At 42.7% G+C, this 288358-nt stretch overlaps 3 protein-coding genes across 5 annotated transcripts; all 3 read right to left on the bottom strand.

Annotated features, from left to right (window-relative positions):
• Positions 1-40025: 40025 nt before the first annotated feature.
• Positions 40026-65630, bottom strand: AXIN2 (axin 2). Its single transcript, XM_055796911.1, is given in 14 exon segments — positions 40026-41868; positions 46113-46280; positions 47473-47507; positions 47509-47569; positions 48115-48209; positions 48211-48334; positions 48618-48797; positions 48919-49415; positions 49626-49766; positions 51693-51795; positions 57350-57490; positions 63421-64181; positions 64183-64351; positions 65458-65630. Coding segments are annotated over 13 exon segments (2496 nt in total). The 5' UTR covers positions 64246-64351; positions 65458-65630; the 3' UTR covers positions 40026-41741.
• Positions 65631-96553: 30923 nt separating this feature from the next.
• On the bottom strand, positions 96554-268366 carry CEP112 (centrosomal protein 112). 3 transcript variants are annotated; one of them, XM_055794990.1, is made up of 27 exons: positions 268211-268366; positions 266464-266584; positions 265324-265514; positions 264662-264825; positions 258116-258212; positions 255578-255652; positions 246525-246572; positions 246307-246384; positions 233896-233982; positions 231897-231996; positions 230566-230684; positions 228365-228508; positions 225415-225569; positions 224951-225080; positions 223916-224008; positions 223046-223105; positions 219060-219139; positions 202653-202788; positions 199277-199384; positions 187059-187241; positions 159767-159997; positions 142880-142942; positions 138856-139005; positions 114275-114364; positions 100802-100903; positions 98349-98413; positions 96554-96999 (listed from the first exon to the last, which is right to left on the bottom strand). In XM_055794990.1, the coding sequence occupies exons 2-27, from the start codon at positions 266561-266563 to the stop codon at positions 96945-96947; spliced, it is 2904 nt and encodes a 967-aa protein (XP_055650965.1). In that variant the 5' UTR covers positions 266564-266584; positions 268211-268366; the 3' UTR covers positions 96554-96944. The 3 variants fall into 3 exon arrangements, with proteins under 3 accessions (XP_055650965.1, XP_027642657.1, XP_027642658.1); XM_027786856.2 differs by lacking the exon at positions 268211-268366 and having other exon boundaries at positions 266469-266584; XM_027786857.2 differs by lacking the exon at positions 268211-268366 and having other exon boundaries at positions 266473-266584.
• Positions 268367-272758: 4392 nt separating this feature from the next.
• APOH (apolipoprotein H) lies at positions 272759-279841 on the bottom strand. The gene is made up of 8 exons (XM_005237520.3): positions 279710-279841; positions 278377-278553; positions 277676-277772; positions 276204-276280; positions 275431-275619; positions 274626-274805; positions 273944-274141; positions 272759-273150 (listed from the first exon to the last, which is right to left on the bottom strand). The coding sequence occupies exons 1-8, from the start codon at positions 279771-279773 to the stop codon at positions 273080-273082; spliced, it is 1053 nt and encodes a 350-aa protein (XP_005237577.1). The 5' UTR covers positions 279774-279841; the 3' UTR covers positions 272759-273079.
• Between the last annotated feature and the right edge of the window lie 8517 nt (positions 279842-288358).

The raw sequence follows: 288358 nt of genomic DNA, 5'->3' as shown, positions 1-288358 counted from the left end.
GGGAGAGTAGCTATAAAAGTGCTGGAGACCTAGGAAAGCCCACGGACTCTGAGGCTGCGGGATGCGATCTTTTGCAGCTTAGTGGCTGGCAAGCCAAGAGGGGACCATCAGTGGCTGCAGCACAGGCTGCATCCTCTTCCTCACCCCCCAAAGCACCGCCTGCCGGCATGCACCAAGGTCTCCTCCCTGCCTGGCCATCAGGGCTGAGCAGTCCCTGTGCAGAGCTGCCAGCTGTGCCCCAGCACATAGCCTGCCTCCGTTTGGAGGACGAATTTCAGACAGGTCACCGCTGTGCCGGACAGACCCTGTGGCCACACGGCCCTGCAGCCATGCAGTGTGCAGTGGTTTTGCTGTGGTCTGGGCAGAAAAGCTGTGCTCCCTCGCCGGCAACGCTGCTGTCATGCACCGGGCTCACAGCTTGCACTGCAAGGAGAGGAGGGAGCATGTTATCTACCTGGCTATCAAATTCTGAGCAACGCTGTGTCCTACAGACGACCCGTGCTTGTGGCAATGACACATCAGCCCCAAAGCCGCTGCAGAGAACAAGACCGAACACGGATGAAGCGACCTGCGAGCTTGGGTTGCCCAGCAGTGTTATTGCAAGGCTGTAAAGTTATGTACCGTCTCATTTGCAGGTGCTTTTACCTTGACACTGGCTGTTATTAAGCTCCATTATGAGAACAACACTTTGTGATCCTCCCGTGACTCACCGGTCTTGTGACATCCTGGCAGGCGAGAGCACTTGGCCGCCTCGCACGCTGCCGGGGCTGGAGGCTCCGGGAAGGAGCCGTTACTGCCGGGAGTGTCCAGCCTCGCTCACTGCTGCCTTTCGGGCCGGCTGAGCCGGGCAGGGGTGGAATCCAGGGCAGAGCCTGGTTCCTCTGGCTTGGACCCCTGGACACCTGTGGATGGTTCGGAGGACAGTGGCAGGAGTGTCACGGACATCCAAGAGAGACCAAGTCCTCTGGTTTAGAGGACGTTGCATGCTTTCTGCTTGGTGCTATTCTTCACCCTTTTTAATTTTGGTTAGAGTATGAGTTCAGCATGAGCCTTGCATGTATTGCTGACGGTTAAATCACCCCAAATTTACAGAAAACTTTATATAGGTGCAAGCTGATCTTATGAGCCGTGCTCATGCCATGTATACTGTATGGCATGTGGTAAAGCACTAGAATGGGGCACATTCTTCAAGCAGCTGGCAGGAGTCGTGCAAATCCTGTTACCAGGTGGCACATAGGCCAGTGAGCAAAGGTCCTGCAGAAGGAAGCCTTGATAATCGCCATTTCTTAGAGACTAAATGCCTTTGCTCCCTGTCATGCTTGCAGTACTAACAGCAGGTGCCTATGCAGAAATCCTTTTCCCAGCACCTTCTCGTGTCTTTGCTTTCCAAGAGGGAAGTTGAAAGACTTTCTGACAAGAATACAGAAAAAACACCATCAATTTTTTAAAAGTCTTTTTCTCTTGAATTGTCAACTGTTTGTGATTTTTTTTACAGCCATTAAAAAAAAGTAATTTTGTCACTCTGCGCACTTTCAATCTAGTAAATTGTTGAAGGCAATTCCACTGGAGGCCTAGCTGGAAGGACTGAGAGATATTTGCCTAATACATGTTTAACTGGCAATCATCTTGGCAATGTCTTAGCCTCGCTGCAGTCGTGGTGGCTTTCATCACTGGAGGTATAATTTGTCTCTGCCTTTCCAATTGCTCTTTCCTCCTTTCCTCTCATCTCCCGCTGCAGTCTACCTGAACTAATAAAATTCCAGCTCCTGCCCCAAGCTAGCGAGATGCTCAGAGACGAAGAAGGGTGCCCCATGCTGTTTAGCGTGGTTGCAACTCTAAACGGTCTGTGCTAGTGCCTGCTGGACTGGCACTGGTGACAGCAGAGCTGTCCCTCCGCCTTGTGCCTAGCGGGGCTGGCTGGGACCTTTATTCCCCTCAGGGCTCCCTGGAGCAGCCACCCACGGTCAATTGTTCCATTGATTTCAGTGGATATCAGATGAGATCTTCTGTTCCTGAGGGCAGGATTATCAACCTGGGATATCTAAGGTGAGGGCTCAGCTCCACATAAAGGTGTGTAGATAAGAGCCTGGATTTTCAGAGGGGTGAGTCCAGGTATTTAGTCACTGCACATTCCGTTTCCTCATTTAGGTGCCAAAATCCTCATCCTCGGGTGTGCTACACGCGGCCTCAGGTGCATAACTCAGGTCACCAGTTTAAAAAATACAAAATTCAGCTCTCCGTGTCTGCCTACAGAGAGCACATCACATAAAGCAAAATCTAAAGCTTTACCACCAAAATCCTTGCACTGCGGGGAGCCAGCGATGCCACTGTGCCTGACCCACGTCGCTTCATCCGAGTCCAGACCTTCTTGTGCTACCACGCGCCCAGCTAGTGAGAGTGATGGAAGAGTGTTTGTGCAAACCAAACTCAGTAAATATGAGGATGATTTTCATACAGTTACAAAAATTTTGTCGTCTAACTTAGACCGCATCATCCAAAGCACTTTGAAAAGTTCTGGCAAACTGCCTTTGAAAAGAGGCTGGTAAGATCTCTGAGCCCTTTTTGCTTTTCTTCATCCTGCTATCATCCCAACACCCTGGATCTTATTTTCTAGGTCATCCAGGCATGGTGTTCTCTTCTGTGAAAATGCTCAGGTCATTTGTTAGTGACAACAGGAGACAGATCTTTCGGTGATGTAAATCAATGTCACTTCAAAGCTTCAATGGAGCAATACTTATTTACACCTTCAGATATCAGATCCTTTTGCTTTTATGTGCGTCAAAGTTCTTTTTTTCTGAAAGGTAACGTTTTGTTGCAAATTTCTATAATTAAGCCACCTCGTTTCTATGGCAATAGACACTATAGAAATTAATAAAATAAATATTCCAGCACCGTTTAATTCTGGCAAAGCCATCCTAAAAACCTTTCCATCATTCCTCATTATGAAGGCAGCAAAACGTGCTTAACAGACTATCTTATCAAAATTAGTGAAAACATTAAACTTCCCAAAAAAACCTTCTTTTGAAAAGTTGTTCTAAGCAAGTTTCTAAAATCTCAGAAGTATTAAATCCTCATTAATATAAGCTCAATGTATTTATGGTGTCAAAAATGTGTTTTATAAAAGCCAAAAGCAGAGTTGCACAAGTTGCCTCATTATCAATAATCTAGCATCGTCCCTTTTATGTGTCATTTCTTTACACAATATACTATCATTTATGACTTTTAGCAAATACATCATGGCAAAGGATTACTCTCATCAGAGGCAGTCTTTGAAAAGGATATGCTAATTTCTAGAGAGCAAGAAAACATCAAAACAGTGCCAGCAAATAGCCAAGGGACTTTCATGTCTTAATATCCTTCAGAAGTGCTTTATCTCCTAGTGCAACGTGTATCATAGTATAAACAGGAAATGAAACAGCCAAGGCATCAAAGAGCCACCAGTGCATGGCTGTAATTTTAGATCAGGTTTAATAAAGGTTATCTGCAGCAGGCTAATCAAACAAAAGGGTGTATGTTTTAAAGCGCCATTTGATAATTTTCATTTAAGGCTCCCGATCAAAGAGATCCTAACAATGTCTTACTGACTCCAGATAGATCCCTTTGCCTCACTTTTCAAAGTAGCTTCGTTTATTGCTGGTAAAACTGGTTTTGATGTTCTAATTTTTTAGGTGGAGGAGAGATCAGAAACTGCTCTGGTTTCCTGTGCACCTTAATTTGAAAAGCAATAGAAAGAGGGCTGAGAAGGAAATGAGCAAAGGCAGCGAGGGTCAGGAAGATCTCGGGGTCACCTCCGCCAGCTCTCACCAGACCGTCATGCCCAGGCAGGGACTCCCATCCCAAATGGATGCGAGGAGGGGAGAAGAACCTGACCAAGATCGGACTGGGCCATTGACTAGTAAATGTGAAGGCAAAATACCCTGGAAGTGAGAGACAAGAGGGGAAAAAAATAGTCGCTTGATCTTGGCTTGTCGCCGAGGTGAAGCAGAAGCCAGACCAGCTGGTTTTGTGACACTTCTCAGCCTCGGCCACCAGGAGTAGCTCCGCCGGCACCATCCGTACGCCACCGGGAGAGAGAAAATTGCAATTTGACTGTCCTGCCCTAGGACCAAACTGGCCGATCTTTTCCCCCTTGTTTTGGGGTGGATCCCTAGATTGAACTTTCAGGCCAGATCTGGTTCAAGTTCCTGAAAATATGACTGTTTGATGATTTCTGACAGCAGAGTAATCCTGATGGGAGAAGCTACCCTCCCGTAGCAAGGGAGAGCACTGGTGTGGGATGCCAGCGTAGCCTTCCCTATTCCTGGGTTATTAATTATTCTGTTTGGGGAGCAAAGAGGGAGCTGAGAAATGTCTCCAAATGAGAGCTTATCAAAATTGTTATGTTTCTGGTGAGATGGATATATCCAAGGAACCAAACATAGTTCAAATATTCTGTCAAAGCTTTCTGCACCATTCGAGCCCAGGGATGTTTCAAACTGATTTTCACACAAGGAAGATGCTTCCCATTAAATATGAACCCTTGCCTTAAAAATTCAGATGTAAATATCTCTTGCTGGGGTGGACCATAGGAGAGGTACGGTGGGACAGCTCATGGAAGCAGCAGAAAAAGCCTCCAACCATCCCAGCCATCAGGTCCAGGAAGGTCTGACTGTTTCGAGGAGATATCCTGGCTCTCTGGGAGCATCCTTCCCCCAGCTGGGTCCTGGGGAAGGGGCTGCAGGGCAGCAGCCGCTGCTCAAGCAGGGGCTGGGCAAGGCTCAGCACCTTCTTCCCGGGGACGGTGGTTTTATGACTTGTATGTTTGTAAATCTCGTTGTTATTTTTCATGTCTAGAAATCCAAAGCACCGTAGGGGGTAGACCTAAAGGAAAATCCAAATAAATAAAAAATTCACCCTTGGGTGCACTTAATACAGTTGGTAAGAAATGTGCTGACTCCCAAATGTTCTCCTTCCCACACACTTCACGAAATGCTAGTTTTATACATATACATGTGTATATATTTCCTGCTGATGCTCTCTTAAATATTTCAAAGTATTCTTATGAACCAATATACTTTTATCGTGGTATTTGTAAGAGTGCAAGACCTTGGTTGTACCCATACAGCCTGGGTTTGCTTCTTTTTCTTTTCAAGTAAATTTTAAATTACCAAAGAAGTGCTGATAGTCAAAAAAACTAGTTATTGGCCACGAAAACTCAACTATAAGTAATCTCCCTAAAACCAGTCCCATGAAATATTCATGCTTCAGGAACGCTGTTCCATGCAGGGCAGTTGCTTCCAATAGCAAACACTTCAGGAGAAGCAAAATGGTGATTCCTCTGTTTTAAGAAATGAGAATGCTGCCAAACTGCTTGGCAGAACAACTTGCTAAAACCCTCAAAAAACAGGACCAGGTTATTAAAATTCCCACAGCAAGAGTTCGGCTCCCATCACGAGCACTGGGGAGAGCAGTGCCAACAAGCAGCATCCTTTCGGCCAGCCTCCACATTGATCTCCAAGGCACCCGCGGGTGCCGTGGCTCCCTCCCCGTGCTGGATTACCGGCTGCAGCGCAGACACCGATCGATAGTGACTGAAGGCTGGTAATGACCAAATGTCAGGGACTTTTCAGTAGCTTTTTTTGAACTAATATTGGTACCTCCTAATCCCGTTATCAAAGGCTACCATGAAAAACACCATGACGGTGGGTACGAGTGGCCAACCTTTTGCAGATTCATATACTTGAAGCCAGAAGAAACCATTCAATAAGCCTTTTTCTGCTGACCTTTATTTCATGGGCCATTAGATTTCATCCGTATCAAGTGCAATAACTAGTGTCTGACTGAGGTACAACTTGTGCTTGGCAAAAGCGTATCTTCAAAGAAGGAAACCTGTCTTGATTGAAGACATTGGAGCTGGACACTTCACCACCCCTTGGCAGTTTAGCTCAGTGGTTATGACAGTTTATTTCTGGGCACTCTTCTGCCCAAGGAAGTTAACTCAGGGCAAGGGAATGTATGCAAGTGAAGACAGCAACTTCTTTCTACTTAACCGTCTGCAGACACAAACATAGGCACAATAGTCATTCAGAAATACTCTACAATGACTGCTATGTCTACAGGCTTTATTTTGAATTTGTCTGCCTTGGGTTTCATCTATTAGTCCTTTTCAGTGCGTTCCCCTCCTAACCAAAGAGCTGTATATTTTACACTGCGTGCTTTCTTCATGCCTCATCCCCATCTTCTACTTAATAACAGTCCCCAAGGCCGGGACACGGCAATTTGTCATGTCGCCTCCAGATGGTTCTTGTCCATTCTGCACTGGCCAAACCAATAGTGGGCAAAGTCCTGGCCCAGGTGTATTCAGAGTATTCTGAGACATTTCTTTAGGCTTATACCTCGCTTGCCTACAAACCCTGACTCACTGAGCTTGGAGGGGTTCTGCATCAGCAGCAAAACCCTGCCATGCGTGCATGTGTCTGCACGTGGTCTGCTGCGAAGTTACTCACAGGTGTCACTGTGTAAGGCTGGGACCTTCACTGTGCCTACAAATGTTCGTTACCAAGTGGTGCTGAGCTGTGCCTGCCTGCGTGCTGAGCGCTCAGGCCGTGCACGTCCAACGCAGGGTGTGGGCCATAGCAAATGGCTTTGCTCGGGATTTGTCCGTGACCTCTAGACTTTGGGAAAATGTGGACACTAGCTGGCAGGTGGTAAATAAAATACACATGGTGCAAAACGCGCCTGAGCTCAGCAAATAGTGTGCCTAAGTCCTAAAATTATCCAAGACAGTCTCCATAATCTTTATGGGAGAAAATTAAGTCTTCAAAGCAAAAAGGAATTTGAACTATCCCTGGTTCAAAGAAAATTGCCACATGCCGACAAACATTAAGAATGATAATATTTTGCTAAAGCCCCAGTAAATCGTTGTGTGGTTTCTCTGCATTTCCTTTCCCATTGCTCTTCATTGCTCATACATCCACATTCACACTGGGAGGTGAAGGAGGAAAAACTCCCTATTGAAAAGAGAGAAAAAAAATCTTATTAATTTGATACAATGCCCCGGGATACGGTTTTGACTCAGTAACACTGCTTCCTGTGCAGGCTGCGTCTTCCAAGCATCTCTAGAGCATTTGCTGAATACCAGAACATCCCAACCTAAACAGAAGCTGTCAAGCATCTTATCAATCTGTCATATTAACAACTGTAATTAAAAGCGTTAAGCAAATGCACTAAGAGCCTCTCTGGGAGGGTGCTAGAACCTGTGTTTGCCTCTGTGTTAAAGTAATTGCTTCAATTATAGTTCTAGGTTGTTAAACGCCTGTATGTACTCAGGGAACATGAAGGAAAATGAGAAGGACCTAAAAAATGATTCTTGTGACATGTTTCTGAAGCATGACAGCATTTTTTCAGCGCTCCCTTAGCAGCAAAGGAGCAGAGGGGAATGCAGAAGTAAGGAGAAAGGAGCTGCAGTGCTGGGGGGGGGGGGGGGGAACTCAGCTCTTTCACACAGATCAGGGGGCAAAATTAAACTTTTCCCTCTCCCACTCCAGGAATTTTTCCCCTCAGCAGCTTCAGGATGAAGCAAATTTCTGGATGGCTTCATGAAGCAGGGCAGCAAGAAGAGACCCGTGTCTCAGGGCACCGGCATCCCATAACCCCAGCCTCTTGTTGTCCATCACTTGTGACTCTGGGGAGTAGGCATTTCTGGAGGCAAATTTTTACATTTGTTTATTAATTGACAAGTGAAAAAGTCTAAAGCAGAACACATGATGCACATGTGTCCCCCTCCACACATCTTTTCCAGGAGGCTGGAGCTAACACCGCGTTCACAGCTTGATCACATATGTGCGAAAGGGATCCAGACTTGAAAACTTCAGGTTGGAGCAGCAGCAGCGGCTTGAGAGCGGTGTCTGCCTCGGTGTCCCAGGAAAGGGTCTGAGTCCAACAGCGAGGAAGGACCTGCCTCTGTGCAAACTCCGCCTCACCCCAATTATCTACCAATTAAACCTTGTGCTCGTGGCCTTGCAGCTCTTCCAAAGTGCTGAGTAAATCCAAGCCTGGAACCAAATTCCCATTTAGTTCCTTCTAAAGGGCAGCAGGGACTGTTGTATATGTGCAACAACTGACAACAGCCGATGGTTACCCTAAGGCTGACATTCAGTTATAAAAGTAACAGCAACGGAGTAAGAGGGGCAAAGAGCTCGGCCCCGTCCAGCCATGCCTCATGCCTCACATACAGCGCCGCATACACAGACAGTAAATCAGGAAAGTCACTTCCCATTACGCCGTTTTGCCCTGAAGCAACTTAGGTACTTTGGCAGCGCAGATGACATTAAACAGATGAAGAACAAAAATGGCTCAAATATGATTATAATACATATGAGTAGGTGTCTCAGACCCATTTCAACTTGCACCATATGAAAATAACCTCATCAGAACAGAAAGACTTTTAGGGCCAAGGTTAATTGCAGAAAACTTCTATATAAAATAATCTCAAGGCCCCAAACATTGTTATTAGCACGAGCCAGGAGCTTGCTCCGAACTTTACAGAACCAAAAGTTTGCTCTACACTTGCAAACCTGGCCATAAAATAGACAAATCGTAACTATCTGCTGGAACAAACCTATAGCTGATTTTTAATATGCACCAGGTTGCTTATTATCCGTGCACCAAAACGTCTGTCACTGGCGAGTCTGAAGGCAAGCCCCAGATCATCCATCGACTGCTCAGCATCAGGGAAAGGGGGGCACATCTGGAGCCAACATTAGATCCTCCTACACCCTCCTTCTAGCGTGTGCTGAATGAAATCCCCGATCCGGCTGCGTTCTTTAAACTCAGCGAAGAGCTGAAGGTGGAGCTGAGCTTTATTGCTCCATTACAACCCCATCCAGAAAGCTTAGCGTTAGACTGTTCGGGGCTGTGTTGAATCTTCATCACAAGACTTGAAAACCACATGAAGACTGCTACAATTTTGTGTGTGTGTGTGTGTGTGTGTGAAAAGAGCAGAGACCTTCAGAGATTTGTGGCCCTTGCAACCACCTCGTGCGCAATTTGCCATTCCCCTGGTGTGAACGTGAAGCGAAGTGAGACTCACAAGTTCTGAAAGAGTTTTGCTTTCAAAGTCGGGTTTGTTTAAGTGACTCAAAGGGGTGCTGAGCCACCTGGATCGAAGCCAAAGAAAATGTTGATGCAAATCCCGCAAAGTAAACCTACCCCCTCTCGCAGTCACGTGCCGTTTAATTGTTTTCTATTTTATTTCGTGCAACGTCCCCAAGCTATCAGTGTGACAAGCAATGCGGTTCATGGGGCAGCATGGAAATATTTCTGATTTTCATTCCACAAGGCTGGAAAAATCTACCATCTTCTGGCTCTCCCCCGCCAAACGCCTCATGCTTCAGTTTTCAGAAGCCTTATAACAAAGTTTAGAAACTGAATCCAGCTTCAAGACCAGATGTCCCCAAATAGCAGAGTAGTTCATGTTCACTGTATGACTCTGAAACTAGTCCCTGAAGTTTGACTTGGGCATTCTCTTAACCTCCTACCCCTCAGTCCAAGACAGCTTTAGCTCATTACAACATCTCTCCATCCAGGCTATCCTTCTAAAATCCGTCTTCTTCCCACAGTTCCTTTAGAAAGATGTGGGAGCAATAGGGATAATCAGTGAGTGTAGTGTCCGTCCCCTCCCCCCTCTTTTTTATGCCAAAACATGTTTTCCCATCAATAATTGATTCCTTAGCACTAAAATATCACGCTGCGATGGTTGTCCATAGGAATTTAAAGCTACAAACTTCCCAGTGCTACCAAGGCAGTGATCTAATACCAGGCAAAGCAGAGGCCAATATAACACAACTGAAGAGCTGCCTGAAAGCCGCTGCCGTAGCATCCCCCCCTCGTACTACAGAGCATCTTCTGGAAGCAGCTCGGTTTCTGGCTGCGACAGCAATCTGTGGCATTCCAGATAAAATCCTCTCCCCTGATGAGGGGCAAGTGTTGCCTTTGCAGGCTGCTTCCTTCCAGCACTTTCAGCCAGGAACGGTCTATAGGATTAAGCTATACATATTAAGTCAAACTCTTGGGCTGTTACACTGTTCCATGGTCAAAGGGAGGTGGGGAATACAGGAAGACCATTAAGGATGGGAAGGAAAAGGGCTCTGGGAAGCGATAAATTTACTTTGCCTTTATCCAAGCTGCTTATCAGAAAATGGAAGAACCACCCAGCAGCAGAGGACAAGGATAACCACTCTTCCCACCCCACTCCAGCACAAGAGGAGGCAGCAGCACAAAACCAGTTTTCCTCTTAACACTGATCAACCCCTTTCTGACTAGGGGCAGCCAGGGTTTTATGCAAACGCTTTGGGAGGAGGAGGGGGCAAGAAATGCTTCTCTCAGCTCCATACAGGTTCATTAATTAAGGTAAATGCCTCCCAGCTGGGCAGGTAGGGAGTGCTGCTGGGGCTGCCCTGGGACTGCCCTGGGACTCCTGGCAGGGAAACTCCTCTGGCACCTGAAACAGCTTGTCCTTGCAGCTCTGCAGGGTTTTTTTTGAAGGTAAGAGCCTAAATTTGTTCTTTCCTTTAATGAAACTTTGGTTTTCCAAGGTGGAGAGTGAGTTCTGCTCTTGGGTAGTCCTCATCTTTTTGGTACTGGAGGTACAGGGAGCTTGTTGCTTTTCTGGATGTTGCAGGGCTTGAGGTTGATGGCTGCTGCTTTTTTGTTTCCAGTGGGAGTTGATGCAAACAAATCCCTGCTGTTTTGATCCACATGGGTGACAGCAGCCCTGGAGGTTTGAAATAATGCTAAGAACAAACTTCATTAAACTTGCTGCATGTCATGTGGCTTTCATGCAAAAATAAAAACCACTGCTAGTGTCCACAGTTTGATCTGTGTGCTTACAAAGCTCAGGAGGCCCTGTGATGAACCCAGGTGGGACTTTGAGTTTGCTTGGTTTTTTGGGATGTATTGCCAGCTTTTTTTTATTTTTTTTTTTCCCACAAGGGTTGCATGCATAAGTATGTGTAGTTTTTACAACCCATCAAAACTGAAGCGCCAGACCTTTTGAAGTTTGTGGTTGTACCAGATTAATTCAAGATTTTTAGGATCTACTTGCAGTGGGCTGGATAGGGTGCGGGAGGAGCAGCCTGGGAACCATCTAGAGGGCTGTGTGCTCCAGGGGGGGTGCGATGTCAAGATGCGTTTCGAGAGCTGTAAAGGAGCTAGCAGGAAAAGTCCAGAGCCTTGGACGGAAGAGATTTAAAACGCTTTTGTGGGTTTGCTAGATGAAGGACCTGTTTTGTTTTAATTGAATTTGCTCTGAAATTTGTCTATCGGCGGTCTATGAACCACGAAACACACCTGCGGTCTGCATGATCAGCTGAGAGGGGATGAGATGCCTTTTGCCAGCCCTGCTCCTCTCCCGAGTACGTGCTTGTTTTGGCTGCTGAGAAGCGCTCTGGGGTTACGGACAACAGAAAGGGGCATTTTGGAGCCACCAATGACATTTGCAGCCTCTTAGGAATGTGTCAGAGAGTTAATTATTGCGTTGAACTGTAATTCTATCATGCCAGAACAGAAGTAGTTGTTTGGGTACTCTTTCCTCCTCCCCCCTCCCCTTTGCTGAAGATAAAGGAGTTAAGTTTAATCATTAATCTCCATCTTGATCCATGTAGGTCACGCACCGAACCAAAGTCAGATAGTGCAGCATTTAGCAACCTTATCTCCTTTGCAATAAAGAGCAAGCAGGAAGCTGACTCTGTTGTCTCTTTATTTTTTAATATACGTTTATTTAAAGAAAAGCCATCCCACAAATGGGGGGGAAGGGGGGTATGTGTGTGTGTGCAGGGGAATCTTCCCAAACAGCAGCTTCTGTAAACAGGATGAAATCAGATAAAGAAATTACTGTAAAAATATTGCTCATCTCTAAAGCTCAGAACTTTTTTCTTTTGCTCTTTTTTATCTTTGGGAAAGATAATGAAAGAGGAAGCTTGAAACCACATTTCCATTGATGTTTGAATACACAACTGCTGGATTTAAGAACTGGAGGAGATCAAAGAGAATGGTTTTCATTCCGATAAAATTATAGCAGTTCTGGTATAGGGTGATGGGCTCATTTATGAACTCTGCGACGCAAATAGTTGTTAAGGCACCTCACCCCCCCCCCCCCTTTGCTAAGAATGAAATGAGAAATGTCTGGAATTCCTACGGATTAATTAGAAGTGCAGCTAATAACGTTATAATGGATACATACTAAGGGCGTATGTCTCTTTAGAATATCTTTGGGAGCACAAAACATCTGTACAACCCAAAGGGAATAGGAATGCCTGTTTCTTGCTACTGTATATTACAGTTCACATGACATGAAAACTTAACAGCATTAGGTTACAAAAAGTATGTATCCCGACACCACACTATGGTGATTTAATTTTTTATTAACACATACTCTGACATTCATTACTAGTATAAGCTGCAAGTTAAAGCCCATTCATGTATGCGGAGCTAAGACAATTATTATCACGTGCTATGTTATGTTTTTAAATGATGCAATAAAAGTTATCAGGAAGGGTCTATAAAATGCAGAAGTGATGCATCTGTGATTGAACAGGAGATCTAGGCTGCGGTGCTGTAGTATATCCACGAAGACTTCCTGTGCCTGTGGAAAGATCTGTTGACCTGGGAAGGCTGTGCTTTAGTTGTTTTGAAATGTTTTGTTTTGGTTTTTTTTTGGGGTTGTTTTTTTTTTTTTTTGAGAGAGAGAGAGCTGAGGATTATATCGGGGCTTGTGTCAGCTGCAGCATGGCAACCTCACATTTGCATGCCCTGGGGATGTGAATGTGCTTTAATGCAGTTCATGCAGAAATGAATTTGTCCGTGCCAGTCATACAGCCTAGCTTGGTATGGAATCCAGTTTGGTGGATATTTATCCACTTTTTCTTACACTTCCAGATTTGAAGTTTCACAAAAATCATATTCCGCATTGGTCACGGTGTAGTAGGGAAAACATGAACTTTCAGAACTGTTTTTTACTGTGTTGTTTGGGGGTGGATTTTTTGGTGTTTTTTTTTTTTAATTTTGGTGCTGGGGGTGGGGTTTTGGGGTTATCTGAAGGAAGCCAGTGCCTATCTCCAGTGCAGACAAAGAATGAGGGCAGGGTGCTGGGAGGTGTCCTTCACTACAGGTCCCCTGTTCCAGGTCTGTAAGGGCTGGTATCCAGAGAGCTGATCAGGCAGTGGCGAGGAAACCTTTTGCCCCAAGATGCTGGGCGATAAGAGCAGTTGTGCTCTTCTAATGATGACAGCACGCAGGGAGGTGATGCTTTGCACTTGAGGCACAGGACAGCTCTAAAGCTGATGGCCAAGTGCGTGACCAGCAGAGCTCTCACTGCTGTTTTAGCTCTAAACCACGTTCTCTTTGAGAGGGAGGATTGCTTCTCTCTTGTCAGACCCAGCCAAGAGGGTTGATTCGCCCATCTTGGACACAAAGGCTTGGGGGTCTGTAAGGGTGTAAGGAGGGAGGAATTTACAGCTGGACAGTTTATGTCCTAGCAATGTCAACGAGGTGTTTGCTCCTGCTGCAACCTACTTGTGCTACCTCAGTAGGGTAGGCACAGCCACTGGCTACACGATTGCTTATAAAAGGCTTATTTTTTTTTTCCTGTGTTTTTTTTGAAGCAGACAGGTTTGTTCTGTGTTGTTGGCTGGCTGCTGACTTGGTGGCCATGAGCCTCCTCCAGGTCCATCGACTGAGCCCCATCTTCCCTCCTTCCTCTGTTAGTCTTTTTATTAAAACCTTGAGCAGAATGAGGTTCTTGTGGTGTCATTTCTGCCTTATCAGATGTGGCTTGCACCTCAAAGCAGCACAGAAATGGGTAAGCTCTTACCCTGAATTGTTTTATTTAGTTTCCTTGCTGGCAAAGTGCCCTGTGCGGTGGCACGCTGGGCTGCCCGATAGAAATGATAATGTTGCTTCCACTTAAAAAATAGCTTGTGTTCAGGTGGGCACAGAGGACAGCTTGTGCAATTAAAATGGTGATTATTCAAAGTCATGCCTAATAAGTCATCTGTGACTTGCTGAACTCAAGTTAATGACCATGAAATCCATGGGTAATAACAGGATGGCCATTAGTGTGATGGGTGATGTGCTGAAGGTAGCCAATGGAAGGCAATAAATAGTACCACAGGTTAACGTTTGGCCGTTTAAATTGTGACTTGAAAATTTATCCCCGTGGTGACTGTTTGAAGTCTGTAGTTTACTTTTTAAAATACATTGAAGAGCTTCTTGCTAGCTTTAACTTTCAGTGAGACTCATCTTGTATTTGGAGCTAAGAGCTGAGGTTGCTCAGTGTTGCTTGAACCCATACGTGTGGTTCTTATGGCCAATCTTGGAGCTAGCTGAAAATTATCAAAGCGTCACCAGGTCCTCATTCTGCTCAGTAGGAGCTGAAGGGAAGAGTGGCACTGGGGGCAGAGCAGTAGTAAATTGAAGAAAACGCACACTGAAAGAGCAGGCAGTGTGAAGATCGCCAGGGAGAGGTGAGGAAGGGCTCAGAGAGCGCAGCTCATCCCAGGCACTCGTGCACTGGCTGTCTTTGCCATGAAACGTTCAGGAATCAGTAGGGAAAGTGCACAAATTCACTTTGCAAATGTAGGGTGAAATGTAGAATGTGTTTGTAGCCTTCAGGGAAGTAATGTCCTGAAACGCCTTCCTAAATCGAGCCCGTCTGGAGAAATACAGCCTACTTTAAAACCAGAGCTTGTGAAAGGGCTGGATGGATGCTGTACTGGTGGGGGAGATGGGACCTAGGCTTGTTCTCTAGCTGAGTAACACTGCTGCTAATGGTAGTAATGGAGTAGTAAAATGCACTTGCAGGACTTGAACTTTGAACGTTTCTGCCTTAAAAGCGATGGGGCTGTTAGAGAGCACAACGCTACAAAACACCTTTAAATTCCACTTGAAAAGATGGTTTGTTTATGACTTCTCAAATGTGTCAGTCTAATACAGGAATGCAAACCACTTCATAAGTATTGTAGCAATGCTTGGCAATAAACCTGTGGCATGTAACAATAACTAGTGCACCTCAGACATTTCTAATTATCTGTGATCCCCAATCACCAGGGACATGCTCGCCTGGCACAGAGATGCAGGGATTTCCTGAACTCTTCCGTGCAGCTGGCCCAGATCTTGCTAAATCACATGAGGTGGACTGAGAAATTAAGAAAGAAAACACGTTGTCCAAGGGACGTGGGAAAACTCTTGGTGATGCTTCTCCTAAAAAGCCAGCGAGGAAGGCTCTTAGGGTTTTGCTGTCATTTAAGGACAGTGGGGAGAGTTGAATGGAGGGTGCTACGGCAGAGTAAAGCTCCAGCATGGGAAACATGAGGTTCTGAACCCAGGAAACCAACTGAACTCCTTCAGCCTTTTTACAGAACAAGCCTTTTTGTGTGGCAATGATTTCCCGAGTGCTTCGATGTGGCAGTGGGCTTGCGGCTCCTCCTTCAACAGCTCGTGGCAGTTTGGCTTTGCTGTGTAACCTCCTTACTAGTTCATGGTGGGCACTGGGTTTGGAGAGGGAGGAAAGCACGAGGGGTGCCTGGACACAGGGCTGCTCCCATTCCTGCGCTCATTTTGGCCAGTCTCTAGCTGCCTGTGCAGGGTTTGTGGTTTTATCTCTGATCCTAGTTGTAGGCAGCACTGAATTGGCAAGGAGCAGGAAGCTCCTCTGTGCCTACGCTGCTGACGCTGGCCCTGGCCCTGCGGACGGGTGGCGCGATGCTTGCCGGGGAGCAGGGAGCGAGTCCCTCTGATGGGGCTGAGCCCAGCAGCATCGAAGCTGTGTGAGTTTGCAAGCAGATGGCTTCAGATGTGCAGCCAGCTGGGATGTGCTTCTCAGTGGTTGTCCTGGGCTTGCACTGGGCAGACAGCTGAGCTTTGGCCAAAGGTGGGATGCACCACTGGTGGCTTAACGGTGCCAGAAAAATGCACTGGTTGCTGTCCTTTGAGAGAGAAACGCAATACTACATGCAGCACGTGCAATATTCTCATCTAACCGTAAATACAGCGTTTTTGGCATCTTACAATAACATTTTTCACCCCGTGGCACCCCAACCACTCTTGCCACGGATCCAGTTGTTCGGGGATGGGGTTACTGCAGGTACTGATGGGGTGCTGGTACATGGTGATGGCCACAGGCAGCTCCTCTCACCTGGGCTTGTGTTTAGTTTCTTCTTCCACTGGCATCTCGTGAGAACTGTTTTAAACCAAAAATAGGGTTTTTCTTCTGTCTGAAGAATGTAGAACAGCATTTCTGGAAACACAGAGGAAAAATACGGCACTTGTTAATGTTACTCTAGTCATTCAGAAATTACTGACTTGGATAAACACGTAAATCTATTTGTTCCAGCTCAAAATGATCTATAGGTCTTCCTTTTCACTGAGATTAAAGTTTAATCTATTCATGCACTTACAAAAAAAACCCCAGAACGTTGGGAACATTAAGCAGTCATTCATTATTTTTGTCGTAGGTGGCTGGAATGTCGTTTTAATGAAATACGCATTTCCTTGTACTTGCAGGGCGTCACGGGTTTGTGTTTATTACGTAGGCAGCATAGGTTTGCTTAGAGTGGGTGGCAGTTATGTTGTGTCTCAGAAAATGTAAGTCTTTTTTTTTTTTTTTTTGGTTTTAGGCTGTGTTCATACATATTAAAATAGTTAACTTCCCCTGGGGAGAGTTCCCTGATGTGTCAGGAGCAGGAGGGCGGTGGTACCCAGCAGGTCGGGGTGCCACAAAGCGAGGCACAGCAGGCTTCTCCAAACACCCATCGCATGGGAAGGAGCAAACCCACAACCCCCTGACATCACACGTGTGCACAGCCCCACATCGCACGCCAGCACGCTCTGTGTCAGCCCATCCCCCCCCAGCGCAGTGCTCAGGGCAGACAGGGACCCCAGTGACAGCGCAGCTGCTCCGAGGCCTGGCGGTGGCGCGGGGGCTCCCAGGGGTGCTCAGGTGCAGCTCAGCCCCCGGGCGAGGCTTGTACCTCTGGCAGTGGCAGGTTGGGTCACCTCTTCTTCCCTGGAGGCTTGTGAGGTTCAGCCTCCAGCACAGTCCCCAGTCCCTCTCCAGGACTTGCACCATCTCACAGCTTCCCTAGCCGCCTCGGGACAGGCGCAGCGTTAAACCCAGGCTGAGCATCTTGCTGCTTTCACCGGCTCTTGCTCCTCCTTGATCGTAGGCACTTCTCCTCTTGCTGTCACATCACAGGAGCGCCACATTTAATTCATTTCCAGGGTCTTTGAAGGGGTTTGGGAGGAAGGGGAAACCAGCACCTGCTGCACAAGTTGTTCGTGCCCTCCAGCACCAGCCCAGGAGCTCCACCAAAGCTGAACGCAAACCTGGCATACAGGCGCTGCCACCGTTGCTTGGTCCCATGTCCCCTGCCAGAGAGCATCCTGGGGGGTGGGAGCGGGTGCCTGGCTCCCCTCGGTGCTCTCCCTCCACAGGGTCTGAGCAAGTCCCTCAGGGGAAACAGATGCACAGCCCGTGCTGTTGCTGGAGGAGGAAGAGCACAGCCAAGTCCCTGTGATCTCCTGTTGTTATATCTTCATCTTGAAGCGCTTATAGCACTCTCTTAGAAGTGCGTTTTCCATATAGATTGTCCACCTGAGGATACGGGATCCCTTTGTAGACATTAGTTAGTTTAATTAAGTTTCACCGTACTTCTTTGAGGCAGGGAAATGATGTTCCCTCAGTTTTTACACCCATGTAAACTTGAGGCACAGAGAGGTTACACATCTGCGGGAAGGTCCAGAGGCAGTTTGCAGGAGATCTGGTTCGGGGTGTAGTATTTCCTTGGGAAAGAGAAGTCCTAAAAATCAAGAGGGAAAATCCAAAGCCAGAAAAGCCTAAGAAAAGGGAAAATAATTTTTCGCAAAGCTACACATTGAAGCAATTTTAAATAAAGCATTTGGAAATGAAGCGCGGCACTTAGCTTAAAATTAAAATCTTCTGGTGAGGAATAGCTTCTACTTCAAACACTGTGGTCTTAAACACGGGTCAGCCCTAGGTTTAAGAAGGACCAGGAGGATTTTCAGTGCAAAATTAGAATTGCCAAATGGGCGAACAGCATAAACAAGAAGAGAGAGGGGAAAAGATGCTGGGGGAGAGGAAGGTGGGGAGCAGGTCTGAGCTGGGGCCGTAGAGGCGTACAGCTGGTGAGAATCCCTTGGCCTGCCTTAAAAAACGAGTTTTGTTTAGCTAAGCCCCAACTCAAACACACTTGAAAATTCAGAGTTTTACCAGCCTGGTATCGAGCTGTGAACAAGTCGCTATTGTTAGAGTGAAGAATGACACCTCTGTCACCCGCGTTTCGGGGATGCTGGGGAGTAAGTCTGGCTCCTTTGGGCAAGGCAGGCGCAGCGTAGCCTTGGAGTGAAGCTGCATACATTAAAAAGCACCAACATTTGTACACACAATAAGCAATGTCAACCCTTTGTCTTGCTCTGCCTGCTCCTCTTCTCCCTGGGCACCAATCCTGCACCGCCGAGAGACCCCCCAGATGGAGGGGAACGGCCGCTTGCTGATGGCCGGCGTGTCTCGGAGGCACGGGCAGGCTGCAGGGGGGGAACCCCTCATGCTGGGGATGCACAAGCAGCTCTTCCCTGCCGAGCAGCCGGGAAATCGCAGCGGCACCCCAAGGTCTGCGCTTGCTCCCCGCGGTGCTCACCCTGCACCTGCCGGCAGAGCAAGGCTGGGTTTTGGCAACTGAGGAAAAACCTTTTCCTGCACGAGACACTGGAAGGGAAAATAAAGAGACGAAATTGTGGTGAGCTCAGGCAGTGTGAAATAGCCCTGGGTGGTGGGGAGGGTGGGTGGGAGATGCCAGCAGCCAGCCTGGCTTGCTCCGCCCTTCACCGCCCTTCCCCACTGAGCAGGACCATGCGTGTCGGGGCACTGGTGAGTGCGCTGGTGCCAGCAGGCTGCTGGCTGGTTCTCACCCATTGGTGCTGCTTGGGCATCACCACAAAAACCCCCAGACAGGCAGGAACGGGCCTGTTTCTGAGGGGAATCACAGTAGGCTCAGCTGGCACTTGGGCTTCTGGAGCTCCTGGAGGGTTATCTCGTACATGTGTCGCTCCTGCCAGCTTCCACTTGGGCCACCACTAAGACCCGAGGTAGGAAAGTGGTGTGTACCTGCCTCATGGCGTGGATCAGATGGATCAGCAGTATGTCTTTGATACGGGACAAATCCTGGATGATTCTCCTATTGCTGACACCATCCAGACCATATTTACAATTTGGATGACTTAAAGCGCAAATCTGTCACAGGGAAATGTGATCTGTCACCACAATGGTGGGGGTATGCTTCCACCATGGTAGTAATTTAAGGTGATATCTAAAGATAGTCATTAGATGCTCAGCTGATCACAACTGTGAGATGCTCCCATGGTGTCCAGCCATCCATGCTTGGCTCTTAAGCACCAGTGCTGGTCCCATCTTTTTTTCCATTACATCCTTCTCCAGAGCTGAGGAGATGCTGCTTTCCTGGCCCCCTCCTTCTAGCAGTGAGGAGGACAAGGGCTGGACGAGTAGCGTTCCCCCTGCTCCGTGGCCACCTCTTGCCCTCCAGCAAAGTTCTGGGAAAGCAAAAAGCTGGTTGTGGGGTCTGTGGGCTGCAAGCCGGACACAACAGAAGCAGGAGAGAGGAAAGGGTCCAACCTTCCCAACCTGGTCTACTTTAATTCACCCAGGAGCAGGGTCCCCCCACCCGCATGACCAGACCAACTGGGGACTGGCAAGAAGGGGTCTCCAGCCCCACATGTGGTGCCACAAGCCCCCGATCCTTACCGAAGGCTGTGATACTCAGTGTCACTGTGGAATCAGCAGCGTTAGAGCTGCAAATGATGTTGGTCATCACTGTGCAGAGCAGGGGGTTTATCTGTGGGCAATTCATGTCCCACAGAAGCTGGGGAAAAGAAAGCAATAATTGAAGCTCGTGCCCATTTAAAGTACCTTACATCAGAACTGAAGAACTGAAGCTGTTTTTTCCACTGCAGAAATTATTTGGCCTTGAACCATACAGACCTCACTTGCTATTCCGCAATTGAAAAGAGCCTTTTGTGAGGATTTTTTAAAATAATTACTACAAAGCACTTCAAGAGGAATTCTGATTGTCGTCTATTTTTCATTTCATGCTTTCATGACATTTTTGTTCAAGGATGAATCTTTTATGAAATGTCTATTTTAGGTTACACCCTCCAGAACCTTATTATTTGCCTTAAAAAATCCATCATGGGCAGGAGCATATTCTTTAAGCTCTCCCATTAGTATAACTAAATTCATCAGAGTAATATTACTATTCATGCAAAATAGGTGTCATCTTTCTTTAAACCTCTTGGCAAGTGGTTAAACTGATTTTAACAAGTATGCAATGCCAACTCCTTAAAGCCTTGAAAAGTCTGAAGATTCCCAGGCTGCAAAGGACTATTTACATGGTTAAAATTATACACATATCCCCTCTACTTAAAACTGTCCCCTCATCACATAAGACCCTTGCAAATCCATTCTGACTTCAAAAGAAGGAAAAGTTCCTCTTCCAAGATTTTTTTTCCCCCCTGTTAGCACAGGCTAGGCTTTCCAGGTTGTGAGAGCCACCAAATTTAGCTTGAGGGCGAAATTCAGCTTGTAGTTTCATGGGCGCTTCTCCCATTGAGAGAGAAAATTAATGAAAGGTCTCCTATTTTTAAAGCCTGTGGAAAATGTAATTGTAGAGATAAAAGACCTGAAAGATTTTAGACACCCCATTGTCCACTCTTGTAACACATACCCACTGGGAAAACATCACAAGTGATGCCACAGAATCCTGTGGGACACTTTCTTCTGAGCTGATTATCAGGCTTACTAATTACACCTTGACTCCTTGGCTGTCCTTACCCCTCCGAATCCCAACTCCTTTCCTGCAGTCACTGCGACGAATGACTCTTAATGACCCCGATGCTCACAAAAGGAAAACTTCAGAGTTGCACCCACGATGAATCCATGGGAACTAATTGTTCTAATTCATAAAAATGTTCAGGGCGGGATATTTGCAGGCTTATTCAGCCAAGGAACAGAAACCCGTGACGTGGCTGGCACAGGCAGGTAGAGCTGTGCAGGCAGAACCCAAAGTATCTGCAATCACTCCACAGAGTAACAAATTTGAAATGCTGTTCAAAGAAGAAAAGAATTGTCTTCATCTGAGATCTGCAGGTTATTGGACTGCATTCAGGGAGCTGCTTTGGACTGAACCCTGTATCTTTATTACCCTCCCTCTTGGCCTGAAAACCTCTTGATAAGTTCATGGAAATTCTGGTTTTTCCAAGGAAGGTATCAAGCTAGTGTCAGGGAATCGTGCATTTGTTCAGGATCCTTGTCTCATCTCTAGTCTCATACTGGAGGTTGTCACAAGTGCTAGGAAGTTTCTGTGCTGATCCAAACAGGGGAAAAAAGAAAAAAAAAAAAGAAAAGGATTTGATAAAGTGCTCTGGCACAGGAATCACACAAGCTACATGTGTTCCTACTGTATTCCTGTATTTTATTTTATTTTCCAACTGTTTTGAGCTGGGCTAATCTGCAAAATGGAGTAATATTTTCAGGATGATGCTACAAGTCATATGCTAGGCACATTTGTGTAAGTCTTCTCATTTTTACAGATATAAGTCAGAAAACTGAGGTGCCAACAGTTGCCTTGAAGTCAAAAGTTGTTAACATCTCATGTTTTGATCTGGGTCGTTGTTGGAAATAAAAATCATATATATATATACACACACACACACACACACACGTAATGTGGTGGGGGAGTGGGATAAATGGTCAACCACAAAGCACAGATCCAGGTTTGGATCTAAATACCTTTAAAGTTCAGGAGTGCTCGTATCCTGGGAGCTGGTTCAAAGCCATCTCTAGATTACATGGACCTGTCTGGTGTACTTGTTGTTATACCTGTCTGACTTGAAGGGCGACCAGAGGAATATCTTTCTTGCAAGCCTCTCATTAGAGAAAATATGAATTACAGAAAGTAACCCAATACCTACCTAGGCTTGTTGCCATACCGCTTTCCCACTTTCTTCAAAGGAAATTTATCCTGTATTTTGTGTGGATTCAAATCAACACACAAAGGGAAACACACATGTTTGTAAGGCCGGCACTTGGATGGGAATCTGCACTGTGGGAGATGGAGAGATGCTCTGCAATGTACTCTGCTCAAAAAGTCTGCATCTTTATTTGCTGCTAATACTTTCAAGATAAAATATTGTTTGGTGGTTGTTGTTTTTTTACTTAAACAATCTGGGAATTTGATGAAGCATTAGGCGCATTTACTTTCCTGGTTGTGAAAGGGGTGAGCTGGCTGGTGGGATTGCTTTTGTTGTGCTTTATGGGTGAGAGAGGACAGTGATGGAACACGGGGCTGGAGGTGACGCTGCTGTCATTTTACGGTCCCATCATTTGCTCTGGTTTGTGTAGCACACACCGCTGCCCCACCTGGCCTGGGGCTCTGTAGGTGCCTTGGCAATAAACACAAATACTACTGATACTAGTAATTTCACGTGTTCCTTTGCAAATAGGTGATACGCGTTCCTCAGAGTGTAATGATTGTGTGTGTGTGTGGTTGAGCAGTGTCTGGGGGAGTGGCTTTGCCAGCAGAATCGCAATGGCAAAACCCGAGCTGGCAGGCCCCTGACGTTATTTTGTAAAGCACCTCGGGATACCTGGGGTTTGAAAGGAAACTCTCTTTGTAACGTATCAATCTCTGCACTTTTTATAAAGTGCACCGCGTTTATTTGCAAGGCTTCTGAGACGTGTTTCATGGTTTAAATCGGGCCATTAGGAGGATCCCCAGGAGCTCCCGGCAGCAGCAGCTGAGGCTGGGCTGGATTCGCATCCCCAGGACGCGCCAGTCGCCAGCAGGAGTGAATAGCTGAGCTCCTTCGCGAGACTCCCAACCCTTAGTGACCAGCTCATGACAGCACTAATTAAGAAGCAGTCAACTCTCGCTTTCAAAGCAAAAATGCTGTCAGCAGGCGAAGGGAGAAATCCCTTTCCCTTGGCAGGAGGCTGGTTAGTGGGACAACCACTGGACAAAACTAAGGAAAACACAAAGGACTCAGCCTGCCTCCTACATACAATGAGATGTGGATCTTTGAAATGTAAAAGTTACATGGCCGTCACCTTCTGCAAAAAGGAGAGAAGAAAAGTGGTGAAGAACAAAACCAAATTGCACTTCCCTGATTTTTTTTTTTTTTTAATTTTATTAAGGCTGTTTAAGGATCTTTTGATCTCACCAAGGTATTTATTATCATGGACTATTTGTTATGAATGGTGGCATCACTGAGAAGCAAGGAGAATTAACTTTGTACTGAAGGCAGCTAGCTTTACCGCAGAAATTTCTGGGGCTTTGTATCATGAAGGGCCTTGGGTGTGGGCCCTCATCAGAAGGTGAAAGGCAGCAGGACCACAGAGCAGGCAGGATTGTGCCCCTTGATGGTGTGTCGGTGGGACAGGGCTCCCCAAGGATGCGCCTCTGCTTGAGCCTCGAGCAAAGCTCTGATCAGCAAATTAGGGTTTGGTGCCAAACCCAGCATGGACTCTTTTGAAAAAACAGTGTCTCTGAGCCACCAGCTGTGCACTGATTTTCCCCTATCCCCTGGTTTCACACAGAGGCACCACCTCCTTGCAGCATGTCCCCAGCCTGCAGTAAAAGGAGCGTTGGCTGCATTCAACTTCGGATGCGCTGACCGTTGGGGGCTGAGCACGGAGCCAAGGTCTGCCTGAGAAGGTGGGGGTGGAGAGTGATTTGTCCCCCCTCTGCACAAGCCCTTTCCTATCCCATGCAGCATTTCTGGGGGAAAGAGGCACAAAATGCCCCAAAGGTGTTGGGTGCTTGAGACTGGGAGTGGGGCGATCTTGTCTGAGGAGCAGGTACCCGCCACCCTGCGCCGGCGAGGTCTGCAGGGGGGACAAGGGACAAAGCCATCCCCAGCCAGCCTCACCTCAGCCAGGGAGCAGCAGGAGAGGAGAGCTGGGATGCCGGCTGCGTGGCTGGGGAAGAGGAAGAAAGCAGAGGCTCTCGGGCTGCCTCCCCTCGCCCAAGGGAAGCCTCCGCCCCACAGGCGATGCCCCCATCCCAAACCCAGGGTCACAGTTAACGCGATACAAATAATCTATAAATAACATTAAACACCCTACGGATCTCAGAGGGGTCCAAGCTATGCTAGTAGCTCATTCTAGAGGAGACTCATGCTTTGAACAGACCAAGTGCCAGTTAAACCAGTGTGAATCCAGAGTGACCCATGAATCAGCCCAACATCTCCCCTGTTCCATGCTGCAGCCACGCAGAGCTCATCACTCCTTTCATTCAGCCCCCCCGATGCTGCTGTCGCTCCCTGGAGTAGGCAGATGGGCCCCTCGGCTCCCCGTATGCTGCACAGGCACGAGTGTGTGCTTTGCTTTGTTGCACCGAGTTTACGGCGCGTTTTTATGGGAATAGTGTTTTTCCCTCGGTGCTCTGCTCGCAGCTGTAAGCCATAACGCGGTTGCACATTTGCACTTGCCGGCTCCGTGGCAGCACCGTTGTGTCAGTTGTGTGGGGCTTGCGCTGCGATGGGGTTGACCCTGCACACACTTGCACTGCCCAGAACTGCCCCAGTAGGGTTTAGGTGGGCTTCCAAAGGGGGGTCCATATTCTCGTGTGGCCTCTCTGGAGCATCGAATATCGCTGAGCAAAATCCATCCCCTAATGCAGCCCCGTCTGCAAGATCACCCTCCAATGGTCGTGTCACATGTGTGACCTCTGTGGGATGTAAAGAGCACCAAACCTCCTCAAACAGGTTGTAACTCAGGTTTACGAGGGCTTAATCCCAGGATTGCTTGCTCATTAGCCCAAGTGATATCAGTGGGTCCTTTTTTCCTATCAGTAGAAGTTACAGCATCAAGCCACAGTCCTGTGAACTGTGCGCAGGTAATCAGAGTGGAAGGCTGTGTTAATTAACCTTGTAACGTGTGACCAGTGAAATTTCACCTGGAATATCCAGCCTCTGAGCACCAAAAGAGCAGAACAATGTCAACAAATTGGATGGGATTCAGAGAAGAGTAATAAAAACGATGAAAGAGCTGGACTGATTTATGAGGAAGGATTAAAAGTGTTACATATGTTTAGCTTGGCAAAATGATGACTAAGGGTGGGATACGGTATCTGTCTGCAAGTGTGAGAGGGGTGTAAATACCCAGGGAGGATGGGAATTATTTAGCCTAGTTCAAGTGGGAGTAATAAGATTAAATAAAGGAAATAATCTTTGTGACTGGGTTGAAGGAAAAAATTCTTCATGGTTAGAGCCCATTTCCATGTGGAATAATCTCCCAAAGGAAATAGGTGAAGCCTCAGGACTTGAATCGTTAGAGGGGAGTCAGGGGAGCGGAGCACCGGGGAAAATTACACAGGAGTTTGGAAAACGCCAATTCCTGCAATTCCAGCCGTGCCATGAGAGCAGTTAGGATGTTTATATCCAGCCATTAACTGATGCTTTGATGTGGGGAGGGGAACAGAGGGGGAGGAGAGGAAAAAAAAAAACGCAGCAATAGATGTACAAATTATCTACGTACTTAAAACTGCCAATTCAAAAGGGAAGAAATGCAACCGTTAGTGCAAGCTCCCCGAAGGGTGCCACTGCCAAGCTGTCAAGACGGGTTGTGAAACCCTGTCCTGCTGGGGTGATGGGGGGAGAGCTGACCTCGTGCATCTAACGGTGCTCGTGAACGCAGCCCCGAGCCCCTGCGTGACAAACCAGCTCAGCATCGAGTGGGAATCAAAATAAAGCAATTACCAGGCTTCTAGTTACCCTAATAGCTTCTTATCTGTACAGTGCTTTTTCTAACAATAATTGTAAGAAAAGGTTTTTCACCGGTAATTGTGAAAAGAAGTTAAAAAAAATGGTAATAATATGAAGAGAGCAACTCTACATTACAAACAAGAACCATATGTTGACTTATCATGAGAAATATGTAAATACAGGCTCAAGCTGATCCGGAGCACATGTTGTTAGTCATGAAGCAGCTATTTAAAATTCCACGGCTGGATCATTAACTTCACAGTATCCTTTATGGAAGACAACAGAGGGCAAATAATCAGAGTGGCACTGAAAATAGCCTTTTTCTGAAGAAATCTCATTTAACCAAGTTTTATAGGAAGCCCTTTGTGATCCGTCAGCTGAATCGGAGCGGGGTCTCCTCTGCACGGGTGAGCTGGGATGCCTTTCTCCTGCACCAGTAACACATCCTGGCTCAGAAATTCCCTTTGGATGCTCAGATTGCACCAGAAATGGTCCTTTCTCATCCCGCCTGTACCAGGGGAGGAAAATAGCCACAGAAAGTGCTAACTGATTGCTCACCTCTAACTCCCATTTTAAATGTGGTTTACTTGGAAGGATGTGGTGATTGATCACAAGCTAGGAGGAAGGTTTGTCCCACGGTTTCACTAAAGCTGTGGCTGTGCAAGGTTTGTGTTCAAATTTTTGCTTTGCCGCATATTTTCCTAGTCATCCCAGGCAGGTCACTTCTGCCTATCATCTCTTTCTTTTCTCAGTCGGTCCAGACAAGATGACTTCTCTCTGGGGCCAGCCATGATCAAAGGAGGTCTAGATTGAAAGAGATTCCATAATTAGGAAAAAAACTCATAAAATGCAAGAAAGAGATCCTGGACCCCAGAGAAGGCTCTGCCTTAAGCAAACGCTTTAGAGCGGTGAAAGGATGGATTTAGACTAATGCAGTAACCTGGATGGGCATTGCCTCGTTCCTCTTGGGCTGTGCAAGGAGAAAAAACTCCCCGCAGCCGGTTCAAGTGGCCCCTGTTTCGGTGGTTTTGTGCAGCAGCATCTCTAGAGAGCCCTCAGAGGGAGGCAGGGTGAAAGGCTGAGCAGGCTGCAGCTCAGGCCAGGGCAGGGGTTAAAAGCATTGCTAAGCCTAGTAAATTGGGACCAAACATGTCAGCATCCTCGATTTCCATCCCAGAAAGCTGGCACGAGGCAGCGTTTTGCAAAAGTCCCAGTCTGCCCATGCTTGGGTGTTGCTTAATGTGTTCCAAAAAAAAAAAGGGGGGGGGGGGGGGGGGGGAAGAAAAAGAAAAGAAAGGAAAAAAAATCTGTTTCTGTGTCATCTTGGACAAAATTCAGAACCAGCTTGGTCAGCCGAGAGCTCGGCAATGCCTAACATGAGCTGCCTTTCCAGCAGCGAGGGAGCCCACAGGCATCCCCAGTGGGATTTGGTTACCAGCTGCTCTCTGTGTGATGCTGTGTTAAGTGGTCCATGGGATGAGCACATTTTGGGGGAGATGGTAAGGGCTGCATGAGCAGGTCAGGCCCCACCACAGCATCTGTCTCTGTGTACCTCTGGGGCTGCTGAGAAGCGCAGGCAGGGTCAGTGCACCGGAGAACCCCGGTGACTGGAAAAGCCTCTACAGACTCTGTGATGGGGCAGAACAACCGGCTCAAGACGATTTCCCCATCTGATCAAAATATTTTTGCACTAACTGGGAAGGATGGAGGGAAAGGTAAAAGCTTACATCACTTGGTTTCTCCTTCGGTGGCAGCAGCTCCTGACCCCTATGCTGTGCAAAGGCTTTGCAGTTTCATTGCAACCCCCAAGAAACAAGCACTTGGATTTACCTTCACTTACAAAAAGTCTAGAAAAGGTGCCATAAAAAGGTGTCTGTGAGTGGTCTTCCCAGCCTTGGACCCAGAGATTGTGGGAGGACCGTGACGGGCTGTGGCAGTAGGGAGGGTCTCAGGGGAAAGCTGGGCTCCCAGTGGTTCCTCCTGCCCTTTCTCTTGTCTGATGTTCAGTTTCAAACTCCGATGTCCCAACGGCTGGCACTGTGTGGGATGAGCTGCGTTCGGCTTTTCATACTTGTCTTGCCTATTAAGAAATGCAGATAAAAGACTTTTTCCTCCTCCCCTCCTAACTTTAAAGTGAAGCACCACATCTTCCACATTAAAAACAAGCCCAGAGAGAGCCTGGTTATCTGTCAAGCAATTTAAATTCCCTCTATTTAGCTGTGCAGGACCAAAGCCCGAGCAGACACAACTTGGCCAAGCTAGCTTCAGAGCTGCTCCTTGCATCTTCAGTGGATACCCTGACATGGCCCCAGCGTTGTCCCTGCATCGCTCCCAACCCCTCATCCCACCTGCAGTCCTGAGGGCATCACCCAAACGTGCTGTGCTCTGTGAAACGCTGCGGATTAGAGGCAGATGAGCAGTGTGAGGATGGGAGAAGAAAGAAGTCTGGGGGAATCAACATCATCAAAAAGTTGTTGGAAGGAGTGAGAGCTAAAGGAGAAGCTTAAAGGAAGCCATTAATATTAATTCAGAGAGATAACAGGAGTTCAACGACCGTATGAAAGAGGAGAAAAATCACTAGTGTAAGTGCAGGAGCCACCGAGGGAGACGGGAGCCGCTCTGATATGCTCCACATGGACAAATCCTCAAGTGGTGTAAACCTGGAGAGCTGCTTCTGGGGTTTTGGAGCTTCAGGTGCCAGTGGGTGATGTGACAGGGGACTTAAAGGGGGAATAGGGTTGCAGATGGGCTGCGTTGGCTAAAGGACCCTGTGGGGTGTCTTGCTGCCCTTGGGGATGTTATGGGGTGTCTTGGTGCTCCTGACTCAGCCACAGATTGTGTCCGTGCCACTGCTTGGAGTTCAGTTTCCAGCTCCCTTAATGCTGTGTGAGGCAGAGGAGCAATCACCTGCCCTAGGGTTTGGTGCAAGGCTGTGGCCCTGCTGATCGCTGCATGGGTCTCGGCATTAATGCTTAATTATGTGCAGAATTGGGACCTGCTCTGATAAACTGCACCAGGGGAGCTCCGAGCCCTGAGAATGAAGCTAATGCAAGGCTAGTGGTGACAATCATCTCATCTCCCATACCCACCCGAAATATGCCATAACATCTACCGAGGGAGTGCAAACAGCCTGGAGTAAACTCCTACCTCCCAGCAACGTGTCCCGTTCAGGTGCTCTCAGTTCAGGGTTTTCTTTCCTTTGCTGCTGGATCAGCTACCTGAAATGCAAAGTGCAGGGATGTCATCCAAGTTGCCCCTTGGTTTGCCTGGCTCTCCTGGAGCGGCACTCAGCTGTAAGTCTCAAAGCCGCCAGAAGAACATTGCATAGCAGCTGCTGCCACTCACCTTTCATACCAGATCTCCTTCCTGATGTCCAGGCTGTGTGTCTCACTTATTTTTCTTCTCTGTTATTGCCCTTGTTTTCTGTTCAGCCCCGTAATTTATCGCAAGAGAAACATTGTATGTGTGGGTTTTTTGTTTGTTTTGGTTTTATTATTATTATTATTATTGGGGTTTTACTGTGCTTTAAACCACAGGGTGATACCTGTTCATGTACAAGTCCGGGTGGAGTCTGTGGGGTGACGGCTGGATGTGCAGGAGAGGATTTGCCCGGGGCTGAGCAGTGATGCTGGCGGGAGCGTGTACCCAGCCTGTGCTGGGCATTGCACCGTCCAGCCAGTGTCCTGACTTTATTCTCCTCTCTGTGCACGTTCAGCTTAAATGGGAATCACAAATCTGGCATCTTCTAATGTCCCAGCACTTGACCTGACAGTCTAAACCTGGCGCTTTTTTATCCCTTTTACTAAATAACTTGACAGTAGCTTGGCTAAAACAACATATCTTACACAAATGCAGCAATTCCCTAACCACTCAGCGCCAGCAAGGTTTCGGTTGTCCCTTTGGCAGCAAAATCACATGAAAAATGCAGAAAGTTCACAAATCCAAATCTCAGGGGCTGTTTGTAATTGCATACTTTGCAAAAGCCGTGAGCCCGTGCAGGCCCTTGGCTTGGGGCAGGATGGCGTCCCTGCGCAGCTCTCTGCGCGAGGCAGTGCCCTGGGCGGCAAGGTGGGACGGTGTGTGTGGCCGGGGTGGTGATGAGGCTGAGGTGTCCCGGGGGCAGCGTGGGGCTGGGGGCCTGCCTGGCAGCCCACCCTGTGCAGGGCTGTGGGGCACGCACCAGCTGAGCCCCAGCCTCCTTCTTGAGGGGCCGTGGATGAGCAGGTGGGAAGCTGTAAGTGACCCACTGCCTCTGCTAGTCCCGATAGCAAGGAGTTTGTTTAAACTTTCATGATTTTTGAGAGGAAGCAATGTTTGCTCTTTTGTTGGGTTTTTTTTCCTCTTGTGTTTTGACAGTTTTGTTTCACTGGGGCACTTTTATGAGGAGCATTTTATTATTTTACTATGTTTTTCATCTGCATTTTAATTGCACACAATAAAACTTGAAAGCTCCCAGCAGAGAAAATCCTATGGTTACTTCCCATCCTGTCCCACGGGGGATGAATTGCTGGGGTCACATCATTTGTCAACAAAGAGGGCTGAACCCTTTGTAAGACAGACACTGATTTTCCTGAAGTATAACAGTAATAACTTCTAATTGGTGTTGTCAAATGGCTAAATCTAACCCGTCTACATTTTGGGGCAAAAGAGGGTGTGTTTTGAATGGAGAGGGTATTGTTTAGAGGCAGGACAAGAGAGACCCGAGAGCACCAAGCCTCCTTGGGTGAAATGTGTTACCTCGAAATCCTTGACGAGCACCGGTACCCAAAATACCAGGGGTAGGATCTGTGCCCGTGCAACAGCCCTGCTCGACATCCTCCACCACCCCACCGGCACTGCTTGGGTTTGGGCGAACTCTGCAGAGAATTATCTAAAACCCCTTCATGTTCCCCAAGTACAGTTGGGTTTGCTTTTGTTCTCTAATCTCCAAACCCCCAAATTCTCAGCTAAATGCCTCCAGGGAAATCCCTGCAAATCTCCCCTGCGAAGCTGTGTGGGGTTTGGAGAGAATTCCCCATAAGATGGGGGAGCAGGGCCAGGGTGCTGAGCACACCCTGCTCCCAGGTCCTCACCTGCCCGGAGCCATGCAGAAGGATGCAAACCCGCAGTGCCGGCAGAGCCAGCTACCTCTGCGTGTGTGCACGAAAACAACAAAAAATCCATCTGCATGTCAGGGTTAGACCTGCAGGTCTCTGTGCTTCGGCTCTGTGCATGAGGCGTGGAGTCTGTGCTTGGTTCCTTGTGAGCACAAGTGCAGGCCAACGTCTTCTGCTTGAAAGGTTATGGCCCGTAAATCACCTCACCCTCCACCTTTCTGTAGCTCTCCCTTGTCTGACAGTCTCTTTCCCCTTGTAACTATTAAAGGGGGAAAAAAAAAAAGAAAAAAAACCAAAACAAAAACAAACAAAGTTTTCATGCAGAAAGTGAAGCAGCTCAAATTGCAACCAGGAAAAAAAAAAAAAAAAAAGTCATCTTCTATTAAAACATCATCCATGCTTTCCTTCCCCCCGCCCCCAGCTGATATTTAAGGCGATCAGAAGCAGAATTGCAAGGCAGCATTTAAATCAGCCTGGCTGCTAGCTTCGTGTATTAGTGCACCTGTGTTTCTCATCAAATGTGCTACCAAAAGGACTGGTTAAAAGTGCTTTGATCTGACTTTAAATATCCCCAAACATCAGGAACTGGAGGTATTTTAATCTGATTTTACTGGAACTGCGCCGATTTAAGCAAAACAGAACCCAAAATTAAGTTCATATTTTCCATCAGTCCCTGGAGCTGGGAAGGAGGAGATTTTTATTGGGAGTGGGGATGGCAGGAGAACAGCCTCGGCTGGCCGCTGTCACTGTGCGGGGGGTTGTCACAGCAAGGCAGGAGCACCTTGGGAGCAGCACTCTGCCGTCAGCTGCTTAGAGCAAGGATTTGGTGCTCCGTCCTTTTCAGATCTTTTTGTTGGGTTTTTTTTTCTTCAGTTTCTCACCCAGCTGCATTTAAAACCTGACTTTATCTCCGTAACTATAAAGCACATGAGCCTCAAGGCGGCCATCTCCTTGTTCGAGTGGTCAGTGTTTCTTGTCCTCAGGTTTGAATGCGACCCCTCTGGAGCAAAATCTTGAGTGTGACTTAAATGCCCAGGGTCTGATCTCGCCTCAACCTGTCTTACACCATCACACACACCCATTTCCCTCCAGGGAGTTGTAGAAATCCTCTCTCCATCCTCCCGCACCCCATTCCAGCCTGCATCCCTCCAAGCGCAGGGATGTTCTCTGGAGCATCCACGGTCTCTCAGCTCCCAGCCACATTTGCAGAGCGGTCTGGCAGGACCAAGCCCTGAGACTCAAACAAAACCCTGTTTGTTTCCTGCACATCCTCTTTTCCCTTCCCTCTGCTGTGTTTGGGCAGGGCGAAGCTGGGCTGTGATACGACACTATTATTAGCTCCTTCCCTCCTGCGTCAGAACCTCAGCCGGTGTCACCTGGCAGCACCCGGGTGACTTGCAGCTGAGGATTCAGCCTGGAGAACAGCTTTAATAAGGGATTTATTCTCAGGCTACCTGCTCAGCAGATGTTTCTGTTTGTTTTGTTTTATGTTTACTTTAATTCTGCTCCTAATGTGCCTTTTATAATGTCTTCTGGCAATACTTCTAGACCTGTGCTGGATGGATGATCGCCTCTGTTGTTAAAGGCAAAGCCTGGGCGGCTCTGAGCAGCGTTATCTTCAGATCTCTCCGGTTAGACTTAAGAACTTGCTAAAACACTCAGCTGTAAGCTTTTTTTTTTTTTTTTTTTTTTTTTTTTTCCCCAGGACAGCACAGGATTTTCCCAGTGCTCCTGTGAGTCTCTGTGCTCCTCTCCTGGCCCTTGCAGGAGTCATTGCATCTCACTGTGAGCCTGCGGTGGGCACAGCTGCTGCCCCCTTCAAAGCCCAGCCATGGCTAACAGCACCGAGCTGTAACGTGCTGCAGATCCCTGGGTAAAACCCCTTGACTTTAAAATCTCAGTTTTTTGAAGCAAATGTGGCTGGCTAAAGCCACAGGAGAGAGAGATGTATAAGCACAGAAAAGAAAGAGAGCGCTCTTGGTGTGGTGGTGGGCTCCTCAAAAATAAGATGCATGCCCGGACAAGACAGGTGAAAGATTATCTCCCACCCTGAGAAAAAGAAATGACTTTTCTTTTTCCCAGTGGCCGATTGTTTGGCTGGACGCTGATGGAGAGCTCAGCCTCAGATAAAGGCTGGAGGGTTGGCGATAATATCAAAAAGGCAGTCGGAGTCTGGGGCCAGCCAAGTTGTCATTTCCTAATACTGCTGCTGTTGTCATCCAGCCTTCTGGGGCACTGAAGAGTCTGGAGAGAACTGTTAAAAAGCATGTTAAAAAAAATCAAGTCAAACCCTTATTCCAGAGCGGTTCTCCACAGACCCAGCTCAGCCTTCTCTTGGATATTGTGCTAAACTTCAGCATTTGATCAAAAAAAAAAAAAAAAAAAAAAAGAAAGATAAAACATATAGGTAGAAATCAATGGAGCCTTTAAACACTGTGCTGTGAAAAAGGCTGCACTTTACTGTTGTCTTTCTGAACCCTGTGAAATGCTGGGAAACTGTTTTTAATAAACAAGAGTTCAAACAGTGGGGCTCCGTAGCCAACAGTCACGCCTTAAACTCTAAACTTTACATGAAAACTCTCAGATCCCTTTGAACTCTTTTTTTTCCTCCCTGGCAGAGGATTCCAGTGTTTATGCATTTTTTTGAGATTGCTGGCGGGATCATGAGGAGGGTTTTAATATTTTTTTTTAAACAATCTCCTGCCTTCAGAAACCATTAATGCCCACTAAGAAACATCAAGGCATTGCTTTGAAGTGCCTTCTGGCTACAGCCCTCTTACACTCTTTGGTTACTGTGCAATCAAATAATTAAATGGAGTCTAAAAAAAATTCTTTTACCTGGTAATTAAACACCCCATGTTGGACAGTTGCAAGGGTTTTTAAAGGCATTGCAAATCTACAAAGACTTGAAACACAAAAGCACTACATGCTACTAGAACAAGTGAGTAGACACTTTCTCCCTACTTTGGCAACCTGTCACACAGGCAAGGTAAGAGCTTGCCGTCCTCTTCCCGGCTTAACCAAGGGCAGAGCAGCGAACCCCAAAGGAGAAAGGACAGAGCAGAGAGTCATAAATTAGCAAAGCTAAACTCTCAAACTTTTTTTTTTTTTTTTTTTTTTTTTTTTTTGCATTTGTTTGTTTGCTTTGGAATAAACAGTAAGGAAGAAAAAGTTGGAAATGGTATTTTGGCTACTTCATCAAATGTTGAATTACGGGCCGACGGCCATCCCCAAAGGCCATGAAGCCCGGTTTGGACACGAGCTGTCTCTGCAGGCTTTGGCCGTTTGGCTCCGTGCAGCATGTGGCTCTTGGGAGCGCCGGGGCGCGGGTGCTGCTGCGCCAGGTGGCACGGGGACACCAGCGCCGGGCGGCACAGGGACACCAGGTCCCAGCTGTGTTTGGCAGGGCTTGCTCAACCGCGTCCTTTTCTGGAAGGCTGTGGAAGAACAAGGGAATTTGGTGACAGTTTCCAAGGAGCGGGGTGGATATTGCAATGGGGTGTGTGGCGAGCCGGTGGCCAGTAATAATTCCCTGGCTGGGAGGAGAGGGAGAGGGCCACCTCCTCCGCTCCTGCGGAAACTCGTCTCCCTTCAAGGTACACTTTTGATGGAAGCTTTCTGAAACCTGGTTGTTTCGCTTCCCAGAAGTTAGCTGAGAAAGTTTTCTCTGGTTCCAACCTAAATTGGCCCTTCCTTCCTGGAGCTCTGCTTTGATCTGGGCATTTGAATCTCAATGCAAAACTCTGGTGCTTTGCCTGGTTTTTGCATGGCAGCTACTGGGGCAGGGATTAACCCCTCCCCGGCTGCTCTGGCTGGAGCGGGCTCCCCACCCGCCTGTGCCTCCCGCTGCCCCCTCGTTATTCCCGAATCGCCTTTGGATACCAGCTGGTTTTACAGCATCTGTCCCGGGAGGGATGCCCGGTCCCTGGTCCCTACCCTGCACTGCGTCCTGCTGGAGGGGTGGGGTGGGGGGTGGTCGGTTGGTCTCTGAAAGCAAAGACCCCTCACCTGCCTTAACACCCTTTAATGTTTGTACCTGCAGAGGAGACGCTTTGGGCAGCAACTTGCTGTGAAACGTTTGGAGAGGACGTTGTGTTTGTAGGATTCTACCAGAAACCTTCAGAGCTGTAAGGATTTTAGGAAACAAGAGCTTTGGAAAAGGCACAAACCTTTTGTTCCCAGCTCTGCCAGGCTGCCGCAGCCACCTGCAAATCCTTTGAAGGGATGGAGTTTGTGCTGGACTCCTCGCTGTTGGTATTTTAGGGCTGGATGAGACCTTGAAGGGTCAGTTGGGCTCCCTGGCAGGGACGATGCTGAGCCCGCAGCTCTGCAAGCGGGGGAAAGGGAAGAGGCAAGGTAGGAGCACCCTGACCATGCATCCCGTTTATCCTTTGACTGTTGAAGGATTTGGGGGGAACGAGAGCTCGCTTTGAGCCAGCACAGCAGAAAGAGAGAAGGAGGGGAAGGCGAGGGGAGCTGCCACGCTGGTGGGAGCGGGTGCAGGGAGCCGGGAGTGCTGCGACTGCAGATGAGGAGGCAGCGCTGGCGACGTGCATTAGGAATGACAAGGCGGTTGTTTCAAAGCAGGACGAACTGTAGGGTTCAGAGATGTTCCAGACTCCTGCAGGGCCCAAGACAAATGTTGAAAGCCAGAATTCCCAGAGGGTCTTTCTGTTTTCTTTTTTAAAAATAATAATAATATAAAAAAAAAGGTCTACCTGTCACATCTTATCAAGTGAAGTGCTGAATTAGGGAAGGCAAGACTTCATGGGCTTTCTTCCCTAAAAATAGATCTTCTCATGAAAGAGATGAAGGGCATTGCCCAGGGAGGTCAGCCAAAATTGTCTGAAATTATGCTATCACCTAGATCTGGTGTCCAAAATTAGCCTCCTCTCTCGCTATGTGGGTTCAGCGCTCCCTGAAGATTAAACGCATCACAACACTCATTTAATTTAAAAGAGAGGCTAAAACATATGGCATGCCATGGTTTAAATGTTAGAAAAATTCATCTTGGGACTCTTCATTATGATTAGTAATATGCTAATGAAGGCAAGGGTGAAAGGAGGGTGTGTGCAGGGCTGCACGAGGAGGCTGGGCACGGCTGCAGGCAGGAATCGGGGACGTTGCTGGGAAGAATGGAAAGGGCCTGAACCAGAGCTGCTTTCACCATCCAGAACCAGTCTGATCTTTTTTCAGAGTGGGAAGGAAAATGATTTGCCTTAAATAATTCTCCAGCCTCCTCTGTGTGGGTGTTTTCTGGGCTCTGTGATTAAGGGAGAGCATTTGAAAGCAATGGGATAGGAACCTCGTTTAAAGACCGAGTGCTCCTTTCTTTTTTCCTTTTTAATTAATCTGAGGTTGCTACTGGAGCGGAGTAGTTGGATGAAGGTGTTTGAGGAACATGAGGTTAATGGAAGGTGAAAGAGGAAGAAAATTGCCAATATGAGCCAAGCAGAGTGTGAACCAGCAGATGCTCCAGCCCAGCTGGTGCACGACTGACTCACGGGGTTTAGAGGGAATAAACTCCCTAAGTGGAGGGGGGAAAGTGCCCCAGGGAGCCTTGGAAAGGCGGGGGGCAACCGGCAGCGCTGCTGATCCCAGCACCTGGGAAAGGAGAAGGTTTTTACGGGACTTTGCCAGCACAAAGCATCCTCCCCAGTACTGGCACCGTTAAAAATAGTATTTAGTCTATGTCTGTGGAGGGAGGGGGGATTTTGTCACTGTTCTGGGGTCTTTGTTTTACCGTCTGAGAAACGGGTTTGCAGAAGAGCACTGGAAGGGTATGGACAGAGCTGATGCGCCTTGGGATGCTGTAAGTGGTGTGTTGTGAAGGACGGGAGCCTCCTGTCCCCTCTGATGGTGCAGAGGGGCTGCGGGATGCTGGTGGGTCACTTAGTCTGTGCGTGGGTTTCCTGGAGAAAGGATCCCCAAATTCTTGCTGCCTGGCCCCTGTATCTGCCATCTGTGTATGAGGCTGCCGGTCCTCAGTGCTGCGGGAGGCAGGCAGCATCCCTCCTCCTCCAGCGCTCGCTTCCAGGGGGACTGCTGGGAATTTTGGAGGTTTGAGTTGGTTTCACCACCTGAGACCGCCGTTGGATGTAGGCTTATGTATCAGGGAGGTGTGTCCATCCTGCTGCTGGGGCACCTCTTGCCAAGGCACAAACCTCTCCCGACTGCCCCACGGGGATGTGCCGGCACGCGCGAGTCTGTGCCCTCTGTCCCCAGCACCGACACCTTAATTCCCTCCCGCTCTCATACCAAACGCTGGGATCTGAAAAATCAGCTGGAAATCATGACTTGAGAGGGTTGGTCATATTATTTTATTCTACGCTCGTGATTTTGGGAGCAACCTTGTGCATTTTTTGAATGCTGACTCGGATGTTTTCCACCTTTTGAGGCCGGCAATGCCAAACATTCAGGGCAGAGAGAGAACAAAATATGTCACTTGTATCTGCCGTGACCTACCAGCCAGCATGGGGCCAGTGGAGAGGCCTGGGATGCTTTTTGCATCCAAATGCAGCCTATTTTTTTGCTGGGGGAAGCAAAATACACATTTCCAGTGTCCTTGTCCCAGCTCATCTCCAAGAGGAGAACTGACACCGCGGCTCCCCAGCCCCACTCCCCACCACTTCAACCCTTTATTTGGGACCAAGCAAGACCATCGTTCATTGCCACATGCCCCCAACAAATCCCAGCTGTGAAACACTTGAGAAAGTGGTTTATTTCCCCCCCCAAAAGCCTCTAGGTGATGCATGCCCATGATTCCCAGCCCGCTGCTCCCTCTGGGCTCTGAGGCCCAAATGCTCCCGAGAACCGTTAAAGGTCCATCAACGTGTTTTAATTGTGCAGTAAGCAGGGCCGGTGTTTGTGTTGGACCGTGACCCAGCCTGCAGAGCAGACACGTGGCTTTGAAGCTCGCCCAGCTGCCGCTGGCCCCGGCCACGCCGCCAATTATCCACCGCGCTACCGTCTAACACAGGCAGGTTTACCCACCTCCATGGGTGTTGTGGGGCTTAATGAACGTTTCCAGCATGCTTTGAAGACGAGAAATGCTCTAAGTGTTAGGTATTAGTGTGATTTAAGCGTGTGGAGCGGTTAGGTCTCGCTCCTGCCGTGCTCCAGCCCTGCTTGGGTTTGCTTTTGCAGAGCAGGGCTCTGGCTGTTGGAGTCCCTCCGCTGGAAGGGACCAACCCACGACATTTTGGCAGGTACCATAACCCTGTAAATGGCTTTTTTTTTTTTTTTTTTTCAGCTTGAGTTTACATAGTTTTTGTTAAACCTGATAAACTGAAGCTAAACTGAAAAAACAACCAAAAAACCCACCTGGGTCAAAATAAGGTTCTTGCTCCCTCCCCATCTTCCGTACCATTTAAAAAAACTTGGTTGGATGTTACACTTTTTAAGCTGTAACAGTAGAACTTTCCCACGCTGCCTCTCCATTTAGCAGCTGACAAGCCAGACCTGTAATCACGATCTTTATCTCGAGACAAGCTAAAAAACAAAATGTTTCTGAAATGCTGAAGGTAGGTGAACATTTTCAGAGTGTCACATATTAAGGTGGTGTCTAACGATCTCCATGTCCCACTTATAATTGAAACAGAAGAGAGTATTCACTTTTCATTCATTTTAAAAAGACTATTCAAATACCCTTTCATCTCTGCTAAACAGCCTGCCATGTATTTGAAGCCATTTTATATTTTGTTTCTACAGACATCCAAAAAAACAGAGGTGAGTATTTTGGAACATTGATAGAAAGATGCAAAGGCTTGTGAGGCACTGAATGGCTTCAAGCTGCCTCAAACACATTCATCTTCCCAAGAAGAATTAGGCACAGTGTGATTCATTTTAATAGCAGAAGAAAAATAATACTACGATGTAGTGCTAAGTTCCCAACCTTTGATGGCAGACTAAAAAAAGAGAGAGGAAAAAAACCCGTATCTTTCTTCCCTTATGTTGTTGAAGTCTCCCTACACCCATCCGTTATGTCCAGCTTATCAATTAAGATGAACCCCATGAACTTCAGATGGTTTTTTTAAAACAAGGCACCATCCATTTAAATGTGTAAAACTGCCTGCAGCTCCCTTGAACTGCAGGATTCAGTCCTGAGCTCTGTGTACTCGGTGTGAAGTTGAGCCCTTTGATGGAAGTTTTACTGATGTTTTAAATGAAGTCTTCTCATACACACAAAATAACCCAGATAATTTAAAAACCTCATAGAAAAAATAAGGTGGAGAGAGAAGGGGGGGGGGGGGGGGGGGGAAACCCCTAGTCGGTGCCATTGGTCTAGCAAAAGAAAAGAGGCTGGCTTTGGTTACCAACAGGACAGACCAAAAGCATTTCCACAATTGCTTTCCCAGGGTTACTCGCTTGAGCCGGGGAAGGTCTGGGCGACAGCTGGGAGACAAATCCATCCCTGGTATGGGCAGCTTCCCTCAGGAACAAATTAAGCCTGCTCAGCTATAAAATAGGTTCTGTACCATAAATCCTGGCAAGAGGGAAGGCGCACGGGTACGAGCTCCCCAGCGTTTGTCCTGCTCAGCCGCTGCCATCGACCCTCTCCCCAGCTCGGCCACACTAGCCAGGGCTTCACAAAGCTGGTTTTTGCTCTGACAGGCGATGCAGGTGAAAAGTCCCAGCTCAATTGCACCTGGGTAAGGCTGTGACCAACCCTCCATCACCTAACTGATGTGCCATGGCCCTGCAGGATTGCTCCAGCAGCAGGACCACCCCGTCCCCCCGAACATCGCACCCTGGCCTCACCAGCCCGCTTCCAGGGCAAGAGCAAGTCCCACTCCTCTACCAGCCTGGTCTCTTCCCATCAGGTAGGCTTGGTGGTGCAACCTGGGCAGTAAGGCTATGCTAAATTTACAGCCTGATTAGCTGAGGGAGCTGTAAAAGATTTAATTATTGCATGGCAGTGCAGTCCCAGCCTTTGCCTGGTCCGCTTGAGTTGCAACCGCTTCCCAGCAGGAGCAGCCCCTGCCAAGGCAGGGCAGGGCAGAGCTCAGCGGCCCTTTCCAGCCACCACCATACATGAGAAGAAACCTTTTAAGGCATTAAGGGTGGGGAAAAAAAAAAAAAAAAAAAGGTCAGACAATATTAATTTGAAAAATATAAAATTTTAATAAAGGCTACATCTCTTAATTACAATAATTATTGTACCAAGTAATTTTTTTTTTAAATGAAACTCTTTATAATGCATAATTTACAGTATAAGTAGAACAAAATGCCATGGCAAAAGTCATGAGTACAGGACTTGTAATAAAAGGCATAAAATATATTTATACATAAACCCCTTAAACAAACAAGGGAAAGCTTGAACCCTGAATATAGGGCGACGCATGGTCTCGTAACACCATGCAGGCACAGGTACTGTACTGATTAAATTTTAAAAACACTAGAGATAGTGTATTAATATTTTCACCATACATTTTCTACAATATATACAGACTTATACAAAGTAGCAATGGCAAACAGAACGCACAGATTAACTTAATCAACACAAAACCCAACTGTAGAAATGCAAGGTCTTTCTCGGGAAAGGGTCGCTCTGTCCCGACACCCACGCACACGCACACACGAAGCTACTGCCAAGGCTTGCGGAGAGCCTTTGCCCACATCTCCCACAGGCTCACGTGGGTGTTGTGAGGGTAAGGCAAAAAAAAAACCCAACAACAAACCCCAACCAAAAAACACCACACAACAAATCACGCGCTCCACACCGATCGGAAAATATGCCCCATCGTAGTTCCATGTCGCTGAAATACAAGTTGTGCTAACATTGACGCAGAATGGCTAAAAAAACCCAACCATTAGCTAGCTATGTGGAATACATACGGGATTTTTAACCTGGCTTTTGCAACATGTCCTTTTGGTGTGCTAGGTATGGAGACGCGAACTGGCTGGCTGCTTCTACAGCTCTCCCAGGCTCGGGGTTTTGCTCTGCCTTGCCTGAACCCAGAGAGGCACTGGACACCACCTGGTACCCTCACCCCTGCCAGCAGCAAAGCAAAAACCTCACACCACAGAAATCCATGGACAAAATAACAAGTTGCTGTTATTATATTGCATCTAACATATTTAACGCTTAAGACCTTTATTTCAAATTAGAGCAGCATAGATTAAAATGCACCGGTCTCTAGATGAATGGTAGGACAGTATTTTTATTTCGGCTTTTATTAATTCTATTGTTTCTTTAGAAAAGTTTTATCTTCACTGAGAGAAATACTGGGCACGACGTCACTCCTTCCCTCCTCCCCCTTCAAAAAACAAAATCACAAATGCGCTCATAGCCAAACTCCTAAATTTTAGATAGTGGGAACAATATAAAAAAATAAAATAATCCTTCCTCCCCTCACCCCACTTCCCAGCCCCTCTCTTCTCCATTTTTAAAGCAGCATATCCAAAAACTGGACTTAAGGGAAAACAGACTGTTCAATAAATATCAATAAGGATTACTGTTAAGGTAAGCTATACACAGTTTCTCTTAGTCCATAGATTTCGGATCCCCAGGAAATCATATATTATGTATGGAAGTCTCTCAAACACAGTCTGCATCTCCAATAGCCAACAGTGGTCATGTTTTTAATAAATAGTTCAGGGTTTTTATCATCTCAGTACCCAACTCATGAATAATAAATGCCATTTTTTTCCTCTAAGGCTAATTCAGTAAAGTCTTCATAGACTTCACTTTTTTTCTTCATTGGTTCAAAACTTTCCTTCAGAGTTTTTTTTTTTTTTCAACTTTCCTTGTCATCACTACTGTTGTGTGTCCAAAGACTTTTCTAGCTTAACTTTTCTTAAACACGGATGCCATCAATCGATCCTTTCTACTTTCCCGAGAATCCTTCCTTCGTACATCGGCAGGATGGTTTCGTCTTCCCAAATCTCTTCAAACACTGCACCGCAGTCAAACTCGTCGCTTGCTTTTTTGAAGTAGTATCTGTGGTAAGGAGAATTAAAACACATTTAAAAATCAAAAGGTAAAGCAAAGGATGCTTTGGCAGTTCTTTTAACCACAACATTTCCAATCTCTCTCTCCTAGGATGCTCCTCCAGTGCCCAGCTTGGCCAGGAAAACCTCAAGGCTGCTCAGGTCCAAGAACACGAAAGCATCCCCAGGGCTGCAGGGATGGCGATGGGACAGAGGAGCAGGGCTGTGCACACTACTCAGCGGTGACAACAGTCTTCTACAGTGAGTAAATTATACGTGTTGGTAGTGGATATCCTCAGCCGTAAAGAAAATTAGAAAGCATGGTGATTTCTGGTCAAATATCTTATTTAAAAAATAAATAAATAGAATTTCAAAGCAAGGCTTTCTTAAGGTTCCCCTCTCTCCCCACCTTCTTTTTTTCATGTGTTTTCTTGTTTCAAAGCTGAAGCCCAACATTAAAATTAGCAACTGTTATTAAAAGGAGAGGCTTTTTAGGCATACGGATGGATTAAAAGAAAACCGTCCCAGCTTCCTGCAACGCAAAAGCTGAAACTCTGTGGTACTCCCACTGAAAAAAAAACAACCCGGGAGCCTCACATTCGAAACACCCGAATGCCTAATTCACATATCCATTTTAAGTGACAGAAACTCCTGTATTTGTTTCCTGATGCTTCCTAGCAGTCTGAGGCGCAGAGCAGCCCTGGTCCAGCCTTTGGGACGTGACACGGGGAGGTCAAGTAGCAGTGTCCTGCATTCCTGCTCTTTTGCTCCGGGTCCTTAGATCATGAAGCCAACGCTCCCAGAGACAAAAAGCACCCCCACCCCTCCCGTGTCAAACAGTAAGGACCCCTCTATTATCCTGAATTAGACCGTTCAGCTTCTTGATTAAAGGTTCCTTTTATCCCGTTTGGAGCTTTCTTCCTTCTAAGGCTGCTTAATTGCATATGCACAAATGAAGGGCTTCCATTCAGAGGGGTAGCATTTAGGGAGCCTGTCCGTCTGCCGCCGCACACCTCCTCGGACATGCCTGCTCCCTTGGAAAAGTGCTTTGCCATCTGATCGCCAGGGATGGAAAAACCTTCATCAGATGGATTACAAAGAAAAATATAAAAAAATTAACCCCTCCCACACCCCTCCCCTGTAGTTTCCAGACAACTGGGGTTGGCAGATGTTTGTTAGGGGAAAGGGTTTTGCAATTATTAATTTTTTTAGGATGGAAAAGGAGATCAGATTAAGCTCACTTACTATTAAAACTGAAAAAGCCACAGCAGGGTTTTAGAATTTATTTGTTTATATTTTTTGTGACTGTTCTATTACGCATTTTTAAAATGCTCAGTAACAGCCGCCTGGCAAATCTTCTTTATTTTTAGGGTATGTTAAAATTATTTTGGTAGGGGGATAAAAGCTGGCATTTTAGTTAAAGAAATGAAGCCAGCTCCATTTAGTCAAGGTATGGTTAGGATTTATTTTTGTAAAGTCATTCCAGGCTGAATTGACACATGTTGCGTCTTTAATGGCTCAGCAAGGAAAAACATCTTATTTAAGTCCTTCAGAGCCTGCACTCATTGAAGTCAATGGCCCAGCTCCCACCAACTTTCATGCTGCAGGTCAAGGCCACAATTCCCCAGGCCAGCAGCCTTGAAACAAAACCAAAAAAACCCAAGGAAAGTTTGAATGAATTACAAAGAACTTTCTCTTCCCTTTCCCCTTCTCCGCCCCTCTCCAGATAACAGCCACTCTTCCCAATAGCTTCCTCCACAAGCCCAGGCCCTGGCTGTGTTTACAAAATTTTTATTTGAGAAAACATGCTATGACCTTTTACATAATTACAACCTTATTTCACAGAGAAAAGGGGGAAAAAAAAGAAAGAGGAGGCAAAGCAGAAAAATCCTCCCCCACAACATCTTCAAACAAGTCACTCTGCTCTTATTTGCTCAGAAACGGGCTTTCCATTGAAACATATTTTATGTGGCAAGCTTTCCTTTTTTTTTTTTTTTTTAAATTTTTTTTTTATTTTATTTTTTGGGACATCTGGCACCAATCGCGGCGAGCAGGCCTGGCGTTACAGCTCTGTTTTGAACCGCTGCCATCTTCAGATTACCCGACACCACCCAGTTTTTTGTGCGTGTATGTTTGTTTTTTGTTAACGCCATCAGTATTAAATCACTGCTTAATTCCTCCTTTTTTTGGGGGGGGTGGGAAGGAAAGCAAAGCAGCGATTTCCCGGCGGCTGCCCCACGGCAGGGCTGGCCATGCGGCTCTGGCATCGCGGGAGCCCGAGGTACCCGCCTTGCAAACTGATCCAATCAATAAAGAATTTGGAGAGCGGAGCATTTCTGCATGTCTTTGTGCATTAAATGAAAGGCAACGGCTTCAAAGACATGCTTATTAAATGTGCCTTAAAAAGAAATCAATGCCAGATGTGACCAAAGCAGCCTAGTTAGTGCCTCCCCATTAACACACACGCTACTCCGGGCACTGCGGACCTCTTCCCTGAAGGTCACCCGCAGTTTCACTCAAAGTCCAGCCAAAAGTCAAAGCTTAGATCAAAATGATTCCCTGGAGGTACACACATTTGTGTAATTAGTTTCACCTTGTGTCTGTGCAAGATAAAATACTGGGCATGTACCCAAGTTCCTTTTATAAATTTCTGTATTGTCTTTACCCAGGTGTAAAGGGGTGAGATCTAAGCAAAACGTTGTTTCATCCTTGTCAGTCACTTAAAAACATTTTCTAAAGTAATTACAGTCTGACAAGGCACAAATAATTGCACCTGGAGGGGCTTTTGGGCCACAGAGGTTTTAGTAGCCTATTCCTGCGCTTGGGCATCACCCAAAAAATGTCACCAAAAAACAAACAAACAAACAAACAAAAGGATCTATTTTGGGGAGGGGTGGGGGACTACACAGCCACTGGAGCAGCAGCAGACCGGTGGTGAAGCCAGAGAAACTGGTCTGCAACTGGGGATCGAGGCTGCAGCAGCCGGAGGAGGAGCATGGTGCACCAGGGAGGCTTGAGGGGCTGGCAAATGGTGCAAGGGTGCAAGAAGCCCAGGGCCCTCTCCTGCAGGTTGTCCAGGCTGGGTGTACTTGCAGGTTGCTGCCATCTGATGGCAGCTGGGCGGGCTGCAGAGATGGGTTTGGGGAAGGACTGGCAGGATTTCAGCCCCAGCCCCCCCCCCCCCCCCCCCCCCCCCCCCCGTGCATCAGCCATAGCCAGACCCCAGCTCTGCATCCCCCCGCCTGAGAGCACCCTTGCGTCACCCACGGCTGATCTGCACAGGTGGACTTTGTAAAGCTAGAGACAGGCCAGTGATGGAGCACCAGATGGGAAGTCCTCAGACCAAACCCAAATGACCTTCTGGAGGGTAAACCAGAGGCTGCCAGTTACAGGGCAAGCCTCCCGGCTCTTTGAAGCACCACCAAATTCAGTACAGAATCAAAACTTAAAGCTGGAACTTCCCTCTCGTGCTCACCCTGCAGGAGAAGTGGCCAACAGAGGATCCCACCAGTGGCCAGATCCACTGGGAAAATACAGCGAAAATAGCCAACATGAAGCTAGTACCATGGGAACTAGAAGAGCAGGGGAAGCAGCAAACTGGTTAAACTGGGAGCTGGGCCCTGGAAACCAGCCAGGCAGGGTTTTTTGGCATTTCTGAGGAGGAACTCGGTACAGCTGGTGGAGCTTTCCCTGCAGGGCAGAGATGGTTTTTCCCCCAGTGAAGAGAAAAGCTCGTTCGCTGCATCTCAGCTACATGTCCATTCAGATGCAACATCCCAACCTTTCACCGATCCCATTTACAGCCACACCATTGCACACACGCAAAGAAAAAAATAATTAAAAATGGAAAAATTAAATTAGTATGCAATGCAGGAGGCCAGCACCAAGATGAATGCTGACCCCAGTTTGGAAACCAAGCCCCACTCCTCCGTGCCTTTGCCGCACGACCATCCCAGCTTCTCCTGGTATTCAAGCTTTTTGGACAAAGGGTGTACCACGAAGCCTGCCAGCCTGCATCCTTAGGCAACTGGGGGAGGAGGCTGAGGAGAGAGATGGAGAGGAGGTGGCCCCGCAGCCAGACTGCAGCTCAGCGCCCCCTTTTCCATCTCCAACTTGCTCTTGGTTTGCGTGGGAAGAGAATAAGAAGATCTACAGCATCCAAAAGCGAGGTAAATGTGCCATTGCAGGTAGACCTGCAAAATATCTGCTGATACTTTTGACTTACTAAAGAACAAACAGATCACAGATTCTTACCTGTAATTTCCCTTTTTGCTCAGCTGTTCTTTAAAGTGCCCAAGTGTCAGGCTCTGGGCCTTTAACATCCTCCTGTAGGGAATTTCTTCTCCGCAAAAAAAATAGGTGACAACCAACTCACTAGACTGAGAGGTGTGAACAACTGGCAGTTTCTTTGGCTCTTTGTGACTGAAAAACAGAAAACACAAACCCGTCTATTTTCCCATTTGAGAGCAGACCGTTTCACCGCACGCAAGCCAGCAGTGTTTCTGCCACACGTAACGCTGGTCGGAAATACCCTGGGTGTGACCTGAGAAGTCAGATATTCCTGTACTCGCCGTGAATTTGTCATGCTGCACTTGCACAGCCCTTTGCTGGGCTCCCACAACAGCTCCTGCTCGCTGTGATGGTGGGAATCGTGGCATCGCAGAGCACGCAGCCACGGGCAGCAGAGATCTCGTTCCATTTTATGGATGGGAGAACTGAGGGATGGAGGTTAGATGCTTGCTGGAAGCATCAGAGCAGGACGGCAGGCCAGGCGAGCGAGCCCCGGTACTGTACACCTCTGATTTTAAAAGGCTCATTTCATCTGCCTTCATACAAAGCATCTGCCCAGCTTTTCTGCACGCACAAAACCACCTGCAACAACCAACAGCTAACAAAGCAAAACCACCGCCACATTCTTCACCTGGGGTACACAGGTAATCTTATTTTTCCTCGGTGAGGACACAATTAACTGGATCTTGTCATCTGCACTAAGAAACCCTTCTTAAAGAATAATTAAAACAATATTACCCAGCAAAATGGCAACACTGTAGTGAATACCATGCAGCCAAACCTACAACTGCTTCTGAGGCAATGTACACTTGGCATGTCAAAAGGTCACAAAGTGTTAGTCCGCAGTAATTTAGTCTTCCTAATTTGTTCTAAGTCTTTGTAGAGTGGCTTCAGAAAAAAAGCTGCTAGCAAAGACAGCTGGTGGACTTAAGGTCAACCAATTAAAAATGAAAGGCTCTAGTCAGGTGGCTCAGTCTGGACTTCAAACATTACTCATTGCTTAAGATGAAGAGGGTAAGAAAGAAAACTTTAATTATTTAGGCCATTTTAGACCTCTCTGTAGCAGTTTTCTTGTTAAAAGAACCATCCTGTAATTAGACTAATCCAATCTTTGTCCACTTTACAGGAATGCAAGTTAAAAAGAGCCAGAGACAAGACTTGAAAATGTTTTGTTCTTTCTTTAAGAAGAATGTTTGAAAGACGAAATTTTGGATACAAGAACTTCCTCTCTTTTCGAAGTGCAATCCATTTAATGAAAATATAATCATGATATATATATATATATATATATTTCTCAATCCTTTTCTGCATGTGCAGTACTCACTCTTCTGTCGTTAGACTTGCATTGCAGAAAGGGGTGTTTCCCCCCCTGAACGGCAGCGGAGTGGTTTCGATCCCTCTGCTGATTTGAGGTTGAACATCTGAAGTGGAGAGGGGGAGGGCAAGTGGGGAAGAAGAGAAAAAAAAACAAAACAAAACAACACACTTTAAAAAAAAATTGTTGAAATACAATCTTCTTAATTGAAGTCTCCTGTGGGTCATTAAGTTCGCTCTTTGTATCAACCCTCACATGTTGTAAACAATCAAAGGAACCAGTCCAATTCTTCACTTGGTATGTAGCTGGAGTCCGTCCCAGAGGAAAAATGGGCAAATTACAGCCATCAAAAGAGTGGAAGTAATAGTCTAGGATTCAAACTATTTGCGCCGGGGTAGGGTGGGGTTGTAATAAGGAGGCTCATCCTTGGGGCTCGGCCAAGCCGTGCCGTCACATGTCCCCATGGTCTGGCCCCATGGCTGACCCTCTACCTAGACAGGGAGGACACCATCCACGTCCGCCGCCTTGCCCGCCATCAGCCTGCGCGTTGGCTGAAGACAAGCACGCCCACCGCCCAGCAAACCTCTCCTACCCCCCGCCGTTCCCCGGACCCCACCGCAGGACCAGGACCGTCCCTCCCGTGGCCATTACCGTTGCTTCTGCGGCTTGGAGACCTCAGCGAGCCGGCGACACGCTTCCTCCAGCTGCGCCAGGGTGTTGGGTGGGGTGAGCGGGGGCATGGCGGGGGTCCTGGACGAAGGGGTGGGCGGGCTGCGCCCCGCGCGGGTGGCTGCCGGTGCCCCACGGGTGGTGGCGGCCAGGGGCCCCCTTGGTGAAGTCGGAGCTGTAGGCCTTCTTTGTGCTTTGTGTGCTTGGGGAGGGAAGAAGTCGGGTTAGAAAAGCTGGAAAATATGACTTTAATAGCAGCTCCTATTCTGCTCGCTCCCTCTCAAAAGTCTGTCATAACATGAAAGGAGGTTTATTGCCAAAAACATGACATTTTTGTGGTTTTTCTGGTTCTGCGGAACAGCTTTTATATTAAACCGGAGGAGCAAAGAGTCTCATTTGTTTTTAGCGATTGTAAAAATAGACAGCCCATGTAATATATAAATATTTACTGGGAGCGATATTGCTGTAGACAGCTGCGTATTTACCTATGGGGCTTGTGCTTATTTTGTCTCTCACTCTCCAGCATCCACTGCCAGACGTTCTGCGCCCGGTCCGCCTCGCCCCCTGGTAGCTGCACCCCACCAGGGCCGGGCAGCCCCCCGTCCCCGGCCGGCAAGGCGACGCTCTCAGCTCCTCTGCCCGGCCTCTTCGGCAGCGTCCCCGCCCTGCTGATGGCAAGAAGGGGACAGAAGCCCGCTGTTAGTCCCCTGCGCTGCTGCGGGGCTGTCCCGATGACGGGGTGATGGTTTGGGGTGGATGTGATGGAGAGAGATGCTCGTGACTTACCCGAAGGGCTCCGGCGGAGGGAGAGGGGGGTCTGTGCTTTTCGGTTGCCCCTTGCACTTGGGGTAGCAGTAGTATTCGCTGCCCGCTGGGCAGCAGCACTGCACCCGCTGAGCCGCCTCTGCTTCGATCTGCTCCTTTGTCTTGGGCACGGTGTGGTGGTGGATGTAGTGGTGGTGGACGTGCTTGGTGGTCTGCCTGGTGATGAATCCCTTACCCACCAAGGCGCACGACGCCAGCGAGGCCGCGCCGGGCTGCAGCTTGCCCATCGGCAGGCGGTCAGGGGAGCGGGCACGAGGGCTGTGCCGGCCCATGCCAGGCGACTGGCAGCCGGGGGTCTTCAGCACACGGGAGAGATGCTCGTCCAGGATGGCCTGGGGGTCCTCCTCGTAGCTGCCGGAGGGCAGGAGCGAGAGCGGGTGCTGCGGATGCTGGGGGTTCACCATCTCCCTACTGCTCTGCAGGCTGGCGGGAAGCTCTGAGCCCTCCTTCTCCTCATCCTGCCGGCCAAGCGATGGCAAGGAATAAATGCAAGAGGACGGGGAGGCGGCGAGGCGTGCGCCTGAGTGTCCCCCCCATGGGCTCGTGAACTGCAGTGCAATTGAAACGCGTTTCTCCCCGTGGGCAGGATACAGCCCCTTCCCACGCCCTCCCAAGCCGGGTGGCATGCGGCGAGCTCTGCCCAGCCCCGGGAGGGTTAATCCTCCTACCTCCTTGATTTGCTGCAGCCTCTCCTCCAGACTGTCCATGGTTTCCTGCTCCTGCTTCAGCTTCTCTAGCCGGGAAATGAGCTCCGCAGCGAAGGCAGCTGGCTCCACCGGGGTCATCTCCCTGGGAAGACGGTGGGTCCTCTACAAGGAGCGGGGACAGAAGGCACAAGGCATGTTTAGTGGGCAGCGCGGGGCGCGGGGCGCTTAGCCGGAGCAGCATCGCCAGCCCCGCTACGCTTGTTGTGTCTCCATGTTTGGATGAAAAGACGACCGCAACTAGGCATGGTCTGCTCTGGATTTTTATGAGCTAGTGCTGTGGCCTCATGGAGTGACATCCTCCCCACCAGCGTTTGCCTTCGGCAGGAGCAGTTGGTCGCACTCTGAGGAACCCCGCTTGTTCTCTCTGTAGTACAACCAGCCCATCAGTAGCTACTCTGAAGTAGAAAATCTTCAAAGACTGTTGTCAAACATCAAAAAAAAAAAAAAAAAAAAAAAAACCTCTGAGGTGGGAGGGAGAGACTTTAACTCAAGGAATAAAGTGAGTATAAACAGAAAGGAGTTGGAAATTAAAAAAAATAAGATGGGGGAGAAAAAGGGAAAGGAAAAAAAAAAAAGAAGAAAAAAAAAAAAAGAAGTCAAACGGTTGCAGATCAGAGAAGTGCTGGTAATTTATTTCCTGGCTACACACTGGGCACCTTTGAGGTAGTGTTGTCTCAACAGTGTCCTAGATCTCTTCCCCCCCCTCCATCTCTTTGTACAGAAAATGAAGAAAGCTGCTGCAGGCTAGCGGTGCTACACTGCTGAGCTTGGCTGCCTCAAGCAGATCTATCAAGGGAAAAAGGGAACATCTCCAAATCAAGTGCAGAATATAAAAAGGCAAAACGTGAATTTCTGCCAAAAGAAGCAAACATGGCAGGAAAAGGGGAGGGAAAAAAAAAAAAAAAAAAAAAAAAAAAAGGAAAAAGAAACCACCCACCCGACTCTGCCCTCCCTCCTGCTACCCCCCATGCACCCCACTCCTCGCCTCCACTCTCCCTCTCTCTCCCTCTCCCCCCCCCCCCCCCCCCCCCCAAAAGCAGAAAGCTGAACTGCCAACTCTTTCACATACTACCCACCAGATGAGGTGGGGCCTCTCTCCGGCAACCACTTAGCTCCAGAAATGATGTGAGGGTAGAAAAAGGCCACTCTGCTGGAAATTGTCACTCTTACACAAGCTGGCTCTATTCAGTCCCTGATCAAAGCACTGCCTTACAGAGAAAGTCGATTTGCACGCCCTGGGACAAAATAATCTAATTTACAAGCTCAGGCTATAGAACTTTCTTTAGGGAGGAAGGGGAAAAAAAATACCAAAAGGAAAGCCCACATAAACCACCCCCTCCCTCCACCAGAAATATCACCTATGATTTCTTGCTGCTTAAGACAGCAAAAAGAGGAATTTTAGCATATTAATCTCAAGACAAGATAAGTTTATACTTGTCTGTGTAAACAGTTTATTCAGTGCAGGAATCAGGAGTCTGCAAGTCAACTGAATTAGCAAATCAGTGAGTTAATTTTCAAAAGCACGGCAGTGCCGCGCATTGGATCCCCTCAAAGCAAGGCATGTATCTGCTGCAAACGCCTCTCTTCTGGGAGATCCTGCTCACCGCCAGCCTACAGCCGATGTGCTCTCGGAGGCCGCCAGTGATGCGCAGCAGGCCAAGCCCTGGTCTGCTCGGCGCCGGCGGAGGTGTCAGGGTGGTGGCCAGAGCCAAGGCTCTCACCAGACCCAGCCGGGGCACCTCTGCTTGGCTTTAGACCAGCAGGACAAATTCAGTGCCACTGCAAAGCCCTCATCAGCACCTGGTTTTCAGGGAAGGACCAAAATGGGGCTGTACACAAGGAGGTTTTTGCAAGGATGCCGAGAGCACATGGCTCCTGCCCGACACCAAGCAGCAGCTCTTCTCTGGCATCCACCCGCAGGGATGGCAACGCTCTCCTCCCCTGCTCCCTTCCCTCCACGCGTGCTCATGCCCAGCCCCAGCACATCCCACGGCCAACCCACACCCAGGAGCTCCCACCTGAACTTACCGGAAAATGAGGTAGAGAAACTTGACCATTGGCCTTGACGCTCCGATGCATTTCCCGCTGGAGCTGCTTCTTGCTCCCAATTCTGTACGGGGGGATCCCATCTCTGCATGCAGAAGAGAGGTGACCATCATCAGCTGGGGCTCTCCCCACGCTCTAACCAAGGTGATGCTTCTCCATCACCTCTGAAACCACCCACCCAGGCACACTACAGGCCCACGCTCCCAGGGGTGCTAAGCCCTCTGGCTGTCACCTGAAGCCTTAAACATCTGGCAGCTCGGGAATCGCCTGTGCCACCATGTACAGGGATATGTGGTAATTAAGCAAGAGCTGAAAAGCAAGCTGAAGGCAGCTCTGTGCGGGAAGACGCCCGCAGGTCCCATCAGCTTCTCTGCTGAGGCAGCTTACAGCAAGGCCCTTCCAATGCTTGGCTGCTGCTTCTGCCCTTTTATTTTTGTTGCTGTTTCACCACCGAACCACGCTCTCTAAGGCCACAACTTTCCTCAAGCTTTGCAACACCCCACGGAGCAAAAACGAGAACAAGAAGGAAGAGGCTGAAGACAGACAGCAACCCAAAGGCTGCTCCCCATCCCTAGCCCTACCCAAGAGGTGCCACGTCCCCCTGCCCCGAGGCTGGCCGGCACGGGTGGGCCACTGCAAGGACGAGCAAAGCCAGGCCATACCCTCGGGGGACGGCACTGCTCCCCTCACCCAGAAGCCATGAGGGGAGACCCAGTGAAAGCGCTGTCGGGAACGGCCCCCACGCAGCACAGCCCGCCCCGGGCACGCTGGCACGCGGCCGCACGCGGGATCGCCTCCGTTCGGATCAAAGGGCCTCCTACAGACAGCGGGGACAGCCCGAAGAGCACGCCTGGAGACCCCCAATGTCTACTCCTACCCCTTTCCTCAGACTGCCTGAATAACCTTGATCTCCGGCCCCAGCCCTTTCATCCAACTGCCCCCACACCTGACTCATCTCCTGAGCGGAGAGAATGGCTCCTGCCCAGGAGGAGGAGCGGCAGCTGAGCAGGCAGCGGTGGCCCCGTGCCACTGCTGGAGGAGCCAACGTGGCATGGTGGCCCCACGTGCCATGGCGTCCCCACGTGTCATGGCGTCCCTGTGTGCTGCCCCCCATGGCCACGGTGGTGCTGGCCACACACCGACCCGTTCTGGACACGCAGCAGGAGACAAGGTGTGAGGAAACACCTTCCCGGGGACACCATGTCCCTTCTCTTGAGGAGAGCGATCAGGTGCCATCGCTCCACGCTCAAGGGTTGAAGCATGCTATCACAGGCCTTTGTGAAGACCTTGGCCAAAGCGTTGAGTTGCCGTTAAATAAATAAGCCAGATTAAGCTGCAAAGTCTGGAGTGAAAGATCAGAACGATTTCATCTTAATAAACTTGGGAAAATCTTTATAACAAAAGAGAAAGTCCTCGACGCCACAAGATGAATGCTGGCCTCTTTCAGACACAGTCCATGAACACACGTTACATTACAAGTGAAAGCAGCGAATTGCCCTAATGTCCCCCACCGCACAACACGGGGCTCTGGAGCACCTGCCAGGGAAGCAGCCCAGCATGCACTGGCCAACGCAGCTGGCCATGGCCACCAACTGCAGCTGCTGGTGGCCGCCAAGCATTTCTGCTCCAAGAACCCATGGGGCAACAGGGCTTGGGACACATGACACACCTTAGCTTTGGGGGAGGATGGGCAAAAAAGCAAATCTAAGGTGAAAACCAAATCACCTGTACCTTCAGAGAAGCATTCGATAACGAGGGCTTCCCGAGATCAGGGTCTCTTAGGGAAGACCTTCAATATAGGGAATGACCAGTAAAACAGGCATTTTAAAGGTCAGTAAAAATGCCAGCATGAGCATGTCACATGTACACATACACATGGGACTAATCCCATTAACATACTCAACAAAAGAAGAGGAGGTGTCCTCTACAAAAGGCAGTCCAAGAGGCCAGATGAAGAAGAGCAGGGAAGCAGCTGAAGGTCTGTGCGTTCAACACAAGGCACCCAAGGACACAACCAAAGGACAATGGGGAGCCCTGCAGCCCTCCTGTGCTCTCCACCTCCCTCCAGGTCTGCAAGCACAAGACGCTGTCCCCAAGCCCTCTGCTGCGGCCACCAAGCTGGGAGCACATCTCCTTGCAATGCATCCCTGAAATCCCAGCTCCGGGGGGACCATCTCTGCACAAATGGACAGTCCTGGGACAGGCTATGGAGCAGGAGCAGGGACATGTGCCATTTCCAGGCAGGCTGGCTTGAAGAGGAGGAGGAAAAGTGACACTGACCCAACAGCACAGTTCCTCACTTACATTTAAGACCTGCCCTCATTCAGGTCAGCGCAGAAGTAGCTCCTTCCCCCTAAAACTCCTCCAGTTGCACCAACAAGCCCCACATCAAACCTGCTCCCTGCTTCTACAGCTCTGCCTGTCAGAAGAGTTTTACAACCTGTAACAATGTGCAGAATTAAGAAAAGGTTTTTACAAAAAAAAAAAAAAAAGAGGGATTTCACTGAGTTGGGAAGGCTGCAGAGCAGCTTGGGAAAGACAGCCTGAGGAACGGGGAGGGACTTTTACAGCCACTTTGACGAGCGCTGTCTAAACCTAGCCCTTCCACATGAAAGGGGGGAAAAGAGACAAAGCCAGGGCTGAAGGGGTGACCAACGGCTGATCCCCAACTGCAGGGGGGACAGATGGATAGAGCTGGAGCCAGGCTCAGTACAGCAAGAGATGCAGGGGGCAGGGGGAACCCTGATGCTGCAGCAGACCCCCCAGACCAGGAAAAAGTACCTTTGAAATGAAAAGGCTGAGCTTGGCCAGAGGTTTTGGAGCAGGACAGGGGTTAACCCCAGCTCTCCAGGTGCCAGCTCTCCCCTTGCTCCAGCAGCAAACATTTGCACTCACTTTCTTGGCTACTAAAAGCTGCGGGCTGAAGAGCTAGAGTTTAGGCACTAAATAGTAGAGTGTAATTATAAACATTTCAGCTAACCAGGCTGGGGCTAAGCCAATCTGTTTCTGGGGGAAACACTAGTTTGAAGTCTTCTACCCAGTCAGCTGCCATTTAAGCTGAGCCAATTATCTTAGCCTTTTGACTCAGATGTGCCTGACCTAACCTGAATGTAGTTTTACTGCTGCTTTGAAATATCAGACTCATGCGCATATGCATTCACTCCCATCTTCATTTGGCAACGGCTCTGAAACAAGCCTCTGATCTTGCCAACATCAAAAGCCTGGTTTGTAAGATAAGGTAATATTTGAAGTTTGCTCAGCAGCATTCCCCTGTGTCCAAAGTAAATCCATAAATAAGATATAAGCAAATAAAAAAAAAAAAAAATCCCCTTTCCTCCCCCCCCCCCCCCCCCAATCAAGAAATGGAAATACAAATTTGCATGATGCTTTGTGGCTATTACAGAATATATACGGACAGACTGATCCCTGGCATCTATAATAAAATAAAAAGGCAGACTGTGCATTATTTGGAGACTCTCCTAATTCCAGTACAGTTTGGATTTAGAGTTATTTAAAAAACCCCTCACTTTACTGCTATGTCTGACAGACTTTTCCAGAACGAGTTTTTCCTCTTCAGTTGATACCAATATAAGCCAAAAGAACTAATTTGCATTCACACTGACGAAACAGAATAAACCCAGGTCCTCTCTTAAAGGGGGGTAAAACCTCGCAGGCAGGGGAGCACCCGGGCTCAGCCTGAGAGCACAGCGGGTTTGTGCCCCAAACACGTCCACAGCATCTTCAGCAACCAGCAGAGCCAGGTGCCAGGAGGGGCTGTGAATCCCAAATGCTTTACTGCAATCTTGGCAGCAGCCCTTCGCCTCTGCAAAGGAAGTTTTACATCAGCCTTAACTTTAAGCCCAGCTTCCAAAACTGCCAATTTACCTCTCCCGCTTCCAAAAACACCCACCATCCCGGCATGCCTGCCTGGCTCCCGACCCCACGGATGGAGCGTGGCTGCAGGGATGCCCAGGGGACCGGTTCTGCAGCAGGAAATATTCCTTTTTGCAACCTCCACCATCCCGCTCGCCGGCCCCAGCCCTCCCCGCCGCCCCCCCAACCTGGAGCTGCGGGCAGTTTAATCAGCCAAGCTTCCCCAAACTCTCACAGCCTGCGCCGGCTATTGTTACGGCAGGAAAAAACAGGCAGGCTCCTTTCACGCGCTGCTTTATGGGGAGCTCCTATTCACTTGTTCAAGCAAATTTCAAAGCGGGCTGCTGCCCTCTCATCCCCGCTAAGCTCCCCTGGACTAACAATGGGCTGAAAGCGATTCAGTTAAGCCTTTCATCCACCATGCACTTTATTTCTCACTCAGTGCTCTCATCTGTATAAGGCCTACAATTGGCATTGCTGTGAAGAGAGGGTATAATCCTAGCCCTGTGAATCCCAAGTGACCCTACACTGGTCCAGAAATGACTAACCCAATGAATGCTCTGTTGACACATGATCACATACAACCAGAGCCAGTAAGAAGAAATAAAGAAGTCACCCTATGATTCAGCTCTTTTATTTAATGCCAATATTGTTCAATAAGGGAATCTGGTGGGACAACAAACTATTTTTTTTCCATAATATCAGTTCAAAACACACATGTGCATTAAAAAAAAAAAAGTTTGTTTATGCATCAAGGATTTTTGGTAAATCCTCTTTTCCGTTGTGCATCATCACGCACACTGACTTTAAAAACCCAGCCTGGAGGAACACACAGCAACCACAGGACATGTCTGACAGGGACACTGGGGAAGTTTCACCTATGAGATGAAGACCAGGAATGCAGCACTGTTTGCAGGTGGGCTTTTCTAGAGCACTTGTACTTAAATGAAGCACACAAAACACAAATGACAACATCTGCCTTCTGTCCAGTTGAAGAAAATGGTCCTTAAGAACACTAAGTGAGTCTTACTGTCTCCTCTAAAGACACAAAAGCACCATTTCTCTCCTGCTGGGGAAAGCAAACCGAGGAAGAACAGTCAAATGACTTGCTCCCAGTTGCCCACTTCTCAGCAGTCAGGAGGAAAAGACAGATCCTGCAACTCCCAGGCTCAGCCACAGCATCATCTCTCTTCCCTACACTCCTGAGGCACCCAGACCTGATCCATGCAGCTCCATTCAAATGGCTCTTTGAAGACTGCCCCAGCCATATTAGATGAGCAGCTATTTGCCCCTTCAGGTCACTGGCCCTATTACTGTACATTCTGACATTAATGATGAACGTTAATTACAGAAAGCACTTCCTATAGGAAGTAATCTCCTCCTCTTTGATGACTGATAACTAGTTAAGGAAGCCTGGCCTTAAGACAAAGGCTCAGGGAGATACACTCCTTGGGTTAGTCAGGCAGCCCCATTAGCATAGGGGAAAACATGTTTGCTCAGCTGCAGTTGCAAAATGGCAATAGAGGGATTCATTATTTTACTCCATCCGATACCTCCAACGACCACATGAAGAGCAAGGCTGCCATGCCCTGCTACACCTCTCGGTTTAGGTGCACACCTCCGTTTCGGCAGCCCCTACTCAACAGCGAGTAGAAGCAGGGTGATGCCCCTGGACCCATCGCTCCCGTAAGCCCCCATGGTGCATCGGCACAGCAGATCCACAGCTGGTGCATCCCAAAGGGCCCCAGCCCACACTAGATACTTACACGCTGCTGTCCGTCATCGACATGGAGTCGTCCGTCAGGGCATCACTAGATATTTCGCTATCATTCGCGCTGGTTGCTGGAGCAAAAAGATAGCCAGAATTCACATGGTATGGGTTAATGGGATCGTTCCTCTTGAAGGACCTAGGGACAAGCAAAAGAGGAATGGTTACCAGTCAGTCAGGCTAGCGAGAAGCACACAGGGTTCATGGTAGCACTGTCCTTACGGGACACGCACACTGGCTGCACAACCTCTTGAGAAGCAACCAACCATCCACCGCTCAGACCAGCGGCAACCAGGACACGCTCTGTCTAAACACACTCAAAGTCCAGCTTGAAAGGTGTCGCTTTTAGCACTGGAAGCGTGCTTTAGAAAATCCCTGGAAGCACCTCTACATACTTTGATACCTTCAAAAACTCGGTCCTTCAAGCTTGACGCTGCACTGCTGAGGTTAGCAGGAGTTTTGCCGTTGGCATCGGCAGGCAAAAGATCAAGAAGTTCATAGCTCAAGTCCCACTGAAAGCCATCGAGGCATCAGCTAATAAATGCTTACGTCTGCTCTGAAACAGGAGTTAGGGCCCCTTTGGGAATACAAGTTACAGTACCAGCGTTGCCTGAAACGAGAGAACTGCCCGAAAACTACTGGAGCAGGACCACCACGGACAGGGCTGAAACCTGCTGCTCAGGCTTGGCCCCCCAGAGATGGGTGCCATCTTCCCAGCGTTATAAAAGCAGGCAATAAAAAGGCCCAGTTCTTAGGAAAACCTACTACTTGTTTAACTTGTGGTTTTGTGCAGGGAAGAGGAGGATGGGGGATGCGAGGACAGGAGCAGCAGGTTGTATTAATGAGCATGGTGGTTACTGATGCCAACACCTTTGGCTTCACTTGGAGAAGCAAACCCAAAGCCCAGCCTGGCTGTTTGAGTACCCAAGAGCGGTCGAGTGAAAAATTCATGGGCAGTGACATGGGCTGTGATAGAGGTGGCGAGGTCATCGCAGGGAAGGGGGAGACCCTGGCGCCCCTGCTGCCTCCCATTACTCCAACTTCCCAGCCAGGATCAATATACATATCTTCAGCAGGTGATAAGGGGATTATGCAGGGAGGTTTGAAAGCAGCATGTTAAGGTGCACATTTTGTTCCTCTTCCAGGGAAAGATGGGGTTGTTAAGCTTCTGCCTTTGTATATCAAAGCAAAAGGCCTTGTCATCTGATAAGGACTGCTGATTTTAATAATTAGGGCCACTTACCCAGGACTTGGGGGCCTAAGGAATGTGCCAGCAGGCTTGGCAGGTTTTTTTTAATGGGCTTTCCACCTCCCTGCCCCCCCCCCCGGGGGGTTGGAGGGGAGCAGCTGGGTTTAAGTGAGCAGCAATGTCCTCCCACCGCCCTGCTCTCCATCCCTCACAACCAGCAGGCACCCCATGCCCCCGCTGCCCCACATTCCTGCACCGCCAGCACCAAAAACAGGAGCCCCCACAAAGGCTTAAGTTTAAAAAAAGAAAAAAAAAAAAAAAAAAAAAAAGGGAAAGGGGAAGCATGGTGGGGAAGATGGGCCTCTCTGGTATGAGAGGCTTGGGGCTGGCTGCAGGCAGGTATTCAGCCTAGCCGGGGCTGCATTCCTTTCTGAAGGAGGCCAAGGCATTTCTGATGGGGAGAGATCAAGATGTTAAAAAATATATATCTGGGAAGAAGAAGACAAAAAAAAATATGAGATAGTAAGGAATGCCACAGGAAAGAAGTAAAATCGTCAAAGATAAATTAATTCCACATGTGGGTGAAAGCTAAGTTATCCTACTACTACTACAAAAAAAGTTCCTCTAAAAAAACATGTAGTCTTCTGCTCTGATTCAGGGGGTTGTGCAGTCCAAGCGCCCCTTCCTAGGTCCTTGGGGGGCTTTCGGGTCAACTGTGCAAGAGGATGCAGCTCTTAAAACTATTTGAATTGAAACCATCTCAGGTCTTGAGAGCCCATCTGAGGTCCATGAGGCTCAGGGGTGCAGGATGCTCTACGAGGTGCAGGGGTGCCCGATGCTCCCCAGCACAGGACCACCACCTTGCTGGGAGGTGGCTGTGTCACTCCTGGTTACATCCAGGAGGGCTGATTTGCCACGTTCTTCCAGCAGACGGGTTGCTGGAGAGGCTGGCGTGGGGGCGGAGGCAGCGGGTCTGTATGAATACGGCACAGGGAGAGGTGTGTCCAAATACAGCATTTGAAAGATATAATTAGAGAAAGTGGCCACAACTAACTCATCTTCCCATCAGTACTGAACTGCAGCACCCATTCACCTCCCAACACCTCATGGACCAAAACCAAAGAACCCCTACAGCTGACATTTTTAAAGTAAGCTCCCACATTCCACCCCCAACACACCGCCCCACAGAAATCGCCCCATCCTTTAAGCAAACCAGTGAGGGCCGTTTTGCTATGTTTAATTTTTTTTTAATTTAACCACCTTACTACAGTAATTGCACCCAGATGCATCAAGTTGCCTGCGAGGGTTTTAAATTCCAGCAGAAAGCGGTGGTCTCCTGCCACAGATGCTACACACACAAACACACACCCCAGCTCCAAACGCAATATGCAAAGTGTTTTCAGCTGTCAGGTAGCAGTTGCTCTGGAGCTTCAAGGAGAATGTCTGATGTTTCTCAGCCTATTCTTATCTTTATGCGATGACACACAGCATGTAACTCCCTACATGCTATGTTAGGCAATGGGCATATCAGAGGTATTATAATGCCATGAAAATTTCAGGGGCTCTTGGTTGTACCCCCTGTTCTGAGGGTACAGTTTCAGAGTGTGGGCATTGTTTGTTTTCTTTTTATTGTCAACCTCTGCTTCTTAGAAATAAAAGCGCTCTGACAGTTCAAACCACAGATTTATACAGTAAGATAAGAAAATCTACAAGGAGCATTTTGAGGTAAAATTGAATCTCATTAAGTATTTTCTTGGGACAAACATCACTGGGCAATCGTGGGTTTGAAAACAAAAAAGGAAAAACACATGCATGCACAAACCTGGGGGGGGGGGGGAAAAGTATAGTTTTGTTAAAATATGTTAATCACAGCTTCCATGCTCTAATTGTAGAACACTGCTTCGAGCATAGCTTTACAATGGCATCATTTACTTTGATAATTGAAGCCAAACTTGGTTCCAATAACTTCACACACAAGGAGCTCCACTGGCGGGTCCTTTCAAAGGCCAGGAAGCACTGGGAGCCGGCAGAAGGCCATCTGCAAGCTCCAGCCTTCTCAAAGCAAGGCCAGTCCCACTGATGTTAAGAGCTTAATGGGAGGCAGATGAGTCCACCTTGGCCTGCACAAAACCATGCTACACAGCGGCACTGCAAAGGAAGAAGCACTCTCTGTGTACACAAAGTCGCGCGTGGTAAATTTAGAAGCGTGTATAAATAATAGCTGGAATTCCTGGAGCATGGGGCCAGGTCCAGCGCAGCGTGGGGAGGCCACTTTTAACCACACCACAACCTACAGGGGAGGGGAGTCGCTTTGAAGGACAAGAGGGAAGTCCTGCATTCAAAATATTCCCTGTATTAGGGCTCCAAATATACAACCAACAGTCTGCATGCATACGCCTGCTTTGCAGCCAGGTGCAAACGCTGTGTTTGCACTTGACTTCTCCTGTTCCTGTCCATCACTGATGCTGGGGCCAAACGAAGTCTTTCAACTTGTATGGTTTCTGCCATCTCCCGTTTGCCCTGGTTTTGGCCGTGACTCCATGCCCTGGGATTTCCAGGTGGTTTCCCACCCAAATACAGGGCTGGCCTGAGGCTGCCCTGCTCCGACCATCAGGTGTGCTCAGCCCAGCACTCCCGGCTTTCCCTGGTCTAATCACATTGAAACCCACCGAGGCGAATGGCAAGAGCCTGGACAGTGCTTCAAAAAACCATAACGCGCCGAGCAGAAATTCTTTAACTCCATCACACACGCACGAGGAGGGAGGTGTGGTTTGGCCACTCACCAGGAAAGACTTTGTGCAAGCTTCAGCTCCAATCCTAAAGACAATCCTAAATGCTGAGTGATGAGAGATAACCCATCCATATGCTCATCAGCTTCTAGCACAAGTGGCTTCACGAATGGGTAGCTCAGGGAGGAACTGAGAAGCATCTCAGCTTGACCTCCCTCTCTTTGCATTGAGATCTGTTGGCCCCATGGAGAGCCAAAGCTCCTGGAAATTCAACAGAGGGTGATCAAAGCAAAATGCAGTACCTAATGTCCTAGGAGGGTAGATCTGACATGTGAGGAGCAAGCTGGATTAATCCCTGGACAAAAAAAAAAAAAAAGGAAGAAAAAAGAAAGAAAAAAAACAAAAGGAAAAAACCCAGCACTAATCAGGCAAGCAGCCACTGCTCTGCGAGAGCTCTCCTGGACAAGGCACATGTAGGTTTTTAGCAGGGCCTGCAGCTCTGGTAGAACATTACAGCCAAGCCCTTCCAGCACTGAATACCAACAAAGGCTGAGAGATAAAAGCATCAAACGCCCCCCTCCTGGAAAGCAAGCGAAGGGCAGCAGTTCAAACCAAGTTCTGGAGAACAGCAGATGCTCAGACAGTAACATTCAGGCACGAGATGAGGATCCCAAACCCCAAGCCCTCCACCGAGCAGCTGCCAGCGAAAGCCCCCCCGTGCAGCCCCCAGCAGGAGAGGTCCAGGGGCCACGCCAGGACAGAGCGCATCCCAACGGCCGGCACCCGCGGCCAGCACCCCTCCATCGCCCCTCGGCCACAGGGCCACCAGGAGGGACGGCAGCAGAGGCCTCTGGCTCCACGGCAGCCTCCCGGGCCAGGGGGCTCCCCGGCAGCCGGGCACCGGGCAGCCCGGCACAGCTGGAAGCGCTCGCGGGGCAGGAGAGGAGGGCGAGCTCCAGCAAAGCCTCCCCAGGAGAAGCCCTGACTCCCTTTGATGTCTGTGAATCACAGACACACTCTCAAAATTCCTGTAAAGGAGATGTCAAACACTCACCATACCAAACCCCAACCTCCTGGGCCAGCGGAGGAGAGCGCACATCTGCCAGCAGAGCCCTCTCCTCTCAGCCCTGATTCAACAATCCACATTTATGGCAAGGGTGGGGAGAGGAAAGAATACATTTTCAGAGGATTATACAACTCATCATTTGCTCATCAGAGTCTCCCTTTCCCATCCCCCCCCTTCACTTCGCGTTGGCTCTTACTTTCCTCACCCTCGCACCGCTGTGCCATCCACACTCCCAACAAAAGAGAAGGGGTCCGCCACGCAGACACACCCCACGACAAGGGCACGAGGCGACCCCACCGCCACGCCACGCTCCCCACATCCCTCCGCGCTGCCATCAGACACAACCACGTTTTAATGAGTTCAACTTGGAGCACACAGCCAACCAAAGACCTACAGGAGAGCACCAAGGATCTGCTATTACTCTGTACCTGGCATGTCTCTATTACCTTAAGTACTCAATCTTAAGTATCCTCCTGTATGCATTGGCTCGGAGCCACCCTAAATGGCTTTGACAGATACCAACACCCAACGCGATGGGAGAGGCCGCACATCACACATGCACCGTCAAAATAAAAGCAGATTTTGTGCAAGTTGCAGAGTTTGATGTAGTAAGTGCATACATTTCCTCCTCCATGACCGCACAATTGCTTCCCACATAACCAACGTAGTTAAACACTGGTTGATGGTGGAGTTGGGGAACGAGTAGGTTACATTATTCGTGCGTCTATATGATCCACTCTACTACTGCTCTTAATAGGTTTGAAAGTTGAACCAATAATTAACGCATGTCCGGAGGACATAGTTGCTATGAAGTTTTTGATCTATAAGAGATCTGAAGGAGCCAATAGGGCTTAAGAGCACAGGATCTTGCCTTCTTCTGCACAGAAGGGGGGGAAAAGCCCCTAATGCAGCCAACACCCCCAGAATTCCAGTGTTGGGAGGCATGGAGGAGTACCTGTGCTCCCAGCCCCACGGGAAGCCCTGCTGCCCCTCAACCCCCTGCTAGCTCTCCGGCACACGACCCCAACAGGGCTCTCAAAGTCCTTGAAGTTAAAACAAAGCACAACTTCCAGGGGCTCCCTTACCTGTATCCGTTCTCCATCGTCTCCGTAGCTCTGACATTTGCTGTAACCCTCAACGTCTTGCTGGATAGTCCAACTACCGAAGGCAAGATTTTGTTTTTAAAGTCTGCACAGCTCCATTCTTCTTCTTCATTCAAGGTCGGGAGATAGCCACAGACAACTTTTAAGCTCCCCAGTCCATTGCTGTTCATGTAAGCAGGATTCTCTCCTCCACTCCTTACATATTCGAGGTATATATCAGAAGTTAAAAACATCTGGTAAGCATTTTCCTCCATCACAGTCTGAATCTCAGTCTGTGCCTGATCAAACATGATAGAATCTATCTGCTGCTTCTTGATGCTATCCCTTATGTAGGTCTTGGTAGCAGGCTTGAGCTGCTTGGAGACGATGCTGTTGTTCTCAATGTACCTTTTGTATATAGCTTTGGCTACTCTTAAAGTTTTGGTATCCTTAAGGTCCATCTGCCTGAAGCCATTGCAGGCAAACCAGAAGTCTAAGGTATCCACACATTTTTCCCTTTCCAGGAAGGTCCGAAAAAGATAGGCACCATCTTGATCTCCCAACAAGGAATGCAAGGATTTGGTCCATCTGGCCAGAGGGGAGTCTGGCGATGCGCTGCCTTCCGGCTCCCCGAGTCCGTTCTCATTCCTCCGCGGGGCAGGAGGCACCGGCATGGCCTTGAAGCTTTGGCTTTTGGGGAGAAACGAGCTGGCGAGTTGCGGGCATGGTGCTTCTCCTTCCTCCCCCGGGACAGGGGGTCGGGGGGGCGTCTTCCCTGAAGCTGCTGCTGGGGTCTGGGAGGTGGGCGAGGACCACAGCGCTGCTCATGGCTCCGCAGCCCGGTGGGGAGAGGGGCTCCCAGTTGCTCCAGGAGCTGCCTGCGCCTCTGCCTTCCTCTGCCTGGAGTCAGCAGGGGATCCTCTGAGCCTCCTCTCTGCAGAGGGAGGGGAAAAAAAAAAGGGGGGTGGGGGGGGTGGGGAGAAAAAAGGAGTATTGATCTAATCAAAACCAGATCCTCCCAACATCAAAGGCAAAAAGTAAACAGGCTTTTCAACTCTTCACATTCGGGAGAAAAAAAAAAAAAAAGAAGGGGGGGGAAGAGAGAGAAAGGCAGGGCAGCGGGAGCGCGGCTCTATCGCCAGCCCGATCGCGACTATCAGATCCGCTCCGCTGAACTCCCGGCGCACTTTAGCGGGGCCGGGCCGGGGTGCCTGTGTGTGCTGCCCCCCCCCCCAGCTCACGGCAGCACGGGGTGCCCCTGCCCCGGCATCTGGTTCCCATTTTGCACCCCCCACCCCCCTCGCCCTCCTCCAGCGCGCACGCTGCGCGCTCCAGCAACACCGCGCAACCGGGGACCGTGTCCCCCCACCCCCCCACCCCGGGCTTTTGGGGCGGCTTCCCTGCAGAAACCAGATGCTGGAGCAGGTCCCCCCCCCGCCAAAAAAAAAAATAAAAAATATGGACCCCCCCTTCTACGGGGCGGGGGCGCGAGGCGCGGCCGCGGTACCTGGGTGCTGCGGGGCATCCTGGCCCCGCGCCCCCCCGGCCGGGAGCCCCCGAACCGCGCCGGGGGAGAGCGAAATAAATAGAAAGAAACACGGGGAAGGGGGGGGGGAAGGGGGCAGCCTCGGAAAGCGCCGACCCCGGCCGGCCGGGCTGCCCGGCGCTGCAGCGGCGCGCTAAATAAATAATAATAGTAATAATAATAAAAATAATAATAAAAACCTGCTCCAGAAATGGCGACGGGCTGGGAGGAGAGAGGTCGGAGCCGGAGCTGGGGTGGGGGGGAAGGGGGGGGGGGGGGGGGGGGGGGGGGAAAGTCCGGAGCGACTTGGATCCTCCGAGCCCTGTGCAACAGCCGGCCCCAGCCTGGCCGCGGAGAGAGGCAGCGCGCCCGCGCAGCGCGGCACCGCAAGGCGCGCACACACACACAAAAATTAAAAAAAAAAAAAAATTAAAAAAAAGAAAAATACCCCTATTAAAAAAAAAAAATAAGCCCTGCCGGGAGCGCGGCCCGCTGCCCCCGAAGTTGCCACTCACCGCGAAGCCGGAGCTCGCTGCGCGCCCGCGGCCCTGCCGCTCTCCGCCGCCGGCAGCGCGCAGGCTGGCCCCGCTCCCCCCGCGCCCCTCGCTGTCCTTCTTCTTCCTCCTCCTCCTCCTCCTCCTCTCCTCCCCGGCGGTGCAACCGCATCGGAGAGCATCGGGAAGGGGGGGGGGGGGGGGGGGAGAGGGGGGGGGCGAGGGGGGGCTGCGAGGGAAGGAGCCCACTGCGATCCGCGCCTCCCTCCTCTCCCTCCCCTGGTTATTTATTTTATTTATTTTAAATACAAAAGCACTGGTCCCTCCCCCGCCTCCTCCCCCTGCTCCCCCGCCCCTCCCCGCCCCCCCGCGCCCCGGGCTCTCCCCGCCAGCGCTGCGCGCATCAAAGCGGAGGCCGGCGGAGCGGTCCTGCAAGGGCGGTAGCACGGCTCCGCGCCGCCCGCCACGCTCGCACACGCACAAAAAAGGGGAAAAACAGCTCCTAAAAATTTTAAGAATTAAAAAAATCAAGAAGAAGAAACGGGGGGGCACCCCATTCGCCGCCCGGTGCTCCCGCCTCCGGGCATCCCCGCTGCTAGGCGTGAGCAGGGGGAAGCTTCTGCCCGGGGAGGGGGGGGGGAGGGGCCCCATTCGTAATAAAATAAAATAATTATATTTTCAGGGGAAGATTTATTTTATTTTTGCTCCCTTCTCGCGGCATCCCGGAGCGGCTACGGAGTTGCCAGGACCTTATCAAAGGGAAGCGATCGGCAGCCGCCGCTCCGCCGCCCCCCGCGCGGCGCCGCCTTAAAGGCGCAGGCGCCGCCTTGCGCGCCCTCCCGCGCAGCCCTCCGCGCAGCCTCCTGCCTAGCCTCCTGCCTAGCCTCCTGCCTCTTCCCCCGGCTGGTCGCAGCACTGCAGGGCCGGAGCTTACTCCCCGGCATAAAAACTTCGCGGAAAGTTTTTCATCTCAGGGAGAAAATAGGGCGGGTCTTCATACTTTTTTTTTTTTTTTTTTAATAAATAATTCGAAGACATGTTTTCGCTCTGCATGCTAATTAAACAGTATCTGATTGCAATATAAGTGGCACAAATAGCCAAACTCTGTCTGCAGTTGTGTTCACATCTCCCCCCCATCTGTTAAATATTAAACAGACACGAATGGAGTTTTTTAAACTCCATACAAAAGGTTTTAATTAGGGGTTGGCCCCCAAACCTGTCCTCCAGATACAAGGCGCCTCCTGCCCTCCTCCCTGTCCTGCTCCTAGGCTGGACATGGGGGCTCGGGTTGGTCTCCCCCAGCCCACCGCTGGTCCTGGCTCTGCCCTGCACCCCGTGAACCTGCCCCAGCTCCATGCGCAGGGGGCTCAGACCCGGCTGGCAGAGGGGGGTGAGGATAACGCCACCGTAGTGGAGCTTTTGAAGTCAAGTTCTGCTTTATTTTTGTCATTAATTCATAGCTTGCAAGTCCTTCCAGAGGCCCCAGGTGGATTCTCTCTACCATAGCCCTGAGCAAAGCCTGGGATCAGGCCCCACTCTGAAAAGCACATCACGTAAGCAGAAGACCCCACGTGCCAGTCCCCCCACCCCGAAGCCCCCAGGCAGGGACTGCAGCGGGCATCATCACCTAAGGAGACCCATATCTCCCTGCACGCAGGCTTGCAGGGGTCCTCAGCAACCCATGATCCCCCTTTTCCTAGGAAAAAGCTTTGCAAAATGCTTTGCCCCCATTGCCAGGCCTGCCGCGTGCTGGCGTGTGGGGCCAGGAAGGGCCAGGCAGCTGGGCAGTGCAGGCAGCGCACGTGGCAATACCTCTGCCGAAATAAACGGCACCTTCCATTTCTGGCTTTCCTAAACATGGTTTATGGCATCTCCTGGGAAATGAAACAGCAAAGCGTAGCCCACCGTCGAGCCAGCCCTTCTCCCCATGCCCACAGCCCGTGGGGGCACACATGCTGCCCTATCCCCCCAGCCCACCTCTGGCACAGAGACCCGAGCCGCCTGTGCCAGCCAACAAGAACACCTGCACCCCAAGAAACGGAGCTGAGACGAAACCTGCTCCTGCCACCGAGGTCTACCCCTGCCAGCCTCACCCAGCTCCCTCCTGCCCTGCCACCCTCTGCGGCCCTGCAGCAAAACCCCCAGGGAATGACACACATGGGACCCCAGAAGCGGGCACACCGGGGAAACCCCGGCTCCAGTCCCAGGGGATTACCCTGATCCTAAATGGGAAGACAGAAACCAGAGTTGTGTCCATAAACCCGTGCCTGTCCCTTCCCGCCCAAGCCACTTTGCTATACGTGCTGTTGAGAAACAGCAACTAGTTTGCACCGTCGCCGAACACGGCGCTTGGCTTTGCCCTGTGCCGAAGAGCTCCCTGTTTCTCCCTCTCCTCCAGGCCCTGCTCAAACCACCGTCTCCACCAAGATGAGAAGCAAAACACCAAAGAGGCCGTGTCGCGGTGGCCCTGGACGTGGCATCCTTTGAAGCTGCAATTTCATCAGCTCTGGGCTGGCTCAGCCCATCTGAGAGCCATGCAGAGCAGCGAGGAGTGAGCCATGTGTGTTACTAGGTGCCTGGACTGGACAATCTGGGCTAATAATATGAAATAACATGTGGGTGAATTTGTTGTTGCTGCCCAATTACACTTTTTTTCAGGCCTGGGAATGGCTACCATTGGGCATGGAAAGCAAACTTTCTGCCAAACCCACGAGCCGAGCAGTAAAAGCCATTTCTAGGCACAACAAGCAGTTACGAGTCATTAGACATACTAATATTTTTGCTGATGATGATGCCAAGTATCGACACGCCACTATGTCAGATGCTACTGAGCCATACAAAATGATCCTTTCCGGGGAGAATGAACAGCCTGTGTCCCCTGGGCCCCCTGCGATGGTGACAGTGACACCTCCAGCCCACGACCTCCAGCCACCAGAGGTCGATTGATCACCTCCTGCTACTTACATCTTGAACTCGAACTTGCTTTGAAGTGATGGTGGCATAAAAAACTCCCTGAATCCCATTTGCTACTATAGCACAGAAAATGAAGCGATTATAATGGAGGCTGAAAACCTTGGACTTTTCCACTTTGGATGAAAATCTCATTAAGTATCATTCATTATATTTCATAAAAATGTCACTTAGCCAACTGGCTTTCTCCAAGTTGCGTTGGGCAATAGTACTGCCCTGCACCGGTGCCCTGGGAGCACACCAAGCAACCAAGTCACTCAACCAGGTACTTCATTGACTGTGTTATTTGGGATCGCACATGCAGAAGAGCAGCCCACCCAAAGACCCGTCTAGCCCACCACCCTCTCTATGCCAGTCACCAAAAAGGGGCACTTTGGGGACAAAATGAGAGGAGGGCAAGCCCCTGGGGACGGGGCTTTGTGTGGAAGTGCCCGTGGAGCAGTTTGCCCTCCCAAAGCTGCGGTGGCCCCTTCATTTTCTGCACGTCCACTCAGGGAGTCTATTTTCTCCTTCTGCTGACAGGGAAGAGTCACGTAGTGCCTGAGGTTTAAAAGTAATCCGATGAACTAGGCAGGCGGTGGCAGGTACAAGAAGGTCTTCCAGAGTTTTCTTCATCTTTATCAGTTTCTGGAAGTCCTTGTTCGTAGATCTACAGGGAATCTCTGTGTTCAGGTAGCAGCTGCAGTCATCAAGAAAGCAGAGTATCTTTGAATTTCCTTCTGATTTTCCAGTCTAAACTTGAATCTGAATTCCCAGGCGGAACAGAAGGAAAATTAACTATTTATATTTTATTTGTTAGCCTTTCTGCATTTTAGATAAAAATTCAGCCCATGTGTAGAGAAAATGACTGCAAAAAGCTGTATAAAGTGGCACCACCCGGCCGTGCTCATGCCCTGGTGGTGCCGCTGCAAAGGCCAGCCGTGTCCTCCTTGCTGGCTGCGGCGATGTATCACGTTCACAGGCAGTGCAAAGAAGCTTGAAGTCTGATTGTGGCACCAAAAAAGAATAATTTTAGATGAAAAGAGTCAATTCACAGTGAAGCTACATAATAAGGAGATTTTTGTGTGTGTGTGTGTGTAAGAGATTTTTAGAGCAGGTAGTAAAAAAAAAAAAAAAAAAGTGGGAAAGAAAAAAGCGGTGGGAGCCATTAAGGACTTGAGTGCTGGTCTAAGAGCATCGCTCTCGGGGCAGCACTGACAGATGTGCCAGTCCACACTCCCTGGGCTCATAATGCAACACCCCGTCTTGTCCTAACTGTACCCAACTAAGCTGGCTCCATTGCTGCCTTCTCTGCCCGCAAGGCAGGTATTCTGCTGGTGTCTTGCTCCAAAAGAGCTGTCTCCAGGTTGTTGGCTTCCTGCAGAAAACTAGGTCAAACACCGGGAATGTTAAGGCTCAGGACTATGCCAGGGCTGTTCTGTTTGTCCCTGTGTGTGGCCGCGCGAGGATGACAGCGGTGCGAGGAGCGCAGCCGAATCGAACAGCAGCAGCAAGTAACAGTGATGCCTACATTTCACATTGCACATTTCATGAACCACAAGTCCTAGAACAGAGGTCAAAGGCGGTGTCCTTCACCATGCACAGGGAGACACCGAGGGCCAGAGAAGCGCCGTCCTTAGGGGCAACACCAAAACAGTGAGGAAGGTGAGGGATGGTGCCCAAAGCCCAGCCAGGCCCCGCTGGGATGCTGCCGCTGCCCGACACTGGGCTTACTGATGCACCTCAAAAGTGATTCCTTGGCTAAAACTACAGTAAGATCACAAGGACGTTGATGGAAAATTCAGTGGAAAGATGAAAGGACCATGCTGAACTCCCTGCTCTCCATGGCCCACTTGGGGCCAAGTCCCCCCCAAGACCCTTCCAACCTCTCCCCGCCCTGCTCCTCATGCCATCTCTTTGCCTCCCCTTCCCTGGCCCAGCAAGGGGAGGGCGAGCAGTGCTATTTACTCTTGTGACCTTGGTGGAACGCATAGCCACGGCGGGCTGACGTCTCGGGGTCTAAATCATTTTCCTGGCAGGAAGACTCCTCTGCGATAAGCGCAGCCCAAGGAGGACCGGCGCAGCAGCACGAGCTCAACCCAAAAGCGGTGTTAGTCAGAGACGGTGACTGACGTCACCTGCCCTGTCACACGCTCAGCAAGCGGGGGTGCTCTCACTGGTGGTCATGTTGATAACGAGATCAAAGGCTTGCAAGTATTTCAACAGAAGTGCTGGGAACAGTCTTGATCAAAATAAGAGGAAGGTCCTGTATACAGAAGACATGAGAGGTTTGCAACCCACATGTAAACCTTTGAAGTTAGTCTTCCTTTTTTTCCTTTTTTTTTTTTTTAATAAACTACTTTAACATCATTAGTTTAAGAGGTATAAAACCAATTGGCTGTATAATCTTGCTCCATACTGCAAGCACAGAGTATTATCCACATGCAGACACGCTTTTGCAGTGGGGGAAAAAAAGTACTGCCAGAGATACTCAAAAATAAGACAAGAAAACACACAATTAGTTTTATGGGATTTGAAGTCCATTTCACAAACCGACATACTTTTGTTACCAAGTATTGCCAGATAAGTCCGATACATTTTCTCGTCCTATAATCCTTTTAACATTTCCATTCCCCCCTACAGACTTTATTCCTTGATGTTTTGTTCAGCGCACTCCCTGCTATCTGCACATGCTTGGCCAGAATTTTTAGACTTAAAAGGGGCACCGTATCAGCGCTAACCGTTCTATGAGAGCTGATAAAACACACATAAGCACTTTGCTATCTATTAACATTTCTGAACTGCTGCCTTCACCTGCACGGAATAGAGATTGAAAAGAGGGTGGGGGCAAAAGAGGAAAACGAGGATATTTATGAACAACTTCCCACGACTTACTTTTTCCACAATCCCTTCCTCCCCATGCACGAACGAGCCATCACTTTCTCTGCTAGCTTCTTGATTAAGTAACTAGTAGGACACCAGGTCTACAAGACCTCTGGTGGACAATGGCTTGCCTGGGTGTGTGCCACTGGGATGCAAACACCACGGCAAGGGTATGCAGCCTCTCTAGCCCAAGCAGCTGAGTTCTTCACAGGCAACATGGAGCCCACACATCACCCTTGAAGGTAACATTTAAGCCCTACTGATTTTTTTTAGTCAAATACGGATTTTTTGACAGAAAATTGAGCACTGCTGTGGCTGCTGGGGATGCATCTGTGATGCCACAGCAGAGGCACTGAGTGTGGCCCTCTTGTCAGGATCAGGTGATAACTCCTTAGAAAGTCCCGTTGAGGGCCACGTTCCTCCTTGCTGCATCTCTGCTCACTGCTTCTGCTAGGCCTAATATTGATTCTGGGCTTCCTTCGTATACACGTGCCAAGGGGAATCTGAATCTAATGTGGTTTAAAGCCCAGTTTTCTTTGCAGTACTCCACACACTAATCTCGTGAGCGTTTGTGGAAGTGACTTTTAGACACTCCAGCACACAAGCAGTGAAGCTTTACACAACAACTGCTTGTAGGTGTCCATCACCCTGACAGGGCTAAATCCCCCTGCTCCTTGCAGAGTGTGTGGCAGTTTGCTAAAAGCATCAACAGATAATGCGTCTTTGTCTTTGGATCTTTACTTGCTAAACGAGTTCAGATTCAAGGATTTCCCTTCAAATTTGTGATGGTTCAGATCTACCTACATGTGCACTCATCCTGCCTACTCTGTGCTCCCACTTTGCCCTTGCCCAGAGAGCGCTTGGGAGCAAGAACTTGGCATGTGAGATTCAACAGGAGGATGTAGGAGAAACATGGGGAGGTGATGGGATCATCAGCGCTAGCAAGGCCTGAATTAGATTCCATCCTATTTTTTCATGGAAACAGGAACATTTTTTCCATGCATGCTCAGGGAAGTCCTTCTGCATGCACAGAGCAAGTGGGGTGTGCTGGCTCTCGTTCTACAGGGGCTGGACGCTCCTGGAAGTGAACATGGCCAGCTTGGTAAGGTGTTGGCTCTGATGGTATCTTGGCACGACTGTGGAGGAAGTGAAATATATGATGTGTTACTAGCCTGAACTGATGTGATTTGATTCTGCAATATAATCCTTTTTGTTTTCTGGCTGGCTTCTATAGCTGTGTAAAAATGGTTACTTAAAAACTCAACTAAGTATGAAGTGTACTCACTGCAAATCTCAGCGAGGAAAGGAAATCCAAATGTTTTGAGTTTAACTATTAAACATAGTTTCCAGCTAGTGTGCTCAGAATTTGAAATTAAACAAATGAAAGAAACATGTTTCAATGGTTTTATGTAGGCAATAATGTCATTAACAGGAAATAAAGAAATTGGGCTTTGCAGCTGCAGCATGAAATTTAACCCTTCCTACGCAGCAGGGTGCTTGCTGGGCTGGCACAGCGCGCTTTGACCCCTGCCTGCTACTGGGCATCCCACACATCGAGCAGGACCCTGAATATCCCGATTCACACAGCCCTTAAAGGATGATGATGATGGAAAAAGCAGGAGGAGAGACAACGGCTATGAGTGAATAGGCTTTCCTGGCTAGTGGAAAACTTTTCAATCACAAAGTCAAATAAAACTTTTCACTTCCAGGGGAAAAAAAAACCCAACCCAAACCCTTTATGCACAGTTATTTTTAGGTGCACTCTCCAAGTTGAGTACCCTAAAATTATACCTGTTTTGGTTTGTTTCTGCCTGTCGATTCAATTTTCAGTATCAAGGAGGATAGCGAAGGGCATGATATTCCAGCCCTTGCGGTGGTGTCAGGAGCTGGATGATGCCTCCACCCTGCCTCTCACAAGCTGGACCACTACTGAGGCCCCAAAAGAAACATTTTTTTTTTAAGGATGACTATATTTCCAGGTGTGAAATACAGACTGGAGAGAGGAGACTTTGCATGGAGAAAGTCTAATCTCCACATCACCCACTGGGTCCTCAGATGCCAACTGGGCCCTCAAAGTCACTGGAGTACCCCATATACAAAGAGTTGCACAATCAAGTCCTGTATCTGAGCCCTTTCGATGCTGGGAAGAGCACTGAGAAGAGTATCGCAGTATCTATCTGACAGAGGGGACAATAGAGAGGAACCAGGAGACAGATGTTTTTAGCTAAAAGAGGAAACAGTGGATAGCTAATTCTAAAACCAAACAAAACAACCCCTACACCTGGCATGGGACTTCCCACCATGTAGGAAAAAGCAGCACAGTCCCTCAGAAGACAACAAATGCCCTTTGCTTGGATTTCTCCTTCACAAAAGCCACCACTGGTAGGTTGATGGAGATGGACTGAGTACTAAGCTCTACCTCATTGCCTTGGACCGAAGGAAAAGCCCTCAAGGTTGCCTCTCACGTACCCCCTTGTTCAAAGCACCCACTGAGTGGGTGGCAGGATTTGTGCTGTAGGGCCTGATCCTCCACATCAGGCTCATTGACGCAATTCCTGACATAATTTCCTCAAACCAGAAGAACCTCACTGTGGTTTTGGGGCACAGCATACACCCAGCTGCCAGCCCTTGTCCTCTAGAGGTGCAGCAACTCCAGAAACGTATTTATTACCATGGGGCCATCCTGCTCGCAAGCAAATACCTGGATGGTGCTCGGGAAAATTTTGCCTGGGTGTCATGGCACTGGCGCTGCCGGGTGCCTTCTGCCCAAGGAGCACAAAGTGCAAATTCCCATCCAGTATCAGATTGCATGGGTCCCCCTTCTCCCCATTTATCTGATTTTTTTTTTTTTTAGTCAATCGTATCTTCCTCTGCCAAAGCCCTATCGATTGTATGAAAAGGTGTTTTCCTCCACTGTGGGAACCTCCACTGTGATCCTTTCAAGAGCGCTTAAACAATTAATATTGGCTAATATTGGCGTCTTTGTTTCCCCTTTTCATTAAATGCTGGGGAAGCTCAGCTAGTGTGAGGTCAGGCTTTCTCCAGACTAGACCCAAAAAAGCAGCTGCTTGCACATATGTTTCGTGAAGAGTCATTAATGATTTTTTCTTTTTAGTAGAAATCACCATGCTGTGGGAGCATCAAAATATTATTTTAGTCTTTTCTCCTTTTGCTAGTTATGTTCTCTAACCCTTTTGGAGAAGCCTGGAAATCACTTGCCCAGCATCCTTTCTCCCCATAAGAAGCTGGGGGGACTGGGAACCTCATATCATTGAAAAATGGGAGAAACTGTTAGACCGCTTCCCCACTTCTGCAATCCTCCACTATAGTCACTAAAACCAGGTTCTGGGCTTCTTTTTCTCTTCCTCACACAACTCAAATTAAGACACCTTTTGTTTTTTCCCCCTTTTTTTTTTTTTCCCTTTGAAAACCAATCTAACTTGAGTCTCCTGTTATCTCGAGAGCATATTCCTGACCCTTTCACATCACCACTGACAGCTCCCCCCCTTCCTTCTTCATAGCATTTGCATTTGGCAGGATGACCGTTCCCTGTGGTCCTCTGGTTCCTCCAAGAGCCCTTCCAGCCCATGGGGTTGTACAAGACACAACTCATCCCCACGAGGCTCCACCGAGGATCGAAGCAGTTCCTAGCTTGCTATTATTGCACTGGGAATGCCCATCACGTTCCCTCCCACGTGTCCCATATCCCCTCCAAGGTCTTCTAATGGACCATGCAGATGAGCTTATTAGTGATGACGCAGCAGAAGCCCCTGACAGGGATGGTGGCCATGGCAGGAAGCACCGAGGGGAGCAGGACCTTGCTGTCACCTCCTTAGTCCCAGCTGCTTCTTCCTGAGATGAGTTCGGTTTGTAACAGGAATATTTCCACCTGGAGGAAGCTCTAAAAACTCCTAGAAGGCAGTAAAAGCTGCAAGCCTCCTGTGGCTAGCGCAGAGACAGGTTGTGAGGGCTACAGGACAACCATGCCACTACAGTGTTTCAAATCCATAAAAAATACCAGTTCTGGGGATTTTGTTAACAATATATTTGTGGGTCTGTTTACCTCTGTGCACGTGACTCCCGTTAACGCAAATGAGAGCTTCCACACAAGCCCCTTGCAAGCTGAAAGGAGAGCACTCCTATCGTCTTAATCACACATGAAGGGTTTTGCTTGGAAATGGCATTATGGAAATAGAGCTTTGCAACAGTAGAGATGACTATGATCCCCATTTGCTTGACTGGTTGATTAAATTAAACGCGAGCGCTGCCATAATACGGCAGTCCCACTGAAGTGAGCTGGGGATGATGGTGAGCCCTCTGGAAAATGGGGCAGCTCCTGCTCCACGCTCCTGCCAGGCGTGTGGCACGTCCTGGTGGGATGCCCATCCCCGGGCTGGTGTGGCGTGGGTGGCAGCTCCAGTGAGCAACAGCAGAAGAAACAAACTGGCCACAGAGGCGGCGATTTCTGAGCATGTTTTGTATAGATCCAGATCTGCAAGCCAGGGCTTGCCTTGGGCAGTTGTAACATATGTTTTAGCGCTGGGTCCCATTTATCTGCCCTGTCTGTGCAACTGATAATAGACTCATTAAAAGCACAACAGAAATGCTGAAATAACTGCTTATTATTCTAGCCATAACTTCAGACAATAACATAAATTCCATAGATTTAATCAATATACCATTGTCCTTTCATCCCACAGGCACGCACCTAACATGAGCACAGAGAGAACAGCTTATATTACATTGATTTCAGTTCATAAAGAATGTTATATCAGTGCAGGCTAAACCCGAAGTTATTTAATCCATGTAAAAGTATGCGGTTTCCACAAGCTTATGCACGTTCACATCTGCTCTTGAAGCGTACACAGATAATGAGACTCTTATGTGATACACCTGACACCAGACAACACTGGCAATGTTGCTCTGTCATGCTGGCTGCAAGCAAAAAATGACAAAAAACCTGCGGGCCAGGTACCCGGGGTTAATCGGCATCGAGCCCTCGCCTTCAGGAGTTCTCACAAGCCACCGTGCTTGGGAGCTGCTGATGGTTTGGCTCTGCATCACCAAGCCGGAGCAGGCGGAGGGTTTTGGCAGGGGGGGGCTGTCGGGGGGACACACCACTGGACCAGCCCCTTCAGCAGCTGAGACACTGTTAAATGCCCTGAGCTCACACCCAGCCCTTCGTCCTGGCGTGCACTAAAAAAATACTCTGCCTGATGCTTCTCTCTGCTGTTACACCAATGCAAATCAGGAGGAAAGGATTACACCAGCCTAAAACCTGCCGGACACCACTATAAACCAGTGAGAAAAAAAAAAAAATCTAAGTAATTTTTCTTCTCTTGATGACTTTACAGAGGCTGAAGCAGCTGGGGAGGTTCTCCCTGACTACTTGAAGTTGCATGGAGCCTTGACACCAGCCTGAGGTGGCAGCAACCTTTCTGCAGAGGGGAGCTGGGGTGTAATTTTTGGCAGCAGGGACAGCCTGCTTCCTTGGGCCACCCCCTTCATCGCAAATGCTTCGTGCATGAGCTCAGGGAACTCACCCAGCTAAAAATAACCCTCCCCCACACAAAAAATAGACAAAGAAAAAGGCTATTTATACCCTGGATCAATTCCTCCAGCTGATTCACCGTGCGGCCCCAGGAACGATTGGGCTCGGGCAAGGCACAGCTGCACCAGCCCCAGCAAACCCAGCCAGGGTGACCACGGGCACATCCCGACGCTGGGGGATGGCACCCATTTAGCTGGTGAACAGCTTGCCGTGGAGAGATGACTTTTTCTCCCATAACTACCAGGGGCTGGAGATGGGAGTACTCTGGGTGTTTTCATAATTTTGATTTCAGTCCATGTGTTTTCAGTTTATAAATGTAATTTTTACGTTTGCCTCACGTGGCTCTCCTCCCAGCTGAGTCAGGGCTGTTCCTTCATGTGCCTTTTCCAAATTCTTGGGTTTAAATGCCTCATACATGGACAGCAAAAGGGCCAAGTCCAAATGCCCAAAGAGGAACAGATGATCAGCCAAACAGTTTGATAAAACGCAGGGAGAATTATCCATACTCCTCCACCTCAAGCAGACAAGTTTAAAATATGGATAAAGATAGTTGGGATAATATAGATACTTTATTTTTTTCCATGTTGCTTTCTGTTTTGACTTCTTTGGGATCACTCAAAGTGAGGTTCAGGCTTTGATCTTCTCCATTGGCAATATTTTTTTTCATCTAGGTTTTTATAGTTTGAGAAGAGATGTTACATGCTTGCAACAGAGACTATCAATATGATGTGGGTCTGAACAAAAAACCTGGTGTCAGGTTCTCCATTTGGAGTGTTACCTCAAGCTTTGAAGTTTGTAATGATTCAAAAGCATCTAGAGCTGCTACAAATGTTAATAAAATTAAAGCCATCTGAAAGTGAGGCTTGCATGTGCCTTTGAAAGTAGGTCTGTGATCAGTTATTACCCTCAATTACCTTGTTGTCCACTCTTTTAGCTCGAGGTTAAACTCTTAACACTTTGCTTTGAAGTGGTTATCCTTTTATCTATGACCGGACTGAGGAATTTAAGGGCAATAATCAATGAGAGCTTCATAAGAATAAAGGGGAGACAAGGCAAGGAAAATAGGTGTGAATGTTCCCTGAACGGCTGGCTGGGGGTCCGGGGGACACTGAGCTCTGACGTGATCCTTATAAAAAACAAAAAAAAAAAAAAACGAGGAAAGAAAGAGGGGTGAAAAAGGGGGAACCAAAGAAAGGAAAAAAGGAGCCCCAGCAATTTCCAAATCACTGCTAAAAATAAAGCAAAAGCCCTAATTCAGGGTGGGGCTGGGTGTGGGGAGAGCACGGCGAGGTGAAGCCCTCATCAAAGGCGCGGAGATACGATTAAAGTATTGGCTTAATCACAGCTTTGATGTCCACCGTGGCACCGAGCCCAGCAGGGACCTGCACCGGGGTCCCGCTGCCCTCCCCGGCCCCAGCAATGACCCCCCACCCAAAGCCAGTGCTCCCCAGGAGATGTATGGTGGGACACGGAGGGATCCGTCCCAGCGGGCATAGGTTGCCCAGCAAAGGGGTCCCTGCCCGGGCCCAGGAGCAGCAGCACCTCTGCCACCTGCACCCCATGGGCCCCCAGAAGGTCCTCGGCCACCCCAGAACCCACTGGGGGACACAGGGGTCCCTCCTTGAAGGACGTCAGGCCCAGGGAGGGGGGCTCAGAGGATTACCCTGCCTGCCATCTCCGCCTTGCCCGCTCACCATCAGCAAGGATGCTGGTGACATCCCTTGTCACATCCCACGAGGACACCGGTGTGCGACCCAGCGCCTTCCCCGCGGAGAGGCAGCAACCTCCACTCCCACTCTGCCAGGGGAAAATCAGTGCAATACTCCTGGCCAATAACTTTTTTTTTTTTAATCCGAGGTGCCTAAAGCAAGGTGTTGAAACGCATGTTGAGCACCCGGAGTCTGGCAGGGGATGGGGCCCAAATGGCTCCGTGTTCTGAAGTCCTGAGCGCAACCTGCAACACGGTCGAGCGAGAGCTGCGTGCGCTCAGCATCTCCCAAAATCGCTCCGCTTTGATCCAGTGCCAACACTTGGATCTGTGTGTCTAATTTAAGGTGGTTGGGTTGGAAAATGTTGACAATTATTGTTACTCTAAAATTAAATCAGTGCTTAATTGTCGAAATTGATGGTAACTTAGAGTGGCGTTTACAAAAGAGCCTAAGGGAGTCAGAATGAGATTTTCAAAGGTAGTTTAATATCTCAGGGCCACGTCTGCCTCCTTGTACCTGCAGTTTCTTACTGGCTGCTCCTGCTTTGGCACCTCTTTAAGGCCATCTGAGAGGCGCTGAGGTCTCTTTACCCAGAAGACATGAGCTGGACCTGAAACCACGCGCAGACCAAAGTCTCCAGCCCTCCAAATGCGCTTGGCTAATTCACAGTGAAAAATCAATTGGCTTTCGGTGCCTAATTCTCCTATAATCCTTTAGATAATCCCGGCTTTAGGCTTTCAGATACTGATTAAAAAAAAACGCCCCCCCCACAATACAAGAAATTTGTGCAAATAGAATAGAAAACAAACATGTATTTCATATAACTTTCAGATACCCTGAACTTAATATGAAACAGGTTGAGGACAATAGCAATAAAATATTGCTCAAGAGAGAGTAAAGGCACTGAGACTGTGAAGCCTGAGGCTGAGAACACTGTTTCGTAATTAAGGTAGCCTCCAGACAACAATTGTCATACTCAGGCATTGCTCAAGGACCCAACCATTATTGCTTTCATTGTAATTTTTCAGGAGAGGATCTTTTTCGGGCTTGGCCCCACCTTCATTCAAAGCTCCCACTGGCCCCAGTCACTAACCAGAAAGCGTTGATTGAGAAACACTAATGACAGCCTCCACGGGATGCAAAGGAGCGCGCCCGCGGGAGCCTTGCCCTGCGAGGGGTGGCTGCGGAGTGGGCTCATGGCACTGCGGGTCCAGACCAGGAGGTTTGGTGGAAGAGGTGACACCAGCCGGGGACATCGAATACCACATCTGGGATGAGGAAACCCCCGAGAGCAGCACAGCGAGACATGGATCGCTGAGCCCCGCGGAGGGAGGGAGGGCACAGCTGATGCACCCCGAGAGGATGCTTGTGCTGCTGCCCGGACTGGGTGTTTTTTCCTGGTTAAATGGGCTCCTGCTGGTCTTTGCGCATCGAGCCCGTTGAAAAAACACTGGTAGGAAGGGTTTTCCAAAGAAAACTGAGCTGACTTTTAAAAAAATCCTGGTAAACCCCATATTTACTGCCTATATACTGGGAAATGGCAGTGTCAAGGCACCTCACCCCCACGCCACCCACCACGGATCGCCGCTGCATTTCAGCATGTACACATTCTGGCTTTTGGCTGAAACCAGCCCTGGAGTTTCAGCTTTGCCACAGAAGGGAAAAGGAGCATGAGTTAGAAACTCCTCTCTGTAGAAAATTTGGTTTCCCATCAAAATCCAAATTTGACTAAAAAATTTCAGTTGGTCATAATTACACCACCTGGTCCTGAGTGAATCTTACTGGAATCGCAGGATTAACTCCCATCACTTGACATTATGTTGAGCATGACTGTGCCTGTCTGCACTTAACCGCTGGCCTATCTTAATCATCCTAGTAATTAATATGCTGAAGCAAAGTCATGTTCCAACACGGTCTAATTTTCTAGTGAAGACAAGTGCCAAGAAGGATTAGAAACAAATGGGAACACCCCGAGATGGCTTCCTCATGCAGCGAGCCACTGCGGGTCATTGCTTCTCTACCTCCAGCGCCTCTCCTGCGTGAGCCCAGGAGGACCAGGACTCCCCATCCCAGCTAACTCCTGCCTAAGCAGAAATCCCAAATCGCAGCAGCGAGGCCGGGGCTGAGCCACTTGCTCCTGCTCCAGCTGCTCTGATGTTTGGCCAATTACCAGCACCTGGATACTCAGGCAACAGGGAGGTAATGTAAGAAGGTAATGAAGGAAGAAAGAAACACTTCCAAGTTCTTGTTGCTTCTGTAATAACGCTTCTGCTAGACAGCCTGCCCCAGCCTGCCTGGGAAGCCTCCTCTGCCACTGGAAATCCCAGCTGGCTGTGTTGCGGGGAGCACGGGCTCATCCCATGGAGGACTGGGCCCCATCCCATAGGATGGGGCTGGCTGCAGCAATGTACCCTCTTGCACTATGTTTATTACTTAACATTTTTTTCCCTCAGCTAGTTATATTGAACGGAATGAAATACCGTATACAAGGTTGCTTTGCTCTGAAAGGTCCCGATCTCTCTGCAAAGCAGCGGAGGCAGCCGAGCACACACCGCTGCACCGCTCTGCTCCCTGCACCGAGCCCCCGAGGAATGCAGGGGGCTGGGACTGACCTGGGCCAAGGCTGCACCGGTGCTTGCACCCCGAGAGCTGCTGCTGCACTCACTGGTGGACTAACCCTACATCATGTCCTCCCCCAGACCCCAGCCAACCTGGCAGGGAGGGGACCAGCCTCCTTAGTCCTTGAGAGAGGGAAAAACCCATGCCAGCAAAAGACCACGTATCCAGAGAAGTGCCTGGAGCGGCAGGACCTCTCACCATCCCAGCCCCATCACACCTCCACGAAGGGGGGGCTCAGCGTAGCAGCAGTTTCCCACAGCCAGACAGGAATCATGGGCTAATGAACATCAATCAGGTTCTTTTAAGGCTTTAATTCTTTTTCTCTCCCGCTCAAGATATAATGGTCCTCTCCTGAGTCTGGTCTTAATGGCTCCCTCAACCTCACCGGCTCCTCCAGCACCCTCCACTACCCGAGATCTTCCCTTTCCCCGCCTCCACCGGGTTTAAGAGAAGACAGATAACCAGCGAGCGCAGCTCCCCTCCCGTGTTTTACCCATTCTTTTAGTGTATTGCCCCAAAAGCTCCCCTGGGACATTGTGCCCTGTGTGTACTGGGGCAGACTGGTCCCATTGCAACTCATTACTCTGATTACATGACCCATGCCACCGCTTAAACCAGAGCTCCTGTCTCAGGTGCCCCTTGCAGGGGGCAGGCAGCGATCCCAGGATCCTGCAAAACATCCTCCTCTCCTGGAGGGATGAAACCTTGCCGGGTCCCCCCAAAAAATGGCAGAGGGGAAGGAGAAGTGCAGCCGCCCTCTGCGAGGCCACGGTGAGGTTTTGTGACTCTGAAGAGTTGGCAAATCCCCGGATAAAAGGGAAAATATGTTCATAATAAATAACACTGAAGTAACACATTGCGAAATATTTACTCCCTCGGAAAGGCGGCTGTTTGCTTTCAGTGGAGCTGCTATCTGATCCTCTGCCAAGCAGCGCTGAACGGCTGTAAAAGATACTTTTCTGTGGTCGGTGAGAGAAAACCAGGTGCCCAAAAGTGCAATGACTGCATGTGCATGGACATGTGCATGTGGGGGAAGAGGGGCACAGAGTCTCGGGGGTCCCCGGCTCCCACGAGCCCCACTACTGTTTGTGCAGAGCACAGACACCGTGTAGTGGAAACTTTAATTGCAATACAACTCATCGTATGTCTGCGTAGAGACTGGGGAAAGGAGAACAGAGGAGGGGGGAAAAGAAAGAGGTGTTGATAAAATACTTGTTAGAAAGAAAATTGGATTAGTGGTGCCATTCTGGCCATGAAGTTCTTTGAGCCAGAGAAAAGAAAATAATAATCTTGTTCCTTTTTTCCCCCCTCTCTCCGCAGCCCACAGAAGGCCTCACAGCCAAAACATCAGTCCTTCTAATCTTATTTTCTTTTTTCTAGCATGTATTTTATTAACCCCTTTTCTCATTTAACTACTATGAATAGCTCAGTGGGTAACATCCTTCTTAGAAAGTGAAAACCTCCTTGGAGATGCAGTGCAAGAAGAGAAATGCAGACAAACTTCCAGCTCCCGCACTCAGAAGAAAAGCCCCCTCTGTAATCCTGTCTGGTGAATCCTGACATCGTACCCCAAGGTAGCCGCAAGTTCCAGGTCCCCTCTTTGCAGCAGCGACAATCGGGGAATTTATCTGCTGACACGCTAGAAGACTGGTCCCCACTCTCTAAGCTCCATGGACATGCAACTGAGATTAGAAAATAAATAATGCCCATGCTTCTTGTTGGGAAAGTATATATACATATAAGTATATGGCACTGTAAGAAGTGGTCAGGCACTCTGATTTACCTTTCTGTTACAGCTTCCCTCACCAGCTGTCAGCCACATATAGCGAAATCCCCCAGCACGGGCTGGGATGCTTGTAGCGGCGAGCCCAGCATCCCTGTGCCAGAGCTGGGGGGGCTCCACGCCAGGCACCGTGCTGCTGGTGGCACAGGGGCTTGGGATGGTTTTAGCCCTACCAGCTCAAAGCGATACCACATTTGTCCTCTTACAGCCACAGCAAGATGTTGTGCCCCAAGGAAGGCACGGTCAAACTGGGATCTCAGGAAGCTCAGCAGCCAGTCTTCCCTCTGCGCAACAGTGATATAAATATGGCCAAAACCCCACAAATCCCCACAATTAAAACATCAAATCCAATGGAGATAGCCCTGCCCTGCGCTGCTGTAAGTGAGAACAGAGATTTGGCCTCGCCATAAAGAAAATACCAGCTCCAGCCAGCTTGGCTGCCGCCTCCTTCCCTGCGAGCAGCAAACCTTCCTAGGAGAGGACTGGGAGCAGGATCCAGCCCTGTGTGATATTTGTGTGTTATTTTCCTTGACAGCTGTAGTGCATGGTGGTAAGTGCATGTTTAATTCATTCACAATTTACGGTGTAATGAGAACAATGAATGTGTCTGAGGGAATAATTGCTTCACGGCAGGGATGCTGGAGAGTTCAAGTTGGTTGGCACCTGGACTTTGAATCGGGGCTGGCGGGGATTGGCTCCGCCAGCCCCATAATAGCATCGATAACAAAGCTGCTGGGGATGGGGAGGGGGCTCAAAGTCTCCCCGCGCCCCCCGGGTGAGCTGCAAGAGCCTTTTGCTGGGACAGTGGTGGCTGGGTCCGACCCGTCTGGCCCCGTTTACCGGGCACCCGGCGAGGGCTGTGGCTGCAGTAGCTGCTTTTTCCAACCTGTGTTTACAAGTGACTTTTGCTGTGCTGCAAATCCACGGCCCATGGAAACCAGTGCCTCCCCCCACCCACCTCCATCCAAGACCCCTCCACCGCTCTGTCCTGACCGTGTCTACCAAACCCCTCCTTTTGTTGGGGATGAAGAGACGGGGTTGACCCTTTCCAGTGTCCTCAGCAGCCACATGGAGTTTCGGAGGCCTCAGAGGTCAAGAGCATCCATATGGAGGGCCCAGGAGCTCCGTGTATCTCCCAGCTGTCCCCACGGCAGCTGTGCCTGCAGCCCCCGAACAAAGCTCATTAGGGGGCTCATTAGGGCACTCAGGGGCTGCTCTGCACTGTCCTAGAGGAGCCCTGAAACCAAGCCACCCCCAGAAGAAGGCATCATGCTCAGCTCCATATACGAATGGCTAATTAATCATCAGGCTGAGAGCAGATCGCTCGTGTTGCCCATCATGGGCTCTCTCCTGCAGTGGCTGAGCGGGGCCGGGTTTGGGGTCAGCAATAAAGAGATGCCACTGAAGCGTTGCTCAAGCCTTGGCCCATGCAGCAGCCCTCCCAACAGCTCCTGCCCCTTGGCACCTAGTGGAAGTGCTGATCCCATTTCTCAAACAGACATGCCAAAGCACAAGCAACAAATCTTCCATGCCCCAAATCCACCCCAAGGAGATCATCTATCAAGATGGGGCTCTTGGACCCAGCATCATGTGTTGAGGGAAACGGGCCTGTAAAGTGCTGCGAGACTCTCGGATGGAAGGTGCCATATAACCACAGAGGCTGTTGTTAATTATTACACCGTTATATTGGGGAGCTGTGCTGCAGAACCTCAGCGTGCGAGCTTTTCCATACATGGACCGCACGGGATGGAGCTGGGTCCCCGTTCTCCTTCTCCATACGGGAGAGCCACACGCTGGGGACAGGCTTGCCTTGGACACCTTTCAGAGATGCCGAGCTGAGAGCCCTGTTATACATTAACCCCGTTCAGGGCTCGACGAAACGTTCTGAACACATATGTAACGCTTGGTAGTAAACAGTCTGCTTTTAGCAAGGCAACATCTGGCTGTGAGCAGATGTGGGCCGGGCTGGCGAGCAAAGCACTGCACGGGCTCTCCTTTAGGGACCGAAGGCATTTTTCTAGGTGTTTAAATGGTTTAGGTGCATAAGTCAATGGCAGCTTTGAATTTAGGAACCTAATTCAGATTAAAAGGATCAAGACTTTAACCTCCTACGTCCCCATGAAAATATTCCATCCGTCTACCCGATGGAAACTAGGAGCTAGGAGCAGAAGATAGACTTCAGGTGCAGATGGAAACATGAGTTTCTAGCCCTGAACAGCAAACCCTGTTTTATCCCATCTAGTCTGAGGTTAAACACAATGTTCTGTCAAGCCACATACGGAGGAAAACATGGTTTGGCAGCGGTGCCTCGCGTAACCACGGCTAACCACGGCGTACCTCCGCGCCTTCTGCATCGCGGGGAGCTGCTGCCAGTTCTACTTTCGCCTGCGTCTTGGGAACACGGAAGAAGCAGCATCACTGTGAATACACCAGCCGTGACGCCCACCCTGTAATGCTCTGCCTCTGGACAGAACTTCCCCCAGAGCTACGGCTGCTCTCTGTAACCCTGATACCTCTCCGCCTGGGGAGGAAAAATGGGAGATGCCAAGTGCTTACAGAGAGACCCCCCCCAATGCAGCCTTCATCTCTCCACAGGCAAGAAAAGGTTAAAGCCAAAGGTGACTGCAGATGCAAGATGTGCATTTGGCTGGGGTGAGACACCTTCTCCCGCTGCTCCATCGCCTCCTGAAGCTCAGCCACGGCCTGACCCCCCCCCCCCCCCAAAAGACCCATCCCTGGAGGGGGATCCAATCCCACCCCCAGCCCAATCTCCTCTCTAGTCTTCCAACACCAGAAACGCAGCCCAGATGACAGGTCGAGGTACAAATAAAACCATCCATAATTGCACATTGTTAATTACTGAGGGTGTTTGGGTTTCTTGCAGAACATTAGGTTGCAAAGAGTCTCAATCAAAGAGCCCTTAGGGCATTCAAATCAGGGCAAGCATCAAAACCCATAGCTGTTTTGAAAACACAGCTTCACATGCACGCTGCAGGGAACGGCTTTTAACCTGCCTGCCCAGCAAAACACACGCCCTGGAAGGGCTCCTGGCTACAGAGCCAGCTGTGCACGGGGGCAAGCTGCGACCTCGGGGGTACAAATGTCTGCGGGAGCCTCCAGGGACTCCCCAGGACTCCATGGAAGGTGATTCCATGCACAGCCTTCACCCAAACACTGGAACTAGCCATCACGCCACAAGTAAGCCAGGGAGATGCCTCCTCCACTGCACTTTCCCCCTTGTTCTCCCAAGCCCAACCTTTTGTGCCCATGCAGGGCAGCTCTGAGGCTGCGCCTGAGAGAGATGTGTTTCACAGCATTGCTTTTCACCAGCCTGGAAACAATTAGAAGAGAAGCCAACAGAGGAAGAAACTTTTTGACAAAAAAAAAAAAAAAAAAAGTGTGACTGATAATTGCAACCCCTGAAAATATTTTTAGCTAGACCAAACCAATGTATCATAGATAATTGTTTTTATAATGACGGAACCTGTAAGCGTGCAGAGGGAGTGAAAGCAGCAGAGTGTAAAATAAAAAAATAAACACAAATTAAGAAGAGAAGGTAATGAATATACACCAAACTGGGGGGAGAAATTACAAATCAAGCGAAAGGACATGCTAAAATCTTTAATGGGCAGAACTGAAGACAGTTCATTTTAAGAAAATGTTGCAATGAAAGAAGATTTGCGTATTTGTCTGCTACTAGATCAAAATGATAGACTAAGGGTGAAAAGTCAAGAGTGACTTGTACTTGGGAAAAAGCCAGGTAAGCTACTAGGATGGAGACAAAACCTTTCTGTTGCAAAAGATAACATAGGAATATATTATACATCTTACAGGAAAACGTAACAGCAAAGCTGCCTAAAACTTTTCCAGAAAGTTTTTCCAGAAGCTGCCCCAGCAGCCTGGCAGGGCACTGCCACGCTCTGCAAAATGTCCTGCTCAGAGGGAAAATCTGGAGGAGCATGGAGGGCAGCTCTGTTCTGCCTGTATTTAAAGACATAGGGGATGGTCCTCATTATTATTAACCTAAGCCCCGAGTTTAATTCCAAATAGGATAAGAGACTGATGCTCAATAAACAAAGATTTAAAGGAATGCACTATAATTAATGCTAGTCTATTCAATAATGTCCTATTGAATTAACTGGGTATTATTTTTCATGGAATTTTAGAGAAAAAACATGATGATGACAAAGCAGGAAGTTACAGCCTGTTGTAAGGTTGAGGGAACTTGCTCTGTTCTGCTTAGAAAGGTTTAATCAGAGGGGATCCGTTCACAGTCAGTAAGAATGCAGAATAGGTTTTTGATAATATTTGGATCATAGTTATTTTTCTAATAGAGATGGCCAATTTCAGCCAAACCCGCTGGATTTAAAGCGCAAAACTAATTCAGGGAAGTTGTAGGAATGGTGTCCCTAGGCCGTTCCCAAGTCTTTTTGGTTTTTAGATCTCTAAATACAAGTTTCTAAGCACCCAGGTGGCTATTTCACAGCTTAGCACTCATATAGGTATGTGTACATTTACTTGGCTGCCATATGAAAAAAAGAGAAAGAAAGGTCTGCAGATCCAGAGAGACCTGCACATATCAATTAGAAAGCTTCTAGTAGTTGCATGAATTTAAAAATATAATTTCAGTTTAAGCTTGGCATTTCTCACCTGCTTCCTTACAATGGCTACTGGCCAAACTCCAGCACTTTCTGTAATAACCTGCACCTGGAGGTGCAGGACCATCAGTCCCTCTTCCTCCAAGCACTTCCCATCCCATTCTTCTATAGGTTCAATATAACAGCAGACACAGTTTTCAAAAAATACCACAACATCGCAGAGGCTCAACCCGAGCAAACGACTCGTCTTCCTCTGCAGAGATAAAAGCGAGGTAGAGTTGCGAATTAGGGAGGGAGGGAGGCAGGCAGGCAGGGAGGGCCACCCGCTCTCAGGGGTCAGGAGGGGCATTCCCTGCAGGGGCACCCGGGGCGGTCCAGCCCCCAGCACTCACATGCGTCTCTAGATGCTCACACCTATCTGCTGAGATGGCATCATGCCAAGTCACGAGCTGGCTGGGTCCTGTGCGAGGCTCAGCATCGCAGGCCAACTTAGGCCTGTTTGCCACAACGGCGTGGGCTCGCTCCTAGGAGCAAAGCTCTTGCATCTACTCTAAAATACAGTTTAGTGTCACCTGGAGAGAAAGAATCAACCCCCACCAAAAACATGTGAAGGAAAACAGTCTACATCCCTTACTAGAGCCATCAGGAAGGTTAAATAACTTGATTCCACCAACATACCAACCAATATAGTACCAAAACAGAAACCCGCTCCCTTAGAAAGCTGCTTCTACCCTGTGAAGCTCCCACAACGTGCTGTGGGGTGGGACCTGTAGCCGTCCTTTGCCGAGGAGATGGTTCTATCAGCTGATCTCCAGTTGGGCAGCAGCAAAGCTAGAGCTGCTGATGCAGAGGGCTGCAAGCACAGCTTGTAGCATGCTGAAGGATTTTTCAGGCAGGAAGAAGGATGGATTTGGTGATCTTAAAGGTCTTTTCCAACCTAAATGATTCTATACATACAATACTACTGTTCAGGGGACCGTCTCAGTCCTGAGGAAGGTGTAACCTCAGGTATAACCTGCACTAAAAGCAGGAGCCAACCACCCAACCTGGCTGTAGGTCTGAAGCCCCCAGAAGGTTACAGCGCATCCAAGCACAGGGATGGGCCGGGACTTAAGTGCAGGCTTAAGGTTAAGTGTTTGCACATGTGCTTGATTGAATCAGGGCCGAAGGTTCAGGTGGGAAGAGCCCCACCAGGAACCAGCTGGTTTCTCCTGCTGCCTTTTGTCCAGGACCTGCAGGGGCTGGGGCCCTGCTGCTGGGGCAGGGTGTGGGGTGGCAGCGGGACCCCCTTGCTGTAACCAGAGCCCAGCTGCAGGTGCTTGGCTTTTACTACCCCCAGTATTTATATTTTAAACTGTAGCGTTGCAGCCTGGTGGTTTATGGCACCTGTGGAGCCGGAGGAAGAACCACGTCAGAGCTCTGGAAAAAAAGACCGAGGCGCCGCGGATGCTCCTCCGGGTGGCCACTCTGTGCTGCGGAACCGGGGGATCCGTGTTTGCTCTCCCCTTGTTTAAACTTCTCCTGCCTTTACAGTGAGGAAGCTGGGCCTCGTCCAAACCCTGTAAACTTTCAGGAGATCGAAGTCTGCTCTAGGTGGGGAGCTGTGGGTCCTGCTGTTCCTTACTCAGGAGCAAGCTGGGGGTGATGTGAGCCCTGTGGGAGGTTCAAATGGATCTCTGTGCCCGTGGGAGGTTCGCATCCCCTCTCTCTATGCTAAAAGCTGCAGCAACAGCAAGGTGAGCTTGGGTCGGTTGTGTGACACGAGCCCTGGGAGTTGGACCAGCCAGCCAGGGGACAGCCCAGAGAGCCCCTCGTTTACTGTTTCATGGCGGGTCCTTGTTGCTCTGCACTTGTTCAGGTGCAGCCCCAAATGGGTTATCTTTGCCATGTCTGGGGCAGCAAGATGGGTATGTGCATTTCTGCGCCTGCCTCCAGCACAGGCACGTGTCCACCTCACATACGTGGCAGCCACATCTTACAAACCCCCTCGATGCTCATGTGCCAAGAGAGGAGAAGCCAAGGGAGCAACTCCAAGGCTCCAAAGCCACACCGGCCCGATCCTGCCGCTCCCAGGGTCTCCTGTGCGGAGCTGCCCCGCTTGCCGTACCCTCCGCAGATGTCGGTAACATAGGTGGTCCTCCGAAGTGAGCCTACAGGGCTTGGTCTGCAGCCAGCTGCCGTCTCCTGAAAGTTTCTCTTTGAGTTTAAAGGGTTTGGATTAGGCCCAGCTCCATGGTTGTAAAGGCAGGAAAGCTTTAAACATGAGGATAGCAAATACTGCAACAAAACTGGGTCTCCGTTATGAAGCTGGGGAGAAAATGGAGACTGTTGCTTATGGTGTGTTACTCCAAACCACCTGCATATCCTTCAGAAAGGGGCAAAGTAGGTGGTAGGACCATGGTTACCCCCTGCCACCTGCCTGTCGCCGCCTCCTACCCCTGCCTGCTCTGCAGCTCCTCCGTCACTTTGGCTCCGAGACGCCTGCGTTGCAAACACCTCTGCGTTCCTTCTCTCTGTGAATTGTTACCTGTCCCACGGGTTACCTTGAAAAAATGGTTGATTCAGTTGGTTTCTCCAAGTGTTGTGCTACAATGAGGAAAGGCTGACATTTCAGAATGATTTGTGGGAGGTTCAGTAGACTTCTGGCAGCAGAGCCAGGCCCCCTTCCCTCTTGCAGCAGCTCCGCGGTGGAGACCCCCCAGCACCATCACTTTGATAAAACAGCCTTTGCAGGAGGGAAGGGAATTGCCTGAGGAGGAGCCAGCACCTCTTGTTGGGAGCTGAATCCCCCTTACTGACGGTTTTATCACCTCATTACACTGAAACCTACACGGGGCTTTTAATTTTATATTTTGGCAGCTCCGGCTTCCCACTAAACCATTAGGACTTTCTGCCTCCTCAAGGGTGGCAGCTTTTCTACCCTCCTGCCTTATGAGGAGTTACAGGGCCCGGTGAGAGATTTTGCTCAGTTCAGAGCAAACTGCCTCTACTGACCTAACATCTAATAGAATGGAAGATGTTTCTCCAATTATTTCAAGTGCAAAGCACCTGATTTTGTGTTATTTCCAGTTACATTTCAAATAAATATGAGTGCGGATGGATTCACGCAACCTGATTTTAGGACTTCCAGAAATGTGTCCATAAGCACCTTTAACTGGACAGCCCAGCGCTCTGTCAGAGGGGGAGAGCCAGCAAAACGTGATCTCTTCCGCAGAGGTCACTGACAGTTTCAGCTGTAATATTCAGCTCTACTAGAAGCAGTAACTAATGGTAGATGGAGTTGCTGAGTGATTGCTGCGCTCCGGATCTGCGTCTGGATGAGGCCTGGATGCCCAATGGCTAAATCATCTGCTAAACGGGTTCCTGGTGCTGTAACCGCCCCGTGGGCTCTGTAAATAAGCGCTCGGGAGACTCACCCTTTGTGGTGCTCTGAGCACCCTAAAGTAGGCGCTTTGCTGAAATACGCAGCTACAGATGTTGGAGAGGTATTTAAGTTTCATACTACACTAGCCTGGAATTTACAATATGCTTTGGGTACCTGAATGCCTGGGGGGCTTTATGTTGTACCCAGCGATACCAGACCTGTGGCAGGCCACCAGCTGCACCCGCTTCCCTGGTCCAAGGCAGGCACCCTGACGGACACATAAATCTCACTCAAGCAGGCTAAAAATCTGCATTAAGCAGAGGACTGAAGAAACGCAGCTCAAGTTTCCTCCCTCCATCTTGCCCAAGTCTCGTCAGACAGATGCAGCCGCTGTTCTGCTCTGCTATTCGAGCTCCGAGTTTCTCTTGGAGAAAGCCAACGGGGAAAAGGACGGGGGCGAGCGCCTTCTCCTCCACCGCCTGCAAACTTCTGCACAGCGGTTTGATGCAAATACATTTACTGCTGATAGGGACTGGGTGCTGAGCTCGCTGAGGCAGCCAGAGCCATGGGTTGGGTGGTTTTGGTGGGGGGCTCGCTGGCACCCCGGTGCCGTCCACGCTCACTGCCAGTGCTGTGGTGCACCTGCGCCTTCCTGGAGGTGCAACCAGCGGGGGAGAATGTGGGCTCCGTGGGCTGGAGGTGCAATCAGGCTGCTGGTGAGGTCAAATGGAAATGCTAAATAAAGCATTCGAGATATCCTTTATGGTCTGTGAGCATCAATTACATACGCAGCTGAGTTAGCACTTTGAGGTTTCATCCAGCCAAGCTTTACACACACGAATTCAACACCTCTTCAGAGCAGAGGCTGTGAGCACCTCCTGTGAGTGGGCTGCGTGACGCACCCTGCCATGGCACTGGTGTGCAGCACGGCCGGGAGCTGCTCCTCTCTCCCAGGGCCAATTCCCCATCCCTTCGCTGCCCCTCCTCGCTCTCCTCCAGCAGGAACCTGGGACAAGCAACATTTCATCTACTACAGCCCAGGGAAGATGAGGGAGAGGGGAGGAAGAGCTGATTAAAATCAGAGTTTTCATTATAGATTCAAATCTACACTGAAAATAGCTAGCCGATGATCTCATCCAACAATGATGAGCAAACAAGAAGATGACAAGCAAGTGTCGATAAGTCTCTGAAGATGTAACATCATTCCTGAGCACAATTAAACACAGCCTTACAAACACCCAGGCTCTGGCTGCTCATGAAATCCATCTGGAGTCATCAGCCTTCTTAGGTCTGTTTTTCCACCACCCTTAGAATGACAGCGCGACTGGATAAAAACCTTACTGAGGTTTCAGCGGGCTCTTCCTTTAAAGAGCAAGTGCCATTTCTGAGGAACCTCCTCCTAAAAATGCTTGCTCTGGAAGCAGCGTGGCCAGCTGTGACCCCCCAGGCCGTCGCAGCCAACCCCCCCTGACCCCCCATCCGCACCCTCCGTGCCGTGCGAGGGGCTGAGCCCACGTTACAGCTGATGCTGGAGTTCGGGGAGAAGGAAACCAGCCGGTCAACAGCTGGCCCAGTACTGCGTGTTACGGGGCAGGGGCTACCTCCCAGGTGACACAGGTTGTCACGTCAATCTCCTTAAACATGTCCTGCACCCTCCAGGCGCTACTGCCCTGGTCATCGGGGAGGAGACAAGGGCAGTATTACAGAGTCCTTGATTTCAGCTCAGGATCACTTTGACCAAGAGGTTTCTTACGGGTTTCCTAGAATTTTAATAAGTCCCTTGAAGCCCTTCTTTGGGCAAAGCTGGACAAAGTCAACTTCAGCATTAGTTTGGCTTGAATAAGAACAATGGCAGAATTAGGACCCACAGCCTTGTCCTGAAATGATGGCCAGATCCACCATCTGTTACTAAGCACTGATACCGGGTTTCAAATGGGAGAACAACAAGATTCCTAAAGGATAAATCTGGTGAATAGATGTCATGAAGCTGGATGCATTATGTTGTAACTTAACTGCTCAGCTGAGACAAAGGTATTACTTTGCTTGTTCCACAAACACGCATTTCCTTGTTTTCAGTCCTAAGTACAGAGACTAAGCCTGATACTTGTGCTGACATATATAAAGCAAATCTCTGTTTCCTCTAAGCTATATGTTTATGGAGCACGCGAAATGGAACAGGCTCTTGGGACCCAACTCTGCAGACAAAATTCTTTAAGAGCTGCTCAAAGGAGGCTGCAGCTCTACACCCTCCTTGTGTGGAGCTAAGCTGCAGCCCAGCTTCCCAAGGCTCTTCTGAGAAGACTACTTGGAATATTGGACATATCTGGGTTAAAACAAGACTTCAAGTTCCCTGTTGCTAGCAACAGCGTTAGAAGAACCATTCAGGAAAGAAAACATCTCTTCTCCTGAGGACGCCTTGAAGCCAGCACAGCACCGCTCAGCTTCAGGGGACAAAGCTGCATCAGCAGGGAGCAGGGTCGGGCACTGCGAGGCGAGGGCACGGCACGAGGGCTTCACCCTTTTCTGCTGCCATGTCTGTCTGTCGGTGAAGGAGATATCATCTTGTCGTAGCCAACAGTAAATAAATGATTTATGATATATTGTCCAGGGGCTTGACTTATTTGCATTACTACAAATGCCAGATAACACGAAAGAGCTGCATAATTGCCACGTAAAAGTGTTACAAATGGCTCCCAAACGCAGCGCACTCTCTTTCTCTCACACAAGACACATTTTCGTAGGATCAGATCCTTATTCAGTTCTTTCCATGCTTTTTCAGAAAAAATGATTTCTGATTTAGGGAGGAAAAGTTTTATTTCATTATCTTCTTTTTTTTTTTTTGAATTGACCAACTGCATGTCTTCCACTGGCTTTATCAAAGAAGCCACCAGTACCACAGCACATCTAATTTTAAGTGGGCTTTAGCTGGCAGACTTAAAACTGATCATGCATTTTAGTTTCAGTAACTTGCAATTTCTGCACCCTTTGATAGCGCACTTTAAAGAACAAGTCTTCTTTAATGACAAAGGCTTAAAAGAAATGACCTTTCTGAACAAAATATCAAAGCTTAGAAAAGATAGTTCCTTGAAAAAAATAAAAGTCTGAATTAAAATGACTTGGTGTTCTGAAACTTTTTCATATAATATCTGACGTTTTACTTTTCCTTTGTACGCTCAGAATGCGACCAAGTATAATTTAGTGGTGTGGTGCCTCCGGTATATTTTGCGATTTGGGGAGGACTCGCAGCATATTAAGAAAATAAAAAAAAAAATCAGATCCCATATACACTCTATCAAGACTGCTGGTCACTAGAATCAAAGCTGTGCATGTTTTTTTCAGAAAATGCAATAAACTACTGTAAGACATTCTAGTGATTGCAAATATTTTCTTCTTGTCACAACAAAATCTTCTGTGCAGCACAATCATTTCTCCGTTTGCAACCACAGTCAGCAGAGATTTGGGCGAGCAGCAGGAGTGTCTGCTGTCCCCGGCACAATCCAAGCACTGTTGCAGAGGAAAGCAGAGGGCTGGGAGAGGAGAGAGGTTGTATCCCTTCCAGCTGCGCCAGAAATGAGCATATTTGTTACGTGTAACACAAGAACGGTGAGTGGCACCAAAATAAAGTGCCACCTTGATAAGGGTCACCTCCCTTGATACAGGCGAGAAATGTTATGGTGCCTGTTTCTGGTGGGGTTTTATAGAAACAACCTTCTTTCAAGGAGTGAAATCAGTGAAATAAATAAATAAAAAGTACAAGTGAAGGTGTAAACCTACTTGAGCCAGTTTCGCCAGAGCTTGTTTTATGGATGATGAAGCCAACTACTGGCCGCTGGCAATTCCTCACCTAGCGGGTGGAAGGAGAGGCAGAGAGCGAGTAATAGGTACAAAAGTATTTCTAATCCTGCAGTTTGGACTCTATCTCTTGTCAAAAAAATGATCAAAGAAATGTTAACTACAAGAGAACTCCAACCAAGCCTGGATTTAATTTCTGATCAGGTTTATAAGTGCCTTCAAAACAGCCCTTGCACTGTATTTGATGTTGGAGAGAGTTTCTCAGAGTTTTACAACTCCCTGCTTGACCAAGATCTACTTCTTTCAAGCTGCTTTTTGATCATCACTGACATCAGCAACCCGATCCCATCAAAAATAAGGACATTCAGGCCTGAATTCAACCAGCCAGAAGAGGCTCCATGTTTCTTTACGGATGTAGCCCCCTTACCGCTTCCGAAGGCACTACAGCCAGGTGGGCAGCATGCAAAACCTCAAGCAGAACGGCAAGATCAGAAATGGCTCGTTCCCTTCACGCACAAGAAGAGATTCCCCCATTGCCATGTCGGACACAGAGCAGCTTCCAGTGGGTAAATCCCAGCGCACACAGCCCGCAGCTCTGTGAGCTCCCGGGGCTTCTCCCGACCAGCCCAACCATCCCTGCCCTGCACCTCCTGGAGTAAAGACATTTCATTTTACTGCTCACAATTAACTAAACGCATCCTAACAAATTCCTCCTACTAAAACTCACCGTTGCCCCCGGCGAGGCTTTGTGGCACCTGCCGCAGCACCTCCTGGCTTATCAGAACCTTGACAACCCCTTATCTGTAATTAGAAGAATCACTTGTTGATTCAAGGAAGCTGGAAAACCTGCCCAGGCTCCCACCAGGCTGACGATCAGCAAAGCACCCAGCAAAGCTGGAGCGGGTTTTTGGCAAGGAGCTCCCTGCCAGGGCTGCCGGGATGGGGGCGGCTGGAGCCCAGCCTGCCGGAGCCTCCGCTCCTGGATCTCCATGGATCTCTGGAGCCCAGCCTGCCAGAGCCTCTGCTCCCGGATCTCCAGGGATCTCTGTGCCAGGCAGAGATAAGCACAGCTGGCCAGCTGGGATTTGGGCACCCAAGCGGTCAGGACCCTCCAAATCCTGCCCGGACTGCGGTGCCTGAGCGCCAGTGCCACCGGGGTGAGGGAGGAGAGGTGGCCATCACGGCAGCAGTGATGCGGAGGGTCTCACTGCTGCTGCCAGTACCACAGCTGGACCCAGAAGACAGGAATTTCTGGCCCCCTCTCAAGCACTCCGACCATTAACTGTGCCTTGACAGGAACGCTGCTGGCAGGATGGTGCCTAGGAAAAAAACCAGCTATTCTTGTATTCAGCGTATCTAAACGTACAGGTGACAAATGTACTAATGTACACCCCGGCTCACGGGTGGCCAGGAGACAAGGAAGCCTTCCTGTGCCTGGGAGGCAGAGCCAGCTACGAGGATGACTCCTTGTCTGGGTCCTTCAGCTTCCCACTGCTGCTCAAACCCCATCCCTGCAAACTCTCGGGAATCTGCTTAGATTTACCAGGGTCATCCAAGAGAGCCTGCACACATCCATTATATCAAGGCCGTATCGGTTATGACTCTTCTTCAATAACGCCCCACAACTGTGTTATCAGTAACTGACAGCAGACTGCCCTGTGACCGGCGTACGCAACCCCAGCGCCAGATACAACGGGCAGCCGTGGCTGCATTTGTCATCACGGTGTTTTCATTCTCCTCCGAGACTTTTCCTTGAAACACAGCACAAAAATATTTTCCCGGTTAACAAAACCATAAAAACCTCTCCTATGCACTGTGGCTACTTAGGTGAGTGAGATGCCCCAGCAGGACAATAATGTCAAAACAGAATAGTACAAAATAATAATATTTTAATATTATGTAAACACATGGACACAAAACAATGTCAAAATATGTTAAAATATCTCGGACAATAATAATAGAAAACTGAGTTTCCTTCATGTATAAAAGTGAAAAGAATGGTACTGGGAAGTAATAATAAAAATATTAGTAGAGGAAACTACTCGCTCGGTAAGCAAGCTCAGCACGGCGTCAAACACACAGTATATTGAAAGCGTTAAGTCTGTAGTAAGAGAATGATAAAAAAAATCATGGAAGATACAACTAAAAACACGCTGGCACAAGCAATGAATGTGTTTTCATGAACTTCATTACACTTCATGTGCTAACAAAAGAGCCACTGATCTTTGCATTTTAATTTACAAGAGCCAAATCTTCAAACCTATTCAAAGCAGTCCGTTTGGCAATCGCACGAGTCCGACAGCTCCGGCAGCCACCTGCAAATGAAGACATTCTCATTAGCTGCATCTTGTTATTCTTACTATAAAACCACAACAGGTTGAAATGGGGGTTGGGTCCAGTCGGCAGCGGGTCTGGAGACGGCTGTGCCTGCTGCTGCGCCGGGGACCGTGCCACCAGGGAGCTGCCTCGTGCCAGCATCCGTGTACGTTAAAGCAGAAAAAGCAGTATTTCAGTGAATGAGGGCCAGGTAAACGGTAACACAAAATACAGTGTGAATGTGCTCTTGGAAAAAAAGGAAGATAATTCCCCCGAGCAGAAGCAGCACAGAAGTTTCTCCAAGTCCACAAGCCCCACTGGGAGAGGAGCTGCTACATGCTGTGCCGGATCCGTCCCTGCCCCTCCTCTCCGTCAGGACGTGGCTGGGGCTCCTTCCAGCCCCGGTGTTTCAGTCCCTTGTGGCCTGGCCTGACCTAAAGGCCGGTGATTCTTCATCTTTGGAAACAGCTGTTTCCCTGACTGTGAAGACACCAGTTCAGAAAAAGCTTGAGCCAAAATGCAGCCTTTGGTAATGCTGCCGCTGCTGCTGCTGCGGCTGCAGACAGTCTACAGGCTGCCTTACACCTTTATATTTATCTAACAAAGTTACCCACGCTGGACATATTACCAAGAATCTATGACATTTTCAGTTCCCAATTAGCTTCAGCTAATTCTCATTAACAAATAGTTTAGGATTACTATTTTCAGACAACTTTCACACTGCTAACATCTTTACAAACGTTTAAATATCTTACAAATTTGTACACTACTTTTACGAGCACTCATTCTTACTTGCAGAAAGCCTCATGTGAGATATGAAAGTACCGTCAAAGTCTATAAATATAAAAAAGATGGAGTGGCTTTCCTAGGAAGTTTCCTTTTACTCACCTCTCCATGTGAGTCACTTACTCTAAAGGCACAGCAAGGCTTTTTATTGCTGCGCCACTTGCCATAATTTATATTGGAGGGTGTAAGCGTCTGAAAAAAAAGCTCAGGCTCATGAAGATCCGGTACTTTGAAGATGTGATCTGTAATATTACACATTGCATCATTGTTTTCTATCTTAAAAGGAGGTGGCATCACCGCAGAGCTGCAGCTGTGCACTGAGCCACTGTCTCATCATGAATATCCAGGCAAAGCCCAGACTTGCAATGCACCTGCAAGTTCTCTAATCTTGCTCTAATAGTACTGACTAAGCACTGGGAAAATTCTCAGACGCTTGTTTACTGAAAATAAGGATCTTTTAAAACTGCAACCATATTTGAGTGTTTTAATTAAGCCGTAAAACTTCAATAACTGGGATCCACAGGTGTGAAATGGTACAAATTGATCAAAGATAATCACGTACCTTCTGGCGTGGCAGGCATTCAGCTCTTCCTGAAGGACAGCGACTCTTTTGTGCAGCATATTTACCTGTAAAATATATCCCACGTGAAAACGGTGTACAAAATTCTTATTAATAAATTTGTGCTCCTTTCATAAAGGAAAGGAGCTCTTTCTTTTTTCTGCTCTATCCTGCCTAAATAAAATGCAGTAACACTTCAGCTCCATACCAGCACTAATACTTGACAGACGATGGTTAGCATGGCCTCCCTGGCCCCGCTCCAGATGCACACTGTTGGCTCCTTTAGGAACAGAGTCAAACCAGTTTTTAAACTCAGCTGGTGGTATCGAATGGTTTACACGAGGGTTTGGGAGCTCCAACCCTACTCTGAGCTCTGACATGATGCCTCTGCTCTGATCCCTGCGCTTGTGCTCTTGTGATGAAGGCACTCACCTGTTCTTCAACTGTATGAAAATTAATGTTTATTAATACACTGTGGCCACTTCAGGATGACTCACCAAGAGCAGACAATTGGACAGCGTACTTTATATTGAGCAAGGTTTTTAGAAAACTTTGCCCAAGCCTCAAGTATTTTCTCTTTTTTTGTTGTTGTTTATTTTTATCACTGCTTGGTGCTTTTACCCAGCCTATCCTCTCCATCCTCCTTTGACAATAAATAATTCCTGACAGGTGCAGAGATTCCACTGCCCTTCTTGTCTGATGTTTTCAAACAGGAATGTCAAAAATTTTCAAAAACCAGGACACCTGTGCTTCAGAAGAGTCCTACTTACTGAGTGGTCTGCGATGACAGTGTACCGCTGGAAATACAGCCAGCAGCTATGTATTTCTGGGATAGCACCCAGGTTTTAATGTCTGTAGTTACTTTTACTCTTTTGAAATGCTGCTGCTGCTTACAGAAGCCCTGCAGGTGGATATCAGAGTCTACTTTTTTTTTTAACTCATTAAAAGGTGTGGTATTCTTATATTAGCTCCAGAGTAACGCTTCCTACCAGACAGTGCTAATAGGCAATGATGCTTTAAAAACAGCTTTTTACTATCAACTGGAAGTAGATTTCTCCAGTAGATCCTTAACTCTTTATTTCCCACAACTATTTAAATGAGAAAGACCATCACTTCCATTAGGTACCCCTTGATACGTATGAAAAGTGTTTACAACTGCAGTGTTGAAGCTGTGTCGCTACCAGCACATGGGAATAGGAAAGTTTCCCCAATGAAAATTTCCTACTTCTATTAAAGGTGCATTTTGCCTGGAGAATTGCCTCATGCGTAGCAAAAGATGTGATGGAATAAACTTAATGCATTGTAAAGAGAGAAAAAGAAAGGGGGAGAAAATCCCAGCTCCATTACATTACCAGCCACCTTCCATAGAGAGAGATGGCATGAGAAAAAGAAACGGAGAGTTTGTAGATCCATCATTTCTTGGAAAACAGCCCTGAGAATTGGTGTAAGGCGTGTGCTGGTCTCAAGCCTAAACTTGTCCACCGTGTCCCCAGGGCTCCTGCTCTCCCCAGAGCTCACAGTCACCAGCATCGCCCTGCCTTTCCTTTCTTCCCTTCAGCCCGGGCAGATCCCAGTCCTCCCCAACACGTTTAAAGGCACAATCCTGCACTGGGCCACATGTGAGCACTGACACCGTTTTCTTCGGATTGCCATTATCCCACATCTATGATCACCCCCCTTCACTGCTATTTACCCTTCCTCCTGTGAGTTCAGGCAACGATGACGTTTTGTTTCTTTCCACCTCGAATATACTGAATAGGAAAGCCCGAAATAACTTCTGCAGGAGCCGTGTATGAGAAACATGCCCAATTCATTAGTAGTTCCCGATTTACAATGGCATTTTGATATTTCCATTGGCGAATTTAATAGTCTATTTCATATAAACAATATTGATTCTATGTGACTCTAGATGAGCTAGTGTTTTGCAATATTAAAGACAAAGCATTACAAAAGTCTGTTAGAGCCTCTTTATATAGGAAACCAGAAATAACACAATTATCATTTGGACTAATATCTTAAAAGAAATCTCCCATTTGCTGTACACAGGCTGGATTGAAAACAAAATTATTTCTAATTCTCTTCTGCACCCTTCACATGCAACCTTTAAACAATTCCTTTAGGAGAAACAAGGTAAGGAAGATGAGAGAGAACTGTGTGCTATATTTGAAAGGTTGAGAAAAAAACCCTAATACTGAACACAGCGTAATTTCTACTTTCGGCTGCCAACTGAAGCAAAATCTGGGATCCAAAGGTACAATATGGTAGTTCTCAAGGTGAGGAAACTGGAGGAGAGAAGCCTTGTGGAAGATGACTGAGTGAGAAGCACCTGCGTGCTGCCATAATTTGGTGTTGAGACTTACTCAGCATTTTTGGCCACATTGTAGACAGTCATATTTCTTGTCTAGAAGAGATGTTTTTCACCCAGTCTAAAAAGTCAGAGATGAATAAGAATTTACCTGAGATTTTAAAGATGCAATGGTGTCTTCAAGTTCCTGTCTCAAAGATGCTGGCATCAGTCCTTTGAGTGTGGTTTCATATTCTTGTCGTATGTGGGTCATCTGTAACAGAACAAAAATAAGTTTATATTCAGGTGGCTACTCTTGGAAGCCAGAGAGTAACTGTTTTGCTTCTTTTGCCTAAATTGGAGTCCAAGTAAACCGGAATCGTGATATCAAGGAAAGGGATGGAGAGAGAAGATCAGCAAAGACCTGTAAACCTCAAAAAGAGGTAAAAAAGAGGAAGAAAGGAGAAAGAAAACGTAAGAACAAAGAATATATGGAGAGGAGGGGAAAAATAATGAAAAGGAAACAGTAAGGCATTTGCTGGAACATGGTCTGAAGAAGCAATAATCATTCCTAAATCCATCTCAATAGAGCATTTATACAGACATACACTTTGCATAGTCAGAAGTTCTGTTGTGTCTTTGGTGGGACCTGAACCAGGTCAGCAGAGCAATATCAGCCCCTTACTCCCTTAGACAAGGTGAATTACTGTTTCCCAAGGTTTTGTCTGGTAAATTTCTCAACTTCTAGGTGCTTTTAACTTTTTTTGACTTTTCAAAATTCATCATGCAACTATTTTTCATCGGACTTTGTGTCTTCCTCAACTTCACTGAGGCTATGGGACTTCCAGCCCCCAGGTCTGAGCACCTCAGGCGTGTTACCAGGTCAGATGTTCACACCAACACCATCCCACCTAGAGGAGGACGGTTTGGTCCGTAACCTTACCCAACAGATGCTGAGTAAACAGTACAGTTCCAAAGCCGTGTGATATGAAGACAGACCAGCTGGAAGGACTGTGCTTCTGCCCGGCGTGGCTGTATTTGCCGAATTTTGACCCAGGGAAAGCAGGGAGAGCCTGGTTCAGCTCCATCCATTGAGCCGCACAGGACTGCTCGCACACATTATTGCTTGGCTGAATCAGGGCCTCCCACCTGTACTTAACCTCCGATAGAATTAACCGCTTAATTCAAACTAAGCAAGTACTTAGGTGCTTTTCTGGATTAGCAGCTGAATATGTAAATAAAGGATGAAAGGGATTCAAGATCAGATTAACTTATAAAATATCTTAAAACTTTCAAATTGAATCTTTTTCCCCAATGATTTACACCCCAACGACATTTTGTGCTAATTTTGTTTTAGTTACCAAATTGCTTCAACCTACTGTTGCGACCACAAATCAAAACCTCAGCCTCACATCTGAAGAAGCCACGAGTTTCATCTTCCAGCTCCCGGCACGCACACGCGTACACACGTGAGAACCCAACAGAGTTCACTGCAAGATGTGCCAATTACCATCTCACCGTAAAAGCAAGCCGTGCCAAAATATGCATTAGGCATAATATAATTATCAATACAAAAGGATTAAAACCATCTGATGAAACTTTAGGGGAAAAAAATCTCTCTCTGAGTCATTCCGCCATGCAGAAGAAATCTCCAGATCTCTATGCAAAAAAGCAATTAGAGGCTTTCCCTGTGAACTGCAAGTGATGCCACTATGCAAATCTGAAGGAAAAAAATAAATGGTGAGACAGGAAACCTTGTTTGAACTCTGCTTGTATATAAGCCATGAATTTATGTTTCTGAAAGTTACTCCAATAAATTTATGCTACTATTTCTATAAAGGCTTTCAAAGTTATGCATAGGTGCTTTGCCAGGATAAATATTTTCTGAGCCAACAGCCAGTTTGGGTGGGGACCTTGATAGAGCAGCAGCATATATTTCAGTTAATTCAACACAACACATTTGTTCTTGGTGAGACGGGAGCAGAAACAGGCAGCTAGGACAGCAAAAGGCTTTTATTTCCTAACTTTTGAAGAATAAGATCTGTTTCACGAGTGAGAGGGTCTGGACGATCGCCTTGCCAACACGTTGGGGTGACCCAGCCAGCCCAGAAACCCCACGGCAGGGGCCTGACTCGCACCCAGGCTCCGTGCTTCCAGGCGATGCCGATTTCGGGAGCTGAGCCCAGACTCCGATATAACTCACCACACCGTGATCTAGCCGTGCCCCCCGAGCCCCCAGGACTCACACCAGCTTCCTCCAGTGCCAGGCACACAGCGAGAGCCCCTTAGTACCATTTTTTCTAGAGGAAAGTCAAGAAAGTTTCGTCTTAAGTAGCTGCAACACAAATTGTAATACAGCTCTGTGAGTAAAATAATGATCTAATTGTGCGACAGTTTGCTTTCAACCAGGTCACTGGTTTTAATAGTTTAATCTGCACGTGTCCTCTAAATACCTACTTTCACACCGCTGTTAAGGTCTGCTGTTAACTCTGCAAAGCAGCAAGGGGATGGTTCCCTTCTGACAAAGGTGTTTCTTGGAAAGTCAGGAAGAAATACGTACTGTGCTTTAAAGTCTGGGTAGCTATTACTGGGTCAGCTGAAAATGGAGAAAGAAAATGAGAAACAAGCCCTGGTAGCTGAAGTATTGCTCGGGGCTGATTTCTTACTCTATTTCAGAGAGAAGACTCGCACTTTTTTTTGTCAGTGAAAGCTGTTTTTTGGGTTAGAACTGCAATTGGTTTGTTTGCTAAGACAAAACGTGTTACTTTCAACTGCGCTCGCTAACAATTGCATCATAATAAGATAAAAATAAGATCCCAGCTGTTTCCTGTCACATCACGATAAAAAACATGCTGGTATTTTTGGCTGAAGTGACTATCAAGGTTTATTGACCCAAGAGAGTAAAATAGTGGATGGCAAAAATCAAAATCACTTCTTAGAAATGAAAAATAACATACAGTGGGCTAAGGCATATTAATTGTAATGGGGGAAAGGTTGGTTTTTTTTTTTAACACTTATTTCTGACCAATGGAAGCTATGTCTGCAGGAATGTTTTGCGTGTGCGTCTGTACCTTAAAGGCTTTTACAGCCTTAAGCTGCCTCCCTAGGATCCACAAATACTGTGTCTCCTCTTGCACTCTTGAGAGATGTTTAAAATTGCAATACTTCAGCCCTCAGGAGGGCTTTAGTCCGTTGGATGTGGATAGCTCTATTTCATTTACTGTTGTGTTCGTTTTTCTTCAGTCCTGAGAAAGCTTTTTCTAAAAATTCATTTTGGTGAGTTGATTTAATCCATGAACCCCCAGGAAGGTTTTATAGCTTTTAATATTAAGCTGCCACACTGGTCTTTGTTTATTCAGGTTGGTGGCTAACATATGAGGTTGAAAGTTTTACCATCAATCATCTTTGGTGTCAGCAGAAACAACTGAAAGCTGAAGTTGCCACACATAGCTCACGCATGCTTAGTCATGAGAGAGATAAATATCCACACAATTACACAAAGTGATGCAAAATGCAGGGAATTGGTAATTTCACAGACTACAACGAGATCTGGTCATAGCTGGGCATTAACCATTCTCAGAAGAGATAAAAGCTGAGTTTGATGCCCAGAAGATAAACCTCCAAATCTGAGCTTCCCAAACCAAGCCGTCAGGCCTGGCCCAACACTTTTCAGTAACGTCAGATGAGTTTCTATTTTACTACTTCAAGGATTCTTCAGGTGGCACAGTTCAGTTTTGCAGCTACTTATTGTTTCTAAAGGCTTCAGAAGGATGTTTGTGGGGCTGGGGGGGAGCACAGGACCCACCAGGGACAGGTCCCATTGGCACCCAGCTGCACCCTAGTCACTCTCCTGCCTGTTTAAAATAAAAATCCAGGAGAAATACGGTATCTTCAAGATGACCAGAAGCATTGTAGTCTGTGCGCTAAGAACAGCCAGCAAAGCAGAAGAACTTCTGCTTCCTTCTGTGCTTTGCTATACAGCCACAACCACGCCATGACTTCTCCAGGTTCCCAACAGCCAGCTCCCCCCTTCTTACTTCCAGGAGGTCTGTGATGCCAAGTTTATGATCCTGAATATACTGGCCCTTGTGCAAAATCTCCACCTCATAAAAAAATTAAAAAATTACACACACACACCCTGCCCCCAAATGCAATCATCTCCACATCTCCCAACTGTAGATGACTTTATTTGTACCAGAGGAACATACAGAAAATGCAAAAGAAACTCTGAAGTAGACATTGCCAAAGCAAATGAAGGGACCACAGAATAACTTGTTCAAGTTCCTTTAAAAATAATAAATCTTGCCTTGAGGGGCATGAAGTTAACATTTTGTTTATGTCAGATAAGAATCAAAAGGCAGTTCACTCAATGAAGGTGTTGTGGGTTTTTTTAGTATCTTAATTTCTGCCTGTTTATAATAGTTAAGAAGGGTAATAATTCCATGTGTGCCAGGAAATACTAGGATAGTGACCAAAAGGCATAATTAGGATCATTTTAATTATTATCAAATTTTCTCCACGTTTCAGGGGGAATAAGATGAGAAAAGTAATTTTCTGCATCTCTCAAATCCTTTCCTGCATTATTTAAACAATGGTATGTTATAATGCCATTTAAAAGAGAAATCTCTTTAAAAAGATTATGCATCTATTCTCTAGTACACTTCTCTGAAGGAAGATGTGAAAGATCTGCTGCAATAAACCTGAAGACAGGTTAGGGTAAAAAAGGTAAAAATAACTCCTTCAGCCTTAGGCAAATAATTTCAGACTAAAGTATCATCCTTCTAAATGAGGATAATAATAATAATAATAATAATAATAATGATGATGATGATAATGATGATGATGATGATGATGATGCACAGGTCAACTTCATTCAGGTGATGTGAAGATTGCTGAAGTAATTTTCTGAAAGCACTTTCAAAGGGGCAAGCAAGGGACAAATTACTGCAATGCCATCCCAATTAAAAAAACCAACCCAATCAACAAAAAAGCAAACAACCCAAAAATGTCAAAGTAATGAATAATCACTGCTTGCTTGTGTCCTCCCTAACTGCAGTGACTCCACCTTTGCTTCTCAGAGCTCCTAAACTCCTACTCCTGCAAAAGTGCTACTACGAGCCCCTGCGGCCCCCTCCTTCATCGGCTGTGGCCGAGGAGCCACATCTACCAAAATCTGCAATTTCCTTAAATTTCAGATGTCTCAGGTTTCCGTTGTAAGAGAATATTTAACTGGAGCTTCAAAGCATCTCAAACCATTTTGAGATGAAGAATCAAACGATGTATCCATCTTTCCAGTGAAGAACGATATCCACTGCTTTTTAGTCCACATCCTCTCTCATTCGAGGCAGTGGGAATTTCTATTCTTACTGTGCAATGTACGTTGAAATACGGTTCTTCCAGATTTAGAGAAACAGAATGCAATTTGATACAAATGTTCTCAAGCTCTTTAGAAAAAAATAATGAACGCTATAAATCGCATGAATTTGGCTCAGTGGAAAACAGTCACCAAGCAAGATCAGCTGAGCAAGTTATTTTGTCAAGTGTACACCATGTTTTTCTCCACTGAGAAAATCCTGCTGGAGAACCTCCTCTGTTCTGACAGTTTCAATAAAACATAAATTGGTGGCATAGCCGTCCTCCTTGTTTTCCTGTCTTTAGCTAGTAAACCATCGCAGCGTCCAAAACATTTTTGCCTTGTTGTTTTACTAACCCCCAGGGACCTCCAGTTATGCTGAGCTGCTCGCCGAGCACTGAGCTTTCTGCTCTTTTTTTTTTTTATTTTCCAACCTGCATCCAAGAAGCCTTATTACTTATTACAGTGGCTTGTATTTTGATATCTTTTTCTTAACCAAGATCTCCCACCTGGAAAATCCTCTGTAGTTCAGCAATGTGAGTCTATATAATTCATAGCTGCAGAGGAAGGGAAGGGAGGCAAAGCTTTTTTTTTTTTTTTTTTAAAAAAAAAACACCAGTGGGCTACATATGGCAAGAGCAGCATTCTTGGGATTACGCGAGCTGGAGAGGAATAAAAGCTTTCACTGTCAACACCATACAACAACCAGGAATGTTGTGGCTAGAAAATCCGCGCTGTTCTCTCAGCCTCCCCCTCCCCAGGGCTCTGCTATTGTTCCAGCTGGGATTTGGAGGATCCCCGACTTCTTTCCCCCTCCTTCCACATGACTCATCACAGATGCCATCTTTGTCCCTGAGCACTATTTCCTCCAGCTCTTGTCAACGCTGTCCTTTCATCGGCCGGAGTGGCCAGGCTGCACCAGGAGGGTCCTGCCCTCCGCCGGGCGACGGGGGCTCGGGGATACGGGTCACCACCCTAAGCAGCAGCAACAAAACCTGAACCAGCCCAGGCACCAGGGGCCAAAGCTGGGACACAGGGTGCTCATTGCCGGCTCCGCCAATTCCCAATACGCCAGCAAGATAATTAAGGCTGAAATAAAGCTATAAGCATTTTTGACACCACCACCGGAAGGTATTTATGTATTTCAGTTTTCCATTCCGGCATGTGTTACCTTCCATATAATCCTTTCCATCTTGGGGCGGTTCAGCAAGTCAAGGTTTCAGCGCCTGATGCACGGAGGTGCTGAGCGCCCACGAACGACAGCCAGAGCTGCCAACACTCAGCAGTGTGCAGGATGCGGCTCCCTATCTTCACACTGGCTGTGCGAACAAGCAAACCTTTGTAGATAATCATCAGAAACTACTTTAGCCATCACCATTTCCTTCTTTTTCAAGAAGAAAAATCTAATCAGCATCTCAACTGGAAAAGCCGCCGTTAGGTTTTGGAAGCATCAGGGTGGGGTAAAAGTCTGCTCTTGGGCATGGGTGGGGGTGGGCAGCGCAGGCTGCCACGGCTGCGCACCCCACATGGGCTTCTGATGGGGGGCATTGGGCACTGATTAAATGGCAAACAAAATAATACTTTAGAATTTAAATGATATTCAAGATCAGCACAAAGTTGGTCTTTTCCAGTCCTTTTTAGCCCCGGCCAGGCACCTCGTCACCTAGAAAAAAATGAATGGGACAGTTCACTAATTGAGCCCACACCGGAGGTGAGGTGCCTGTGCTCTTCTGCCATTTTTTTTTTTTTTTAATTCCCTGCATTAAATACCAGCATTGTTGCCCTTTGTAGTCCCACTTTAAACCCTTCTGAAAGAACAAAATTCGCTTAATTGGTAATATGCAAGCAAACCACAGATGCTCTAAAATGATGTACTGCTCTCCTAAAAGAAAGTTCTCTTTCTCAGTCACTCCTATTGTCTTAACAGAAGCGCTAGAAAACTGACATTTTAAAACACTCTCTAATTCCTGCATGCCAGCATATGCTTCTATTCCTTTTTGGTAAAAAACACTCTTTTTCCTTTTAACTATTTGTTCTGTAGTTGTTTCTGTTTTAAAGTCTTTCTCCAGCTGGCCACTTCGTTCCAATAATTCATTCCCTTCTATAAAGTGGGTATACATTTGTGTGTTTTCCGGTTGTGTCTGATTACCACAGCTAACACTTGATCGTTGACTTCCACACGTACATCATCATCATCTACCTCTTTTCCCTTTGACAGTTGCACAGTTGGTGAGAGCCTTCTCTCCCGCAGTTCCTGCCATATGGAGCTCCTAGGAACTTTCAACTCCATTGATTTCCAGCTCCTTTCAAATCCCACCTGCAAATCTGTTTTTCTGTGCTTGAATCTCAGCTTCTATCTCCTGCTAATCTGAAACTCCGTGCTATACAGTATCATTTACCATATTCAGTTTAATTCTGCATTCCTTTCATGGCAGGCCTCCCAAGAAAATGCTATACAAAATGTAAAATAAGTCAAATGCAAAAGCATGACTTGTTCTAGCAATCTCAGTCTTCATTAAAAATTGGGGGGTGCTTTTGTATCAAAGTGATCAATTAATATAGCAATGGAACTGCATGTCTGGTAGACACGAGCTAACGTAGAAGTGGTAGAATTGGGCTCCAAATCATGTCAGTACTCATCTTACGGTACCTAAGCCAACATGGCCACACACCTGTAGGGGCACCCGTATCCATGAAAGATCCCTTACAGGGATATAGTGGGAATCAGTCCGATTCTTCCCCATCAGCCTCCATCGGGGCGTCTGAAAAACGAGCAACTAAGAAATGGATGTTCTGGTCTGCGCATGCCGAACAGCCTGGCCAGCGCGCTCCCGCTCACACCAGATCCTCCACTGCTTGGATGTGGCTCTCCAACATCAATAAAAACGTTTTAAACTTCAGACTTGTTTACCGTAATTAGTGAGGAAAGAAATCTTCCGTGGTGCTGCCTGCAGACACTGTGCCGGCAGCTTTGCAGGTGGCAGCCTGCGGGGAGCGACCCCTCTCTGCCTGTTTGTCCCCTACGTTTTTCACAATATACAGACAAACAGGGAATGTTTTATGGGAGGAAAACAGCTGAAGGACACAGAACCCTCCTGACCCCAGGGCACGGGGCGCTGGCAGAGCACAGGGTGGGCAGAAGGACCCTCCTCGGCCACGCCGAGCTGCAGAACACTCGCTCTCCAAATACAACCCCTCCTGCTCCGTGCTGGCCGCGTACAGAAATGGCAGGAACTCCTTTAACGTGACGATATCTAGTGTCGCTGCTCTTGAAAGTCACAGTGGAAACTTCTTTCAGCCCCTCACTCTCTTCTGCGTGGCCACAGAGGCTGCTGAGCCCGGCTCCATCGCCTGCTCCCCGAATCCCTCCTGCGGTTCAGATCGTTCCAATCTGGACGAAGCTTGCCATTTCTGTGGGAGCAGAAATGGGTCTCTGGAGGAAAATTCTGGAAGTGTTTCAGTGACGTGGGTTGAAGCAACCAGAGCAAATGGCAGAATTTCATCACTGCCTCCAGTGCGTGCTGTTTGTTTCTCAGTTTCCAAAGTGCTCGTCGGCTCTGCAAAGCACACGCTGCCTAAATCGTCAGCTGGCCACGGAGCTACCTTTTATTTTTCAATGCAGAAGGTAGAGCTTATTAGACTGATTTTAGATGACTCTACCATGTTCTGAGAAAGACAACCCTTTGAGAACGTGTGGGAATTCAAGGCAGGGGCCCCAGCAGCTTCTGCAGTCAGCTGAGGTGCCTGGGCTAGCAGCCCTGCCACGGGGAGCGCCGGGGCTCGCACCAAACCACCTGCAGTGGTCCACCCACCTCCAGATGGAGGCAGCTCCACTGCCTCCACGTGATTTCTCCTGAGCACATACAGCAGGGCAGGACGAGGGAGGTGAGGGCAGAGACTTGCTGTGAATTTATCCGATTGCATTTAAAACTCCGTGATACCTTTCAAAAGGAATCTGAAAAGAAATACGGACCAAACCCCCTAAGCTAAAGGGACAACGTGCCTCAAATCTTCCAGCCATCCCTATGTTAAGAACCACCCGGGACCCCTACCCTGGACCCAGGTCCTTTGCTCGCAGCTCCGCAGGCAGCAGCCCTGTTCCCATCAAGCAGAAGGGGTGGCAAGTGTTAGAAGTTCTCTGTGCTACACAGCAACTAAAATTGCAGAACGATGCATCACGGCATTCATCTGAGAACAAATATATTTAGTTGGCATGGAAACAGTAAGTTAAGCTGAACGGGGTAAATATCTAGCAGCCTTAAAAAACCAAGCGAGTCAGAATAATACACATTACCAATGAAAACGGGCTGAATACTTTTGAATCACAGCTCTTTTACAATTATCACTCCTGTTTTCATTTGAACATGAGTGAAATCCACTTAAACTAAGCCATTCCATTTTATTCCAAATACTTCTACAACATCCTTATTCAGATAACTCTTCTCTCCCTTTTTTATAATCTATTTGAGAAAAAAGAAATTAAAGGGCTGGAAATCTACATTGGTATTCGCCTTCATTTCCTCAGTAATATACATGGATTGAATATAATTGATTTTCCGTCTTCAGAGATCTCTCTCTTTTAAGACTCTATTTGTGACTTGACTGCTGGAGGACTATTCCTGAGGTTTCAGTATCTACAGTGTTGCTACTTCAGTTGCTTGCAAACATGAGGAACATTTTCCCTCTATTACTCCCAGTCAGAAATTTTACATCATACTCAATCTACCCCTACAGTTAAAAACATTAGAACATGGAATGAAAAGAACAGTTGTTTTTTTTTTTTTTTAATGAAAAAATTCTTGCATGCAATCTTGACAGATTCTTGGAGCTTTTTGGTATACCGAGTTGGGGTGATCAACCTTAAAAGAGGAATTTGAAATGAAAGGAGGTATTCTAAAGAAATCTTGGTAATAAAGCAAGAAGATCACTACCATTAATTTTTATACAAGCCCCAATTCAGCAAAATTTGTTGCACATGCCGAAATTCCTGGATACATTAAGGCACATGCTCAAGCCCTCAGTGCTATGCGTCATTTTCAATTACACATTCACAGGACGTAAAGTCTGTTGTATTTAGATTTAGATTTTTTTAACTATGACTGACAACTGCACAAAGCCATATGACTCAAGAAAGAGAAACATTTTTAGTAGAATGAAAGATCGTTCTATCAGAAATCTTGTCTTCCATTAGATCCAGGCACGTGTCAGAGACAGCCAAGCGATACACTACAAGAGTATGTGATACAGGAACATCAGTTAAATGGGATTAGGTGACAGGAGGCCAGCTCCTGGAATTACATAGTACCCAGATGTAGGAAACGTCAGCACTGCTTTGCAAGGAAAAGGTTTGGACACATCCCACTGTCCTAGGAACCTTCCCAGCCTGCTTTAATTGCCTTGGGACTATATAGCAAAACCGCATAAATATATATATATATAAAATATAAATATATATATATACACACATATAAATATTTAGTTGTATAATATATATAAAATAAATACATATTATGCATCATTTTATTTAATGCTAGTTTGCCACTTCCCATGAATACAATTACATACGTCTTAAGAAGGTGGCCACCTAATTTCTGAAGGAAACATCCAGCATTTTGAGATGAAGAAAGCTGATAACAGTTCTGAGACGCGAAGTGCAGCATTGCTGAACACATGGACTGTTGTCCTAGCAAACCATGCTTCGGAGAGACAGGACAACCTTTATGGAAAAGCTAAAACCATTTAGGTTAGCCCAAGTGGGAACAGCTCCCAGGCACTTTTGACATTGGAATTCATCATTCAGAGAACGCTGCCTTACTGCACCACTGATGGAGCACCACAGGTACTACGTGATTGTATCTACTTCCCCTGTAAAGAGGACTGAACAAGTAAACAGGAGTAAACACCTGTTCATACAGGAACATGAAGTATTGGCATGAAAAAGCTCTGCAAAAACAACAGCTCATCTTCAAGCGCAGTGCCATGCTCGCCTCTCGACAGCTCAGGGCTTGCTCCCAGCGTCCTGCCAGTCTATCTTCCCCCCTTATTTATAGGATAGTTTGTCTTTCTGGATAATTAGAATAAAAAAAGGTTAAGTCTGTGCGATCACCACAGGGTTATTGTAACAAAGAGTTAAGCTTCATGGATCTGTCAGTCACTTACAGACTCAAGAGCTGTAAGGACTTTGCACTGAAAAAAAAGACAAACATGGAGCACTAAGATACCACCCAACAAGCCATAACGAGAAACAGCTTTTTATTTTTAATTAAAAGCACAACAAAATGTTTTTTCATGTCTCATTCATTTGTTTGTTGTTGTTATAGAATCAAAACACAAGATTTTTCCTTTTAATGAAAAACAGAAGCTGTTTAACCCTCTCTTCCTTATTTATAGACATGTAAGAGCGCAGAAAAGTGGCCTTTGTAACAGCGCCAGTGCAAATCTTGGTGTTTTGTGCAATTCCAATTCAGACAATATTTGGTGAAAGGAGAAAGCAAGTTCTAAGCTATTGCCTTAAATATTTCAACTCTCTGATCGACTGACGAGTTGTTAGCTACTGCTAATGCTTGATGAACATGCTTACAGGTAGCCTGGCCAAGAGAAAAGAACTGGAAATATGTCAGAGCTGTCACTTTTGCATTTTTCTTCTGGAGAGATAAGTGTAACTAATGAAGTAACCAGTCACAGAGAAGACACACTAACAACCTTCAACATGTTTGTCTGCAAAATAGACCAAAGCCACCTAAAGGCAAAGATCTTCCACAGCTCCAGCTTCTTCAGAGTCCCAGCGGATGAACGGCAGAAAGAAGCCCACCGATGCACTCCGACATGAGCCCTCCCTAAGTCTGTAACATATTCCTGCTTTGTAGGAAAAGCTCTAAGCTGGATGGTGCAATGTCATTTAAATAACATTTCTGTTCTATTTATACCGGGCAACGGGCCATTCCCAGCTGAGCTAGTCCTCCTTTAATTTAATGGATTAATCAGGGAAGCCCTGTGGGTTGGTTTGGACCCGGCGCTCATCTAAGAGAAAACCTGGAAGGCAGAAAGAGGGGACCATCCCCTGGCATCTGCATGTCTAGCCCTCCAATGAAGCATTTCACAAGTCATGTTTTGTTTCTTTTCCTGGATCCTCTCTTAAAATGGGTCAGAAAAAAAGCAAAATGGCCATGGCAGAGATTAAAGAAAAGAGATTTGGAAGAGGATCTCACAGCGTGCAGGGCAGTGCTGTTCCCTGGGAGGGACAACCATGCGCCAAAGAGCTGATTTTCCTTCTTCTTCCCCAGGAGACCCTTTGAAGCCAAAATGCAAGGCTTGTAGCCAACTCGCTCATTGCACCAAATTCCTCTGACGCGGCAAGCACTGCAGCTAAGGGTGACCCTGGCCCGGCACCTGGATTTGGGAGGCAGAGGGGGAGGAGAGCTGAGCACCGTCTCTCCCGAGGGGATATACGGGAACGTAAACACCAAGGGCAAACGAGGGTTCCCGTGTGCAAGAAGGATGACAAAAACTGGGGAAAAAATATTTAAAATTCATGATGATTATTCTCCTGAAACCACCCCAACTTACTATTCCTGCAGTTATAGATTTATAAAGGCTTTATATAGGATATATGTTATAGATACTTCTTACTCTGCACGAAATAAAGTTCTCAAATGCTGCAAAAACTGATTTGTATTAGAAATCTGTGAACTTGTGTGCAATTCAGATATCCACCACCTGTACATTTTCCTGACTACTTCAATTTAATCAGGGTTGATCGCAGATCATTGACTTTCCATTTCAACACCAGCCTGTAAACTACACACACCATGTTGCCTGAAGCACACTGGAACTCTGATTTCACTGAAAGTGTCCAGAATAATTTTAGCGCTATTAATCATATGGAACTGTTTACAGACAACATGCTAGGACAATAAATGCATAAGATCAGGAAGAAAGATTATTTTTAGCTCAGTTAGTGTCCCATTATAAATCTCCTTGTACAAGCCATTAAACAACAGGTTAGAATAGTCTCAGAAATCTCTATTAAACAGTACAGCCAGTTCAAAATAAATGCATCATTTAACAGCTAGAATAGTTAAAATACCAACTTGAAATAGAGAGCATGAGATAAGTATTTGCCTGTAGGGTTCAGACAGTTTAATTCTCTTTTATTACCCCAAAAAAGAGAAAAGAAAGCTAGCTGAAAAATTTTCAGGGAAATATGTGCTTTTGCTTTCAAGCAAGGTATTATTTTTAAACCTCGAACCTCCTCGCCCCAGGGGAGAGGAGAGGGGGGACGGTGCCCGGTACCTGCTCGTGGGTCTCCAGCTCCCTGCGCTGCAGCTTCTTCTCTGCAGCCCGTGCCTGAAGGCGGTAACTCTCCACTTCATCTTGTAAGACCTGAAACAATACCAAGGGATGCAAAACACAGGTGAGAAACACAGGATGGCAGAAAAACTTACAGGTCATGTCTTTCAATGAGCTGATTAAGAAAACAGTGCAGTATCAGCCCAGCTCTTCAGCTGCAGATGCTTCCAGCCACACGTGATAGCTGCTAAGACCCAGTTCGGCCACCTTTACGGAGGAAAGTTATTCTGCACGGGTAAGACCATTGCTTGAACAGGAGTAGTTAGATCTTAGGAGTTCTATCTTATCTCAGGCTACAAGTATTCATACAAAAAATGCAGCAAATACCCTCAAAGGTTGGAAGGGAAATGGAAATGTTGCAATTGCAACAACTGCATTTGCATTTGCATTTGCAATTGCAAATGCCTCAGGTTTTTGTTATCATCTTATTTGTGCTTCCTAGGAACGCTTCTGCAGTGTACCAATAACTTTTCCTTTAAGCCAGAGGAATAATCCTCTCACTGGAAAACCTTGTCTGGAATTTGCAGTGAAAATGTATTCCATATTATTGAAACGGGATGCTCGCTGAGACGAGGGGCTCCCCTCCTGCCCTGCAGCAAAGTCTAGCATGTGATCTACAAATGAAGTATAAATGGCAATAAATAAAAGGAATATTATGATCATGTCACTTTACCACAACTATCCAGTCTTTATTTAGTTCAGAAATAATCACTTCTAAACCAAGCTCGTAAAAACGCATTGACAAATTTATTTTGTCATCATTGTTCTTCTTATATATTTATTTTTATTATGGCAGTCCCTCAGAGCCTTGATCTTTTTGTTATACGCTTAACAAAAGAACAGTCATGCCCCAAGGAACTGATAGTCTATGTTATTTCTAACAGATACACACCAAACAAACAATACAGAGTTTCAAAGATTATTTTTTTTAAAGTTTCCTAGTCATTGTTGAATGTTTGAATACACACTTAACATTTACTTACACATTTACTAAAAGCTTAGTTACGTTGTCAGCTTGAATAAAGGCATTGTTAACTGCAAGTGCTGACTTGAAGCAAAGTGCACAATGTGGATGTTAGATTGACATCAACACAGAGGCGGCTGTGGAAGCAGAAAGGGAATATTTTGAGTTATCTTTTGTATGCCAGGAAACCAGGGCACTGCTCCCCACCAGCTGAAAAGCATGGTGCAGAGTCAGGAGTGGACCCGGGGAGGGACTCACGCTGGAGATACGCTATAAATGGCACAGAAGGTGCCTCCAGTGTTGCTTTTTAAAAAGCTGAGCTGCTCCGAGACCTTCTGCAGAGCGCCCTTGGAAGGAGGGACCGGCGAGTCCACTGCCTCTTAGTGCACTTCGCAGAACGTGCAACATGGTTAACATTGGCTTCCTCCTAGTAGGACACCCCTGTATAAACCAGGACCATTAAAAGTACTTGCAGTGCAAAGATTTAACAGAAGAAAACCCCCTTGCTCTTTTCCACAGCACTGAAATACTGTACTCAAATAATTTACGGGATAAAATTGCTATTGAGATAAGATAAGAGGACTACTTATGATAGATCTTGCATGTTGTTTTGAAGTGATGCCAGGCATTAACTTTCAAGTCTTATAGCTATAAAACTATTACATGTTCTGATGCCAAAAAATGTTACCAGACCCAAGCATGAACTTCAGATCTGCCCAGGGACTTTTATGCTATCACTGCTTCTGAGAAATGTTGAAATCCAGGCTTTGAGTGTAGAACCGGTTTTCAATACTCAACAAGTCTTGCAGCACCAGGAATTTGCATTAATATAATGAAATATATGTGTGAATTGGAGGCTTTTTGTTTTCTTTTTGTACATCTAGTTTTGTAAGGTAAAACACAAACAAGCACAGCTTGATTTAACAGCTGAAAGGATCAGACATGCCATGTAGGAATGCCGTAAGGAGCAGGGCCCTTCCATGGATCACCAAAGCCCCAGTGAATTTGACTTAAGTCCTGCCGTAACTCCAAGGAGTCCAGACAGAACTGGTACAGGATGACTCTCAGGACCATGCACAGGGCACAGAACTGGATAAACTACTAAATATGACCTGTCTTCTCCTGCTGTTCCCACATGACCAGCTCACACAGCCCAAACAGCTTGGCACGGTGAAAACTCCGTCGGGAGCTCGCTCGCTGCTCATCAGCCGTCCGACCCGCACTCCCTGCTGGTGCTCCAGAGCACGTCTGGCTCTTTCACAGGACTCTGAAGATGGTCGGTCAAGAGATAACGTGTATGTACAAATGAATATGTAGATATATATGTCCCCGAGAGCAGATTTATATCACACTCCATCACACCAACCTGCAAGTAATGAATACAAACCAGGACCTCAAATTGTTCCTGGTGAAGAGGACAACACACACCGGCAAGGCAGGGAATTGTGCGCTCCTGTCCCCTTCCTTAAAATCTCTGGTTTTACTTTTCTTACAACAGACAAACGTATTTTGCAGAGCATAAAATGAGAGGTTTCTTTAAACCTGAGAGTTTGCAATGCGTCCTAAAGTAATTTAACATGGGAAATTCAGGTAACACAGTCTTCGTTAGGTCCACCTACTCTAGACAGTGCTTGCCAGCATGGAGCGCCTGTATTTTGTTTCATTATGAGAGCAATATCTTTAACGAGTACAATTTAGAAATCAGGTATTTTTACGACAGCATACAAGTGTAGCAAACTTTCAAGTTTTATAATTATCCATTCCCCGATTGCCCAAACCAGAACATACTGTATGAGTTTACAGACGTTGCCAATCACATCAGAACTGGCTGTTTTGCATTGGGATGGCAGAAAAAAAGACTTAACTCTGCTCAGTCGTGCACACCTCTAACCTCACCACTCCTGGACTATTGCTGTGTTGCATAGCAGTCCCTTTGTAGAATCTAGTTTTGTGTATAAAGGATGATCCATGAGTAATTAATGTTCATTTGGGGATTTCAGCTTTCCTATCAGCATAAGGACAAAAAAAGTAAAACCAAAAGATCAGTATTTGATCAAAGCCATGCCAAAAAAAAAAAATCCAACCAAAAAACCCCCATCAAAATCTCATGGTTGCTGTAGATTCCTGCATATGATTAGCTCTGAAAATAATAATTAGATGTAAGCAAGTTTGTTGCCTATGATTTTAATTTTCTAGACGGAATCATGATGGATGTCATGAATAATGCACCCTTTTGAAGATCACACTGAAAATTCTCTCTATTGTCAAAAAGCTTCACACGCGGTGGCCAGAGCCTGCGTGCTGATAGCTGCTTCTGAAGCTACCCAGGTCCCAAAAATCTTTTTCTGTATCTGACAGAGAAGCTTTTATCACATGGAATACTCTTTAAAAAACAGCAGAGGATTTACCCCAGGTACACCACAGAGCACCTCTTTTGTAAAATTAAAACAATGGGGTTTTGTTTGGTTTTGTTTAGAAATGCAGGTTTTATTCTACACCTTCAAAGTGTCAGATTTTGCCCAAAGAGTAATAGAGCTTATGTTTAATAACTGCTGAGATGAATAAAAAGGGATTATATATATATAAACAGACCAATTTTTAAGTGCAGAGCCTTTTTTCCCTAAATGGAAAACAAAACCTATTTAGTTAATTTTTTCCAGGTACAGAATTAATCCCTATCCCTCAGCTTTGCTAAGTTGACTTGCATCACTGTTACAAAGACAGGTTGGTTTTGTTTTTTATCTGTTAAACCGGCTTTCAAATGCCATGTAAACATGTTTGCTGTTGAACGTCTACACCATACCTGACCTTGGAAGTGCTTTGTGTTGGCCTGAGAACAAAGAAATGAAACGTTTTGCTTTCCAGCCCAGATATCCTACACTTTGAAAGGGTCTTAAAAATGTAAATGAGATAATAAGCTCTACTGCAACAATGTGGGTGAATTACAGCTGTATAAAAGGAACATTCATTTGATTTACTTATAAAAATGGAAAGGATCCTAAATCATATTGGAAATGTTTTGGTCGCATAGAAGATTGAGAGACACAAGAAGGATGGAAGAGAAAAGCAATGGCTTTGAGAACATGCCAGTGAAATATTACAGTCAGATTTTGGAACCTGAAGGGGAGCTGGTGGGCGAGTCGGTGCTGCCCCTGTGACACACAAAACCTTTGGGCACCGGCTGGTACGAGAGGAGAAGGGAACATCTGAGCTGCATCTCTGGGTAGGCGCAGGGTTTTTCTCCTGTTATTCTATTGTGGCTCAATTATCACCAGCAAAATGTTTAACAAAGTTCATTTTGAACCCAGCTCTGCTCCTGGAGCATTTTTGAGATGACAGAGTAGCCCAGATGGAATTAGTGCCAAGTTTGGCTTGCGTGGCTCACGGAGATGCTGGGATAATGCACGAGACTGGAGGAATCCAGCCTGGCTTCTGGGTGCCAGGCTCAGGCTGCAAAAAAGTTTTCCTTTTTTTTTAAAAAAAAACCAACCCAGCTTGTAAAGCAGATAGTTTTGACAAGGTGCCATAGAGAGACAAAAAGGTATGATGCCAGTGTTACAAAATCCCTTTTCAGGGCAGGAATACATTTTTGGCATTAGTTACAGGGCTTAACCTAAATCAACTAAAAGCTGGGAAGAGAAAGAGTTCTAAGAATCACACGAACAAGTATGGAACGGGAATATATGAAGGATTTAGTCTTTAATATATGAAAACTGATTTGATTATCCTTTAACCACAGGATGTTTTAAAAAAAGAAGTGTTGGATTCCCTGAAAGAAAATTACATAGACAGAAATAATTATTATTTTCAATTACTTGGTATTGAGTGTTACTGTGCAGATACTGAACTTACAAAGGTGTGATGTTTTGCTTCTTCACCCCGAAATAATTCCCTACTTTTGGTGTGTTCGTGAGAGTAGATGGGGCTTGAACCCTGCTCCCATCACATCAGCGGCAGGTCTGGGATCACCGTGATTTGCCTCTCTGGCACCGAGGCTTGAATAAATAAGTGACACTTATAAGGAAAGGAAAATCTTCTAAAAAAGGTTAAATACCATTATATTTTCACTTTGAAACAAAAAGCGTCAGCAGGAAAGCCACTGCTGATCCTGAGCAGATTATGCCAGATCATGGCAGAGTCTTTTGTTGATACACATATGCAATTCTTCTCAGCGGTGCCAGCAGCTCTGCACACGTGGATGTGCATCTGTATCAAGAAAAGACCTCGATATTTATGACCAGCGCAGAGTAATACTACAACCAGAGGTAGTAATAGTTAGCACTTTTCATCTTCAAAGAATTTTTCAAACATTACCAAATTAATATAATTAGTTAATGAAAGATGCAGTAATAAAAGCTACCATAATTACCTACTGTAGTTTTAATTATCTCCTTATTAATGTCCACAGAAGAAGGCTTCCCACTTTACATCCTTAACACGTGTGCCAACAATAATTCTGAATACAGGCCCCTCTTCAAGTGCCTTCTAAATTCAAATTACATCCACTGCTGTGTTTTCCCTCCCCATTCACAAGAAGAAAACCTAGCTCTGGAACCTTAACAAAAAGCCATGCGAATCTTTACAAAAACGAAAGCAAATTTTCTTCCAGAAATATATAAGGAGATGCTTTAACATTTTGTCATTAAAACGCTCCATCCTGAGTAGCTTTACCTCTCCATGAAGCTGGAAGTATGGGCCATCTGGACAAAACCTTCTCCTCTGTACTAGGCGGTCTCACAATTCAGAGTCAAATGCAACTCCATTCAAAGAGAGCGGGCCAAGTACCCCATCAAAATTAACCTCACAATTTTTTAAAGTAATCATTATTTTTGCTATAACATTTTATGGAGATAAGTAACTTTGGGTTTATTACTACTATAAATAAATTGGGCAAACAGATCTATGAAGATCTCTGGTGTAATGCCATGAGTCAGAGCAAAACAAGTGCATTTTGCTGATGTTGGAGCCAAACTGTTGGTGTTTCCTCAATGGTTTTTGGGTGTTCACAGAGCTTTTGTCCACTGACATCGCTCTGAACGTCGGACACTGCTCGCTCTCCGTGCTGCATTCCAGCACACAACGGTTTGAAAACCTCTGGACTTAAGTTCTCTCTTGTTTTCGGTGCAAAGCAAAGGAAATCTTATGGTTTTAACCTAATACATATGTTTGCTGTTCACATATGGCAAATTCCTTTCTGGTGGGAACTTTTTCGCTGTTGTTGCAACACACTATATATCCAAGAAGTCTCCTTTGATGTTGAACTATTGCTCCACTACTCATTATGCTACTGATTCAATATGAAAGGCAAAATTTCTGTGGTTTTTGTTAAAACAATAGCTTTGTTTTTGCAAACAAAGTTTTCCACAACCTATATGCAGGGGCCAACATTACTGCAACAGAAAAGAAAATCTATTATTTTATACTGAAAACAGTCACGGTGTTTAATAACACAAATTATTCTTCCATCCTATAGGTAACATTACAATTACTATTATGACTGTACAGAAAATGTATGCATTATTGCTTCTCAGGAACAGAAATTAAAACACCTCAAGCGATATTTTACATCCCTCTACCACTTTCCTTCCATTCATTGACCTCCTAGCCTTTCACCACCAGTTCAATCCCATTACCTGGGTGCAGTTGCTAACAACGATGTAGGGGGGTGGGGTGGGTGGGGAGGAGAAGTCCTGCAAAGACCAGCCTGCACGGTGTCCTACTAGGCAATGACAGAAGGGCAGATCTGGGAATCTTTGTGCCTAATATATAATTTTAACCACTAAACATTATTTCATGAAGAGTGAACATGAATTACAACATGGAATGAAAATGCAAATGGTAAGACCTTTTTAAATGTGACCCTAAAAGAGATGGTTGCCCATTTTCTGCTATCATTATGAGCCCGCCCCCCCCCCCCCCCCCCTCCCCCCGTTTCTTTGGTCATGAATTAGATAAAAGGGGCAATTTTCAAAGGCATAGAATTCTCATCAGCTCCCACTTGGAATAATCTGAACTCCTATACTGGGCACATTTGAAAGTCTGGCCCACTTTGCTGACATGTCAAAATGGGAGCAGAGATCTTGCAACCCCCCAAGCCGTGGGCTTTGCGCATTCACTCAAGTCAAGCAGCTCCTTTTTGCACCAGTCCATACTGCTTCTGAGATTTGCCAGTAGGAGATGCCATTGTGAAGTATAACAATTTCTTCACCCAAAGGAAGAAAGCAAGGGGTTCAGGAAGGCAAGGGAATAATTTGACTCAAAGAACAGAATCAAGTCTTTCTAGTAGTAGTGAAAAATTCTTAAAGTAGGTCACTTAATGTAAAAGAAACATATAGGCAAACACTTTTCCAGGTGGAAGGCTCTAATGATATGCTATTTTCATTTTTCACAATGTACAGGCAAGACACTGATGAGCAGTGTGTTACACACTTTGGCTCCTGAGTGGATCACCCGCATTAGTCCCTGAGCAGTCTAACACTTTCACATCAGACATCATCTGGATCGGTGTCTTTGGGAGCTCCCCCGAGCGCTGTTAGGATTGTCAACACACGTATTTTCTCCCGATTTGTTCCTACAAAAAATACTGGTGTGCTTTCAGTGTTTTCTGTAAATATCTAGTTGAGCTGACCAAAGTCTTAGGGCCATTTTTCTGCAAAGTCTTTAGCCATATATCCCTAAAACACCTTGATAGGAACAGCAGAGCTATTCAAAGGCTTAAAATTAGGCTGGAGCCTAAGCGTTTTGCTGAGTCAGGGCTGCACCGCATGGCACTATAAACTCAATTCTTTTGAAATGCAAAGGACGTCACAAGGCAGAGCAAATCCTGCAAAGATAAAAATGGAAAGAAAACAGCAGCGTACATCGTAAAGTTAGGCATCTTTTTCAGGGGGAGCCAAGGAATGAGTCGGTTTTGCTTTGTTTTTAGCAGCTGGGGTGATAGGAGAGGGCGGGGGAGGCAAGGTCCCAAGAGCAGCCATAAACCTGCCCTCACCTGCTTTCCTCAAGGAACCCCAAACCCCAATGCGCCGTCGTCGCCTTCTCTATTACCAGGACATTTTAGGGTTGTCGTGACGAAGCCATTCGGAAAGCTTGTCAGCTCGGGAGATTTACTATAATGTTTACCCGGAGTATTTTGTTAGTATGCTTTAAAACCAGCTTTTTTTTTTTTTTTCCCAGCCTCCACCAGTTTCATGGTCAAGAGCAGGGGCAGAGGTTGCCGAAAGGAGAAAACGGCTGAACTCTTTCCCCCTTTCGCTCTCAGAGGTGTAGACAGGAACACCAGCAGTTCACATACACCAGATAAAATGAATCTTTTAAACCTGAAGATACCATGACATCTTAAGGATACACTTAGGAAGGAAAAGTTCAGAACTCCATTTTAAACCACTTATGAGAGGATTTACCAAGATTCTGCCTAATGTTCAGCTGACGCATTGTCAAAAACATTTATCACAAACCTTTTGAAGTTTCTTAGCTCCCCTCTAGTTATTAAAACTTGAACTGCAGAGTTTGTTATCAGCCTCAGAGCACACGCAAAATCCATCAGGTATTTTTTAAGTCAACCTTTCAGTCTGATTTTGAGACTATTTCAGAAAATAAAACACTCCCAATCAGGTTAATGTCTGACAGATAATGCTGAACAGGCGTAACTGCTGCGCCTGATTGATCCATGAGACAATTTTCATTTCCTAATTTGCTTTTTATTAAACACTTTGCAATCAAAGGGAATGGCAAGGAGTCTGCCATCCTTGGAGCAGGTTTCCTGTGAAGACCTGATGTTGGCTTCAATGTTTTCAGACAACTTCTTGAATTTTTGATGCTATGTCATAAGAATCTCTAAAACGTCACATCAATGGATACGCTGTGCTAGTGAAAAACTGCTATTGTGAATACAAATTACCTGGTAAAACATCTGGTTCTGCTGCTTGCTGTATTCTTACCAACAGCTCTGCAAAACACAAACATCAGGGGCTCGAGCAGAATTTCCTGCAATAACGTAGAGAACGCCTGACTCATGATAAAGCATATTTATCAATCACTTGCTGAACAAGGCAACCTTCTCACTACCGGGGGCTTCATTCCCAGCTAAGTTTATCACCAAACTGCCACTTTAAGTGGGTGTTCGGAAACTTTACACCTGGAGACAGAGCAGAGGTTCCAATAGACCCCTGTTCTCTACAAACACCTCCTTAAAATGCACTCCTAGCCACAGATGCATGAAGACCTGCAAATAGAAACATTTTTAACAGCCTTTACGAAGCATCTTATTTAGCTATGCTCTTTTAAAAAGTAAATATGAAAGGTATTTCTAATCAACAGGCTAATCTGATTCCCAGTAAGAACAAAAGAAAAACTACTTTGTGCACTGAACTAGCAGACTGCCCAGTATTGCTGGAATTCTCCCATGACATAACACATATTCTCTTACACTCACACACAAAGGAATCTAATCATGGCTTTACACCTTTCAAAGTATCCTTAATCAACAATATTAACTTGCATAGCAAGCCCCTGCTTTTTGAACCAAACAAGAGTGAGCTTGACTCAACAGTGCCTGCACACTCGATACATGTAAGATGTGAGAGGCAGCAAAGTAGTATCTTCAAAAATTATGTCTGCAAGCCAAAAATGGGAAGATTCTTGACAGGGGAGGATGCACACTCAGAAACTTGGAAATTCTTTTATTCAGAGCCTTTAATGACCTCCAACCCAATTACATTTGCAACAAGACATGACAACACAATCACTGCTATTTAACAGTATGTGCAAAAATTGTGCGTTTTTGAAGCTTGATTTTTTTTTTTTTAATCATGTTGAGATGAAGCTCATTTACTTAAAAAGAAAAAATGAAAAAGAACGTCCTCTGCAGCTGGTCAAACAGATTATGAAACTCTAATCTCACTAGCCTGAGGAAAACGAAAACTGTTTTTCAAGTATCTATTTTATAGAGCATTAGATTTATACTTTTTAAAAGACGCATTAACATAACTGATCAGAACATCCCAGAATGTTTCTGATCTAGTTAATCATATGATGTTATGACAGAGATACTTGTTGTCATAATGCCAATGGTTCTAAACATTTCTAAAATCCTTTAAGTTCAGATTTTTTTCCAAAATTAGACATGGGTAAGATCTATTTCAGCTTCTTCAGAAGTCTTTCCTTCCGTTTTAGAGCTCTAGAATAATAGTACAGAATATTTTAGGTAGACAAATACCCATGTAGCAAAGACCAGTACCAGGCCCCATAACCTATTTAAATATTTCTGCTAGATTTTTCTTCAAAACATTTTACTCTAATTGCTGCATAACTCATTTCTGGGAGGACTCACCACCTTATTTCTTCAGCTCTAGCATAATCTTTTTTGTTGAACTGGCATCATCAATAAGAAACTTAAGAATTTGCCTAGTTTAAGTTTATTGCTTGCACTTCCCTTAAAAGCAATCATTTAAACCACTCAAGTGACTCTTGCTGCGCCTCTGAGGACCGATGCATAGTGGACAATTTTGATCTGCAACCTTCCAGCAGGTCTGTGCCCTCCAAGCCAGCCCTGGGAAGGTCAGACAGGAGTCCCTGCTGTTACAAGCATCACTGCAACAGGCAACCGCCCGGCTGCACTGGAAACAAACACCCTACAGCTGATCTTCTGCCCCTGATAATTTCACCAATACAGGTAATAAATTAGGTGTAATTTATACACAGGCAAACTAGGAAGAGGACGAGAGGGGGGAAAACACTTGCCAAAGCTATTGCTGTGTCTTAGATATAGTTTTCATGGAATGTCAAGAGCTCTTATCACAGTTGTGACAAAGCAGATCTGATTTCAATGGAGTTTTGATTTTTTTTTTTTTTTTTTTTTTTGTTAAGTCTTTTTCGACCCAGTTTTGAGCTGATGGCTGAAAGACTGTGCTAGTTCAGTTGGCAGATCTTTCTGCTGCGGCAGAAAAGTGTTATGTGGAAATGCAGACAGGAGAGGACCTAAAGTTTTCATTGAGTTACCTGTGAGCCTAACAAGCATCCCCAAGATATCCCTCTGCTTTTCCTCCTAAGGAACTCCCACAGGGTCACAACAAGGCAGTCATACTTGCAAAAGGTACACCGAGCCCAGAAATCGTACAGTAGGGAATATTTTGCCTCAGACCATTGTGAGTGCTATGGACACAAGGACTCAAGGAGCAGCTGTGCAGATCCACAGAACAAACAGCCATCAAAGGCTATTACATACAGACAGCAACTCCCTTAACCGTTATCTTGCTGGAGAATCGAAAAGTATATTGAGGAAATGTCCCTAAACCTTCAGCCTGCTCTCCTACTCCTTCCTGGACACCTGTTGTTGGATACCACATCCCAGAAGACAGACAGATGGACCCCAGTTTGACCCAGCACAGCCACTTCCATTCTCCTTGAGCCAAAACAATCTTTGCAGTTTCTTCTACAGGACTTGCAGCTTTTGAATGACAAGGGTCAAATCTGCATAGCCACAATATGCTTCAGTCATCGTCCAAAATGCTCTGAGCAAGAAAAAGAACCCAACTGGTGTCTTCGGGTTTCTGAAAGACTTGGCGAGGATGTTTCTGTGCAGGTAGAAAATGCTACAAGAGTTCGACTGGCTGAGGAATGCTCGATCATGCCAAACCCGTTTGGCACATCTAAAAGGAAGGCAGGCTCTTTTCATTTTCTCTCTTTTTTTTTTTTTTTTTTTGTTATGTAAGTAGTTCCAAATATTCTTATATGGATGACATTTTTAAAATGCAAAAGCATTAAAAATAACAGAAAACAGATCAAGTTCTAAAGCACCACCGGTTTCTCATTTGTGCAGCTACATACTAACATCTCTTGTTAGACCTGCGCAGCACAAAGAGCAGAGCTTTCCACACTCAAAACTTATCACCAATGGACATAAACTGCAGGAAAACCAATATATGGTGCAGTGTGAAAGAACTAGGAATTCCAGCATTGTTAAAGCTGCAAAAATCTTGATCTAGTTTCAGGATCTGGTAAGGAAGCACAATAAGCTTGTCCTCTGCAGAGGGAGGTTTTGCAAATGGCAAGGCAGGGGGGGAGAAGGGACACCAGCCTTCCCACGTGCACCACCACGGCTGGGTTATTAGAGACAGGTGCTAGCAACAGAGCCCACAGCAATGCCAAACTCTACTTGCAAATGTACATTTCCATATGGTTCATGATGGAGGGGAGACCTGGTAGAGGACAGCAGAAAGGAAAAATCAGTATGTAAACAGTTAAGGTAAGGGTAAATGTTAACAGCGACAACAAAGACCTCGCTGCATCCTTTGCCCATCAGTCTGTGCTGGGGTTGGCTGCGATAGAGTTAATCTTCTTCACAGTAGCTGGTACAGGCGATGCTTTGGATTTGTGCTGAAAACGGTGTTGATACGATGGAGATGGTTTTATTATTGCTGAGCAGCGTGTGCACAGAGTCCAGGTCGTCCCTGCCCCTCAGCCCCCCCAGCAGCCAGCAGGCGGGGGCACAAGGAGGTGGGGGGACACAGCCGGGACAGCTGTCCCGAGGGAGAGCCCAGACCATACGGCGTCACATACGGCATACAGCTGGGGGCAGGAGAAGGGGGGACACTCGGAGTGATGGCGTTTGTCCTCCCAGTAGCAGTGACGCGCCTGGAGCCCGGCTGTCCTGGCCGCGGCTGAGCACCCGCCTGCCCACGGAGTGGTGACGCATTCCTTGTCTTGCTGGGCTCGCGAGCGCGGGTTTCGCCTCACCTATTAAACTGCCTTTACCCCAAGGCACGAGCGCTCTCCCTTCACCCATCCGACTCCGTCCCCCATCCCAGCGGGGCGCAGAGAGCGAGCGGCCGCGGGGGCTCAGCTGCCAGCTGGGGTTACACCACAACACAGGTACTTCACGGTGTCCTGTGCCCTCCTTGCTTTTTGGATTTACACCAATGTCAGCAGAAGTGATGTGTTATTCCGGTAGGAGGAAGAAAACAGGACATCAGGTATGAGTTCCTCCTTGGAGCTCAGAGCACAGCTGTGGTCAAAGGTGTTTCCAGGTATGCGGGACGTGACCATCCCCTGATGGGATTCAAGTTGCTACATAGCCTTTGGTAATCGCTCGCTTGCCTTGCTGAGTTACAAGTGCAAAGCTGTAAAGGATATGAACGATATTAACAATAGGAATAAAAACCCCAAGGAATTTAAACATAGCCCTATCAAGAAAAGCAATGTTTTTTTCTGAAGCCAGAGAGAGCCAATGCACGTCTTAGATTTCTCCTTTGCACTGCCCGCAGAGTTCTGGCTTGGTCCAATTGTGCAGGTGTCCCTGCGGGTATCTGATATTTGGTAGCCGGAATTTTTATTTATACAGTTTCATTCTGCCTCTCCCAAGCTTCTCAGTAAGCAAACCGACTCACTTTTCATGTTTTAGTTTTCTCCCGTTTGTACTTTCACCCTTTTATGTAACACGCTTGGCAGAGAGCGGCGGCACAGAGAGTGCCCGAGGGTCCTGGTGCGGGGGCATCGTCCCTCCCCGAGTAAGCACATCCTCATCCCGTGCCTCCTCCAGGCTGGATCCTGGGGGTGGAAGGGTGGACACTAGGTGAGACGGGAGTCACGCTGGCAACTGGAATAAAAAGGCCAAGCTCGCCCATGGCAGTCCCTGAGCAGAAAATGCAAAGGGAAACGTTCCAGCACTTCAGGATTTAAATGTCTTTCCCACAGTTCTAACACAGAGGGGTAGTACAACCTTCTACTGAAACTAAAGTGTTGCACCCAAGACAGCAGCTGGCAGCAGCCTGGGTGAACCCTGGGCTAGCACCGCTGCCCATCTGGCAACTGCACGAGTGCTGCGCTGTCCTAAGCCATGGCACAGCTGCATGCAGCCTTGACATGTCCTAACTAACTCCTTCTCAGGAAAAGGGACTGTTTTGTTTTCTCCTCGTCTGGTTCTAGAAGAACTTGCATTCGCTCATTTTTGTTTCACAAACGATCTGATTTGTTTTCAGGACGCGACGAAGCGATGCTCTCCTTCCTCCCCAGGCAGAAGCATTATTCCTTCGCCGTGGTCTGACGTGCAGGAGAGCAAACCCCAGCGCCAACCCGAGCTGTGACTCTACGGCAGATCTGCGAGAGGGAATGGAACGGTGCATCACGTGTTTTGTCTTCTACGGCCAACACAGACAGGTTTGAACCCATCATCTCATGTCGTGCTGGGCCAGGAAAATGGCATGTTCAGGGCATAGGTTTCCAGCATAAAAATACTCATGAGGTGATCTGATGTGACTCTATTCACCTGCCAACAGTCCTGGCAGAAAAATAAACAGGTTCTGGAGATGAGCTGCTCCTGGAGGCAAAGCAGGAACTGTGAAAAGAGCTGCCCTGACCTGCGAGGAACTGGCCTTTCTGCTTTGAACTTCAGCAGATCTTAATGAATTCTTCATAATTGGCAATCTGGGATTTTCACTGAGGATATATTTGTCTTGAGGTGCCAAATGCAGGAGACAGTCAACTCTAAAAGTATAAATTCTGGGTCTCTTGGTTGACCAGGCTGGTGAAGGCAGTTCCAACAGGTACCTTCTCACCAGTACTGCAGGTAACTGCTTGTGTTTTATCAGGGATCAGACTCCTATAGGAACATGCAGCAGTCCTGAAGGATTTGGTCTTGTATTTATTAACATATTGACTTAATTGAAGTTACTGACTTCAGTGCCGTGAAAGCTTGAACTAAAAATAAATAGAGACAGTTTTAGTAACAGTAGAAGTCAAAAAGTGGCTGTGTCAGAGGAGTAAGTTCTTGTGCTTGACGAATCTCTGCTTTACCGCTCTTCCAGTCCTCTGTTATCTGGCAGTTTTGAAGGGGATATTGCCAAGAAGCTCATTTAGAGTCCTAAATTTTATCCCGTAGGCAACGCTTGTTTCAGTTTCCTGAGAATAACTTTCATAGACAGCCCCCTGAAGAAGAAAACAGGTGAACTCTTTTTGCTCCACAAAATGATCTCCTCACCAGCAGACAGACCTCAGGCTTCCTGAAGAGGCCAAAGATATAAAACTGTTGATGACTGCACAGGCGAGCTTAAGAAAAAGCTTCAGCCTCGAGGTTCCCAGTCTCCCCCATCAGCTTCAGCCTCAAGTCCTCAGTCTTCTTCATGAACGTGTTCAAGGGTCAACAAATAAAACATTGACTGTATCAAATCCCGTCCATCAATGATGAGAATCAACGCAGCACAGGCTGTGCATGAATCGGCTGCAATAAACCACTCCTGGGGGAGCATCCCAAACCCCATGCAAGATGGAGTATGCACAATCCATGTGCAAAAGGCTCAAGGAATAAAGTGCATTTTTGATAAAACTAACCTACTTTCACTTTCTTATAGACACATGTACTACATGAACATGTAGAGACGGTTTCCCTGAACTGCAAGGCAACAAGGTGTACCCAGCCCGACTGAAAATGTTTACAATACAGATTTTAATGGGAAAAGGAGCAAAGTACGATACACAGGAAAATAATTTCTCCTGTTTCTGGACTCTAGTGCTATTTTGGATGCCAACAGTACACAAAATTTCCACTGAAGGGCAAGTCAAACCAATTTCCCTTAGGATGGAGGCATCCGAAAACTTACTGAGGTTATTACATTAGTGCCTACGCACTCTTTAAGCAGATGAACTGCTTCATTCTGAATCCATGTCAAACCACAAGAACTGGCTGATAATAACATTCAATTAAAACAATCCCGTTCTTCTAGAAAAAAATTTGGCTGACAGCTACCTCTCACATTTTCTAGCTGGGCACAATGGGGCGATTGATGCTAGAAGGAAACAGGATAGGTTTATATCAAGGATCTGAAGGGTCAGGTCTGGTGACAGTATTTATAGGTTTAACCTCTCACATAAATTTGTGAGATGAAAAAGCCACTTCTGCTGAACATTAATCTGTGAGAAAGTCAGAGCTAGAACTCACAGATATACAAGTTGTGCTAATCAGATGTGCTTAAAACCTCCAAACTTCACACTCGATGCATATTTGTATCTTTTGATGTTGTACTTGGTGCTGCTTCACACCACTCGGGGCTTACTGAGAGAAGCAGAAGCTGCTCCCCTGCTAGGCTGTCTGGGTGAGTTTGCCATCTGATCTACTGAATACACAGATAAAAGTCACCGCATACTTTTTTCCTTTTCAAGTACAGTACTGTAACTTGGAAAGTTCCTTTATTCTCAACTCCACTGATGCAAGAAAGTGGCAGAAATATGGCAGCTTTGGCTGCTTTCCTTTACTAGCTTTTTGTAACTAATCTTTTAATGCTAAGGCAACAATAGGTATTTTCATTTGTATGGAAAAAACTACTCTAGTTACAGAAAATAAGGGCAATGCCCTCCAAGAGCTGCAAATGCTACTGACCACTTGATTCTACTGCTACCCTGCCTTTAAATATTGGTAAATAGTTAACCCCGTGCAGGTATCAGATTCACCAGGTTTCTCTTGTTACGCTTACGAAAGTCCAACTATTATGAAAATGGTAAGTTTAACAAAGATATTTCTATTTCACTGTGATCTGCCATTCAAGTGTTAGCCAGTCGTTTTTTAAAAAATGCTCTGATATTTGATCTGCTTGAGTTTCAGTTACACATAAAGCCAGAGAGCCAGCAGAAAATTCTAAATGGAATCTGAAGATTTCTAAAGTCAACACTCACTTTGGCAAGAGCATTTTAATGCATAAAGCTGAAATCCTCAGTGACTCTCTCCTGCTGATATCCCTGGAGCAGCCAGCACCACGATTAGTACAAAACCAACAGCAACCTATAGAAGAACGTACAGTTTTGCAAAAAAATGTTTACACAAATAGTGGAAATTGTGTAGGCAGGCTGGAATCAGCCAGTGCAGTCTGGTGCTATTTCAGCCTGCTCCCGGGATGAGCCATGCCATAAGAAAGATATCTAAGAGAAATATCTGTTGATAAGTAGACCAGGTCCACATCCCCACATCTCTATTTGCCAAACCCTCTAACTTGTGTTACCGTGCCAGGCTTTAAAAATCTTTACTACAGAGTAATAAATGTTTGTGGACTACGGAAGGTTTGCTTTGAAGATGTCATTTTCTCCAGCAGTCTTTTGTTGGTTGAATACACGGTTCACACATATTGTGTTTCCACCTACACGGCTGGAGAAGCCCTGCAGTCAAGGCCGTTCCAGGAGCAGGGAAGGCGGCTGCGTTCCAGGAACTCACTGGAACTGGAACAAAGAACAACCCTTGGAAAGTCTACACAGTCCTATGCACAGACTGTTTTACAGATGCCCTGTGTTTGGAGGACGTTAGACACTTGTTTTTATCTTTATCTTCTTTTTTTTTCTTTTCTTCTCTCCAGTAGAGCCCCAGACTTTTGAGCACAGGCTCTTCCTCCCAGGCGGTCTGCCTCGTAACTTCTGGGTATCTCCCCAGCCCTGCCTTTCTAAGCGCTACTTTCTCCTCCACATAAAAGCCCCTGTGCTCTTTGGAGAGTAAAACATCTTTGAAATGCAACAGCAAACTGTAACCATCACAGCAGCCTTAAAAAAGCTAATTTTCATTTTCTCATATCATAGTTATACACATTGTCTGCCCTATCTTATTAGCTGTGTAGGCTTATGTCAGTGTTACTTAACACTTACTACTAAGAGTGTTTCCCCTGTACCTTTCTAATTGCCTAAGACCCCACTCAGTCTTATTACTCCTGCCTCTTCAGTTAAAGTAGTGAATTTTATGGCTTGCTTTAATTCTTTTTTGCTGTTTTTCCAGTGCAAAATTAGCATAGTCCACCTCATTAATGGAAACTGATAGCATAGCTATATAAGACTTTATATTTATTATGATTATGCATTTACGGAGTCTTTAATTCTGTAATTTGGAGACTGGGAGATGTAAGGTGGCATCCCTTCTAGGGCTAAAAGAAGAATAAAAAAGACTTCATGCAGCAAAGTGTCTTCTGGAGGGAAAGCAAGACACCAAGGACAACAATGAGAATGTAGGAAAAAGTAAAGAACCAAACTTTTAAACCTGCCGGATAAAACTGGCCTGCAGTTCAGAGGACTAGACAAGCACTAGTTCTAGTCTTTTATAAAACTTGTAAGTATGATTTTGCTGCTGGCCACGGTAAGTTCTTCAATGTGTTGAGACATGAAAAGTCAAGAAAAATGCCAGAGTGCAGAGTTTGCTGCAGGAAAAAAAAAAAAAAAAAAAAAAAAGAAGACAAAAAAAGAAAAAAAGAAAAAAAAAAGAAAAAGATGACTCAATTCTTTGTCTTACAAAGCATGTCAAAGATATTATAAAGTACTTACAGATGCTCAGCCACTTGCATCGCCTCATTGGCCAAACATCTGAAACCCTGTAGCTCCGACGAGAAGGTACTACGCTTCAGACAATGAAATCATTTCTGTGGCCACAGAAAAAGAGATGATTTTGCAAAGGGGAGAGGACTTTCTGAAACCCGAGTTTCAGTTGCGATCAATACCTACCTAACCTTTACACAAAAGTCAGCCTGTTGGTATTACCATTTCTAATGAATGTGTCCATACAGCCTTTTCAAGACAACCGTGGAATGGAACCAAGAGGCAGAGCATGAGCCACAGTTGCACAACTCGGGGCTAAACCCTCGTTTCATTAACAGGCAGAACCAGGGTGAAGCTAATATTCATATAAACAAAGAGTGTGGAAAAACACGTGCCTCAGAGTTTGGACCTCATGTAAAAGAAGAAGGAAAACCGTAAAAGACCTGCCGATTTCATTTACCCATCCTTTTGGAAGACATGACTTCCTTTGCTGATCAAACAGAATATAGGAAATTATGTGCAAGATAATGTTATTTGCCTGGCAAATTTCCAGGGCTGCTTTACAGTGCTAAGGTACAAACATTGGTGCCTTGTAATTCCCTGCTAATAAAAGACACTGCAGAGTTATTAGTCTTATTACAGACTAAAGTCATCGACAAAGAGAGAGAAACCCATGAAAAATGACTCCACGTATTTAACATCAAGCTGGTCCCTTAAAACTGTTTATCGCTCCATGCCAACTGGTCTATCGTGGTAATGTTTAGCCACAAAAGCAATCAGATGGATTTGAGATCCCTCTGGAGAACTCTGTGACACAGACATCTCTGAAGATCTTCAGTGACTGACAGAATCTGGCACGTCTGTGGCCATCGAACCATCGCACACAGTAATGCATGTTCTGACCAGATGTCTTGTAAGACATGAGTCAACGTCAGCTTCAACAGCGAAATGCTGACCTCCTTTTTACGGGCACTGTTAGCTGAAAAAAATCCAAAACAACCAAACAAACCCCCTACACCTTCTGTCAAGTTCACACAAAAAATAAAATACTTTAAAAAGCTTATTAAAAATGTAGGTCTTCTTGACAAAAGTTCATTATGCAGCTATTCAACAGCAGTCTAGACTGCAACAGCTAACCCTACTGCACCAATGTATGGCGGAGAAGTGAGCAAGCCAGGACTCAGCAAAAAGTCCTTGAAATAAAGTGTCTTCACTTTAAGTTTTAGATTTTCATTTTTCTTTCACTGTATTAAAAGCTTTCGAGGCTTTTGTTTCCTAATTAATGTCCTCTGCTATCAGTGACACATGGCCATAGCCTTCTGAACAAGCAGTCATTACAGTCTTTCTGCTGTAAAAACAAAGAAAATGCCGAACATGTAAATTGTTCCCGCTTTATTCGCCAAGGCTTGGAGACTTGTCAGCAGCCTTAACAAAAAGGTGACGAACGGAACTGGCCCAGCTTTCCGAAAAGGGTCTGATGAGACCCCGAGCGTACCGGTTAGATGGGGGCTCAGCACTTCCAGTATCCCTGCAACCACACAGCGCTGCACGGTCCTGTTGCTGGCCGGATCCTGAAACTCTTCTCGCCAAAGGGCTGATGCCCCAACAGAGGTGTGGACCCAGAGCTTAGGAGCCCAGGGTTCATCTCCATCTTTGCCACAAACGGACAAAGTCAAGACTTTACCCTCCAGCGTCTCATTTGTAAGACAAGACCAAAAATGCTGCTTCGCTGAACCCTCGGTCAGGTCAGTGCAGGCTGTGCGCTCTCCGACACCTCTCCTCCCTTGATAAGCACTAACAAGGACATCTAAACCACTGACAGTTAGCTCTGCTTAGACCCCTACATCAACAAATTAGAATGATTCATTAGAATGATTTGTTATAATTGCATTGAGAAATTTCACTGTGTTGAGAAAACCCTCAGTCCAACCTTTGATTAGAGAAAATTATCTTGTGCTCCAAGATACAACGGCATCTAACAAATACATGATGATGCTGAGAACACCCAGGGCCCACACAGTGCCAGATAATTTAGAACCAGAAGTTTTGCCCTTTGTTCTGCTGTGACCATAAAATACAATTTTGACTTTTTTTCCCTCTCAACGTTTTTAAACCTAACAAAGAAAACAACTGCTTCAAAATTTTTCATATGAAGAGGAACATTATTATATGACATTCTTTCCTAGAAATCCTTTAAGTCTTATTTATTAACAGAATTAACCTGATCATAAGCTGGCTGACACACAAAGTGTTGAAATATGTCATCTTCAAACCCTGTTTTGCTAATGAAATTTTGGTGTTAATTCAGGGGATAGAACAGAATCCTAGAATCTGTAATATGAGCCAAAGAACAAATGTGGTTCCTCTGGCAAAAAAGCATAATTTTCTCCCTTTTCTGTTGTGGTTTGTCACTGCATGCTCTCCATCATCCATTTCTTTCCAGAATCTACTTTTTGATGTGGAGTCCCCACTTGGCCATGAGCTTCTACATTAAAACGCTCTGAACATGTTTTGCAGTTCCAAACCCAGAAACTGTTTTGAACTTTCAATCGCAGAATCCAAAAGGATTTCATTTAAAATAAAAAAAAAAAAAAAAAGAAAAAAGAAAAAAAGGGGAAAAAAAGCACCTAAGGCTGGGGTTTCATAAATAACCTCCAGGTATCTCTACAATGCAATCAGCTTCATGCCAGTGCCAAGCCCCACCAGCCACCAGGTCGGTAAATCCTCTGACCGTTTGACTGTACTGAGCTCCGGGTTGTTGCGGCTAGATTGCTATCTAGCAACGAATGCTAGTTCAAAATGAATTGCTAGGGATGCAAGAAAGCTAGTTTAAATTTAGCCTTTATAAGTTTACACAACACTTCAATGACCAAGGTAGCTCCTGCACAGGCATTCTCAGGAGCTTGGCACCCAGACCCTTACTGGAAGGTGCCTTCTGAAATCCCAGTCTAAAGCATCACAACTGGGTTAACAGACATGGCAATTTCAGCAGCTTTTCCAAGCATCTGCAGGGCATTCATATAATTGTGCTCTCCACTAATCCTATGGTCTAAACCAATGATTCCTGATCTTTGAAGTGTAAGCACAGCATGGGAGAGGCATGGCACAGAGGCCAGGTGAGCTGTGCTGGGTTTTCCCCGTGCCAGGCCAGCCCAGCGTCCTTGCACTCTGCTCCAAAGAACGCAAATCCTGTGAAGTTCAAAGCAAAGATATCTCCGCGGCACTGACAGGCTTTGGGGATCGCTCTCCGCGCCAGCGCTGTCGTAATCCCAGCAGGCTCGAACCCAACAGCAGCGAAAAGGCAGCGCAGGAGTCGCTCGGTTGCCAGACCCCTGCTCCATCGCGCTTGGCTGTTCGACGTCGCGATTCCACGGCATCCCGACTGGTTGCCTTACAAGCCACAAGAAAGGAATGCGATGAGCCACAATTTTATCCCGATTTTACGATTCTGCCAGCACAAAGTTTGACTTGCCCTTAGGCCAGACAAATCACGGTGTAACATGAAACGCCAAGTCTCTGAAGCCTTTGCCTCAAACTGACCCAACCAGAGGCCACCTGAAGCCAAAAAGGGTTGCTCAGATTGGGATTTTGGGCTGTCAAAAGAAGCGAAATGTTCTTAGAAGTTTCATTTACTCTTTTATACTAATGTTTAAGATATTATTTAAAACACCTAATCAAGATTAAGGAAATGGATGCAATCATGAAAAAATAACAATTTAGAAATCTTTACCTAGCAAAGAGAGTCAGGAATTTGAATTAACATCAAAATCAGGTATTATGGCATCCACATCTGGATATCACTTTACTGACTAAATCCAAAAGTTCTCTGAGAGCCAGTTGGTTTCTGTAAAAATGCATTTCTCCCTTTGAAAGGAAATAATAATTGGAAGGTCTTACAGGAAGTCACCCGAGAGCATAGAAAGGAAATTGCAATCTGTTCCTCAACGTTCGTTTAAACCAACATTATATTTAGCAAATGCCCACTTTTTAACGATAGTCTTTTTAATAGCTTATACTATATTAAGTCTTCCCAAAGGCCTATGCTATACTAGGAATTGCTTTGTTTTTAGAATATTTCTTCATCATCTCTCAAGGTCTTCAGCTTGCCCTAGGTCAGATGTTGTTCCCCATCTCCAGAGCACCTATGATTCCACTTTCACCCAAACCAATTTTTTTTTGCCCCGGGCTAATAAAAAGCAAAGTATTTCTGCATATGCTCATCTTGTGTGATCCTTCAAAATACCAAGTGATCAAATACTAAACCCAGCTCTTTCTGTTTCCAGAAGTATACACAGCAGTTTACCTTCCTAAGAACTGTTTGGGTATCTGGCTTTCGGCAAGTTTCCATTAAATCAGTGGTTTCAAAGGAAGATTTTTTTAAGTAGTACAATATTAATGACATTAAACAAAGTTCAAGAACTCCATGAGGAACAGCTCCTGCAATTTCTTCCCCAAGTTGACCAAATCTTACAGAACACATGCTCACAGTACCCGTACAAAAAGCTCTCTGGGACACCTGCTCAGAAACCCCGTGCAGAATCCCTCTGTGGGTTTTATGTATTCCATTACATTGTGAGGTAATAACATAAAAATTAAGTTTATAATAGCTGAACACAGATTTACATGAAGAAGGATTTCATACAACCTATAATCATTAGTGTTCAACACCGAACCATACCAACAGCTGAACTATTTCCACTGAAAGTAACTGAGTTTAAGTGAAGCTACAAATGCAACGGTAGTATTTGCACCCAGGTGCTCAGAAAAAAACCCTGGTAAACTGTCTAAAACATGTTTTTCAAACATATAACTCAAAAAAGTAAGCATGATAACTGGAATTACAGCATGTATCTGACTACACGGAAGACTGTCCCACTGTCTCCAGGTCTCTGTATCTAGGTGGCCACTGCAAAAGCGGAGAACTACAAACAGGACATTTTCCTAAAGTGGCAAAATCCACCTATACCCCTCAGGAATGTGATTTTTTGAATTCTGTTTGTAGAGCCTAGTGATAACGCAAACTCCCTCTGGTGATTCTGTTTGGATAGCAGATTATAGCCGACATGATAACAGTTATAGCTTTGACAGAAGAGACTACGGAATGATCAGAAAGAAATTTCTGCTCCTCAACACACACAGAAATAAAGGCAGATATTTTCCTTAAGAAAAAAAAAAATCATTAAACAATTTACGAAAGAAAGGAAAAAGAACACTCCACAGATGATAAGATAGTAATGTCAACCTAATTTCATTATGCAAATCATTCAATATAGAGCACAACATTAACTGTACCGTAATTGAACATCAGATAGTTCTAACATGTAAAAGCTCCCATGGTTTCTTTACAGCACAAGTTAGACAAACCGTAGGAGTTCATGTTTTTCATGAGTTTCTAGATTTAACAATGTAATTCTTTGTTTGGTACTAGTAGAGGGCTTTATGAAGAAGAAAAAAAAAAAGGAATTTCCTTCTTCTATACAACTTTTAATGAAGTGTTTTCGTTGTCAACCCTAGCAGATTATATAGTTTGAAAAATTTTCCATTGCTCTTTACTACTCTGAAAGGAAAAATGTTTGGAAAATAATTCTGCTTGCTTCTGCAGGTGGGATTCTCTGCAGCCACTTTGAATCAAGGTGTCAAAGCAGCAAGGAGCAGAGTCCAAATGGCCAGAACCCATAATCAATCAAAGCTGCTTTGAAAAAGGCCAGAGAACGCAACTCTGATGCAAAATGTATGGAAATCTAATCCAACAAAAAAAGTTACGAATAATAAATACTTTATCCCATTTGTATTCAGCACAGATTTTGTACCTAGTTTGCAATGGAACCTAAGAACATACTTTCCTTCATTGCATCCTTAAACATGCAAGTTGAGCACTAAAGCCCGTGCTGTCCTGTGCCGCTGGCTCTCAGGTGGTGCAGCTCAGCTCTCCTACTTCTCAGCTTTTTTTTTTTTTTTTACCCCAAGTACTGAAAGCACTGTATAAAGGTGCTGAAAATATGTTAAAATATCTAAGTCACCAGTAGAAGAAAGAAAACAGGAAAGTTTTAAGTATTTGACTGAAGTGGATGGATTAGACTCGCCAAAAGCCAACGTGTAACGCAGACGCCTGATCAGCTAGAGGAGAGCGCCTGAGTCATCAGATACGTCAAAGTCAAAGGTCCAGCGAACGGAACCAGCGAGCACTGTGCGAACAGGAATGATAACTGCATTCATCTGCCTACTGCAGAACTTTTAATTACACTCCAACAGCCAGCAGCACGGGTGACTACACTCCCCAGATTACCTTGATCGCTCGGTCATTATCCGTTATCAGCTGCTGCTTCGTATCTTCAAACTTCTGTACAACTTCCTGCAGCTGCTGCTGGGCGGTGAGCTGCTGCCGGCTGCTCTCCTCCGCCAAGGACGCAACCGTTGTCTTAAGCTCAGCTATGATCTGCAAAGAAAACAGCACGCTCAGTCTCTCTTCAGTAAAAGGCATGTGTGTTGCATGTTTTTACGTGCGGTACAAGGCATGGCATTGGCAAACTCTGCTGGGCAAGCTGAATATTTTAAAATTAAAATATTACATGCTAGCAAGCATGAAATTCCACGCGACAAAAAGGAAGAGAGTAAGGCTGCGAATGACAAAAATTGCTGAACACAAAATATTTGGAAGGGTTCTCTGCAATGACATTCCAAAATATTTACTCATGAGAACAAAGCACATCTGTGATCTTCAAAATCAAGCACGTTCCCAGTCTCTCACTGCACCGAAACCAGTAGTGCAAATATACAGTGTGATGATGGTGGTGTGTGTTTTCTAGAAGGACACTTTATAGCTTGATACTGCAGAGAAGAAAACACCCAAATTTACATACTGGGCTGAAATTTAAACTTGACGGTGAAGTTTCTGAGCTGCTGAAAGGAGCACATTCTCCTCAGCAGGACAGCGGGGGCCTCATTCAGTGCCCAGGACCCTTAAACCATTCATTCCTGATTTGTTGAAATGGACTTGTTTCACCTTTTTTATCACTGTGGAAAGTCATAATTAAACCTGATCCTTTAGGCATATTTACAGAATTTTATGCCGACATGTCATCACCTACCAAAGCTCTTAAACATATGGGAGAGTCGCTGACTTTAATGTATATATTCAAGCTTAAGGTTAAGCTGCTGCAGCAGCATAATACAACCTAATTCTAAAAACACTTTAGCACATAGGCAGCTCAGGGAGGGACGACCAGAGTGCTCAGCCTTGGGTGTTTGCAAGGCCTCCTCATTGCCACAGACACGCAACTATACTCAGGCCACAGTTCTTTAGGAAAAAAACATTTTGAAACAACTACTAACAGGACAGGAGTAACTACGTAGTAAGGAATGTGCTCAAGTGAAGGTACTAGAATCATGGGGGAAGGGGTAAAGAAGATTAAAACTCTACTGTAAATTTACTGCTCTGATTTACACCCTGAAAACCCCAGAAAGTAACACAGATGATGAGTAACACCTAGACAGATATTTCTGTATTTCTATTCTAAAAACAAATAAATACTAAAAAAGATAACACCGCCAATCAAGAGGGAGGCAGTTTGCTCTTAATGAGATCAATGGGCCAAAGTTTAGAGATTATCTGGATAGGTGCGACTCTTGAGGCAGAATTAAGCAATATCAGTGGCTTAGCAATTTAGGTCATCATTTAGATGACACAATTCACACAAATTCAGCTTTGCTAGGTGTGTAACACCTGCAGCGAGAAAGCAGGAGAAAGCAACGGATCAAACTGTTGAGCTAGCATCTTGAAGCCGTGCCAACCTATACCACTTCGTGTATGTTTCATTTTGACCCTTTTTAAAAAGAAAACAAAGTAACAATCTATTTAAGGTACCACAAAAATGAGATTTAAAGCTTTCACTGGGTTAAGACCCTGGACTAGCATAGGAGTTTGAAATGCATGCAAGGAAATTTCAGCATGAATTGATGGAGAAAGATCTGCTTTGTGCAGTACTTTTCAGGGAAAAAAAATAATCTGTTTACTTTGCATAAACTTCAGAGGAAATTTCTTGAAATATCTTCTCTGTGTGGGTGTTAAAAGCGAATGTTCCAAGAGGCCACAGAGAGTAAGATTAGACAGATGTTGTCAGCAACATGACCACAAGAAAAGTTGCAATTGACCTATTATTAATACTGAACTACAAAAAAAAAAAAAAAAAAAGAAAAAAAAATAAACCCACCAACCAAAAAACAACCACCAACAAAAAGCTATGTTCAAGTAACTTTAGGGATTTGATTCAAACCCACAAAAGTAAAGAAATTCAGACATTAGGGCGAAACTGCTGTATTGTGCCAAATAGCCCTGACATATGATGTCTGTGTTGTGCCTGCCACAGAAAGCGCGGAGCCGTGCCAGTCCTGGTCACTGGGTCCAGCTCTCCCCAGTAAAGAGAACAGCACATTAGCTGCAGCAATGCCTAGCTTAAAAAAAAAAAAAAAAAAAGTCTAAAAATGTTTCCATTCTACAAGCCAATAAATTTCAGTCTGACAAAATTTATTATGACGTTTAGGTTACAAGGTTATTACATTGTACTACACTACCTAGGTGTTCCCACTGTAACAATTAAAGCAATTTCCCTTATCCCTTGTTTAAAAATTCAGAAATGCTTAAACTATTCCATCTGTCTTTAACCAAGGGACCAAGACCCGTTTCTGTACTGGCAGTACGCTATGGCTGGCACCGAGAGGCTGACGTCTGATTGCACTCACCAGGCACGACAGGAACAGAAACGACAGTGACAAAAGGCAAACCTGTCAGCAATGACAGGGTCTCCTCCTCAAGACCTGGCATGCATTAAACCTTCCTGCTTGGGCTTTATCGATATTCTGCTATGCCGGTTCACAGGGCAAGACAAAAAAAAAAAAAAAAAAAAAAGTAGGGTTTGGTGGTGGTAGTTCTTTCTTTCTTGCTAAATAAGGCTCTCACCAAATGACTAAAAGGGCATTTAGGAGAGCGTTTGCTCTGGCCTCCCACTGAACCATGGAATGGGGGAGGTTGGAAGGGACCAGCTCCATGCAGGGTCACCCAGAGCTGGTTGCTCAGGGTCCTTTCCAGTCAGGTTTTACATATCTCTAAGGATGGAGACCCCACAACCTCTCTGTATGCAAATAAATGTGCAAAAAGCACATTAGGTTTTAGAAATATAACGTAAAAACGTATTTAGCAACGATTCTGATAAATGCAGCCTCCCAAAAATGTAGTGTGTAAAAGCTATAGTCCAATAAATTTCACTGGCACAACTGAAGTCACAATTTTGGACAACTGTTACAGAGAGTGGGGCCCAAAAGGTAGCTGAAAAGCTGAAATCTAGAGTTTTAAAATATTTTAAAGTGTTGGTAAAACAGTAAAGTTTGCAGTTTCTTGTTACTGTCTCACTGATGGCTCCCGCCTAGCTTAGAGGCTTCCAAACCATTCTTCGTAGTGTTTTCATTGATTTTAAAAGAGTATTATTAGACTATCGCTACTATTGCTGAAAACGCACTTTGCGAGCGAAAGGCAGGCGTTCTGCTGCGGTTGGGAGGAATGAGAAGAATGATACCTCCACGTAAATCCTCGTGGCAATTTTCTTATTATTAAAAGCTTAACTTCTGGTTGCATCTCCATCGTTTTTCACACTTCAGTACTACCTGTCACTCAAACTGAAGGCTGAAATATGTAAAAATCATCCCGTCTTATCATTTTAAAGCATACATGTGAATTTAAGACACACTTTCCTCTTCCATGTTCAAAAGACCACTCCAAAGAACAAAAACTCAAGTCGAAACCAGTTTGCTTTCAGGACACTGACATTCTTCAAAGTGTTATTTTGGGCAGAGATGCTGAACTGGCTAGGAGCGACAACATGCCGCAGGCAGCGTGGGGACGGCTGTCCTGCCATCAGCAGGCGGGCAAACACCATCCCAACACGGAACGCAAGCCCTGGTGGTGCAACTGCTCCTGATTTTATGAGCCGTGCTGGCTGACGGGGCACCTCACCTTCCCCTCCGCTGACAGAGGGAGGATTCAGTCCTCCTGGCTGCTCAGGAGATTAAAAAGTAGATGAAAAAGATTAAACTTGGAACTCCAAAAAACCCCACCCATTGCTTCTAGACAGCTCAGTGCTCTGTGTTTTTTGAGAAGTTAAAAACCTCCAAGACAGACACTAGATGTTTGATTTGGGACGTGGTTATGACTTCTCTTATCATCAAGACCCACACTTAAAAGCAGAAATAATTACACTTTTCATCAAGTTTCCAAATCAAATGGATTCACCTGAGGTTCCTCTCTTCTCGCTACCTACCTGCGAGGATTTAGCCAGCTTCTGACTGTACTCCTTCTCAGTCTGCTTCAGCCGGCTGTTTGCCTGAAACACACACAAAAGGCGACCAGATTAGCTCAGCTGAAGAACGTGTACAGACACTTTGCCACCGACCCCTCCGCTTGGCACCTCATCCACATGCCTATCGCCGAGCGGCTGGGACCCGCGCCAGCCCCAACGCCCTTTTGTGGCAGCCAAAAAACCGCAAGGGCTTGCCTTTGATCTCCAGCCAACTATTCATCACTTAAAAGAGGGGAGAAATTGTACCTCTGCTGCCAATTATTAGAAAAACATAAAGACCTCTGCGGATTAAAAAAAAATAATAAAAAAAAAAAAAAGAGAGTGAGTGAGTGTGTGTGTGTGGCAGGGGAAGGAGGCAATGCACACACACGAGTTTTCCAGGGTGATTTTGTTTCTGAACAGAGGGAAAAGGCAAGGAGAAAGCCCCAGACACAGGCTGCCGGGGTGCAACGTGACACAGAGGACACAATGCCACCTCTCAGCTTGGTGTCTGCAACTGCCTTTTGTCCCAGTGCACGTCCCTTCCCAGCTAAAGGTGGTGACCACACTGAAAATCCACCCAAGGTGCAGATGAACCCACCAGGGGCTCTTGGAACATACAGCCCTCTCCTCCTCCTCGTGTTTTTTGTTGTTTGTTTTTTTTTTTTCCACAACTCAAAGATAAAGAATAAAATAAAGGGAAAACAAGGCTGCTTTGTCATATTGGAATTCAATAAGCACATATTTCTATACCGCTGGGGTAAAAGAGCTCTTAAGGTTTTTTCCACAAATAATAAATAATTCAGTAACCATAATAGTAATAATAAAAAAGTAGATTCAATTTAACTTCAGGACACAACTGCGATTTCTTTGCATTTCTTGCAAAGTGCCACAGTATTGTACTGATAGCCCAGCTGCAAAACGCTGTCCTCAGATGAACTGCTAAGCGCTCGCGCGTTCTTGGCTCTAAAATTTGAGGACAGGTGTCTAAGAAAAATATTTTCTTAGGGGGACAGAATATTATGAAACCGGGTCCTGAAGCAAATTTAAGCTGATTAAATTTTCAAAACCTATCTGACCTCGTGTTCAAATCTTTGATCTGTCGCCCTTGGTTTTACGGCACAGCACCCAGCACACGCGCGCTCCTTCAGCTGCCTGTGTGCCAGCGGGTGTTTTGGGGGACCACAGGAGCCTCCAGACCCTGCTTGGATCCAGCTGCAAGACTGAGACTCCATTTCTGCAAACACCAGGGATTTCAGTCAAGCAAACAGTCTCATTGATTTTACTGGACTCTAAATTTAGGAGCTTCAAGTTGCAGAGAGTGCTTGTGAATCACCACCGAGCGCGAGGGCTCCGATCGCCTTATACAATCCAGGCAGTTACGCACAGTGCAGCTTAATATAAGTATATTACAGCCAGTTAAAAATAATCTTGACGTTTACACGATACTGCAATTTAAGATCTTGAAAACCTTCCAAGATTATGAATTTTAAATATTAAATTTTAATTTTAATAAAAAATTAAATTTTAAAATTCCAAGATTATGAAACATACAGAGGTGTCTATTTCATCTGTTCGTTAGTACTAAGAAACGTACCAAAAACATTAATTGAAACCAATTATCAAGTTTGTGCATACTTTGTGAGAACACATGTTTTGGTCATTTTTTCTTATAAATAATGGCGCTACATACTGGCACATCCAAGAATGCTAGAGCAGCAGACAAATTAAAATTCCTCTTCTACATTGATCATTTGAATTGTGCCACATACACCACAAGGGCATACCGTGGGGCTGCGTAAATACAAAGCGGGCAGTAACACAGCAGCAGCGGTGCCAGGCATGCTGCATTGCTCTTTGTACTCAGGCTGACCCATGTTAACACTCTTTCCACTGTACTGTCGTCTAGTTTCAGATTACGTTTTACCACCCCTGCATATCATAAAGTGACTGAAGCTGCCAGTTTATCTTTAGGGGAAAAAAAGTGAAAAATAAATTACAGTAATAGTATAAATTACTGTTACTCCCAGAAAGGGAGCGATACTAGCCAGCAAGGCACTGCAAAGAAGATCACATTACAGCTGCTCTCACTCAACTTGCCTGGGGTAAAAGTCTTCATCTTTCATAGAAGCAGCTTTATAACCTCCTGAACCCATAGAATAAATCCCAATAAATAATAAAAAAACCACTCATAACTTCCATAAACAAATTAGAACTTGTTTATTCACACTGAGTAGGACCAGGATGACCTCTGATAGATGTGACAGAGGCGATCCAAAAGAAAGATATGCTGAATTTCAGCATTTCATTCCTAACTGAAGGCAGAAAAAGTATATCCTACCGGTTTATTTAAAGGCAATTATAAAATCTTATTTTATAAATGGCTTTAAAAAATTCCCATTAGCAAAATGTTTACAAGTCGTCTCCCAGTCATCGACGAACCACAAATTCTCACATTTCCTTGCCGTCCCAAACACCCTCAACTGAGAGGTCTGATTTTTGGAAGTACTGAGCTACCAAAACTTCCACTGGAGGTGGCAAACACACATTTAGGCCGGCTCTAGCTGTCCAAAAGTGGCGATCTCGACCTTGTGGCACTAAAAGCTACAGTCACCCGCTGATTTCAAGCTTTTCTCTCCAGGTCTGTAACACCTCGCAGGTCTGGCATCGTCACGGCTGCGCACGTAGCACCAGTGGAGCTCTGCAGAAGGCAGCTTCTACATGTTATAGCACACTGGAAAGATCTGAAAAAGGTCTAATTCATGGTGATGTGTGGCAACACTCTTTTCCGTTGTTGCCTTTTACTGCAGAAATAGAAAATTTCTCCCTTTTGAAAACCTACAACTAAACTAACGTAATACCTCTGAACTAGAGGCTGTCGCTGTGCAGCCTAGGGAGGAGAAACCTGCCTCCCAGGGGCACATACAGCATCGTGGCACACAAAAAAATACCTTTTTACTTTTTTATTTTTAAGGAACAACTTACAGCAAAGTAAATACGCGTAGCTGTGTACAGCGAGCATCGCAGCGAGTCTCTATGACACCTCTCTTCACCAAGGAGAAGGCTCACACCGGCACAGTGCTCACAAGCAGCTGCCTGGGCTCCTTCTTTTCTAAGAGGCTGCTCGTCTCACACATTGTACAAAGCCAAAGCCGCTTCTGTATTATTTTAAGGGCATTCCCTCCCTTTCAGGTTACATGCTCTTTCAGAAACATAATGAATAAGAAGCTAACTAGAAGGTGAATGCTCGGAGGGTCAGCCAGTATTCATTAAAGTCTAACTCTTTTTTTATAGCAATGGGCAGCGCTGCAAATATAGTTAATGGTCTTAAACTAGTTTTCCGTGTGTGAGAGGTAGCTGGTGAAATTCACACTTAGCAAAAGCTTGTCAGAAATATCAATTGTAATATCCATTTTTATAATGAAAAGGTTTAAATTGGGTAAGCCATAGAGGAATTCCACTGATTCAAAAATTAACTTCTGTTTAGTTTCACACAGTTAATACATATTTTAGCTAAAATTATCTGATTATGACAATTTTACGTGCAGTTATTTTATATTGCATGAGGACTTTTGCATTAAAAAGATTACGTCCTTGTTACAGTTAATTGGCTTTAAAAACCAACTATAATTCTACAAGCCTTAAAGCATCATATTGTGGTTGCTGAGTAAAATGGCAATGACTTAAACAAAACATTTCACATAAAAATTAAAAATGGTATTAGCACTGCAGATGTGGGATCTGAATTAATAGATGCTATTCTAACACCACTTGATTTTCATTTTTTCCTTTCATGAAATGGAACAGCATTACTAAGAATAGAAGAGCCAAGGATCTATGATGGGACCACAACGCAAAAGCATACCACATCCTACCCTATTTATAAAGTCATTACGTTTTTTTTTTTACTAATTAAATTTTTAAATAAACTTAAAAAAAGACTTTTTAAGGTGTAAGATGTATTAGAGGGGACTTCTAGGTCCAGTTGATGGAACACGTGCCCTGAACAGCCCTGGGGGCTCTCACCGCTACGACCACATCTTGGTGTCACGAGTAGCTCCAGCTGCACGATGGAGTTGGCAGGCACAGGGACAACTTCATCCCCCATCAACATCCATGAAGGTGTTTAGGATGTCTTGAATGTTTATCAAAAATGCAGCTGTTAAGAATTTTCTGGAACAGTATGGATTTGTCCACAGGGACATGGTTTAGCGGTGGATTGGCGATGTTAGGTTTACAGTTGGACTTGATCTTAACTTTTCCCAACCTAAATGATTTGCTATCTTCCAGTTTTGGAAGGGTGATTTTGGGATGGTAAGTGAGACTTCAATTAATGCTACAAAACTAATGGGAAAATGAATTCCTGCAACCCAAATGCGGATAGATCTGTAAGAGTTAAGGATCATTGTGAAATGCTGTTCATCTCTATATGAATTACAGTTTTGTGACAGATTCCACAGTGTTTCAATTTGATTTCAATCTCCCCAACACATAAATAAAAAAACCGTCACAAACATAAATCTCAAACCACCAGGTTATCTCTCTCTCCACCCATATTCTCTAATAGAAAAGCAGATTTAAAGAAACTTGTTTAGGGCACTAGCTATGAAAGAATCATTTTCAAAATGCCTGCAACTAGCTAAATGATGGCCATACATAAGTTGATCCTCCATAATTAGTTAGATAAAAGTGTAAGCAAAGTAAAAAAAAAAAGAGGAAAAAAAAAAAAGGGAAAAAATCAAAGGGTGGGGGAAGGAGAAGAAAGAAAACTTGCTCCAGGGAAGAAGCAACTGTTCTCTGATGTGCAGCAAAGAATTTAACATCAAAGAACTAATGTAAATGGGGCCCATTTACCTTAAAAAACAACACACCACACCACATTCTGGAATATTTCTATTTAAGTTTGACAGCATTATGCTTTGTACGAAAATTCAAGATTGTGTAATTTGACAGATGTCAAAAGAAAATGACCTTCAGAATGGCTAACTGTAGCAATTTTTGTTACCAAGTATGTTAAACCACTCTGTACAGTATCTGTTTAAACTTCAGAGATTACCAGATCACCTTTTAAGTTCATCTGATTGTACACAAAAATTTCATTTCCACCTCAAAGCCTGAAACGTGGGTTTTCCTTATGTGCCTCTAATACCACCAGTGGGTGACTTCCTACGCCACTACTCTTCTTTGTACTGCTCTCCCTGCCAGCCAGCCACCAAATGGAAAGCTGAACCTCTGCCTAACAGTGAAAATAGCAAACCAGCTCAAGCATGTCATTTGAGCCACCCAAAAACTATTAAAAATAGTTGAATATCCAAAATGATGTTAACAGAATAATTAGTCAAGTACCAAATGACTTCAAGGGCTTTGAAAATGAATGATAGAAATCCCCAAATCCTATTAGTATTCTGTTTTATATTACACTTTTGTAGGTCTATAAATCTTTTTCTTTTTTAAAATTTTTTAAAAAATATATCTTTAGAACCCTCTCATTCATGTGCTAAGTACTTTTCATTGGGGAAAAAAACCAAGAATGAATAGAAATGAATTTGACACTCCACCTGTATGGAGAATTCCTCTTCTGCAGGCCACTGCAGTTCTGTGCTAATGGGGGCTCACTGAAAAACTGCTCGTGCAATTTGTGCCTTAGGAAAATTCCGACTTCCAGTCTTTTCATTTAAATCGACGGTGCGTTTCTAATCATTCTGAAATGATGTAGAGAAATTAAGTACCAAAATTTGACTCTTCCAAAAATTCTTCTACCGGACTCCAACTTCACGGTGTCTGATACCAAAGTTATACCGTCCTTACACCAGTATGCAATTACTAGCTTCACCTAAAGGGATTTATCAAGCATCTAAATATTTCCCAGCATCGCCAATACAGATTTCTATTCAACGTTGCAGCGAGCCAGGCCCTTATTTAAAACAAACTGCATGATTTGGCCTAAAATACAAGCCCTGGATACAAGACAAGGTTTTAAAACTAGATGAATAGTCTAAGTTTGCCACGTGAGGTCGTTTGATACATTAACTATACTTTATACAAGGTAGTACCGACGCATGCATCAGGCATTTAAAGCACCGACAGTGAATTACAGTTTAATGTGAGGATGGACTACGACATTTTGCCAAAACAGTGCGGAGGCAGGTGGCTTTCACATTATAGCACGATTCCTTCTTTTGCTCAACACTCAAATAAGATGAACCGAGTAAACCCAGTGAAGATGTTGAGACTGCGACACTCCCCATTTTTGGGTACTGAAGCCTAGTTTTCCCGCGGCTCCGTGCCTAAATCTGGTACGGCACAAATACATGTCTGGATTACCATCGTCAATATTTCCTGGTTTTATTCTGTTCTGTCCAACTAAATTAAGACTGTTATTTACAGTGGGTTTAAGACGTTCTATCAAAAGGGGCGGTGTTTTCTTTTGCAGAGCCTTAACAAATACAACATGCACCCAACGGGAACTGTTTGAGCTTTTACAAGCTGCCTTTATTCATCAGAAATACCGGGCACCTCTGCTGCACAGGCACCTCGCTTGCTCATGTGCACTCCGTCTCTCTCTCCCACTCCAAGATAAAGGAGTTTACAGAACTGCTTGTATCACTCAGGCCCAGATGTTTCTGGTACCCAAACAGCTAAACACCCAGTAAAGTCACGGAGGGATAGGCTGCTAAACATCTTTGAAGATGCAAGCCAAAGCTGAAGTTTCCTCCGCAAACAGAAGGCAACAGTACCGAGATGTGACGCTGATCCGTGATTTGACTCAGTTAAAGACTACTTAACATGAAACGGGAGATTTCTGAGATCTATGCCCTTCATCATTATATATCAGCTGAGTTTACACGCCTCGATTTTTGCCAAGGAGAGGCTATAAGGCTCTTGAAAGGACTACAAAAGGATGAAAATGCCATTTGTATTTTTTAGATTCTCGATTGCTGTTTTAAGTTGAATTTTGCGGCAATAACAAGCAAGTGTTAGGAAGACGATGACTAGAAAAAAATGCTACATATGTATCATTTTGAGATACAACCTCTTTTTGTTAAATAGAAGGAAAACTGGAAACAAAAGGACAGGCTCGGTATTACTCAGTTAACTTGTATTACTAACTTACATCATTCGATGAGAGCCCAACAAAAGTTAAGCTTCTCCAGTTGGAAAGACAAACACTGAAAATACAACAAAATCCCCTAACAAATCTATGATCTGAAGCAATCACTGTTCCTTAGCAAGATTATGCTGGATTACTGTTTGTAGTTTTAAATACAACAAAGCTTCCCCAAAAGGACGACGACTTCACGGAGCCAGAAAGCATTACTGTACCGATGAGTAACTGTGCGCAAGTCCAGCAAAGTCCCAATTAAAAAGAGAATGGAATATATTGCTCAATCATGAAAGCAATTAAAAACATAAATAAGACATTGCAAGACTCTTAACATTCCCAATGTTTAATTATTTATCCATTCTCCATCCTGCAGCTGTAGGTCAGAATTAACTCCTCTGAAATAAAATACAGGAGAACTCTTTTGGGGATTTGTACCTTATTCATTTTCGAGCAAACACTCAAATTCATTTCAAATTCACACAAGAACTGCAACAGTTTCACCTAAATCAGATTTTCTACAAGTTAAACACCCCTCCTACACTCAGATGTGATTGTGAAACTACTTTGATCTCTGTTCCCAAATTTATTACTCTGTGTAATCCATGACAAAATATAATGTGATTTACTGTATCTCTATATGACAGCCCAGCAGCTGACAGAACTTAATAATTTAGCATAAGAAAAAAACCTTCTGGCACCAAAATATACAAATCATAATTGAGGCACTTTAGTATCACATTACAATGAAGCATATGCAGACTGATCATAAGAACTTCAAAACAATTAGAATTCTTTCTCACTCATTTAATGAAGGTGGGTTTTACTCCGTGACATGTTCTGCAGCTGTAAGCAAGTCGTTTTGGAACACTTTTGTTTCTTCACATTAAAGACTCTGAAGGACTAACAACACCGTTTTGCCCCTTCCCTATTTCCCAAACACTCCTTTTCCCCTCCAAAAAGCAGAAGGAAAAAAAAAAGCCACCTGCAGCTTTTCTCTATTATAAAGATATGAAGAAAGAGCAAGTAAGTGTAAACAACGTCTTCAAATTGTGCCAGAATTTAAATATGCAATAAAGATGGTTTATATTAGTTTTGTCTTGATAACTGAGCATTTTTTCTAAAGAAAGCTACATTAAAAAACTGCAATATCCAAATACTGACCTAAGTGGGGACGTGATGGACATGTTCCATGGGGCAGCTTTTGCTTTGGCTTGTGCTGTCTCTTGGGTTTGGGGGACTTGAGAGTAAGGGATGCACTACCCCCAGGAACTTTCAAGAAAAGTAAGAACATGGAGCTCATGGCATGGGATGCAGAAGAAATTTCCATTTAGTACTTACTAATTCCAGGTAACAAACACCAGTTACTGTTGTTTGTATAAACACCACCATGAACGAGACCCAGTGAAATCAGCAGCGACCACCACAGGTACTGGGATCCAGTAATGGGGCATCGGTTGTCAGATCTGTCCTCTCACTCCTGGCTAGGCACCCAGACCAGATGGTATTCATTCAATAATTCTGAAAGAATCTAAGAATGAATTGGCAGAGTTGTTTAAAAAAAAATAAATAAAAAATCTCACATTACCATCAGCCACCGTACTGGAAAATAGCCAATGTTATTCCTAATGTTACAGTGTACCCTGGGATGTAAAGATAAGTGAAACTGGTAAATTGGAGAAGTATGTACATGCAACCAGCCTCCACCAAGACAGGTAGTATTGTGAAGGAAAAAAAAAAGACAGAACGAGGTAATGATTCAATTTGGCTTTTGAAAATATTAAATAAAGTTAAAATAAGCAATTGTGTATTACAAGATAAAGTTGGTGTGTTACAGTTTGTTTGGACAGTACAGTAGACAGAGTAGCTCAGGAAACCACTGAAAAAAATAATTAGAACTGTTGTTCTGCCACTGGAAAAGCCTCCTGCGCTTTATTCCCAGGAAAAGTAAGACTGAACCATCAGTGGTACCAAACCCACCAGGTACACCACCCCTAGGCAGGCTCCTGGGCCACCGAGCCCACTGTCCTCTCCAGCCGCCACGGCAGGGACCGCATAAACCTGCCCCCCGCATTGCCCCCACACCAGGCTGCGCCTCAGGGAAGTCAGAGGTTAAATCCCTGTGTATCCCCATCGGTGACTGGTTACCATCATGCTGCTCATAAAGCTGTTCAATCCTTTTCTGACCCTGTTGATGATACCTGCCGTCACAACACCACGGAAATCCCTCGGAGGAGCTCACCGTCTGTCGGTCAGAGAAAACCCTTCCTCCACCAGCCTTCAATCAATCTCTTATTTGTTGCCAGCAACTACGCCCAAGTTCTTGGGTGGTGAGTAACGACTCCACGTTCCCCTTACCCACCACCTCCACGGCTCTGTGAGTCTTGACCTTCTGAAGCTGCCCCAAAGCCTACAGCCTGCAAGCCACAGAGCATCTGAAGTGCCCTGGTGTGGCGGGGCGGGAGCAGGGGTCTGACACCGACTCAAGAAAGAAACGGGAGACAGAGAAGACAAAAAAACCCACCTGCAAATACTTCTTAGACAGATACCTTAGATTAATGTCAGTTAATTAAGAAAACCTCCAAAACACCAAAAAACCCCACCAAAGTTCTCAAACTACTAACCAACTATAATTGATACAATGAGTGAATAAAGCGTGCTGAAAGACAGGCCACGTGACACAGCTCTAATTTTAATTATATCAGTCCTTGCCCTGCTGAAAAGTATCTTTTTAATTCCACATTTTGTCATAATTTAGCATCTAGCTAAATAATGCTTCTTGTCTGGTTCTCATTTCTTAACAGTATTGCATCAGTCATTTTACTTTTTAACCCTACGGTGTTATTTGTGAATCCAAATAACACGGTGCTCGATCTCTTCTCCAAACATTTATGAAGGTGGTAAAAAGTAAACCTCACGCTCACGGGCACCTATTTTATTTCCACAGCGACAGTTACACCAACTCTTCTTGGTTACCTCTGGAGCCAGATTAATAAATACAACTGATGGGCAGAAATCATACCTGTTGTCTTCTGCTTTGTTTTTCTGAGGGTTTTTTGGTTTGTTTGTTTTCTTTCAAAGGAGGTAGAAGCAGAGTAATTTTGTGTGAATAACTGAGACCATTGCTTTGAAACATCTCCAGCAAGGAGAGTGCCATAAATGCCGTTTAGTCTCATCCGATTGAAATATCCCTGAGATTATTCTGCCATATTTTTGTTCATGTTTGGCTCTGTTGGTTGAAGACTCTTCCAAATGGCTCCCCTAAGGGATGATGCAATTCCTGTGACCACATTCCTGGTCCACTATCATCTTTCTTTTCCTTTGGAGGAATAAGAAGCAGTGCAAAAGGGACACACGAGAGAGGAGAGGGGTTTCCCTCCCCTCATCTGTGAGCAAAATCTTGTTGCAAGATTTGCTGTGAAGGTACTATTAAAGGCAGATTAAATAATCTGCACTCCTTGTGCTAACATACACCAACTTTGCTATAGAAATTTTTATCTTTTTTGAAAAACTTTTCTTTTTTCTTGATCTTCTAGGCTTTTGGCAGACTTTCCCCAACAAAGCCAACATACTGTGTTCATTTTGATTAATATTAGTTGGTGAATCACTAACACTGTGTCAGAATGTTCAAGAACCAAATCTACGTAAATGTACACAGAGTTTATGAAACAAAACCAAAAATATTGCTACTCTGGAACAGAGAGATAGCATCATAGACAACAGTTCTCAGATTATAATGACAAAGATTCAGAGATGCAGGAAACATCCAACTCTTCTGGGTAAGAATTAGAGATTTCAGATTATTCACAGCTAAGGCCTAGGGAAAAGAATCTACGTAATAGACTCAAGCAAACATTTAAAAATTTTAGTCTGAAAAAATACCACATATACAACAACTGGTAGAGATCCTGAATGCATTCAGCAAGGAGAAAAACATAGGTCTACATTATAATTAGATACCAATTTAATGATATCATTATACTTGGGAAGAATACATGTCCACATTTTATGGCTGAATTATTTGCCCCCATGTAAATAACCAGGGTATCGCTGCAACGAGTGTGAAAATAGTTCATGTGGATGCTCACATAAACAAAGCTCCCCGTACTATGGCTATCACTGTTCCAGTTAATGAAGTGAAAGGTGTCACTCAGATCAAAGACTTCATTATGCTAAGAAGTCTAAGCAGGTACCCACAGAACTGCTGCAGAGATGGTCCAGTTCCCAGAAGGTGTCAGATACAAAGATGGAACCATTTTTGGTAGTTAATGAAACGTAGAGTTGGCAGAGAAGAGCAAGGGCTGGAGCGCCAGTATCCAACAATGTAAGCTAATGGAAAGCATGCAGCGCTTGTTCTTTATGAGCAGTAACTGCTTAGGGGAAACTCAATACTTTTAATAGAGTATCTCTTGGATTATCTCTTTAATCTCTGAAGATGTCATATTCTTTCCCTTCATCTTCTATTTCTTTGCCAGTGGTGAACAGCATGACATCATCTGTATAAGTACTGACAATAGCGCCAAAACAGATATTGTGAATCAAAGAGATTCCTACATCTGCCGTGTGAAAATATGCCCAACGAGCATCTCCAACTGGACTGCATCCTAGGGCTGTACTTGCGAGTTAATTAATCCAGCATCACAAAGCTTGATGTTAAAGGAAGGACTGAAATGTTCACTGGGGCACATCATCAGTACTTTAGTTGCAACTGAATGCAAGTAGGAGTTGCTCAAAAATTAAGCATCTAATTGTAGGACATTGTCTGCAGATTATCGAAAAAGGGTCTGTTACAAAAACATGGTATTACAACACAACTGTCAAACAGTTATTCTTAATTAGGGAAGCGGTACTCACACAGTGACCTTAACTTCTAATTCCCCAGGCATTTCAGTTTCATGTGGACTTCCCACCAGATGTGGGTGGAGTGACTGTAAGAGGTATAGACTAGAAAACATTGAAAATGTCAAATTTTATTTAAAATAACTGAAATCTCAGAGTACAACTAACTGCTACATAATTAAAATCTACCAAGCATGATTTGCATGGCGCTGGCCAGGTTGCATGTCATCTTGGAGTCTGTCTCTCAGAGCAAAGCATTTCAGAAATACTGAAATCAGAAGAATTGTATTCCAGAAACTAAAGTGTTTGACGCTTTTTTTTTTTTTTTTTGACTACAGCTTCACCCTGTAATCAAATATCACGTGTGTTCAGCACAGTCAATACACAAAAATGTAAATTACTTCTCCACAAGAAAAGCAACAGTGAAAAAGAATTAGATGTTCCTGGAATCTGCACAAAGATTTAACAGGATGAGTCAAAATACCTATTTAAATATAGAAAAGTAGTCAATAAAACCCTAAATGTTGAAAAATATTGGGGGGGGGGGGGAGGGGAAGAAAACCCACTTTTTTCTCCCACTCCAATTTACTCATGTGTGCTGCTCAAAGAGAGCATTTTTATGAGATATTTGTAGTGTTCCAAAGCTGCTTCCTTTGAGCATTGTTAGCATGTCTGCTGATCTGCTCGGGTCATGCTTTCCGAACGCTCATTTGCTTTGCCAAGAAAATACCACAGATGAACATTACAAACAGTTGCGTTAGCCAAGCTTCACATCTGCACGCACTTAGAAATGCAGTTCATCTCTCGCTTTTAGCGATTTCTGGCAAACCTGAAAATGCCTATAAGCTTTGTAGAGTCCATTACACCTGGCTGATTAGCGTTCGTGCCCTAAGTGCTGCTGCTGCAACCTATAACCCACCTGTCTCCCTGCTGAAATTAGTCATTAGTGGAGCCTAACCACAGTACTAGGTATTCTCTAGTATGTTTATTTCTTAAACAGTTTATATTTCATCATAATGAGGTATGACTTCAAATAAAGCCAAATAAAACCACCGTCTCATCAGAAAATGCTATAAACCACTCCATATAATGAAATGCAAGCAAATTAGATTTAAACTTTAGAAGTAAATCAAAATGATTACGATTGAATACAAGTGTTCTTCTGAAACAATATATGAGATTCCTCAACAAATAGACAAGAAATAAACTGGAGATATTCTCAAGTCATTTGTATGTTAGGGACAGATAACAGATATTATGAAAGTACTGAAGTGAGACTTCAGTTAAACGCCAAAGAAAGTGGGGTTTAACTGAAAATAATACCTGCAACAGGGAGGGTCACTGAAAAATTACAGACTTTTTTGATTTTGTGGTGGTTTTACCTTGGCTGGAGGCCAGGTTCCCACCAAAGCTGCTCTATCACTCCTCTGCTCAGCTGGACAGGGGAGAGAAAACAGAATGAGATAAGTTATAGAGGGCTGAGATAAGGACAGGGAGACCACTCACCAATTAATGTCACAGGCAAAACTGACCTGACTCGGGGAAATTAGTTTAATTTATTACCAGGAGAATGAGAAATAAACCCAAATCTTAAAAACACCATCCTCCCACTTCTCCCTTACTCACCGCCTTAACTTTGCTCCTGATTTCTCTCCCTCCGCCCTGCCAGCAGCACAGGGGACGGGCATGGGGCTGTGGTCAGCTCATCACACGTTGCCCCTGCTGCCCCCTCCTCCGCAGGGACAGGGCTCCTGAGCCAGCCTGGGGTCCCTCCCATGGGAGACAGTCCTCCATGAACTTCTCTCCAGTCCTTCCATGGGCTGCTGCCCTTCAGGAGCAGCCTGCGCCAGCAGGGTCCCCACAGGGGCACCAGCCCTGCCAGCAAACCTGCTCCAGCGCGAGCTGCCCACGGGGTCACCACCTCCTTCGGGCATCCCCCTGCCCCACCATGGGCTTCATCATGGGCTGCTGGGGACTGTCGGCCCTGGCGCCTGGAGCCCGCCCTGCCCTGCCCCGGTGCCTGCAGGGCTGCTGCTCTCACGGACTCACTCCTCTCCTTGGCTGAAGTTGCCCTTGCCCCACTGTCCCACCCCTCCCCTGTGAACCTGTCACCCCCGTGGCCGATGGGCTTGGCTGTGGCCAGCACCGGGTCCCTCTTGGAGCCAGCAGGCACAGGGGAAACTTCTGGCAGCTCCTCACAGAAGCCACCCCTGCAGACCCCCCTATGAAAACCTTGCCATGCAAACCCAACGCACCTTTGTTATTATTTCCACAACAGCAGATGCCGTGTTTATTTTTCTATAGTGCAGGTTACGTGGTGCCATTTGGCAACCTGTTAAATATTTTCCCACTTATCATTCCCTAGCAACCGGGAGATGCAATATCTGTCAAAAGATATTTGCTTTTAGAATCACAGGTTCAAAAACATTCTCGTACTATGCTCATTGAGCAACTTCCTAGCATTGCACGCTGTAATCACTAACAAAATGAATGAAATATTGCAATAAACAACGTACCATCTTTAAAGTTGAGATTTTTAAGCAACAAAAAATGAAAGACCTTGGTAAATTATGTGGCCCTAAATATTGAAAAGCTGTCTACGAATACCAACAAATATTTAAATGTCCAGCATGCTGGCAATGAAAACTGTTCCTCTGCCCCCTGCTCTCCTCCTTGCCATCCACACTGTGGCAGGGCTATGGGGAGGGCAATGCCATATGAATCCTGTATCTCCTTCTACCCCATGTTTACTTCAATTTTTCTTTTCACTTAAGCGTTTGTCATTTCTTTTGTATTTCATCATGCTCACGTGAACGACAGTCCACAATTACACCGAGCAAGCCACGCAGAAATCAGTATTACTCACAACACAGACCACAGAGGAATGAGATCCTTCACTTGGGAATGGACTAACCTCCTGAAAATCTGGACAGTCAGATGTTCCATGCCTGAACAGTGACATTCAGCTTCCCTTTGGATTTTTAAGCAATCTTTACAGACTTGGCAGAAAAAAATTATCAAATTAGAGGACAAATTTTGCTCCCATATTGTCCTAAATTTCAAGGTAACAAGATTTGCTAGAAAAATAAAAAGACCTTTAAAACCAAGTTTCAAAACTCATGCTGCAATTAAGATGCTTTTTTCTAACCCCCCACTTGGATAAAATCTCCTTCATCAAAGTTCTGCAGCCTTTAATAGGATCAAGATTCAAACCAAGTTAGCCGAAACTGTAACTTGTGAGCTTTAAATGGAGTTTGCCCTCTAAGCTACTTTAACTTTTGGACTTTGTGGCCAATTTCCACAGCTCTACATTTGGAAGACAGAGACGAAGCAGAATGTTAAATGGTTTGGGTTTTTTTGAAGGTAATGCAAGGTATTTTCACATGTCTGTGAAAGACTTTCCAACAGAGATACTTTTTTTTTCCTCCCTCCTATCTTCTACTCAACATGTGCTCATCTAATTAGAGGTAAAAATGGGGAAGTAGGTTAAATAAAAACAATTTCAATAGCAGTTAATATAGCTTAAAATTAAAGGGTTTTTTTTGAAAAATAGAAAAAAATCCAACAAATTAAAAAAATACTATTTCTGACAGAAATGACAATTCAAGAGTATTAAAGATATTGCCCTATGAAGGATTATTTGTAACTTTAATTTGAGGATGTAAAGAAGTTAACTTTTCTTTTGCTATACTACACATGTAAAAAAAGATCAAAGAAAGAAAAGAATTGAGATTCAAATTCCATTTTTAAGCAAAAATGACAATGTCTTCCTGAGTTAAAATTAATCCTTTAATGATGAATTTCAAAGGTTTAAATACTTTCTGTGACCTTGGCTTTAAATAATTATGCCAAGCGGAGCTTTCCTTACATTCAGAAAAGATTCTGAATTGTTGATCACAGCCATTTTAATGGCTTCAGACTGGCTGATTTCCAACATAATCCTCCAAATGCTGTTTAAAATTACAGACCAAGAACCTGATGCAGGTAAATGAAATGTCACTTTCACAAAGGCTGTTCAAACAGCATATGCAGATCGTTAATTTGTGCCACTCAACATCACTTTGCAATAAAACGTATGATGTATTACATGAATGCATATAAAAGATACTTCAACAACTATCTGCTTACATACACAGCATCTACCACAAATACTAAGTAGGGTTTTTTTTTTAGTTTAGCTTATGTAATAAAACTCCCAAGTTTTAGCTGATATCATCCGTAATGTGGTGAAATACTTGAATTCAGACACTGGTACCAGGGGATGCTCAGCAAGCACTGATGCGCAGCCTGTGACCCCACCGAACAGCACGGGGCAGGGGAGTCTTGATGCCTCTAAAATGTTAATTTGTATTTTCAAGCCTTTCACAGAGCCCTTGCTCACCCGGTGCATGCAGCCAAAAGCAGACCAGCCACTGTGAGCAACTAGACCAATTTCCTTGCAGTTTTAGCCTGAACCTATTCCTCCTTCAGAACTTCCCCACTTTTTAACAGAGAAAAAGCTTGGTTAGACAGAGCCGCCCTTTCTACTCTACCTATTCCAGCAAAGGAAAAGTGATTAGCCTAGTCTTTGGCTGGCTTTGCTTTTGAAATCCTTTGGATTTTTGAAGTCCCGCCAGCTCCTGAGGACCACATGGTCATCCCCGTTCCGCACTCACCGCGGCTGGAAGGTGCTGCCCTGGCACCGCTCCCAGGGAAAACGGCCCCAGCAGCAGCCGCTGCCACTGCGTGCTCCAGGTCCATCGTTGTAGAACCACAAAACTCACGTCGTGATCGCGGCATCCCATGTCAGATCTACAGTATACATCTCATTTTTCAGCCCAAGTGACCCCTAAATATTTCTCCTCAGTAAAACTTTGCTTATCTGACTTTTGGGGTGATGGCTGCCGCTTTGCCATGCCACAAGCAGCAGCCCTGTGTGAGCCTCTTACCTTGTCCAAGGCCACCTCTGTTTCTGACACATGTAATTTTTTCAGGTCTAATGTCATTTTTTCTGCCTCCACTTTCAGCTTATTCACTGCTGTCTCATGGTCTCGAGCTGCCCTCTGCTTCTCCTCTTCCCACTGATGGTTCAGCTCCAGCAGCTGATTCTTCCACTGAGCGTTCACCTGGACAAGCTCTTCCCTCAGCTTGTGGATTTGGTTCTCCATATCACAGATAACCTGAAACCAAGAACAAAGTAAAAAAAAAATGATAAATAAATACACCCACAAACCAAAACCCACTTGATTTTCTCTGACAGGCTGCTAAGCTGGGGTAGGAAGCAGACTTAAATGATTCTCTTATTGCTCTTCCCTTTCTCTTCACACGTGCAGATGAATACAGCTCCCCCTGCCCAAATCATGGATGGAGCTAGATTTACCTTTTTGAAGAGGGTACCCCAAAGGTGAAGAAATTTATTTTGGCCTGTAATCACTACATGAGATGCCCATGTCTTCTTTTTTTTTTTTTTCCCCCTTAAGAAACGACCTGCCACCTTCTAATGAGATATCAGTGTATCATCAATCATTTCTCAATCGCTGCTACAGATTATAGACCGTATTTCATCGTAACGTGCTAATGCGCACCAGGAACGTATCAAAGAACACCCTCCTCCGGGTGAGGGAACTGGAGCACGCCGAGAGAGGATGATACGGGGCAATGCAGAGAACCCTTATGACTCTGCAAACACAGCAGAGATAAGATACACAACCTTTAAAATGCAAGAGACAAACTTCAGAATCCACAACTCTCTTTTGTGTGATCACAGATTATCCTTCGGTCCTTGGGAGGCAAAACACATCGTGCAACACAGCAGCAGTTATATGTGGTGTTACTCCTACAGCATACAGAATACACAATGCTATGTTACAGTAGCAGCAGTAGAGTACGCATTTATTACTTTGGAATTACACTTGCACATAACTCTTACTAGTTACTCTTCTAATGCATTTCTTCTGTAGCTTCTTAAATGAAGTATAGCAGCATCACACCTGGGACGCAAACCAGTTGTCCTTACAGCTAACTCTCATTTATGGTGTTGCAAGCACATATGTGTTTCCATTCATAAATATAATTCTGAAAATGAGCATTTTCATGAAAAAACTCACACAGTATTTCCCCCTTCCTCCTCCCTGCTTTACAAGTAACTTCACAGCTCCCTGGAATTGTGTCATAGAAATGTGACAATACTGAGACAAGAAACTGATGTTCTACCAAACAGATGTAGGTGACTTGGCTCAAGCTTATTTAAAGTTTCACAAGAAAATCCGATGAAAATTGATTGTATATTTACAGATCCCATTGCCCTGGAATGCCAGTTATTGATTTTAGAGCTCTGAACTGATTTCTCTCTCCAACTACTGTTTTTCTTCTTTAGACGTTTTTAATGTACTGTCTGTGTTCAGCTAAACCATCTATTTGCAGTCCCCGAGAACCACATTACTACAAACCTTTCAAAAAGAAACATTCATTTCTGACCAAAGTTGGGAAATGAGTTACTATCAGATATATTGCCTTGTACATCAACATCCCAAGACAGACAGTTACAAACACTGTGATCTGAGAGAAAGAAAGAAAAAAATAAAAAAAAACACATTGAGGCTTGAAAGTTTGCCTATTTTTTTCAAACTAATTGAACTGTATGGTATAATAAAATACATGTCTCCCCTCAAACCTTCAGTTGTGTCCTTCAGCTATCACAGCTGTAACATGTATTAAATAATATTAACCATCTTGGAAACTTATCACAGGACTGACTTTTGCTTCCATGCTTTCTTAATTACTCATTGGCATTATTCCCTACTACGTCAAAGGTAAAATTCTGTGTGTGTGTGCGTAGAGATGGAATGAGCGCATAATTTGTGTACAGAAGTATAACACGGGTCACATACTTCAGCTATATCAGCATCATCTCATACATATGTTTCATATAGTATAATCTGCACTGGATCCTTTCCTTCCTTTCCTGATCTTTTCCTCTACACATGTTTAATTTTTAATTAAATCTGTACACAGATGAAAAATGTAAAGTACTTTTTAGTCTATAATGACAATCTACAATATACTTTTATAAATCTTTTGGAAAATAATTTCACCTCAAGAGCATTTAAAAAACCCGATAGCCTAACTGGCTTCTACTTAACCAAAGAAATACTAGGTCAATGAAGATAACAGCTACAATTTCTACAGGATGATACTCGCTGAGTTCTAAACTGACATATGTAGCATTTGGGTTTTTAATAGCCACTCCACTGCAAGTCCTGCCTGGAACAGTAACAATTACCTTTTAATCTGTGAGTGTTCTTTTTGAGAGCTCATCCCCCCTCCACTACCACTTGCTTTTTCCTCCTTTTTTTTTAAATTAAAAAAAAAAAAAATCCTTAAACTCTTTCCCCCCCCCCTGTATAAGTGAAACTAAGATATTACATTGCTCAGAAGTTTCCTGAAAAGTTTGATGAAATCTCTAGGATAAGGAGCTAAGGCTAACTTCTTATAATATAGGGAAAATTCATTCATAAATCATATTACAAGCCCAAATAGAGATTGGGTGAATTCCCAACTCAACTGTTAGGTCTCTCCACTTTACTTCATCCTATATTCAATAATTCTCATACAAAACCTTTAGAAAATTGAATAGCACAATACAGTGTTTTCTACTGCCACGTGGAAGTAGTAACAGCTCCAAGCCTTCCGAGGCAAAAGTGGGGAGCCAAAAGATAGTGGGCTGAATGTTATAGGTAAAGTAACAGTAATTAATATGCAAAGGCGCATTAATGTTGGACCTAATAGATGGCAAAAGCAGATTTGGTTCTATTAGGAAAGAAGAAAGAATCTGAAGACGGGGTGATGGCAGCGAAACTAATATGATTAAATGAGTCCTTTTGGAGCAACTTCACTGCTAGTAAGATGATGTTAAGAGACATCTAATCTCTCCAAAGTGACTGGGAAAAGCTTATATTGGGGATCACAGACACAGTTCTTGTCAATTACTTAAAGTAAGTCTAGTTCTCACAGCCAGATTATTTTTTCCCCATAAACAAAGTCACTGGCAGAAGCAGCTTACAACCGAACAACTTGCTGCATAAGACAACTTGGTGCGACACGGATGCCTTCAAACTGCTAAAGGAAATGTATCCCAAACTTCCCACCACTAAGATCCTGCTATTCCACATGCCAGGTTTAAACAACTATAATTAGACTTAAATGTAGGCACATTAGTACTACTAGGAAAAAAAGCCCAAGATGACATAATTCTCAGTTGTGAAAAATCCATGAAATATAAAACTTTAGAGTAACCGTCTTCTGTTAACAGTTCTGGGGAAAAACAAAAGATGCAATTACAAAAGCTCACTTCTCATGCTTGAGATCGGAACGCACGGTTTCTTTGTAAAATTGAACCCTCTTGCTCAGTATTGGTTTCTTAAATTCTTTTCCTGGCTGCTCAAATCCACATTTGTGAGCCATGCCTATCAAATTGTTTGCATGGTCCAAACAACAACCTGGGTACAAGAGCTGCTGTGAGAAATACACCTTAAACACTCCACCAGGGCAAATCATTCTTGTGCTAAACATAAGGCTTAAACTTAAGAAATAAAGACTTCAAACTATACAACAGGTCCGAAGTTTTATTGCTGCTTGCTGCCTTTATGGATCAAAACGTTATGGTCTTTATTTCATTTGTATAGGTATGAGCAAATAAAACAAAAGAGATCTGTATCTTTTTTACAAGGAAAGCAGAAGCTCGCAGTGTTTCCACAGGATGGCCATGCCATAGCAGCGTGCCCCAAACAAAAGCATTTTGCAAAATGAGTATTAATCCACACACAGGAAAACAAATAGAAAGAAAACGCTAGCTTACAGAGTATCCCAAATGGAACAAAAATACAAATATGCAAACTGCATGGGTTTAGAGATTATATGAATTTATATGGCACCCTTATATGACAATCCCATAGCTGAAGAAACTGCTAGCTGAGATGGTGACTTCTATTTCTGTTTCAAAGGAATAACTTAGAATTCTAACCAAGAATATCTGTGCTGAAATAGTGTCATAAAAAGGGTGGGTCATAAGCCCACAGCAATTTGCCTGTAGGGAAAAAATAGACTTGAAAGAAAAAAAGAAGGTTGCTCACTCACTTTGGCCTATTTAAAATGCCAATAAATGTACTGCAAGTTATTTGGAAGGAAAACATGTGCTCTTAATTTTAAAAAGTAAATTGCATAAGAAAATACAAAGTTGGCAAAACGTTTAAATTAAAATCTGTTGCTGATGTCTGAAACTCTGCAACAGTTACATGCAACAGAGATGAGCAATGGACCAAATGACTACATTCTAATTAAAAAAAAATAAAAATAATATTCCCTTTATTTTTCAGGAGCAACTACTTCAACCCCATGAAGCATTTACTTGGATCACTTTCTAAGGAAGAGGCTGAAGCATGACTGCATCTTTTATACTCACAGCGACGGAATACACGGACTCCACTGTCTCCCTCTCAATGTCTTACACACCAACCACATCCACCCCATCGCCACATTCAGCTCCAAAGAGCGTCAAAGGCACTTTAAAGTCACATCAACAAGGCAGTGCAGAGCAAAGATCAAATCCACTCTGCACTTATTCCCTGAGGCTCAGATCTAGAGTCATTTAGGTGTTGCTTCAGCAGCTTGTACAGTAAGTGACTAACATCTCCCAGCAGATGAGGCTGCAATAACCCTTCACCACTCTCCGCTGCTGAGCGTACTCCGGCTGCTGAAATAGCGCATCGCTTACAAAGGCCACTGCAGTTCTCAAGTGGATCAGGACAACCCTTCAAATGGGTGTTCCAAAATTCTTCTGCGTTGGGCTAACTTGGCTTCAGCAGAAGATGACTGCGTAGGTCTCAATGTGCCGTGTTGAATTTGGCTTGCATGTAACATTTTAAAAAAATGAACACCACCCCCCAAAACCTCTGAGCAGTTCCACGGACTTAGCTCAGACACGAACTGTCAGGTTAGATGATCACAATGATCCTTTCTAGGATAATAACGGAAAATATCAGCCTGTAACAGCCCTGTTAGAACCACCTTCTGCCTCCACGTGCCAGCACTGTCTCAGCATTTTCTCCACTGGAAGAATATTAAAATCAGCGCATGCACGCGAACAGCGCGCGATGCGGGACCGTCAGCTGAACCCTCTGAAAGGGAGATTTGTTTGTGTCTTGTTACACTGGCGTGATGTGACAGAGATGGATGAGGTATACGTAACGCTGGTTATTGGGTAGCAGATTATTTTTGAAAGGAGATCAGGCCAGTCAAGGGAAAGGAAGTCTGTAGTAAAAACAAATCTCACTTTGATGATGAAGAATTAAAAGGAAAATAAGGAACAAAGTAGAAACTCCCAGTGATTCAGTGGTGACAATGACTCCCTTTTTACCCACGATCGGTACAACATCCCAGAAGAGGTGGATGAGGCATCCCATCCCAGACACACAGCAACTGGTGGCATACTTATTGTAAAATACCTTAGGAGGGATTATTAATATGAAAGCTAAAGTAGTTTAAACCACCAAAGCTTTAGAAAGCACTGAGAAACAGATAATACAAGTTTCTCCAACATCATAAAAATAAGCAATGCATCTAACATAAAAGAATGGCAAAAAAGTAAACACGTTATTTGTTTGTAGCCCTAAGCTTAGAAAAAAAGTACAGCTGTAAGACCTTCAAAGATGTGTAATGTTCATTTGTGTTTAAAACAAAATTGGTTTATATTAATCAGTCTTACGATTGCAGTTTCACCAAGTCACAATAATAGGTCTTACACTTGATTCCATTCTCGTTTTAGGCAACTACCCCCATCTAAATAAAGTTTTGTAATTAACTCGATTATGTCCATTTTAACCAACTATATTGAAAATATTTTTTATATTACAGCAATTTCAATTAATATATGTTAAGAATTTATCGTTCAGTTTCTCTTGTGACTGGTAAAATCAGCAACTTGTCAATATTATGAATGCTTAAAAAGATAGATTTGATTTGCAAAGAAAACTACTGCAAATGTCACGCACATTATCACATGGGTAATGATGTGGCCAAGCACAAATTAACAAGGATAAGTAATAAACAGCTATTTAGCTTTCACAGCACAATCTATTACACTGTCAAGTTTAAACGCCTTTTGGGTAAGAACACACAGGCCCATAAATATGGTAATTAAGGGAGCAGATAAATGAAATGGTGTGAAGTGAAGTGAAAACGAGCAACAGTTCAATGACCAACAGGTTGGTCTCACCTCCTAGGAGCACTGAAGGAATCTTCCAAAAAGCATGGGGCTGTGCAAGCTCTTGAAATCATGGAAGCACAGGAGCTCTGGTAGCACCACCATCATTGTAAGTAGTCTATCAGTAGTTTAGTACTTCCTGGAAACATTAAAGATCAGCAAAGCTAAAACTTCAGTACTCAAAGAGATGCATTTTACTCTATGCTTATACAGTATTTTGTGCATACTTCAATGTTCTCATTCTTGAGGGGAAAAAACTCCGTCCGTAACACTGGTGTCGTTGCACAACTTCCTGACTAGAAGACATCTTCATCCTATATGTGCCTACACTGCAGTGATGGGGTGAAGTTATTAATGCATTCCTAAATCAAACGTTGGCAGTTTATAAATCAGGCTGTATAACACGACGTTTAGGTATTCTCTTGTAGGGAAGCCGTTACACAAACCAAAGTGGTACTCCCTAACTCGCACAGCGTACAAAGAGTGGCAGCTCTCTAGACCCAGATGAATGTTCAGTATCAAAAAAAAACCTTAGGTAACAGCAGCGCAGATGGCAAACAGTACTAACAGTAAAATGTTTGCTGTTCACCAATGTAAAATCTGAATTCCCGTATTATAGGGCTTATGCAAAGGTGTATCAACTCCATCTCAACACAATCCCAGCTTTTCTCACCTTTGCAAATGCACCTCTGACATCTCTTTTGAAAATATCCACTAGGACTTGTAAAGTGAGGTGCTGAGCTGCTAACTTACATATTTATTCTATTAATTTTAACAGCATTAAGCTGCTTTTAAGCGTCAAACCTCCTTGGTAAGATTCTTTACTTGGATTTTTTCAACATCGTGTATGCTCTGAAAAATACCTCTAACATTTAGGCATCTGATAAAAGTATATTCCTACTAACCTTGCTTATTTTGTACCTACTAGGGTGTTAGTTAGGGCTGGGGGCAGGTTTAACACCACCCTACCTGTACAGTGCTGCTGGAGGCTAAACATCACCCTGTTCTTCACATTCAAACCACGGTCACCTCCCGCCCTCCACCCCAAACTCCTGCACATGACAGAGTCCCAAGAAAAGTCCAGCACCCTTTAAGACTACATTTTACTTCTTAGTAACACGCTTGCTGTATCTTGTCTACTCTTGTTCTACAACTTCAGCATTTTCCTGAACCACCACGGAAGTGTTGACTCATGAAGAACAATAAAGAGAAGTTAGTTACCTTCTGCTTAGCTCCATTTTCAATAACATTAATGAAAAAAAGAGTGTATCCCTGCAATTCCTATAGAGAAACATGCTTAGGCAACATTTCCTTTCCATAGGTAATCTAAACCCCAAACTGTTCACTAACTCTGCCAGGTATTTCTGAAGGCTGAAAAGAAATATGTAATAGATGGGTATCAAAACGCCAGTAGGAACAGTGACACTGAAAATACTGGCATCATTTTTGTTTCTACATCTATGACTACATGTGAAAAAGGGGCAGCAAATTTTCGAGACCTGCTGTGATGCGGTATTAAGCAAAACACAAATTTTTATGATTTTTTCCCCAAAAAGGAGCGCGCTGAAACAGATCTGGACTTTTAAAGAAGCCAGTTAGTTGCCTAAATCCTGGTTAATGTAAATGGCACTTAAGCTACAAACTGGGCTTTTTTTTTTTTTTTTTTTTTTAAAAAAAAAAAGGGGGGGGGGCGGACAACGACAGTGAGGAAGAAAGAAAATGAGACATCCAGTTGAACAGCTCCACAAAGAGCTTAAAATTAACGGCGCTTACTTTGATTTCTTAATTTACATAAGTGCATTTGATTCCAATTTAGTTAACAGCAGCTAGAAAGCAGAACTTCATATAGGTTGGTTATTGTCACTGCCTTCCTAATAAAGTGATTTTTAGTCAAACCCCTACACGTGTAACTAAACAATACAGTGCGCTGGTGAGTAAAAGGACTACTTCCCAAGTTGAAATTGAGATAAAAGTAAACACATTTTCCATTTAACAGTTGTAAGGCTGGTAAAAGACTTGGCCCTTTTTCCTGGAAGACAGATCCAGAACAGTTTCGTATCACCTGATTTATGGCATTTTCTTTAAAATACATTAGTGAGTCAAAAATTAAAACATCCAGCCTTCGCCTCTCTTTTTATCTGATGAAAGAAATGTTTACATTTGTATTTTTCGTCATATAAACAAAATTATTTGAATAAGACTACTGAGAGTCCTACCCAGAAAGGATCAGGCGGAGGACTCTTTTCCTTCTGTCTTTCTGCTAAGAACTTTAACAGAGATACTCAGCTGAGCACCTAACAATCTACCTAACTGCACTAATGGAACTTACGCATGATGGAGATCAAGAAAAATAATAATCAACCAGTCATAAATACCTGCTTAACACAGTGAACCCCTAAAATGGCTTGTAAAAGCAGAATATAGATGAAATAGAGTGGCTAAAAAAATAAAAATCTCTATCTAATACCAGGTTTGCTGCATCATACAAACCATAACAACCTATCCCTAAATGACGATTGATGAAAATTACACCAGACACGTGTTTAGTTTTCCCTGTTTTCCTTTATGAAAAAATCTAAAGCTTTATTTTTGGTATTTCAAGATGTGAAAGGAAAGTGTTCCTTTTGGATGAAGACTTTCCTGCTGCGGAACACAGCAATGGAGGCTGAGGATCTCTGCAGTGGACTGGGAAGAGCTACCCATCAGCCTGAGAGTATTTCTGTGTCCAGCATCCCCTAAGTCAAAGCTTTAAAAAACATTTGCATTTAAATTTTGCATGTATTAAATTTAAAAGCATTAACATTTCCTGGACAACATGTAATTCTGATTTAAATGCAGACACGATGTATTACAGATTTAAGGATTACTACAGACATTCATCTCTATGAGGCAGCAAAATTAAACGCATTATCATTCCTAATTTGTCCCCAGAAGAGGTGCAGGCTGTATTGTCTATGAGAAATGTCTCTTCCCTGTCAACTAACGAAAAGCCTTCACTGGAAGTAAAAAAGCTACAACAAACCCAACCCCCCAGAAAAACCCACTCAGAAAAGCATCACACCCTTCTCTTTTGGATGCATTTGTTTAAATTACTGCTCGAAGCAAATGCATCTTTTGAATATTCCAGAAGTTTCACCCCACGCGTCCCATAAGGGGTTTATGTATGGTGACTGTAATGGAAATGGCATTGGCTGCAGAACTTGACAGGACAGACGTAAGACAAGATGCAGATAAAAGCCTAAGTAATAAGCTCTTCACACATAAGATACCTCCCATCTTCAACTTCTGAAGTTACTACTTGTAGAAACGCAAACGTTGGATACTAACTCCTGTCCAGGTGACCTGCCGTGACGCCCCCCAACAGGCGGCTGAGGGACTTGAGGAAGACTCGTGGTTCCCGTTGCTGTCCAAGCTCTGCCCTAACTGTTAATCAAGGTGATAAAGATAAATTTTTTCAAGACTCCAGCGTAATCACACAAAGGCAACTAAGGAACTGAATGCTGTTATTCTCTGGGCCGATGCCTGAAGAGGACTGAAATGCACTAGCCTGTGTGTACTGTTCTGCTCCGCTGAAGAACCTCATACAGCGGGAACCTCTCATTACTGATGTCATCTGCTGTATTGAAGGCGACAGTCTCAAAGCAAGCATGAAGTCCTCATTCTAGGTCTCATGAATGGCGGTACATGTGGGCAGAAATCCTGAAATCCCGCAGCTTCAGAAATAAAAATTGTGTCACTTAGAGGTTTAAAGTTTCTACCTTTACAAAGAGCCTTCATTTCTGTAAGGCAGTAACAGTGGTTGCGGTATTGCTGTTAATCAATAAGTTGTGGGACATTCTTATCAGTACGTTAGCTGCTTACACAAATAAGATGCAAAATTACAGACATGTGCAACTTTTTGACTTTCTCCCTTCTGAAATCAACTTCTAATTGGAAGAAGCATATTCTAGTTGACTATCTTTAGCATCAATCCTTATATCTGGTGGATAAATTTGTCACCTCCATCTGCGGATGAAAATCTTCGAGAAGGAAGTCTTTAGTCTAACCTAGGCATCAGGTCAGAGTCACGGGCATCCGATGACGGTACCTGCTGTCACACACAATAGCTGACACCATTTCTAGTCCCTCTCTCTGCACCTTCATCCTCAAGTGCTGGTTGCACTACTCCCATCATCTCGACAGTGGCTCTTCTGAGCTCAGAGACCTTTTGGACGCATCATGCTCCACAGCTACCAGTTCAGAAAAACAAGATCAATCACAGGATGTTGTGTACAAAATAAATGAAAACTGTGCATAACATTCCTTTTCTTGCAATCGAGAGTATGTTTGGCTCAGTATCTTCCTCTGGCACCTTTACATTGATCTCTATCCTTTTCATCCTTCTCAGTTTGTCCTTGAATTCAGTTGATACCACTTCGTTTTCTGAATGACAAACAGGCCACTGCATCCTGGGACAGGAATTTCTTCAGATTTATTTATGCAACTGTTTTGAATCTACTGTACTTTGAATAAATATTAATATATAGTTTAAATGTAAACACACAAACTCTATGAAATACCAGCAAAATAAAATAATCCATCAAATAAATCCATTCATACAGGTCCATGTTTATGTTTACTACACATCCTGCCATAAAAATAAAATAAATCCAACCTCAAAATTGCATTAAGAGATGAGGAACAATGTACTACTCCTAAACTGAATACTTTGGCAGGGAACAACAGTTGTGGGAAGGGCTCGAAGGAAAAATTGTTGACTGGAGGCAGAGGACCAAATGGAGCAGGGTCCTTTCTGTACAACAATAAAGCACAGTCTTTTTAAGAGGACATAATTTGCAGACTTTTGAAATTACTGCTTTTACTTTTTTTTTTTTTAATTTTACTTTACTTTTCTGGAAAGCATCACTGTTCTGAAGGACATAGTCTTATTATGCATTACTTATTATGTAAAAGAAATCATGCTTGTGTACCACATTTTGACTAACATGAACACAAAGATGAGGAAACTAATAGAAAGATTTTTTTCTTGAATACCACTAGGCGGTATTTTTGACAAATGATGCATTTATTAAGTCAGATATTTCAGTTTGCTCCGTGCGTGCCTAACTACCACGTTAATGAAGGCTATTACTGTAAAGGAATAGGAAGGCTGTCGCTGCTAAACCTCCCCGAAACTCAGGCACAGAAAAACCAACATTGCCTTCCATGTAAATGACTCCATTAGAAGCCATTACTGATTAATGCTGCGTACTCGCTCGCAGCCTCTGATGCAAAAGATGCCAAAGATGCCAAAGAAACATTATCACAAGGGTTTGTTTGCACAGCTTCAGAAATGATAGTAATCTACTAAGCATCCAACACAACACTCAGGTAGAGCAGGTAAGAATTAATTGGTATCTTCCCACCCCCCCCACACCACCCCCCAGAATTTCAGATGCTGAAACTGTTTTTCCCTTTATTGAACCAGCTCGGCCTAGACCAGCTTGTCCCGCAGTGACATGTATATTGAATACAAATCAGACAGCATAGCTTTAAATCTGTGTTGCAGCTCTCATTTCCAATTCGAGAACTGTACTATAATCATAAGCTTCTGGTGGATGAAAGGAAATCAGCTCTCTGAATATTAGCTAATGCCACATTTGCAAGTCCTGAAGAGATCTGTGCTGTTTAAAAAAAAAAATAGATCATTTCTCGTGAACCTATATATATGAATCGCTTTGTACTGCTCAACTGATAGAAGCGATGCCTGTGCTGGGATTAAACCCTTTTCATCATAAAACCTCATCTGGTTCGGAGTCCAAGTCCATCAAACCTTTTCCCTTTAAAGTCCCGCCTTTGATTCTACATCAATTTATTCAAACCGCAGCTGGGTGGCTGAAAACGAAAGGACAGCATCATTTAAACCAACCATGTTCCTAACTTGAAAGAAGGGCTATAATTAAAAAAATGGGCATAAAAGAATGGAAATGGGATAATATTTTTTAATGGTAGTTCAAAGGCCGACAGATGTCAGAGCCTTTGAAGATGTCAGTACACTGAGCAAGAAGTTGCCATTAAATAGTTTGCCTGAGAGGTGAAGCAGCTTTTTAATGACTGAAAAAGCCCTTGCAGACACATCCTTGTGTTTTTAATTTGTCAGAGTTTCTGCAGTATTTTCTGATTAATGACACATGATTATAACTGCATAGCATACATATTTTTATACTTTGTTAAATGAATACTTTATTCCACATTCCTTCAGTGCCGGATAAGAACAGGAAAGCTTTACTACAGAGTCCAAAACTATTCAGATTGCTCAAATATTTATGGTAATTTGAGGGGATTGGCCAGATACAGAGCTACTATGTGTTGCTACCTTTTGTTCTTTAACGGTGCTATTACTACTGCCATCACAATGGGCATGCATTAAGCCAGCATGTGACCCAGTAACGTATTGTACCCTTCTAGTGCCCTAAACAATCACAGCTTTCAAAACTCACTGATGAACAAAGTCATCAAATCAAAATAACATTTAGAAAAATTCCTCAAGTGATCCTAAACAATACAAACAATGGCTGCCAATGTATTGTAAACGGAAAAATAACTTTTCTCAGAAAAAACACTCCGTAGTGCTAGGAAACATCATTTTCAGAAGAAAAACACTAATATTTATAAATGCAGACGAAGTCCCCACCTTGGGCTGAGAAGATGCTCCTGCAATATCCTTTGTGCCTCTCTTAACATATGCAATTTTTTCCTGTTTTCACAATGAATGGAAACTGTAGTAGCTCAAACCCCAGGGACAACTTCTTTTGCTCCCAGGAGCAAGCTCTCGATCACTGGATCGTCCCTTGTGAAAGCGTGCCCGCCAAGCTGAGCGGGTCGAGCGCAGGCAGCACCCAGCCCTGGGGAGGGACAGGAACAGCCGGTACTGCATGCCTGGCCCTCTGTCACACCTGAGAGAAGTCATTCACATGACAACACAGTCATTATAAGGGAATCTGATTAACGAACTGTTCTTTCTGCTCTTCCAAATTAGATTCAGCTTGTTAATCGGACCATAAATTGAAATCTGGTGGGGGCTCGGCTAAAACTTAACATCCAGAGAGACTGGAGGTACCTTAGCAGAGCTTCGTGAAATCAGTTGCTGGTCTCCCCAGCACATTTACGTGATTTCATAAGTATGAATATCTGCCTTGTTGCAATCCATATCTGTCAGGAACCTCTCTGTAATAACCGTGCTGCCTACCACCACCATCACGAACCTCCTCGAGGGGAGGAAGGTAACTCTTGGATATTCACTGCTGCTCTGTGATGCATCTACAGCTGGAGATGAAGAAAGTGGTGAGCAACAAGTGTCCTGCTATGTTTCCAAAACACTGTATGGTTATCCAACCGCAAAAGCAAACGCTGGAAATTTTGAAAAGTCTATGGCTGCAGAGAGAAGTGTAGTTCTGAAATATAGTTCTCCCAAAAGTATTTACTGAATGAAAACAGAGCCCTGCTAGGGAAAAACACGCCTATGTTAGGATTCCACTATAAAGAACATGTAGAATTGGACAACTGTCAGCACAAACAACTGTAAACCCAGTTTCCAGCTAGCCTGCAGCCTTCCTTCTCAGGTTATTCTAGTTACCTTCAAGGATAGTTTTATTTAAGAACACAAAGCCTAACTGCCCCTGCATCACTAGAATACTTGACTTTATCATGAATCTCACAGAGACTTGAAACTTCATTCTCTGAATGTTACGTTACACGCTTTTCCTAGAAAGCAAACGGCAGGTACAAGCAGCTGGGAAGCTGTTTGGCAGGATGGGGCGCAAGTGGCCACAGGGGACGACCCCTACAGCCAAGGTGTGGGCCAGAGAAGCGAGATGAAGAGCTCCCTCCCTCTCCCACCACACCGCAGGAGCTCAGCAGATGCCGGTTACGTGGGGCTCCGGTCAGGAGCGTTGAGACAGGGACACTCGTGGCATGTAATTAAGCAGGGGGGGGGGGGGGAGAAGGGGTGAGCTCTGCTCATCTGCTCCCCTCAATGGCTGTTGACGTTGCCATTGTACAGAGACACAGTACTCTCTGTTCATAAAGAGTTATTGTTTTAGCACGATGGTAAAAATAGGAAAATAAAATGGCCAATTTTAAGTGGTTATAATTTAGCTGAAATAAAACTTCAGAGAACAAAGAAAAGGCGCTTCTCTAAGCAATGGGACTTCCTACTGAATTTCAAATTAATTTCACAAACAAAGGAATGTTACCCACAAAAGATGTCTCAGACTTACAAATAAACACTACAAGATTCTTCTAAAATGTGAAATATCAGACACTCGGAAAATAACGTTTGGCTACAGCAAGCCATACAAGCCTGCAGAGCTGAGCCGTTCGGATTCTATCCATTAGAGGGCAATAACACATACACCCGCACACACATCTGCACATCCAAACACACACGCTCCCACACGCCCACCCCACCCCCCAAGAGGACTTTAGCTGGAAAACTAGCATTTTCTCTCTAATATTACCAGCGGTATATTGACAGCTTGGGTCCTGCTCCATTCCCTCCCCCTGAGCCCCCCAACAACCGGATCCAACAGATCAAAAGTTACAACAAATTATTCTTTAAATTTGCTTTCCTGCAAGGAATTCAATACAATACATCGTTTCAGGTTTGCAGTTAGTTGTTGTTAAACGTAGCTTGAGTAGATTGAACAACTAGCGTTTCTACAAGCAAATGTAAATAGTTAGGAAGGTTCTCTTGCTTTGAACAGACAAAAAAACGTTCTTTACGTCATCTCCCACCTAAAGTCAAACACTTTTCTGTTCAGTCACACAAGAAACCTGCGATAACGGCGGCCGCTGCGGCCATGGCAAGTATCCAATATACTTTAGGTGTCTCTTAATGCTACAGACAGATCACGCAAAGGCATTTTTATGGTGCCATTAGCAGAGCCACTTGAGGGGAGCAGCTCACGTGCCGTGTCTCCTGCTTTCCTGCTCAAACCATGGCAACCTACTGATAAACTTCACTGTTTATCACGGGTCCTCACCCTTCTGCTGGCTGCACCCACTTCTCACATCCTATGAGCACATTTATGTTACCAGCTTACTGGGACAGGAACTGTCTGTTATTATATATTTTCACTAACACAAAGTAGACTCAGACCCCTGAGAGGATTCCAGCAATACAATTAATTACCATCAGCCCCTAAACTACTGCTTGTCAACATCTTATTAGTTACAGAATTGCTGGAGTTTACAGTAACACACGGGCAGCTCTATCAGTCACATAATGACCAGTATCTCCTATGAGCATCCAGACTACACTGATTTGTGTTTGGGTTTTTTTGGTTTTGTTTTTTGTTTGGTTTGGGAGGGGGGGGGTGGGGTGTTTTTTTTCTTGGTTTTTTTTGGTTTTGTTGGGTTTTGGTGGTTTTTTTTTTCTTTTTGTAATGATCAATTTGTATTTCATTGGAAACAGTAATTCAGGTAATGATTTCTGACCTAACAGCTAGTTGTTTTCCAATGGCTTTTGAATAAATATTGCTTTTATATTATACTAGAGGTTTAATTGAAGATCTGACTTCAAACTTACAAGGTCTAAGATGTAGAATTACGCTCTGGTCACGTGCACCACCCCAGACAGCACACATGAGCCCTTGAGAGGGGCAGGCACCTCGAACTCAGAAATCCCTAATGACACCAAGTGCAGCAGCAGAGCATGCAGCTAGTTTCAAATATTCCAGCATACTCTGTGTTTGCACTGGCTGTCTTTCCAAAAATCACTTTCCTCTCTATTTCTCTTTTCTCAATTCATTTTACAGATGCCAATACAGCAGAAAGCACAGACTACAAAAGAATCCAAGCTGTCAGAGACAACTTTAGAAGAATTGTATCACCTGTGCAAAAGACCGAGTTCACTCTTCATGGGATTTTCAGATCTGTTTCAAGTAAAAACACTGTGTAAGGGGTTTTTGTCCTTTTTTTTTTTTTTTAAAGTACATCAGTGTTGTTTTTATGAACTCTGAAGAACAACTTTAAACCCTGAAAATGGAATATTCACCATCAGGACAATATTTTAGTGGCCAAACAAACTTTTCTTACTTGCAATATTCCAGGAAGACTTCCATAAATGTGAATACAAATTACTATGAGATATGTAATTACAGTTTGAAATATATTGTTTTCTCCATTAAACAGAAATCTACAGCATTCTTGACATCGATACCTGTCATTTTGTCATGATAAACACTCAGGTATTAAGTACCTTCCACATCATGCACCCAGGCATGATTCCAATTAGTGCTGAATAGGAGACAAAATGTCAGCCTAATAAGCTTCAATTTGCAAAGTCTTTGAACATTTGATGATATCATCACTTTGCCAATCATTTCTTGTACTTTGGCTTCTTTTTCTCCACGTCGCCTTCCCTGTCAAAAGGAAGTCTTTCAAATCTACAGAAACAGAAGACGTGAACAACATCAGTCATTGGTCTGACTGAGCTAAAAGATCCAAAAATGACTCCCCGATACATCAACAGGGAACTATGATGTGCACAATATTCCCTCAAAGCTAATCTGCTGCCAACATGTAGAGTAATTGGGGGGAAAAAAGTCTACTTTAAAGTCATACTGTGAAAAATATTTTCTCGCATGAAATCAACACTAAAGAGCTTAAATCACTGTCAAGAGTCTGTGCCACTCCTTCGAAATGAAGAAACAGTATTTGTTAAAGTAATATGACAGTCATTTCTTCAAAGGTGACTGGACCAAAGAACAGCTCTGCTGTCTGACTTCATATTGAAAATATTCACCACATTTTAAAATAATGTATTTTCTAATTTGTTCCTGAAATAAACAAACAAAACCCAACAACAACAAAAGGTTTCCAAGAAGAAAAATTGCAAAAAGAAAGCACATACACTTCTGTAAGACTGAACACACAAGGCTAGCACAGGTCCAAAGCCTATAGCTGAGGACACAGGACACTTTCTCTGCCTGGAATTTCCCCAAAGGCAGAACCTAAAATCCCTGCCCTTACGCGGACGGCAGGAGAACAGCCTGGGAGATGGCACACCAGGATGGGAAGCGTGGAGCAACCCCAGCAACTACTGGGGCCCTCCAAGGCTCTGCCAGGGCAGCTGGGGCTGAGCACCATTCTGGATGGGCAGCGGTGGTCCCTCCTGAGCTGCCTCCCGGGAGGAGCTAGGTCACAGCGGGGCTGAGCGGAGCAGACGAGCAGTGACCAACAGGTTCCACTACCCGGCTCCAAGACGATTGCTCGCCCTGCGCCGAGCTGCCCCGTTTCTTCGGTTGGCAGAGCCCGGGCAGGACCCCGCCGGCGGCACGTGTTTGTTCCTGCTCAGAACCGGCAGAAGATGAAGCCCCAGCCTGCAGCACGCATGGCAGGGTGCGCCGAGCGTCGGTGCTTTGGTAGGAAAGGGGGTTGAGCAGATTGGAAGGAGTGGATGTGAAACTGCCTCCTGGAGCTGAAACAAGGGGAGGGGGTTGGGAGCACACGCCGAGCGCGGCCCCAGCGTGAGGAGTGGTGCTGAGAGTGTGCAGAGTGCTTGGCTGCCCCAGCTGATGGGTTAGCAAATTCCTAACAGCTGAGGCAGAAAAGGAGACTTCGAAGAGTTGCTACAGACACCAGGCTCGGGCCAGCGGGCAAACAGCTGCAGAGATGTTTAACAGTAGCCAGCCTGGCGTCTGTGCCAGTAACATCATCTTCAGACCCGCAGGTAACCCATCATGGGGGTTTGGGGCTTTTTTGCCCCCCTCATAGCTCCTGTCCATGAAATAGAAGGGAAGCAGGGAAGCCTTCCCCTTCGCTTCCCGACTAAAGCAATAACGGAGGAATCAGCAGATGGGTGGCAGGGCACCCAGGACAGTGCAGCATGCCAGAAGCATCTCAGCTGCAATTTGTTACTGGTTTTCCACTTGAAGGTTTCTCTATAAGACTTTAATGTGGGAGCGTGTGGAGCTTTATGGATCATCTCATATTTCTCAACTGACATATCTTCAGCCAAAGTATGTCAGCTACAGGAGAGGGCAAGGCTTTTCACTGGCTTTGTGATTTCTTCTTCCCCCGTCATAAACCACATAAAAGAAAAATACAAATAAATCAGCTCTCCAAAATTGCTATTTATTACCTCATCATGAAACCGTCTACTGGACCCTGCAGTGGTATTGAGTAATATCATTACTTAAACCATAAAGAGGTTGTATTTATTACTCAAAATTGAGAAAATTAGCATCCATATGGATCTTATTGTTTTAAGACCAGTAATGCTGCCAAAACAAGTGGTGTTAACATTCCAAACTGCAGATTGTCATAGTTTCTCATCTAGTGTTTCATTCTTTCATTTGGTATTTATAATACCTTTGAATTGAGGAACTGAATGGATCATAAAATCTCTCCTATCAGATAAATCATTTAACAGCTAGACTACTGTTCAAAACTTGATTTATGGTGGCAGTGAGTGAATGGAATTAACATCTGCTGACCTAAGGAAGAAAGACTAAATTGATTTTGGATAATCTTTCTCTAGAAAAGGGACGAGAGAAAAGCACACTAAAAAATTTTAACTACTTCACTTGCAATGCATAGCACCTGAGAAGGTAGTCACAGACAGGATAGACCCTAAACGCCATTGCAGGAAAAACGATGGAGTGAAACTCCATGAAACTAATTTCCTGACACATGAGGAATAAAAAAAGTCACTGGGAACAGCCAACCTGGATATACCAAGGGCAAATCACACCTGACCAAACCAATCATCTTCTACAGTGAAATGACCAACTCTGGAAAGGGCAGAACCGTCAATGTCTTTTATCTTGACTTCAGCAAGGCTTTTCGTACAGGCTTTTATGGCATCGGTAACAGTCAAACCCAGGAGACGCAGACCGGCTGGGTGTACTGCAGCGTGAGTGGAGCACTCATGGGGTTTGAAGAGTAGGAGTCCACAGGCGATCAGCTACAAGTGGCATTTCTCAAAGTTCAAGTAGGGCTGATACAGCTTAACATCTTCACTGACGACCTGGATGACAGAACACAAAGAAGCCCATGCAATACTGTGGATGGCATCTTTTGGGGAAAGCTGTCAGTGTGCTGGAGAGCAGGGTTGCGTTTCACAGGGACCTCAAACTCTGCAAGCAGGAGGAATGGGCCGCTGGGACCTTCGGGAAGTTCACCAAATGAGTTTATTCAGCCTGGAGAACGGCAGGCTAAGGAGAAATCTAATTGCTGTCTTCAACTGAGTGTAAGGAATTGTAGAGAAGGCAGAGGCAGACTCTTCTTGAAGGTGGCAGTGAAAGGATAAGAAGCTACAGATCCAAATTTTAACACTGGATATTCCAACTGGATATAAAGGAAAGGAAATTTCACAATGGATTAGGAAAGCGCTGGAAGAGATTGCTCAGGGAGGTTGTGAAATCCCCATCAGTGCAGACTTTCAAAACTCAGTTGGACTTGGCCCTGAACATGGTGTAATTTTGAAGTTAGACCTGCTTTGAGCAAGAGGTTGGACACAATGACCTCCAGAGGTCCTTCCAATCCACATTATTCTATGATGCTGTGAAAACACTTCAACATGAATCCTGATCTCCCATCAGAGGATGTTCCTTCAGCCATTCAGTGGAATGTTTGAAGTAGGCATCACTGCCGTTTTCCAAATTGCTGTACTCATTCCATGGACTAAGAGAAGTTCGCTTCCTTCTATCCAACAGCTCTCGCAAGCAAATTATAAGATAACACTAAAAAAACACTTTTAAAAGAAGAGCTAAAAAAACATTAATAAAGAACTTTGTGAGTAAGCATCCTCTTCTCAGTACAGCAGATATTTACCAAACCAGATTAGTTTTAATATTCAAAACAATCTAATATCACAGAAACTACATTCAGAAGAGAAGATTTAGATTCTTACAACTGAAAGTCATTTCAATAAGCAACTTCAGAGTCTGGCCTTGCCATACACTGAGCTTCACACAGAAGGCGCATGCTCCTTTCAGTTCAAAATCAAGAGCTTACATTGTTAAGTCGACCATTTCTGCAGTCAGGAGGTCTCAACTTCTGCACAGTATTTTCTCCTCTCTGCTTAGAAATTACATTACACCATCTCAAATGCTGCAGTTTCTATCACCTGCTTTGTGTTTAATCATGTACTTGATAATTTCTGACTTCAGTATTTCTTTACATAACTTTAATTTTAAATATAATTCCACACCATGTATAGATTATTGTCTCTTAGTGTTAATCATTCCTTGCAACCATCACACACAAACCCTGTATGCAAAGCCACACCTAGTTTGTGTGTTAAAAACTGGCATAAAGACCTTCTGTTCTGCTGATGAGCAAGACTGATCTCATCTTTTGTCAGAGCAATTATTCTATAATTATTAACGTCTATACAGGAAATAATCACTTTTTCCTAAACAAGGAGCATGGGTATAAAATAAAAATTACTGCCATAAGATATACATCCTGCCCTTACACAAGTGAAATTACATACTCCACATTTTCAGCTGCCAATATTTAAAATTAAAACTAAAAAGAATATAAAATAATGATTACAAGGTAATGATAACTACCATGCATACTCAATTTCATATTATCTAAACAGAAAGTCCATTTTGCTGAGAAGAACTCCATCTCAGAATCAGAGTTCATATTATATGATGGGCTAGTTTCTATGGCAACTACTTTCTCCTTTACATACACTGTAGACAGCACAAAATGTCAGTTTTCTCCTAAGCTAACTTAACATTTTTAATCAGAAAATGACAATTTATGCACCAATATGTGTGGCTTCCAAAAACATCTTTAGTAAGTATTTCAGATGCTAAAGAGCCTGAAGTATAAAAGGACAGAGTAGCAAGTACAGTCGCATCTTCTGCAATAAATTCCTCTCCATCTAATTTCAGTCCTATCGTAAAAAGCCAGAGTCAAGGAAAAATATGGAAGAGATCATAGATGATCACCCACTACAGCACGAGAACACTTTGATGGTTCCATTAAGCGAGGAAGCGGCAGATGTTTATAGCGTGTTCAACAGCCTTTTGAAAGGCATCTCAAACAGAAGCAGCAGCTTAGAAGTGGGAAGCAGAAGCAGAGAGCTTGACACAAAACAACTAACGTGGCAAGGTGGCTTCATCTGAGCAGGGACGGGGAAGGTGCACGGGGGGCCCAGACCCTCGCCCTGATGGGGGGAACCCTGAGCCTGAGCTGCGTGCTTCAGTTTTAGAGCAAAGACTCATTGCTTCCTCTAATCTCGATGATTACGTGTACGCTGCAGCCCAAATTCTTCCCGCAGCCCCTCTACACTGACTCAAGTACAGCGGAAAAGAGCGGTGTTGATTACCCGAGCCCAGTCTGGGACAGTATTTGAGTATTTCCCCGGGAAACTGGTGCCTTTGCCCATTTCATGGAACTCTCAGCTTCGCAGCAATACTACTAGTTAGAGCCCAGCGTGAATGGCTCTTTAGGACCCATCATCAGATCCTGGATTTTAGTAGATATTCCCCATCAATGGGATCCATGCCACCCCTGAGTCAGCAGACTATGAATAACCACCAAGGAAAACCACACAAGTGCTGCAACAAATATTTGGTACTTTAAATATTTCACATCAACAGTCATGTTCATTATCCTGGGTTGATTGGTGGTAAATTAAAGACACTGCAATATAGCCAAAAGCTTTTGTTTAGGAAAGGCTAAAAGGGAACGGCTGGCTGTCTACAGAAGCTTGACTGTCAGGCCAACAGCTGCTCTCCAAGTAAAATGTAACAAACAAATATTTAGATTGCAACTCCATGATTTAGATTGTCTGCAGAGAAAGCCTGCATAGCAAACAATGCATTTCCTCTCCTGCCAAAGACATCTTCTATTAAGAAAAGAAAAAAAAGTCAAAGAAAAAAAAACGAGTCGTAGAATTTATTTACTCAAAATTGAATTCGAAAGCAATTTCAGTAGCACCATCAACATCTGAACGTTTCACGGGCTACACCTATCTGTACCCTTCAGACACAATTGCTTCCACTCATACTGGAAGAATAACCCTGTGGAAGCTAGCATTTGGAAATATTAGAACAATTAAATGAAACAGAAGAGTTGATCAGTGATTGATCTGTACGGTAACAACAGGCTCTTTCAGATCAAAATTTAAGAAAGTCTCCTATTGTGAAACAAATGCTCCTGAAATCCTTCTGTATAGTATGGTACTAAAAAGTTACTGCTCCAGCAATATTTACACACGGACAGAAATTGTGCGTGCGTTGGGGTGCTCAGTCATCATCAAAGAAGTATATAGTATTTCTATTAATTTTTTCTGTATTTTCTCTTGTCAACAGTTGGTAAAGCTCTCTGTCAGACAAACACATCAGCACAGTACCACTTCAGCCTGACTATGTATAGGGAGGCAAGATAAATCTCTTCTGTCCACCTGCTTTGTTGGTACAGTAGTTATCTATACAGAACCATAAACATATACCAAGGACTCGCTGGAATGAAAATAACAATCATTACTGGTTTGGCTTGGTTTTTTTGGTGTTTTTTTTCTTTATCATTAACAGGCTTGACCAGTTCAGAATTAATTCTGTCAAAACCAGGTGCAAAGCAACAGCTGCAGAAACATCACTGTTTACAAGTGCAAAGGACATTTTCCAAAAGGGGAAGACTGAAAGAAGTGAAAGGATGCTCCATGCATTGGGCACCAAGGAAGGAGCCACTGGTTTCTGAGAAGGTAAAGCAAACTGGGATGGTAAAGGCTAAGTGGGTTACGGAAAATACAAAAAGCAAGATGGGAAAAACGAAATGGATACTTCGGCCACAGAAAAATACCTTGTTAACTTTTCTCACCATCTCCAGCCTGCTTTTTTCTCTTTTTCTTTTTTTTCTTTTTTTTTCCCTAACAACCTCTATTAGTGTGTGCATCTGCATGCCTGCAGAACTGCTGGAGGTTTTCCTTTACCAACCAATAACGGTTTATCGAGAGCCCTAAGGCACTCCAAACACCAGTGATCTTCTCTCAAAGCAGCCTCATTTCTGAGAGCATAAACATAATATTTTAAAATTAAACACCGTGACTTCCGTGACACATCCTGGCAAAACGTGCTTCAGCGTCCAAGCTACTCTTGACCCAATTATGAATGGATGAAAACAGTGGACTTGCCAATTACCTCCCAACAGAACCTGGAAATGGAATTCAGTTTCCTCACGGAAACTCCCCCCCCCCCCCCTCGCTTTAGTGCAAAACGCTATATTTGAAGTTACAGGGGTACGATTTTTATTTCTTCTTGCCCAAAGGTCAATGGTCAAAGAACAAGCACGAAAATGATCCAGCTCTGTACAGCAGCTGGAACACGATCATCTTTGAGCTGGTTGAGGGCACGTGTCAGATGCTGGGGAGAGAATGACATTCACAAGATAAAGGGAAAATATAAGGGCACAACTGGCACCGCAGCCCATCTGGCACCAGTTATTCCTACCCTTGCTATCTTATTTCACAGAAGCAAACTAGATGTATTATTCTCTGTGATCAGAAGTCCTGCTTTAGAAAAACCGCCGATTCAGTAGCAAGGCTGCTTTTATTAAAACAAAAGGAAGACCTCTATCGGCCCAGAAGTTCGCTGTTTTGGGAACTACTGTATAAACCAAAATGATTTAGGACAGCGGGGAACAAATAACCAACCAAAATGTAGCTTAAAAATGCTCCTAAAGAAAATCCAGATAACATAAAAACCCCTAAATTAAATAGAAATAGCGATTCAAAACTACCCTTTTAAGAAAATATCCTGTATTATTAGCTACTTTTTAAAGAATAACAATATTATGGCAGTTCATAGAAAACCTATAGGATATAAAAGACTACAAGAACACAGCATGGTATAAAAGCCTTTGTACTGCTTTGACTTTTATTGACCTACATGTCAATTTACTCCTCCCCAAGCATTACAACCCTAGGTGAAAAAAATCAAAGCAAGCCTCCTAGAAATGGATAAATCCAAGAACTAAAGTGGAATGCAATTGTTATCCAGAAATTCATCAGCAATAGAAAAGGTGATCCACTTAATTCAAGTTCCTTCCCTTAAAATATATTAAGCTTTTATTTCAAGGAAGCAGTAACATTGTTTTATATTTGATTAAAATCTGGCAATGCACTGAAATCTTAATTTGTATACTTTAGTTCCGATTAAAGCATTAATAAATTTATTCCTACCTGAATAAAATCTAACCGTTTTGTATACTATCTTTCACAGTAGCTGAAGACCTACGTGAAAGTAGAGACCTTGGCTATGCAATAAAAAATTAATCTTTTCAATAACAGTATAAGAAATTGTTCTGCAGTACTCAAGTCACAGCCGTCTTTAGCAATACAGTAAGAAATATGGATAAACATTTGTTACTCTTTCATATGGAAAAGGATTTAAGAAAGAAAAACAGTGAATACCTTTAATAACGGTGCTTTTACATCATTCACCAAACACTGAACAGACAGGTCCTTCAAACCAAGCTACTTGTAGGTGATTAATAATAATTATTATTTAAATTTTTTTGAAATAGCCAGAAAATCTACATTTCATTTAGCGAAGCAAAATGGCCTCTTCTCCTGTTTCATCGCACCTTCACTGTAATATAAAGCAGTCCTAAAAATTACTGACAAACGTGGTTCAATTTTAACAGATTCTTAAAAAGCTATGTCTACATAAACTCATTAAATCACTGTGGTATCTTTGTTAAGAGACTGCCAAATGTTTCATAAAGCACATCAGCCATTAGTCACGTTAGATGTCCAAAACACGCATTTTCGTAAACATATGCAAAAATTAAAAAATGTATTAAAAATATGTGCCATAATTCCATAAGAAACACCTGTATTGTCTGTTGAGCTCACTGCAAAGACAAAAGTGAATTCTAACACAAAGACCAGAGGAAGGACAGAAAAACAATTTATTTTCAAAAGATGGAAAAAATATGCGTCCTTGAAAGCTGATAGATTCTTATTAGAATTTAAATAAACAACGGCTCTTCTAGTCAAAGGCAACTGCATTTTCTTCCCTGATTTACATGTCATTCTCATGGCAGCAATGCTCAAATGACTGTACAGGGATATCCAAACTACAAAGAAAAGCTCTGTAAAAAGGCCAAAGTTTTTGCTATTCAGGCTGTTCAGATTTTCCTAGTAGCTGCGATAATTTCCAGCTTTCTACATAGCACCTGTAGTAGCATTATATATCCTATTGTAAACAGAAAGCACAACCAAAGCTTTGGGCTCCAATCTTCCCCAGAAACGACCCACAACAGAACGAAAGAGCGAGAGATACTTAAAAGACATCTCCAGGTTCTCTGAATTTGCTTAGGATGGTGCCCCTCTACCTTTGCATTCAGTGTCACACAGAGCAATACACTAACTGCAGTGAATGCTGGCGGGTGGACAGAGTAATTCTGTTTAATTCTAAACCTCTTTTTTTAACCTGAGTGCTCCAGCTCTGCATTTGTACACAAACACACCACCAGGAATGCAGGTGAGAGGACGATCCAACTTTGAAAAAGGCACTCGCAAAGTGCTATGAAGTTAAGATGCATCTGTCTTGGGCCAAAGAAAAAAAGATAAACCCCAATCCCTTTAACAATTTCAGTCTTTGTTCACTTTTACAATAAAGTGGAAATCAAGGGCAAGGTTTAATTTTTCAGAAGCCACCTGAATATCCTCTTCCCAAGCGTTCTCACAAAAGTATCTCTCATTTTCCTTGGAAAACCATAATGGTGGGAATGGAGAAATAAGTCCTGGCTCTGCAATACATCCCTCATCCTCCCCCAACAAGCCATTTGTTTTCCAACGGAATTACTTAAGCCAGATTTCGACTGAGTCCGAGTTGTGTAAAATAAATAAATAAATAAATAAACAAACCCCTAAATATTCAGTTTGACTTAGCTACATTAAAGCTGCCAGTAAAAGACACAGCCTACTAGTCTACACGAAAGTAAAGTGAAAATGCCTCAGTCTTACACCTCATAGGGAAGGCGGTGGTGCGCGGAAAACATGTCATTAAAGATGCCTTACCAAAATGTCCAGTTTTGGTATAAAATAATCCATGCATGATAAGCAATTCTAATGCTGATTAGTAAAGATTATTTTCTGAATACTCTTTAAACCACAAAAGCACCTTAATTTTTTTTAAACATTGCCATTGCAGGCCTTTTTAATATAGGCTCTTAGGAAAATATACCATGCCATCCTCACAAAATACATTGAAAAAAATGCAATAAGATGTTTTTTGAACTGAAAACTCATAAAGATCGTTTTCCATGCTGACAGTGTGCATTTCATCCAGAAGTTTGAAGAGTCAAATGCTACCCCAGCTGGGGGTTATTCTGCCAAATGGCTTCCAACAGTGACCACAGAGATGGAGGATGGGAGGGGTGTGTGTAGGAAAATAAAACGTGATGGTAAGCAACCCCAAACCCACATCATCTTATCAAATATCTGACATACGTTGCCAGACACACAATGCAAATCTAGAATACAAAACTGAAACAAAAAGACATGAACAAAATGAAATAAAGCCAATTGTGAGTTACCTGCAGGGATTTGAAACAAAAAAGAGCATACGAATGAAGCAGATATAATTCATATGGATTTGCCCAGGAAGGAGAAAAGGAGGGGTGAGTGTGAGGGCTGGGGGGGGGAGAAGAACAGATACCTTTTTTTCTTAAACAAATCCATCATGAAAGAAAATGAGACAAGATTATAAATAGGCCGAGTTATAGCGCACCATGGAATTTTTAATCTGGCTACCTGTGGTTTTTGCAGTTAAAGCCCTATTCAGCAGTGGGAAGGGAGGGGGGAAAGCGGAAAAAAAAAAAGAAAAAAGAAAAACGAAATCACGTTTATGTGCCAGTTTCGCAAATGCTCACACAGCGTGCATCACCAACAATGCTGGCAAACAGGAAACACTAATTATTAGCATTTTCTAATAAGCATACGCCTTTCAAACATTATTGATCATTACCTGTGTGTCTCGTTTCCTGCATTCTTGAGTTTTACTCTCATGCTCTGCCATGGCAGCGCAAAGCTGTTTTTCCAGTTTCTCGATTTCCCGTCCATGGTCTCGGACCAGGCAGTCCTTCTCTGCGTTGTGCTGCTGGAATAGGTGCGTCTTCTCCTGTTCATGCTCCAGCTTCAGCTCCACTATCTGATTGGACAGTGAGGAGTACAGTTCATCAATAGAACATCCTTGTCGTCATGACAACTCGTCTACAGCTTAATTTTCCCCTTAATTTCATCAAGTTGGCAATTTTATTTTTACGTCACTATTACCTCACCTTTTAAAAAGCCACCGCTAGTGTGACAGTATTCCTCCAGACAATTCCAACAATGGAGACAACTGAGCAAATCCAGCGCATCCTTAACCAATTTGTTGGTACAAATGTCGGAGCGTACAAAAAAAAAAAAATAAATTTGCATTGTCGCATCCTGTGTACGGTCCCCCCGTACCCTGCTGCTCCTCACCAGCAGGGCTGAGGATGCTAAATGGTTAATAGGCAGCCTGCTCTCCCCTTCGTAAGTATACACACACGACCCCCCCACCCTAGCAATTAAGTCTTTTAAAGATTTCTTTACGATTTCCGAAGCGAACGCTCTTCCTTCGATATTTTTCAACGCTGCCTTACATACAGTTGTCTTTTTTTTTTGTTAATAAAAAAAGAAAGAAAATTATAAAAAACAAAGCTCCATTATCCCGTTGTCAGCTACGCTACCCCAACATAAACAGATGTATGTGTTCCAGAAGGGCACCTGCTGTGCTGCAAGCTTGCACCATGATTTCATAAGAAGCCCTCTATTCTCAGGACCCTTTCCCAGTCTGCACCACACTGGATGCTGTGACCTTGGCCAGTCTTAGCCTCTCCCCGCTAGCCTGAATGGCAGCCTGAGACCGAGGGCCTGGTTGCCGCAGCTTTGATACTAATCCTCCCCGCCTGCGCACAATGGCACCCTACCTGGCCTGCACACTGGAGCAGCCAGGCTGCCTTTGAAGCAGGTGATGAATAGGGACGGCAGGAAGCCGCTTCCCCACTGAACTCCGGGCCACACAGCTGCTAAGAACAGTCACTTGGATTTTTCTTCAGTTTTGGTGGATTTCGGAGAAGGAGGGGAGGGGGGGAAGGAGAAGAAGAAGAAGGGAAAAAAATGCTCTTATGAATATGGTGGGTAATTTTCAGCATGAGAAAAAAAAAAGCCAACGGGAGGAGCCGGCTGTGTGTGCGCTGAGAGCACCCGGCACCTTATCTTAAAGCTGTAGCAGTCTATTCTGGAATGATATTAGCTGTTCGTGTGGCTTTGGGGCTTAAAATTTAAAGCAAAGTTCAAGAAAAGAAAAAAAAACCAAAAAAAAAAGGAAGGAAGGAAAAAAAAAAAAAAGAGGCGTTTTCTCAAACTACAGATCAGTGTATTCCGAGTTGACTAGCAAACATGCACTGCAGCCAGGAGCATCCTTCCGAAAACGGAACAAGTAGAACAGATGCAATATTCTACGGTTTAACGTATCTACATTATTTAATAATACTAAAGAGCTCATTAGCAGACATCTGACATCCCAGAAGGCGTTACCCCCCAGGAGGCAGACATTATCTCTACTGGGCCTGGGATCCTCACACAAAGTTCTCCAAGTCAGGGTTCTGCCCATGGTTTGCGTACAAGGCAGTGTCCTCAGTGTGCCTAACTGAAGGAATTCTTGCTCCCCAAAATAACTGTAAAGGCTTTCCCTGAGTTATGGGAAAACATGTTGAGCAGTTTTTCATCAATCAGACCTGATTAAAAAGAAATCTCAACAAGAGAGGTCTTTTTACTCAAACGTTTTCTTTTCCCGGTTACTGGATTTTCAGCTGGTTGTGCCAGGTAAGATCTGGGGTAACACGGTTTGTGGTGGGGATCTGCAGTTCTTCAGGTTTTCATTTCCTTGACTGCAGCCAAGGCAGGGGGCACGGGACAGATCCTGCTTCAGCAGCCAGTTACACATACACATCCACGCCACCAGCTCACCCAACCAAAGCAGTGACAGCTTCATTTAGTAATCTCTTCACTCACAACGTTTATGTGATAGAAACAACTTTTTTGAATGTAAGAGGTGGAAAGAGCTGAAAGGGAGGGGTCTGTACGCAGGAGGGGTGCCCCCTCAGACCGCTACCTGGGGAGAGAAAGGACGGCAGCGTGAGGGGAGGTGTTTTATAAAAGCCAAATTCACTGAAGGACAAAAAAACCCTCACCACTTAAAGCAAAGTATTCCCCACGACGGTTCAGTTTTGCTTTGTAGAGGTTTCTGGCAGGGAGCAGAGGTGAAGAGCCAGGAGAGGAGAGAAAGGATGGGGACCCCTGCATTTTCTTCCCTCAAGTTCAAAGGCCTAGAAGGCCCACCTTTGCTGATGAATGCTAACGAGCACTCCACCTTCGTAACCAACAAAACATGCTCTCCTGTCGAACAACGTGAAGTCACGGAGCAGCCATCTGACAGCACTGGTGAAGCTCCCTGAGCCCCCTGTTCTCCCCACAACGGCTGCCAAGCGCTACGGCTTCTCTGCCACTCCTGCCTCTCTCATTCTTGTATCGTTATTGGGTATTTTTAAAAGGAAAAAAAAAATTATGTATACCAACAAACAGAAAAAAAACCCCGTGCTGTTTCTCAGCAACAACAGGGCTTCTTCATCACAGGGAGCTGCGTGAAAATTGTATTATTTCTTCACAAATCAGTATGGATTCTGTCTCCTCTTTGAGGTAAAGAGTGCCTTTTATGAATGATATAACGAAACCTCCCCCTTTAAAAACTGTATCGTGTGGAGATCTTTCTTCATCTACCCCTAGATGCTCAGCACTTCATCAGATTACATTAAAACGTCTGCTCAAATCCAGTATGTAAGTGCCCAGAAGACAGACAGGTTTAGGTGCCATACATTTCAGACAGACAAGCAACATGATATTCACAACGGGAATTAGAGGCAACGCTGAAAAGAAACATTCGCTAAATAATAGTGTGCACCCTATTACCATAATCAGATTGTATTCATTGTGGCTTAGATGTTTCCTCATCTTGCCCTCCCAAAGATGAAAATCTCTTATTCTCTTCTCTGCACATCTGCTCCCATCTCCAGCCGTGGCCCGGACACTACGCCAAGCGGGACAGCCCGACCCATATAGCTGTTCTTACTGTGAAACACTGCTATTACCAAGACAACTATTTTTAAAATTATGATCACCTCTTACACAAATTTTTAATTAAAACCCTGTTTCCAAACCAGTGTGATAGAACCATGTTCAATGCAACAGCCAAGAGCTGATTTACTAAGCCATCACCAAAATGACAGCATTTATTTTTAAGTTTCTGCTTTTAACTGAAATCTAACAGCATTTCCTTACTCTTGCAGAGAAAACAATTTTTAAAAGATGAAAAAATTCTCCACAAAGAGCTAAAAAAGACAAATCTGAGAACTGTGGCTGCTTTTTGGTATTCACCCACATAAATACACACAAACTGCCAAACGAACCTGGCAGTGTGGTTTGTGCCCATCCTACGCAGGGACTGGGGAATGATGAGGAACGATGGCCTTTAACGCAGGCAGATGTAACTGCACCAGAATGGGGAGGTGCTTTAGAGCAACCTGCTAAAACGGGAGCCAAGCTAAGACAGACCTCCAGCGAAATCACGCTGCTGCTCCACTGGTTCCCTTTGCACATCTGAAGAACAAAGATCAGTAAACAGCCTGTGATTGCAGAAGATATTTTCAGAAGCCAAATACTTATAACATAATCAACGTCAGCAAATACCTTTTTAAAGTCCCTAATATAGACGAGACCTTCTACTATCCAGTTTTTGCTTTTCCATCACTCACTAAGTTTAGGCTTTTCAATTTTAGAACAATTTCGGCTTGTTCTCAAGAACAAGTATGCCTTTGAAATTCTTTTTATAGTCCCCAAAGGAGGGAAAGGAAATCAGTTAGCTCACTACCTCTTTGAAAAATGTAACTGCTACATTAAATATTTGACACGAGAGTATGAAAATTCATGTAAATTTATGTCCACAATCCCAGAAATGTTGTAAGTAACACCTATACAGAACATGGTCTTGCATGGCAGGATGATTTTATTAGTGCTGTTTTGGCGTGACTGAACTTCTGAGGGCTGGAGAAGCCACCAATAAGTTACACATGCCATGCCAAAGAACCGAACAAAACTCACTCGTACAGCATACATGCAGCACGTCTATTTTTCAGCCATTGTATTTTATAAGCATTTAAGAGTGTAAATCAGGTGTCTTCATTATCATTGCTCTGCTCAAAACCAGCCCTAACCTCTGCCCAGCGCAGCGTACCACATGCAATCTATCCCCAACTAGCAACTCTGGTAAAATCTAGCGTTTTCTGCCTCCTAAGCCTATAAATAAATGTGCGTGTTTCACGAGGATATGGGGATTACCCATCTCCACAAATAGACTGCTGCTAAAAGTAATCTGATATAACAGGCTGGAGGATCGAGTATTAATTATGCTGGGCTTGGCTTAGAATAACTTTGGACAGAAAAGAGGAATCTTCACTGCAAGGCAAGGGAGCATACCAGAACTACTTTGTAGCAGATAAATTAAATGGATTTTAAAAGGTACACATTTTTTTTTTTTCAAGATTTTGCTATGATTTGGAACACAAAATATTCCCAAGATATAAGGGCTGTAATGAGCCAAGGGCAAACGGGACAGTGAAAAAATATATCAGTGCGGAACCACATATTACCACTGAAGCAGCAAATACATATAGGGTAATATACATGCACAGTGAATGCATTTTCTTTTCTATTTCATTGCAGACTGCAATAATTTAATTGGCATGACTGTGTTTCCTGTTATACTTCACCTTATAATCAACCACTAATAACTCTATTTCAATTGCAAACTAAGAACTGCAAGAAATTCTCTAAAGGAGACAAGCTGGCCTTTAGCCAAACTGCAGATTGATTTATCCTCCCTGCTGCAACCATATACCCAAGTGGTCTCACCATGTATAGAAAATGATATACCCGACCTGTACATTTTTACTTACAAAGGCCCTTCAGAACGTTAATGTTTTTAAAGTATGGGCAGCACAAACCTCACCTCAATCTTTCCAGTCTTCCTGCCATGAGTAAATTTGTTTTTAAAGCATCAACATATTAGAAATGAAGTTGCATCCCTATGATTAAATCACACTCAGCCCACGACAAATGCCAGGAGGTCCCACTCCCCAGCCCACCTGCTCCGGCAAAGCCAACGCGGTTTGCAAACAGAAATACTTCTTTCAAAACCGATATACCTCGAGTCACTGCAAACGCCTGTTTGTAGCAGGCTCTGGTACAGAATTTACTGTACATAGCCTTTGTTTAGGGATTCAGAGTTTATCCAAGGACCTTCTTTGAACACAGAACTGACTTCACAGGCATTGGCAGCCTGACTTGCTATTTACTGCAGGCACCAATTTATGTTCCTGCGATCGCCTCCCCTCTCCCTCCTCCCCACAAAGCTGATTCTATTGACTATACAGGGAGCTCAGGCTTTTGACTCTGAATCACACACAAGTTAGATGCCTGAAGGAGACAGTGTAAATACCCATCTGCCTGCTTAACAATTCTGCAGACAGCAATGGTACAGTGAGAAGATTTCCAGCCGCTCTTTGCTTGGAGGTTAAACTCATATTGTTTTCCCTTCTGTGAGTTTTAGCTATACCATAAAGTGAAAAGTTGATGCTGATGATTGAGGAAACTATTCCTCAGATACTCTGCGCAAATGGCATTCATCTGCGCATTGGGATGGTTCAAAGGAAACATTTATGCATCCTAGATTGATTAATTTATTAAATGAAATTTATGCAGCTTGTTGCTGATGACATGAAAAATTTAGAGCCTCTGCTAATGTGCTCATTTGGCCTCCACGCAAGAACGGACTGTAATTCAATTATCTTAGACTATAGACAAAGAGGAGAGGAACAAAGCTTTTTACAAAGACTCTCCTTGTACCTAAACCAGCACACTAAAAATGGATCGTGAATCTCTGATTAAAACTGGACTGTTTAAAGTACAGCTAGGAAATGCCAGGAACATCAGTCTGTCGGAGGAATACCGTATTTCAAGCAGATCTTTGCAAACATTTTCTTCACTCGAGTGCGTAATGGATTGGTCAAAAAGAAGTTAGAAGAAACAGAAAAGGAAGAATAAGGCCAGAAGAAAAGCTAGGATGGAAGTGGAGTGGCAGGAACTCTTAACTGGGAAAAAGTAAGGGGACAGAGTGAGCTCAATGTTAAGCTTGTTATCTCTGTTGGTGTGTCCAGCTAAATATCTCTGAAGGCTTGAGCATGGCACTGGAGTCAGAGTTTCAGGTGCACCTCTGGTGACTGTCTCTTCTGATAAGACTGATGATGTCTGTAGCAGTTCTGAAGACCAGCAGCTGGAGTATGAATTGAACTAAAAGCGATATGCCAAATAAACGCAATAGGACTGTAAACTCAACACATCCAATGGAGAAGCAGTTGATGCAATGCAGAAGTCATCCTCCCCACTGCCTACCGCAGAAAGGCAGAGCGGCCACAGTTAAAGCAGGAGATAATAAGGAACGGTGCCTCTCGAAGAGCCAGCTGATGCTCAACGCACCCCTCGGTCCACACCAGCCCTCCGACTGACCCCATCTGCAGGACCTGCCTCTCCAGTCCTCCTGATCCACGGGACTAAGTGACACTAATACAGCTCTAGACTCCGCTGCACTGCCTTTCAGAGCCACTCACAAAATCTTTCCACAGACAGAACTTACTGTCCTTGAGGGGCTTCCTCTCCAAGCCCCATCCCTAAGTCACAGCAGTTTTGTGGTTTAATGTTTAATCCCCACCTTTTACTCTGTTCCTCACCTATGCTGTGTTTTCGCCTCTCCCAAGGTCACAGCCCTTCACCACTCTCTCACACACAGACTGTTCTGGCTCCATTTCCCAGAGAGCACCTGGAAATTCTCAGCGAGACTCTTCAGAACATTTAGCTGCTGAACCCTTGAACATCTGAATTAAACTATGTTTATTACCTAAATACGCTTGAGTAGATCTTTAAGAGAAAAATATAAAACCACACCCAGGTCAAACCCACCCTATCTCCTGCGTTTCAAGGAACTATGGCTACAGTTCTAAGCAAAAGCAAAACTGTGTCATCACAGCCTTGATCATCCGAACATCGGTGAAATCTCTTGGCACAAAGTTAAACAGCTAAAAGTTGGCAAGGGGGATGCCCAACCATTAAATGTTAATCTAAACAACATTTCAGAATATTTTTAAGCAACCGAGCATGAGATTGTGCTTGGAACCTTAATATTAAATGGTGCTGCTAGCACTGAATAAGGTATTTGTTTTTAAATATATACACTTACGTATAAAAGCAATGGTTGTGATTACAAAATCCGTATTTTACCTGAGAGAACTTCATTCTTTTCTTTAAATTAACCTCACTAGAAAGTTATAAAAGAAAACATACAGAAAGATCTAAAGAATATTCTTCCTCTCCTCTTAATAGTACGTTCCTCTGCTCCAGCACACTGCTCAAAGGAGAACTATTTCCCAACTCTACCTCAAATACTCGTCCTTGCTGCTGGCAGGTAAGATTACAGACATGCTTTTTCCATTTTTAACCAGCTGATTCTGCACTTCTTTAACTCTCTTTCTTTCATATAAAAGGCATATTTAAGTTCAACCACACCTTCGTCTTGCTCCCAACTTAAAAGGGTAGGCTATTTTCTCATCTTTAACATGATTTCAAAGTGATTTTGTTAAATACCCAGTAAAACGTTTCTGAAGGTGTCCTGTTTCTTTCCTATTTGCCTAAATAGGACAAGACGGAAACTCTAATTATTCCCTCACAAGTTTTACAGAAGTCAGAACTCAACAATAAATGTCACAAGAAAGGATTTCCTGAGATATGGAGAGATTCTTCAGCTATCGCATCACAGCCTTCCACTTTGCTATGGAAGCATGAATAATTATTATGTTTAAATGGAATAAACAAGTTAAAAAAAAGATGAACCAAAATAAAAGGCTTATTTATACATTCAGGTTGGCATCTAATCTCACGAAGTATGTCCGTAACCTAGCAAGGAACACCCTCCTGCGACCAGTCATCCATCAGCTGTTTCATGGTGCGTTCTACCTGCTAGGAGAATGAAATTTCATAGACTTGGGCTCTCTTGCTTATCTTTCATCTCCATTTTTTCCACACTTAGGCAGTCACAGCACTTCAGCAACTATTTATAGCAAAAAAAATGGGTGTAACAGTGTTCATAGTGATCTATTACTGTATTTCTTTCAAAAAAGAAGGATGAGCTAATGACATTTACATAGTACAACCTCCAGAAGTTCACTGAAAGCATGCCATTTGTGGCAATTTATGAAAATCTGCTTGAAATGAAGGTGAGTACGTACTTGACTGCTGCAAAACGCCCCTGGGTGAAGCCCTGTTCCGCCACGAGCACCCTGCCGTGGCACCGCAGCTTGCCCCGAGAGACGTGCCCTCTGAAAGTGCCCAGTGACATGATGTGGAGGGGGGAAAAAAAGCAAACTTATTAGCTTGTTTGTCAAATTTTCCTGCCTAAACCCCACTAGTGGTAAGTTTGGGCACACGCTCTCTCAAACATTTGGGCTTGTGGAAAACGATTTCAGCAGAAACACTTCCCAGATATTTTGAGCTAAACTGAGGATGTAATTAGAAAGTAGGAAAAAAAAAAAGGAAAAAAAGGGAGGGGATGCAAAAAACCAAACAACCTTTTTTCCTGTGCTGACGGTGCCATAAAGCCCGACTATAGATACTGCAACCATTTCAAAGGCAGGAAAGGCTGAGGCCTTCGCTGTGGTGTCCACTGGCTTTGAAGTGCCGAAAGCAGCTGCTCCCAGCAGATAGGAACTGTGGTGCTGCTGGAGTTATTTTTTTTCTTCAAAATATACTTTCAAATCTAACAGCTGCAAGTAGAACAAAGTTGAGCTAAAGTATATTTAAAGAAAAAAAAAAAAAGCCACCAGTTTCTCTCCAAGAGTGTTCTCAGTGGATACTTCAAAAGAACGTGGCACTGAATCAGATGAAGCTGGAACCAGGAGCGACACGTGACAGCTGAAACCAAATACTGCAAGATCCCAAACTTCTTCTTCACTTTACTAATGGATTCCAAAGCATTCAAAAAGTTAACAAAAATAGTAACTGCCATGGTTTTGTATGTTTTTTTTCCTAATTCTTTTTCAAGGAAAATAAAAAAAATATATCTCAATATGTATCAGGTTATTTATTAACATAAATATCAGATAAATATCAATAGACAATACATCAGCATGTCTGATCTACAGGCAGAGCAACCTTTCAGCCCCACAACCAACAGTCCACGTTCACCCCAGTAATCCGAGATCAATATTCAAGGAGAGCCCCGTGAAGCACAGGCAACCGTTCATATGATGTGGAGAGGGAAAACCACAGCACTGAAGTTCCTATCCTTCCAAACTGTTTCTCAGATTGGAGAACTGGATAACACATCAGTTAATTTGATTCTTCATTACCAACTCGATTAAATTTACGGGCAACCGAATTGCCCAGTATGCTGTCAGAGCTACCTCTGCCACTCGTCATGCCAACCTATGCAAAATGTATCTGAAGGTCAATTTTCTTTCCCTTTGTGTATAAATTCCATTTGACAGTTAGATTCTGACACTTGCAGCAGAACATCTCAAAGCAATTACTGCTTCTCTCAGGTAGCCAAGGTATTCAGGTTTGGGGCTGGGTATCTGTTTCTTGCCTGAAAGTCTCCAAGAGCGCTGCTGAAACGCAGCACCAATTCCAATTCCCTGCTCGATTTAAACACTTCCAATCAGTCTATTCCTCCCCAAGGGGGAACCAAAGAAATATGGAGTAAAACAAGGCAAGGAAAAATCTCCTTCAAAAATGGTTTAGAAGTTCTGAAGCGTAAATAGAGTGTGATACAGAGAAACACAAGCTGGAACTTCTGAAAGGAAATGTTAAGAGTGGAAGAACTGAGCTCATACTGCTCTGTGGCTGGAGGAGCTTTGTGCTGCAGAAATGACAATACAAAAAGAACGCCGCTTCCAACGATAACCCACTGCTATCCACAGGAAGGGTCACATAGTTTTCATGTTTACAAGCTTTCAAAGAACATTCCAAATGAAGTACGAAAAGAAATAAATTTTAAGAGAGGGCATAAACAGGATTCCTCTGAACATTCTTCTGAGGCTCTCATTGTTTAGTTGTTTAGTGCTGAAACCCTTTCCTTGGGTTTCAGTGATGTTTCATCAAGTGTAGCTGTTCTTTCTTAAAGTAAAAAGTAGCTACCCTAAATGAAATAAAAGTGAAACAGTAAACACCACCTCTTAGTGGCAAACACTTTCACTAATGGTTCCCACAATATCAACATTGTTACAGAATACCAATGTAAAAAGATTCACCAAAAAAGTTGTAACTATCACATTCATTTCTTGGTTTGGGTTTTTTTTGATCCATTCTCCAGAAGGTCTGAATATAATAGGCATGACGATACAAGAAAACGAATAAACCCCAAACTGTTACACTACCAGGCACTGTCGTTTGCCTTTAGTGTGCAAAACCAGCTGAGCATTTGGCAGAAGAAGGTTGCTTCTGTGGCTTGGTAGCTCTTACCATGTATACTGAAAGAATAAACAACCCTTTGCAGGTAGGAACAGGAACGTCGTAACATCTGAGAAACTGTAGATTAGTATTTATCTCTATAGATCATGTTCCTATACCTGGGAACAAAATCTTCAAATAAATGCTTACTTTGGACTTTAAGGACGCACCACAAATTATGAGGACTGTAAAAAAAGAAAGTGAACCAACTGTCCCACTAAAATGATGTGAACATAAAGATTCCATAAAAAAATTCCACCTCGAGGCGGACGCCCAACTAACCCCAACACTTCCCATTGTCCTCCCTTCAGTACGTCCTCTAACTGACACAACAAACTTCCTCACCTTTGATGTGAGCACGGAACAAAACCCCAATACCTCCGTGACCCAGACTGCTCCCGACTCATTAAATACAAGAATCAGAAATAGCATCTCCCAGCTAAACACAACACCCGCATCGACATACCTCACTATTACACAGGACAGCTTCTCACCCTTTGTCAGGTGGGAACCCAATTAGTAACGTTGAGAATTCTGAGTGGGGATAAGGAAAACACTTTGATCTGAACCAACAGACTCTCTTCTATTCAGACAGCCAGGCACAAAGCACACCGTGGTTTCTCCCACGCACAGGCGAAGGTCTCTCTCAACACCTACCCAAGGGATCCTGTCCCTTAGTCACTTGAAAAAGCCTCTTCCAGACCAGAGCAGGTCTCACACCACAAGCCAACTGCAGTATTTCATCCTCTGACCAGCACAGAAGATAAAACAGAAATGAAACTACATTTCCCTGGTGGAAACGTAAAGTCATACCCACGCAAAAACATTGATAAGAGAGACCTTTAAACTTACGGACTAACCATATCATTGCTATAAAGTAAAAAAAAAATAAATATTTCCCTCCTTTAACAGGTGCTACCAAACTGACACCACTTTAGTTTCCAAGTACCACCTTACCCAAGTGTTAGATGGGCTGTTTCAGTGGTGTAGCTCTCAAGCCTATTTCATGCAATAAATTGTCCACTTCTATTTCTGTTTTTTCCCCTTTACACTGGCATAGCATTACTGAAGTCAACTCTCTTGTCTCCACCCAAACGTTTCCTGAATATTTCCCAACCCTAAAATTATATTACAATAAAGAAAAACGTTATCAGCCGGCCAAAACAAGCATTCATATGAACACTCCCCATGTTAAAAATGATAAAAAGAATAAAACGCTGTTTCTTGACAAGAAGAAAAACAGATAACGCGTTAAAAAAATTCATCTGGCCATTATGAAAATAGGTGTTGCCACCTGTAAGCCTGGGAAACAATCTGAAAGAGTCAGAGGTACACAGGATTGCAATGAGGAAACAAAAATATTTTGTGTGTAGACTCTTCCCCCTCCATCCCCCAGTACATAAGTTCTGCACACCTATAAATTTTGCCTTTATACAAAGAATAGCAGGGCTCAACGAGGACAGGATTAAGCCTGCCACAGGAACCAACCTACAGCTGCATGGAAAGACGTCCCTCCTCCCCTCCACCTGAAGGAGCAAACTGACCAACCTGTTGCTCGTATCTTTGCTTGAGCTCTTCCAATTGCCAGGAGAATTCTTTGGATTGCTTTTCACGGAGCGATTTTGATCTGCTTAGATCTGCTTCAACCTTTTCCATCTACATGGTAAAAGAAAGGGAATATTTAATTTTTTTTTAAAGGCATAGCTTGAAACGTTTTGATGTTTCTGCAGTTGTTTGCAAACCATCAGAGAGGTGAGCATAACTTGCTGAGAATGATAACAACACTATTTGTATGCAGTGAAAATTAATATTCAATCGCTACGGGATTATTAGTTACTTCAGGATATAGTGATCACCTATACCATGTCACTCCCTGACGACAAAATATTGGCTCAGTTTTTCACTTAACAGTAGCGAACACCCCATCAAAATTAAGTGAATACTTTTTTCTAGATCTATTTAAGACTCAAATATATTCACTCAAAAATATATTGCCGGTGGAAATTCAAGGGAAATCATGTGTGAGTCAGTGCACAAGCTACACATATAAAGTAAGTTTACATTAAATCAGTAAAATAACTTAAAAGAGAATTATTTGGCTGCAAGTGAAGCTCTCTGAAGATAGTCATCGCCTGTGAATAATGAGTCCCACAGATTCCAGCACCCAGCATCAAGGAAGCGGTTTCATAACTCAATTAACAAAGGCTTTTGTATCAAAAGCACAACTGTTAGCTGTGCATCAGGCGTGTTTCCAGGGGAACATATATATAGTACTATGCTGTGGTGCATACTCATCAATTACTTTTAGATCTGGGTCCCAGCACGAGCAGCAAATAAAGCGTCTCCCTAAAGAAGAGAGGGAAAGGGTGTAGCTGTCAGGAGGACCAGCGCCGCTGCAAGTCCATCTGCTGCACCAAAAGAAGAAACGCATGAATTCCTGAACCACAAGCCAAAATCCTGTTTGGCCTGAGGGAATGTTCTGTCTTCAACAGATGTCTTTGCCAGTCGGCCTGGACATCACTTCTAAGCCAGGGAAAGAGGAGAAAAGTCATTACTCTGAGTGGGAAGAGCATTTCATTGGAAAATACTGCAGCAAGAAAGGAAGATACGGGACTAGGAATAGTTGGCCAGAGCAAAAGTGGAAAAACAGAATAGAAAGGAACAGGTTATCCTTGCAGTAGCTTCTGAACCTCACCGCTACTATCTGCTACTTAAGAAAATGGGACTTCAATGAATATTTTTACAGATAATTTCTTCCACCTCCAAACTTAGTCAAATTGCATGTCCATAGCCACATTTTATTCAGCTCAAAACCCAGAAAAATAAAAGATCTTGTTACTTTATTTAAGCATTTTTATTTTGGGTTTTGGTTGGGTTGTTTGGTTTTTTTTAAGAGAATGAAAATATTCTAAAAAGCGAAATAGTCAAAACATGTGCAAAGATGCTTTAAATCTATGGGCTTTTGTGCTTTATTCATTAGGTCACATTCATATATTTCCTACAAGCACAGCGAGGTCTCTTGATCATTATTTGCCAAACCCAGGAAACACTAAATCTAAAGTACCGTGACATAACCTATGCATTGTTTGTCCTTTTGCTAGTTTCTATTAGGAAAAAAATGCAGATCTTACAGTTTAAAATGTACCACTTGCCCATCACAGGCATCAGGTGACTCTGAATAATCACAAGCTTGACAAAATAGGAAGCAGATGGCAAAAAACCGACAGAGCCAAACTAACGAATCAAATATTGATTACAAGAACTGAAAATGCCGGACCCCATCCTGCTTATTTTCATAATTAACTTTACCACACACCAAAACACGGTTTTAGAAGCCCAGTATTTCTAGCGTAGTTAAAAGTCCAGTGTTGCTATAGCTACTACAGGTTTTGTAATACATTCCACCTAACCACAAAAACCAGAATTTTCCAATATGTTACAGTCTAACAGGTGATTTATCTAAAGAGTATGTGCATGCAGAAGAATGAGAAAGGACAAAGCTATGAAGACAGCCTCAGTAGTGTTTCTTTGATGTATTTCCTTGAACCTTGGTTCCTGTAGAACAGTACTGCTCAATCGTACAATACAATTTACTATTTCTATATTTTAGCATGCAAGTGGGGAAAAAATAAGCCCGTGGCTGATTCTTGGGAGTCCAGCAAAATGTGTTTTCAAATTTTTTCAAAACACAGCAATATTCTAAATGAAACCTGCAGTCTTTTTTAAAATGACAAGTTACTTTAAGTTTTCCAAATAATTTTGCATATTTCTTTTAGTTTGGATTTTTTCTTTTTTAAGTGAATGAAACTATTATTAGTCTTTATAGAATTAGACCATATCCTTTTTGGAGCAGAAATAAGACGTTACTTTAAGTCATCGTGAAGAAGTTGGAGGAGAGTCTCGCAGCACAGAAAATGTGATTAAAATTGTAGGATTTGTTGTATTGCCCTTATGGGTCTAGTTTGCAGAACAAATCTTGCCTTTATGTTTGTTCTTGCTTTTTTTAATTTTCAGATTACATTATTTGCTGTTTGCGTAGGTCTTAAAACTATCAGTAATGCCTTAGTTAATTTCTCGCTTTTGTTTAAGATTTTCAGAAGGAAAACTTCACAAGAACAACAAAAAGAGAATTTGTTTAGTTATAAGGCAGCATCTTTAGAAATCCATTAGAGTCTGATTGCAGCATCCTACTGTCAGCAGCGAGTTTGGTTATGATGGGTGAGGTTGGCAAACTGAGTATATGGTCAGGTAGAACTAGAACCTGAGTCACGTATTGCAATTTTGACCGCATAAGCAAGCGAAGGAAAAACTCCCCCCGCTCTCCTTCTTTTTCATCACCTGTCGCTTGTTCTTTATTTCCTTTACTGTGCTGCATTTGTAAAACCCCCAGGACAATGGTTTAACTATTGTTTGCTCCATAAGGAATTTAAGACGCTAAAATCTCTTTACATAAAGGCCTGCTACTAGTTTTCAGGGACAGAAAAAGGGATTTTTCTGTCCTCCGCACATGCCTGCCAGCAGCCAAAACAGCTCTGCCCCTGTTTAGGCTCAAACTGATTACAAGACCTCATTAAGGGAAGACAGAGTCGTTCCAAAAAGAGTAGGAAGAGACAGACATTTAAGTGGAAAATTACAAACGTTGTTCCATGGGGGTGTATAAACTAACACTTTATACTCTCACTCCTGAAAAATCCCTAATCAGTATCATAACCGCAGATACCTTTATAACAATGACAATTCTGCCTTTGTTAAAAAGATGAAACAACTGCTAACATCCCTTTTTGACTTGCTAGCAAAGACACTACATTGTGAAAGATTTTGATGTAGCACTCTCAAGTGAAGCATGTTTCTGGCATTATAAGATCAGAATATGCTATCCTACTGAGACAGAGTTTCAGAAAGGCTGGCATTGTGACCTTCTCACCTGCTGTTTCATTTCAGCATAGACTTTTTCTGAGTTCAGCTCCACCTGCCGCTTAAACTCCTCCAGGGCAGCATCTGCCTGCTGGGCCTGCAGCCTCTGTACCTCTGTCACCCGAGTCAGCTGCTCCTCCTTCTCCCTAGAAAGTCACAGAAAATTTTCAGAGTTCAAGTATCAAATAAAAGAACAAGTGTGCCAGTGTAAAAGAGAGGCCTTTAACCCTATCAGTATAAAATAGTATTCAGATTTCAATTTCCTGTCCCAGCTCCTGCCAAACTTCCCTTCGCAATACTTTGAAGAAAGGACTAGAAGGCTAGAGTTATTTTCGCTTTCTCTTACTGAATTTTGCACGCCTAAACACGGCGTTCACAGCTGACAAGAACACCTCCATCTTCAAAGTCTGCGCCGACACGAATGGTTTACTACCCGCTGCATCAGCCCCTGTCTTTAATCTCACCTTTAAAAGTATATCGGCCCCCCGCCCCCCCATATTGCAATGAATTCCTTTTAGTAGCATCATCTTCTCCCATTAGAAGAAACAAACAAAAAGATTATCCCAGTGGCATCTTTCTTCAGACAAGATGCAGGATTATTCACTGCTTGACACACATCAAAATGCAAAGCAGGGCAACGTGTGACATATGGTGCCTTCTTAATCTATTAGAAACCCGTAATGCTGTAATATCTCTTCAGCCTTTAAAGTAATGACAGATGTGAAATCGTTATGCAAAGATATTTCATATTAACAGCCTATACTATCTGACATATTAAAGTCAATACATATATAGAAATCAGGTTGGGTTTCTCCAGACATCATAGCATAACAATAGGAATGCGTGTATAACATTTTATGTACATGCACATATATATACACATACCTAATAAATAGACATCCACCATATTGACACATCGCAAACCAGAATTCTGATAAATTGTAAACATTTAGGAAAATTTGATGTGATTCCTCCCATAGGAAACAATCAGGCAGCGTTATTAACTCTCTGTTACATGTTTCTATTACTGCAGGTCAGCGGAGAAGCCTGACTTTGCGTTAAAACACCGGGGAACGTGACAGTGGTATCAATGGACAAAGCTGGCTCCACCAGTGGTTTGTAACAGAAGACACATTCAGACAGACCTGTGGTTGACATTTTCATTTTACAGGCAGAGGAAGTACCTCATGACAAATTTCCCATTTTGACAGAAATTATTTCCATATAAAACAAAGAACCTGACACATAAGAGACGGAAAAGACCAGCTAATGCATCTAGTCTGTCACCTTGCCAGCACTCAACTAGCTATTACAGCCCTGAGCAAGCCTTTTATAAAGGTCAGGAAGCTGCCAGGCCCAAAGTTACAGTATTCACATCCTCTTCTGTGGTTTCCATACCAGACTGACAATGGGACAAAGAACATAATCCTGCATCTTCACAAAGCATCTGTTTGCAGTGTAGGAGGGCAGGGTAATTCTATTAGCAAAGAGATCAAAGAAATGCCACAAGCCCTAAGTGTATTACTGTCTACTTTCCTAGTTTTTTCATTATGCATATTTTTTTTTTTTTTAAAATTTGATTTTGGTACCTTACTCACAGCTGACAAAATAATTGAGACCTAAGGAGACAGAAAAAGGAAAATACCTTCCCTTACCTAGCAGAAACTGGAGCAAACCAGAACAAAATCCTGTGTCACATTTTTGGTGATAATTCTTTAGGGGGGTTGGTTTTGTGTTCATAGAAAACTGTGCAAATTTATTTATTCATATTTGCCAAAGAGCATCCATCACCCCTACACAGATATGCTTTATTTCTACTGCCTCAGCAATTCCATTTTCTAAACTCCTTTGATGAGGGAGCATACCTGTATATTCATCTAAGCTACTATATTCTCCATTCATTTACGAGACAATAAAAATCACACAGCAAAAAACCAAGACCACCAAAAGCAACACGCCCCCCTCCTGCCATCTAAATTCAACTGGTAAAAAGCATGTGTGGGATTTAAATTTCTACTACCAAGGATCCAAAAGATCAAAATTGAAAGCACAAAACCCCTCAGACATTTCTCAGAATGGGCACACCAACGATGCTTCCAGAGCTAAAAATGATCTGAACTGTCTAGCGAGCTCGTTCTGCATCAATGCTACTGCAAAAGGCATTTGGCTCAGTTATCCCCCCAAAACCCACCTACTGCAGAGCTGATAAATATAGAAATTTTTGTGTTAATAGCTTTTTGATACTGAATGATGGTGAGCACGTCGCTCCTGTCTCCCAGAACAAAGTCTACCAGCAGTTCACAGTAAAGAATACCTAAGAGGCTGAGCTATCTTCCGAGACCGACGTAGGGCTCAGCATCCTGGAAGGGAAGATGGGACGGGCAGCAGCACAGTTCACAGCAGAGCACTACCCACCTGCTCCACCTCGGAGGAAACACCGAGAGGGGAAAACCTCAACTACTCCTCCCAAAGAACCTTCATCCAGTTATAGGCACTGGGTAGCAAATCTCCCTCCCTGCAAAATACATCTAAGACTTGCACTCCACACTGGAAACAAAACCAAAACCCAAAGCGTATTCAAGCATATCCACACTGCTGACGTCAAGAGACATTGGAACAACATTTCTGGTCCAGTCAAATGGAAATGCAACAAATCCAAATATAAAAGGACAAGATGTTGGTCCCTGCGCTCATAGTAAGCCTCCAAATGTATGCATCTTCTTCCTTCGGAATGTATTTTTATTTTGAAATATTATGATGTAAACTTTTAGGAATCTAGTTTTATGTACCTTCCTTTCTTTTAAGGCCTTAATCCCATGAATAAACGCAACGTCTCATTATAACCAGGAATAAAACTTCATTTTTAACAAAGTGTGAGCTAGCTCTCTCTACTTTTTGTGCAGTTAAGATTTGTACAGAAGCTTAGAAAACATGTACAACAATGGGCCACAGTTCACAAATATAAGAAAAGCTTTACTTTTTTTTTTTTTTTTCCCAAGACACTGAGCAATGTGCCTTGCATGAAGCACTAAAATATTCACTTTGAAGATTATTTTTTTCAGTTGGACTAGTTGTGGGGCTGAATACAATACAATTACATCACTTAAATCCCCTAAAGCTGAGCCGGCTTGAATATAAAAATAGGGTGAATTTACTCTTTGGCCCCAATTTAAAAAGCAGCAAATTCCTTTTGTTTCAGTGTATAAAGGATACGGCAACAGAATTAGCAATCTTAGACAGCACAAACATCTCAGTGAAAGTTGACTGTGAAGTCCAGAATTGCAATTTCAGAAAGCAGCACTCTGAAGTGTACTGATAAATAGCGAATACAAACATCTTACGCACTTCCTCTTCATGCTTTATCATCAATATTTTCCTTGCTTCGTAAAATGTCTTCCAAGAGGTAACAACGAAACACAGTAAGGCATCACAACATTGCAAGTCAAGTTCCTGAAACACAGGGCAATCCCTTGACTTACAGGAGAGGTTCAACTCAAGACATCCCAGCAAATGTAGTACGAACTGGCACGGTTACTCACAGGGTTCTCGCCATAGGAAAGCAAGGGCTCACCAACAGCAAACAACAGCAGGAGGTGCACCTGTCTTGGTCTCAACCTCTTCAACAAATTAAAACATTTCAGATGGCATGTAAGCACACACGCGTACAAAATGAGTACCTCCACAAGCTACCTGTGGACAACTCATGGACAGCGAGTTTCACATCCCATCAGCAAATCTGCACACAAGCTCCCTGTGTGTAGTTTAGACAGCTTGTCAGTGACGTGAAAAATAACTAGATGGTGAAACTCCTGATGTGTTCTTGTAAAAATTATACAGGCTTTAATTTGTGATTATGCAAATTCTTTGCCAGGTTTTCAAATACTGCTGGCAGCAGCAAAAAGCTGCTCGTGTCCAAACGCACCATTGTGTCCCGACTGCTGGAGCAGAGCAAGGAATTTCTATGCTAAGGATACATTTTGCCACTGAATAAGCTTCTGAAGCTTAGATTCTGATGGATTCCGCAAGAGGGGAAGGCTTTATCTCTTGTCTAAGTCTACCACAGGTCAGTACGACTCTGGGTTTATGTTTGTAGAGCAAAACAAATCTTGCGCTATGAGGCTGAGTTACAGGAAAAGCAGAGAAAGGGCTGAGCCTTCAGCCCCGGTGATGAAGCCGAGATCTTCCATTGGTGACCTGCTCGGAAAGGCCAGGTTCTCCTGCGGATTGCCCCAGTGACGCTGCATTACATATATACGCTGATCCTACGTATTTGGATTTGCTGCACTTACACAAGTCTTTGCCCACTCCTTCCTCTCCTCCCCAAATACTAACACCTCTGAGGGAAACCAGTTTCGCCACCCAAACTGCAAACTACTCACGCACTGGAAGGCAGCTGAGGAAGAATATTGCTGGGTTTGTTTCCAAACAGCTTTCCTTTTTATTTCTTGACATAAGAAATGTGACTCTTTTACTAAGCTGTGTTGAAACAAAATCAGTTATCGCGATTTGTATAGTCCATTTAGATTTTAACAAAAACTATATAAGCACATGTTCCCAAAGGAGAACACAACTTGCTAGACAACATAATGCACAGATTATCAAGTAGCTAAAAACATAACCTCCATCAAAACATACACAATCTTCCCCTGCAAAAGCAAAATTCAGAAAATTTACTTTAGCGTCTCTTGTCTAAAAGCTACAGAAAACACGAGTATCCATCCAGTATGCGGACGCGTATGTAAGATTTTGTGTACAGAAATATGTGAAGCCATGATCCTGCCCCGATCTCAGAGGCTCTCACACGGAGGTGCCCCGATGCTGGCAGGACTCCACGCGAACGCAGCAGTTCATCAGTTTTCAGCCAAATGCAAGATCCACGACACCACGTGTTAGCTGAGTGCGACAACCACTAAAAATCACTCCACGCAGCAGCTCCTTTAATTTAATTTCCAGAATGCAGACTATTTCAACTACACAAATAATGTATTAAGGCCTGAAGTACCATGTTTGTAGAAAGATGGGCTTACTGGTTTAGTTTATTGTTACAGGAAAATGCTTCACTAGTAATAGCGATTCTTTGAAATACACAAACCCCGATGTTACTTTTCCTGCTCAACTATTTTTAACCAACCGTGATAGAGAAGTAACAGCTTTTTGTACCCATTCCATAGTGGGCCCCAACGCACCCATCGCAGCTGTGGTTAGAGCATCTGGCTTGTAGGGACAGTTATCGCCCGCAAACAACGAGCAGCAGCGAGGGCGCTCCTACAACACGGGCACCCAAACATATGGAATATGTGCGGAACACTTCTCTGGTGTGGAGAGGAAAAAAGACAGTGTGAAGTCATTCAAGCGGAATGATAACTAAACCAAAGGCAGATCAAAGGAACAAAGAAGAAAGACTGAAATGTGAAGCTGAAATATTTATTGCCTTCAAAACATCATCCCTATCCTGTCCCTGGGCACTTTAGTATTTCGAAGTTGTTAGAAAGCATTCTAACTTGTTTCATCATTTCAAAGAAATAACACCAAAAATATAAACTAGAGAACAATTTCATCTTTCATTCCCTGATTTTAAGTATAAGATGAACTCGTCTTTATGAGAAAAAGCACAAATCCACTTATAAATTGTTTACAGCTTGCATAATTTGAGATGTTAACGTCAAAAAGCTGGTCTGCATGCCTTCAAGTAAGCTATAACATTGAATGATATTTACAATTCAATTATTATTTTAAACTATATACTTACATTTTAAATGAATCAAGAGATAACATTAACATATTAAACCACTACTTAAAGCTGTTAATTTAGAGTAAATAATATTCCACGTGTGGAGTATCACATTTCTGTGAAATAAGAAGAATAATGCATTACACTCAAAATTAGTGGCTCACAAATTAACTAGACATTGGTTAAACACACTAATAATTATTATAACTATTTCTCATTATAATAACGACAAGGTACTGTTGTGCTAGGTGCTATGCAAACAGAATAAAAACGAACTGCAAAATGATGAATGAGATGTGGGTTAAAAGGCTGGGCAAGTGGTGTAAATGTGGCTGGAAAGGAAAACGTTATAATTTCACTCAACACTGCAGAAACAGTCTCCAAGATTTAGATACAGCACATATATGAAAGGCCACAGAGGCTCAGTTATCAAGAGAGGAGGATTAGCACAGAGATTAATAGTCATGGCTTTTACATGCTGAGATGACAGCTAAACCTCAACAAGGAGAACATGGAGGGGAGAATTAGAGAGACGGGGGCAGATAATGGCTCAGAAAAAAGGAGACAAGACTGTAATTAAAAGGTGGACCAGAAGTCAGCTGCACAGATAATAAATAGATTCACGAGATACCCAGAGAACAGGGGCAAAGGACGAAAAGATAGGGATCAGAGCACAGTGCTGCGGCACAGGAAGGTGGAGAGCGAAGAAAATAAACCATCCAAAGGGCAAACTATGGGAGCGATCACCAGGCAGGGGAGGAGAGCCAGGCAAGAAGAATCACTAAACACTAACAAAGACCAGCCCAAGATGTGTTATGAGTGGCAGAGCCAACAGTGGCTGGCAAGTCAAAGACGACAAGGATGAAATAACAGCATTAAGACTACCTCCAGTTTTTCCAATACAGAATTCTAAATGAAACATCTAATTACTTCAGCTTAAAAATACACCGGGTTTATTAGTTCAAAGAGCAGCTGCTAAAAACATCCTGGGTCAAAAAGCCTTTAAGAAAATATTTTCCCAACAATCCCGTTTCTCTTCTACCCTCAGACAACGATGGCTACCCCAGCACACACCAGTTTTGAATGGTTTTTGAAGCGAAAAAGCAAACACGCCGCATGCCTGTACAAGGAGGTACAAGGATACAGTCTTCATTCTGTCATTCTACATATTTAAAGTAACCATTTTTATGGCTAAAATAATTGTACCATTATAGGTTAGGAGTCAGAATAATAATATGCATGCTGTAATGGACAACAGAGTAACAATGAGTATCTACTCAGCTCATCAGTTTCTAAGGGGCTGGTATGGTGGACATGGATTTTCACACTATTTTTTCCAGTAAAAGTACTGTTTGAAAGATCAGTTCCTCAGTGAAGGCTCGTTGTGTTCTTGAAGAAGCTGGAGGAAAGCTGTACAAACTATGTAAAAAGTAAACTTAAGATTAGCAAGTGTAATTGAAGTCTAGCAATCGCAATCATCTAGCAACAACAACTAAAGGAACAAAGTTATTCCTTGTACTATTTTTGTAGATAGTTTTTAAGTGACCCAAACAAGGTGACAGCCTGAAACATTTTATGCTCATTGAAAATCAGCAACTGAATTCAATCAGCTGTCAGACTTTCTTTAGCTCTTCTCATTTCATCAGTGTTATGGGCATTATGTAGTCTTGAAATACGCTGCACTGAAATCTAAAAGATACACTAATGTGAAAGGGAAGCCTTTCAGAATACTAAGGGAACAATTCTGACATTTACGTTAATTAGTTGCATATTCATTTAGTGAAGTCAAAAGCTAGAGCCTTTAATTACATTAATTACTAGAATAGCAATTTACAGCAGCTAACCTAAGTGTTATAGCATGGTACGCTTCATCTCACAAGGCAATACTTTTCATTTCATACAGCTGTATATTGCATCGAAACATTTTCGTAGTTGATACCATTAACAAGATGTCACATGACACCTCTATAACCATCTTGAGGGACATAACAGTCCCATAGACAAGGATTAAAAATCAACTGTAACTTTTTTTTTGTACAACTGGAGCTTTCCTTTAAATACATATTTCATTATTGCCAGTAGGTCTCCAGAGAAACTGGTGAAAGAAAATGAAAGGCTGTAAATAGTTAATAGAACACTTTATTTTTTCTTTTAAGTGAGACTATTAAATAAAGCTACCACATTTTTTTGTCCCCTGTTCATACTTTACATTGTGCCCCCTAAAGCGAGGGTTATGTCAGCATGTTCACTAGGGCTAAAGGAATGTTTACAATATGCTGGAAACTTTGACTGGTTTTTGCTCTAAAAGGTTTCAGATGCTCAAACAGAGCACCAAGTGGAGAACAGCTGGCTGTTTTTCCACTGATTATTAGAGGAGAAAAAAAAAAAAAACTACCAAAAACACACAGCCCTGTTTGAAAGAGTAAAACTATATCCAAACTCCTCAGCCACTTAACATTACCACTATTTTTAAATCACTGTTTGCTTTTTTCATCATATTACAGCTGCTGTAACAAGACAACACTAAACATTTTAACAAAAGAAAATGATGAACACAACAAACAAGTATAAACTCTTAACTGCTCTTTATTGCAACATTTGGAATTAAAGACAATGCCTTCTCATATTTCTTTAATTATTTCCGGCTTTAAATAGTAATAGCTTTTCCATTCCTACAAGAATTCCTCTACACACAAATACATCATTTTCAAGGAAAAATGGAATTAACTACAGGAAAACAGCTACACTTAAAAATATTAACAACAAGCAATTATTCAGAAACTGGACTCAACTTAGAGGAGCAAGAAAGGAAAAAAAATAAGCAAAAAAATTAACTTGTTGTTAAAGCCATCACTCCATTTGTTTATCATTTTATTGATGATTATCATGCAGCTGTATTTCTCTGTGTGCAACAGCATTTAGGACCTGTATCACTACAAGTAGTCCATACAATACAAACCATATAATAATATTCTGAAGAAGCAGCTGTTTAAAAATGAAGTTCTCAAAGGGTTAGGCATAATCAAATCCTCAAGATTCATTGTAAATCACAGGGTTTTAAAAATACAATTTCTGTATATTTTGAAAAGTCCAAATTTAACTTTTTAAAAATGTTGGGATCCAACAATTATGCAACTGTTAACTGCAAAACAAAATTATATTTTCTGCTATTTATTCTATCTCCTTCTGCCATCTATCTTCACATTTTTATTTATCCTTGCCTTCATCTGTTTCCCTCTTCGCTCAGAAGCACTATGTGCACCATTTCTCTCAAATTTAGGTACCTTCATTTTTTTACATTGTCCCTTTTATGATATTACAGAGAGAAAAGAAAAATTATACAAACACCATGGGAATTCTGCAAGACATTACTAATCTCAAAGACTAGAAGGCCCTTACATAAAACTTTTGGTCCTAAACTTTGATGCATTTTTATGTATTCTGAACAAAGCAAAAAGAGCCTTTCAGACCAAACAAACCCAGGCCTTCTTTTTGTATATCAAAGAAAACTATACAATGAAAAATGAGTCATTACACAGCTACAGCTGTAGGAAAAAGTAGAACAAAGATTCTGTGAAGGACCATCTTGCCCTGTTGCCATTTTTGTCTTGTCCTCATCTCACCGACACAGGTGAACTGTGGAAAACACCTGGCAAAGCACCTGCCAGAGGCAGACAAGTAGCCTTAGAATTAAAAAATCAAATAAAATACTCAGGGCAGCATGATAACAGGATCAGGGAAACTCAAATCATTCCGCTGCACCAGAGTCCAAACCAGATGGAAGCCCCATGGAAGTAAAACTGAGGAGAGATGGGAACGTACGGAACGTCTGCGGAGCTGCAATCCAGCATCCCTTTTGTCAGGGCTTCAGCCTGAGGCTGCAGCACAATTATAATCAGATTTCTTCTTGCAGAACGTACTGACACTACCTGCTGCTTTTCAGTAAGCGCGATGTCAGAGCCATTCTCCTCAGGCTTTACAAGTATCAGTATGGAGTTTAAAACCGCAGGACAAGCCTGACGAGCTCCAGCTCCATTGCTGCATCTACCTTGTGACGATGCCAGGTAGGGACTAAACGACTCAGAACAACCAAACGACTGGCAAATCGTACTAAGAGATGAGAAGTAGAAGCAACTTATTTCTTTATTCTTTGAACAGAGAAATGACCAAGGTTTCAAAAAGAGTAACTGGTACAAAAAAAAAAAATTTCTTTCCCAAAACAGCATTTTTCCAACTTGTTTTAGTAAATACAAGCACAAATGCAGTTTTATCAGATACTTCTATGAGACAACACCTTGTAGCAGTAACAACTGTACTATACACAAATATTGGAATTTAAAATATAGATTAGTATCACTGAAGCACACTTGGCAAAGTCCTTTAAAATTGCAGTCTAGCATCAGCATCTGGAGGTTTAGAGTACTGATGCAGCTATCGTACTAGGAACGATGCAAAGCAACAAAAGGAGTCTTTTCAAGTCTACAGTGAGGAAACTCCACAGCACCAATCCCCAAAGACAAATCAACTTCTTTTCCTTGACTTTCATGTCAAGGATTTCCAGAGAAAACATGTGCACGTACACAAGTATAGATGTGAAAAGAAAAGTAAATAATTTTCATTTCTGTATTTTATTGAACACGTACATGCACCACCCTTCATACCACACCTCTGGTTGAAAGGCCTTTGAAACGTTTTGGTCGGCCATCCAAAACAAATCACAAAATACTGTGAAAACTGTACGTACGTGCTTTAGAAACTGTTGTAAAAATACAAATCTGCTAATAGATAGGAGCGGCTTTGCTGGTTTCTGGGAAATTTAGCCTCTCTTTCTTCCCCAGAAGAGTTTTAAACAAGTTCAGATGAGGGGGTAGAGGAGCAATGGAAAAAAAGAGGTGTTGCTAGTTTCTTATGTAAACAAACAATTTTATTAAGTGACTTTCAATAAACCAGCTGCTAAACATTTGCTCTGTATCATCACCACTTGCAAAGTGCTGAGATTTGGCTCTCCATAGGCAGGTTTCGAAAAAAAAAAAAGCCAAGATTGAGAGGCAGACTGTTTTGAAGCACTGAACTGTAAATAGTGTGCATGTGCTGCTTGACACTTCAGTGTTAAACTACAATGCAGCACCTGGAGAAGTAGCGTTTCATTTCGGTTCTCCTAACATGACTTTTTAAAAATTGTTTCCTTCAGTCACACCACAGAACAGGAGAGTAAGAAATCAGGAAAGCTGTACTTCAGAAGCATAAGAAATACGAGTTTGTGTATGAGACATGCAAACCCAAAAGCATTAAATCAGATTTCATAATTATTTCCGATATGCGAGAACCATCACAATCGTTACCCTGAGAAGCCAGCAGCAGCAAGGTGGTCTGCACTTCCTGCAGGTGACAAAACAACCTCAGCTCTTACCTATGTTCAAAATTTAGTCAACATCTCCATCTCAAGATGGACCAACTTTATGTCTACGCAGTCACAAAGGTATTATGGACTCCAGAATGGACGTGGCAAACCCCAACCACGTTACAACTGAGATGGTCTAAACATACGCTGTATTCACGTTCCATAAATCCCTGTAACTATAACTATTTACTTTTACAATCAAAACCTCCCTTCTTTACTGTTTCATCTTTAGTTTTTTATATATTACTACTAACAACATATACATGGACTTCAAACTAAATGCTGCAAAATAATCATTCCCCCCTGTACACCTGGTATCCTCCTTGATGTAGGTCAAGCTGGCAACTATACCTTGAACACTGATGGAGTATATAAATACTAATAACGCACGTGGCCATTCAGCTCACTGTTTGGACCATAAAAGAGATTTTTACCGCTAATCTTAAGCAACAATGTTCTAAGTTTCTTTGTTTATCAGAAATAAATGGGGCCAGCCTTAAAGTATAGGCACTCCGGCTGGCTGCAAATACTGCCTCGCACAGGGCTGTGATCCTTCCACTGGAAGCCTTTGGGATTACTGCTGTGACCACTATGCTAACGGTAAATTCTGAGTATTTAAATCCTGAACATAATATATACTTATCATCTCCAAAGTCCTTATTGAACATGCACTCTCACTGGTGTTTCACTAAATTACTACTGTAATTATTTGTGAAAATTTCACAATGACTAGGAAGACGGTCGTCTGCAGTTGACATTACTATTTTGGAACCAAAAGAAACAATAAAAAAAGGAAAGGTATTATTTTTAAGAAAACAGAACCTTCAGTATGCCTTCAAACAATTCTACAATCAGAGGGCTGGAGTTCATCATCTTTATTTTGAGGGCTAACATGAACAGAGGTCAGTATTTAGTGCACCGTTTATTGAAAAGAGATGTAACTTCATGTTTGTGATTGACACATCAAACTAAAGCATTAACAGCTCAGAATGTTTGCACCTTTTTATGAAAACAAGGTCAATGCTACTTTTGTTTAGTAATTAAGACAGATATTTACTAAAAACTGCTACTTATAGACACAGCAAGAGACTGTGCAAAGCAGGTCCAAACTGAAGGGAGCATAATCACAGAAACATTTTAAACTCAATAAAATTAACAGCAAGTGATAAATACTACAGTCTACCCTGATCATTTCTACCATAATGATCAGGTACTTTTTTTTCCTTTCTTTCTTTTTTAACACATTTATTGTGGAAAAGAGCCATTTGTCAGGTCTTTAGGAAAAGTGCAGAAATCCTCCACCTGCAATACAACTGTTGGGAACATTACTCAAGTGATGATCCGGTAATTAAAGTAGATTCAAAGATGATCACAGAAATGGAAATATGAGTAAAAACAGACAAAAAGCCTTTAACATACATGTCCTAGCTTCATTTATAAACCACATCAAGGCCGTGACAGTTTCCAGTTCCCTAAATGTCCACAAGTCTCTAAGCTTCTGCATTTCAATTCTTCAATAAAATGGGAAATATTTCCCTACAGCCTACTACATTAAAATTATGAAAGAATTGGATATTAAAATACTAGCGGAGGCAAAAAGTATTTTTAAGAAATAGGCATCCAAATTTCACAAAGCAAGACACAAGAGATCCTGTTGAGATCTACTCCTGGTAAAAGTGCTGTGTAAAGCCATCATGACCTTTTCTTTCTCTTCCATGTAACTTCTTCAGGAACAAATAGATGCAGATTTTTTTTCCTGGTTTTTTTTTTTCTGTTGTATTCAACTCAGTCTGTAGTGTGACAAATTGTAATATAACTACACGTCTTTATTTCCTATTCCTTTACTTAAAGTAAGAAATAAGAACCGCAGAGATTTAGCCTATTTGCAACCCACTCTCATGACACATTTTATGCAACCAAACTGAAGGGATTAGAGAAACAACCTTTCCCCCCAAGTAATTACACAGAAGCTTTTTAAGAATACTTTGTCATTATACAAATGCAGTTTAAATGACATTCTAGAAAAATCGTTGGCGCACTTCCTATATAGTGACTTTCACTATCAGGTAATGCCTATGACATGCATTGCTAAACTAAACATAAAACTGGTATCTACAAGCCAGCACCAATAGTCATGAGTATCAGAGCTATTCAATTCTTTTGCAAAAATTTGTTTTTGACAGATTCTTCTGAAATTTATGGTAGAAGTAAAAAAAAAAAAACCTTCCATAAACTATCTAAACCCCTATTCAGTATTAAAACTCTGGCAACACTATGTTTTTTGAAGTGAAAGGTACTTCTAGTAATGTGGATTTTACTATTCCACACAATGCCTCAAACCACTTTCATTATGCATCTGTGTGGATATGTTTGAAACTGCCATAGCGCTGTTTGCTGTCACACCACTGAAAAAAGAATAATAATAATAAAACCACCCACTAAAATGCCTGCCACTTCCCTTACTATGTGTCTGCAGCTGACTAGCTACTCAGGATATAATCCGGTGGCCATTTCGGTATCAAAGTGCCTTCAGATCAAAGTACTTTATGAGAAATCACTGATTCACCCACTAGATTCTGAGCTGCACTTCCACCAGTCGTTTCTATTGAAGACTGTGAACTGTATTTTCACCCATCTCAAGGAAGATAAGGTTGTTTTCTAAAGGTTTACTGTGTGTGCCTTAGCTCGCAATTACTTAACCTGATTCCACAAATAGTCAAAGAAATACAGCAAAATGAAGTATTTTCACATAAGACATTGGATCTTATGAATTCATATTATTAGCAAGAGATTGTTAAAAGGACTAATTTTTGCAGCAATGGGGGGAAAAAACCAACATAAGGAAGCCATCCATTTCTGACACAAAAAATGTGACTGCTTGTTATGTATTACTTACGTATATAAGCATATACATCTAAAAATCTTAATAATTTCCAGAAACGTTGGTACTAAATTAATGGCTTGGTTTGCAGAAAGTCAGCCTTGCAGGATTAGCAGTCCTTCTATAATGGGCACGCGAGCCTGTTCTTAGCAGTCACGTGCACCGACACATCTGTGATCAGAGACGTACAGATGCAAGACTGAGGTTTTGCACCACAGTTGAAATCTGAAAGAACTGGCCAGCAGAATATATGCTGGGCTTAGGCTAGGGCACTATATTTCTGTAAATACAGTATTTTTAACCTTTAGGAGCACAAATGCACCCTGATGACTCTGCTAACCTCTGACCCCATCCAGACAAAAAACATGGATGAAACCTAATTTTTTTTCGTATTCAATTACAAAATAATTACTTACTAGCATTACTAATTCCATTACAAAATCTTAACATTAACCCCAAATCATTGCTATGAAACAACCAAAAGAATAGCAGCATAGATTCATTATTAAAGAGTAACCTATATCCAAAATCAAAACATTCCGTGTTTTAAATTAGGAGAGTGATATATCATTTCATGTGAGACATCACAACATTTTAAACTCTCTGAATCAAAGCAATAAAATAAAACAAAAGCATAATAATGAAAAAATAAAAAAGCAAAATAAAAGCATAACAGAAGCAGAGTGCCATATGGAACTGAACCTGGGAAAAGTACTCCACAATATGAGTGGAAGTAGCTTAGAAGACACTTTGAAAACCAGGGATAGTAATCGCCCACTGTAGGGGAAATAGCCTAGACGTGCTTTTAACCTGTCATGCAGTCTCCAGGGGTCCTTTGATCTCAGAGGCTGACCCATCCGCAGTTTTGGCCAAAGGACCCACTCTCACAAAGCACAAGGTTGGGACTGGCCTCTTCCAGCATCATCTTTATTTGTGGGCACCGATGCACCCACCAGTAAACTGGGCTCTTGAAACTTTGGTTTTTCAAACCCTTACTCTAACCCAAATGTTAAACCTAAGCTTAAATATAGCTAGGGAATACCCGAAATAAACAAGGACCTCCTCAACTATCTACAAGAGCTTCTCAGCACGGTGCTGCTCATTCAAAGGAAGTTCAAAATCCACGGCACGCTAACCCGCTTTACAAACACCTGCCTCAAGTGGAGCAGCACCGTGTTTACTCTGCATTGGGAGCATCTGCATGGGGAATAAATTCTGAGCAGCCAAGGGACTGTAAAGTCAGACTTGTTTTATTAACATAATTTAGCACAAACTGACAAGTTATTTGAAAGACATGGAAGATAATTAATGCAACCACATTATCAATGAATCAGACTTCAAAATACTAAAAGATTAAGTTTACCTGATATCAATTCAATCTCCCTAGAATTATAAAATTCAGTGCAAAGAATTGAAGGATTAAAAGCTAGAATTTTTATTAATGTCTCTAGTGATCTAAGATAGCCCCATTTTTGCCAAATACCTCAGATTACAGAAATAAAGGAATACAGACTTCAGCCCTGTGACTTTTATTGAAGTAACTTCACAATGCCTCTGTCAGCCTAGGTAAGATATTTAACTGAGTAGCTTTAGCAAATAACTTCTGGTTTGTTTCAGAATAATCTGTTTTCCCTAGATAGTACTTCCCTAATTTTTAATTTAATCCCTAATTGAATCCCTAATTTAATCTGGATAAACATATGAAAATAATATTTTACATAATCAAAAATGGAAGCAGCATCAGAAGAGTCAATCTTGTCACATGTGCATCTACTTATGTAAACCACTCCCCTACTCAGAAAACATCAAACTTGTTGCATCCTGATCAGTTTTTAAATATACAAAAAAACAGCAAAAAAGCTGTTCCAAGTCAGTTAATGCTGCAGACCATTTCTCCGAGCCTTAGCTACATTTGAAAAACAACTATTCACACAAAATAGGGTGGTATCAAAGAGGAAAAATCCACATTAAAGTCGTAATGTATGGACATTAAAATAATCACAAATATCATATACTAACTCAAATTAAAATACCATTTAAATAAATACATCTTTCAAATTTTAGAATAGTCCAAAGCAATCAGTCTTTAGTTTGGGTTGTTTCCCTACTATGTATCCATTCAAAATTGAAGCCAGTTTGATTTATTTGACCGGCAAGGCCAGCTGACATCACTGATTCTGGTTTATTCCTGACACTTGAAAGTCAACAGATTTGGGTGGCTTGGTTCTTGCTTTACTTTTTTAGTTTTTATGGCTGACTAGAACCCTGAAGATGCAGCTTTACAACGGGAAGACAACCCAGACAAATTATAGGAAGGCAGTCAGATGAGGCAAAGCAGAAGTTTATCTAATAAATTTGACTAAAAAATTGGGGATGATTCAACAAATATTCCATACTCACTTACTTCAAAGCTTCTTCCAGTCTGCGAATTTTCTTTTGAGCATCTCCTCTTTCTTTATCAAGATCATTCTGGATGTCTTGAATCTACCATTTGAAGGAAAGAATACCACATTTCAGCTAAAACAAAGTCTGATTTTTTTTTTAAAAAAAAGTATGTTATTTTAAATTGTAAAAACTATTGATTTTGCATTTCTTTCGCACTGATGTAGATAATCAATATATTTCTAAAATCACATGAAATGCAAAACCAACAATTAACAGAGAGATGAAGTATGAGAATAGTCAATAGAGCTATTTTTCTTCTCAAAATGAACACTATTCTCTATAATTAAGAAATATTAGTAATTACATTAAAAGGAACTTGACTTTCCTTAGATAAATACAGAAATCGTATAGAAATCTGCCTAAAATAATGACATGTATTCTCTGTGGTGCACAGTTCCTACTTAGCAATTTGTGAATACCCAAAGTGAACTACTTATCAATTATTACAAAAATAAAAAAAAATTAAACAAAATGATAGTAAATAATATTACTTCAGAATAATACATACTCAAGCATTAACTAGCTGAGGGTAGATGCTCCTAAGAAAAGTAAAAATTTGAGGAAAAGTAGTTTACTACTAACGAATTCCTGACCCAATGAAATCAAACCAGAGTGCTTCAATCATTATATAAAACTTTTCATTCCTCTATTTTGCATCCAGACATTAAAAGTGCCATTTGGAAATGTGGGGGTATGGCACTCTTCTGTAAGCGCACAACTTACAAACCCACAAAAAGCCCACAGACACCTCTAAAATGATAGAGCATCTTCGCTAACCATTATTATTCCATAGTAAACTGTGACCCTATGCGGTTAAAACACAGCGTAAATCTAGAAGAATCATCTGTCACTCCGATGGACGTGGCAAGAACTCAGTCCCAGGGCAACCCGAAAGCCTACAGAAAAAAGCTGCCCCCATCTCCTTCTCATCTGTTCCCCAGATCAGCATCAGTCTATGTGCTCACTTTGAATAACCTTGCAGTATAAAACCAGTCTGCACCACGAAACGTGCCCTCAGTGTGCCGCGCAGGATCACTACTGCCAGCATCACGGGGCCTCACACCTCCCCATTCTCCTCCGCTCCACCACACTGCTCATCGCTCGTCCTTTCCATCGCCCCAAGCAAACTGTACATTTCCAAGTCATCTCCTCCGTGCAACTGCCATCACACCAGGCAATACCTATACACGTATATTTTAAGACATTTGCACACAGAAGTGGGACAGACTTCTTACATAAATCTCCTAAAAATATTCAGCTGCAAAAAAACTTTGAGTCCCTTTAATTACCCTCTAAATGTTTGGGGGTTTTCACAGTATATTTTAGTTATTTAGATTTGAAATACTATTTTAAATCCCATTAGTATTCAATCAATGCAGAATGAAAATAGCAGCTTTGAAGACCTCACAAGGATCATATTCTAGGAATCTGAGAAATTGCTTGTCTCCCTATAAAGCCATACACTCACAAAAAACGCTGAACAAAATCTGACTCCCACTTCCTAAATTCACTAACCAGGAGTAAGACATTTTTATGAAGAATTCTTTTCTCTAGTACTTCTGGATCAAGAAAGGAAATTTGGCAGCTTCCCACGCATGGTCCAAACCACGGGTCTTCACAACAGGTTTTGCCAAAGGCAGAATAGGTACAAGAGTTTGTTTTGCTTTTAGGGTTGCTCATGTAAGCGTGGCAATGTGACGTACTGAGCATGCTTCTCTTTACCAGATGGGGAGCACAGGAAATCCTTCATTCACCTATAATAATTTGCAGCGTTACATGCTATTAAGTCACTACAATAAAGAAAAACATGTTTTAATGAGTGTATCGTCAGAAGCATAAGAGTATACACCCACGAAAAAACAAATTTAGGGATTCTCTACTGTAAGCAGTTCCACGTAGGTGTATATTACATGGAAGTCTGAATACTTAGTAGGTTTGAAGGAGCCTCCAAACCGATGGGCCGTCTATCAGAAGGTAAAGAAGGTATTGCCAAACCTGGTAAAATTGCATATATTTAACAGCTGGCTTCAGAATGGCTCTCAGGAATAATCTGTCACTGTTCTTAGGCTTTGCTGAATGTTTGGAAAACAAGCGGTAGATTATGTATAAAAAGCAGGTGTTTCCTTTGCTTGTAAAACCATTTAGCCTAACTGGTTCCTGATTCAGCAGATAAGCACATTTAATCAAACAGCGACATTTAGGGTTACTACCTATTATTTGTTTGATGTTTAAATATCCTAGGAGGCAATAGCCACTGTAGACTAATAAAGATTATCAGATAATGGGCAGGTTCTTAGGCGAACAGATTGTACCAGACTTCACAATTCCTCTACTTTAAAGCAAGCTTTTTTTAGTACTTTATGGGCCAATCTATGCTATTTTATGGATTTATATCCATAGATTGTTCACGTGTAGGTTTTTTTCTCCCACTTTCTCAAAGATTTGATTTCAAAAACCAAGTTACAACAAAATTTATGAATAGGAAAATTGCTGTAAAGTTACCTATTAAAAATAAGGGGTCTACTTTCTTGTTTACTGAAAGAGTTACAACTTCACTATCTGTGCTTACTGGTGCAGCGTGATTGCTAGCATGCTCTTGGTCCATGCTAAGTAGCATTCTCCCATACGATCCTCAAACCTCACTCAAGATTCACACAGGACAGGCACCACAGCAGAAAGGTAATACAGATGCATCCACCTCACCGACAGGGATTGTAGTCTAATAGTGTAGATGGGAGCCATGTGATGGCATTTGGACCTGGTGCCTGGAAACACTGCCAGCCACATCTAATCTGGACTCATCTGCAGGGGAAGGGATGTATTGCCATAAACCAATGCCCACTATACTTCAAGAGCTAAAAGATATCCGAACTATGCCAATATATTTTTCTTTTGACCTGCAACACTATTCCAGTCCTAGGCTTTTCTTGAGGCCAACATTCATAAAATACATGACTTGTCTAAAAAGACAAATGTAGGCTAGGATTAGACCAAAACATCTCTTTGAATAAAAAAGTATTTGACTTCAAGTCAGCAGAAGGCACTAACTCAAACCAAAAACTCACTACAATTCATGTTGCAAATGCTATTACCAAGTGACAAGTAGCTGTGATCACATTTCATTATTTTATGTTACAAATTTGCCACATTTGGAAATGACATATTTGAGTAACACATCCTTTCAATTAAATAGGCATCTAACGCACCCTCTTACCAAACACTGCATGAGTTGAACATATAACATCACTAAAATGGAAGTTTAATTTGAAATCAATTGATGTTTAAAGTCTAAAAGTGTAGACAGTATTTGCACAGTGCTTTAAGATGAAGTGGTTTTGATGAAAATTACATTTTATTAATTTAAGCTTCTAATGTAAAAACAGTGCATGTTGACAACATATAGAGAACATATCCAAATCGTGAAGTAGTAAAGAATAAAGACACACGGGGGAAAAAAGAAGTATGGAAGAACATATGAACACTGACAACAGGTCAGGCTAAGCTCAGTTTAGTTCATTATCTTTTTCCTTTAATAGCACTTAACATCAGATGCCAACAAAAGAAAGGTATGCAAACAGGGCAGGCTTACAGTGCTCTCCCAGCCTCCATCATTTGGCAACAGATTCCTAGAATCAGAAGCAACATCTGTGTGCCTAAATATCTGTACTTAAAATCTTGCCTGAATTTGTCCAATTATTTTTCCAACTTTGTGAAATGCTTTGATTCCAAAATCTATTTCTTTGGGGATTTCAGAATTTAAACTTATACCTTCTGTATGCTTAGTGACATGGTTTAGCGATGGTCTTGGCAGTCCTGGGTTAACCAACTTTTAGGTTGGACTTGATAATCTCAAAGGTCTTTTCCAACCTAAATGATTCTATGATTTTATGTATACAATAAAATTGGAAATGTGCATAAGATGGTATATTTTCCTGAAAACATTACCTGTTTTTCATATACATGCTCCAAATGAAGTTTTTCCTGTTGAAGCTTGTATTCTTGATCCTGCAAAGAGACTTGTATTCTAAATAAACAAATTCCATTCTTCTTTCATTTCAAAGTAGTCATTAAACACACACACGTGCTATTATACAGAGTGGTCGATAAAAATTAAAAATCCACTTTATATCATCGTTGAGGAATTCTCTGACATACAAAAAAATTCAACCAAAGGAAAAAATATCTACATATAAAGAAAACTATCGCAAAAGTCAGGATTCATGTTTTCTAAAGAGAAAAAGCAACTTGTTCTCCTGAGCTATTAAAATGCCATTCTGTACTACATCAGCTGTGAAATGAAAGACATGAGGAGGAAAAGTAGATGCCAAAACTCAGACAGGATTGATACATGATACAGATGTGGAACTCATTACCCTGAGATAGAAGGATTGATTTAAATGCCTAAAGATGGAATATTGACCCGAACTGTTGAGTAGCAACAGAAATAAAAACCATTTTGAAACATACTTAAGAATTGTTTATGGTTTAGGAAAAGAAAAAGATACTTATAAATCTTTGACATGCTTCTCTAAATCCACTGGTACACGTTTATACTGTTTTAACATGTGAATTACAACAAATGATCAAAATGTTCCTGTGAAAATTCTGCTCTTATCCATGAAGTGATCACTTTTAGTCATCCTTTTTAAATCAACCTTTAAGCATAGGGTGACACTTTACATATTTCTATGAATAAAATGCATATAAAGATGCATGTTTTCCATGTGTGTATTTTAGTATGGCGATCTAAACATTCAGGGCACCAGAAGCAGTAAAAAGGGCTGGTCATTCTTGACTAAGAAATTCAGGGCTCACCTTCAGCTGTTGCTGTCTTTGATGTTCTAAATCCTGTAACTGTTGCTTTAATTGAGACAGACTATGCTGTAATTCTTCAGTTGCATCAGATGCCTGTAGGGATTTAACAGGAAAAGGAATTTTTGTGTTGCATTCTTCATTAGCTCTACAGATACATCTTTTGTGTACTTAAATTTATTTCTCAAAGGTGCCTGGAAATCAGAAAAATTATCAACGTGGAGAAAAAACTTGTGTGAGTTTACAACTCTGGATATGTCACTTCTATCTGGTGAACTTAGAAATGTGAACAAAACCACCAAAAAATTAATAATAAAAAGAACCTCGGCACTACCCACTGAAAGAAAGAAAACTACGTTGTAAATTAAATGGAGTATCATCAAAGCTCCCGGAATTCCAGTAAATCAACTCAAAAGCCCCAATTTGTCCTATCCCTCTAGAGGATTAGCAGATGGTATTTAAAACATGAGCCTTTTATACAATTATTTAACTTGAAATTAAATATGTACTATATATCTACCTATGCATCAATGTAGGTATCAACCTGATATTTTTACAGAAAGAAACCAAAATTATTACATTTTGGGTGGAATTTTTAAATAATCTCATAAACACACAAATATTTAACATAATATTCCATACTAAGAGGCCTGCAAGACAGTTCGTTTCTGGAAAAAATATTTTCCCCTCATTAAAGAGGCCTTTCAAAAACAGTAAGTCTTTAAGGTCCTCTGGTATCCAGAATTTTTACAGAAGCATAAACAAAATCAGAGTATCAATTACACCTTATCTGAATCAGCTATGGAAATACCACTTTTATGTACACACACACCCGCCAGAATAACCAGGCAACTTCGGGTGATTTTTCAGTTAAATTTGGAAATGAGCAATTAAATCACAATTTTTTTAAAAAAAATGTATGCATGAGTAACTTGGGAACAAAACATCTCCTTGGACTTATCCATAAGCATTAGATTTATATTGATGAGGCCACTTTAAAAACACACACTTTAATGCCTATGATATGTGGAAGCATACCTTAGCTGCAGAGAGAGCATGTTCCTGCTTCATAAAATTTATATCAACATCGTATTTACTTTGTAGTTGCTGAATGTTCTCCTCATATTCTTGTATAATACGGTCCTTGTCTTTCTGAAGTGAGCTGTGCCTACAAGTAGTAAGCAAACAGAATATGGAAATTGCTTTCAAATTTTGGCATCTTACCTGCTCAGTATCAATTCTACAGAGCATGCAAGCCTGCCTGTACCACGTGCTCACTGTAACAGAATGAAACGCTCATAAATAATGGAAAGGTGACATACTCCTTACAATGGTCATTTGGGTCAGTTCCACAATGAGTTTTACAACAATTAATACATTTTCATGACAAATTTTCTAATGCCAATCATCACTCATTAAGCTCTTGAAATAAAATTAACATTGTTTGCTTTCAGAAATTCCATATTCGTCAGTGTTAAAAACAGTAACCGCTATTTAATTACCTTGCTTTCATTTCTTGAAGTTCCGAGCGTACTGCCTGGTAACGTTGTTCTGCATCAGTTTTTTCTTGAGATAATTTTTCACGCTGTAAATTACTATTTTCAGCTTCAACAGTCAACTGCTGGACACGAGCCTCTAGTTTTTTGACTGTCTGGTTCTAAAAGTATAGGTCATCATTGAGAAAACACCAGAATAAACTAGGGTATACCCCTGTTGTTATTCAGTAGCCCAGAGCACCAAGATTCTTTGGTGGCCCAGAACCACAACAGTTACCATAGCAAAGCTGTCATCAATCATGACAGTAACTTCTATGTTGTATAAAAAAAATAGAATCTTAAAAATATGGATGCCTATTTCCACATCCCCAAAGTAACATGTCTTCTCCCTTAAGCAAAAAAATATATGCAACAAATTTCTGAATTATGAAACTTTTAAAATGGGAGAGAAAAGATTTCTATGGAAAACTGTAAGGGATGTTAATACAAGTGAAGCATTTTTAAAACTTCCATTAACCAAGAAACATGTTATCACTAGCAATATATACAACCTGCAGGTGAGAGAGTATTTGAGGAAAAAACTTCATATATATAAAGGTTCTACTGATCATTATGGTCATGAGCAGCCATAAAAGTCAGCCAGAAAACATTAAACTGTATAGCCTCCAGTGAAGTCCGTAGCTCTTCCATGCTAAAACACTCTTCTGAGTACTTTTACAACCATCAGTGTTTACAGACACAAAAATATTTATCAAATTCCTAATCTAAAACAAAGACCAATGAACTTGGGTTGCTAAAGAATTATAGATTCTACACAATTGCCTTTTATGTGCACACTTTGGCAAAACGACATCCAAGCATGTAAACAGTAAGGCACAGTAATGACTGCTATGGATTTGGAGGGTGTAAGAAGAATGTTATTACACAAATGCTACAGTAACAGTGTAAATGCTGTCTAGTTGTGTTTCAAATCAATTAGCAAATATTAACTAAATAATTCACCAATAACCTTCTAAGGTAATTAATTACTGGAAAATGGAGACACACAGAAAGGGAAAGTGCTGTGCACAGGAATATAGCAAACCCGTATCAGGACTCAGAGCACATTCCTCAGGTTTCTGCTGGTATACGTTTCCTTAACGCACTTCCCCATATAATTTTTTTAGTTACAGTGATTTCCTTTCAACAAGTTACAAACAGCTATCAAAAGTTGTATCTTTTTCCTAGAACTTCATCTCCTAACATAAACAATTCTGAAAATGAGCAGAATGAGAACAAGCAGGTAGCATGCGACTACTCTACTACTTCCCATTCTTCCCTAAGTTTATGTTAATATGCATGGAAATGACAGAACTCCTCAGGAGGCTGGAGTCAAAAAATAAAACACAGCTGTCCTTCCAGGATGTATGTATCATAGTTATTTTTGGATGAACAAAGCTCCCAAGATGAGGGAAGTGGAACAGTATTTTCACCCTCCGTTAAAGTAAAATAAAAACTCAAAACATCTGCCATCATAAGTCAGCGCCCCAACTGTCACAGGATTATTAAATGAGCCTGGACTAATGCAAGAAGCTCACAGAGCCAGAACGGTCACCTGAACTTTGTCAACTGGCCTAAGATATTTCATGAACATAGTACACCAAACTCTTCCATCACTGCAAAGCCAGCTGCACAGAACGGGGGTGTTTTGGGGGGTGTTTTTAGGTTTGGGGTGTGTGTGTTGGGGTTTTTTTAAGAAAAAAAAGAAACACAGGAAAAAACAAAAAAAACCCCAACCCTACATACCTAACGTATCACCACATATGTAATTCCCCCCTGGCCCTCCACCCCTCAAGGAAGTTAATAATTGTTCAATCCACAAAACCCTACTTATCAGTTCTATGGTATTAGTTAAATTGTTCAGCTAATTTCACTTGCTAACAGCAATGGCATTCTTGACAACGTGAAACTCTGAACAAGGAAACTCTGAAATGCCAACAAAAAAAGCCAACAAAAATCAGAAGAGAGAAAGAAAGAGAGAGAAAAGAAGAAAACTAATTTCCAGTGACAGTCTAGTCTTTCATCTTAAGCCATGCCTTGAACTCTACCTTGTTTAATTATTAAATCAGAAGCTGCTCAGCAAGATCTGTCTGGTTTTGATGGTTCTTAAATTCAATCTTGCTGACAGACTGTGTCCATTTTTCTCTGTATTTACTGTTACCTATGACATGATCTGAATGCTAATTTTTAAATTCAACATTCGTTAATAAAGGAATAAATTGTTTGACATTGTCTTTTCACTCATTTGATTTTCTTCATACCTCATCCTGATAAAAAGTACATCTTTCTTGAGGATGCTTGCTAATTTTTAGCTTTTTGCATCATTTATATAGTGGGCACAAAATCCAGATTACACCTGCTTATACGCTTCTAATTATTCTAGTAAAAATGCAATAAATGAGATTAATACAATAATTATTTTTAAAATCCTTTTCATCTGATCTTTAATCTAACAGAAGCATTTGATCTTCTGAAGAGGAGGTGGGTAAGAAGTCACATGTATCTACGAAAATGTACTATATAATGTACATATAAATACTATAAATAAATAATTATAAATAATATAAATAAATACATGTACTATATAAAACCTTTTGTATAGTCTAGAAACCTACAGAGACAAGAGTTCTGCTAACTTGAATGAAAAACAGTGAGAAATGCTAGGAGCAGTCCTTAATACAAATATATGTCTGTGCAATATTCGCTGAAGGGCTGCACTTTGAATTTTATCTGGTGGAAAAATCCTTGGCTGGACAGGCTGCCAGGACACTGTCCTCTCCCAAGACACAACCACTGCATTGCACCATCAAAAACATTTCTCAGCCCAACTGAATTTACGTATGCTTTTGCACAAACGCATGAGATTTGAATATTGCAAGAGACACTTGTTATCGTTATGTATTTACAAAAAACTTACAGTTGACTTTATCTGTTCCATATAATCTTCCCCCATTTTGCTAAGACAAGCATTGGTGTCCTCAACCAGTTCCTGTATATCTTCTGTGTGCTTCTTCTGAATATTAAACTTCTCCTTTTCCATTTCAGCCACAGCATTGTGAAGCTGCATCATAAAACATTACAAAATAATAAATGACATAAAACTAGCATTTATAAGTATTATATTATTACAGCATATAAACAGAATAACTGAAAAAGCACAGGCCACGTTTCTGTCCTCTATAAAAGAACGGGATCGTTGTCTCGCTAAATAGGTCTACTATGACTCTACAAAGCATTAATTTAGAGGTATAAGTAAATTAAAAATGTAGAGGGCATAACTTAATCCATAAAGAATGCTAAAACACATACGTATTTTTGACACACTTTGATATTCCATTTCTTTACAGATTCACGCTGAACGCCAATAATTGTTGCATAAAATTAATTAATTTCTATCACAGAAACACTAATACTCTCTCCAGACACTTACACTGCCAGTTTAGCTGCCTCTCAGTTTGTAAGAAGCTGCAGAGCCTTAACTATCTACTTGTCTAACAAAAGGATTATTTGTGTCATTACTAACCCTTGATTTATATTCTGAAAACCAGTGGCCTCTCTAGTTAAGCAGCCTCAACTCGCAATTTTCCATCTATACAATAGTAAAGAATAATGTCACATCAAATTAGCACACAAAACTTGTACAGTGTATCGGTTGTATAACAGCTAGTATCAGTTGTATAACAGCTAGTAATTATTTCTCAAGTTTCTAACCAATTATTTCACAGCTGAAGGAAAAAGCTGCAATACAGAATATAAAAGCATCTTTCTAAACACATTGCTAAAATCAGGTTAATTTGCACAAATATAGGGTTTTTCTCTCCAACAAGTAGAGAAGTAGAAAGTTATTTGTTACCATGCCTACCAACAGAGCAAAGAATTTTTATCAAGCAAAACTATGGTGGTGTTAGTAAATCTGGACCATTATTTAACAGACTTCAACAGCGTGCAGTAGCTTAACATAAAAGTCTTCATCCAAAATTAAAGAATGCTAATAAATTATAAGTATCATATATACAGTGTGGTGTTCAGAAGATTGACTGAATTTAAGATCATTTTAAAAATAATTTGGGAAAATAAATAAGTAAATATTTAATCTCCAGGTGCGTAAGATAGAAATAAAACCAAAATTGCTGGGAATGTCTCTTCCTCCTGTACAACACAATACAGTACTATTTGCATTATAGTCAGCAACATCTATTTAAATAACCTCAAAGGAAAAAAAACCATGTTTTTCCATAATAACACATGCTCCAATTCCACTTCTACGATTTCATTAAATTAAAATTAATATTAGCATTTTAATTTGCCTTCTTGTTTTGCACACTGGCATCACTGACAACAATTACAGGTGTAGGAACAGCACTTGCTAGGTAAGTGAAAAAAGTGGGATGACCTCTGAATAAAAATAATGCTCCTCTAAAAAAAAAAAAAAAAACAAAAACCAACCAACCACCTAACACCAAAGCCTCAAGGTCTTAAGCACAAAGGACAAGATTTACAAATTATCTCTTACAAGACAAGAATTAAAATCAACATCACCTCCAGATGCAGGGCTGCAAAAAAATTAAACAGCATACTTCATCTGTGATGGGAGGTGGGTTTGCCCTTCTTGTGACCCTCCCTCTCCTGAGAGGCGTAAGCAAGACAAATACTGACAATAACTGGACAAAGGTGAAGCTGTCTCTCAATAAACATGCTTTTTCTTTCTGCTTTGCTGCTGTCTTGAGTCTAATAATAAATAAAAATACATTGAAGAATTCATGACCCAATGCAAAAATCATAGTTCAAAGGCATCACTGTGGCAGCAGGTAGCAGCAGGTTTACAGAGATTAAAATTCCACGTCAGGTCAACCAGAAATAAACATTTCCCTAATGCACCCAGAGTTGCCAAGAGGGGCAGATGAACCCCAGGAACAGTGACGAGCTGGCCAGGGGTGGGGGTACAAGCATCAGCAAAAGAAGTCTTGCAAGATTACTCCCGAAAAAAAATAAATCAGCATCAGAAAATATTGCTAGAAGTAACACATTCCTTATATTAATTTTGTCTAAGTGACAGAATGTATTACCCCACATATACAATGTAGGAGTCTTTGAAAGAAAGCAAGTATTATTCATTACCCTTTTCTCCCACTCATTTTTCAAAGAATCACTGCTTTGCTCACACATCTTCTTCAGCTCCATAATCTGCTTCTCTTTTGCTTCTCTGACGACTTGTGATTCACGAACAAGGGTCTGCACTGTCAAAAATGGGAAAATAAACAACCATTCAAGAGATACCTTGGGGATTTTTCAGTGTTGTCAACAGATGCAGATTACATCAGTTTTCCAATTGACCTGACTTTCTGGTGGATTTTTGGCTCTTAAAAGTACTTAATGCATGTGCTTCTGTAAAATTTAGTGCTTAAGATTCTGTCACTAAAATATTACAAGGTGTTCTCTACTTTATTTACAAAATATTTCATAGTGACTTCTCCTGACTGAAGCAGTAAATATACATCAACAAAATTCTGTATGACCTAAAGAAAACAGGTATTTTTCACCTGATTTTATGTGCATCCTTAAGAGAAAGAGTTCTTGTAAAGGTTGAATACCCAAGATATACAAGGAAATTAAGTTCCCCAACTTAAATTGCAAGTGATTGCATCAGGAATTCACAGTCTAACAATTTTTCTGGAAAATAAAGCAGGTACCTACTCACTTTTCAGGAGTGACTGATGATTTTCACTAGCTGGCATGAGCATAGGTGACTCAAACACAACCCGTGACAGAGGACAGTGACCACCAGGCCACCAAGAGAAGCACCAGATCCCTTGCTGGACACTTTATACTTTGCCAAGGAGCAGGAACCAATGTACATGGGACTTTCCCTTTTCGAACAAAGATTGCCAAACTTGTGTATTATTTTACGTTGTGGTTTAGTCCATAGTGTAAATGGACTCCAAGGAATTCTAAAAGAAACTAACATTCAAAAACTGCTGACAAGCCACACTCAGGCCAAGTTTCATACTTATGGCATATTCAAGACTACAACTCACATTTTAAATCTCTTGCCGCAATAGTCCTAAATAAATAAAACATTGTGGTTTGATTAAAATGTAATGAACATATAAATAAATCAACCTTAAGCCAGAGATTCCAAAAATTTTGAAATAAGTGGTCAAAATACTTCGGTACCATCAAAGAAACTTTTTTTGGTGATACTCATAAAACCTGCAAGTATTAGATGTAACAAGATCATACTGCCTCTTGGAAAAATCGGTTTGGAAACTGGACAGCAAAGACAACCAGACGAGCCTCTCAAAATCTAAAGGAAAATATTAGGTCAAGACTGGCAAATGAAGAGGGAAGGGACATGTGCACCTAGAAGGAACTTTTAAGCCCACAGCCACAAGAAGGGTACAGTACAATCCCACCACACAAAAAACAACAGTCATGAAGATAAAAATCACCTTTTTTCTCCAGTTTTCTGATCGTCTCTTCAGCTTCGTTTTGTTTGTTTTTGTAGAGGGACTTCAATGCCTCTATTTCATCATTCTTTCTATCCAAAATCTGTAGGAAAAATTCACAATTCTTCAACAAAAGTCCGAAAACCGAAAACTACAACCAGAGCACAAAATAATATACGATGACCTCGGTCAAAGGAGCAGCCTTCAAGAAGCACTTAGGTTGTGCAGGACTAAGTGATTAAATCTAAGTAATTTTCACAACTAAGACTTCCAAGGCATAAACAAAGGGTAGATTTAGATAAATATAGGTAGTAGATTAAAAAGGAATTTCACGTTTTAGGATGGTCTTTTTATTTTCTTTTAAACTTGGGCAAATCCAATGTTGCTTATGTTGAGTTTGGAAGTTTCACAGTGCTACTACTGCAAATAGAAAGGATTTGTTTCTCTTTTCATATTTATGTTGCCTGATACTATTTAAAAGCATCTAAAATTCTCATCAGGTTTTAGAAATACTTAAATAAGTGGTGAATTGCACTCTTCTGTACTTCACCAGCTGCAATCCTTTGCATGTACTCCAAGAAACAATGGGTTGGAATAGAGCAAGTATCTGAGGTGCAACTACATTCTTATTTCTGTACACGCTGATTTGGGGGGAAAAAAATGCTCCAATGTTTGCACACTTTGAGACAGTATTTTAATTCAAACTTTGCATGTAAGATAAACATTAAAGTCACACACATTTTATAGCAGTGCCCCAAATCTCTCATCAAACAGCAGCTTTCATCTTAAAACAATATTACTCCATCTGCATTAAATGTTTTGTGTCTTTAAAGATTAATATGACACTATTTAACCTTTTCTAAAATATCCAACGTTATTAAACAACTTCAAAAGACTGAATTCTAACATCAGTTAGAAAAGGATGACAACTCAAGGGATGAGAAAGCATTTAAACTATTTCTTATTCTCACAAAGCTGTTTCCTTTAGACTCTCAGCTTTGCTAGCTAGTTCTGCTTACAGACTTTGGAACAGATGAGCCAAATATGCACCTGACCAAATATTAACATCCTTTCAGGAGGCTTTGATGTGTCATAGTGTTGTGTCAACTGACTTCCTCCAAGGCTGTGACTCAGTCTTAAGAAACAAAACAGAGGTACTCAGTAACACAAAGCTTACAGTAGGATAAGTTGTCGTGATCCTGATGCTGAGCATTTAACTCACATTACATTCCCGGGATAGGAGGGACTCAGAAGGCACTTAAGACCTCGCAGAACTTTACCCCACATGTTTAAAACATGGTATTAAAAGTAACAGTATGCCCTTTGATAGTCTTTCTGTAATCTCCCCAAGAGTGGTGTTACGCAACACAATAAAGACAAATCCAACTTAATCCAAAGGAAGTATATCTGGTGTCATTTTATTGCTGTGAAGAGTTAAAAGCCAATATAGCTTTAACAATGCAATAACATAAATAACAAACTGTTTATTGACCAGGCCACACTTTAAGATAGTGTCAAAATGGAGACATGAGAACAAGCACTATTACGGTATTAGCAGGAACACATGTGATATACTTGTGGATTTTCCTACTGTTACTCTTTGTATTTTGTCCGTAAAAAAATAATTAAGTGGTTTTGTTCACACTTTTCTATAATACAAGTGCTTTCTCTCTAAACAAAAAATCGCAGGTTTATGATTTCATCAGCATATGAAGCTACAGAAGCTGTTAGGCTGGTAAGATAGGTTGTCTTGTTCAAACAACCAAATCACCTTGTATTTTCACATGCTTTCTGCAAGCATTTTTCCCTTCCTAAGTTTGTGTTATCGTAGAATATTCTGCATTCTTATCAGCTTATGCAAACTGTTATCTACAATCTTACTTTAAAGGAACATTAATTGCAATGGTGAAGAAGCTAAAGTAAAACTGCTAATTATTATAATCAGATTCTCTATTTTGTTTAATTATACTGTTTTCGGGGAAAAAATACAAACACTTCTTACCTTTTGAATATCAGTATCATGCTTCTGCTGTAATTTAAGTTTTTCTTCATGAAATTTACCTTCCGCTATTTTCATTTTTATGTCCAGCTTTAAAAGAAAAATAGAGAAGACAGATAATTTATTTAAAATAAAGAATACATTGCACTAATGACCTTTGCATAAAACTTTTGAATTATTCATGTATGTCTTTAAGAAGGCAATGGGAAGTCACTAACAAATAACTGCTATGAAAAAATCTATATTCAGTTTCCCAGTATTTTCATATTTATTTGATAAAACACAAAAGATCTAAACCTACTTATTTAAAAAATGAATTTTTAAGATGTTTTAGTTGGCAATAAAAACAACTGCTATTGCCCAGGAAAAGCTATCATCCTTTATTTAAATAAACACTTAAGAACAAAACTTTTAACATTTCTGTTAATATACCAAGTATGGTAAACTTGTTTTTATTCTTTAGGCAGGTGTTACATTTATACAAAGAATGTCCGTTAGCCCAGATGCATGTTTATTTTTGTTTGTTTTCTATTATTCATAGAGTTCACATTATAAACACATTTCCTTTGAAAGGTTACTTATAATGGGATTAAGGATATACTGCTGAATTGGATTGCTAAAATACATTTCCTACTTCTGCTTTTGTTTGTTCCAAGTAGCATACTTGAACCCCTGTGACACGCTCACACATTGCCAATTCTTATTTAGAGTCTACATTTTCACCTTTAAAGTATCTTTACATCCCTTGCATATTTTCACTACGCCATTGGAGACTGTCCTCAGGACTCTGCAAATGCGATAGGTATTTCGTGTTTCTCAGTCTTGTAAATGACAGAAGTGACACCTCGAGTTCAGGCTCAGGCTATTCCACATCCACACATGATGCTCCTGCTGCTCAGAGCCAAAGCGCACAGCCAAGCAGCCCCATGACCCCCTTCACCCTATAAAGGGCAGACCAGAATCACTGACGTGGGACCACCAAGACCTCACCAGAAGATGACTTGTGGTCTGCTGTCAACAGAAATTTTTTTTCTAAGAGCTCACAGTGCTGAGGTGAGTCCCCTTGGAGCTGGACACTGGCCTCCCATCACCATCCAGCTACCTCCAGTTCTCCCGTTCTGTTTAGCTCAGTAAGAAGCTGCCTTTTAATTCCCTCAAATACCAACACATTCTAAAGCAGCCAACAAGCACCATTCATTCTGCCTTTAATTCCTTTGACTTACCTAAAGCAGTCATTCAAGCATGATTCTTTATCTAACATACACAAACAATAAACACATGCAAATCATTGATTTCTTTTATGTGATTACTTTGTGTTACATATTTGTTTACTGTGACTTGAAAATGTGAGCTACAAAAATCCAAATCAACTCGAAAATGCAAAATGCTGTGCAGTAAATACGGAAGACTCCCCAAGAACTGAAAAAAGCAGCAGCAAATTCTTCCAGTTTCCAGATCGCTGATATCCAAAGTACCCACCTGCTTATTACACCACATACAACAGGCTATTTCCCAATAGCCTAAATAGGTAGACTTATGCAAATTACCAGGGAAAAAAAAAGTTAAGACTTACAATGAATCCAAAGAAAATAAATAGTGTTCTCAGCTGTCAGCCGTCTACCATCCAAAAATAAGCCTCATGATACAAAAGCACGTTCTACTCATGAAATATACACATAGTATATATTAAAAAAAAAGAAAAACCACACATAAATCCTTCCAACAAAGTGACGTTACAGAATGAAATCTTAGTACCAGGTGATAAATGTGTTGATTTAAAAAAAAAAAAGTGCGCAGTAATCCACTTCCAGATAGACAGTGTGTGAGCATTCCATAAATAAATATGAAGGGTTTGTCAAAACACAAATACCAGAAACTAAACATGAAAGAGACTCCAATCGACTGGAATTACATTAAAACTTATGAATTACTGATGTATAGCTATTGCAATCACATAGCCATTTGATCCACACAAACATATTGCATTTAAAACTCATTAATAAAGTGAGAATGTCTCAGCTGATGTAAATTAATCCTTGGCAGTTTGCATCAGCTGAGATCTGGTCTACATGTCATTAATCTGTACGTTGAAAGAACGTAAAAATAAATCAAAATCTAAAATTTGTCTTGCATTAAATACAGACATATATTTTCTAGTGAGAGTGATTGTTCTCTGGCACGTGGCTGTTTTCCCACAGGTTGACAGTGGAAATCCCTGTACTTGAAAGTTGGCTCCCACTTCTCGTCATTAATCTCCCACTTAACACCATTCTTGCATTTGCACCAGTTTTCATCAATTCTAGTTCATGAATGCATTGCATTACTTCCAGTAGAACAGGTGTCACAATTTCACAGAATTTAGACTAATTTCCAAAAAGGAGAGCTAGCTGCAACACAACAACAAATGTGAAAAACATGTCCAAGACACAAAAGACAGCTCTTAATGACAGCAAACACTAACAACAAAATAGATGACTTTGAATATTAAAACTAAGACCAAAAAGAAAACTCTCTCTTATTTGGAAAATCACAAAGACCAATTCCTCCTCAGTTGAGGGCTGAAAAGGTGATACCTTGAGAAGCATTCAAGGTCCTCAACTTCTATAAACTTTCTGAAATCCTGAATTCAAGTGTTTGAAATTCAATAGTTGATGCGCATGTGGAGTTTTCAGCTAGTCTTACAAAGAAAGCTGTATTTATAATGAGTAACTGGTAAAAAATACAATAAAACAAAAAATCTCCAACAGCATTTTAATTTTATAATGGTACACAGTTCCAAGACACACAGGTATCTTTCATCACAACTTCTGGAAGTGTTAACTTGAGCATTTGCTGTAAAAATAAAGACATATTGGTTTAAAAATCTTACACTTAGAATTTCTTCTGTGAGAAACTGCTGGAAAAGCCAGAAAGCACGAGGACAACCAAAGTCCTACTGCAAAGCTTGGAGCACTGGTTTCATTTATAAATCTGCTTTTTGACCGACCCTTTGTGTAAGGCAGACTTCCAATCTCACCGCATAAGTAGATAAAAAAAACTGAGTCATGTAAACACATTTTTTAAAGTGATATCATTAAGGCTGGGGATGAAGCAAATGGGCTCATCCCTTCACAACTGGGAGTGAAACTTCTCCCCTTCCCCTTCAAAGTTTAAACACATTATTAAGTACTAATTTCAATAAAGGAGTATCTTTCAAATTAAAACCATACCAAACTGTGTCAACTGCATATCTGTAGTTACCAAATGTCAAACCTCATTTGCTAAGTTAGTCTCTATTTCCTGTTTTGTAACCTTATGTGCTACTCTTCTACGAAGAGCCCTTTGCACTTCGGCTTTACTTTATTTATTAAACACATATTGACAAACAAAATCTGCTACAACAGTATCAAGACCTTCATAAGTTTTAGAGAAAATAGATGAAAACAACTTCATAAAGTCATTCACCTTGTTAGAAGCAATTAACTGCACTCATGCTCATCAGTTTTAATACAATTTATTACCAGTTAAAAGGTAGCAGAAAACATGAAATTTATGGCACATGACCATTCAGACAAAAAAAAAAAAAAGTATAGCAATTTAGCAATTTTAGCTGTAGTTGAGCAGTCTGCAACTAGGTATGAAACGCAGCCATTGCTGTTGCCTGAGCATCATTCCTTTGGATTTCTGTCATTGTTTATTCTCCTTACAAAGAGTATGAGGCAATTAAACCCTAAGGCCATGTAAACAATACTGATGTCAAACATCTGTGCTGTCCCTGTTATTTAAAGCCATGGAGGGTGGTATCAACAGAACTGCTTTTATGTGCCTAGTCACACTTTCTTCCGAATTTCAAAAAAAAAACACCACACCACCAAAACCAGCAAATAGTTACCTGAAAATGAGGTTTCCTTCTATCACTGTCCTATATTTTAATAGCACAGGTTAAGTGCTACAAAACTTTAAATCATAACTGTCAGAATCTAACCTGTAAGTGTCATAAATCTTTGGGGGGCGGGGGGGGGGGAGTGATACTTCAGGTTTTCATGACAAGACAAGCATTCATCTTGTCACCACTTACAAAAAATTTGTAGAAACATTTAAATACCTGATTTAAAAGTAAATCAATAAGGAGACTAACAATATTAATTGGAGATAGCTTTGAACTACTGATCCCTATTCACTTGTCTTCATTACAGGGATCACCCTTAGGCCAGAGGTGGCATCTTGAAGGTTTAACATCCATCAGAGAGTTTTTTTGGATATTTGACAAAACAGTACTTGTTGCTTGCCAGATTTTTTTCCAAGTCTATGAATATACGGGGGAGGGAGGGAGGAAGCGAGGAAGGGGGAGAAGGATGTAAACCATAAACGAGAACTTCAAAGTCAAACTAACAATGTAGAACAATGACTCGTACATCTTACAATATATGACAAAACTTATTTGTCTTGGTGTTATGCAGCTGCTAAAAGAAATCAGTGCACAATACAAAGCTTTGATATTTTCTTAAAAGAAAAAGGTTTCTTAAAAAAACAACCAAAACAAAAAACCCAAACAAACCCCCCACAAAAACAACAAACAAGTAGAACTTTCTACCCATCATGTTTACTCAACTTTCGCATCCAGGGTTAAAAAAAATAAATATCACTAATTTATAAACAATAAACAATAGTGTTTTAAACAATACAGGCAAGCCAAGGCAGGAGATACTGTACTTGAGAAACATTCAAGATTTATTATACATAAAGACATGCTGACTTCAGACAAAATAATCTGGAATAGTCTATCTCACATCATAATTAACAAGCTATCTTTTTTCACTGTGTTATTTCTGTATCTTAGACTGTATCCTCAAAAGTTTTTAAGATTAGTTTTGAGGTATAGTCATACTTCTAACATTCAGAACAATTTAAGAGTCAGAATAACCACCAAAATATCATAAACTCAATGGCATGAAAAAAAGGAAACATATTTTATAACAATTTATTAGAACAGAAGTCTCTACATTAAGTATAAAATGGAATCACATTGGAACTAATCTTCCATTTTCAAACTGAACTGCTGAAAAACTTGCGCTCAGTTCACAGTATGTGGAAAAAACACTGTTCGCTTCCAGCTTCATTGCATTCAGATGTCTGTCACGCAATACAGAACTTAACAACACATCTCATATTTAATGAGCAGCTTCTACATACTTACTCAAACAATTCTAAAGATCAGCATCTACCCCTGAAGTGTTTTTAACTGAAGAGAGAAATGCATTATAATATGAAAAGAAAGCAAAAAGGGTAAACCATGTAAGACTCATTCAGAAATACACTTCATCTTTCACACATGGATGAATGTGGTGATCATCTTCCCTTCTCACGACTTCCAAGAGCTGGAAAATCTTCACAATTAAAACAGGCAAAGTACATTAGGAGAGAAGACTTATTGATGTTCTGGGCCTATAGCACAATGAAATGTGTGTATCATGACAAAAGTATCAAATGTGACCACAGGTCTTAAAAGCACGAGCAGGTTTGATTTCCCTGCAAGTGCAGCCTGTTCCAGGAGCACACGGTGCAGGAGAGTTTAGCCAGCTTTACTCGAAGTCTAAAAGACAGGTAAGAGGCAAAATTACTTTCGAGAAGAATTAAGACCATCAAGCCTGTGTTGTTCACTTAAACCACTTAGAATAAACCCTCCTGAGGGATAACAGGTGAAAAAGTCTCAAGACTTGAACAAAGCACAAGACAGACATGATGTGGATGACCTTGTGTGTAACACTTCACTAAATTCCAGGAAGGCTAAAACCCAAAGATGTAAGCTGTGCCAAGGTAAAGCAACGTAGCTCTACAGACAGTCTTGCAGACCTACCAAAACTCCTTACAAGCAAGCAAGGTATAAGGATGAACATCTTGTTGAGAACAAAATAAAATACATCATTGAGAAGATTGCTTTTCTTCACAGGTTAAGATTTCAAGAGGAGCTGCAGGTCCCAAAGGGGTACCTGCTGCATCTCCCTGAGCTTCAGCTTGGTCCCCTTCATAAATGGGGGTCTATACAATAAAGAACTATTCTTTTGAGTTTTTGACATGAAGGATTTTTATGATATGCAAAGGAGATTCTTTTAAGTATCAAAGATCATTATTTCTCACTGTTTCGGATGCAGACATTTCCCAAAAATGTCCAGAGAGGGTGGGGTGGGGATGGCGGTGTATAATTTTGCCACCTAGCTGGTTTCACATGATTGAAATTTCCAAGGTTCTATTGGACTTCAAGAACACATCCTATAAATTAAAGGAAGTCATAAATAATATTTTTCCTAGTGGAACATTACACACAATAAAAGCAGGTCTTCCATCTGGAATTCACATTAACATCGGGGGTTTTTTGCCTGATGTTTTGTACTCATCCCTCCGAGTGTAACACAGAAATAAAAAAAAATATTTCTAACTACATTTTGAAACAGTAATCAATAACTGCTCCAAATTCTGCATTGAATACCATCAATATTTTTATTCAACGCAATGCCTAAAGTGAAATAAATATCTGGTAAAGTCTCTGTTGCAAAGAGCTTACAGTCCAGACAAACCAGAGATTGACTGAAAGAAAAGCAGTATCAAACAAGTGAAACGTGCAAGCCAGAAATTAGAATGTAAAAAGACCTTTTATAAACATGGCATTTTGCCCAGATTCAAAGGTCCTTCCACAAAAGTCTATGTTTATGATCTGGACTATATTATTTGACCTAACAAACATTTATACTTCTCTCCACAGATCTAACCTTCTTTGTATCTTTGCTCTTTAAAAACACTACAACTGCTACTTCCAGTTACAACATTTTTACAGAGTACTCTTTGAAGTGAAACTAGATATTCACTTAAGTAAAAAATTAATATGATATTGCCCCATTTTTATAGCCACTAAAAATGAAAGGCTTTGTCCTAAATCAAATCATACCAGACTTCCCCCATCAAGAAAAAGTCTGACTTTTCAAATGACACAGAACATTAATAGACATTTGTTGTATACAGAAAAATAATTGAATGGACAATTGTTCTCATTCATATGTAAATGTCATTAGTCTCTTTCAAGAGACAACAATGTATTTTTCACAGATTTCCAAGTTGGGGGTAGTGGGAATAGGGAGAATAACATACAGTTTGTATCCCAACAACTGCAATAGCTTGAAATGGTATTTTCACTCTAAAGGATATTTTATATAGCTAGTAAACATAGCATGCATATTAGCACCACAGCACAATATATTACAAAACAGCTTTATTTGGAGTGGCAAGTGCCCCACTTCCGTACATAACAAACATGTCTGCCACTAGTAGCAGAGACTGACACCAGTAAGTACCAAAATAAGTTCAAAATATGTTTAGAAATTGTGAAAGCTTACATGTGGTAATAACTTATTAGATGCAATTTCTCAAAAGACTGCTCAAAAACGCAACAAAACATCTCTTCAATTGCCAGCACTGAAAACTGAACCCAGATAAACCTTGCAAACGTGCAGAAATCATACAGATTTCAAAGGCAGTTAGTAAAACCCGAGTATAACAGAAGAGTAGACACTACTTGAAAACTTTGTATTACTACATACAGTGCAAGTCCAGTGAAGTAAATGAGTCTGTATACAGTCAAAAACACCTACTTTCTCTCCCCGTGTTATTCTTTTTTTAATATGTTTTATTTCAGCAGCTACTGAACTTTTTACACTCATTTCAGGATCTCCTGAAACAGACATTAAAACTGTACTCCTACCTTTATTTCACAAGTGCAACATGCAGCAATAACAGTGGATAGTACCTACTTTTCCTAGTCAATACCTTTTCTCCCTTAAAAACCAGGATCTATACATGGTTTAAAAAAAACCACAAACAAACCCAAAAAACCACACACAAAAAAATTTCTTTTTTTTGAGAGACAGACAGACACTTTGAGGTAGAGATTAATCATGCAGCAAAAGATTAATTCCCAGCTGCTTGGCAACCATCTGGACAGTCAACTGGTTAAAACACTAGTTTGAATTGCTAACCTACCTCTTTGATCTTTCTCAATGTCTCTAGCACATATGTGCAATAATTAAAGACATAGTTCACAAAATATTGCAAAAAAAAATAACTGTACATGTACATATCTATCTCCACGACCAGACCAATTAGTATTGGGAATTATAAATCACAAGCCAGTTTATGAAAACATGTCTCATCCTGACACAGACTGTATGTCTCACACCAGTCTAGCAATAAAATAAAGTTTGGGGTTTATTACGTTACATTCTGAAGAGTTATCAAAGCAAGACAGGATGCAATTTCCTCACACGGAAGACAATGGACAACTTGCATATGTTCTTAGGAACAGGACATTAATCAGCCAAGAATCATGCTAACAGAAGTCAAGATTGCTGAGTTTTTAAAACATGAACTAACAGATTCCTATTCAGAACAATTACTCGGTGGTGAGAATCAGTTTACAACTGAATTCTCAATATAAATCAGACACCACATTCAAACTAGACATCGGATTTGTGGATAAAAGGAGAAAATTCAAATGAACCAGATAATAGTCAAGTTCACAACACACACGGCTTGGAATATTTTTAAGGGAATAAAACCAGTATTTTCAGAACCAAGTTGTCATAAGAAAAAAAGTTACGGAAAAGTGAAAAATCAAGATGAAAGTAATAATGTCATATCTGCCTTTTTGCATTTTCTTGTCCCTTCCCATGGGACACACCTGTGTGAACAGGAGTCAACATACATTCCTACATTTTAACAAGAATATTCACCAGAATTAAAAAACTTAACAATTCTTACTCCTTGGAAAACAGCAAGACATTTCTGAGCAGAAGTATGACAGGAACAGTTCTGGATTAACAGGATGACAAAAGAAGGGGAACAGTAAAGGAAGAGAAGTGGAAGTGAAGAACAGAGGGATCGGATGAAAAAAAAAAATTCCAACACACACAGGTCCAGTTATTTTAAGAGTCAAGTTTTGGGCCCACCTACAGATACCTTTGGAACTCAAATGCTTCCAGAAAGTCCATCAAAAACACTTTCATTATTAGTAAATACCTTGGAGTTTAAAAGGCATAAACAGGACCACCAGCCCCATTACATGCCTAAGTATGTTCCTTTAGCTATATTCAGCTTTCCTAGTTCGATGCACATATGTATCTATATCCATCTAACAAGCAGATTTAAACTCTAGAGACATACATACACATTAGCACACAAACACTTTTCTTCTATTACAATACAGAAGAGAATAATATTGATATATTTTGTTAATGTTCTTGGAAGATGTGAACAAAATAGCTGTTTTCAGTGAGAAAAAAATATCAAATCCATGATGTAGCTAAAAGCACAATGTTAGTTTTAACACTGGTAAAAATTAATTTTAACTTTAATTACAGTAGTCCTACTTTTAGGATACTGTCTCCATATTAGTTTTATTTATTGCTTTTAATTTGGCATGCATGAAACATTTATGCATTTAAATACTTTGTTATAGAAGAGAGCAATTAAGAGGAAGAAATCAAATCCAAAAGGGCAATGCTCACTGATCACCATTCTCCTCCTAACTGCCGGGACACATATTTTTATGTTCAAGTATTTGGGTTTTTTCTTCCCCTAAAATCCCACCTCTTTTCCAGCAAATGTTATTCACTCTCCCTCCCAAGTTCCACAACTTACTTTCCCCCCCTGCATTCTTTCCTCTACATTTTACGTATGGTCCCTTTTGGGGAAAATCTGAATCACAGCCCTTATGCAATTCTCTCCATTTCAAGTTACTATCTCTTGCCAGATAAGTGAGAAGCACAGTAAATCTGCTGCTTTCAACACCTTAAATTCAGAACACTTCTAGCCAGACCAAGACTTAACTATAACATCATCACTTTAGCATGCTGATTTTATCTTAACATTAATATATCACTAGATCCCAACACTTCTGGTGTAGTAAAACTACATACACAGCTTGATAGTCTTTATAAACAAAATTTATGTCACGCAGCAAATGAGAGTGTTCACAAAAAAAAGGAGAAAAACATAAATAAAGATTAAGATGATAAAGGTTCTAAATAGTTTTTTAAAAAGGCTGCATCTTAAAAGACAGCATTTGGGAATACATTAAAAAAAATCACTTCTTTCATCTTACTTCTGGTACTCAATCCATGAAAATGCATTGGTTCTGTTTTTCTGAAAAATCACAAATAAGAACTATTTCTTTCCCCCCTCCTATGCTCCATGGAGTATTGGGTGGCATTCAGGATGACCAAAGGTGAAGTTCAAAGGGACACTTTTTCCTATTTATCAAGATAAGCCAGTCATGCCATCTGTTCTGTTTTGCTGTACTGCTGAAAACTGATACATCCCTGTTTTGTTGCATCTTCCTGGTCTGAACTTATATTTCAGTAATGACAGTTTCCCAAACGGTTTAATCCATGTCAGAAGTATTCAGGGAAAATCCGACTAAAAACCAATGCCTGATGATATTCACATTTTCATAAATCTGTGATGTGGTTATCATTGAAAAGAGCCATGTGTTTAGCATTACAGAATCAAAACAGGTGCAGGAATGGTTTATGAACAAAGGTCTAAAGGTTAAAAGCAGAAACCCACAGTTATCCTATTTTATGTTCTCCCGTTCTACTACAAAGCGGTTGAAAACAGTTAAGGGTTTACCAAAACTCTTTTGTACAGCACTATTTTTCTGCTAATACATTTACATTCTATAAATGAAAAGGCTTTACTCTTAATTGAGCTTCACAAACAGAATAAGATGAAAACACATTTAAGTTCTCTACTTAATAGCACACACATGGTGATTGTGAAATACTGTCTATAACCTTTCCAGTTTAAACCAGCCCACAGTTGAGTACCATTAGCAAAGAGTACTGGATTTTTACTATGTGGTTTAGAGGATTTTCCACTGAACTAGCAAAGTATTCGTTGAGTAGTTTCTGTGGCTACTTGGCATGCATTCCTGTTTATTTAATTTGAAAATATTATTTAAATGACAACATTGTGCTTTCAATTTATTTATTTTTTGGTCTATTTTCACATCTTATGAAACCTTGCATCATCCTGAGGCAATGGTGGTTTGAATATTGTCAATACAAAAGAACAGTCAATATTAGAGCAGAGCAGAGAGAGTGAAAGGCACATGTATTGTGCAACTGCCGTATCAGGCTGCTTGTTTAAACACCAAACCAGGCCGCCAGCTAGCAACATAAAGCAGACTGTCATATACATTACTTCATTGACAATGGAAGTATCTGCAGAACAATTTACCCTCCCCTGTATCTCAGTTAAAGACTTCTTCTGAAGTGTCTTGAAAATAACTTCAGGACAGTTCTAATTCATAACTGTTCTTACAACCACCCAAGTAAAAGGAGAGACAGTTTCATGGCTTGTAGGTGATGCCCCCTCCTTTCCCACTCGTACGTATTTGGAGCCCTGTGTAGGTCGAAGTCCATGTCCATAGCTTGGGAACCGTTTACATATGCCTCGATTTTCCAAGAGCTTACGGATGAAAACAGAAATTTGAAGGGCAAAGAGAGAAGGGGTGGGATTTGGTTTGTTGGGGCTTTTTTGCTTTGATTTGTTTTTTTGTTTGGTGGTTGGTGGGGGGGTTGATTCATTTTCCTAATACATAACTGAATTTCCTTTCCTGAAGCTTGGTCTACCAGAGTATTGATTAACTGATTGTACACACACACACACACAAAAGTAATGCTCACATGGTTTCAGAATAATCTGAAATATCTATGTGCTAAACATAGCGCATTTGAGTTGTATCTCATGACTGATGTTTTAGAGAAACTGAGTAGTTTACGACAAAAGTATCATAGGCATACAACTTCCTTAAGCTGTGGCAAAGGTGAAAATGACCACAAAACTTTACTTTTGTACCTGTTCAAAACAAAATTACACAGTATAAGAGAATCAGATTAGGCACGCTTTGGCAGTAATCTCACCAATTAACAACACTCAAAAGAAATAATACAAAACCCTATATGAATAAAAACGAAATGGAGCTAAATGAGGCAAATGTAGAAATAACATAGGTCTTAATAGAAACAAGGTCTAGATCTGCAGATTTTTAATGGTATATAGAAAGCAAACAAAAATCCTCACTAAATCAAGGGTTTCATTGCTTCTGTTTAAAGGTAGTTGGGAAAATTCCCAGAATTCAAACTCTTCTACACTAAAATTTCCTTTAAAGGAACAGTAAATGTGTTCAGAAAGGCTGTCTTATTCCCTAATTGGGAAATACATTAGGTATTTAATGAAAAGCCCTGTCACTTCAGCAAAAATTCTCTCACATGAGATTTTCTGCTATAACAAACCGCTTTGTGAATACTTAATTTCCAAAGAAAATGCCCTAATACTAATTTGGGTGTAATTTTCTTTTTCTAAAAAGACCAAAAAGAATCTTACCTCTTTTTCATGCATTCGAAATAGTGTCTGTTCATCACGGAAAGTGCTACTTTTTCCTAGGCCAAATTTGGGTGTCATCTATTGAATGAGAACAAGTTGAAAACAACTGATTAAGTTCAAAACAGTAACTCCAAGTAAAATCAATCCCAACCAGAAATGAAAATTATTAGGCATGTTTTCTCACTCTTATAAAATATCAAGGGAATATAAACACCTACCAAAGACATTGGCATCGGTTTTTCTCGCAAGTATCTTGGATTTTCTAACTGAAAAACAAGTTAGAGAGAAAGTAATCAGGTCAGTTATGCCTTATTTTTTCTTACAACACTAAGAAATATCTCCAAGTATTAATAAAAGTTTGCAATGACAACTTTGGTTGCATCCTTTGAGAGGTAATCTGTATCAGCAAGGATGCACTTAACACAGTAACTATATTTATATATAACACCGTAACTCAAAAGAACAACAGTAGAAGGGATTTAAGCATGCCTTCAGACATACACACCAGCTCAATCAAATTTTCTAGTGGAAAGCAGGTTTTATCTATTAAAACACAGTTAATCTGCAAATAATCAAAATAGCACTGTCCCTAGATACATGTCTGTAACCTACAAGTAACACACAATTTTCCAGGGCGTAATTCTTTCTCCTTTAGAACATTTCAGCAATCCTTAAGAAAAGCACTCAGCAGAATGCAAAGGTCCAATAACATACTGCCACCTTTTACAAGTTATGGAAATAGAAAATCCTTGTAAGAGATCATTCTGTTGGACATTAAAATTTTAAAACTTGCTGAGTAGGTAGTGTTTCCTAATGCAAATGGATCAAAAATCGCACCTCCCCCCCCCCCCCCCCCCCAAAAAAAAAACCCTTCAGTGGTTGTAAAAATGCCATCAATGCATGTTTTAAAAGAATTTGGCAGTGAAATAGATAGTTTATGCAAAAGATTTCCAGCTTTATTGTATAATTTTTCATTTAAATCAGTGTAAAGCTAGAATAAATTTACAGATTACAGTGATTTTCATCTAGTCTTTTTGAAAAACTACAGTTTGACTGCATTGAAACTATATCCACACATGTAAGTCATAGAGGCAAAACATACGGAAATAATTCATTAACACTACTGTATAATTAAAGCAGCTCTTTTAATCACTATTTTTAAGAACTGAATACAAAACATTGTTCACAACCCACTTCCTCTATCAGACAGCTATATCTTTTTAATTTTCTCAGACGATGAGGCTCAAACATCACATCACAGAGAATGCGTAACACCCAAGAAAAGCTTCCAAGGGTATAATCTTGTAAAATGTGGCAGTGAGATTTGGAATATGAATGTGACTAATTCACTTCTTACAACATTTAGTCTACTTTTTTTTTTTTAAGATTAAATTGATCTATGAGGCAGGCCAATCTATCAAATGCTTGCACCTTCCCCAGTACTATGAAATAAATTTGTGTTGAATTTATCAGTGAAAAAGAGGCTTAATCCCTCTGAAATTTCAATTTGATACAGTATTATTCATTTCCTGTCCTAAAAGGTTATGTAGGATTTCTATATGCTGTGCAAGAGTTGTCATATTTCACCCAAAAGTAGTTGTAGGTATTCACATTTAACATATACATTCAATTTCAATGAATAGTATTATCTAATATTTTAATACTGTAGCTGAAAGTATAAGAACACCAGTCATCTAACAAATAACCTATTCCTCTTTATTGTCAATGACTTCACTAAAACACATGCGTTAAACTTCCTTTCATATAAAACATCCTAGATTGTTTTTATTTCAGTGGGTTTTGGTGTCTTTTTTTGACTACGCCACAATGACTGGCATACAAAAAACATGAGTGGACATGAGTGAATAAAGGAATCCTGCATGAACCTACTGCAAAAAGAAAAAAAATACAATTTTGGACACAGAAGAGGAGAATGGTGAGGAGAGGAATACAGGAGTGAGAACATCACAGGACATTAACCACAGAAGATAGATAACAGTGGAGGGGGATAAATAAATAATCAAGAGAGGGAGGAAGTCAAAAGTACAGACATTCTAAACCAGAAAAAATTAGGAGGATTTTCTTTGTCCGACATGCGTACCTGCAAGAGTATTTTCTGTCTATAATTCTCTGGTTTTACTCTTCCTTCTAGGTCATTTCACCTACTTGCCCATGCCCCCCACACACCTCACCACCACCTGCACAGATAGCCCAGCACTAAAGGCAACTTGCCAAACGCTCAAGGCAGACGCCTGATCTGGCTCCCCAGAAAACAGAGCAGCAGGTAACTCGGAAAGCCTTCACCAATAGCTTTCGCAGAATTCCAGCAGGTAAGGCTGCAGAACCACATTTCAAAGGCATAACTATTTTCCAAAAGCCCCCTCTCTTATGCAGAATGAATGCAGTCACCCTTTACTTTTGCTTTTTTAAAGCTAAAGATCATTGTAAATATTTGCAATTAATTCAAATACTTTATCTGACCGTGAAATGTTTACAGTCTTCATTTCAAACCCAATGTAAAAAGCTAAGGTATATCTTACTTGTTTATGAGAAAGAAGGAAAATGTGTCTCTAATACTTTGTATGGCTTTAGTCTTGCATTTTTTGATTTTGTAACAGCAGCCATATGTGCTTTGAAGTTAAATGTTCCCACTTTGTTACTTGCTGTGGATTATATCCACTTAAACTGATCTGTAAACATTTAATGCCTCAACATTCATTCTTTTCATGCTGGTCTTCTGCAAAACTTCTTGTTCTCAAAATTATACCACATTAAAGAGGGAATATCACAATAAAGAATGCCCAAAAAAGAAAAAAGCTTGTATTTATGAGAAACATGCAAATTTAAAAATAACAAGCAAAAGGTCAAAGACAAACCAAAATACATATGTATGAAACTGAAGGACGGCCATGAGAAGAACAGTAAATCACATGCTTTTTTAAGACTATGAACCAAATAAATGTCATCATGAAAGACATCTTTATTTGAACTAGAATTGAACTCTAACTTCTAAATACCACTTCTTAACAAAAATGGCATTTTGAATTTCTTTGTAGAAAAGATTCTGGATTCTCCTGTTCTATTAGGCCATCAAACCAACAACAAACCATGTTTCAATTTGTGAGGACTAGCATGGTCACCTTCTAGTACCTGAGTCCTCATAAACCAGAGTTGGGGAGGCTTTGGGTGATCAGATCCCCACTAAGAGATCCCTATTACTTAAGAGGAGTTATCTACTTCATGAAAATATAGTTATCCTCCTAAATTGAAAGAGGTATGGCAGAAGTCTGCATAAAAACACAGATTCCAAAACTGAATTGGAGGCAAATTAGCTGCAATTTTTAACTTTAGTATTTTCAGTTTCTATTTAACACCACCTACAGCAGTCAAAATGAAACATTTTTGCAGTATACAATTCATAAGCTACCACTGCAAGCAATGAGTGAGGCAGTGATAAAAGTAAACTGAGCTGAAATGGTTTCCCCCAAAATCAAGAACAGTGCAGAAAAAGCACAATTTACAATTTTGAGCACTAAGTACCTGCACCAGACTCATCCTCAGACATCAACTACATTTCATCCCTCAGGCTGAAAATAGTGCAAAAACTTTGTATCTGTCATGTATACCAAAGCTTCTGCTCTTTTGACACAGTAAATACCACCACAATGACAACGTTAATGTTATGCTTCCATTCTACCCCTTCCAAAGTCGCATTTCGTTCTTTGGAAGATGTTTATCAAGGTACACTTATCTTCAGTAATGCATGACTGTAGCTTATTACAGTTCGGTAACAGAGTCAGAAGGTATGTTGTATGTATTAAGATTCAGGGAAAAAAAAACCACATTTGGAACAGCAGACTTGTTGCACATTCCCCCTTAAGCTTCTTCAAAGAGAGAATGTGATTGTTTTCAAAACAAGGATGGAAAACACACACATGAAAGAGTTAAGAACACTTAAGATTTTGAAATGGTAAGCAACTAAACTGAACCTTGCCCTAAATTCTTACTTTAATCTAACAAACCCAGCTAGCATGTTCCCTACAGAAATAACTGCTGAGTAGCTTCAGGAAATTTGAGTAAGGACATTCTTATCTAACATCATAATTTGTAGGGAAGTTCACTTTAATGCTGCTTCTGCAGTCTTAGTGGAAGGACATTAAAGCACATGAAGATTGTTTGTCAGCATAGAAGTTGAATTTATTTTTTGAAGTCACAACATCACTTGGAGTTCACTGTGGGAAAGTTTTTACAGTGTTGCTGCCCTCCAACACCACAACATATACAGTAGGTATGTTTATAGTAAGCAGACAGACTAAGAAACCAAACAAAAGATAATCAAATGGTTTGTACAGAAATGGTTGAGCTTAACTAGACTGGAAAGACACAGGCAGATGTGAGCCAAGTACACAAAACAGGCATACCATACACTGCTGCTGCAGCCACCCAAGAACTCTCTGTGCTTGCGTCTGCTTTAACCCTGCGTTATATGTAATTTCTGCAAGAAAGGAGAATGTAATGCCAGCCACTGACCACAGAATTTCTTTGGTCTAAGTCCTCTTAAACCTTTACTAAGCAATAACGTTTCCCATGATAAATTCTTCTGGGCAAGTCCTGAGGGTCCAGGGATGAAGACCCCACACCACTTCTGGAAAAAGCTAAACAGTTAATTCTTGTCCTGGCTGGCTGAATTCCGGTGATGAAAAATTACATTTTCCCTGATTAAAACCCCCTTTGCGAGGGTACAATCTCTTTGTATGTTTTTTACCTAAAACGGAAGTGCTGAATTTCCTGGGATGTTTAAAAGAGTTACTTTGTCACACCTAAAATTGGCTACAATGACAAACAAAGCTGGATCAGAAGCATCATGAAACATATATATAGGCAGGTCAGGTAAGAATATGCAGGGGTTCAATTCATTGCTGTTCCTTTACACAAAATTTTCTATCCAAACATTATGTTTGTCTACAGTTTAAAAAGCTTAACTACAAGAGGAAAAAATAAGAAGGGTGTTGGGGAGTAGGGGTGTAGCAAGTTTAATTCCACGATCCAGCAAGCTTCTTTTCCCGATATTAAATATATTTCACAATATTTCTATTATTTTTGAGATATAACTAATGTGAAGTTGAGGCTGTCCCTAAACAGCTAAGGAATGACAAAGAAAGTTCAAAGCGGCAACACAACCAAAGATTACTTGCATTTGTCTGCTCAACTCCTGGCTCTGAAACTTTTCCCTTTGAATGGCAACACAATAGGATTTCTTATTTTCTACAATGCAAACGCAACTTCAAGGAATGAACACTTAATAAAGGATAGTGCCCACATCAGTTTAGATAAGAGTCAATAAAAGCTAAGAAACACACATTTTATAATGTATTTTAAATTACTTATATTAGTATTCCATGTATGAAAAGCAAATTTATCACAATCAAACCTCAACTTAAAAAAAAGAAACCAACATTTATTCATGCATGACTAGAATCTAAAGAACTTGAACAATAAAATGTTTGATAGAGATAATCAGGAATGCTGCGAGGCAAATGGAAAAAATTATTTTATTACTCACGGGAAGCAACAATATTTGCAAAGTAAGGCAGCAGTCTTACTTCCTGCATAAAAAATGTTATTACTACTAATAACAAATATCTGAAGCCTCCATATTACAGTCTCCTAAGATTTGACATCTCTGCTTAATAGAGAAATAATAAAAATTATTTCCCAAAACTTTCTACAATACTTTTAATTATAAAAGTATCTCAGCCACTGATGTAAGCATATAATAAAAAGTGAAAACACATTCAGTCTGTGACCTTAAAAATACACAACCGTTGAAGACAATGAAGTTTACAATACATCAAAGTAGAAGCCCAAAAGATAAGCAGTTTATAACGGTCATTATAATCCAGACAAACTATACTGGAACAGTGAAGGTGTAGCAACAACTCAAGCTGGAAGATGTTAACTTTTTTCACCTTTACGCAGAGCACCTATCTAGATACTTGCCGATTCTTGAATAAAAGCATATTCTCCACATATATTTGCTTGAAACAAAAATAGCTTCCTAAAATTTCAAGGATTGCTACCGACAAAAATCCTTGTATAAGGACTTGTCTGAAATTCCTAGGATTAGTTGTCACCATCACTGCAAAGAAAATGTATGGAAGCACACATTCTCTGCCAGACTAGCAACCTCGATTCAACATTTATTCCTTGACACACAAGAAAAACTAAAAATAAAAAAATCCACCACCAAAGAAATTTTGAAAAGCGTTTTAAAAACAACTGTTCTTTATAGTAGGCAGTTGAAAGTGAAAGCTGTTCTGCATTTCCTAACTTTTCCCCATTCCTGAAATATTCTTTTGGGTCAAGGGTCTTCTGTATCTGAGGTGGGATCACTTAAGTTTCTCAAAATGGTCTGCAAATGTGGCTAGCAATTAAAAGATAGTGAGATGCTCCTACAGCAATGTAAATGCTTAAAATAATAGTCACATCTTACACTCAAACCTTCCAGATTATGACGTGCTGCCACCATTTAGTAAGCTCTTTTTTTTAATTATATATTCTTCTGTAAGCATGCAACTCTACTTAACTCTTCATGACCGTTTGAGAACCCACTGGGGGCCGTGATCCATAGCAAGGAAACACTGCTCAACAACAACTGCTGACAGACCGCTCTTTTACAACCTCAAATCCTCTTTGTCAAGTAACTCCCAACAAGTCTTATCAGGCAATCAAAGTCTCTCACTAGCGACTTGTTTAATTACCATCCCTGGAGAGGAGACTTGAAAAACTGATTTATGTGTCACGGTAGCCAATTTGTTATCCAAGAGAGCTCCCATATCAGTGGAGGATCATCATAGTTTAATAACCATCCATTATCAACACAATGTGATTGAAAACTGGAATTTCAATTAGAAAAAGAAATAAAAAACAAATAAAATTAAAGAGATAAGCAAGTAGGCAGATCAACACTGATATAAGAACGTTAGATATAAAAAGATTCTTTGTCAGCATCAATTGGAACAATTTGTAAAATGGCCATGAGCAAGTTTCCCCCTTAAGCTTTAAGAGCTCAAAGTATTAAAATTATCTGCACTTATAATCCAGGTATTTATGCAGCCCAAACATATAGAAACTGCAAGTGACTGCTTGCACATTGTCTGAAAGACACCTGCACAGTGCTTTTGCAAATTGGAGTTGACTGCTATCAAAAAGCTTTCTGAAGATCCAGTCTCCCCACCTTACAAAACTGCAGTTCCTAAAAACACACATTTGTTTAACTCTGGAAGCGCTAGAAGTGGTTCCTGTATTACCCTGTAAAAGACACGGAGTTCCAAAGAGCAATACCATGCACCCAGACCAGCATTTTCACTAAACTCCACCTTCAATTTGGAGAAAGCAGTCAGGCAGTTCCTGGATTGTCTCAAGGTCAAGACTTCCTTCTCTCTCAGAAGCAAAGCAAGCAAGCAATTTGCATTTAGAATGCAAAGAGGCACCAAAATGGCACGAGAAACACCAAGGACACAAAACAGTTAACATTTATGTTTTTACTGAAGAGAAGTTAGCCATCAATGCAAAACATTGGGTGTAATAGGCAAGATTTTCAAATGCTGTCATATCCCTCTGGGCTGAAATAGTGTAGAAAGAAGGAAGATTATTTGGTAACTGATTAAAATGACAACATGAAAATACATGACTATGTTTAAAAAAACAAAGCTGAAGTATTTCATTAGAAACAAGCTCTCATCCCTCCTAACTTCAGCTGCCCTCTCTCCCAAACACAACTGAGTGAGCTTTCAACCTGTGAGAGTAAGCAGAAAATGAGAAAGAAAAGAAAGAACAATCTTTATTAAAATAAGTGATCTTCATAAAATTAAATTGTTAAGAGGATATTAATCCTAATCAAACAGGTTAAAGATTTGGTGGTACAAGCAAAAGGGTTAAAAAAAAGACAAAACATCATGACAGAAAAAATACAGCAGAATACAGCTACAGAGAGATGGAACTTCACTGTGACCTTAATATTGTTGTGGGCCAATACCACAGAAAATACAACCAAGGGGATAGTAGACTTAAAATAAAATTTGAAGTCATCTAATATGTCTAGGTCCAAAATATTTAGCTGTTCAGAAACACCACATAGATCAAGCCCCGTGTATTAAATTTGTACAAACATCAAAGAAAATTAACACAGGTTTGCATCAATCATAGCTAGCAATTTCTTCATCTCTCCTTTAAAAATGTATTTACTGCCTCACTGTATTTACCTCTTGAGTTTCACCAGCCCAAAAATATAGAGGATGTGTTCAAATCCTAAGAAAAGATGAAAGCTTGAGAATAGATTTGATTTTACAGCAGTGTTTTACAAAAGTGGTTTAGAGCCTAAAAAATTTTAATACAGATTAAATTCCTCCGAGATATAAACTTGGAAAGCTTTGGGAAGGTATCTTCTAAGTTTTTGCTGAGATCCAATAAACACTAGTTCTGAAGCTGTTGGGATGTCCAAGAAAGAACTCCTCCTTATCCTATCCACAGCAGATTCTCTTTCAGATACTTTAGTTTTGATGCATCAAAGTCAGGAAAAAATCTCAGCATTGTAGCAAAAGTACCATATTCACAAAAAAATTCTAAAGTCAAGGCCAAACAAGAACATGGGCCAAAGTGCTGCAGAAGCTTCCACAAAGGTAGATTCTTTCCTCAGCAAAACATTTGCAAAGACATGTTATTCTTTCCATGAGAAAAAGCCACAAAGCTGGTCTAAAGATTCTAATTATTAAAAGGAAAGGGGTGAACACACTGAAAGACTTCTTGAACAATTCCAAATGGAGCCAAACTCTGACAAAAAGACCTGTTAAGTTGTATTAATAGCTTGCAAATTATGTATTCCTTAAAAAAAAAATAAAATACAGAAAGGCAAGCTTTTCTTTCACTTATACAAGCATAAATACAAAATTATGTTGTTGAGTTACCACGAAACAGTCTGAATTTCTACCAGAGTAAGACACTTGGTTTTGACCAGCAGGTATTGTTATTTTGCTTGATCTATCAGTAGCTATATTGAATACAATAGGATTATTATTGTTTACAAATGAGGCATTTTTAACATTTTCTTCTCAAAATGACATGCATTCATCATTAATTTTTCCAAGCTTTACCAATTCATTTCTAGAAGATGGATTCCTACATAAAGTTTTGTTGACTAAATTCAGATGCAGGCTACATTATTAAGGAGTTGTCATTTCAGGTCAATAAATAAGTACTCTGTTTATTTTACCCCAAGATTCCAACTATTGAGACGTGCTTCAAGGTCACTGTCATCCAAAGAACTGGGTTTTTTATGACGATGGTCCTGGAACATAAAAAAGTCAAAGAAAATATTAGAAGAGTTGGCAGATATATAGTCTAAAAAAAAAAAAAGCTTCTCATTGACTTGGCCGTGCCTATGCTGCACTTCTTAGTAGTGTCACGATACCTCTGACAGCTTTAATCTAAATGGCTCAGTTACCAGTAGGATACTGTGCTAAGAAAGGAATTCAGATGATAAATTAGCCTGCCTCCTCACTTTAATTTTGTTCTTTATTTTATTTATTTCCAAAGCAACAGCCTCCTTTACAAAGAGTGAGTTTACTACACAAAAATCAAAATACTTTGTTCTTCAGGCAACATACTTTTTCTAGAAATGATCCATCTCAACAGTGTCTTTGTGGGGCTAATCCAGAATTCAGAGATCAGCCTTCAAATAAATTTAAAAAAAACCAAAACCAAAACAAAAAAACACAGCAAGGCAGCGATAGTTACAGTGGCTAGTACTGCCAAGGCGGAGGACTGCCTAACTCCTGCCCAGCTCAAGCCTGGGGTCCTCTTTGCAGAAAGATTTTCCAACATTCTGTAACGACTGTCGTTACTGTTGCGCCAGGCTATGTCTTTCAGAAGAAAGTTTTTCCTCTACGATAACAGTAACTACTGGTTGTATTTAATGTATTAAGTAGGGGAGCTGGTATAGAAAGTTTTCCTTAACTGAGATATAAGGCTATTTAAAAAAACAGAACAATGAAGCATGAATTACTTCGTCTCACCAAGTTTTGTCAGCAAGAGGTTTGTGTATTGGCATGCAAGCACCTCTTTTTTAAAACTGCTCATTCGTTATGAACGTATAGTGAATGGAGCTTTGACTTCAGTTAATCAACACTTGGTTGAAGCAGTTCTTAATGTTTCTTAAAAGACTCCCTGTTCCTTTACCTGGGCCTGAATTATGCCAGAACATCTGTGCGTCACTGACAACAGAACAAGATATTATTTGTTCCAGCCAGCCAAACTTCCATCAAACTGTTTGGCAAAGCTAGAGAGGATTATTTCACTTAAAGGCCCTTTTAAAGCTGTAATCCCAGCAGAATCCAGTATATGGAGCTGAAGAACAATGAAGTGCAGTGATTTGTCTAATACTGCCCTGGAAGCCTGTGGCAGAGCCAGGAACAAAAACGAAGCAAAACAACAACAACAACAAAAAAATAAGCCACCAACAACAAACCACGCCAACAAAAAAAACCCAAAAAAACTTTAAAGCCCCAAATCCAGGTTTCAGATGAAGGAAATCCTTTTCTTTACGATAACCATTCCATAAAAAATATTTCTTTAAGTAAAACAAACAGGAAACCAATAAGGAGAAATTTAGTAAATCCAGCATCTGTTTTATTTTTTATTTTTCATTATGGCATTTCTTTTTAAAATTACATTTGTATATATACAACCAAGACACACAAGTACATTCATACCAACCAGAGCCTAGAGCAGAGACATTCGATTTTTGCCCACAGACCATTTGCAGCCTGCCACAACAAAGCATCCCCTTGCTAGTTCTCTATTCCAAATGCATAGCAGAACACAAATTTCCTCTGAAAGACAGACCTCACAACCAAGCTTCCAGTTTAACCCACTTGCACTTCATGTCCTCATAAATTCTTGATTGTGCTCAGTAAAGAAGGGTAAGAATAATCTATATGAATTGCTCAGGTGTCAACAGCCCACTTCCAGCTGCAATATTTCTAAACTTCCTCTGATACAATCAAAAAATAAGTGTGGGCAGACCTACAACAGACATACAGCAAATTCAGTGTTTCAGGGAGGAATGAGAGCTGTTACAGATGCACTGGTTGTGGTAAAAGAATCGTACGAGACAGACCTCTCCAATAATAAAGACTAGACACTACAAGGCTACAGTACACATTTGTGAAGGAAAACAGCATACTTGTTGATAACATATTTGTCAGGAGTAAATTTCAGTTTAAATGCCTGCAATTACACATACAATGTTATTAAATATTTTGGACTAAAAGGGTTTTACATAAAGTCTGTTTAGTGTCCTTCCATCAGCCATAATGCTAGTTGTGGAAAGTTTGATAAAACGAACTGTCCAAAATTCACTCTTTCAGAGGTCAACCATCACTAAACAGAGCCAAAGACATCTATGCAGCTTTCTTTAATCTACTATTGCAAAATACAAGATGATGTCAATACAGTCAGTTTTGCCAAGCCTAAGGGAAAACAATGCAGCAGACATTAAACACGCTACACTAAACAGAGGTCAACCATTAGGATGAATTGAGAGCATCCTACAAGAAATTCTTTTCCCCTGCACTGGCAGAGGGCAGATTTTGATGAGCTTTAGTCCTTCCTAAATCTCCTTCCCAAATGTCTGCACTTGTACACAGGGATCATGACTCATGCAATTAGATGTAACAGCTTTACAGGGATATACACAAACAATTAATTGAAACTAGAACAAGTTTTATGGCAAAAAGGAGAAGCATCTTACAGACAGTGGTGTGGCTAGGTTATCTCTATCTGTCTGGCGAGGAGGACTCATAGAATGTGATCTTAATGCTGACTTCCCATCGTACTTGAATCTTTCCCTGTTATTAAAAAAAAAGCAAGCAGAAAGAGAAATCATTTTCAACAACTTGTGCCACACAAAGGATGTTAATCTTAAAATAAAATCTTTGAAAATATACAAGAGAATAACTGTCAAGATGTAAAGATCAAAAACAGTAGAAGAAAAAATTATTGTTAAAGGCAAACAAAAGCGTTAAGCATCCCATTAAAAAAACCAATACCCAAAAAACCCCACACCAACAAAACCACCAGCAATATTTTGTGTATCACAGTATATTAAAAGGCATTTTCTGCATTTCTATTACTACATGATCCAACATCTCCCAACAAATTTTAGAATACATCTAAGCTGGCCAACAAGGCTGATCTAGGAGAATATTTTTGAAACAAAATTGCTAAGCATATGAGACAGCATAGGATAAAATCCAGCAAGTCAGAGAGCAAAAAAGAATTCAGGTGATGCTTGGCCACATCATAGAGGAGAAGACTCTGAAGACCAAAAAAATAGGTTAGATCAAGGTATATCATATAACATACAAACCCAAAGATAAGGACAAGAACTACACATACAGCTCAATAGAAAAGTGATGACTTGAAAGGCCAGAGTAAAATGTCAAAGATACAAGTCATAAAGATTGCATTAGTTGCATTTTATTTCAGCTCTATTTTACAGACTACAGTGGTATGTACGGGGGGATGGTAAAGAAAGGTCCACAACTCAGGATACAAGTACAGCATGAACAAGTACTCTGTCCAATAGAGAAAAATAGAGAACAGGGATTTTCTGGAAAAGCTTTTGTCATAAATAAAACACTTGAACAAAAGGAAATTAAGAATAGCAGACAGGTGAAGATAACCTTCACTGATGCACCTGGTCAACAGACATTTCTCAACTACAGAACAGTGAAAGGAAAGAACAGCCTGGAACAAAATAAAATAAAAATAAGGTTATTAAATAGGTTGATATAGCAAAAGATCCAAAGCAGTAGCAAAACACCCTTCGGCATACACTCCGCTGTCAAATCCACACAAAGTAATTAAAAAAATCCTCTTAATCCATTCACCTTCCTATGACTAGCTATATTGTATTAAAATCAAATCAGACCATTAAAATACCTTTCTTTCCTTCCATCTGGCTGCAAATTAGTAAGTTATACCAAAAAGACAGAGACGGATTAAGTGTTTATGAACAGAAAGACAACTGTTGGATGTACAATACAAACTAGTCACTTCTAGGAAGACAAACACAAACTGTTCATGAAGCACACTGCCCCAGCTTTCATCAAAACAGCAGGGAACAGTGAAATATAACAACTGGGAGCATACCTTCCCTTCCAGCACCAGCAAATACCAACAACATACCTGGACGCAAAATAACAGTTACAGAGCAGTAAATACTTCAGATAAGCAAAGTCTCAGAAGTAAAAAAGATCAAAAGAAATATAATGCAATGACTATCTCTAGCATTCCAAATAATGCATTTCTTACCAAGTGTTCATTTGACACAAAATTATCTTTCATTAAAAGGAGACAAATGCCTGTCAGTAAATCTGCACTTTCATCAGCCAACTCTTCTGAACAATACTCAGATGACCTAAAAATTCAATAAAGTTTCAATTGTTTAAAATGGAAGAAAACAGAATCCACGCCCCTATCATTAAGAGATTAAGGAATATCAATAAATATTCAAACCAACCCAAGTTACTTGCAATATTTCTAAATTAACAAAATGAGGGGAAAGTCTAGATACATTCTTAGTTCTGTATTTGCTATTTTGAAGAGGAACTGAAAAGGAAATTGCTTTGCTTTATTCTATAAACAGAATTTGAAAAACCATTAAGGATGGACCACAATTTTGCTCATATCAAGAATATACTATCCACTCACTCCCTTTCCCAGCCTTCTGCTGATACAAAGTCAGGCTCCAGAAATTACAAAGTTTTTTTCTTTCCTCCCACAACAGGTGAGTGGGGAACCACCAGAGTCTTGACAACAGCCCTGCTTCAGCCAAAACAGTGAGCTAGCCTGGAAGAAGGAAGCAATTTGCTGCTAATAAAAAATCAGTAAATAATTTCCTACTAGGAACAAAGTAAGGGAAACTCAATGGTTCCTCCTGGTACAAAACGGCTACACACTGACCTTTAACAATATTCTTCAGGCATTATCTATAAACATACAGTAGAATTTTCCTATGGGGTCAGAAAGACCAGGTTTCTGTTCAAACCAAACTACACATTCCTAAAACAAATTCTCTCATGTTTCAAAATAAAGATGCACCTTTCTGGCACCAGCTGGCTTGGTCTTACTCACTTACGTCCTAGTTTTTGCAAGTAAGGTTTGTCTATCTACTTCTTATTTAGCCAGATATACTTCTCTGTATGAGTATTTTGGCTTTTCTATGTAAAGTTGTTTGTGTACTGAAAGATAAAAATAACTTCTAAAAGAACTTCTCAATTTGTTTGCTTTTTTTAAAAGGAGGGAATCTTGAGATAAACAACATCAAAAAAATTACTCAAACATTTCTCACTGACATTATCTATTTTACCCTGAAAAACGTTGTAGTCTATCTGTAAGAACTGAGTCATGGTTGGAAGGCAAAATTTTCACCCAGCCACATATATTACATGCCTGTTGATACAATTTTCCTGATGCACATTCTGAGTAAAGAGACAAGTCTAATGTAACAAGATCACCATCTGCTGACTCTCTCTACAAACTGCAGATTCCTGAAATTAATATTTTACATCTTAAACTGACAGCTCATTCAAAACTGTAAATACAGACAGGATCTATATGTTGAGTATAGCAACATCTTAATATAGACACTTGTAAATAAGTTTTTAAAAAGCTATTTCTACAAAATGTAACAGCTGAAACATTTACCTTCACTATTTCTTCCTGCATAACTCATACATGTAACAAGTTTTTCATTTCTATGAAGATTAATGTATGTAATCTACAGAGCTATCAAAATTTCTAATTGCCAACAAAATTCAAATTTCCTTAGACACAGCTCCATTCTCAGTATGAGTACCCACTAGCACAGCCATACCTATACAGCTAAATTTCACTTTCAGATTTCTTTAAACCAGCAATTTATGCCATACCATTTACGTGCTTCTGCTTGTATGAAATGCATATGCAGTAAGGGTCTCCAGAAAACTCAGAGCATTGGGAACCATCTGTTGATCACCAATGTCAGGTATTGCTACAGTCCCACAGGACAAAGTAAATGAAATAAAGTCTCAATAGCCCACCTACGACTTTGAGAACTTTGCCAGACCAAGCTGAATCTTAGGTTCAGATAGTGAATGGGAAAAGGGGTCAGATCTCCAATATTCTACTATAAACCAAGTACCAAAGAGAGAAAAAACATCACAGAGAATCAAGAGACTGAGTAGATGGAACTGTACTCAGCCTTCCTCAAATGGTGACAAGCCCCAGTTGGATCCAAAGTATGCTGCCTCATCCCACTCAAATAACACTGCAGCTGACAGCACAGGTAAGGAACTTGAAGAAATTAGGTGCATTTTTATGCTGCAGATGTGGCCTTGTAGAGATACCAACATGCTAGATTAGGCCTAATAGGGCCCAGTTGTGTTGGTATTGCTTAATTGCTTTGAACACCCAGAGTGATCCTTTCTCATGATGGCACCACTCCCAGCAACCAAGACAATCTGATCAGATATATGCCAGGTATCTTGACACGGCATGACAGCATTTCTAAAGCATAACACATTCCTTATTTTCATAAGATCAAACTTCATTCTTTTTATTGAGGGCATCTGAACAGCTCTTCCCAACAGTTCTTTGTATCAGCAAGACTAAAGCACTAATGGTAACAAAGCTGGCAATTTCTCCCTTTCCCACTTTTGTTTCTTAAACCACAAGTCTGTTATCAAAACCACAGAGCATCTGAGTTCAAGCAACCAGAAGACCCCTTAGCATTAACACTGCAGTACTCAGAAAGAGGAGATGCAAGAGTCCTAAGAGCAACTTTTCAAATGACTGTTAGAATTACACAGAGGAAAAGTTTCATGATACTCGATATCAATGTGATGTAACTTGCAAGAGTGCCTATCTGTCATCTATTCAAATCACTGAGAAGTTAAAAAATGTGGGACTCTGCACTGTGATATATAGCATAAACATCAGTGTACCTAAAAATAAAATATAAAAAAAAACCAGCTAATGATAACCATTTATGAAAAATATAAGCAAACACATAAGAAGAGCATTAGACTTCTGAAACAAAACCTGTGAGCATATTTATAATGGAATGAAACTAAACCAGAAGTTTCATATAGAAGTAGAGCAAACACACACTTCCTCTTGTACAGCACCTACTGATTTTTGAATAATATTCACACTCTACCTCTAAGACTGCTTTTTTCACCAAAGATTTCAGAGAGTTTAAACATTAACTAAACCTCAAAACAAGCAAACAAGAGGTAATTCCATCCATGAATTCTTTAATGCAGCCACATTAAAAAAAATAAGAACACAGATATTGATAATCAGCACAAAATTGCACTGTATAAGAAAAACAAGAAAGAAAATACTTCAGAATGTAAACTGAACTGAAATTTACCCAAGATTCCCACAAAACAGGACAGGAAAAAAAGCTTGTGATTTTCAACAGTGTCCAACCAACCAGCTTGGCACACTATCAATAATGCAGCAACATTTTTCTAAGCCAAGAGGAAAACAAGCCTTAATCTGATACATTTCATTCCCCTACCTGCTCTGTAAACAGCTCTATATACCCAATGGATTGGAACCAACGATGCAGCTTAAGTTTACTGGCTCCTGCAAACATACCAAAAGAGACTGTCTGGTGGATTGCCTTAACAAGGTGCAGCTGCAGATATTCAGGATTCTGCTGTACAGCTGCAAATGAGGAATACTGAAAATTTTGCGTTACCCAAATGACAAACGCCCGATCTAGGCATAGGGGGTGCTAGTCACCAACAAAGCATGTCTGTAGTGGACAGCATGATATAAATCAAAAGATTTTAAATCAAACTCAGAGATTGTTCAAACAAGGATGGAGTCATTGCAAACAATCTTCCCCACACAAGAGAACAAAACAAAACAGCAGAGTAACCCACAGGCTGCAGCTCTCACAAGTATATCTGGTCCAGTCTGACCTTCTGTAATCCAAGATTCAAAGGAAATACGAAGAAATCTTGCTATTTCATAAAGCCGTAAGACAAACAGGTAAGTGTTTAATAAGAAGTAACATGCTCACAAAAAGATGGATCAAATTCCTCTTTCTTTGTATGCATCTAATTTTTCTTCCTTTGTCACAGAACAGCAAAACTTGCCTATCTGCAGGGAGCCACTATTCTGTTTCCTCTAAAAGAGCTGTGAGCAACAACGATAGAACATCCTTGAAATCTACCATCTGTATGCCTGCTTATATTTCTATCCTCCACAGAAAAAATAATTTAAAACTATTTTATATAAAAGCTCCTTTTACCATTAGGACCTTATAACTTTTAAATTTAATATTATAAATCTATGCTCCCCACATTTTTTGTCACTTGCTTACTGTACATTCCTTATATTTTGAACTGTACAGAAATAGTGAAGATTAATCCACCTCAGCTTCATTAGTTAATACCACTTTCCAGTTTTCATACATCAACATGCAGAAAACAGGACTGTACAAGAACTCCAAGGGGACAGCAACTATTTTTATCTAATTTAAGAAAAATCTGGCCTGAGAGTCTTCTGCATCTCTGCAGTCTTTTACCACATCATTTCTTCCTTACTGCCTGTCCACATTTGTCTGGGCTTCCCACTCCCAGTTAGATAATTCTGTATGAATTCTGTCTCTTGCCTTGAGACCACTGTGCTTTTCCACCGTAGTATCTGAGGTCTCAAAAACATAACCAGAGTACCAGCTTATTTGACAGATATTTAGAATATTAGAACGATAGCTATTATCTACATTTGAAGTCTACACAGAGCATGAAGACAACTAGTGGTGCAAAAAAAGTGGACTTTGACTATTCCTACATCTGTAGAAAGGCTGTTTGTGCAAGTCACATGTACCCCATGGTAACCATCAGCCCAAATCACTGTAAAGCCCTCTCTTCAGCGGCTGCTAAATTTCTCAAACTATTAGGCCTTTTTGATCCTCCATGCTAAGTGTCTGTAACTGAAAGGGGAAGAACAAGATGAAGGGAAAGAGGATAGAGCTATGGGACACAGAAGAAGACTTACAGAAGCCAGAGAAGAAGACATAACAGAGGAACGTAATAACAGAAAAGCATAAAAGTTATCATAAATTAGAAGCTATTATCAGAGTCTCTGTATATAAAGCACAAACACCATATTTAAGCTGAGTCCCAGAGGCAGCGTGACAAATTCATACATACAAATTGAAACAGACAGAGCTTATCATATCAAACATCTATTAAATATGAATAAATATTGATTAAAGCAAATGCAGGAATCTTACCCATATGTAAGTGGCGTTGCTAAAGGTAATTCCTCTTTAGATGATACCTTCCATGATTCTTCCTGCTTAGATTCACTGTTTCTTAGTTCTCCCACTACCCAGTCAGGTAAGCAGTCTGGGCTACTACTCCGAACTCTTGTATTTGCTTCATCACAATAAATTGACTATAATTTAAAAAATGTAAAATCAACACTATAGTTACACAAACATATTCTTTACACTGTTCCGTAATTTCTTGCAGGAATATTTGCAGTATAAAAATTCCTTTTCCAATTAAGTCAGTGAGATATGCAAATATTACCTTCCCAACCCATGGAAACTACTACAACAGGCAATGGTCTAAGTGTTTTCCAGTACTCTACTTGTTTGAGTATGGGTAATTTTAGCATAAATTAGGACTGTTACCTCACTAAAGCTGATGCCAATGACTGCCACAGTATAATCACATCTTCAGAAAACAAACTACAAGCTTAACAATATCTGTGTGAAATATCAATATCTTTTCTCTCATAGAAAGGTAGACTGCAATAGTCACCTCAGGCTACAAAACCACCTCATTTAAGTGGGTTTTTTCTTTCACAAGAACTATCTGCTGATTAAGACAAAGTACATCCTCTAGAGTCTTTTACTGCAAGTCTGTCTTATAAAGAAGTTACACCCACCATGTATGAAGGTAAAGTCTTCAGTATCCCTGGTTCTGGTTTATGTGTAAAAGGACCTTCCAGCACACCTCGCTTTAGCATGTGGAGCAAAAGTTTTGCATATAGGTTTCTATTCTTCCTTCCCGCCACTCCTGTGCCTGCTCCTGAGGGTTCGCATAGCTTTTTAATCCACAGTGCACACCTTTGTCGTTCTAAAAATATAGATATATATAATCACTATACATTTTCAGAGCAAATCAACACACAGATAACAGAAGCCATTACTGGTCACTGATCTTGTAGATGTTTCCCTTCCATCCAAAAGTTTAAAGCAAAACAAAAAACCCAAATGTATGAACCAAAGGGCAAAAATGGTTGAACACCTAGATCAAAAATAAGTCTTTAATAATAGTTCATATTTACATCATCCAGAAGTATTTTCCATAAATTCCTGTTTTCCAGAAGTTTACATGTCTTCTAGGAACAGCATGTTTTGGAATCAATCTCTAGTAAGTACAGAACTCATACAACACCAGGAATTCTAAACTCACTGCAAGAGCTGCCACTGACTATAACATAAAGCTTGCATGAGCATTAATGTTTTAAACACACAATAAATCTTCATTCATTTAAAAAAACACTATATACACAAGCTTTTCTACCACATGATAAAATTACTCATTTGATTGAATATTTCTAAAACAAGGTCTTAATTTGCAGAGTTCATGTCCTTAATAATAACCAGTTTGTTCTAATCATTAGATTTACAAAACATCATCAATTGATGTTTCTATTATTATGCATTCCTAAGCCAAATTTTAAAAACTTTATCTCTGAAAAAATTTGCAATTTTGTAAATGCAGTCTCAAAAACAATGTCCTTTAAAAGCTTTTAGCTTCTACTGGATTTGTTTTTGTAAAAAAAAGACATTAATGTATTTATGCAAAAGTACATTTACATCACGAAGGTAAGACAGATAAGCTCAAACAATAGCAGTAGCTACATAAAAAAAATCCACCTTCAGATGTTGTACAAACTCCCCATCAAAACAGTGCCTTGTAAAATTAAGTGTATGGTTAAATAAAGTGATATAAATACACATGATAATTATCAGTAGATTTTGTTATTAGTGTTTCTTTACATGCACGTTAACATATTTACCTGACCTACACTGTAGTTTTAGAACATGAGGCTTTATATCCACAACACAGTGATCAAATTCTGCATCTAGTTTTTCCCAGACTTCCTCTTCACCATTCATTTTGAAAGAACACAAGGTAACCTGCAAAATTATTCACATTTAAGTACAAAAGATCAAACACCACTATACTACTGCCAAAGCCAGTTGTATGAGCTTGAACAAGGCTCAGTGCTTAGGTCCTGCCCTTGGGTCCCAGCAACCCCACAGGCTCGGGGAACAACAGCTAGAAAGCTGGCCGGCCAAAAAGGACCTGGGGGTGCTGGATGTCACCCGGCTGAACACGGGTCAGCAGCTTGCCCAGGTAGCCAAGAAGGCCAGCAGCATCCTGGCTTCTGTCCAAAACAGTGTTGTCAGCAGGACCAGGGCAATGATCATCCCCTGGTACTCAGCACTGGTGAGGCTGCACCTCAAACACTACGGTCAGTTTCAGGCCCCTCACTTCAAGGGCATTGAGGTGCTGGAGCATGTCCAGAGAAGGGAAACACAGCTGCTGAAGGGGCTGGAGCACAAGTCTGGTGAGGAGCAGCTGAGGGAACTGGGGGGGGCATGGGTTTAGTCTGGAGAGGAGGCCGCTCAGGGGGGAAACCTTATCTCTCCACAACTACCTGAAAAGAGGTTGCAGCAAGGTGAGGGGCAATCTCTTCTCCCAAGTAAGAAGTGACAGGACAAGAGCAAACAGCCCCAAGTTGCACCAGGGGAGGTTTAGATTGGATATGAGGAAAAATTTATTCACCAAAAGGGTGGTGAGGCATTGGAACATCTGTCCAGGGAGGTGGTGGAATCACCATCCCTGGCGGTATTTAAAAAAACACCTGGATGTGGTGCTTGGGGACATGGGTCAGCGGTGGGCTTGGCAGTGCTGGGTTAATGGTTGGACTTGATGGTCTTAAAGGTCTTTTCCAACCTAAATGATTCTATGATTCTATACATTAGTCTCTGTTCACCTTATGCCATGCAAAGACATACTTTGGAACTATATGCAAAACAAAACTAAGTACTTTATTATGTTTAAATAAACACCGTAAGATGATTCTTCACAAACAACAGATGTTCAGCGTATTTCAAAAATGGGTTTGCTGAGATTTGAAAATGAAAAGTCAACCACACAAGTGTTCAATTACACACAATTTGTATAAAACACCTAAAGGCATTTGCATCATAGCTGCATTCCTAAGTTTTTCTCCCTTAGACTTAGTATCTTATCTTTTAGGAGGGGAAAAAAGGATGGAGAACAGCAAATAAACCTGTTAAAATAAATACACATAAACATAAGCAAATAAGTAAGTTAAAAGTAATAGAGCAAGCAAACGTTGTCAGAATTGGGTTTTAACGAAGGAGCATTGCAAAGACAGCCCAACAAGAGCCCCTTACCCGAGGTCACCTGTCAGTAGGTTCCCAGCTGGGCCCCGCACCTTCCCTGTACCCCAGCTCGCCACCAGCGTCTCTCGGCCACCTGCAGCCGCACACGGCGGGGGGCTGCCGCAGCGCCGGGCCTGGCCCCGCAACACCTCCAGCCCCCCCGCCGGGCCGGAACAAGCGTTTTCCTGCTTCCCTTCCCTCAGCTGCCCGACCAGGCCGCTTGCTGGGGCCGCGCTCAGCGAAACACCCGGCCCCCGCCATGCCACAAGCCGCCCCCAAGCCCCCGCCGGGCACCCCTGGGCGAGACTCCCCCGGCCCCGCTCCGCCGGGACACGCCGCCGCCGTTACCTCGCTCTCCGCAGCGCCCAGGCCTGGCTCCGCGTGGTAAAGACGGCCGGGCCGGCCTATTCCCCGCTGAGGGGGGGCTCCAACCCGCCGGCCCGGCCGAGCGGCCAAACCGTTTAAACCGACCCCACCCCCGCTCCCGGCGGCCCCCGCCGGCGGCCGGCCCCGCGCGTTTCCGTTTCCGCGGGCCGCCCTCCGGTTGCCAGGCGACGCGGCCGGCCACAGCCCGGCGGCGGGAGGCCTGAGGCGGCCGGAGGCCTGACTGAGGCGGCCGCCCACCCTGAGGCGGCGGGAGGCTTGACGTGGCCGCCCACCCTGGCGCTGCCGCTGAGGAGAGCCCTGAGGCAGGGCCGGCAGAGCTTGAGCGGCGTGTGCCCGTCAGCCAGTACTGAAAAAACTCGTGGGCTTGAGAGAGTAAAACGGTGCATTGGGGATGGTTCTGTGACACCGCAGAGACGCGGTCGCTGCCTGCTATTATTAATTACCAAAGTGATTAATGTCACCTGGTGCACAGTCAGCAGCAGCTGTCCCAGCTGGGCCCACCACACCAAACAGCACAATCATCGCTACACCCAACGCTCTTCCCTTCCAAAATACATACATGCACATAGATAAATGTTTATTTATACACTCAGTCACACATAGGCATTACAAACCTCGGGAGGGCCCAGCAGAGCCTGAGGGGGCACCAAGGGAGAAATGGGGGATGCCACAAATATAATATTGGTTCTGGTTGGCGTTACGTGGGGATAGGGCCTGGGCTGGAAGCATGAGGGTGCAGCAGCAGTGGGAGATGACTCCGGGTTGTTTGGGATGTGTTTCTTTGGTTTAATTGCTGCTAACTGGAGATCAGCTGTATCTATTGTTATATCTCCATTATGATCAATATCTGGGGATAAAAGTGCTTCCACTCAAAGCTTGGTGAAAAATATTTGCCAGTCCAAAATTAAAGGTTAGTAAATCAGAAGCAGCTTTTGAGTCTGGGCAATGTTTTTGTAGCTCCAGAGTGGGTGCCAGAAACATGAGCGGATAAAATGAAATTTTATCTACTGAAATTGTGGGTACAGGCTGAATAATCACAGCAAATGTTATCCACAGTTTCTGGTTATTTCTAGGTAAAACTTATTCTAGTATATCCTTGTAGATAAAACAGTGATTTTGAGTTCACATTAAAACATTTGATATGCTCAATATTGCCCATGTTTCATTGATGGTTTGTCTCCTATCCCAAGGATGGAGCATATGAGAGGGTGTTGGGGAATAGAAAAATTTGAAAGTCCATGCCTGACGTTTCTACACAAAAGACATAGGTTACACTTGTTTTGTGGCCATGTCAGGAAAACCATCAATTAATCTAAAATAATTGGAGAAATCTCCTAGTCCTTTCAGCTCTTCAGTCTCTTCCTCAGTCAATGAAATGTTTGTGTGTATGTGTGATCCCAAATAAAACATCTGACCTCCGATTCATTTATTTCCCGAAAATCTGTCATCAGCCTGTGTATATAGCATCTAAAATGCTTTTATCTCAAAGGATTAAACTCTTCAGCTCTTCTAAGCTTGATTCACATGCACATATACATCAAACAATTTCTTAAATTTATGGTAGAAAATTGGCTGTTTTCTTTGATTTCTTTGATTTCTTAGCTCATCTTCAGCAGGAATGATTCTGCGTTAGGGCTCATTCAGTGATGGCTATGACAGCTACACTGGTTGCTTAGAAGCAGAGCAGAAATCAGTGGTGGAGTATTTAATCCATGGTAGAACCTCATGAGTAGATTACAAAGTTTATTTATTATCTTTAAATTTCAAATTTAGAACAACTGTCATTTCATTATTTATTTTTTTTAATATATGCCTACTTTTAATCTGTTTTAAAAGAGTGGTACGTTCTTGCAGCACAGCAAGACTACTGGGTGGCTGACTTGCTCAAACAACTGAATGTGCTGAACTTTTCACCTCTGAATCACCACTTCAGTTACGCAGATGTGTCATGGGAATTTTCTAATCATTATGAAATCAATGTGTCCAAGATTGTCCAAATCACAGGAGACAGACAAGAGTTTTTTAGTAGAATATCGAAGGCTGTACAGGTTTAACAACGTGACTCCTTCCAGGCAGGTTTTTCAAGAGGAACACATCAGCCTATTGGACCGGTGATGCAATGGGAGGTTTGCATTTCTGTCCAGCTTTGCAAATCTCCTTTTTGACATCTGAAAAGAGTTGCAATTTCTAAGCCAACTTTTTTGTATGTTGTTGTTCATTGATTCGTATCTGCATATTGCCTTCAGTTTTGAATGTATCTCTGCAATGCTCATCACAAAATACTTCAAAAAACTGGATTTTCTGGTATATGGTAAAAAAGAACATGAATCAGAGCGGAACCAGTGAAACTGGAACCAGTACTCCAGGAGAAATTCCCTGAGGGAATAGATCCAGTTTCTGGGTCTGCTTACCAATGCAGAGCAGGCTGGCCAGAGGGGTTGAGGCCTACCTGCATTGATTTGGCAGTTGCACAACTTCTATCCAAAAAAGGAAGAGAAACTAAAGATTCAAGAAATGACTGAGGTCTTGTCTCCAGCCAAAGCTGCAGCCTGGACATGATGAGTACTGATGTGCACTGGCCCTCCTGAGGAAATCACTATAGATACACCGTTAGAGAGCACATAGATATCCCAACCAGAATACAGAAGAAATTCACAGTTTGAATTGTAAAAATATGTTCATTTAAGTAAAACACATTCAGTACTTTTTTTCTTCATCTCGTTTTACCATGTTCTCTTATCTCTGCAACTGTCTCAGCAGTTTGCCACAAGTAACATGAGCACAGCTTAAGGCATTATTTCAAACATCTTAAAAAAATGTAAAAAAAAAAGCAGGTTTCACTCCCTCACAGCAGCATTTGGAATACCTCTAGTTGCAATACATTTTTCAGACCTTCTAAGCAAACCTTTCATGTCTGAAAAGTTGTGATTCACAAACACCTCACTACTTCAAAGACTCATCAGGTCACAGATTTTTTTCTCTCTCTTACTGCTTCAGGAGACTAGATAATATATTCCACGTATGAACATTGGCTCCTAAGGGTGGTTCTTTCAAGTATTCAAATACTGCATACCCAGCTAGGAAGCAGGGCCAGCTGACACGATCAGTTGTTATCCTGCTGGATGGGTAATTAGAACTGGGAAAATTTGCTTAGAAAAATCTAATGTTCCTGGGGCATCTGTTTTTGTGCAAAATACAAATCATTTCAGGGAGAAGCAGCATTTCTTTGGCAGTGAGTGCTAACTTTACTTACACCAACTTCACAGTGTTTTGCTGTGAAAGACAAGTTAATATTAAACTGTGTGTGGTATCTCAGCTACTATCCTGAACATCCTGATCCCAGACATGTATCCACACAACATTTAGACTAGATTTCCAAACAGATAGGTTCCTGCCAGCTGATCTAGACTAGTTACACATATCTTGGCCTGTAAGTCAACGTCATTCAAGGATCCCACTTAAACATGTTAGGAACCAAAACACCGTACACGTTGTACCAACAAAATACTCTTTTCAGCTGCTACCGTGAATTGGTCTCTCTCTACATTAGAGAATTAAATTGCTGATGAGTACAAAGTATTAAATACTTAATAATGGCTGCCTCAATCTCTCCTTAAAAAGAGGAAATATAAGAACAAATTATATCAGTCATACTATTAAAATATTAATGTGCAGCCTTCAAAAAAAAAGATAATTAGAATATGTTGAGTGTTTTTTAATGGTGGCTGTAGCATCGTGTAAGTAGTTTGATCTTAATGTTAAATGGTTCTTTTAAAAAGGTCTACAGTAGCTTGCTTACTGTGTAGCTTCTGCTGTTAATCAGAGAGAAGGCTTTTATACTTCAGGGGGAGCCGCATATGACTCATGACAATTTACTGTAAGTGTACAACAAATATTTCTGTCTCACTTTCTAGTATGTTGAAGTTATAATTATTTTTCCTGAATAGCATACAGATGTAAGCACAAAACTTGCCAGACTGGATCATATCAGTGAACTATGTGTATCATAAATCAAATTAAAAATACAGTTTTCTTCAAAGCTACGTAATGATTACTATTGCCCAGTGATGTGCAATTAAAAAGAAAAAGGAGTCAGTTACATTGTGTAATATTGAAACAGTGGTAAAAATTAACAGTTGTTTAAAGCAACAGTTTCAGGTGAAGTTAGAGTCTCAAAAACATAAACAGTCTTACTAACTTGAGCAATTTTTTTTTAAAAAGTGCAAAAAGAACCCTTTATCTGGTGCTATTGATATTTAAACCATGGTTGGACACTTGGCTTCTAAACTCACTTGGAAACCTTGATCTTCCTACTTACATGAATCTGGGAAAATCCCAGGCTGATGACCCTCTGTCTCTCTACAATTTAAGGTCTACCCCCTGTCGCAGGGGAGCAGTAATGGAATCAGAACCCAGCTAATTACCAATGACTAAGGCCTTTCTGTGTAAATCACTTAAGAGCTGAAGGATCTGATTGATGATTAGGTAATATTAAATAAGAGCACGCTGTTGGCTGAAAATTACTTTATTGTAAAGGGACTGCTATTGAGAAAGTCATTTGTAGTTGCATAGATGTCGGAAATATGGAAAGAGAAGCTGTATTGCAGGGATTTTGAAGAAAGCAGACAAAAAAGGATGTAAGTTAACGGCTGAAATAATGTGTCATAGCTTGTGAAACAGCCTGGTAGGGATGGCAGTAGGGAAAACAGCTGAGACTGCATTCCCAGAGTCCAGAGTTCGCCTGGAAATTTACACTCACAATTTTCCTCTCTTATATGTAACGTTTTGCTTCAGTAAGGCAGAAATTTTGTACTGAATTATTTCTCTGATTCATTCTTGGTCTTCACATGGTTTCATGTCTGATGGGTCCTTCTTCACAAGAGATGAGAAAAAGCCACGTTCTGTTGAAAACAAGAACTTGGGTTAAATTCTTGAAATGTGATAGCTAAAACAGTATGTCTCATGGACCCTGTTAGGTGAGCACTCACTCTTCACATCATAGTAAAACCACTAGAAGAAATACCCTATTTTAATGAAAGCTAAGCTATAAACACAGAAGCCAAGCCAAATACGAAGATGTTTTCATCATGCATAGGCTGTGTTTTTTCCATCACTTACAAATGAGAATATTATGATAAATGCAAAGCATTTCCTCTTCCTAACCAACTTTAGTATTTATTCTGATATCCTGTGTGCCTGTGAACCAGTTCGTCCAGCACCAATTCCTCACTATAGCTATCAGCTGCTTGTTAACTCTCTAAAGTCAGACCAGTGTGTCACCTATCAGCATAATGCGGGAATAATTCACCAGAATAGAAGTGAATACATCAGGTTCTGAAGGCTGCAGCAGCATTCAGGCTCTATACCTTCTCTAGAGAAGATGTTGACCCAAGGATTCATGAAATTCCAGAATACTTTACATATGGCCTTTTTTGGGGGGGGCTAGACCTCTAAATAACACCTTCTAAGAACAGAACAGGAATTAAAGTAGGGCTCTGATGTATCTAAAAGTCTTGGGGTACATTCTCTCCTTCTCTCAGGCCATTTCTTCCTTAATACCCAGTAACTTTAGTACAAGGCAGATGAATTGGCCAGTCAAATAGTACTTGAAGATCAATTATGACTTTTCCTCTCACGCTAAAGTACTTGTCATTCCACTCACACAAGCTGTTTTCTGATTAGCCTAGCTTGTACCTTTGAAACAGGCAGGGAGAGTAAGGTTGCCATCCACACATGGAACAGCTACAGTATAGGCACAGGATTTTTCTTTATTCTTGCAGAAGAAGGATATAGTTTCACCATGCTGAATGCCTTCCTTAAGATCATTCTGAACTCTTTTCTTCTCGCCGTTGTATAATACTACAGCTTTCTTAACTGGTATTTTACATGGTCCTATAAAAAATCCAGTTATAAGCAACATGTAAGGATAATTAGGACTCTATTTTGATAAGTGGGTAGATTGGAGCCTGTCAGAAATCTGTACAAGTGACATTTGGGAATGAAAAATAATGTGTCCCACACATACATAGTACTTCTGCTGGTGTTACAATGCTGAAGAATTTCAGACCCCTAAGTATAGGGTCTAAAGTTTCCGGTGAAAATCCAGCCTTAGTAAAATTTCTGATTATTATTAAATAAGAAGAGGAGAGGAGATAGACAAATTTACATGGCTGATTACTGAAGTCAATTCAGATACATCATACAACGTACAGTGTTGGGAGTGGTCTTAGATTATCAGGGCCTTGAAATTGCTATTTTGGTTTTCTTTTGAGGACAGCTCTTGCACAAAGAAGTAACAGCTCACTAAAATCAGAGCAGTGGTGTTTTAGGAAAAGTCAGTTTGATACGTGGTTTCTAACCGACAGTGTGTGTATACCTTTACAGGTTGGCTTTGTGGACCAGTTTCCATCCTTTTCACAGCGGGAATGCTTAGGTCCATCCAGCACATAGCTGGACTGGCAGCCAAAGCTGACACTTTCATTATAGTGGTATGTTCTACGAACAGCAAACTCTATGAATCCATTTTCTATTCCTGTTGGAGTGGGGCATGTGACAACTGTGGTACAAAAATAATAAAAAAAACAACAACCAAAGCTTTAGCAATGTTGTGGTTCTAAAAGACACGCTGTATACTTCAAAAAATATGTGAAACTTCTGTGGTGGTTCATTTGAGCCTTGGGCACAGGGAAACACAGCCAGAAGAAAGACAGTTTAAAACACCACAATAAATAAACATTATTTGTTTTTAAATACATATCTATTGCAGTCCATGGTCATATCCAAAACCTACTTAAATCTGGCATCGTTTCAGTGAAACCAGTGAAGTTCTTAGGACTAAAGGTAAAGTTTTCTACTTCTTAGATTAATCCTAGCACTTAGCAGAATAAAATACTTGCTGCGCTCTGGAGGCCAGGCTATGATTCCCCGCTGTGAGCTACATTTAGCAGGTTTTGTTTATATAACCTTTATACCTGCAGCAAATATTTCGTCAATCCCATGTTGAGTGCAATCTTCTTAGCAATCACCTTGCATGCACGAGTCTGACTTTCAGAATAATTCTACTGTATGCTTGCAGTAACAATTGTAAAAATATATATATATATTATTAAGGTTGTGCATATAGTTTAATATATATAATTCTAGGGAATATTTTTAGGTGTTTATAAAAGTAAGTAACTTACCCTTGCATTCTGGAATGCTGCTCCAGTTGCCATTGGCCATGCAAGTAGCTGTCTCATTCCCAATAAGTGCAAGAGGAGGTACACATTCAAAAATAATTGTGTCCAGGAAATGTGAAATATTTCCAGGTTTTAAGCGACGGTAAGAAAGGACTCCAAATTCAGGAAGCGAGGGAGGTGCACAAGTCACCGCTAGAAAAGCGTAGCATTTGTAGAAATTAAAGCTTAAATATCAAATTGCTACTAGAATCACGGGAGCAACATGCTTATAACCAAATTAATCCACACCACCCGTTATGGAAGTGTAGCTAACAAACCAAAAATTTCAAATTAAAAGTATCAGGAGCCTTAGAGTATGTAATTCATTATTTTTGCTATATTTTGCAGACAGTATTATGCAGTATATTGTTTTTTCAGTAGTGTTTATGCAGGACAGGTTATAGCAAAAACATGTAAAACAGTTGCAAAGGCACAACAATATCCTCTTTTTGTACACAGGGAGAATGAATGTGAGTGGATAAGCACCTTACCTTCAGCTGTAAATAGCATCCCTGATCCTGGCCTTTTGTACAGACCTTTAAACTGTGTTTTTCTGAAACTAGAATCCGTACATCTAAAACAAAACCTAGAGGGTTCTTCTTGATTTCTCCTAATCATTTTTTGCACGGCACTATAGGAAGCCTCTGAATAAGAATACATGTAATTCTGAGCAATGTAAAGGAATCTTTCTTTATAAGAGTAAGGATAGACTGTTTCTTTAGTATTTAAACACGTACGTTCACACTGTGGAAAAGTTCCACTCCACTTTCCATCTGCCATGCATTGGCTCGTTCTTGTCCCAACAAGGTTGTAACTGAAAACAAAAACACCTGCTTATGAGAAAGCTTAATGAACATGGAGAAGAATCCAATTTTCTTTGCAAGAAAGATTATCATTTCTCATAAACGCACTTAAGAGTCCAGTTCTGAAATCATTCTCTAGTTCTAGCACTTACTGACCTCAAAGGAAGTTTAGGTTCAAATACGAAAAATGTTAGTCTTTGAGTGTTCCAAGTATCCAGACAAAAGGCTTGATACAATATGTTTTGCTGTTTCAACTATATATCCTAGCTTGCATATTAATTTTTACAACTGATTAATACTGTGAATATATGTAAGTAGTGAACACTGATCTGTGCTTGCCAATGTAAATGTTATGGTTTCTTGGGAGGAGCTCCTAGCTAATTATGACAATTGGGATCAAACAATTGCAAAGAGCTCAGCACTTAAGAACTAAAGTCACTGAGATGCATTATTTTATTTTCATGCCAGATAGCCCAATTTAATTTCCATATGCACTCTAAATGCTTCTCTCCTATCCTCCATACTTATATTATTAGTACTTAGTCTGAGTTTTAAAAAAATATTTATCAAATATCTATCATTTCCCTATCACTCAGCTGAAAAACAGTAAGCTACAATTAGCAAAATTAAATCAAGTCCCATTGCTACATTTGATGTCACAGCTGAATTTATTTATTCCTTATCTTGCTTCTGTTTTGCAGGAGCAGGAGGAGGAGGAAGTTGAGGTTGTTGACACTTCTCAGTAAACTCTAGGCTCTGTCTGTGATCTTCCCAGCTAAGCGCTGTTTATTCATTAATTACCCAAGTAAAATTAACTGCATGCTACTATCAAATATTTCCCTGCGTTTGCCATAACTATTTTTCTTTAAGTGCATCCTTATCTCTATCTAAAGCTAGCAAGCAACCTTGAGTAAAAGTGCATTTGCTCCTGGGGCCAAATTAGGATTTATGTCGTGTTTTCATTTATTGAGCTTGGAGAGGCATAGAAACAAAATTTTTAGTCTCTAGTGCCGAACAGCATAACAACTTAGATAGAGATTATCTTCTCTCTGCTGTAGGATTTCATCTTGTGATGTAATAAGAGGATTTAAAAAGCTGGGGAAAGCAGTCCAGAATAAATCTTTGAATAAAATCTCGGATATTTTGACAGTTTCCACATCTGTAAGACATTGCTTTGGAGCAGCAAAGCTCCAGGATGTCATAGCCAAGCCTGAAAAGAGGAGGATCATCAGATATTCGTGGGGGGGGTTGGGGTTTTTTTTTTGGTTTTAAGATTCTGAAGTGGAAGTGGGTTTTTATGTGCAGTTTTCTCAGTTTTGTGGCTTGCTATACTGCAGCAGGAGATAGTGGAATGTAATACGTGATTTAGGCTTTTTATTAAACAGCATGAGGAAGGGAACACTTACCCTGGGTCACATGAAAAACTTATAGAACTCTGATAGCGGAGGTCTAGAAAATCCATTTTTCCGTGCTGCAAGGGTCCAGGACTGGGACATCTCTTTGCTGTTAATTAAGATTTTAAAAACTAGTATTATTTCATAAGGCATGAAGCTAGGATAATGGAAACAAGTTGATCATAAAGGAGTCCTGGTGTCTTTCACATTTCTCCACTGTCATGTACCATGCTTCATAAATTAGCTATTCTGCATTTCTCTTAAAACATAGTGGTTTCAGAGTTTTCGTGATTAAATAATTTTTAACATTCGATTTTCTGAGGAAAATAACTTCTATGCAATGGCATGATAAAAATGAACAATGAAGGATACAGTAAATGCAGGTGTTATGTAGCAGTGTACGTCATTAGAGTATAAGCACTGCTGGTCTGAGTCAAATTAAGATTTACCTTGTCTGGGTCCTATGTCCATCACCACCTGGGAGCAGCAGCTTAAGGGAAGCGTAGGATATGTATGGGAAGATCCTTCCCCCGCCACTTGCCCCTCTTCGACCCCACACCCAGTTGTCTCCCAGCAAGTAAGGGAAGAACAACTGGAGAACAGGAGTATATCAGTTTAAATACATCAGATTCCTCACGTGGACTGTAAAATATCCTTTTCAGATCAGTGCATGGCATAAAATCTAGGAGTAGGATTTACTTTGTTTTACTTACGTAGGCAGAGCAGCGTATTGAGAGGCCACTTGCCAGTTGGCAGGCAGGTGTACTTCCTTTGGCCGTTATTGGGGACGAACCCGGGCCTACAGGTATATTCTATTTCCTCACCCACTTCATACACGTTTTTGTTTACATCAATTGTGGCAAATAGCACTTCTGGTGGCCTGGGACAGACTGGAGGAAAGGAGACGCTTTACAAGAAATCGGGCAGAAAATGGGAGTTTTCTCAAATGGAAGCACAGGTTTCTGTGTTATCATCAGCCAGAAAATGTTCCTGCACTGAGCTAACCGGTCCCCCTGTAATCTATAGCTATGTAACTTACCGAGGCAGCTGATGGCTGCTCCAAGTATTAGCCAGAAAAAAATGCGTTCTTACCCTTCTCCTCAGCAGCTCTATCAATGGCTTCAGTTAGATTTTTCTGTCACTTTTTTTTTAACTAAAATTTACTTTTGCTTCAGAATAGATTTATGAAGGTATTCTGCAAAGTGAGTCAAGTGTGGTGAATTATTGTGGACAAAAGAGGTTGAGAGGGACTTAGAAGCAAACAAATGCATTTCATTTTTAATCTAAACTAGTTTGGTGGGGTCAGAAATGAGATGATTTTTTTATTATTATTAAATTTATTTTTCTCTGCTGTCCCCAATTTTTCTGTTCAGTGGGGCAAACACTCTTACGTTAGACAATTCTGATTCCAGAACAGCTTTAATGTGTTGACAGTGTGAACAACTCATCACCCAGAGAGCGAGAACAGGAGGGGAGCAGCGAGAGGAACAGAGGGTGCAGACTGTGCTCCTGCAAAGGACGCGGAGAGAGGTTCCTGCTGAGATTGGGGGGGGGAGAACAGGGGGACACAGAGCTCATGTGGTAGAAATGAATGGCAAACAGAGGGGGAGAGTACACGGAACAGTGCCAGGAGCTCTTGGAATGGGGGAAAGGAGGAGAAAAGCAAGGCAGGAGCTGTGCCAGGCAGCCCCTGCAGCGGAGGGGAGAGCGAGGCGAGCAGGGAGCTGGGCAGAGGGACAGAGCGAGGTTAAGTCCTGGCACACGCAATGTGCCTCAGCATGCAGGCAACCTGGTTTCCACAACTTCTGTCAATATTTCTTCTGTTTGGCTCCATTTTATACTTTTGTATATAACAACTCACCTCACCATAGGAAGAGACAGAGGAAGGAATGGAAGGGGGAAAAAAGAGAAACAGCTTTCAGAGAAAATTCCTGTTCAAAAAGCTTGACCAGAATTTCTAAAGGCTTTAAAATGCTGTTGCTTTCTCCAGCTTCCCTCATTTGCACTTCAGGGTAGTATTGCCCTTAGAAAGTGGAAGACACTTACCTTTCCCTGCAAGAGCACAGTGGCTCACAGCAACTACACACGCAACCAGTGCCAGGGAGTACATTGCTGCCAGTCCACAAGCTTCCCAAATGACCCTCGGTCCTGTGTTTCTTCTCTTAAAAATAAAGGCATCCACAAAGAGATAGTTACATATTAACTCTTTGTATTTATTCCCATCCTTGTAAACAGAAGATAAAAGATTCCTTGTGTTGCTTGTAATAAAGGATGAAACAACCATCACATGTTGCATTCGTACATAATGCAGGAATTGAAATAGCGGTTTCCACTGAAAACCTCTCCTCTCTGGTTGCTTCTGTGGAGCATCTCCTGTTGGGACCAATGTTTTTTAAAAAAACAGTGTTATCTTCTCAGCTTCTTTAGAGGATGAGGATATTTGGAATATGCTATTAGATCAAATAATAGAACTGTCACTAAGAAGCTGTTGTTTACCTATCACTTGCGCGTGTATATTTCAATGTACCAAAGGTTCCTGAGAGTTATAACAAAATGTTTTTTAAGACAAAATTTCTAGTATGGAGTGAAATTGGTGTTTTCATACACCTCTAGCGATAATACCAATTTGGTGCCAGTCTACACTAGATGATGATTTGGCCTGAAATGTCAGGCTTCAGGGGCCTGTTTGATCAGATTCATGTTGTCAATAAGCATCCTTCAATTAACAGATAACTAAAAGCAACAGAGACAGTGCTCACAATGCCAGCACTGCAGAAAAAGTGAAATAACGATTCTGGACTGTGCTTGTTTGTGACAAGGGGGTCAAACTTAAACCATATTTTTGGGTGGTGTAAAAATTTGTTTTAGCACAGCGATTTGGGGTCCTCAAGTCAAAACTCCACAGATATCTGCTGAAGTTCTGATCACTGCAGTTATCTGAATTTAGCAGATCTTAACTGCAGGAGCATCTGAAGTGCAACCAAAATAACATTTGTGTAATCATTGTTCCACAGTTTGGTGTTTCTAATCTAAGTATCCTCCTCCCCTGCTGACTCACAGCCTGTGAGGGGGAGTGAGGGACATTTGAAGCTCTAACGAGAAGCTAGGCTGTGTCAAACTCTTACTGCTGTGATCTCTAGTTTGTTTATTTTTGTTTTATAAAGTTTCTCTGTTTGCTTTTAAAATACAAATTTTAGCCACAGTGTTAAACAGTTAGGAACACGCTATTCTTCTCAGAAAGAAAATGCTCTGACTGTCCTGCTTGAAATATTTACCAAATGCACAGTGCCTAAGGGCAAAGTACCGCTGCTAAATCAACAGGAAAAATTGACTTAATTTTCTGTATTTACATCTGAGTATTTTTCCATTTGTCACAGCCTGTTTCTTCCTCTTCTTTCTCTACAAAATTTCACAAGTATCTTTTCCCTTCCTAACACACTGCAATGCTGTAATGAACTTTCTTGCCTCTGGTTTAAATCCTTCCTTAGATCCGCCTGCTATTTTGATTACATTCTTTCCTGTGTTTAAAATAGCACAGGAATAGATGGGCACAGTGTTATCCGTTTCGATGCTGACCATACGAGCATTTCTCCCTGTGCTCAGCAGATGGCAGAATGTACTCTACCATATACCCTACAGGTAGAAACTTGAACTGGAAAGTTTTCTATACTACTTTAGGAAGAGAGGAAGAAGTTAAAAAAAAAAAAAAAGGGGTGTGTGTATGTTAAATTATACGCACCTTAATTTTGCCATAGATTTTGTGTGTGATAACTGCTCTGAAAATTGAAACTAAGGAATGAATATTTAAGTATGCATTTCACACAACTGCATAATAACTGCCAATGTTGTGATTCTTTTTGAAAACTTATTTCTCTGCAATAAGAAACTTTAGAATGTTTGTGACAAATAGCTGTGTCTTTTCCAGTAACTGGAGAAGATGCGGTTATTATTGTATGGATTTACCTTGGCAGAGCGTGATCAAACCAACCTAGTTCTTTTGTATTTGGTTATAGTATACAATTATATATATATCATCTAATGTTCCATGTAATCCAGCTTGCTCCTTTAGCATGTCTGCTATTTATTTTTACAGCTCCTATAAAGCAAATCATGAAGCAGACTTTTGTTTCATTAGTGACCACATAAATACAGAGCAAACTGATGGTCTCTACCACAAAAAATATTATATTCTAAGGAAAGAAATTATAAATGTAAGCTGAGAAAGTAGTTCAAGAATGTCCTGACATGGTATCAGCTAGCATTGTATGTGGGGTATTGGTATCACAGCAGTCTAATTGTTACCCAGTTTTGTGCTAGCATAACCTAAAAGATTGCAGGAGGGATGTGAACAAACGGGCTTTGTGGAAGCGGTGTTGCCCAGCCAAAAATATGAAGGGCGCCACAGCAGAGATCAGAGTGCATGTTTGAAAAGATAGCAATTAAATGATGGAGACTGGCATCACTGGGCTGATCAGAGTGGTTTCAGTGAGGAAGAAGATAAGCCAGCAAAGGCTTTAAAAGTGAAGGTAAAACTGTCATATGGAAGAGAAGGAGGGGAAAAAAATAGTAGAAGGATGCTGAAAGAAAAATTATAATGAAAAACAGTCTATGCAGCAGCATTCTTCATTGACACCAGAGGTCAACTGCAGCTGTCATGGCAATGGGAAAAGACGTTGTAATAATCAGGGTACAAGATAATAAGAAGGTAGACAAAGACTTTCAGACAGGAGTTGGTCTCTCCTACAGATATTATGCAGAAAGTTTGGAAGAACTAAACAGTCTGAAGGTCAGTGCGAGGTAAGGTTCCCCAGCTAATGAGCCAGACCTTATGTCCTTCCTCTACTCTGTTTTTCTGCTTCTCTAGTTGATGCTGTAATTTTCCTGATACTGTAGGATATGTCACACCTCTGATCCTGCCACAGTCTTCCTGGCAGTCTGTCCATTCGGGCAGTGAGTGTTGGGTCTGCATCACCCACCGTTCTCAAGATTTAATGACTGTCCCTCAACCAGAAAATGCACAACATAGTCAGTTCAAAATGCAGAGGTTTCTCAAATCAACAGGAACATATTGATTAGGGACACTGAGGCAGAATAATAAAGAGAGGCCTGGATGCAGTCCTCCCTTATGTGCCAGCACCTGCTTGCTGAGGCGCTCTTTCTGGCATGAAAGCTGGCCTTGGGACTGTGCTTGGACAGACAATCTCATCCTTTTCCTGCAAGGGTAGGATATCCAGATTCCGGGTTCCTTCACACTGTTCCTTTTGTTTCACATGAAAGTCGCTGAGCTTTCCTGTGTGCGCCCTTTCCTCCCTCTGGAGTGTGAAGAGGTGATGGTCAGATGGCTGAGGGATGTATCCCTGTTCCTCTGCGGGAGCAGGTGTTAAGTCACGGGTCCAATAACTGCCCTTCGTGTTGCCAAGATAGTTCTATTAACATTTGTTCAAAGTTCATTTATGCACCGCACAAACATTTTTATCACCTCTACTCAATACATCCAATATTGAAGTGAATGCTCTGTTGCACTGAAAAGTTAAGAAATAGAAATTAAGAAGGTAAACTGAGTCATTTTGAGCCTTAAAAAACCCCAACTACTTTCTGGACACATTGAGACTTTTACAACTTCCTGTATATCAGTTGTGTTTACTATTTAATGTATGGATAATTTGGATATGTACATTCATTATTAGCAAAATATTCAGCCAGCCAGAAGCCCAAGATCTGTTTGCAGTGTGTTATTTTCCAGTGAAAGTTTACATTTCATGTGTTTGGAGATGTTGGAAGTAAACACGCAGTAACAAATATTGACCTGAAAGAATGTCTCAGTGAAATAAGAAGTAAGCAATGTCTATGTATATCTTAAAAAGATTATTTTCACTTAGCAGTGTATTTTAGCAGTAGACTGCAGTCCTAGTTATCGCTGATGTTTCAGAAAGGTTTTTCTGAAGTTAGTGAAATAATTGTCTTTTTAGTCCTAGACCTTAAATCGTTATAAGCACCCACCAGTTCACTGGAAATGTAGTATTAAAATACCTAATCCTGGATTAATCTGAGATGTGGAGGGCTGGCAGTAACAAATTTTCTAGGTGATCGTAGGCCTATCTTCTCTTGCAGTGGCATGAAGGTGTTCTAGTTTTCACATACATTAAACTCACAGTGTACAAAACCCAAGAGGATTTTACAGCTACTTCCTCCTCTCCACCTTCTCATTTTCTGCACAGAAAATCCGGAGAATCTCTCTCACAGTTCTACTGCAACTCAAATGTCGTGAAACAATCTGTTCCTCTGATAAATTCATCAAACGCTGTCTGAAATATTCTGTGTTAAATTTCTCAATCGGGAATGTTAAATTAGGAAGCCTTGGGGGCAAATTATTCTTTATGAGAGTTTGGATCTGCAGTGACAGTTCTGCAAGGGACAGCTTCTCAGAATTCAACATAAGAGCACAGTATGGAGCCACAGACCTTCTCACCCTTTTCTGCCTCGCTTCATCTTTCTGTTTCTCCCTCAGCGCAGATGTAGAGGTACACAACTGCATTCAAGGGAGAAGCCAGCCAGCCTAATGGAGAGGTCAGAAAAGACCAGTGCTCCCCCAGCTCAGGCCAAACCGTTTCTCTTCTCCCATCAAGTTTGAAACAAAGTTTTCAAGGTTCACTTCATCATTATTCTTCTGATTTCTATTAAGCCAGATGCCACAGATTTCTGCAGGAGCAGCATCTGACCTTGGTTTTAATTTTTTTTTTTTTTTCATATATATATGTATTGCCTCTGGTTGTCACCTTGTTTACAAGCCGGAGAGAGTGCAGATCTGGTCAGGATCTGATGCAAGTTCTCCAAGGAAAATACAGTGCTACAAGAACACACTTTACATTTTTGGTACCTCAAAATTGTTGTCAGTATTTTACCACTTTGTGATCCAGCTGAGCAATCCTTGCTAGTTTTCATGCTAGGAAGACTCCATCCCTTGCGATAAGGGATGTCTGGGTAAACAAGAGCGGTCTTAAATACCCTGTGCTTCCCTTGGCACATTGCCATGATAGTATCAGAAAGCTCAGCTACCACCAGATTTATTTACTGCCATTCTTTGGTTCTCCCAAATGACAGATAAGAGGATCAACAATCAAGAAGCAGCTTGGTATATTCATCCACATTAAAATCTTCATTGGAAAGCATGCATGTCTAAAAGCAGCCTAAGATTGACGCTTTTTGGCTGTGTCAGAGGCATCTATTGGTACCACCTAATAAATAGACATCTTCAATCTAGATAGATCCTATGATCTCTATTAACCCATGGATATCATCCGTTAAATTTTTTCTGGGCAGAAGTCCAGAGTGTTCCAGATGAATAAATGTACCTTCCCTGGGATTCATCTCCTGCACTGTGTAATCAAACAGTGGATACTGATCTCCCTTATGGCCTAAAGCAAAACCTTCACCAGCCAGCCCAAGTCTTGTCATGGGCTCATTTGAGGCTTTTCTTAATAGGGTGTTATCAATGTTTTTATACGTGGTTTGAATCAATTTATATACAATTAACAAAATTAGGAGGTTTCCCCAAATCTTTCCCAAGTCAACACAAATAGCTGACTATAATTTTTCCTCATATATATTTTAATCTGGTATTCTTAGCAAATTAACTCCAAAAGGGGGAATTCCTCATTTCACTGTTGACTGACAAGTCTGAAAAAGCTAAAAATGTAGTCTCAGAACAGAAAATTTCACAAAATGTTGGATCCAGAGGGAAGGCCATTGACTTTTAAAAGCTGATTTGTAAATGTTCTTGAATGTTTAAACATCAGTGGATGAGTTTAGGGCTAATGCAATAGGAGAGGTTAGTTTGTCTTGAGCTAGTCATTTTGCTAGAAAAATCATGCCGCTGTTGAAGCTTCCTTATGCACCTCTGTTGATGTGGCCTATGTCTGATGCTCATGACATCGCATTATTCTGCGTCTGGATCCTGTTAACAGACTCGTATTGTAGCACAAAGCATGGTATTTTTATAGTGTGGACCATTACAGTAGGAAGATATCAATAAACTAATTTCACATTGTGACAGCCTCTAACCTCCAGCAATAAATCCAGGGTGAAGCCTTCCTAAGAGGAAGCAGATTTTGAAGGGGCTAGTATCAATAACTGGAATCAGATTTTCAGAAGGGCTCAAATTGTATTTAGACTACTAAATGAAGGCCATGCTCTTAAAAGTGCTCACTTTATTAAAGTAAACTTTTGGTGTATTGTGTTCTTTGGAAAATGTAGCTATCTCTTTTGGTTTCCAGAAGGCCACTCAGCTGTTTTGAAGATCTCCACATGTGTGTATATCTTTAAAGATTTTGATGCTAGTGTTGTAATCTGCATCATCATCTAGCCAGGTTTTTCTTGGAGCTTTGCATGTGTTTTGTAATTTTATGTTACAGTAACAAAAATAAATATCAGAGGTTGATTTTCCTTTATTCATGGCACAGAGAGATTTTTCATTGCACAGGGAGACACAAAGATGCTGTTTGGCAACAGAATGAAATACAATTGCAACTGTTCCAACATTGCCAGAACTGATATCCATGACATTCTCGTAAATCTAAGTTTTGAAAGAGAAGATGTCCAGATGTTTTGGAAAGAACAGATCATGAGCGCTCTACAAAGGGCAATATATTTAGGATAGAAGTTGAAATCATGCAGAAAGCACATGTGTGTATGTTCGTGACACGTTTTGTTTCTTTTGTTTTTTGTTTTATTTCTAGGGGTAAAAAAATCTCATTTTTCTCCCTCATGGCACCTAATTATGTGGTCATCAACAAGCGAGTCATTGCTTTTCTATGGATATCAGAGTATAGTCAAGTTAAATAATATTAGTTTGCTGTACAAGTTGGCTTAACCGCTGTTCCAAACCTTCTGAAAGCAAGCTGCCTAGCTCTTGTCTCACAGACATGACATAACGCAGCTGGAACAAAACCCACTGGCATTTGCATATGGGATGCTCCGGGTCTTTTTTCCTTAGTAACATTGTGGGTGAGATGTCCGATTTTTAAAATTATGCCTCTGGAGCAAAACAATTTTAAAGTATAAATCATGTTGAAAGAGTGTCTGTCACGTTTTGTTTATATATAAATAGCAATTTTGGCCTATTAAGGTCACAGGACCTTGTGAAACTGAATGGTAACATGAGACTTAGCACAACCAAGGGAGATGTTCCCTTGTTATGGTATGTATCAGTCTGCTAATCTTTTCAGTCTTTAATCCACAATACTGTATTAAAAGACAAAAAATAGTCTCTGCTGTCATTAAAGGACAATTTCTGGGGATTTTTTGGAAAATGAAAATTCCAGTGGGAAGCTGAATGATGTTGAATGCTAACAAACAGAATCCTTCCTCATGTTGCATCTCTGTGGCAGAGGGGTTTTCCACACTTTGTTTTTCAGTTAACTGTCACTTTAGGTTTTTGGGAAGAAAAATAAAATTAGTCAATGTCAGCTTGTTTTGTGCGTCAGTGTTTTCTCTTTTCAGTTCTTCTAAATTAAACAAATATTTTAAAGCTGTGTTTGTCCAGCCAGGCTTTCGTCGTTTCAATTATTAGTGTTTCTGTAAGTGTAAACACTGGTGTAGAGCACAGCCAGACATGGTATAATTGGAAATCAACCACTGAAAATGGTATTCTGCTTTCTCCACATCCACGTGCCACAATGTAACAGTGGCACAGAAAAAGAAGTGAATATCCTATATATTCCAGCTGTTATGGTTTTGTTTTCCTATCGCATTTATTGTCTAGAATAAACCAAATGCAACATGAAGGTTACTATTTCCTGTATCTGTGATAAATGATATTCAGCTGTCAAAAATAATAATTTGAAGTATGATATATATAATGTCTATTTACACCTTAACTTCATGTGGCAAAATTCTACTTGGCTTACTTTTGCAAAATTATAATCCCTTTCAATAGAAGAGTTGTGTGAATATGGTAAATAAAATACAGCACACCTTTCTGTTCACATCGACATGGTGGGACATTTCACTTTGACATCAGTGTCGATGAGATGACATCACGTGGCCCATCACTAGCATAAAGAAACTCAAAGTACCGCCCTGCCATACCAGGATCTATCTGATATTAGACATACTGATATGGCGAAAGGGATGTTTTCCAGCAATCAACAGTATAAAGTAATTTACTTTGTACCAGTTCAGTGCCAGAAAAGCACATGAGATTCAAACAGACTATCGGGAAGAGGCTTTAGGACAGCATATAGTGGCTCTGCTTTCCTAACCTGGTTTTGATGGACATATTTTACTCTTCGAGGAATTGCATACAGACATACCTACAGAGTTCCCTCTACCTGCAAACTTAAACTCTGCATGTATGGAGTATGCTTTTCATGCAAGAAGACTGGAAAAAGATTTTGAGGGTAACTTCTTGTCACTGGCACTAAGTATATCGTAAATGTTTTTTGTTTAGTTAGGAAGAAAACGAAGGCCACAGAAGTGGTGGTACTCGTTCAGGCAGGGCCCACCTAACCCATCTAATTTGTCTCTAGTAATTCTGTCTCTAGAGTAACAGTGACCACTGGCGCACACCTCAGAAGAAGTGAGAGAAGGGCAAGCAGATATGATACTTCCTCCTAAGAATCTCCCTTTTGGATTGTTTGCCATTTTGGGAATTTTCTGAGCCAGCTGCGGTCTGTGATTTTGTAACACCCAACGCTT

Source organism: Falco peregrinus, chromosome 2 (genome assembly GCF_023634155.1).
Source record: "Falco peregrinus isolate bFalPer1 chromosome 2, bFalPer1.pri, whole genome shotgun sequence".
Lineage (NCBI taxonomy): Eukaryota > Metazoa > Chordata > Aves > Falconiformes > Falconidae > Falco > Falco peregrinus.
The sequence above is the reverse complement of the archived record's forward strand: the minus strand, read 5'-3'. Positions and strand labels throughout refer to the sequence as shown.

Excerpts from the sequence above, each read along its gene's own strand:
- CEP112 (XM_055794990.1), bottom strand. The coding sequence starts at position 266,563 with ATGAATGGTGAAGAGGAAGTCTGGGAAAAACTAGATGCAGAATTTGAT. Across the intron at positions 255,653-258,115 it reads ACCTAGCCACACCACTGTCT|GACCATCGTCATAAAAAACC; the intron begins GTAAGATGCTTC and ends TTTATGTTCCAG. Across the intron at positions 159,998-187,058 it reads GCAGGAAACGAGACACACAG|GTTATCTGTGATATGGAGAA; the intron begins GTAATGATCAAT and ends TCTTGGTTTCAG.
- APOH (XM_005237520.3), bottom strand. The coding sequence starts at position 279,773 with ATGTACTCCCTGGCACTGGTTGCGTGTGTAGTTGCTGTGAGCCACTGT. Across the intron at positions 276,281-277,675 it reads AGTTTTTCATGTGACCCAGG|TTACAACCTTGTTGGGACAA; the intron begins GTAAGTGTTCCC and ends TTTTGTTTTCAG. Across the intron at positions 275,620-276,203 it reads AACTTTTCCACAGTGTGAAC|CGGTGACTTGTGCACCTCCC; the intron begins GTACGTGTTTAA and ends ACGCTTTTCTAG.